This window comes from Oncorhynchus clarkii, chromosome 14 (genome assembly GCF_045791955.1).
Source record: "Oncorhynchus clarkii lewisi isolate Uvic-CL-2024 chromosome 14, UVic_Ocla_1.0, whole genome shotgun sequence".
Classification (NCBI taxonomy): Eukaryota; Metazoa; Chordata; class Actinopteri; order Salmoniformes; family Salmonidae; genus Oncorhynchus; species Oncorhynchus clarkii.
Window position 1 is genome coordinate 34,732,246 of NC_092160.1, and position 288,358 is coordinate 35,020,603.

At 43.9% G+C, this 288,358-nt stretch overlaps 12 protein-coding genes across 20 annotated transcripts in view; 4 read left to right on the forward strand and 8 right to left on the reverse strand.

The window, feature by feature from the left end:
- Positions 1–2,885: 2,885 nt before the first annotated feature.
- Positions 2,886–4,101, forward strand: LOC139365884 (uncharacterized protein DDB_G0287625-like). Its single transcript, XM_071102940.1, has 2 exons — positions 2,886–2,906; positions 3,031–4,101. Exons 1-2 carry the CDS (start codon positions 2,886–2,888, stop codon positions 4,099–4,101), a joined length of 1,092 nt encoding a protein of 363 aa, XP_070959041.1.
- Positions 4,102–14,271: 10,170 nt separating this feature from the next.
- Positions 14,272–16,626, reverse strand: LOC139366560 (THO complex subunit 3). The gene is made up of 6 exons (XM_071104198.1): positions 16,444–16,626; positions 15,969–16,125; positions 15,592–15,796; positions 15,130–15,291; positions 14,828–14,928; positions 14,272–14,597 (listed from the first exon to the last, which is right to left on the reverse strand). The coding sequence occupies exons 1-6, from the start codon at positions 16,621–16,623 to the stop codon at positions 14,434–14,436; spliced, it is 969 nt and encodes a 322-aa protein (XP_070960299.1). The 5' UTR covers positions 16,624–16,626; the 3' UTR covers positions 14,272–14,433.
- A 1,011-nt stretch (positions 16,627–17,637) lies between these two features.
- On the reverse strand, positions 17,638–45,253 carry LOC139366561 (shootin-1-like). 5 transcript variants are annotated; one of them, XM_071104200.1, is made up of 17 exons: positions 44,999–45,253; positions 40,263–40,323; positions 34,180–34,274; positions 33,163–33,325; positions 32,352–32,449; positions 30,320–30,401; positions 29,583–29,677; positions 25,064–25,210; positions 24,462–24,615; positions 24,114–24,273; positions 23,931–24,004; positions 23,639–23,751; positions 23,442–23,456; positions 22,861–22,926; positions 22,577–22,706; positions 19,447–19,762; positions 17,638–19,036 (listed from the first exon to the last, which is right to left on the reverse strand). In XM_071104200.1, exons 1-17 carry the CDS (start codon positions 45,074–45,076, stop codon positions 18,868–18,870), a joined length of 2,016 nt encoding a protein of 671 aa, XP_070960301.1. In that variant the 5' UTR covers positions 45,077–45,253; the 3' UTR covers positions 17,638–18,867. The 5 variants fall into 5 exon arrangements, with proteins under 5 accessions (XP_070960301.1, XP_070960303.1, XP_070960300.1 ...); XM_071104202.1 differs by having other exon boundaries at positions 19,564–19,762; positions 22,577–22,709; XM_071104199.1 differs by having other exon boundaries at positions 22,577–22,709.
- A 425-nt stretch (positions 45,254–45,678) lies between these two features.
- On the reverse strand, positions 45,679–50,879 carry LOC139366092 (transmembrane protein 216-like). Of its 2 annotated transcripts, XM_071103184.1 has the most exons (5): positions 50,779–50,879; positions 47,909–48,002; positions 47,672–47,764; positions 47,220–47,421; positions 45,679–46,028 (listed from the first exon to the last, which is right to left on the reverse strand). In XM_071103184.1, the coding sequence occupies exons 2-5, from the start codon at positions 47,922–47,924 to the stop codon at positions 46,013–46,015; spliced, it is 327 nt and encodes a 108-aa protein (XP_070959285.1). In that variant the 5' UTR covers positions 47,925–48,002; positions 50,779–50,879; the 3' UTR covers positions 45,679–46,012. The 2 variants fall into 2 exon arrangements, with proteins under 2 accessions (XP_070959285.1, XP_070959286.1); XM_071103185.1 differs by lacking the exon at positions 50,779–50,879 and having other exon boundaries at positions 47,909–48,324.
- Positions 50,880–57,129: 6,250 nt separating this feature from the next.
- On the reverse strand, positions 57,130–67,628 carry LOC139366562 (uncharacterized). The gene is made up of 18 exons (XM_071104205.1): positions 67,578–67,628; positions 66,032–67,046; positions 65,747–65,808; positions 65,457–65,495; positions 65,291–65,367; positions 63,542–63,600; positions 63,328–63,444; positions 62,959–63,084; positions 62,679–62,804; positions 62,473–62,597; positions 60,783–62,256; positions 59,930–60,005; positions 59,766–59,809; positions 59,381–59,524; positions 59,131–59,261; positions 58,478–58,908; positions 57,847–57,968; positions 57,130–57,564 (listed from the first exon to the last, which is right to left on the reverse strand). Exons 2-18 carry the CDS (start codon positions 67,019–67,021, stop codon positions 57,532–57,534), a joined length of 4,176 nt encoding a protein of 1,391 aa, XP_070960306.1. The 5' UTR covers positions 67,022–67,046; positions 67,578–67,628; the 3' UTR covers positions 57,130–57,531.
- Positions 67,629–67,646: 18 nt separating this feature from the next.
- LOC139366564 (polyadenylate-binding protein-interacting protein 2-like) lies at positions 67,647–70,240 on the reverse strand. The gene is made up of 4 exons (XM_071104209.1): positions 70,119–70,240; positions 69,657–69,825; positions 69,293–69,469; positions 67,647–68,488 (listed from the first exon to the last, which is right to left on the reverse strand). The coding sequence occupies exons 2-4, from the start codon at positions 69,792–69,794 to the stop codon at positions 68,432–68,434; spliced, it is 372 nt and encodes a 123-aa protein (XP_070960310.1). The 5' UTR covers positions 69,795–69,825; positions 70,119–70,240; the 3' UTR covers positions 67,647–68,431.
- A 7-nt stretch (positions 70,241–70,247) lies between these two features.
- Positions 70,248–90,893, forward strand: LOC139366563 (matrin-3-like). 3 transcript variants are annotated; one of them, XM_071104207.1, is made up of 20 exons: positions 70,248–70,298; positions 71,337–72,342; positions 72,725–72,786; positions 73,039–73,077; positions 74,271–74,380; positions 76,475–76,539; positions 76,701–76,817; positions 82,265–82,390; positions 82,570–82,752; positions 82,892–83,016; positions 83,121–83,763; positions 85,574–85,700; positions 85,885–86,027; positions 86,118–86,246; positions 86,325–86,447; positions 86,581–86,711; positions 86,895–87,213; positions 87,810–87,969; positions 88,179–88,294; positions 90,379–90,893. In XM_071104207.1, exons 2-20 carry the CDS (start codon positions 71,551–71,553, stop codon positions 90,439–90,441), a joined length of 3,573 nt encoding a protein of 1,190 aa, XP_070960308.1. In that variant the 5' UTR covers positions 70,248–70,298; positions 71,337–71,550; the 3' UTR covers positions 90,442–90,893. The 3 variants fall into 3 exon arrangements, with proteins under 3 accessions (XP_070960308.1, XP_070960307.1, XP_070960309.1); XM_071104206.1 differs by having other exon boundaries at positions 70,249–70,298; positions 82,877–83,016; XM_071104208.1 differs by having other exon boundaries at positions 70,287–70,959.
- A 19,063-nt stretch (positions 90,894–109,956) lies between these two features.
- On the forward strand, positions 109,957–115,283 carry LOC139365885 (uncharacterized). The gene is made up of 2 exons (XM_071102941.1): positions 109,957–109,976; positions 114,617–115,283. The coding sequence occupies exons 1-2, from the start codon at positions 109,957–109,959 to the stop codon at positions 115,281–115,283; spliced, it is 687 nt and encodes a 228-aa protein (XP_070959042.1).
- A 15,775-nt stretch (positions 115,284–131,058) lies between these two features.
- On the reverse strand, positions 131,059–132,002 carry LOC139366093 (neurogenin 1). Its single transcript, XM_071103186.1, has 2 exons — positions 131,919–132,002; positions 131,059–131,795 (listed from the first exon to the last, which is right to left on the reverse strand). The coding sequence occupies exon 2, from the start codon at positions 131,783–131,785 to the stop codon at positions 131,117–131,119; it is 669 nt and encodes a 222-aa protein (XP_070959287.1). The 5' UTR covers positions 131,786–131,795; positions 131,919–132,002; the 3' UTR covers positions 131,059–131,116.
- Positions 132,003–139,679: 7,677 nt separating this feature from the next.
- Positions 139,680–211,920, reverse strand: LOC139366565 (arf-GAP with Rho-GAP domain, ANK repeat and PH domain-containing protein 3-like). Of its 2 annotated transcripts, none has more exons than XM_071104210.1 (32): positions 211,796–211,917; positions 184,731–185,900; positions 184,564–184,601; positions 184,230–184,312; positions 183,371–183,444; positions 182,754–183,110; positions 179,863–179,932; positions 179,647–179,767; positions 178,764–179,055; positions 178,424–178,623; positions 177,854–177,939; positions 177,382–177,564; positions 161,146–161,296; positions 160,128–160,232; positions 159,508–159,661; positions 159,209–159,311; positions 158,736–158,934; positions 158,369–158,432; positions 157,955–158,118; positions 155,969–156,181; positions 153,706–153,814; positions 152,232–152,379; positions 151,909–151,977; positions 151,734–151,808; positions 149,453–149,570; positions 147,777–147,905; positions 147,448–147,584; positions 147,182–147,300; positions 146,716–146,779; positions 146,376–146,519; positions 142,376–142,414; positions 139,680–141,278 (listed from the first exon to the last, which is right to left on the reverse strand). In XM_071104210.1, the coding sequence occupies exons 2-32, from the start codon at positions 185,816–185,818 to the stop codon at positions 140,829–140,831; spliced, it is 5,346 nt and encodes a 1,781-aa protein (XP_070960311.1). In that variant the 5' UTR covers positions 185,819–185,900; positions 211,796–211,917; the 3' UTR covers positions 139,680–140,828. The 2 variants fall into 2 exon arrangements, with proteins under 2 accessions (XP_070960311.1, XP_070960312.1); XM_071104211.1 differs by having other exon boundaries at positions 139,681–141,278; positions 182,874–183,110; positions 211,796–211,920.
- Positions 211,921–213,152: 1,232 nt separating this feature from the next.
- LOC139366574 (START domain-containing protein 10-like) lies at positions 213,153–242,087 on the reverse strand. Its single transcript, XM_071104230.1, has 6 exons — positions 241,532–242,087; positions 220,090–220,237; positions 218,873–218,976; positions 218,205–218,322; positions 215,306–215,358; positions 213,153–214,754 (listed from the first exon to the last, which is right to left on the reverse strand). Exons 1-6 carry the CDS (start codon positions 241,709–241,711, stop codon positions 214,533–214,535), a joined length of 825 nt encoding a protein of 274 aa, XP_070960331.1. The 5' UTR covers positions 241,712–242,087; the 3' UTR covers positions 213,153–214,532.
- A 27,737-nt stretch (positions 242,088–269,824) lies between these two features.
- The window catches only part of LOC139366568 (transforming growth factor-beta-induced protein ig-h3-like), a 45,758-nt gene continuing 27,224 nt past the window's right edge, over positions 269,825–288,358 (forward strand). The window contains exons 1-8 of the mRNA XM_071104217.1: positions 269,825–270,031; positions 270,329–270,427; positions 282,723–282,787; positions 283,004–283,161; positions 285,773–285,937; positions 286,384–286,530; positions 286,833–286,974; positions 287,476–287,688. Coding sequence (XP_070960318.1) covers positions 269,916–270,031; positions 270,329–270,427; positions 282,723–282,787; positions 283,004–283,161; positions 285,773–285,937; positions 286,384–286,530; positions 286,833–286,974; positions 287,476–287,688 — 1,105 coding nt within the window. The 5' untranslated portion in view covers positions 269,825–269,915. The remainder of the gene's footprint in view (positions 270,032–270,328; positions 270,428–282,722; positions 282,788–283,003; positions 283,162–285,772; positions 285,938–286,383; positions 286,531–286,832; positions 286,975–287,475; positions 287,689–288,358) is intronic.

Below are 288,358 nucleotides of genomic sequence, written 5' to 3' on the forward strand. Positions count from 1 at the left end.
TAAAATATAAAATCCCTGTAATGTGAGGGAATATAAACTGTGAAGTTTAACATCTAGCTAATCTAGAATTAGAAACCTATACATGGATTAGTGTCTGTCTGTATTGCGTTAAAAAAAAAAATCTTCCTTGTTGTACAGCTTTGAATGATGGACAGTTGAAAGTGGCTTCATGAATTCATTTCTCATAGTAAAAGCATACATACAAGGCATTCGCATAGTAATTTGTTTGGGCCTTCATATTTCATCAAACTAACTAAGAAATCCTACAGGCCTATTGTCTTGCAGGAAAACAGCCATAGTGGATTACAGTATAGAGAGGTTGGCTGTACTGTCACTACCTCCTCCAGACATAACCCTTGACCCCCTGAAAAAATCCATAGCCCACTATAGTGCAGGCAGCACATTTTATTTTCACTGGTGAAATGGACTGATGGAAAGACATACAGAAAAGTTGACATGTCTGTAATAGTACTGTAAAAGAAGCATAGGGTCGGTTTTCCAACCCCAGATTAGGCCTACTACTCCCGGACTGAAAATGCATGACGCTCAATGGAGAATCTCCATTGAAAATTTCAAGACAAACAAGAAATCAGTAAAAACATCTGTTTTTTTTCTGTACAAAACACATGAATTCTCATCCACCATCCAATAAAAGACATCTCTGGCACACCATCTTGAATGCCTGCTACCTCAAATCAAATCAAAGTTTATTTGTCACGTGCGCTGAATACAACAGGTGTAGGTAGACCTTACAGTGAAATGCTGAATACAACAGGTGTAGTAGACCTTACAGTGAAATGCTGAATACAACAGGTGTAGTAGACCTCACAGTGAAATGCTGAATACAACAGGTGTAGTAGACCTTACAGTGAAATGCTGAATACAACAGGTGTAGGTAGACCTTACAGTGAAATGCTGAATACAACAGGTGTAGGTAGACCTTACAGTGAAATGCTGAATACAACAGGTGTAGTAGACCTTACAGTGAAATGCTGAATACAACAGGTGTAGTAGACCTTACAGTGAAATGCTGAATACAACAGGTGTAGTAGACCTTACAGTGAAATGCTGAATACAACAGGTGTAGGTAGACCTTACAGTGAAATGCTGAATACAACAGGTGTAGGTAGACCTTACAGTGAAATGCTGAATACAACAGGTGTAGTAGACCTTACAGTGAAATGCTGAATACAACAGGTGTAGTAGACCTTACAGTGAAATGCTGAATACAACAGGTGTAGTAGACCTTACCGTGAAATGCTGAATACAACAGGTTTAGTAGACCTTACAGTGAAATGCTGAATACAACAGGTGTAGTAGACCTTACAGTGAAATGCTGAATACAACAGGTGTAGTAGACCTTACAGTGAAATGCTGAATACAACAGGTGTAGTAGACCTTACAGTGAAATGCTGAATACAACAGGTGTAGTAGACCTTACAGTGAAATGCTGAATACAACAGGTGTAGTAGACCTTACAGTGAAATGCTGAATACAACAGGTGTAGTAGACCTTACAGTGAAATGCTGAATACAACAGGTGTAGTAGACCTTACAGTGAAATGCTGAATACAACAGGTGTAGTAGACCTTACAGTGAAATGCTGAATACAACAGGTGTAGTAGACCTTACAGTGAAATGCTGAATACAACAGGTGTAGTAGACCTTACAGTGAAATGCTGAATACAACAGGTGTAGTAGACCTTACAGTGAAATGCTGAATACAACAGGTTTAGTAGACCTTACAGTGAAATGCTGAATACAACAGGTGTAGTAGACCTTACAGTGAAATGCTTACTTAGAGGCTCTAACCAATAGTGCAAAAAAGGTATTAGGTGAACAGTAGGTAGGTAAAGAAATAAAACAACAGTAAAAAGACAGGCTATATACAGTAGAGAGGCTATATACAGTAGAGAGGCTATATACAGTAGAGGCGCTATATACAGTAGAGAGGCTATATACAGTAGAGAGGCTATATACAGTAGAGAGGCTACATACAGTAGAGAGGCTATAGACAGTAGAGAGGCTCTATACAGTAGCGAGGCTATATACAGTAGCGAGGCTATATACAGTAGTGAGGCTATAAAAGTAGCGAGGCTACATACAGACACCGGTTAGTCAGGCTGATTAAGGTAGTATGTAGATATGGTTAAAGTGACTATGCATATATGATAAAGAGAGAGTAGCAGCAGCGTAAAAGAGGGGTTGGCGGGTGGTGGGTGGGAGCACTGGTTGGTCGGCCCAATTGAGGTAGTATGTACATGAATGTATAGTTAAAGTGACTATGCATATATGATAAACAGAGAGCAGCAGCACCTGATGTACTGATTGATACAGACCACCTGGTACATTAAATTCATTCAAATGAATACACAAAATAAACCAAATTAATATCTATCTAACCCCCAAAAGCTATTTAGAATGTATAATCGTCATTCTGTTTTTCTTCCAATCATATTACTGGAATCAATCATTTTCAATCTTGAAAGCAGAGCATTTGTGTTTGGAAGGGTTGAGGAGGCTGGGGGCTGTGAGTTATATTTCAATTCAGTGAAGAAAATATGTTTTTTTCCCTCACATCTAACCTTTATCGTGATTAGTAGCTAGTGGGAGAATGGAGAATCAGGGTGAGGGTCGCCTCGCGGAGCTATCCTTCCAAATCTCGTCTTGTGAAGAGCATGGCGTCCGAGGCTAAGCTTGGGGGAATTACATAACCCTAACTATCAGTGATCAGTGGGTAATAGTGGGTTACAGGGTTGAGGTCAATTCAGAAATTAAACAATAATCCAATTCCAAATGTTCCTAATTAAAAAGCATTGAAGATATTTAGAATTGGAATTCCAGTTCTGGAATTGACATTGAATAGTAAAATATGGTGGGAGGGTCATGTTTGAGCAAACAATTGATGTACTGTGATTGACAGCTGTCTCTCCCTTCTACTGTTTCCTCAAATATTTTATGCAGAGAAATCAGGCATTTTGACTTCTACCTAAGTGAGAACATAACAACTGAGAATACCTTGAAATGAAAGGTGCTCAATCAATTAAAGAACCAAACCAATGCCAATCCATCTGGACTGGAGAACCAACCCAATGCCAATCCATCTAGACTGGAGAACAAACCCAATGCCAATCCATCTGGACTGGAGAACAAACCCAATGCCAATCCATCTGGACTGGAGAACAAACCCAATGCCAATCCATCTGGACTGGAGAACAAACCCAATGCCAATCCATCCGGACTGGAGAACAAACCCAATGCCAATCCATCCAGACTGGAGAACAAACCCAATGCCAATCCATCTAGACTGGAGAACAAACCCAATGCCAATCCATCTAGACTGGAGAACCAACCCAATGCCAATCCATCTGAACTGGAGAACAAACCCAATGCCAATCCATCTAGACTGGAGAACCAACCCAATGCCAATCCATCTGGACTGGAGAACAAACCCAATGCCAATCCATCCAGACTGGAGAACAAACCCAATGCCAATCCATCTGGACTGGAGAACAAACCCAATGCCAAACCATCTAGACTGGAGAACCAACCCAATGCCAATCCATCCAGACTGGAGAACAAACCCAATGCCAATCCATCTGGACTGGAGAACAAACCCAATGCCAATCCATCCAGACTGGGGAACAAACCCAATGCCAATCCATCTAGACTGGAGAACCAACCCAATGCCAATCCATCTGGACTGGAGAACAAACCCAATGCCAATCCATCCAGACTGGAGAACAAACCCAATGCCAATCCATCTGGACTGGAGAACAAACCCAATGCCAAACCATCTAGACTGGAGAACCAACCCAATGCCAATCCATCCAGACTGGAGAACAAACCCAATGCCAATCCATCTGGACTGGAGAACAAACCCAATGCCAATCCATCTGGACTGGAGAACCAACCCAATGCCAATCAATCCAGACTGGAGAACAAACACAATGCCAATCCATCTGGACTGGAGAACCAACCCAATGCCAATCCATCTAGACTGGAGAACCAACCCAATGCCAATCCATCTGGACTGGAGAACCAACCCAATGCCAATCCATCCAGACTGGAGAACAAACCCAATGCCAATCCATCCATCTAGACTTGAGAACCAACCCAATGCCAATCCATCCAGACTGGAGAACAAACCCAATGCCAATCCATCCATCTAGACTGGAGAACAAACCCAATGCCAATCCATCCAGACTGGAGAACAAACCCAATGCCAATCCATCCAGACTGGAGAACAAACCCAATGCCAATCCATCCAGACTGGAGAACCAACCCAACGCCAATCCATCTGGACTGGAGAACAAACCCAATGCCAATCCATCTGGACTGGAGAACAAACCCAATGCCAATCCATCCAGACTGGAGAACCAACCCAATGCCAATCCATCCAGACTGGAGAACAAACCCAATGGCAATCCATCCATCTGGACTGGAGAACAAACCCAATGCCAATCCATCTGGACTGGAGAACAAACCCAATGCCAATCCATCTAGACTGGAGAACAAACCCAATGCCAATCCATCCAGACTGGAGAACCAACCCAATGCCAATCCATCTAGACTGGAGAACAAACCCAATGCCAATCCATCTGGACTGGAGAACCAACCCAATGCCAATCCATCCAGACTGGAGAACAAACCCAATGCCAATCCATCTGGACTGGAGAACAAACCCAATGCCAATCCATCTGGACTGGAGAACCAACCCAATGCCAATCCATCCAGACTGGAGAACAAACCCAATGCCAATCCATCTGGACTGGAGAACAAACTCAATGCCAATCCATCTGGACTGGAGAACCAACTCAATGCCAATCCATCCAGACTGGAGAACAAACCCAATGCCAATCCATCTGGACTGGAGAACCAACCCAATGCCAATCCATCTAGACTGGAGAACAAACTCAATGCCAATCCATCTGGACTGGAGAACAAACCCAATGCCAATCCATCTGGACTGGAGAACAAACCCAATGCCAATCCATCTAGACTGGAGAATTGGTCCTTCATAGATTCAGAGAGTAACTAATTTGGACGGCAGCAAATGGATGGGGGGGGGGATCTAATTACTGTCACCCTTCACTGTCAACACACCACGACTGACAGCACAGCCTCGTAATAGACGGATCAGCATTCATATCTATGGCCATCACGATGACATGGAGGTAGGTAAGCAAGCCTCTCCTGCTGACCTTGCTAGTGATGTTTACATCAGAAGTCTGGTTCTGGCCCTGTTCATCAGACATAAGATAAGACCTTGAGGGAATGATATCTGATTTACGCTGGAAGCTCATCTTTAACAAACAGTTTGATATCACGGCATCCACTGTATATAAAGAGGTCTTAAATTTAGTGAAGTCATTGATCAAACTGTTATGTGGGCTTGGTTACTAGTTATCATACAGAACCGTATTTATAATACTCTAATATAAAGTGTACAGTAATTACATAATGAAACCAATACAATGTTGATCAGACCTTATTAATTCAACATGTTTTTTTGTGTTTTTCAAAAAGGACATCGGTGTAGCAGATGGTAGATCAATGCATATAATACATATTCAGATGTCATGTTCTGTGATCTGAGCTCATCGTTCAAACAGATGAATCCTTCACTACAACTGTTAAGGTACACTACTGATGATGCGCTCCCCAAATTTCACCAGGCTCACTGTTCATTAACTCTTGGAAGTGCTTGCACAAAGGATAGTAACATCTCATCCTGTGTTCTTGGAATCTGAATATCTGGACTTGTCCAGTGACTGCTGAGAAAGATCAGCTGACAACAGGGGAAAGTCTTTGTGGCGGCACGGAGAGACGGCTGACAGGAGGGAATAGACCCCACTGGGACAGTCATGGGGTAGCTTCCCATTTCTGTAGTTTCCCATGCTTCGCAGTATGTTGGAAACACCCGCTTTTAGCTACAGAAAGTCAACATACGAGAATACCCCTAGAGTCTGCGAGAGCGGGGGCGGAAGATGACTCATCGGCTGACAACATGGTAACGACTGGACCGGAAACGACTACGAGTAATGAGAGCACAGCACAAGAGAACACCACAGCAACTGTCACAAGTTCTGCTGCAACAGCGGGCCACAAACAGATGCAGGTATGTGTCTGTGGTTGGAGGAAAGTTACATCACACCATGGGTTGAGGATCCACCAGGGGAAGAAGGGGTGTTTGGGTAAAGAGAGACAGAGGCCTCGCATTGATTACTTTCTGCGAAAGCGATCAAATCAGTCGAATGAAGCACAGCAACTGGACGCAAACCATAGTTTGCAGTGCATCAGCACCACTGTCATGGAGGACGTAAACTCAAGCACCGAAGTAACAACTGAGGTGGAACCAACAACAGGAGTGGAACTCACCGAGCCTCCCAGACCTGCAGTCGAGAGGAGACTACCAGGGCACAGGCCGTATGTGAAGTGGCCTGGCGCCAGTGACAAGAAGTTGTGGGAAACAGTGAATACTGACCTTACCTTGACCCTCGAGAAACTTCGAGGCACAGTGGAGAAGAAGTTGGAGAGGATGGGGGACATTATCTATGAGTACGGGACAGAAAGATTTGGAGTGGAAGAGGCAAAAGGCGGGAGAAAGGTTCCAACCCCACCAGTTTCCAGGAGGCAACAAGAAATCAAGCGCCTCGTTCAAGAAAGGCGACAGCTTAAGAAACAGTGGAAGAAGGCCTCGGAAGTGGAAAAGGAGGGCATAGAGGCACTTCAGGCTGATATCAAAACCCGGTTGGCATCCCTCCGCAGAGCAGAGAACCTACGGAAACGCAGAAGGAAGAAAGAACAAACTAGAACTCGATTCTATAAAGATCCCTTCAAGTTCCTTAAAAGTCTCTTCACAAAGGAAAAAAGTGGAGCTCTAAAAACAACAAAGAAAGACCTAGAGGAGCACCTGAGAACAACAAACTTTGACTCAAAGCGACATGAACATCTGGCCATTCCATCAGATATCCCACCCATTGAACCCCCGGAACATCATATTGAGACCAGTCCTCCGACATGGAAAGAGGTGGAAAACACAGTTCGACGGGCAAGAACAGCATCAGCCCCGGGGCCAAATGGAGTCCCGTACAAAGTGTATAAGAACGCACCAGACGTCCTGAGGTTCCTCTGGAGGCTTATGAGAACAGCTTGGAAAAATAAGATAATACCCAAAGTGTGGCGTAGGGCAGGTGGGGTCCTGATCCCTAAGGAGAAGGATGCAGTGAACATCAGCCAATTCCGCCCAATCTCCTTACTGAATGTCGAGGGTAAAATCTTCCTTAGGGTCATTGCCCAGAGGATGGCCGAGTACCTGCAAAGGAATGCGTACGTCGATACATCTGTACAGAAGGCAGGAATATCAGGGTTCTCTGGCTGCTTGGAACATTCCAGCATGATCTGGCACCAGATCCAAATGGCCAAGGTGGAAAAAAGGGACCTCCATGTAGTCTTTCTTGACCTCGCCAATGCATTTGGCTCTGTGCCCCATGAACTCCTGTGGTCTGCCTTCAGATTTTTCCACATACCGGACACCATCACAACCCTGGTGAAGTCGTACTTCCAGGATCTGCAGTTCTGCTTTACCACCTCAGAGTTCACCACCTCATGGCAGTGCCTGAATGTAGGTATAATGGCGGGATGTACCATTTCTCCGTTGGCATTCATAATGGCAATGGAGGTTATCATCAGATCCTCAAAATGGGTTGCTGGTGGACAGCGAGTCGACTCTGGTTTCCGCCTCCCTCCACTCAGAGCCTACATGGACGACATTACAACATTGACCACCACTGTCCCATGCACCAGGAGACTGCTCAGAAAACTCGAGGAGAACATCAGCTGGGCCCGTATGAAGATTAAACCATCCAAGTCACGCAGCATCTCGATTGTGAAGGGAGTACTCTCTGACCTGAAATTCTTCATCGGAGATGACCAAATCCCAACAGTGTCTGAGCAGCCGGTAAAAAGCCTTGGAAGGTGGTATGATGCAAGCCTGAAGGACAAAGACCAAGTGCAACAGCTGCGCAAAGACATCAGTAGTAGCCTACAGTCCATCGACAACACCCAGCTACCTGGAAAGTTAAAGGCCTGGTGTCTGCAGTTTGGTCTCCTACCCCGGGTGTTGTGGCCCTTAGCAGTGTATGAGGTTCCAATCTCAACAGTGGAGAAGATGGAAAGAGTAGTCACAGGCTACTTAAAGAAGTGGCTCGGAGTTCCACGATGCCTTACCACCATAGGCCTCTATGGAGATGGTGTCCTCAAGCTGCCCCTCACCAGTCTAACAGAGGAATTCAAGTGCTCAAAAACCAGGCTCCAGATGACACTGAATGAATCTCGAGACCCAGTGGTGAGCAACAACGCGCCGACCTTGGCAACTGGGCGCAAATGGAGGCCAGGAAAAGCAGTCCAGGAGGCAACAGCAGCCCTCAGACATGCTGACATTGTGGGTCATGTTCAGCAAGGGAGAGGAGGCCTTGGGCTAACTAGCCGTGCTGCTTGGAGTAAGGCCACTGCACCAGAGCGGCGGAAGATGGTAGTGCAGGAAGTACGCCATCAGGAGGAGGCTGCAAGGTGGGCCAAGGCAGTCTCTCTTTCCAAACAGGGACAGTGGACTCGATGGGACAGTGTGGAGAAGAGGAAGATAAGCTGGAAGGATCTGTGGGCCATGGAAGCGAGGCGGTTGAGCTTCTCCATCAGAGCAACATATGACGTCCTTCCAACACCAGTTAATCTTCACCAATGGTATGGTGAAGATCCGGACTGTGCCCTCTGTTCCATGCCAGCCAACCTCAGGCACATTCTCACAGGGTGTAAAACAAGCCTCACTCAAGGACGCTACACTTGGCGTCACAACCAAGTCCTTAAAAACCTTGCGTCCGCCCTGGAGGACAAGCGAGCTGCCACCAACTCCCTACCACCCCCAGCAGCATCACACCTCTTACGGACAAACTTTGTCCACGAAGGGGCTAAACCACCGAAGCGCGGCTCGACACCATTAGAGCGAGACCAGCTGCGCTTGGCCCGCGACTGGAAAATGCTAGCTGACATTGGCCGGCAACTTGTGTTTCCTCCGGAGATCGCAACCACCACCCTAAGACCTGACATGGTGCTCTGGTCCCGTTCACTCAAGAAGGTCTTCATCATTGAGCTCACAGTACCCTGGGAAGACTCAGTAGATGAGGCTTATGAGCGAAAGCATCTGCGCTATGCCGATCTAGCTGCCGAAGCACGGCATCATGGCTGGAACACAGAAGTCCGACCAGTGGAGGTGGGCTGCAGAGGTTTTGTGGCAACATCTACAACCAGACTGCTTAGAGACCTTGGAATTAAGGGCCAGAGCCAGCGTTCGGCAATCAAAGCTGTATCGGAGGCGGCAGAAGGCAGCAGTCAGTGGCTCTGGATGAAGAGGAAAGACCCCAGCTGGGCCCCGAAGTGAGAGGGCCAGGAGGTATGCGGTCAACAATGCTTGACTCAGGGAGGAGGATGCCCCTGCCATGCATAGTCCCATGGGATGTTGGCTATCATCAACAAGGCAACTCCTATGACTAATTGGGAATGGGACGCAAGCGTAGGATTGATCACCCTGTCGCTGGCCGCCTTTGGGGAGGGTGTATAGTGTGAAAGGCCGAAACACCCTAGGAACCAAAGGTACACTACTGATGATGCGCTCCCCAAATTTCACCAGGCTCACTGTTCATTAACTCTTGGAAGTGCTTGCACAAAGGATAGTAACATCTCATCCTGTGTTCTTGGAATCTTACGGATACCATTATCCTGTGTGTGTGTGTGTATCCTGTGTGTGTTTCTTTTCTCTCCGTCTCCCCTCACAGGTGAAAATCATCACTCCCCAATCAGTCAACAATCAACCCATCAATCAGAAGACACACCTCCTTCTGTTTCCTACCCTATCACAGTTCCTTCCCCATGGTTTAAAAACCCCATCATTTGTTTGCTCTTGAGCTCAATCTCTTTGTAAATGCCATGATGGTAGATCTCTGTTCTTCATAGATTTCAGGAGCTCAATCTCTTTGTAAATGCCATGTTGGTAGATCTCTGTTCTTCATAGATTTCAGTAGCTCAATCTCTTTGTAAATGCCATGTATGTAGATCCCAGTGTTTCACTCTCTCGTTGTGTCTTAACCTCTCTTTTGTTTGAGCACCTCCAAATCACTTTGTCATCTCCTGTGAGTATTGTTTTTTCTTATGGTGTTTGCTGGTGGGAAAAGGGGAAACCAAGACAGGTCGCCCATGGGCATATACTACCCGTAGGTAAACTTTGTTAAAAACACTAGTTAGAACTGGGTGGACCACCCACTGTATTTTTGGTTAGTTAGTTAGCTGTTGTTAAAGTAGGCTAGTCTAGCTTAGGGGTGTTTTTGCATATTTGTTTCTTTCCTTGGGTCCAGCTCAGCCCCTTTTCCTGCTCCCCCCCCCCATTACCGTGTGTTTATCAAATAAACCTTGAGTTTGACGGTATTATTTCGGTTGTCGTGGTTATTTTGTTCACACTTTGTCACAATTATAATTTACATGAGTTATGTTACGGGTCTCACTACCATCCCCCCCTAGACTGTCGGGCCAAAAGGGATTCGTAACAACAACAATGATTCATTGTGGCACTATGATTTACCTTAGAGGAGGAATTGAAAGACATCAACCCTGTTGTCCTCTAAGGGGGCTTTCACCTCAAATTGGTTTGGAGTGTTTTTTTCCCAAACTCTAGCACATTTTCCCTTTTAAAAATCCAGCCCATTAAAACAACAATAGTAATTTATTAACATTCGATTGATGATGGCTGACAATGGAAAAACATCTTACAATGGAAGTACAATAGGAAACATTAGCATTTGTCATGACAGGAAGGAGAGAGAGTTTTATTTCATTTAACCTTTATTTAACTAGGCAAGTCAGTTAAGAACAAATTCTTATTTACAATGACGGCCTACCAAAAGGCCTCCTGCTGGGACAGACGCCTGGGATTAAAAATACAATATAAATATAGGACAGAACACACATCACGAAAAGAGAGACAAGACAACACCACATAAAGAGAGACAACACAACACCACATAAAGAGACACCTAAGACAACAACATAGCAGCAACACATGACAACACAGCATGGTAGCAACACAACATAACAACAACATGGTAGCAGCACAAAACATGGTACAAACATTATTGGGCATGGACAATAACACAAAGGGAAAGAAGTTAGAGACAACAATACATCACACAAATCAGCCACAACTGTCAGTAAGAGTGTCCATGATTGAGTCTTTGAATGAAGAGATTGAGAGTTGCTAACATTGTTTTGAAATGCAGATTTTAGATCCTTTGTTGTTTTGACCAACGTGACAGATATAGGATACCCCAAACTAAATGACATTAGGGAGTGGCTGTTCCATCCCTGCTAGGAATAGGAAGCTGCAAAATGAAAACATCCTGGAGCCCGCTGCTCAGAAGCACCAAAGAGGGGAGAGGACAGCTGTCACCAGCCAAGTCCGAAGCCTCCTGATCTGGGCACTGAGACGGCTCTCGCTGGGCAGTGTCTGTCTTGGCTGAGGAAGATGAACGAGGAATTGACACCATGTCTAATCTCTAGTCACAGATGGTGATTCCCTAGAGGAAGCGTAACTGGCCTCACACAGACCCTATGTCAAGACACTCGTTTTTTTTTTCTTCTTTCCAACCCTCCATCGCTCACCTTCTCCTTTGTTATCAGACACGAGGAACTGTTCCATTCTGGAAACATCAGACATGAGGAACTGTTCCATTCTGGAAACATCAGACACGAGGAACTGTTCCATTCTGGAAACATCAGACACGAGGAACTGTTCCATTCTGGAAACATCAGACATGAGGAACTGTTCCATTCTGGAAACATCAGACACGAGGAACTGTTCCGTTCTGGAAACATCAGACACGAGGAACTGTTCCATTCTGGAAACATCAGACACGAGGAACTGTTCCGTTCTGGAAACATCAGACACGAGGAACTGTACCCTTCTGGAAACATCAGACACGAGGAACTGTACCATTCTGGGAACATCAGACACGAGGAACTGTTCCATTCTGGGAACATCAGACACGAGGAACTGTTCCATTCTGGAAACATCAGACACGAGGAACTGTTCCATTCTGGAAACATCAGACACGAGGAACTGTTCCATTCTGGAAACATCAGACACGAGGAACTGTACCATTCTGGAAACAACAGACACGAGGAACTGTTCCATTCTGGAAACATCAGACATGAGGAACTGTTCCATTCTGGAAACATCAGACACGAGGAACTGTTCCATACTGGAAACATCAGACACGAGGAACTGTTCCATACTGGAAACATCAGCATGTTGTTAGAACAGTATGAAAGAACAGGCTGTGCTTCCATCTAAACAAGCGGTGTGTTCTCCCTCCTCAGCTATGGCAGCAGGCCAGAGGCAAGCTACATAAGCTGTTGTGGTAACACTTTACTTGACATCCAGCGTCATAACAGCTGACATAACCTGTCATAGTATGGTCATAACACCCATGACCTACCTATTTACAGTACACCTGTTGTGACAGTGGTATTTCATGGCAGGTTATGACACCTACATAAGTATCAAAAACCCACATTTATTCAAACCTGTTACCGCTGTTGTCTCATACAACAAATCACCCATCGTGATAACTGCTTAGCTTGAACTTATATGAATAGTGGATCTTCCAGCAAGACAATAACCCCAAGCACACATCAGAATACAAAGAAATGTTAAATCGACCACAAAATAAAATGAACATTTTGCAATAGCCATCTCATTCTCTGGAACTTGATGAGGGCCATCCCTAAGCGCAGATGAAGGATATCAATCTGATACATGTCAGAAAAAAAAGGCTCAGTGCCATTATACTCAAAAGGTGAGGTATTCAAAACATCTGAGGGGGAAAAAAAGTATTACTTGTTAAACAAAATATATTTCTCTGAGCCATTGTATTAGTATAAAATATATATTTTTTTTTACATCATTGGACAGGAAAATGCAATATAACCCAGAACTTGTATGGTTTCTTTGAAAGTATTTTTGGCTCGTCTTTGGACCGGACTGAATACTCTACTTAGTTGTCAGGGCGTCATATTCACCCAGTTAAGATAACATGGTCTTGTGCTGGTCGGTGTGTGGGAGCTGTGATACAGAGGGTAGGCTACCATATCAAGTCCAAGACCTCACACCCACCCTCTCTGTGTACATTACATAAATGCATTTAGTTACACAACGTCTTCATGCCATAGCCTGCAATGAATCACCATTTCCTGGCCGAGATACAGTCCCCTCTTAGTGAAATAACCCACCAAATCTAGACAGCAAACATACAATGCACCATATTAGTTTTATACCTTGATATGTTCAACCAAGACAAGTATACAAGACTGTTGTTTTAATATATATATATATATATAGTCTCAACAAAATGTGATACAGCACTGTGTGTAATTGCAAACTGTATGGAGAAACAGTCATGTAGAAAACTCTACAGAAACAAACAACTATTTCACAGTTGGGATTCACTGCCATCTGGTGGTTTCCAAGAGAACACTAGTGTTTTCCCCCTCACCACAGAGAGGAAATTATGTTTTATCTCTTCCCTTCAGGGCAACCCTAGGCCCTCTTCCCTTCAGGGCAACCCTAGGCCCTCTTCCCTTCAGGGCAACCCTAGGCCCTCTTCCCTTCAGGGCAACCCTAGGCCCTCTTCCCTTATCAGAACCACTGCAATTCTCTGTTAATTTTACATCTAAAATGGCACTCTTTCTAGAAATAAAAAAAAAACAGTAGAAGAACATTGAGGATTTGACTTCTGGAGAAATATCAGTTTACATGACGTAGCTATTTAAACAGACATCCCTTCTGGCTGTATTTAAAAAGGACCAAAAGTCAAGGATGTTGTATTGAACATATGAAGAAGTCTTGCAGCACAGGGATAGGTAACATGCCTCCACAAAGTAGGGCCAATCATCCGCATAAACTCAGTTTAAAGAGTGAATCAAGAGACGTGTGTGTTTGATCCCACTCAGGAATCATTAGGTAATCCAACCAGTTTAACAGCGCCTGCATCGCTACCCCACTCAGGAATCATTAGGTAATCCAAACAGTTTGACAGCGCATGCCTCGACTCCCACTCAGGAATCATTAGGTAATCCAAACAGTTTGACAGCGCCTGCATCGACTCCCACTCAGGAATCATTAGGTAATCCAAACAGTTTGACAGTGCCTGCCTCGACTCCCACTCAGGAATCATTAGGTAATCCAAACAGTTTGACAGCGCCTGCCTCGACTCCCACTCAGGAATCATTAGGTAATCCAACCAGTTTAACAGCGCCTGCATCGCTACCCCACTCAGGAATCATTAGGTAATCCAAACAGTTTGACAGCGCATGCCTCGACTCCCACTCAGGAATCATTAGGTAATCCAAACAGTTTGACAGTGCCTGCCTCTCTATTGTTGTCGTACTTCCCTTCCTTGTCATCACATGCGTAGGCCAGCAGCGGTCTCTTAGGATGCCAGGCTACTGTGAACGTAGGAGACTCACACTGGACCTCCCACAGCTTCTCTCCTGCATAAACACAAAACAAAGAAGAGGATACTGAGGAAGGATGAAATCAAAATAAAGAGAGGACTTGATTCTTGCCATGGACTATGTGGCATAGTGTGGGCTTGTTGTGTGGATCGTACATTCCACAGGGAGCAGAGAGGGGAGTGAGGAGATTATCATCAGCACATCCAATTCTATTTTGGTTTCTTTATGTATCCACAGAAAGTTGCATTGACTTCCTTCCAACTAACCTGTTTCAACCTCTGCTATGTCTATGAAGTGGTCCTCTGAGGCTGAAGCCAGCATCTTCCCATCATGGCTGAAACTCAATGTTCTCACTGGCCAGTCCAACCTGAAACACATTCATAAGACAATCAGACTCAACATAGGGATACATTGCAAAAGCATCCATGTCAAGTGATACAAATACCGATCATGTTTTGGATGCTCACACGGGCTACTTGGGTTAGCTGAGGACAGTTTTGCAATTGCACCATTTGTTGTAGATAGATATCTGTCCATATTTACTTGTTTTCAATGTAGACTCACTCACCTGGAAAAACAGCGAACACAGACCAGTTCTTCAACGGTCCACAGACTGACCAGGGCATCTGCACTTCCTGTGGCAAAGTACTTCCCTGTGGGGTCAAACTTGATGCAGATGCAGTTGGAGGGGTGGGCGTTGATCGACTGGATGGGCTTCAGCTCGGGGTAACTGAAAACAACATGTCAAAGTCAGGGAGCCCGTAACTTATGAATCTATCTATTACTTTAAGTCATATCCATGTACATGTGCAACAGCAATAGGCATAAGTTACATCACAGGACATAAGCAACACATTCTAGTTTGAAACAGGATTGTGAATACTAGAGTAACAGGGTGTGTGGGGAAATGGCTCCCTATTCACTAAATAGTGCACTGGTTTACACCAGCACCATATGAGTCCTAGCCAAAAGTAGTGCACTAAATAGGGAATAACCTCGGATGCCATTTTGGAAGGGACCAAGGTCTTACCTCAAGATGTTGATGCACCCGTTTCCATTGGTGAGAAAGAACATGTCGTTGTCATTATTCCACGAGATCTCGTTGACTTCAAACTTAAACTGCTCCTCAGCCCGTGACCGGTGTGATTTGACGTCGATGAAGGTAACCACATCATCCTTGTTCCCAACGGCTATCGTTTGGCCGTCGGGACTCCAGCAGATGTTGATGTTTTCCCCTGCAAACAAACAAAACAGAGCAAGCACTGTTGTCAGCTCAGATCAGAAAGAACCACATGTTACAGATGGCAGAAACTAAAGTACAAGACTGAAGGGTTGTGTTTGGCTAAAGACACAGCAGATGAATCATTTGCATCACTGTCCAAAACAAGGACTGAAACTGGAGGGTACCTTTAGTGTTGACAGTAGCCGTGCACTTTGTTGTTCTGACGTCCCAGATGCGTATGGTCTTGTCCCCTGATGCAGTGACAAACACGTCTGGGTTGGTAGGATGCCAACACAGCTGATCAACACTGTCTCCATGGCCTCTGTAGTTGTTCTCTTTCACCTGTACGGGGTTGATATAGGCAAAAACAGCTAGCAATCAACAAGATGGCTACGGGGGAGGTAGCTACCACTAAAAGTAACTAACTACTAAGTTAACTAGGCTAGCAAAACATAGCATCTAGTTAGCATGTTCTTCCATTCGTGGTCTGATCGTAAAGTTAGCAAATTAATCGATATCTGCTAGATTTTGGGAGGCTGAATGTTACAAGATACCACTGGGGAGGTGTGTTGTTAGCCTTGCACTAACACGCGTGGTTCATTCATTCCATGTTCACTAGCGTCGATAGCATACTACCAAGCTAGCTAGCTAGCAACTTACCAAACGGTCTTTTTCCAAGACAAATACGCTTGCTGTTTTATCAAAAGATCCAGATGCCAACCTCCTGCCGTCGCAACTCCATGCTACTGAATGAACTTTAGCGCTATGCGCAGGGAATTCCCTGCTTTTGTTGTTATTTCTGAAACTCTCTTGCATCTCTTGATAATATCTGGACGCCATTTTGGAAGACGCTCGCTGCCGCGTTATGACGCTACAGGGGGTGTTTGATCTAGTGACAGTCATTTGTTATGTTTTTGGATTATCATGGCTAATTCGTGGATCATAAACGAATATGCCATCATTGTCTAAAAAGTTAAATGGTTTTGATTAAACAGTAAAAACAAATACGAAATAGAGCCCCACAGTGGAGGCATCACTATACCCAGAACACCTTGCGGTCAATCAGGGAAATGGTTCCAATCCACCTGTACAGTAGGTAGCATAATGCACATATTGCGAACACCATTATACCAAAAAAAAGAAGAAGAAATGGTTCCAATCGTTTTTGCGCCATACATTTTTCCCATAGGGGATCTTAGAAACGCTTAAACAAAGGGCTGTGTTTCCTGTAGGCTTACCCTGGCGTGATGTTTAGACTACCATGACAAGATGTCTTTGAACACTATATTCAGCTCTATTTATTGTCAGATTTAAAGATGCTAGTTAGCATCAAAGTAGACATCTTGCAAATCTACAAATCCCTGCCCGTCATCCCTAGATGATGCTTTTGCTAACAGGTATTGTGTCAATTTAAAACAGCTCACAGAATTGACAATTTAAAGAAATGTAGCCTATTTATTCATTACTACATTTAGCTAACATTAGGTAGTTAATCCAGAGATTTTTTTTTTTAACCTTTGAGTCGATTCGTCAGTCTCGTCCAGATCATCATGGCATTTGAAGTTCTTTATGATAGCCACGTGAGTAGCTAATTAGCTAATTAGGTGGTGGGGGGGGTGTAAATACAAGCGAATAAATAAAAGTCACCTTGTCCTAGAGAGATTTACATGGTTATCAAAATGTCACGCCAGGGTAAGAATACACGAAACACAGCCCATATATATTATAATATTACACAAAGATGGAGAAATAGATTCAAGTACAAGTCTTGTCATTTGAATAGTACTTTTATTGATGTGATGAATGAACATCAATGTAAATGTAAAAAAAAAAAAAAAACATAACACTTTTAAAATCCCAAACACACACAAAATCAAGATTCACACAAACTCAGTCCAGTTATTTCCTTTTCCATCAGCTGCTTGCCTGATAAAGATGGAATTGAGGAAATGGTGACTTAAGGTTTAAGACTTAAATCATTGCATCTGGAAAACAAGATTTCCTTTCATTTTGATGAAAGAAGGCTTCATAGAAATGACTTACAATAGAGTCAATGCTCTCAATGTTGTTTCTATGTTTTGAAGAAACATTTACAATGTCACGATGGGTGTGAGAATGAATGTCCTATGAGCCTTCTAATGTATTTATTTCTTAGATTATGTTGCTGTATCAGTTACGTTTGCATACTGTTTAATCCAGTTGTTTTAGGTTGTACTAGATATCTGAAAGCATGACCTACTAACATAATACAGGTGGGGAATACACACAGGATGAAATCAGGTTACAGCAGTAAGGAAATAATGGGAGTATCCCAGCAAATATGAACCAAGCACCTTATACAGCTTGGGAATGTAGGTGGAAGACATTTACAAATGTTGTCCCATTGCATGAAGATGATACTATATCATGTTTTTCCCTTTAAATACAATTTAGGATAGTCGAGAGGCAAGTGTGTGTAATACGAGGTAGACTGAATACACAAGCACCTAATTCCTCAAGGATGGTAGGCTACTTTGATTGAAACACGTGCATGGCTTTCATTTGCATCCCTACGCTGTATTTGCATTGATTACACATTAAAGATAGATAGTTCGCAAACTGAAACAGAGCTCCAGTTTTGAAATAGCAAAAGTGCCTTAATAATGTGCAATATCTGTATCCTATTTGTTTTATGATGACCCAGATGGTAAACATAGTTCTTTATCGATGTTCAGGTGGTGCGTCTACTGCATAAAGTAAGCAGTGACTTTACTGAAAGTCTTACGGTAGGTTCAGGAAGTGCAAGGAAGAAGCAGAACTAGAATCAAATAAGTTTGTGCTATATATTAGAAGTATCATTCAACTCCTGTTAGAGAGAGAAAGAGAGAGACTGATCAAATAAAAAGGTTGTATTCAGAAACGGTGCATTAGATGAGGACACAAAGCCACATCAGATCGAGAGAGTTTGTGCATAAAATAAAATAACCTAAAGCTTTTATAATCAAGTGTCTCTAACTGCAGATAACTGAGATTCTGTGCAAAATTGTGCAGCTTTCCTCAGCCTGCCTGCCTTCCTGGTTGCCCAGGGACCTCTGGAGCCGGCCTTCAACACTCTGCATCCGTGTTCCCGTTGAGTGGGTTGGGCCCTGCGGAGAGGCTGGGAGAGTGTGTGGTATGCGTGTCCAACTCCACAGTCAGACTAGGGTTAAGATGGCTGATTCCGTTGGGCTGTGGTGCCCATTTCTCAGGCTTCTGCTTCTCAGGCTCCTCCCCACTGTTGGAACACACAACAAGGATGAGCAAGTCCTCCTTTCAAAAGTCCTTCACATTTTCCTACATGTATTTTGCACCAAAGAATCCTTTTGTTTGAAAATAAGCAAATTGCCCACTTTGATTCTTATGGTAAAAAAACACACAATAAATGTTTTGTTGTCACACACCGAATAGGTGCAGTGCAATGTTTTGTTTTACAGGGTCAGCCATTGTAGTAGGGCGCCCATGGAGCAAATGAGGGTTAAGTGCCTTGCTCAAGGGCACATTGACAGATTTTTCACCATGTCGGCTCAGGTATTCAAACCAGCGACCTTTCGGTGACTGACCCAACGTAGTTGTGCCTATCATATCTGTGCCAATTTAGCTGAAATAATTGACATGAGGATGGTCACCATAGTAGATGTACATTACCTGACAATGCATCCATTGGTGACCGGTGCCTCAGAGTAGACCTCTTTCTCAGACAAAGAAGTGCGGGACCTCCTGTCCTGCCAGGACCCTGCTTGGGGCTCTTGGCAAGAGTCTGACCTGCACCTGGCTGCTACGGCTGGGCCGGGGCCCCTTCCGCTGGGGGAGGCTGGCTCTCTGGGGCTTTGCCCAGGCCCTGGTCCTGTAGGCCCCTCTGACTCTTTGCCTGAGCTGTCGGAGCTGTGGGAACTCTGGCTGTGCCTCCCGTTCAGGCTGTCAGAGGACAAAACCTTGCTTATTTGTCCGTCCCTGCTCTCATCTGAGGGAGAGAGACAAAGGGGTTAGTAGCTACATGATGTAAGAGAACAGCATGTTCACTCTCTCTGTGGGTTATTATCTCCAGTAGATTACTATGTGATCTAGGAGCATAAACAATCACATATTTGATGAGCGTTTCACAACGTAAACAGTAATGCAAGCTTTTACTAGCCACACTGTTGGCCTAACATCTAAACATAGGTTCAGTACACTGTAGGCCTTTCATCTAACCATAGGTTCAGTACACTGTAGACCTAACATCTAACCATAGGTTCAGTACATTGTAGGCCTAACATCTAACCATAGGTTCAGTACACTCTAGGCCTAACATCTAAACATCCAGTACACTGTAGGCCTAACATCTAACCATAGGTTCAGTACACTGTTGGCCTAACATCTAACCATAGGTTCAGTATACTGTAGACCTAACATCTAACCATAGGTTCAGTACACTGTAGACCTAACATCTAACCATATGTTCAGTACACTCTAGGCCTAACATCTAAACATCCAGTACACTGCAGGCCTAACATCTAACCATAGGTTCAGTATACTGTAGACCTAACATCTAACCATAGGTTCAGTACACTGTAGGCCTAACATCTAACCATAGGTTCAGTACACTGTAGGCCTAACATCTAACCATAGGTTCAGTATACTGTAGACCTAACATCTAACCATAGGTTCAGTACACTGTTGGCCTAACATCTAATCATAGGTTCAGTACACTGTAGGTCTTTCATCTAACCATAGGTTCAGTACAGTGTAGGCCTAACATCTAACCATAGGTTCAGTACACTGTAGGCCTAACATCTAACCTTAGGTTCAGTAGACTATAGGCCTAACATCTAACCATATGTTCAGTACACTGTAGGCCTAACATCTAACCATATGTTCAGTACACTGTAGGCCTAACAACTAAACATCCAGTACACTATAGGCCTAATATCTAACCATAGGTTCAGTACACTGTAGGCCTAACATCTAACCATAGGTTCAGTAGACTATAGGCCTAACATCTAACCATAGGTTCAGTACACTGTAGACCTAACATCTAACCATAGGTTCAGTACACTGTAGGCCTAACATCTAACCATCCAGTACACTCGGTTGTCCCAGGACATATTCAAAGGCAAAGGTATTCTAAGAACTGGATACAAAGACTGCCCTGCATCATTCTTCCTGAATTCACAACACTGTGAATGTGGCTCACCACTAATGAATAGTGACATCCTGCATGCTCTGGCCTATAGTTTAATGATTAGAGTGTATGCATATGATCATGACAGGGTCTATTGAGCCCTCTGGTGGTGAAATGTAGAATAGCCAAGGCTAGAATGTGCATCTCTTTTTCAGCAGGCCACTCGCATAGTCTGGAAATACCCATCAGTAATGGTTGATGTCTTTTAAATGCTTTATGAGCATGAGCCTTATTTCCACTATTTTTGTCAATCATATTCACATCAATAGGTTTAGGCTACTACATGATACTAGAATGTCCCCTACACCCGTCATGAGGTGGCTACAACCTAGCCTATGAATGAAAGTTTACAACGTAGTTGTGCACAGGCCTAGATAATTTTTTGAGTAGTCAAGGTGACATTCAATACCGCCTTGCACACTCTTGCCTGCATCTAAGTTATCCAGGGCGTAATCATTAGTCCAACAGTTTCAAATGAGAGTTTCTATTGGACAAATTCAGGTATGTTTATCCCTGTTTTGTTACGTTTGCTTCCGTTAAATAAATGGTTTTTCAACAGAATCGGCGGAATGAATACACCCCTGATCACGCGTAAACAGTTCACTTTTATAGCAACCCACATAAAAACAGCATGATCAGTTTGCTCATTGTCTATATAATTCCTTCTCGCAACTATCTACACGCTCTCCTCCTCTCACCTATTCCCTTCGCCTGTGGACTTCAGTGCACAGCACATAAACTGTCTGTGACCAGGCGAAAAAACCTTTCCAAGCCAAAACTTCATATCATGACCGCTAACCGCTACACACAGCCTACATTGTTCTTGTCATAGTCACCATAGCTACTAGAAATAACACGTTAGGATGACAATACATTAATGAAATCAAAAGCTTACCTTGACTTGGAATTGTTCTAGTGTTAGATAGCCAGCTAGCTAACATAGCATCCCTCTCTGTTTGAGATGGGTGTTTGAGTAGGCTAAACTAGCTAGCTGCATTCGATGCTAGCTAAGTAAGTAAAAGTGAAAAAATATACTACGAAATACAGCTAGCTCTCTCTCTTGCTTCTCCTTAATTCTTGGAAGGAATTAATTTGTTCAAAACTGTTGTCTTTCTCTCTCTGAGTCAACTAGTCACCACATTTTATGCACTGCTGTGCTAGCTAGCTGTATCTTATGCTTTCAGTACTAAATTATTTCTCTGATCCTTTGATTGGGTGGACAACATGTCTGTTCATGCTGCAAGAGCTCCTATAGGTTGGAGGACGTCCTCCGGAAGTTGTCCTAATTATTGTGTAAGTCTATGTAAGGGGTTCAGAACCACAAGCCTCCTAGGTTTTTTATTGAAGTCAATGTACCCAGAGGAGGACAGAAGCTATCTGTCCTCCAGCTACATCAACAGAGTGCTGTTGAGGCTATTGTAGACATTATTTGCAAAACAGTGTGTTTTAATCAATTCATTGGTGACGTGAATATATTTAGTATAGTTTTATCTTTGTTTCACTATTTAGATTTTTATGAAATTCACTGAGGAGGATGGTCCTCTTCTGGGGAGATTATGCTGATACCCATTTTAGGAGAATGAAGAAAGCCAAACAAACAAATGGTTTTGCTACCTCCTCCAGAGTCACAGGCCTGTTTACGTCTCCTCCTAAGGATGACCTCCAGCTCACTGCTGACAGGGCTCTTCCCTGGGGGGGACGGGACCGACTCCTGAGACCCCCGACTGGGACTCTTCTTCACCGTCTCCTGGGGGGGGGGGGGGGGGTCCAGAAATACAGACAACATGCTTTACAGTTGGTAACAGATATAATTATATAACATATATGTTTCCTCACTTCTTAAAAGCATATATGAGCTTTTATAAAAGGCTAATAAAATAAAACAAAACACTTCATACCAGAATGCCTTTCAGTTCTTCCATGGCACTCTCCTGTGGCAGCTTTTCTTCCATTACTGGAGGTTTCTAGGGGTTGAGAGAATGCTATTAATACATCAACTAAGTTAATAAACAGGACAGAACACACATGTTCTTATGTGCTCACGCACACCTCGGGCCTGGCAGCTGGTGTTAGCTTTTATCACATAGCTGGTCTACATTAGAGAGAATGAAGGTAAAAGCTGGAGGCCATTTTATAGATTTTTCTCCTCGGAGCCTGTAAGTTGTCATGGTGATTGTGTCAATCAATATAAAAGAAATGACATCAAAGAGACAGCCATGTGGTGTCTGTCAGTCTACACTGTGAGGTAATCCATGGACAATGTTACACAAAGAGAAAGAGCCCATTCCAAAAGCCAAACCGAAGACTGGTTTTAGTGAGAGATTAATAACAGAACTGCTATAAATCCATTTCACTCTAGTACCATATGATGTGGATTATCCCTGTGATGTGGGGGTTAGCATGTTGTTGTTGGGGGGTGATTTTAGGATCCCGAGAGACTTCACCGTCACAAAATTGATGTAAAAGTCAATATACTCACTTTTACGACCCCTCTCTTTGGGGAGACAGTCAGTTGATTAGAAAACATGACATGGTTGGAGACAGTCAGTTGATTAGAAAACATGACATGGATGGAAAAATAAGGGAGTAATCAGTTTGAGAACATTAAGTAGTCTATATTTCCACAATTTTCCAAGACAATTATTTAAACAAAACATGAAGTGTTGACCTCTCCACCTTAGAGTCTCCTCCCTTGACAGGCCTCAGAACCACTCCATGTTTAATCCTCTCCATCATCTCATTGACTGCCTTCACTTTGACGTTGTCTGCACCTCCTTCTGCACCTCCTTCTGCACCTCCTTCTACAGGACAAGGAGAGAGACAGAGGGTTACATGGACAATATTGTAAAGATGTGTGATTTTAAAATAAGACATTTCTCAATTATGAAGGATTTATTTCAATCATATTCTTGAAATTCTATATTATTCTGACAGGTGAAGATTTGATTCTAAGTGATTTCAAATGTACCAGGAGCTTGCTGTAACTTTGGGGATCCCCCCTTTGAACTCTTGGATGATTTCCTCATGATTGCAATCAGTGAGCTGTTGAATGAAGAGTGTAAATTAAAGTATGATTAGACAGGTTGGTGGTTAGAGCATTCATTTCTCCATGCAAGCCTGTACACAACATATTAACAGACTATTGTCTTACCTGAGGGGGTTGCAGCGTGATGGGGGAGGGGGTGGAGGAGGAGGAGGGGGTGGCGGTGGGGGTGGAGGGGGCTGGGGAACAGGGGCGGGGGTTGGGGCGATCCCTGGTACAGGGCCTGGTGAGGGCTCAGTGCTCTTCTGGACCTGCAGCAGCTCTTGCACTAAAGATGTAAAAGACAGAGATGTGTTAGATGAAGCCTGGGTCACCAGTCTTTTAACATGAGAAGATGGACAACTATCTATTCCACTGGTACTGCTGGAGACGTATTCTTTCACAAAGCTGTAGGAATAAAATATGTGGGTAACCCACAGTGTGATGTGATTGACAGTCCGTAGGTGTCTTCCTCACCTCTTTTCTCTAGGTCACGGTTCTTCTTCTCTACATCCTGCAGACGTCCCTCTGTCTCTCTCTTCTCCTCCTCCATCAGTTCCAGCTGGCTCTGCAGCTCTGCTATCTGCTGTTTCAGAGAGTACTCCTGTAGCTCAGCCTCCAGAGCCTTCACCTACATGGATATGAATGGAGATCCAGATTGACTATATTTTAGTTGGACTGCACATAATCGCTGATCTACAAATCATTTTGAACCCCAAATAACTACACATTATGTGATCAAGATGAGCAATTCTGCTTTTTTTGACTTGTTGAAACTCGTTTTGGTCTCTAAAGACCTTCAGAGTTGTTAATTCCAAGCACCACAAGGTGAGACCATATAGGAGTGTGTGTTAACGTTCACTCTACAACACCTGGCATTTTCACCAATAACATTTTGAAGTGCTGTGTAAGAGAAGACTTGAGCCTTGTGATTAAACATGTATTGATTTCACTGAAGCCCTTCTGTTGTATCCTCCTTGTTCTTCTGACAACACACCCTCTCCTCTCCCTTGCCAAGGATGGGCATTTAGGAACGAAGCTCTGCCGCACACTAAACAGACAGTCTCAGACATACCTACCTTCTGGTGATGCAGCAGTCTCTCCTGCTCCAGAGTCTTGGTAACATTAGCCACGTCCTCCAGAGCATTGATCAGCTGCAGGCTGGGGTCAGCGTTCTGCAGCAGGATCATACTCTGTCTGTTAGCCTCTTTCTGCTTCACTAACATCTGCAGGAGGAGAGAGAAAGAAGGAAGGAGGGAAGGAGGGAAGGGAAGGGAAGAAGGGAATGAGAGGGTGTTTTAAAATAAAAGAGACCCAGGTTCTCCAGATATGGAAGCATTAGACTGTAGCATGAAGCAGGATAGGGAAGCATTAGACTGTAGCATGAAGCAGGATATGGAAGCATTAGACTGTAGCATGAAGCAGGATATGGAAGCATTAGACTGTAGCATGAAGCAGGATATGGAAGCATTAGACTGTAGCATGAATCAGGATAGGGAAGCATTAGACTGTAGCATGAAGCAGGATATGGAAGCATTAGACTGTAGCATGAAGCAGGATATGGAAGCATTAGACTGTAGCATGAAGCAGGATATGGAAGCATTAGACTGTAGCATGAAGCAGGATAGGGAAGCATTAGACTGTAGCATGAAGCAGGATATGGAAGCATTAGACTGTAGCATGAAGCAGGATATGGAAGCATTAGACTGTAGCATGAAGCAGGATATGGAAGCATTAGACTGTAGCATGAAGCAGGATATGGAAGCATTAGACTGTAGCATGAATCAGGATATGGAAGCATTAGACTGTAGCATGAATCAGGATAGGGAAGCATTAGACTGTAGCATGAAACAGGATAGGGAAGCATTAGACTGTAGCATGAAGCAGGATATGGAAGCATTAGACTGTAGCATGAAGCAGGATATGGAAGCATTAGACTGTAGCATGAATCAGGATAGGGAAGCATTAGACTGTAGCATGAAGCAGGATAGGGAAGCATTAGACTGTAGCATGAAGCAGGATAGGGAAGCATTAGACTGTAGCATGAAGCAGGAAGTAAGCAGGCGTTTTTATCTAAATGGTCTACAACAACCACAGCCAGCATTCTCCAGATAACCCCCTCTCCCTCTCCCTCTCTTTCTGCTTCACTAACATCTGCAGGAGGAGAGAGAAAGAAGGAAGGAGGGAAGGAGGGAAGGGAAGGGAAGAAGGGAATGAGAGGGTGTTTTAAAATAAAAGAGACCCAGGTTCTCCAGATATGGAAGCATTAGACTGTAGCATGAAGCAGGATAGGGAAGCATTAGACTGTAGCATGAAGCAGGATATGGAAGCATTAGACTGTAGCATGAAGCAGGATATGGAAGCATTAGACTGTAGCATGAAGCAGGATATGGAAGCATTAGACTGTAGCATGAATCAGGATAGGGAAGCATTAGACTGTAGCATGAAGCAGGATATGGAAGCATTAGACTGTAGCATGAAGCAGGATATGGAAGCATTAGACTGTAGCATGAAGCAGGATATGGAAGCATTAGACTGTAGCATGAAGCAGGATAGGGAAGCATTAGACTGTAGCATGAAGCAGGATATGGAAGCATTAGACTGTAGCATGAAGCAGGATATGGAAGCATTAGACTGTAGCATGAAGCAGGATATGGAAGCATTAGACTGTAGCATGAAGCAGGATATGGAAGCATTAGACTGTAGCATGAATCAGGATATGGAAGCATTAGACTGTAGCATGAATCAGGATAGGGAAGCATTAGACTGTAGCATGAAACAGGATAGGGAAGCATTAGACTGTAGCATGAAGCAGGATATGGAAGCATTAGACTGTAGCATGAAGCAGGATATGGAAGCATTAGACTGTAGCATGAATCAGGATAGGGAAGCATTAGACTGTAGCATGAAGCAGGATAGGGAAGCATTAGACTGTAGCATGAAGCAGGATAGGGAAGCATTAGACTGTAGCATGAAGCAGGAAGTAAGCAGGCGTTTTTATCTAAATGGTCTACAACAACCACAGCCAGCATTCTCCAGATAACCCCCTCTCCCTCTCCAGCCTCAGGCCAAGCAGCGTAACAGTTAACAGTACACCACACTACTGTGGCTGTGGTTCCCCCAAGCATATGTGTGCCCTTCAAAGCAGTGCTGAGTCTGTGCTGCAGCTCCTCAATCCCCAGACTAGGACTCGTACTGCTGCTGCTCAGTCCCCAGACTAGGACTCGTACTGCTGCTGCTCAGTCCCCAGACTAGGACTCGTACTGCTGCTGCTCAGTCCCCAGACTAGGACTCGTACTGCTGCTGCTCAGTCCCCAGACCAGGACTAGTACTGCTGCTGCTCAGTCCCCAGACCAGGACTAGTACTGCTGCTGCTCAGTCCCCAGACTAGGACTAGTACTGCTGCTGCTCAGTCCCCAGACTAGGACTAGTACTGCTGCTGCTCAGTCCCCAGACTAGGACTAGTACTGCTGCTGCTCAGTCCCCAGACTAGGACTAGTACTGCTGCTCAGTCCCCAGACTAGGACTAGTACTGCTGCTGCTCAGTCCCCAGACTAGGACTAGTACTGCTGCTCAGTCCCCAGACTAGGACTAGTACTGCTGCTGCTCAGTCCCCAGACTAGGACTAGTACTGCTGCTCAGTCCCCAGACTAGGACTAGTACTGCTGCTCAGTCCCCAGACAAGGACTAGTGCTGCTGCTCAGTCCCCAGACTAGGACTAGTACTGCTGCTCAGTCCCCAAACTAGGACTAGTGCTGCTGCTCAGTCCCCAGACTAGGACTAGTACTGCTCCTCAGTCCCCAGACTAGGACTAGTACTGCTCCTCAGTCCCCAGACTAGGACTAGTACTGCTGCTGCTCAGTCCCCAAACTAGGACTAGTGCTGCTGCTCAGTCCCCAGACTAGGACTAGTACTGCTCCTCAGTCCCCAGACTAGGACTAGTGCTGCTGCTCAGTCCCCAGACTAGGACTAGTACTGCTGCTGCTCAGTCCCCAAACTAGGACTAGTGCTGCTGCTCAGTCCCCAGACTAGGACTAGTACTGCTGCTCAGTCCCCAGACTAGGACTAGTACTGCTGCTCAGTCCCCAGACTAGGACTAGTACTGCTGCTCCTCAGTCCCCAGACTAGGACTAGTACTGCTCATCAGTCCCCAGACTAGGACTAGTACTGCTCCTCAGTCCCCAGACTAGGACTAGTACTGCTGCTGCTCAGTCCCCAAACTAGGACTAGTACTGCTCATCAGTCCCCAGACTAGGACTAGTACTGCTCATCAGTCCCCAGACTAGGACTAGTACTGCTCCTCAGTCCCCAGACTAGGACTAGTACTGCTGCTGCTCAGTCCCCAGACTAGGACTAGTACTGCTCCTCAGTCCCCAGACTAGGACTAGTACTGCTGCTCAGTCCCCAGACTAGGACTAGTGCTGCTGCTCAGTCCCCAGACTAGGACTAGTGCTGCTGCTCAGTCCCCAGACTAGGACTAGTGCTGCTGCTCAGTCCCCAGACTAGGACTAGTACTGCTGCTGCTCAGTCCCCAGACTAGGACTAGTACTGCTGCTGCTCAGTCCCCAGACTAGGACTAGTACTGCTGCTCTGTCCCCAGACTAGGACTAGTACTGCTGCTGCTCAGTCCCCAGACTAGGACTAGTACTGCTGCTCAGTCCCCAGACTAGGACTAGTACTGCTGCTGCTCAGTCCCCAGACTAGGACTAGTGCTGCTGCTCAGTCCCCAGACTAGGACTAGTACTGCTCCTCAGTCCCCAGACTAGGACTAGTACTGCTCCTCAGTCCCCAGACTAGGACTAGTACTGCTGCTCCTCAGTCCCCAGACTAGGACTGGAGGGTTTCTGCTATTGGATGTCAGTAAAAAAAAATCAAATATCAATTCCTCAACACAAAATAATGAATACTCAAATTAATTAGCAGTAAGAATATAAGTAACTGTTTATCTAACACTAATTTAAACATTAGTAATACAACAATTGTAAGGTAATAAAATAACCATATTATCAGAAAACATGTGGAGATGTCAGCTATCACACTAAGAGAACGACAACAAACATGTGGAGATGTCAGCTATCACACTAAGAGAACAACAACAAACATAGAGATGTCAGCTATCACACTAAGATAACGACAACAAACATGTGGAGATGTCAGCTATCACACTAAGAGAACAACAACAAACATGTGGAGATGTCAGCTATCACACTAAGAGAATGACAACAAACATGTGGAGATGTCAGCTATCACACTAAGAGAATGACAACAAACATGTGGAGATGTCAGCTATCACACTAAGAGAACGACAACAAACATAGAGATGTCAGCTATCACACTAAGATAACGACAACAAACATGTGTACAAGTGAATAATTAACATGGTGCTTTAAGGTTTCATACAGTATAGTGACATTACCCCAGTCAACATGTCTTATATGAGTCTTCCCCTTCCTGCCTGCCTGCCAGCTGACCACCTACCTACCTGCCTGCCTGCCTACCTGTTCGTCTACCTGCCTGCCTGTTTGTCTGTCTACCTACCTGCATACCTGCCTACCTGTCTGCCTATCTACCTGACTGTCTGTCTGCCTGCCTGTCTACCTCGTGGGCGTAGGTCTCAGCCTTCACCCTCAGGCTCTGCTCCAAATCCAGCTGCTCCTTCATCTCCTCATACTCTGTAGTAGCCATCACAGACACTAGAGAGAGAGAGAGAGAGAGAGAGAGAGAGAGAGAGAGAGAGAGAGAGAGAGAGAGAGAGAGAGAGAGAGAGAGAGAGAGAGAGAGAGAGAGAGAGAGAGAGAGAGAGAGAGAGAGAGAGAGAGAGAGAGAGAGAGAGAGAGAGAGAGAGAGAGAGAGAGAGAGAGAGAGAGAGAGAGAGAGAGAGAGAGAGAGAGAGAGAGAAATTGAGGCATAACAACAGTAAAACACTAAAACACAGGCACTTGAGAAGGATGGGTCTAATTGAATTATCTAGCGCATAAAGCCTGAACCTGTTTACAGACCACTGTCTCTCTACCATAATGATGTCTCTCTACCACAATGATGTCTCTCTACCATATTGATGTCTCTCTACCATAATGATGTCTCTCTACCACAATGATGTCTCTCTACCATAACGATGTCTCTCTACCACAATGATGTCTCTCTACCATAATGATGTCTCTCTACCACAATGATGTCTCTCTACCACAATGATGTCTCTCTACCACGATGATGTCTCTCGACCACGATGATGTCTCTCTACCACGATGATGTCTCTGAAGGGAATAGGAAGATTGTGTAGCAGTAGCCTTGACAGTTGATTAAGGATGGTGAGACGGGAGTATCATGTCACTCACCTCTATTGAACCTCTTGATGGTCTTGCTTTGCTGCTCAATGGTTTTGTGAAGCTCCTTCATTTCAGCCTGCTCCTTCTCAGCCTTCAAAAACATTTCAAACAGAGCGAAAAGGCTGGTAAAACATGAACAATCAAGGTTTATGGTGCTTCAACATGGCTGAGAATATAATCTACTGTACACACAGTGCATTCGGAAAGTATTCAGACCCCTTGACTTTTTTCACATTTTGTTACGTTACAGCCTTAATCTAAAATGGATGGAATCTTTTTTCCTCCCTCAACAATCTAAACACAATACCCCATAATGACATCACAATACCCCATAATGACATCACAATACCCCATAATGACATCACAATACCCCATAATGACATTACAATACCCCATAATGACAAAGCAAAAACAGGTTTTTAGACATTTTTGCACATTTATTAAAATTAAAAAACAGAAATATGTTATTTACAAAAGTATTCAGACCCTTTGCTATGGGACTCGAAATTTGATTCAGGAGCATCTGTTTCCATTGATCATCCTTGAGATGTTTCTACAACTTGATTGGAGTCCACCTGTGGTAAATTCAATTGATCGGACATGACACACAACTGTCTATATAAGGTCCCACAGTTGACAGTGCACATCAGAGCAAAAAATAAACCATGAGGTCAAAGGAATTGTCCTAAGAGCCCGGAGGCAGGATTTCGTCGAGGCACAGATCTGGGGAAGGGTAACAAAACATGTCTGCAGTATTGAAGGTCCCCAAGAACACAGTGGCCTCCATCATTCTAAAATGGTAAAGGTTTGGAACAACCAAGACTTCCTAGAGCTGGCTACCCGGCCAACCTGAGAAATCTGGGGACAAGGACCTTGGTCAGGGAGATGATCAAGAACCCGATGGTCACTCTGACAGAGGTCTAGAGTTTATCTGTGGAGATGGGAGAACCTTCCAGAAAGACAACCATCTCTGTAGCACTCTACCAATCAGTCCTTTGTGGTAGAGTGGCCAGACAGAAGCCACTCCTCAGTAAAAGGTACATGACAGCCCGCTTGGAGTTTGTCAAAAGGCACCTAAAGACTCTCAGACCATGAGAAACAAGATTCTCTGGTCTGATGAAACCAAGATTGAACTCTTTGGCTTGAATGCCAAGCGTCACGTCAGAAGGAAATCTGGCACCATCCCTACGGTGAAGCATGGTGGTGGCAGCGCAATGGTGGTGGCAGCATAATGCTGCCACCACGACCCTAAACAAAGTGGCCAAGACAACGCAGGAGGGGCTTCGGGACCCATCTCTGAGTGTCCTTGAGTGGCCCAGCCAGAGCCCGGACTTGAACCTGATCGTACATCTCTAGAGAGACCTGAAAACAGCTGTGCAGCGATGCTCCCCATCCAACTTGACAGAGCTTGAGAGGATCTGCAGAGAAGAATGGGAGAAACTAAAATACTGGTGTGCCAAGCTTGTAGCGTCATACCTGAGAAGATTTGAAGCTGTAATTGCTGCTGAAGGTGCTTCAACAAAGTACTGAGTAAAGGGCCTGAATACTTATGTAAATGTGATATTTCAGTTTTGTATTTAATATAAATTAGTAAACATTTCTACAAACATGTTTTTGCTTTGTCATTATGGGGTATTGTGATGTCATTATGGGGTATTGTGATGTCATTATGGGGTATTGTGATGTCATTATGGGGTATTGTGATGTCATTATGGGGTATTGGGATGTCATTATGGGGTATTGTGATGTCATTATGGGGTATTGTGATGTCATTATGGGGTATTGTGAGGTGGGGAAAAAACACTTGAATCCATTTTAGAATAAGGCTGTCAAGGGGTCTGAATACTTTCCGAATGCACTGGAAAAAAGATAAGACTATCTGAACAGAGATATTCTGCATTCACGCTCATATAATAGAATGCAAGTCCTCTCATCCGCCCTCAAAATCCCACCACAATCAGACAGAGACAAGTTCTGTGCTTGTCTGAGACAGACCTCCTGTGAGAGGTATTGATTGCCAGGCCTGGTAGTGGATACTCACCAGGGCTGTTAGCTCTTCAATCTGTCTCTGCTGCTCCTGAAGCTGACAGGAAAGTATCTTCTTCTCCTCCAGCAGACTGCTCACTGTCTCCTGCAGCTCTGGAGGGGAAGAAACAGGTTCCTGGGTGACACGACGTGATGACATCTCTTCACTACTAAGATTCTAACATATAGCTCTGTTACTCTGGCATTTTAACATGGTTTATCTTGCTACTGGAAATACCATTAGAAAAAACAACAGAAAGGGGAATCCTAATATGCTGTACAGGCACAACATAATTTCATTGCAGTCAGTCCATAACCCTGTCAAGACAAATCAAGACAAAGGGTCTGATATAGCGTTGACCTGCTGTTGGTACTGGCTGTAGGGGTCAGGGCTGCTGTCCTGTGTGTCTGTCTGTGTACGGGTCTGGTGGGTACCCGGTACTGTCTGTGTACGGGTCTGGTAGTTACCCGGTACTGTCTGTGTACAGGTCTGGTGGGTACCCGGTACTGTCTGTGTACGGGTCTGGTAGTTACCCGGTACTGTCCGTGTACTGGTCTGGTAGCTACCCGGTACTGTCTGTGTACGGGTCTGGTAGCTACCCGGTACTGTCTGTGTACAGGTCTGGTGGGTACCCGGTACTGTCTGTGTACGGGTCTGGTAGTTACCCGGTACTGTCCGTGTACTGGTCTGGTAGCTACCCGGTACTGTCTGTGTACGGGTCTGGTAGCTACCCGGTACTGTCTGTGTACTGGTCTGGTAGGTACCCGGTACTGTCTGTGTACGGGTCTGGTAGCTACCCGGTACTGTCTGTGTACGGGTCTGGTACCTTTAACCTGCTGTTGGTACTGGCTGTACGGGTCAGGGCTGGTGTCCTGTGTTTCCGTCTCCTCTTCCAGAGGTATGCAGTCTGTGATACTAGGTGGCATCTCATCCAGACAGGGTCGAGACGACAGGCTCAGATACTTCAGCTTCCTGTTCTCACTGTTCAACTGGGGGACAAACAACACAGACACTGGATTATATATGATAAAGACAAATTAAACAGAGGTCGATAGCACACATCAAAATACACTGATTTAGCGTGTTGATTGTTTGTGATATTGTAAAATATGTATGTACTGTAGCCTGCACATCAGAGGCTTATGGAAATAAACATCATGGACACAAGCCTATACAAATAACCAACAGTCTAATGATCTCTAGTCTAGATCCATTTAACCACCTCGCAGTGTCAGTCTCTTACCTTGGTGGCAAGGGCCTCCACTACTAAGTCAAGCAGTGTCAGTGTCTTACCTTGGTGGCAAGGGCCTCCACTACTAAGTCAAGCAGTGTCAGCCTCTTACCTTGGTGGCAAGGGCCTCCACTACTAAGTTAAGCAGTGTCAGTGTCTTACCTTGGTGGCAAGGGCCTCCACTACTAAGTCAAGCAGTGTCAGTCTCTTACCTTGGTGGCAAGGGCCTCCACTACTAAGTCAAGCAGTGTCAGTCTCTTACCTTGGTGGCAAGGGCCTCCACTACTAAGTCAAGCAGTGTCAGTGTCTTACCTTGGTGGCAAGGGCCTCCACTACTAAGTTAAGCAGTGTCAGTCTCTTACCTTGGTGGCAAGGGCCTCAACTACTAAGTTAAGCAGTGTCAGTCTCTTACCTTGGTGGCAAGGGCCTCCACTACTAAGTTAAGCAGTGTCAGTCTCTTACCTTGGTGGCAAGGGCCTCCACTACTAAGTTAAGCAGTGTCAGTCTCTTACCTTGGTGGCAAGGGCCTCCACTACTAAGTTAAGCAGTGTCAGTCTCTTACCTTGGTGGCAAGGGCCTCAACTACTAAGTTAAGCAGTGTCAGTCTCTTACCTTGGTGGCAAGGGCCTCAGCATTTTCTCTGCAGGATTTTTCTATCTCCAGCTGCGTCTGCAGAACGCTCACCTCCTCGATCACCATTTGGGAAACTGGAATACAAAAAACATTACATTGCAGTTAGTTTTATTGTTTTATGGTACGATTTGACTCCTATTTTAAATAATGAATGAATGACAGAATGGGGGACAATATGTCTATTGTGTTACTGTATTTCCCCTTTGAACTAGTCAGTTTCCCTCTATTTCCCATTCTCCCTATTGAGCTATTCAGTTTCCCTCTATTTCCCCTTCTCCCTGTTGAGCTATTCAGTTTCCCTCTATTTCCCCTTCTCCCTATGGAGCTATTAATTTCCCCATATTTCCCCTTCTCCTTATTGAGCTATTCAGTTTCCCTATATTTCCCCTTTTCCTTATTGAGCTATTAATTTTCCCTCTATTTCCCATTCTCCTTATTGAGCAATTCAGTTTCCGTCTATTTCCCCTTCTCCTTATTGAACAATTCAGTTTCCCTCTATTCCTCCTTATTGAGCTTTTCAGTTTCCCTCTATTTCTCCTTATTGAGCTTTTCAGTTTCCCTCTATTTCTCCTTATTGATCTATTCAGTTTCCCTCTATTTCTCCTTATTGATCTATTCAGTTTCCCTCTATTTCTCCTTATTGAGCTATTCAGTTTCCCTCGATTTCTCCTTATTGATCTATTCAGGGTCCTTCTGGCGACAGACAGAACTTTAGCAGGGTCCATGTGACATTCTGATGTAACCAGATCATGTTTCACTGAAGACCAGGAGGGCTCTGGCCCTTTAAAGTCATTTATTAGTATTTACTCTAGCTACTAAATACTCTACAATCACATTAACTAAGGTCCATGTGGTTCCACTGAATATTTAAGCTTATCCTGAATTTCAGTGGTTATTTTTGTTTCAAAACAAAAGGCTACAGTACTTAAAATGTTCTTAAAATGTTTCACGGGCAAATTAGATTGGGTGCTGTTGTTGAAAGGAAAAGAGGTGCAATCATTCTCCCATTTGCACATAACCATTGCATGTTGGCACACTCACTACACCTACAACACCCACAACACCCTTAACACTCACTACACCTACAACACCCACAACACCCTTAACACTCACTACACCTACAACACCCACAACACCCCCAACACCCACTACAACCCCAACACCCACTACAACCCCAATAACACCTACTACAACCCCAATAACACCTACTACACCTACAACACCCACAACACCCCCAACACCCACTACAACCCCAACACCCACTACAACCCCAACACCCTCTACAACCCCAACACCCTCTACAACCCCAACACCCACTACAACCCCAATAACACCTACTACACCTACAACACCCACTACACCCCCTGAACCCACTACACCCCCTAAACCTACAATACTCACTACACCTAGAACACCCACAACACCCACTACAACCCCAACAACACCTACTACACCCACTACACCCCCTGAACCCACTACACCCCTTAAACCTACAATACTCACTACACCTACAAAAAACCCAACACCCACTACACCTACAAAACCCACAACACCTACAACCCCCACTACACCCCCAACACCCACTTCAGCCTCTAAACATACAACACCCACAACACCCTCTACACCCCCAAAAGCCACTACACCCACAACATCCCCAAAAGCCACTACACCTACTACACTTCCAACAGCCACTACACCCCCAAAAGCCACTACACCCACAACAGCCACTACACCCACTACACCTACAACAGCCACTACACCCACAACAGCCACTACACCCCCAAAAGCCACTACACCCACAACAGCCCCAAAATCCACTACACCCATAACACCCACAACACCCAGATAGCCATCATTTGTAAATGATTGAAATGCTACCCAACCAATGTTCCCTCTAAACTGCTTGTGTGCAGGACTGCAGTGCAGAATACATTTCAGCCAGAGCAGAGAAGCACGAGATGAAGCTTCACTCAACTTTCTACTGTTTCCCCTATTAGTGAACAATATCGATGTTTCCCTCTGCTGTGGGAATTGTGATCGAATCAACGCGGTGTTAAGCTACTTTCAATGCAACATTCCCGAAACAGAGTGCATTGGAGTAGGATTATATTGCATTGACAGGCACGACCGCTACTCTACCAGACCGGTGCGCCATATCCAATCAGAGCTGCATTATCCTTATACTGTATGCAAATAGACCATTTCCATGTATGAATCTGTGCCATTCACTTTGAACTGGACAATGTTGAGGCTATACAGTATGTGCGGTTGTGAGAAGATGCGCTTGTTTTGAGATCAAAGTGAGAGCTGCATGTAGCCACATTTTGTTAATATCTTTTGCTAGTTAGCGAGTTATTAGCCCAGTTATAGCTAATTTCTAGTCGGCAATGGGGGAGTGGTTGCCTCCTACAAGAGCACAAAACGTATTTCTAGTCATCTTTGAAAAACTAGTCAGGTAAAGAGCTTTTTTTTCTGTTTTAAAGGGGGAGTGTTGTATTTTCCGACGAGTAGCCAATAGGCAGAGGGTAGTATAATTTGTCTGATTCCCTGTTGTAATGTATGGGAATAATTCTATTTTGTTTCTTGCATCAAACAAACACAACAGTTTCAGTCACCTCCTTGTCTGAAGGACAAACTGATAAGCCCTGCATGATTTTTTCAAAAGTCTCATGGAATGTCGGCCTACATTGAACACCACACATTGGCTGCTACTGCAGGCTGAATGACAGAACAGATATTACCACGTTAAAATGTTATGGGATGTAGGCCTACATTGAACACCACACATTGGCTGCTACTGCAGGCTGAATGATAGAACAGATATTTCCACGTTAAAATGTTATGGGATGTAGACCTACATTGAACACCACACATTGGCTGCTACTGCAGGCTGAATGACAGAACAGATATTTCCACGTTAAAATGTTATGGGATGTAGACCTACATTGAACACCACACATTGGCTGCTACTGTAGGCTGAATGATAGAACAGATATTTCCACGTTAAAATGTTATGGGATGTAGACCTACATTGAACACCACACATTGGCTGCTACTGCAGGCTGAATGATAGAACAGATATTTCCACGTTAAAATGTTATGGGATGTAGACCTACATTGAACACCACACATTGGCTGCTACTGCAGGCTGAATGACAGAACAGATATTTCCACGTTAAAATGTTATGGGATGTAGACCTACATTGAACACCACACATTGGCTGCTACTGCAGGCTGAATGATAGAACAGATATTTCCACATTAAAATGTTATGGGATGTAGACCTACATTGAACACCACACATTGGCTGCTACTGCAGGCTGAATGATAGAACAGATATTTCCATGTTTTAATGTTATAGGATGTATTTTCTCCATTGTTTTTGATGGTAGGTCACTCTGATAGAACTACATTATTTATGTATTTATTTTATTTAACTAGGCAAGTCAGTTAAGAACAAATTCTTATTTTCAATGACGGCCTAGGAACTGCCTGTTCAGGGGCAGAACGACAGATGTGTACCTTGTCAGCTCGGGGGTTTGAACTTGCAACCTTACGGTTACTAGACCAACGCACTAGGCTACCCTGCCGCCCCATTATGATCAAATAGCCACAGTTATAACTGTAACTTAAAGAGGGTACAGCCTCAGTGTTCACAATAAACGCGCACCAAAAAAATTGCACAGAATTCTTCACAACGTTCAAGTTTGTGCTCAGCAGACCTGATATTTGCTCAGTGTTGAAAAAAAATCAGAGGGAACATTGCTCCCTACGCATCGTAGTTGATAGAGTGTATACTACTACAGTACATCTGGCCACTCAAAGGGAGAATCTGGTTACATCTGTTTCATCAATCCAACTCGGGATACAACAGCCTACCTAGGCTGCTAAACTCCCCCTGTCCTCTGTGTTCTGCCGAAGCAGCCACTGTGTTTATTCATGTGTTGTTTTGCTGCAACGGAACACTATAGCACAACATTTTAATGCAATATTCAACATGTTAATGCTTATTCATTCACTTGCTTTAATGCCTTCTGAACACACATGCCTCTGCATATTATCCCCGGCTTGATTTACAACATTTTTACAAAGCAGTAGGTCGATCCTAACCCTGGCGTCTGACACTGAGCATGCATGAGTCTGTGAGAATTCTGGGAAAGGGGATAGGTGATTATGCTTGTTATCACGCTTAGGAGCAGTAGGAAAGTTCACAGGCTCACAGGCTGATCTCTATAGCTGTCCCACGGTTAAACTACTCCTCTCTGACTCCCTGGATAGTGGACCTCCACATGAAGACTAGTGGAAGAGCAGAGCTGGAGAGGCTGTGTGTCTGTATTGTGGTAGAGATTCTAGGTCAATAACTGCTCTATGCTCAATGCTCCTTGAGCTGAATGTTGCCTCCAAAAAAACCTGCCTTTAACATGGTGTCATACACTCTGTAGAGGAGCGCTGAGGAAGGCAGTGCCTGTGTACCAAATGGCACCCTATTCCTTACATGGCGCACTACGTTTCACCAGGGTGTCATTTGGGATACAGACAGTGACTTACTCAGAGCTCCTCTACAGAGGCAGCAGAATATTATCCTAGACACCAAGCATGTACCGCTGTCAGGAGGGAGAGGAGCTAAGCTAGGCTAATCAGCAGCGATTGCAGAGTCATGCTGGCTCGCTGCGTCAAATGCTGCAGGCCTGAGTCAGCGATGTGGTCTTGGAAGTACTATTCTTGTTTGAATGTAAATCAGCCATCTTCTGGTCCTAGCAAAGCAAATAGTTTATAGCCTATAATTACAGGATTTCAGTAATATTGAAAATAAGCTATCTTAATTTTCAGAGATTATATAGCTAATGGTAATTGTATGATAAATTGTAGTTGGTCATACATACTAATATATCTTGTTTTAAGTGCATGTCAACTTTAAATTATATTTTAAAAGCGTATTTCCCTATATTGACTAGAGTATAATGTACATATAAAATATACAGTATCACTCTGAGTGAAAGAACACAATAGAATAGATGCCAGACTGGAACACAGGAGCAGCCCCTCTCTTTCTCTAGTAATGAATCATTCATAATTGAGGATTTGAATAATGCAGTGAAATAAGACGAGGTGTTGGCGTGGTGACTGTGGTTCAGATCAGCGAGATGAATGAATGCCGAGCACAGCAGAGGACGGAGGAGAGACACAGTCCCCTGATTATAATAAGACCTGGTAATAACACGTTATTTTGCCCTAGCTGACGACTCCTATGGAGTCTAGGAGTCTACAGTCATAATTCAGAGCAACCTGTCTTTAACTATCTATTGTTTAGGTTGAAGGCCAGCAAACAAAATAGGCTACCTCTCTGTTTAAAGACTGCCTGTCTGGGAAGCTGAAACTGGTCAGCAGAATTGGTTCCAGCTTGGTTGAGGAGAGAGACACACATCTAACTTTATTAGGTTATGTAAGAAAAATGATTTCATGCTGCACTTCAAAAGGTAAAAACTTCTTACACGATTTACCGATCCAACAAAAGTGTCAAGCAGAAGCATTACAGAAACTGGACTTGTAACGATACAGCCAACCATCTGAATGAAATGCTGATGACGCAACCTATAATTCAACATTCCCAAAGACAGCTAACTGAAAGCTATGAGAAAGTAGCACAACAACACGTTCATACTAATGTAACACTGAACGTTAAAACCTACAGTATACTGTAGCTGTGAATGTTGAATATTGAGTGATTATTGTCTTTCTTACCTCGCATAATGATATCAGACTCCAGCACTCAACCCTGTAACCTTGTTCCTTACCAAATCAATTGTTAATGGAGCTACTGTAGTATTTTATTACATGTTGCTAGGAAGAACTGGGCAGGGTTGCCAAAACACAAGTCCATGACTATGGTTGGCTGAGGCTCCGCGTAGTGATGGAAACTGGGATACCTTCTTACACCCACCCATTCAGGAGCCAGTTTGGAGAGGCGGCCATCCCCAGAGGGGTGTGTAGAGAGGTGTGAGGAAGGGTCATGAGTGTAACAGTAGTGTAAAATGTGTGGTGGGTCAGTGTCTGGAACTCACCTCTCTTGATGTGTTTCAGCTGGCTCTCTGCTTCATCTCTCTCTTCAGTCAGTCTCTTGCACTGAGGAAACAGAAATTAATGGGGTCACAAGAAAGTCATGTTCTACAATACGATCATATGCAGGCCACAGTCACCAATTAACAAACACAAATAGATCTCCATTCACAATCCATTTAAGTGTAGTTAATTGACTACAGTAATCCCATAGGCCTTCATTGTTATAGGGTATGAAGGATAGGACACTGGACTCACGACACTGACCTTCTGTCAACACACTGTCTCTATCTGTCACAGAATTTCAGTCTGTGGCAGACCCTCACAAACTTTTACAGATGCACCATTGAGAGCATCCAGTCAGGCTGTATCACCGTTTGGTTCAGCAAATGCCCTGTCCGCAACCGCAGGGCTCTCCATGAGGTGGGTGGGGTCAGCCCAACGCATCACCGGGGGCACACCTCCTGCCCTTCAGGGCATCTATAGCACCCGGTGTCACAGAAAGGCCAAGAAGATCCTCAAGGACCTCAGCCACCCAAGCCACGGCCTGTTCACCCCGCTATCCTCCAGAAGGCGAGGTCAGTGCAGGTGCATCAAAGCTGGGACCGAGAGACTGAAAACCAGATTCTATCTCAAGGCCATCAGACTGTTAAATAGTCACCACTAGCCAACCTCTCCCAAGTACCCTGCCATAAACTTTAGCCACTGTCACTAGCCGGCTACCACCCATTTACTCAACCCTGCACCTTAGAGGCTGCTGCTTATGCACATAGACCTGGAACACTGGTCATTTTAATAATGGAACACTGGTCATTTTAATAATGGAACACTGGTCATTTTAATAATGGAACACTGGTCATTTTAATAATGGAACACTGGTCATTTTAATAATGGAACACTGGTCATTTTAATAATGGAACACTGGTCATTTTAATAATGGAACACTTGACACTTTGATAATGTTTCCATACTGTTTTACCCATTTCATTTATATATATGCTGTATTCTTGTCAAGGCCATCCTATTTAGCTATTGCTGTACATATACTATTCTATCCTATGTATTCTATATACTACATATTCTATCCATATACTGTCCATAATGTCTATGCATCCCATTATATATATATATATATATATATATATATATATATATATATATATATACACACACAATACCAGTCAGTGAAAGTTTTTTCAAGTGCAGTCGCAAAAACAATCAAGTGCTATGATGAAACTGGCTCTCATGAGGGCCGCCACATGAAAGGAAGACTCAGTTACCTCTGCTGCAGAGGATGAGTCCATTAGAGTTACCAGCCTCAGAAATTGCAACCCAAATAAATGCTTCACAGAGTTCAAGTAACATACATCTCAACATCAACTGCATGAATCAGGCCTTCATGGTTGAATTGCTGCAAAGAACCCACACCAATAAGAAGAGACTTGCTTGGGCCAAGAAACACAAGTAATGGATATTAGACTGGTGGAAATATGTCCTTTGGTCTGATGAGTCCAAATTTGAGATTTTTGGTTCCAACCGCCGTGTCTTTGTGAGACACCGAGTAGGAGAAAAGATTATCTCCGCATGTGTGGTTCCCACCGTGAAGCATGGAGGAGGTGTGATAGTTTTGGCGGCCTTTGCTGGTGGCACTGTCTGTGATTTATTTAGAATTCAAGGCACACACCAGCATGGCTACAACAGCATTCTGCAGCTGTCACGACTTCCGCCGAAGTCGCTCCCTCTCCTTGTCCGGGCGGTGTTCGGCGGTCGACGTCACCAACCTTCTTTTCATCACTGATCCATTTTTCATTTTCCATTAGTTTTGTCATGTCTTCCTTCACACCTGGTTCCAATCCCATCAATTACATGTTGTGTATTTAACCCTCTGTTTCCCCTCATGTCCTTGTCGGAGATTGTTTGATTGTATGTTTGTGTATTATGTGTTGGTGTGCGACAGGTTTTGTACACACTTTTTTATTATTTTGTTATTTGGGTTTTGGAGTTTTGTGAAGCACTGATTAAACAACTCCATTTATACCAAGTTCGATTCTCCTGCCCCTGACTTCCCTGCCACCAACACGAAACCATTACAGCAGCGATACGCCATTTAATCTGGTTTGCGCTTAGTGGGACTATAATTTGTTTTTCAACAGGACAATGACCCAAAACACACCTCCAGGCTGTGTAAGGGCTCTTTGACCAAGGAGAGTGATGGAGTGCTGCATCAGATGACCTGGCCTCCACAATCATCCTACCTCAACCAAATTGAGATGGTTTGGGATGAGTTGAAACTCAGAGTGAAGGAAAAGCAGCCAACAAGTGCTCAGCATATGTGGGAACTCCTTCAAGATTGATGGAATAACATTCCAGGTGAAGCTGGTTGTGCTAATGCAAAGAGTGTGTCATCAAAGCAAAGGGTGGCTACTTTGAAGAATCTCAAATATAAAAACATATTTGGATTTGTTTGACACTTTTTCAGTTGCTACATGATTCCATATGTGTTATTTCATAGTTTTGATATCTTCACTTTCATTCTACATTGTAGAAAATAGTAAAAATAAAGAAAAACCCTTGAATGAGTAGGTGTGTCCAAACTTTTAAATGGTACTGTGTATATACACACACAGTGCATTCGGAAAGTATTCAGACCCCTTGACATTTTCCACGTTGTTACATTACTGCCTTATTCTAAAATTGATTAAATTATGTTTTTCCCTCAATACAATACCCCATAATGACAAAGCAAAAACAGGTTTATAGAAATGTTTGCAAATTTATAAAAAATTAAAACAGAAATACCTTATTTACATAAGTATTCAGACCCTTTGCTATGAGACTCAAAATTGAGCTCAGGTTCATCCTATTTCCATTGATCATCCTTGAGATGTTTCTACAACTTGGAGTCCACCTGTGGTAAATTCAATTGATTGGACATGATTTGGAAAGGCACATACCTGTCTATATAAGGTCCCGCTGTGAGGTCAAAGGAATTGTCCTAAGAGCTCCGAGACAGGATTGTGTCGAGGCACAGATCTAGGGAAGCGTACCAAAGAATGTCTGCAGCATTGAAGGTCTCCAAGAACACAGTGGCCTCCATCGTTCCTAAATGGAAGAAGTTTGGAACCACCAAGACTCTTCCTAGAGCTGGCCGCCCAGCCAAACTGAGCAATTGGGGGAGAAGGGCCTTAGTCAGGGAGGTGACCAAGAACCTGATGGTCACTCTGACAGAGCTCCAAAGTTCCTCTGTGGAGATGGGACAATCTTCCAGAAGAACAACCATCTCTGCAGCACTCCACCAATCAGTTCTTTATGGTAGAGTGGCCAGACGGAAGCCAGTCCTCAGTAAAAGGCACATGACAGCCCGCTTGGAGTTTGCCAAAAGGCACCGAAAGGACAGACCATGAGAAACAAGATTATCTGGTCTGATGAAACCAAGATTGAACTCTTTGGTCTGAATGCCAAGCGTCACATCTTCAGGAAACCTGGCACCATTCCTAAGGTGAAACATAGTGGTGGCAGCATCATGCTGTGGGGATGTTAATCAGCGGCAGAGACTGGGAGACTAGTCAGGATCGAGGGATAGATGAATGGAGCAAAGTCCAGCGAGATCCTTGATGAAAACCTGCTCCAGAGCGCTCAGGATCTCAGACTGTGGCGAATGTTTACCTTCCAACAGGACAACAACCCTTAGCACACAGCCAGGACAACACAGACTCCTGTGTTTGGGAAAAGTATCTGAATGTCCTTGAGTGGCCCAGCCAGAGCCCGGACTTGAACCCGAACAAACATCTCTGGAGAGACTTGAAAATAGCTGTGTAGAGATCCTCCCCATCCAACCTGACAGAGCTTGAGAGAATTGAGAGGATAAGAATTGGAAACTCCCCAAATACAGGTGTGCCAAGCTTGTAGCATCATACCCAAGACGACTCTAGGCTTTAATCACTGCTAAAGGTGTTTCAACAAAGTACTGAGTAAAGTATGTCAATACTTATTAATATTTGATATCAGTTCTTTATATTTAATGCATTTGCAAAAATGTCTAAAAACCTGTTTGTTTTTTTGCTTTGTGATTATGGGTTATTGTGTGTTGATTGATGAGGGAACTTTAAAAAACAAATCAAATGGTGTTGACTAGCATACTGTTAAAGGATGTGGCCCACAGATGTTGTACTTGTATTATTATCATTTGTACAGTAGTATCACCCCTGTTTTAAATAGGCCCATTGTGTAATCATGCTTCAATTAACATTTTTTTTAATTGATTTTTTTTTTTTAAATGCTAAGGTTTAATTAAGAAATAGGACAGGCCTACTTGGTGGGACCCTCATTTATAGTGCATGGGATTGCATTTGTAGAAACAACAAATTGGGTAGTTATAGAAACAAAAAAATCACCGTGATAATAATTACCTATAAAATATAATATGATGCTCCCAATTACCAAGCATCTAATCTGGTTTGTTCAACTGAGATCCAATCATTATTTTAGTGTGTCCAGCTAAGGACCCCAAACAAATCTAGCTACCAAAATCTTGCCCGACACCGGGTTTTCCTAGAGTAGCGAGATTCTGGGAGGGGTCGGCCCTTTGATTTCTCTCAGCATAGTTTACGTACAACGAAGAAGCCAAACATTTCCATGGAAAAATAATAACGTGTCACCTTGATCTCGTTCAGATTACTATGTTACTTCTGTAATCTTGGAAAAATGTCTCAAATACACGTAACGGGAGAGCATCTATTACCTGCATTTTCTGCGTATCCCTCGCCTCTTCCCCACATCCCTCCATCTGCACCAGTCCGGATGATGAAGACTGTAGCATTATTCACCCCGGCCGATAACTAATCTAATATATTGGCCTGTATAATATCCTATTATAGAAAGAAAAGAACTAAGCTACTTCTAACAACAACTGGCAAGTCCACTGATACGCCTTAGAAATAAATAGCATTTTATGTCTATATGGGATGGATGACTGCTACCGCTATTCAGGCACACTGGATCCTTTCGCTGACAGCATCGCCCCCCCCCCCCCTCCCGTTCCCCCCATACAGGGTTGATTGCGCATGCATCCTTATGTCGTATTCGTCCACATTTGCTGATGAACATAAAAGCTTCACCCCATCAGATTGATTGTGCATTGTAATTAGGGATAAACGTTTTATTCAATGTCTTCAACTGTTAAATGTAAAAAAATATTTAATAATAGTAACTGCCCATCTCTCCAGAGATTGACAAAAATGTATCAACGTTGCTTCAGAATGTTCAACAACACATATTTGGTCAATATCCCTGTTCTATGCAATTAGGATCTGGGTTTAACCACAGGCTGCTGGGGGGATTCAGCAAATCAGGAATATAAATTACTCAAGGAAAAAAGTCCTCTGGTGAATGAATGAATGAGGAATTGTATTTATTAAAGTAAATAATTAAATATAGTGCTCTGAATCAACAACAACAAAACTTGTGCAAATACATTCCATTATCAGGCACAGCAGATGGAATAACCTCATAAGACAATCCCATTGGTGATGCTAGTACCATACAAGATTGACAGTTGATACAAAAACAGGTTAAAAAAAAAAAAAAAAAAATAGATGACATTTCATCGTTACAAAAATATAAATATTTTGGCTATTAACAGACAATATAAAAACGACAACATGTGGGGTTTAAATATGTTCACATAACAATCCTGGTGAAAACCCTTTCTTCATTCCTCTTGAAACGATGTGGAACATTGCAGCATTCCTCTTCCTCAGTACACCTTTGACCTGACCAGCAAAATGGAGGAAAAACTGATGAGAATGAAACACTGAGCAGATCAGGTCACATCCAGCATCACTGATATAGGACCTTTACAGTGAAACGTTACGCAAGGTCATATCCAGCATCACTGATATAGGACCTTTACAGTGAAACGTTACGTAAGGTCACATCCAGCATCACTGATATAGGGCCTTTACAGTGAAACGCTACGCAAGGTCACATCCAGCATCACTGATATAGGGCCTTTACAGTGAAACGCTACGCAAGGTCACATCCAGCATCACTGTTATAGGACCTTTATAGTGAAACATTATGCAAGGTCACATCCAGCATCACTGATATAGGACCTTTATAGTGAAACATTATGCAAGGTCACATCCAGCATCACTGGTATAGGACCTTTATAGTGAAACATTATGCAAGGTCACATCCAGCATCACTGATATAGGACCTTTATAGTGAAACATTATGCAAGGTCACATCCAGCATCACTGATATAGGACCTTTATAGTGAAACATTATGCAAGGTCACATCCAGCATCACTGATATAGGACCTTTATAGTGAAACATTATGCAAGGTCACATCCAGCATCCCTGATATAGGACCTTTATAGTGAAACATTATGCAAGGTCACATCCAGCATCACTGATATAGGACCTTTATAGTGAAACATTATGCAAGGTCACATCCAGCATCACTGATATAGGACCTTTACAGTGAAACATTATGCAAGGTCACATCCAGCATCACTGATATAGGACCTTTATAGTGAAACATAATGCAAGGTCACATCCAGCATCACTGATATAGGACCTTTATAGTGAAACATTATAAAAGGTCACAGCTTAAGCGCAAAGCATAATACATTCATTGATCAATAATCAACCATTGTTGAGGCCTAAAACCAAGGAATCTACCCAGGCATGTCATGCCTAGCCTGGGTGCCAGTCTCTTTCTCCAGTAGGAGAAACATGTCATGCCTAGCCTTGGGTACCAGTTTGTTTCTGCTCTCTTGCCAACCCTTTAAATGTAAATTCCATAAGGAGTTGGCAAGAGAGTAGAAACAGACTGGTAGCCAGGCTATGCCATGTCATGTTTCTCCTACTGGAGATAGAGACTGGTCCCCAGGCTATGTCATGTTAATTCTTGCTGGAGAAAGCTTGGGTACCAGTTTACAGGTCATGTTTCTCCTACCTGGAGAAAGCAGATATGGACATGATTCCTAGCAGCATCTCCAGACTGTAGAAGCAGAGTAACACAGCATTAAGGATGAACTCCAGGCGCAGGACGAAGGTCTGCAGCATCAGGTAGTACACAGACAGCACTGTGCACGGCACCAGGACGAGCACACTCACTGACATGGCCAGAGAACGCTCTGTTAAGTTCCCCTTCCAACCTGGAACAAGTGCGGATGGAAAAAAATGTTAGCACATGATCATAAGGAAGGACATATAGCATAGTCCTACGGTAGGTGCCAAATAGAACTACCAGATGCCATTATGGCAATAAATATGACAAGTAATAAGCACACAATGTAGGCTACATAATGTGAATATTCTTGTTTTAATGAACACATATCATTCTACATCATGTGATGATGCAGAGACATACCTCTAGCCCAGAACACAGCTTGACAAAACACAAACCGTAAAATATTCGGAGGGACTCAAGGCCCAGGAAAACAAGTAGAAGCCCAACATCCAACGTGAGACTTGCTGGTGGGTATGGTAACAACAATCCTGTGGAAATACAAAAGGCATATTTAGAAATCTATCATTTTGCTTTTGGCCTTGACACTGGGTTTGCAAAACATCCGGCAGTGAGTGATCGATTAAACATGACTTTATGTCCCCATTGTGTGACCATTTGAGTAGACGACAAACCTTTGTAAACAAACATCAGAACCTCAGCAAGGAAGTAGGCAGCAAAATACCAGCTGTTGAGGTAGAACAGGACCTGCAGTGGTGTGGAAGACAACTGAGATGTGTCGTTATGGTCATATCGAAGACTTGCAAATGGTAGCCCACTGGCAGATGATATAACCAAGGGTCTATGATATGAGTAGGCAGGGCAAACCCATTTTGGTGATTTCTGGTAGCCTTTATCATCAAAATAAATCACAGCACATTTTTGGACTCACTCGGCAGTTTCCCCGTGAGTAAGTCCAATACCATTGGAAATTCATGTTGAAAGTTCAATTTATATTCCTAAAACTTAAGTTGAAAGTGATGCTGTTGCTGCTTCCTGTTGACAAAAACTTTTAGATCAATAGCTCAATGTAAAAACACAGTTAACGTGTCCAAATCAATAACCAACATGCAGAAACAGTTTGTAATATATTGAAAACCTAAACATAAAATGTACTGTCTAAACATAAAACAATACTAATGTGAAACAATACTAATCATATTACTTGTATTTTTTAAATAAGCACCTTAGAAACTGCACACGCACCAAAAACCCTGTTGTTTTAAAAATAAATCACTCACATCGATTGGGGGGGGGGGGGAATCAAATCTGGTAAAAACCACATAATTTTACTCACTGGTTAGACAACAACCAGAAGACAGTCAGCTACATTTTGATATGGGGGACACCAACAGAAAGAGAAACGCAACACTTGTCAATCCCTCCAATCGGTTATCACGTTGAAATCAATAGTTTGAGAGGGGGGAGATGAGGTTGCACGTCCTGTTAAAACTAATACAGCTCAAAAACCACACGGAATCTGGGACTAATGTGTACATCACTGGTTACAGGATAATTTGTAGGAGACACCTAGCTACATTCTGAAGTGTTGCATTTTGATTCAAGTGGGTCGACAACGCGGTAAGCGTAATGCAATCGTTTTTTAAAAATTTTTAGCACTTCAATCGATATCACATTGAAATGAATTGAATAAGGAGCAAACGTTTGCTGTGTGTGCACTGTTTAAACAAACACTTTTCAAAGGCCACACGGAATCTGAGACAAAAATATTCACATCACTTGTAAAGAAGAGAATTTGTTGAAGACAGTCGTCAAGATTCTAGAATGTCGGAGGGAGATAACCATTTTAATTTAAACCAATCACAGTTACCCAGAAATTATTTGATATTGATATTAAAAGGGCTGCATTGTACCTTTAAAAATGATAAGTGTTATAAAGTCCTGCAACAGACAGGCGCATATAACAAAATGAACGGTACCAACCCACATATATTAACCTGTTTAAAGCAATCGATTTAAATCTATTCGTGATGACAGTGAACTTTTATATTAGCATCACCAATCTGAAGAAAAAAGGACCTTGTATCTCCACAAAAAAAAATGTACGTGTTGAAAATGTGAGCTTGTGTAATGTAGTAACATAAACCTTGGGGAAATTGGCATAAAGTAAAAATAATCAAATACAACAAAATAATTCAATACTTAAATTTAGGATGATGGTAAACCAAGCACACTCACAGTTTTTTTTTTACAACAATGAGATCTATGTCTTCCTACTTAACAATGGAGAGTTTAAAAATAGACCTAAGCAAACTTTTACTGTGCTCTCTAGACTAGTAGTTCTCCAAGTGGGGTATGCAGAGGTACTGCAAGGGCATGATAACAAAAATAAAAATATATACACTACTGTTCAAAAGTTTGGGGGCACTTAGAAATGTTGTTTTTTAAATAAAATCACATTTTTGTCCATTAAAATAACAAATTGATCAGAAATACAGTGTAGACATTGTTAATCTTTGTAAATTACTATTGTAGCTGGAAACAGCTGATTTCTTAAAATGTTATATCTACATAGGCATACAGAGGCCCATTATCAGCAACCATCACTCCTGTGTTCCAATGGCACGTTGTGTTTGCTAATCCAAGTTTATAATTTTAAAAGGCAAATTTATCATTAGAAAACCCTTTTGCAATTATGTTAGCACAGCTGAAAACTGATGTGCTGATTGAAGCAATAAAACGAGCCTTCTTTAAACTAGTTGAGAATAAATGCACTGTAATTTAAAAATGTAATCCTTAGTTACTAAATGCATTTTTGGTATGGAATACCATGATATACTAATCAATTCTTGAATAATAAAACTTATAAAGGCCTCATGAGGTTAGTTCAACTGTTTTACCACATCAGAAACTAAAATTACTTTATTTTTTTTTTATCTCTGTTAGTAAACAGTAAAAATGTAAACATACACTGTATAGCCTCAAAACATTGGTTACATTTCTCCAGGCCAATCCCTGAGCTTTCTACCAAAACAGTGCTTTATTATTGTTTCAATTAAGGACCCCAGCTTTAAAACGGCAACGTTTTCTCGCTGCCTCATGGCATATTGTGTAGAATTGCAGGATATTAGCTTAAACGGCGAAATTCTCTCTCGATACCAAGTGGTGGGCTTTAAAAATGTTCCTTCCCAGAGCCTGAGACTTGGTTCAGCCAGCCATGCACTGCCGACGTCATTGTAAAACTCATTGAATGCTATTTATTTTTTATTTTGATGTCACTTGGGTTATGAGAAACCGTTTTTGAGAACCCCTGCTCTAGACTAGAGCTTCCATAGTGAGTGTGAAGCAGCCTAAACCTAAGCTTTGACGTCCCTTACGTTATGTCCCAAATCGGTACCCATAGGGCTCTGGTCAGAAGTAGTGCACTATATAACGAATAAAGATGCAGACTAACGTTAGCTGTCACAGTAGCTAATGAAATAGCTGACGGTAACTAGCTATTAAATGCAGCTTCTACATTACAACAACAAAAAACAAAGGATACAATTGGATGTTTTCCTGCAAGAATGAGACAAATGAGCAGTTAAACAAGTCTTCTTCTAAATCCTCCCATTTCATATCAATTATGTACATGACAACAGTGATGTTTTTCCAAAATGTCTGATTAGCAAGCTTGCTTAAACATTTAACATGCTGTCGCTGTTCGTGATAAAATGCTAGGTAGCTAACATTCTCTAGCTAGCGAAGTGGCTAGCCAGTTAGTAGACAACGTTACTTCTCCCATGCTAAGCCTACTAAAAAGTACATTATCTTGAAACTGATAGCGCAACTCCTATCCACGTTATGACAAGCGATTAATAACCAGAGACATTTATCGTTCACAAGTTGTCTGCACATTTCTGAAAACTATTTCCCACTCACCAGACACCGCCATGTTTATTTACCATGGAGACAGACGCCACACCCATAGAGATAGATAGAATAACAACCAGTGAAGAACAAACACCATTGTAAATACAACCCATATTTATGCCTATTTATTTTCCCTTGTGTACCCTTAACCATTTGTACATCGTTACAACACTGTATATATACGTAATATTACATTTGTAATGTCTTTATTGTTTTGAAACTTCTGTATGTGTAATGTTTGCTGTTAATTTTTTATTGTTTATTTAACTTTTGTATATTATCTACCTCAAATGCTGTGGTTACCTAGGTTACCCCCATTTGGCTCACAGCAACAACAAACAAACAAATATATTTTCCAAACGCAATGTTATTGTTGTCTGTTTGTTTTAGTCGATTACACAACTATATTTAAGAAAAGTACAACATGTTTAAATTACTTTTCAACAATTGTCTGCTCTTAAGCGTTCTCACTACTTAGAAAAGCGTAATATTGTAGGGCTTTCCTCATGCCCTTTTTCATGATGGCGCTAGCAACCAGAACATTAAGCTAGCCAATACCAACAACAAACAAACGGACTGTACAGCTACAAGTAGTGAGTGGAAACGGAGGACACTAAACAAGTTAAATGTATTTCCTGTGGTGAAATGTTTTCCACACACATAGCTACTTGTAGCCTACTTGGACACCGGGTCCACACATTTCCTACTCTCCCAGGCTGAATACCCTGAAGCCACAGGGCTCTTCTCCCAGGCTGGATACCCTGAGGCCACAGGGCTCTTCTCGCAGGCTGAATACCCTGAAGCCACAGGGCTCTTCTCGCAGGCTGGATACCCTGAAGCCACAGAGCTCTTCTCCCAGGCTGGATACCCTGAAGCCACAGGGTTCTTCTCGCAGGCTGAATACCCTGAAGCCACAGGGCTCTTCTCGCAGGCTGAATACCCTGAAGCCACAGGGCTCTTCTCACAGGCTGAATACCCTGAAGCCACAGGGCTCTTCTCCCAGGCTGGATACCCTGAAGCCACAGGGCTTTTCTCGCAGGCTGAATACCCTGAAGCCACAGGGCTCTTCTCGCAGGCTGGATACCCTGAAGCCACAGGGCTCTTCTCCCAGGCTGGATACCCTGAAGCCACAGGGCTCTTCTCTCAGGCTCTATTTCCCAAAGTGGGAGCATTGCGAAACATTGGTCGGGCTTGTTTTTAACCTGGTTACATCGACATTGAACAACACAACAGCTTTTCGGCATGTTTTGTTATTTGTGTAAAACAAAAAATGTACTACGAAATAGAGTCTTTTTACACTGGGAGTCAAGGGGGAAAGGTTGTTTGTTTTCACCGATTTGTGGACGAGGTAAATGCATTATTATTACGTGAATATCGGTTGCGGTCCAAATGTGAAGTTACTAGACGGCTCTCAACCCTCGAATTATGTTTTACATCCTCACATCTGAGTTTACCTTCAATGTCCCTTGCCCAAGCGATGGAGAGTGATGCTCGGAGAGGCAATGCTCTTGGTGGAAATCTTGGAAGTTGAGGCTATAAATAACGTACCTAAAGCTTTTGATGTACCTAGCAAGCTAATGGTGCTAGCTAGCACTCCTGTCAGGTAGTTAGTGGAACAATAGCTATCAGAGCTTGAGAGGATCTGCAGAGAATAATGGGAGAAACTCCCCAAATACAGGTGTGCCAAACTTGTAGCGTCATACCCAAGACCAAAGGTGCTTCAACAAAGTACTGAGTAAAGGGTCTGAATACTTATGTAAATGTGATATTTCTGTTTTCTTTTGTATACATTTGCAAACATTTCTCATTTGGCTTTGTAATTACTGGGTATTGTGTATAGATTGATGAGGTATTATTTAATTTTTTTAAATCAATTTTTAGAATAAGGCTGTAACATAACAAAATGTGTGTATTGTTAGATATTAAGGCACTGTTCTGCCTAAAAACAACCAACCTAAAGCTGTTGATGTACCTGGTAAGCTAACGTCGCTAGCCAGCACTCCCATTAAGAAAATATTTACCAAATAACCTAAAGTAATAAATAACACAAAATAACAATATTTATTTTATTTAACTAGGCAAGTCAGTTAAGAACAAATGCTTATCAAATCAAATTTTATTTGTCACATACACCTGGTTAGCAGATGTTAATGCGAGTGTAGCGAAATGCTTGTGCTTCTAGTTCCGACCATGTAGTAATATCTAGCAAGTAATCTAACCTAACAATTTCACAACAACGACCTTATGCACACAAGTGTAAAGGAATGAATAAGAATATGTACATAAAAATATATGAATGAGCGATGGCCGAACGGCATAGGCAAGATGCAGTAGACGGTATAGAGTACAGTATATGCATATGAGATGAGTAATGTAGGGTATGTAAACATTATATAAAGTGTCATTGTTTATTTACAATGATGGCCTACCAGAAGGCCTCCTGCGGGGACAGGACCCTGGGATTACATTTTTTAAAATAAATATAGAACAAAACACACATCACAACAAGAGTGACAATACTACATAAAGAGAGACCTAAGACAACAACATAGCAAGGCAGCAACACATGACAACATGGTAGCAGCAGAAAACATGGTACAAACATTATTGGGCATGGACAATAGCACAAATGGCAAGAAGTTAGAGACAACAATACATCACACAAATCAGCCACAACTGTCAGTAAGAGTGTCCATGATTGAGTCTTTGGATTTAGAGATTGAGATAAAACTGTCCAGCTTGAGTGTTTGTTGCAGCGTGTTCCAGTCGCTAGCTGCAGCAAACTGAAAAGAGGAGCGACCCAGGGATGTGTGCGCTTTGGGGACCTTTAACAGAATGCGACTGGCAGAACGGGTGTTGTATGTGGAGGATGAGGTCTGTATATATCAGATAGGGGGAGTGAGGCCTAAGAGGGTTTTATAAATAAGCATCAACCAGTGGGTCTTGCGACGGGTATACAGAGATGACCAGTTTACATAGGAGTATAGAGTGCAGTGATGTGTCCTATAAGGCGCATTGGTGGCAAATATGATGGCCAAATGGTAAAGAACATCTACCTGACAATCTATAAATTATGTCTCTGTAATATAGCATGGGTAGGATGGTCATCTGAATCAGGGTTAGTTTGGCAGCTGGGGTGAAAGAGGAGCGATTACGATAGAGGAAACCAAGTCTAGATTTAACTTTAGCCTGCAGCTTGGATATGTGCTGAGAGAAGGACAGTGCGCCATCTAGCCATACTCCAAAGGACTTGTATGAGGTGACTACCTCATGCTCTAAACCCTCAAGAGGTTGTGATAACATATTGGGGGGAGGGGCATTCTTCTTACCAAACCACATTACCTTTGTTTTGGAGGTGTTCAGAACAGGTTACGGGTAGAGAAAGCTTGTTGGACACTAAGAAAGCTTTATTGTAGAGCATTTAACACAAAATTTGGGGAGGGGCAAGAGTATAAGACTATCATCAGCATATAAATGGATGAGAGAGCTTCCTACTGCCTGAACTATGTTTTTGATGTAAATTGAGAAGAGCGTGGAGCGTAGAATCAAGCCTTGGGGTACTCCCTTGGTGACAGGCAGTGGCTGAGACAGCAGATTTTCTGACTTTATACACTGCACTCTTTGAGAGAGGTAGTTAGCAAACGAGCCCAAAGATCCATCAGAGACACCACTACTCCTTAGCCGGCCCACAAGAAGGGAATGGTCTACCGTATCAAAAGCTTTGACCAAGTCAATAAAAATAGCAGCACAATATTGCTTAGAATCAAGGGCAATGGTGACATCATTGAGGACCTTTAAGGTTGCAGTGACACATCCATAACCTGAGCGAAAACCAGATTGCATACCCAAGAGAATACTATAGACATCAAGAAAGCCAGTCAGTTGATTATTGACAAGTTTTTCCAACACTTTTGATGAAACAGGGCAAAATAGAAATAGGTCTATAACAGTTAGGATCAGCTTGATCTCCCTCTTTAAATAAAGGAATAACCGTGGCTGCCTTCCAAGCAATGGAAACCTCAGGTTAAAAAGGTTGGAGATCAGTTTGGCGATGATAGGGGCAGCAACCTTAAAGAAGAAAGGGTCTAAACCATCTGAAACAGATGTTTTTTGGGGGGGGGTCAAGTTTAAGGAGCCCCTTTAGCACCTCGGACTCAGTGACCGCCTGCAGAGAAAAACTTTGTAGCAGGGCAAAAATGGGGAGAAGCATCGGGGATAGTCGCATTGGAAGGGGTGGGAGATGAGGAAATGTTGGCCGGGCAAGGAGGCATGGCTGAGTCAAATAGGAATCCTGACTTAATGAAGTGTTGATTAAAGAGCTCAGCCATGTGCTTCTTGTCAGTAACAACCACATCATCAACATTGAGGGACATGGGCAGCTGTGAGGAGGAGGGTTTATTCTCCAGGTCTTTAAACGTTTTCAAGAACTTCTTGGGGTTAGACCCACACAGAGAGAACTGCTCCTTAAAGTAACGAACTTTGGCCTTCCGGATAGCCTGAGTACATATACAGGGTGTACTGGTACTGAGTCAGTGTGCCGGGGTACAGGCTAGTCAGTAATTTGTGCATGTAGGTAGAAGTAAAGTGACTATGCATTGATAATAAACAGTGAGTAACAGCTGTGTAAAATACCCGAAGCGAGCATAAAAGGCATTTAGCTCATCTGGTAGGCTTGCGTCACTGGGCAGCTTGCGGCTGGATTTCCCTTTGTAGTCCGTAATAGTTTTCAAGCCCTGCCACATCCGATGAGCATCAGAGCCGGTGTAGTAGGATTCAATCTTAAATCTGTATTGACGCTTTGCCTGTTTGATGGTTCGTCTGAGGGCGTAGCAGAATTTCTTATAAGCGTCCGGATTAGTGTCCCACTCCTTGAAAGCGGCAGTTCCTTTAGCTCGATGCGGATGTTGCCTGTAATCCATGGCTTCTGGTTGAGATAGGTACGTACGGTCAACTGTGGGGACGTCGTCGGTGCACTTATTGATGAAGCCTGTGACTGAGATGGTATACTCCTCTATGCCATTTGATGAATTCCGGAACATATTCCAGTCTGTGCTAGCAAAACAGTCCTGTAGTATAGCATCCGCGTCATTTGATCACTTCCGTATAGAGCGAGTCACTGGTGCTTCCTGCTTTAGTTTTTGCTTGTAAGCATGAATCAGGAGGATAGAATTATGGTCAGATTTTCCAAATGGAGGGCGAAGAAGAGCTTTGTATGCGTCTACGTGTGTGGACATCCTTCTGGTTGTGCGTGACATGCTGGTAGAAATGAGGTCAAACGGATTTAAGTTTGCGGGCCACAACGAGCACCATTTCTGGATGATAATTTTCTTGTTTGCTTATGGCTTTATACAGCTGGTTGAGTGAGGTCTTAGTGCCAGCATCGTTTTGTGGTGGAAAATAGACGGCTACAAATAATATCGAGTACCCTCTCGGTAGATAGTGTGGTCTACTGCTTATCATAAGGTACTCTACCTCAGGCGAGCAATACCTCGAGACTTCTTTAATATTAGACATCGCTCACCAGCTGTTGACACATAGATGACTGACATGGGGCACTGTTTTTAAGCCACTATTGTAACAAAACAATTCAGAAGATATAGAAATTCTGTTAAATGTCTACATTTGTTTTGCCATGTTTATTCTATTACAGACATCTTAATGCATACTTAAATTATGTGAGCTAAACATAAAACATTTTCCTTTTAAGTATAATTTGTAGAAAGTACTGTTACTACAATATATATATATATACACCTATATAAAACATGTAATTTATTTGAAATACTGTAGAATTGCATTAATTCCTATGGAGGACTGCTCCTACTGAGGAGTGCCGACCACTGGCTTCAAAGCCTTTCATTGGCCAATACATAGCGTCAGTCATCCAGGGTTTAGATACATCATTGGTTATAATCCTGAACCTAGAACAAACTAGAAGGCGGTGATGTTATCTTGCTTGAAGAATGTTAAATTACAAAAATGCAATAATTAAGCATGTTTATTAACAATCTTTTAGAATGAAGTTCAATTTAACACAAATCTTGAAAACAAATTACATAGGAAAACCGAACAAACACTTCACGTTACAGAAAGTATATCTGAGCTATTTTAACAGAAACATAACAATATATATAGGTAGGTGCTGAACATTTGTTCATATAAACCAATACAGATTAACGTAATCTGCAATCTCATTTATTGTTCTAGGATGAGTTTCACAAAGAGCCTCTCATGGATGAGGTAAACCTGTGCCGTGCTTCTTGAGTGCAATATAAAGAAAAATCCAGATTCTCCACTCTCCTCCGGAAGTGTGCACTTGTACACTTCCTGTCAAAATGGGCCTAAAACTGTCATCTTGTCAACTTCCTCCAGAGATGGACATCTTTTAGCTAGAGGCTGTGTCTTCACCTGAATGTTCCTGTGAGACAACAAATCATACAGCTCAGTAATCGTCCAGGTAAACATGTAACGTACACAGCAAATAACTGCACAGAAATGTTGGTTGAATAATGTTAAGAATAGATATCCGCGATCTATCCCCTCCATGATCCTACTTTTTCAAACCTGTGCACCTGTGACTTACATTATTTGGTAATAGGGACTATATAAAAGAGTAGTCGGCCCACCCTTGTTTCTACACTTATGATAAAGAAGCATAGACAACTCAAGTGAGATGATTCTGATGCTTCTGGTGCTTTACCATAAACTTCAGATAGTGACGGAGGCTGCTGCAGTGTTGGTTCTTTGCTTCGTCCTCATCGACATAGATGACTTGACACAGGTCGCAGAAGTAGCCAATGACAGGTTTAATGAATTCTCTTCCTGTGACAAACACATTAGAAAGCATAGTACTGTACTTCATAAAGACAATGCCTCTTTACTACGGTTCATTGCTGCACAACTTGGTAGTGTTTTCAAAGCAAACAAATGAAAATAGCTGTTTCAGTGATGAAGTCTAAAAAGGTACTTTTGTTATTTTTCTTGAAAGGAGACATGGCAAGTAGCCTTGGGTGCCAGTCTTATTGTGCTCTCTTGCCTACTCCTTATAGAATTGTCATGCCATGGAGTTGACAAGAGCACAAACAGATCTGGGACCAGGCTATAGAAAGAGACAACAGATCTGAGACCAGGCTATAGAAAGAGACAACAGATCTGAGACCAGGCTATAGAAAGAGACAACAGATCTGAGACCAGGCTATAGAAAGAGACAACAGATCTGAGACCAGGCTATAGAAAGAGACAACCGATCTGGGACCAGGCTATAGAAAGAGAACAGATCTGAGACCAAGCCATGAGTGCAGTGAGGCTATGAATCACATCCAAACACTTACCCACTGGGTTGTTGGCCTGAAACGATGACTCCATACCAGTCTTTATGGAATCTGGTCTCGTTTCCACATTATCCTCCATTTTGGTTTCTGCATTATCCTCGTTGCTACAGGCCTGCTTCTCTTCCTCAGCAGCAGGGACAGGGGCATCCTTTTGGTCTTCACCGTTGGAGGATTTGTCAATATCCCCTTCAGACGCTCCTCTGTCCTCCTTGTCACAGTGTTGGGCTGGCTCGGAGCATACTTGTCGTGCCGTCTTCTCTTTTGTCTCTTCGTCCTTCTCTTTTGTCTCTTCGTCCTTCTCTTTTGTCTCTTCGTCCTTAGCCGCTGACTTTGAGTGACTGCTGGTCCGTCCACTCCTTATCCTGCTACTGCTTCTAGTACTCATGTGATCCTTCTTCCGATCACTTTTAGAATCAGATTCAGGCTTCCACCTGACAAAATAAGATCATTCCTTTTTAGTCCAGACTTATATAAAGTTTAGAAAACGTTTACCTTAAGATAGATAGGCAGAAATCACTGCACGTAAAATATGATCAGACGGGGATATTTTCTATCAGAAGAGACAGAGAAACATCAATTATCAGTGGCTCCCACACGGGATGGGACGGAGTGTGTTATACGTTATGTGTCTGTTTAGCAGAGCAGACACCAACCCTGTTGTTAGTCTTTTGTATTTCTGAGACCGCAGGACGATCAACTTCTGGCCGTATAATTTACAGCCATCATAACGCAGCTCTCTTAAAGCCTTTGTCGCATCTGAAGACCTCTCCATCTCAATGAAGCCCTGAGAGATAGAGGAGAGAGGAGAGAGACCAGGGTTACTGGAAACAACAAATGTGATCAGACTTGTAGTACATCATTAGGATCGACTCCATTTTAGATTTCCTTCTGTGAGGAACATACCTCTTCACCATTGCGAAGGAGGAAATAGCGATGCACTCTCCCAAAGCCTTTAACAATCTTCAGGAAGTCACTATCTGTATAGAAGCCTCTGGGAAGGTTTTTGACGTAGATCACTCTACCAAGTGTCTGATCACGTCCTGAGGGCTGAAATAAAAATATATTTTACAGGTGTGGTTGTAACAACTTTATTGACAATAGTTAACTAAAGCGGCAATGAACCGACTCAACCAAGATCGTATATATGGTGTTAAACTGATATTTTGCTTAAAATCAATCTTCCCCAGTTAGAAGGTTGAATGAACAATTCTAAACAGATGACCAGTACTGACTCACAGAACACATCAGAAACAATAATAAAAATATATATATATACACATTTGCTCACCTTGCTCTTGGATCTGCTCTTGATCTCATCTGTTGACTGGTTATCTGCAATGTAAGATAAACATACAATCAATGACCTTCATAACAATGTTACTCTTTCTCTAAAAATGCTGAAGTTTGAATGGAATCTATGGTCGAGTTGCTAGGTGTTGAGTAATAAGTCACCTTGGTTATCAACCGAGGAATCCTCCTCCAGCTCATCCAACGTAATAAGATTCTCAAGGTCCTCTGGGAAATCAGGCTGAGGGGAACAAACATCAAAACATAACATTTAGGATTTACTGAAACACACAACACGTATTAAACATGGCACCTTGTATTTTACACTTTTGGAACTATGTTACTTGTCTTTTTTCAATTTGACTTATTAAATAGATGAACTACATGTTAAAGACCTGACAGATTATGTATAGATGAACTACATGTTAAAGACCTGACAGATTATGTATAGATGAACTACATGTTAAAGACCTGACAGATTATGTATAGATGAACTACATGTTAAAGACCTGACAGATTATGTATAGATGAACTACATGTTAAAGACCTGACAGATTATGTATAGATGAACTACATGTTAAAGACCTGACAGATTATGTATAGATGAACTACATGTTAAAGACCTGACAGATTATGTATAGATGAACTACATGTTAAAAACCTGACAGATTATGTATAGATGAACTACATGTTAAAGACCTGACAGATTATGTATAGATGAACTACATGTTAAAGACCTGACAGATTATGTATAGATGAACTACATGTTAAAGACCTGACAGATTATGTATAGATGAACTACATGTTAAAGACCTGACAGATTATGTATAGATGAACTACATGTTAAAGACCTGACAGATTATGTATAGATGAACTACATGTTAAAGACCTGACAGATTATGTATAGATGAACTACATGTTAAAGACCTGACAGATTATGTATAGATGAACTACATGTTAAAGACCTGACAGATTATGTATAGATGAACTACATGTTAAAGACCGGCATATACTTTACCTCATCATCAACGTATGAAATATCTCCTTTCTGGTCTTCACCATCCATCTCTTTCCCCTGTTCTGACCCGGTAGCTGAGAGCTCTTTCCCCTGTTCTGACCCGGTAGCTGAGAGCTCTCTCCCCTGTTCTGACCCGGGAGCTGAGAGCTCTTTCCCCTGTTCTGACCCGGTCGCTGAGAGCTCTTTCCCCTGTTCTGACCCGGTCGCTGAGAGCTCTTTCCCCTGTTCTGACCCGGTCGCTGAGAGCTCTTTCCCCTGTTCTGACCCAGTAGCTGAGAGCTCTTTCCCCTGTTCTGACCCGGTCGCTGAGAGCTCTTTCCCCTGTTCTGACCCGGGAGCTGAGAGCTCTTTCCCCTGTTCTGACCCAGTAGCTGAGAGCTCTTTCCCCTGTTCTGACCCGGTAGCTGAGAGCTCTTTCCCCTGTTCTGACCCGGTCGCTGAGAGCTCTTTCCCCTGTTCTGACCCGGTCGCTGAGAGCTCTTTCACCTGTTCTGACCCGGGAGCTGAGAGCTCTTTCCCCTGTTCTGACCCGGGAGCTGAGAGCTCTTTCCCCTGTTCTGACCCGGTCGCTGAGAGCTCTTTCCCCTGTTCTGACCCGGTCGCTGAGAGCTCTTCTGTAGGAGCATCATCTACAGTCCCAGAAGTTGCTTTCTGCCTGGGCTCACATAGATCTTTAAACTCCTGGATCAAGTCCTCAGCACTCTCCTGCAGTTCCTCTTGTTCCTCTGCCTCCTCTCCCTCCCCCACCTCTCCCTCCTCTCCCATGTCAGAGTTCTCCTCCCCATCCTCCCCATACACGGCCATCCCCTCAATGTCACTGTCCATATCACAGGCCTCCATGGCTCCATCCTCCTGGCTGTCGTGGGTCGCAGTTTCTTGCTTGCTCTGGTCAATCGTGTCAACAGCCTTTTTGGACTTCTCCATCACAGTGGAGGACTGGGACGGGGTCTTATTCTTGGTGGGAGGTTGTGAGCGAGTGGATGTGGAAATGGGGGATACCTTCTCACTGGACACCCGCTCTTTAGTATGGGAGCGAAGGCTTCTGGGGGACCGACTGGAGCTCTGTTTGCTGGGGGACTTTGGCCTGTTTTTACCCCCACAGTTTGATTTCGCCTGTTCTTTGTGACGGTCGCTATCCCTCTCTCTACTCCTCCTCCTCTTTGAGGAGATTGGGGAATCTCTCCTGGGGCTGAGGGACCGCCTTCTGGGGCTTGGGGTTCTCTTTCTCTTAGATCTGTCTTCAGACTTCCTGTCTGAAGACTTCCTGTCTGAAGACTTCCTGTCTGAAGACTTCCTGTCCCTGTCTGAAGACTTCCTGTCTGAAGACTTCCTGTTCCTGTCTGAAGACTTCCTGTCTGAAGACTTCCTGTCCCTGTCTGAAGACTTCCTGTCCCTGTCTGAAGACTTCCTGTCTGAAGACTTCCTGTTCCTGTCTGAAGACTTCCTGTCTGAAGACTTCCTCTCAGATATGGTCCTGCATGATGTGATGGAGGAAAAAAAAAGGTTTACAGACAACACTTTTATTTCCATGTTTTCTGGCTTGTAAAGAGTCTAAATGAACTATTTCTCCTTTAACTCAGTGGTTATAACAGTGACACTGTTCTGGCGGTCTGAACTCAGAAGCCATAATCAATGCATGTTCGCATGCAAAACAAAAGGTAATGGCACAACAGGGGACGCATCAACTTACCGAAGTGTATTATACTCTGACGAGAAGGCCACTTTAATATGTATCTCATCTATTTTCAGGTGTTTGGATGTATGGTGTCCAACCAGCTTCTGTGCATCCAGTGCATGAGTCATTTCCACAAATGCCTAAGAGGACAGAATACACTGTAAGCAAATTGTAGTATACTATAACAAAGACCCCCAAAAAGTTCAAATGCTGTTTAATACCTGCGTAGGTAAGAATAGAGAGTGCTCCACAGGTCCAAATCCTTCAGCGACGGCCAGTAACTCTCTCTTCCACGCGGCAGACTCTTTACCAGGAGGCACTGGGGAAAAACTCAACACCCGGGAACTCTATACGGACGTAAATAGATTTATTTAACTCAATGAATAATACTGTGTGTGTGTGTGTGTGTGTGTGTGTGGTTGTTTTAGGAAAAATCCTCAATTACCCTTTCAAACAAATGTAAACAAAAAAATGGTGTCAATTCATCTTGTAAACATGTACCTGTAGGAAGTTAAATGTTGACGAGACAGAGAAGGTGACTTGTCCTCCTTTCACCGTCACTGGGTTACTGAGGTAGTATGTCACAATATCGGCGGCCTGGTCAGTTGAGCCCATCTCCACAAAAGCCTGAAAATGCAGCGTTACAAGAACCATAAAAACATTATTACTAGAATGGATATCCCTATTGTAGTCAATGAGGCCATGATGGGTGGTCGATTCTACTTCTATACTTACAACATGATGACGATAAGATTTTCTCAATTATTATTCAGTCAATGCAAGACTTTTGACCCATTTCAGAGGAATTGAAAAGACATATATTAGGTATTGTAATAGATGGCAGGATGAATAGGCTACTAGTCTTCTTACCAAAGCAGGGAACATGATGACTTTCACGACTTCCCCAAACGGATTAATCAGATCCTTCAAACCATCTTCGCTGAGACATCGGGCGGTAAATTTGGCACAAACCACTTTGCCACTCCCCTGGAAAATTAAGGCAAGTAAACAGACAATGTGAAGAAAAAAAAAATGAAAAAAGGGGGGAAACCTAGATAGTAATAAACCAGAAGAACAACAATACCTTTGTGACCTTCGTCTTAGTGTCTACGTTTTTTCTAGAGCCGCTACTTGACGGTTTACCTACAGGACAATATAGAAGGTAAGTTACTGGCACGTTAATATGTTACATGGATAAATCAGACATATACCGGCAAAGCAAATAGTCCTGTGTGGCTCAGTTTGTTCGTGCATGACGCTACCAACTCCAGAGTTGTGGGGCGGTAGCCTAGCGGTTAGAGCGTTGGACTAGTAACCGAAAGGTTGCAAAGATCGAATCCCTGAGCTGACAAGGTACAAATCTGTCGTTCTGCCCCCTGAACAAGGCAGTTAACCCACTGTTCCTCTGCCGTCATTGAAAATAAGAATTTGTTCTTAACTGACTTGCCTCGTTAAATAAAGGTAAATTTAAAAAATAAATCTAAAATTCGAAAATGCTTGATAAAAGTGTCTGATAAAATGGTATATACAGGAAGTATTCACACCCCTTGACTTAATCCACATTGTTGTGTTTCAGCCTGAAGATAAAATGGATTAAAATGAGATTTTGTGTCACTGGCCTCTATTATGTTCTGAGAAATGTTAACAAATTAATGAAAAGCTGAAATGCCAATATGCCATCAACCACTTTGTTATGGAAAGCTTAAAATGTTTTTAATAAGTCACAAGTTGCAAGGACTCATTCTGTGTCCTATAGTAGCGTTTAATATGATTTTCTCTGTACCCCACACACGTAAGGTCCCTCAGTCGAGCAGTGAATTTCACAGATTCAACCACAAAGACCAGAGAGGTTTTCCAATGCCTCACAAAGAAGGACACGTATTGGTAGATGGGTAAATATAAAATAAAGCAGACATCGAATATCGCTTTGAGCATGCATGGAGAAGTTATTAATTACACTTTGGATGGTGTATCTATCAATACACCCAGTCACTACAAAGATACAGGTGTCCTTCCTAACTCAGTTTCCGTAGAGGAAGGAAACCGCTCAGGGATTTCACCATGAGGCCAATGGTAACTTTAAAACAGTTACAGAGTTTAATGGCTGTGATTGGAGAAAACTGAGGATCAACAACTTTGTAGTTAAGCCACAATACTAGTCAGTTGTACAACTGAATGCCTTCAACTGAAATGTGTCTTCCGCATTTAACCCAAACCCCTCTGGTCTTTGGCACCCGGGGAACAGTGGGTTAACTGCCTTGCTCAGGGGCAGAACGACAGACCTTGGCCCAACGCTCTAACCACTAGTCTACCTACTAACCTAAATGACAGAGTGAAAAGAAGGAAGCTTGTACGGAATAAATATATTCCAAACATGCATCCTGTTTACAATAAAGTAAAACTGCTAAAAAGATGGCCAAAAAATGTACTTTGTGTCCTGAATACAAAGCATTATGTTTGGGGCATCTCCAACACAACACCTCACTGAGTACCACTCTTAATATTTTCAAGCATGGTGGTGGCTGCATCATGTTATGGGTATGTTCATCATCGACAAGTACTAGGGAGTTTTTTTAGGATAAAAAGAAACAGAATAGAGCAAAACGCAGGCAAAATACCAAAATTCATTTTCAATACATTTGCAACAATTTCAAAAAACACATTTTTACTTCATCATTATGGGGTACTGTGTGTAGATGGGCGAGAGAGAACAAAATATATTTAATCCATTTTGAATTCAGGCTGTAACACAAAATGTAGAATAAGTCAAGGGGTATGAATACTTTCTGAAGGTACTGTATTATTTATAGACAAGCTAATGAAGTTAGTTTACCTAAGTAGTTAATAGACCTATGGGAAGGTCCACCAGTCTTCTCTTCAACCCTTGGTCTGTCTGTGTGGTCGTCACCACTAAAGGGATTAAAAGGCCTGTAGTTAGGATCTATTCTACATTAATACCAAGCCCACACACACAGACGGACAGAGAGATATGCTCTTACCTTCTGGCGGTCTGCATCCGGCAATCCCATTCAGGATACCTAAAAACATAGGCCCAAGACGAAGAGATAGAATGATAAAAAAATAAAAAATAAAACAAATCAAAGCTGGACAATTTAGGAACTTAATCGATTTAAGCTAGGCCTATTACAATATCAATAATGACAGTAAGAGTTTGAAACGTCATCAAATGTATTGGTCACATACACATATTTAGCAGATATAGCAAAATGCTTGTGTCATGCTGTTGAGTGGAGAACTGGAAAAACACATTGAGTATGTGATTACTCACATTTGAAGAAGTGTGAGCTGTCCGTCTGCATGTTGAGTTCCATTGACGTGTGTGAACCAGCACTGCAACAACAACAAAAAGGACACAAAAAAAAAATCTCACTGATTGTTCATATTTAAGATAATACATAGGCTGTCTTCTAACATACGTAGCAGTAACTGTATATTATTAGTGGCACAAATAGGCTTAAGATTCATACACTGTTGACCCTTTCACACACACATGAACCTACCTGAGACCCAGATAATGCAGATTCAACAGAAATAAGAGGAGTAAGCTACTTACCTTTTCAGAGAGCACAGTAATATCGCAGAGAGAGCACGAATAAGGAAACGTTTGGGGGATTTCTCCGTGGAAGTCAAGAGCAGCCTTCTTGGTGGGAGTTTTGCCAGAAGTGGCCATCTTGATTGTGACAACTGGGACATCTTTGTCTGGGCGTGGTCTGTAGTCTGTAGCTGGTGGTGGTGGGTACCTGTAATCTACTGCTGGTTGGGATGAGTTGGGGGGTTTCCAGGTGTTGCTGCTTCCTCCTTGGGCCGTGTTGTAAGTGGACCTAGGAGTTTGGTAACTTCTGGGAGTTTCTTTACCATAGTGGTAGTCCACAACTCGGACAGGCACAGGTTCTAGGCGAGAGCGTGTGTACTGCATCGGGTTGCCATGACGATCTAGTTGCCAGGGCTCAGCCTGTTCTGTGGGAAGGAGTTGGGAAGGGGGAAGAGCGGGGTTTGGGTAGTCTAATGGCTGAGAACGACTCTGGTCACGCTGCTCCCACGCACGGCCTGGAGGAGGGGTAGCAGTGGGGGGGCGAGATGTGGCAGCAGGGGGGTAAGAAGTCATAGCTGGATATGGTGGTTGCTGTGTCGCCCTCTTCTTTCTGATCTCCAGGAGCAGACGTGGTAGGTTCTCCACAGTGATGAGCTCCTCAGGCATCTCGGCTAGTAGAGACAAGTCTTTGGGCTCAAGCCCACAGCTGCTCAGGAGGGTCAGAGTTTGGTCTGACCGGCTTAGAGAGGAAGAGTAAGGGTCTGACCGACTTAGGGAGGAGTAAGGGTCTGACTGGCTTAGTGAGAAGGAGTAAGGGGACTCGGTGGCAGCGGAGGCTCTGGATGAGGAGGATGGGTAGGATGGTATTGTGGAATGAGACGGAGCCTCCTGGGACGATCTATAAACATTGTGACTGTGGTCTCCAGGGTGCAGGTGATCTGGAGAGTCGAAAGCGCTGGCTCTTAGATCTTTAGCTGGTGGTGGTCGTCTGTAGGAGTAGTTGTGAGACATGCTGGAACGTAAACGTATCAAATCTCTGTAGAGAAAGTTGCCAGTGAAGAGATGAGGGATCAAAGAAGCAATCTAGGGGAATATGGATTTAATATCAGGAAACTTGGGGGCGGGACCTATCTTGACTTTAGCTGATTCCTTGTAGGTGTGACATGCTGGCGATAACCAGCAGGCCTAGCCCGAACCGTCATGCAGATCTAGCTAACGTCACTGGCAAATGCTGGCTGAACGTTAGTTAGTTCTGACATGGAGCCAAACCATAGGCCTGAAAGGGTTGCTCATGCAAGTGATAAAAATGACATAGATAGCTAGATAGATATTGTAGACCATCGAAATACCAAAAAGTTATAAATAGCATCAATTTACAAAAACGAAACTGACACTGGCTGAACTAGCAAAGCTAACGTTGACGTAAGCAAGCTAACTTCCTCTCGCGTTAGCTCGATAACTAGCCATCATACAAACCAGCAATTTTTTGAAAGATGAAGATAATTAGTGAATAGATATAAAGACTTGACATAAATATCGGTATACAACTTTGGTCATTGTGTCTTACCGTAACCTGTAGCTAGCGCGCTTCACCGGCGTCTAAACCGGAACCGGAAGTGAAAGGTAAACTACAATATTTTTGTACAAAGTCGATTGCGGTTTGTTTACTATATGAAAACAGGGTATTCAAGAGTATACATTTGAGGGAGCCGTGTTTATTTTTTTTGTGAAATCACAAATATAGAGTCCAGCAATATTTATTTTCAAATACTTTAAGAAAAAAATATATGTTTTTTTTGTTGTATGTTTGTGCAATACTTTTGGTACATTTTTATACAGTAGTTTTCCATTTTATGTGCATTTAAAAAAAATCTAAAGTCAACATCTGCATGGCTTTAGGATATCAAGCACCTGAACGATAATGGCAGGAAGTAAAGGAGCAATGAAAATAAAAGACTCCTTAACAGCTTCTACCCACAAGCCATAAGACTGCTGAACAATAAATCAAATGGCCACACGGACTATTTAGAATCTGCATTTCAATAAAAGGAATTCATAATGCAAACCAAGATCTAATGAAAAATGTCTTTTGATTTTTAAATTAACCACTAATTTTGATTGAACAGAAAAGTATTATTTGATGGGGCAGGTATGTTAGAACTACTTACATAACATAGGCCTATAATATTCAAAAAGGAAATATAAGTAAATGGTCTTCTGGCTCCTACCCTGTTTTTACATTCAGAAGAGTTACAAAAAACATATGATTTATATACACAACATTATTCAAAACGTTAAACATGCAGGGCTAGCTGGAAAACTTTGGCAACACATTAAGTGCAACAGATTAACAAAACTCAAACAGATCTTCCTACGCTGGCTTCAGTGTGGACAGATGACTTCTTCATCAGAGGACTAGTCTCAGTGCTTCAATCCTGGTACGAATTCTTGTGCTTCAGGGTTCAAATTGCTGTTAATCTAAAGAGAAAAAACATGAGGGAAAATGTAATCAAAGCTTACAGAGATTATTCAATCCAAACAAATGGAGATGTCATAGGCCGACTATTTGTACAGTATGTTCCAGCCTGTGCCATCTTGACAAAAATCATACTTTATTCTCATGCTAAAATGTTTATTATATTCTACTGAGCCATTTACTTTCTGTTCGTATTCTTATCTTTTATTATTTCTTATTGTTGGTGCATTGTCGACAAGGAACCTGCAAGTCAGCATTTCATTGGACGGTGTATCCCGTACATACGACTAATAAAACTTGAAACTAGAACAAGATAGCACATATATATATATCTGGGACCTAGGCTAGCCTCAGTCTGTATCACATCCGGCCGTGATTGGGAGTCCCATAGGGCAGCCACAATTGGCCCAGTGTCATCCGGGTTTGGCCGGGATAGGCCGTCATTGTAAATAAGAATTTGTTCTTAACTGACTTGCCTAGTTAAATAAAGGTAAAACAAAACAAAAAAAAATATATATATATATATATATATATATATTTTTAAATATATATTTTTTTAAAGCCTTAGAAACACAGGCTTTTCACGAGTTGATGAGAACAGATTTGGAAGGATGGCCACACGAGACTAGCCTGGCGAGCCGATTGATCCTGCACGCTCACATGAATGGTTCCCTACACGCAGTGGTAATCAGTCTGGTATTTACGAGGCTAACACGAAACTAGGAGTAGGCCAACTAAAATGGCTACTTTCCACAGACTTAACTTTCATAAAACCTGGACAAACAAAACCACTCTGAAACATTTACCGCCAGGCTGTCTGCGATGCCTGTGTCACTGAGGACCAGTAGGTTTAGTTGGTCCTGGAGCTGACCGAGGGTTGGAGGGAGATCTCTGGCTGGGATGAACCATTCGTTCTCCTCTTCCTCTAACATCTCCTGGAAACACTGCTCAATGAACTCCTCCTCCCACAGCTCCTCCTCAATCTGGGGGAAAAGCATTAAAAATACTTTAGACACCCAACTCTTCGTAACACTATAAATTAAATAAATAACGATACATTAGCATTACAAAAATAGGTATTTATTTGTGTGTGGTGGTGTAGGCATGAAAAATGACATCAACTAGCTACCTAATCTAGTACCTGATCAATAGGCAGAATAAGTAGAGTACCTGTCTGTTGAATTCCTCCTCGTTCTCCATCCACATGTATTCAACAAAGGGATTGTCATCATTGATGAACTGTCCATGTAGGATCAATTCTATGCTGCTGAGGCTCGGGGTATTGTTGATACGACTTGGGTCTTTCATTTTGGCTGTAACGAAGACAATTTAGCTATATCTGCAAAAAAGAAACAGAACAACCGGAATAAGACAATATTTCAGAACACAGTAATAATAAGACACAGAAATAAACAACCGACGACTAGGGGAAAAACACACTACAGTTCAAAATGTTAACTATGACCACTGCGTAACGTTAGCTATCTACAGACACGTGTTGTCTGTCTGCCTTTGTTATTAAGACGACTCGATATAAAGTCTAAAAGCAGCAAGTAGGGACACTCATTTCTGTTTTATATGGACCACAGCAGTGCCATATATCGTTACGATATTTCAGAACGGTCAAATTACCAGAGGTGAAGTTTCAAAGCTGGAAGTGTCAGCTGAACTCTTCTTAGACCGTGAAAAATAATGGCTGCTGAGTATGTTTGTTTACATGTAGAACGTCAGAGATGGAACGACTCGTCTGACCCTCCCACGTGGTTTGGGCGCATACTCCTTGGCTCGCTATAGCGTCACCCCCCTGCGCAGGTAAGGACAAATAAACACAGCCCCTTAACCTCGGAAAAACGACGTTTCGAAACTAAAATAACTCACGTTACAAATTACAACTATATATTGTTTTCATAGAACTCAATTTTTTTGTAGCATAATGTACAATCTCATCATGAAAACATGCAACTAAATGCCGCCATCAAATTAGCTTCGCAAGCCAACTATGGCCAGAGGCCTTTCACATCAAATATGTGGTTCTGCTGTTGCATATTAACATTTAGTTAGTTGCTATCATCTTCAAACAACGTTTTTATATATAATACGCATAGAATTCAGCAAATATTAATTCACACTGAGTGCAAATGTTTTTGTCTGCACAGCTGCAGTACAGACAAAACCGCTGTTGCGGTTAGCTGCATCTCGTGTTAGCTAGCAACTTGTTTTTAAGAGGAATTGCTAATGTTGCGATACATTCTCTATACTCTTGTCTTTGCTATAGCTTGATCCAAGTCTTTCCCGATCAGAGACTGAATCCAAATTCCATTTTTATCACGAACCCCACTGCTCATTGTAACCTAGTAGCTACACATTTTAGCTCTTCAATTCATGTCAAGTTGTGTCCACTGCAGTTCGGCCTATTGTTGGTCATCTGATAAAGTGTGAGCATTGTCCTTGTTTTATGAAGATCAAACATGGGGTAATCTATCTTCTCTTCTGGCTATGACATACAGTTCATGATACACAGTATCTTCCTCTACTTTCGTATGAGGTCAATTCACGTCTGAATCTCATGCTGTACATTTCCCTCCTTTTCTGTGAGTTGTCTCTCTTCAATGCTTTGTAAATGATTCTTCCTGTTTCTTTCATATAAACCTAACATTCTGATTCAGAACAGTTCAATTGACTACTATTTGAATTGGGCCCTCCTCTCCACACTTGATATCTGTACATTGTAGGCTAACTGAACCTGGCTGCAGACAGTGTTGTTTGCACCTCCATATCCCCATGCTAACTGTGGAGGAGGGTGGCAGACAAGAACTTACACCCTACACTTTCACCATTATGTTTCTGCAGAAATATTCCATCAGATGAAGAGGAGAGTTTTCCCTTTTTCCTCATCCACGTTGACTTGTTGCCACGTCGTTGTCTCTTTTTGAATTGACTGAATCTTCCCTTCGATCAAAGACTTAAATTGGCCCTCGCTTTAACTGCTTCCTTATTCTGTTCTTGTACCGTGGAGTTTCACGTCAAGGTAGTTTAGGGCACGTCAGCCATTTTGAGAGTGGCCATGTCCCAGAAGATTCCATCTGATAGCTCTCAGAAAGGCTTTGCTGTGGGACGCGGGCTCCTGGCTGCTGCTGAGACCCTCAACTTCAGCATGAATGAACAGTGTTCAGACAGCCTCCATCATGGCTCAACCTCCAGACAGTTGCACAGCATGTCCTCAGGTATGGGTGGTGGTGAGGGCGACCATGACCCCCAGCTGTCCCGTCGTGGTGGTGGCCACATTGGCAACTCCATGAAGCTGTTTGCCAGCTTGGGCCTGTCGCCCGCTGACCTAGACGTGCTGGCACAGATCCCAGAAGAAAACATTAGTGTGGAGTCCTTGCCTCAACTTATAATGCAGCTTAAGAACCGGAAGGTGGATTCTGACAGACGCATGGCAGGCAACTCTAGAGGGGACCTGTCCGGGCTCTCCTCTGAGCCCTCATACAGAGCCAGCAGAGACAACTGGGATGACATGCGTGTTGGAAGACTGGGTGGTTCCATGGGGCAAGCTTCGGCCCACGCTCAGCAAGGAGACTTGGGCTACAATTCCATCCAAGACACTTCAGCTGGAAGGTACGAACTCGACTATGGCCACGGCAGTGGTGGAAGAGATCCAGGGTGGTATTCAGATCTTTCCCGTGATCGCTACAGCGGTATGGGCATGGGTCCCCCTTCAGCGGCAGACAGTGTCTTTATGACCAGGAGAATGGGATCCCCGTCCCAAGGCAAAGTGCAGGACTTCTTAGGAGTTATACCTCACATGTTTCCCCATGTGTGCTCTCTTTGTGATTTTGACGTGCATTCTACCATGGTGAGTAGTAACTCCAATTCCTTTTCCACTTTACCTGTCTGTTTCATCCATCCACACACACGGTCTACTCTGATCTCAGTTTGATTGCTGCTGTCATGCACGCACAGACACTTTTTCAATTCAAGACCAGAATTTATGATCAAATCTTTTATATATTTCTATTATCAACTGACGAAAGCCAATCCTACTGTACACAAAGTAATGGTTCAACAAGTTTGTTTATATTAGCGTCATATCTCGACTTATTCAGCTTCTTTCTCCTTTTGAAGAGCCATAGTTGAATCACCCTTTTGCTTTCTAATTGGTGTGGGAGCCAATTAATGTACACAGTGTATGTCTTCAGTAAATCAGTCTCTCATCCAGTGGTTGTCTTGGTCTGCAGGAGTGGAACCAGCACACGGATGGATTACGCCACACAGAAAACCAGAGGCTCCTCCTGCAAATGTAAGTTACTCTTTCTATTCAAACACACTACGTTATGTATAGGCCTTTTAGCCACAAGGTTATTTTCACTAATGTTCAGATAAACACTGAAGAAGGTGATACACACTGAAACGTCTGTGTACAACTTTTCCCCTGCCTGTTGTAAAAAAGAATTAGGGAAAAAGGAACTTTTTTGGAGGTTTGTCTTATAATAAAGATATGTGCTACCACCAGCCATTTTTTTTAAAACCAATATTCTCCCATGATCTTTAGGTACCCAGAATGGGATCCACACATGGCCACAAGCAGAGGGTATGTGTGTCTCCCGCGCACACACACGCAGACAAACGCTCTCTCTTTCTTGGGCCCCCGAATGGCGCAGCGGTCTGAGACACTGCATCTCAGTGCTAGAGGCGTCACTACATACACCCTGGTTCAAATCCAGGCTGTATCACAACCGGCCGTGATTGGAGTCCTATAGGGCGACGCACAATTGGCCCAGCTTCGTCCTGGTTTGGCCGGTGTAGGCCGTCATTCTAAATAAGAATTTGTGCTGAACTGACTTGCCTAGTTAATTAAAAAATTCTCACACACACATACCGGTTGTTTAACATGTTTGCAAATATTATCCAAAGAGTTTATAAAGAACATAAGAACACAGTAAACCAGAACCTTTCAGGTGTTTTGATTTTTAAAGAGCAACTACCCCTAAAAAACAACTTCTCATTTTGAAAAAAGGGCTGTGTGGCATCAATATGAGTGTGAAACATTTATTTGAATGTCAAAATGTACTACAAAGTGTAAATAGAATAATTTTGGTCATAAAGTCAGTCTTTTCCAAAACAAGGTTTTGTGAGACTTGTAGTCGTGACTGCATCACAACATAAATGAAAGTTGGCTTTGTTTTTATCCTGCCCACAGCTGGCAGCATACTAGTAATCATCAATTCGGAGTGCAGCTGCATGCCACCCAATAGTAATGCCTGTGGTAAATCAGGGTTGACTTTGGATATCCCTATGGGGCTAGTTGGGGGCCATCGGTAAATTACACAATGTACATATATGTTAAAATCCAAATAGCTCCAAATTTCAATGACTTAAAAACCTCAAATATTGACAGCATTTAATGAGAACTAAAAGGTATGCAACATGAAAATATTGTCTCATTTACATTGTGTAATTTATTGACGGCCCCTAACTAGCCCCGGAGATAGGCTATCCAAGGTCAAACCAAATTTACCACGGTCGCACTCCAGACGGCTGAAGTTAATTGTGGAAATAATTTGTCAGAACTCTTCCCATCTGCGAACACACACACATGAGACACCCACATCAAACCACACCCTGAAACCAACTCGCCTTTGAATTCAGTAATGGCAGCTACCATTTCTTAATTAACCAAATCTAAAATGAGGCTAAATCAGGAAGTGCAGTTGCATGTTTAAATACGTGGATGAATCAGCCTTGTATAATAGTAGACTGAATCTCATGTTTGTCCCTTTTCAGCAGTGGGTCTCATCTACAGGAGACCACCAATCAATCAGCCAGTCTCCTGGGACCAATCCCCATGGGCGGTGGGCAGCAGGCTGGAGGAGGCCGCATGAGCTCTGGCTGGGGTAATGCTGTGTTTGTGTGAAAGATTACGTCTGTGTCTGAAATGGCACCCTATTCAATTTTAGTGCACTACTTTTGATTTGGGTCCCATAGGGCTCTGGCCAAAAGTAGGGCACTACTTCCTTAATGGGCTCTGGTCAAAAGTAGGGAATAGGGTGCCTTTTCGCACGCAACCAATGTATGCTTATTCCTGTCACTTACTGGTGAATTTCTGTATTCATTATCATGTAATCATTATCATTAAAGGGATAGGCCTAGTTCACCCAAATGACATATTGGCTTCCTGACCCTGTAGTCTCTATAGACAAAGTAAGTTAGCAATCCATGTTTGCTTTTGTTTAGCTACGCCACTGTTGTAATTTAAGTGACTGTGGGTCCTTGAAAAGCCATATATATATATATATATATATATATATATATATATATATATATACACACAGTGCCTTGCGAAAGTATTCAGCCCCCTTGAACTTTGCGACCTTTTGCCACATTTCAGGCTTCAAACATAAAGATATAAAACTGTATTTTTTTGTGAAGAATCAACAACAAGTGGGACACAATCATGAAGTGGAACGACATTTATTGGATATTTCAAACTTTTTTAACAAATCAAAAACTGAAAAATTGGGCGTGCAAAATTATTCAGCCCCTTTACTTTCAGTGCAGCAAACTCTCTCCAGAAGTTCAGTGAGGATCTCTGAATGATCCAATGTTGACCTAAATGACTAATGATGATAAATACAATCCACCTGTGTGTAATCAAGTCTCCGTATAAATGCACCTGCACTGTGACAGTCTCAGAGGTCCGTTAAAAGCACAGAGAGCATCATGAAGAACAAGGAACACACCAGGCAGGTCCGAGATACTGTTGTGAAGAAGTTTAAAGCCGGATTTGGATACAAAAAGATTTCCCAAGCTTTAAACATCCCAAGGAGCACTGTGCAAGCGATAATATTGAAATGGAAGGAGTATCAGACCACTGCAAATCTACCAAGACCTGGCCGTCCCTCTAAACTTTCAGCTCATACAAGGAGAAGACTGATCAGAGATGCAGCCAAGAGGCCCATGATCACTCTGGATGAACTGCAGAGATCTACAGCTGAGGTGGGAGACTCTGTCCATAGGACAACAATCAGTCGTATATTGCACAAACCTGGCCTTTATGGAAGAGTGGCAAGAAGAAAGCCATTTCTTAAATATATCCATAAAAAGTGTTGTTTAAAGTTTGCCACAAGCCACCTGGGAGACACACCAAACATGTGGAAGAAGGTGCTCTGGTCAGATGAAACCAAAATTGAACTTTTTGGCAACAATGCAAAATGTTATGTTTGGCGTAAAAGCAACACAGCTGAACACACCATCCCCACTGTCAAACATGGTGGTGGCAGCATCATGGTTTGGGCCTGCATTTCTTCAGCAGGGACAGGGAAGATAGTTAAAATTGATGGGAAGATGGATGGAGCCAAATACAGGACCATTCTGGAAGAAAACCTGATGGAGTCTGCAAAAAACCTGAGACTGGGACGGAGATTTGTCTTCCAACAAGACAGTGTTCCAAAACATAAAGCAAAATCTACAATGGAATGGTTCAAAAATAAACATATCCAGGTGTTAGAATGGCCAAGTCAAAGTCCAGACCTGAATCCAATCGAGAATCTGTGGAAAGAACTGAAAACTGCTGTTCACAAATGCTCTCCATCCAACCTCACTGAGCTCGAGCTGTTTTGCAAGGAGGAATGGGAAAAAATGTCAGTCTCTCGATGTGCAAAACTGATAGAGACATAACCCAAGCGACTTACAGCTGTAATCGCAGCAAAAGGTGGGGCTACAAAGTATTAACTTAAGGGGGCTGAATAATTTTACACACCCAATTTTTCAGTTTTTGATTTGTTAAAAAAGTTTGAAATATCCAATAAATGTCGTTCCACTTCATGATTGTGTCCCACATGTTGTTGATTCTTCACAAAAAAATACAATTTTATATATTTATAGCTAAAGCCTGAAATGTGGCAAAAGGTCGCAAAGTTCAAGGGGGCCGAATACTTTCGCAAGGCACTGTATATATAAAAGCCCTGTGTTGTTATTATTTATTTTAGGTGGTGGTGCTGGATCTAATGTTGGATCAGGCAAGCCACATCAACACTCTATGGCACTCAAGCAGGTAATGTGTTTTATTTGTCAAATTATCTTGATAAAATACGATTCTATTTACTGTAATGCAGTGGCCAAGGAACTCTTCCTCAAATCAACATGTATTTACTGGTGGGCCTTTGGTGTGAAAGTGATGGATTCAACCTGTTTTGTAACTGTTCTCCTCATCAGATCAGAAGCAAAGTAGTGGTGGCCAAATATGACAGGAGTCCTCTGTCTAACAAAGCCCTGTTCGCCCTGGCTGAACCCTTTGGAACTCTCTGTGAACACCTGGTTCTGAAGAACAAGGTAAAGCACGACACTTTGTGCCCGAGGTCTCATTTATACATTTCTCACTTAAATCCTGGCGTACGTGGAGATTCTAGGATTTGCTTGCTCGACAAATGATTGCGATTTATCAAACTGTCGCACGCTACATGCGTTTTCCATTGATATGTCAGAGCCATACTATATTTCTGCACTCGTGAGCAAGCGTTACAACCTTGCCTAAAAACGCCCTCCATTCACCTTTTAATGGTAACAAAAACACCCTCCATTCACCTTTTAATGGTAACAAAAACACCCTCCATTCACCCTTTAATGGTAACAAAAACACCCTCCATTCACCTTTTAATGGTAACAAAAACACCCTCCATTCACCTTTTAATGGTAACAAAAACACCCTCCATTCACCTTTTAATGGTAACAAAAACGCCCTCCATTCACCCTTTTAATGGTATCAAAAACGCCCTCCATTCACCCTTTTAATGGTATCAAAAACACCCTCCCCTCCATTCACCCTTTTAATGGTATCAAAAACGCCCTCCATTCACCCTTTTTAATGGTATCAAAAACGCCCTCCATTCACCCTTTTAATGGTATCAAAAACAAATCAAATTTATTTCAATAGCCCTTCGTACATCAGCTGATATCTCAAAGTGCTGTACAGAAACCCAGCCTAAAACCCCAAACAGCAAGCAATGCAGGTGTAGAAGCACGGTGGCTAGGAAAAACCCCCTAGAAAGGCCAAAACCTAGGAAGAAACCTAGAGAGGAACCAGGCTATGTGGGGTGGCCAGTCCTCTTCTGGCTGTGCTGGGTGGAGAAACACCCTCCATTCACCCTTTTAATGGTATCAAAAACACCCTCCATTCACCTTTTAATGGTATCAAAAATGCCCTCCATTCACCCTTTTCGTGGTAACAAAAACGCTCTCATTTGCTCTATGATTTGGAACAGGACCATGACAGTTTCTAAAGCGCAATGGCAAATGATCACATTTCTGTAGAGGTTTTTTTGCAGTGGCTTTGAAACTAAAATGCATGCCGCCTATAGAGGGCGCCAAACACTGGCTGCACATTCTCTAAGAGTTATTGAACCTATTGAACAATTTTAAAGTAAATGCTACAGACAACACTTCTATACAAAAATATGAATTGTTGTTCAATATTTACTTTATCAATACGTTGTTTTTCTGTCTCCTGCCTTGACGATGTCACACCTATCGCACAGCAATACTGTAGCCTACTCATACTGTCAGAGGCTACTGATCTATTTACTTAAGAGCATGGTTGGCTATTTATTAAGCGATGGCTAAATGGTAGCATGTTTGGCTATTGAATAATCGATGGCTAAATGGTAGCATGTTTGGCTGTTGAATAAGCGATGGCTAAATGGTAGCATGGTTGGCTGTTGAATAAGCGATGGCTAAATGGTAGCATGGTTGGCTGTTGAATAAGCAATGGCTAAATGGTAGCATGTTTGGCTATTGAATAAGCGATGGCTAAATGGTAGCATGTTTGGCTATTGAAGAAGCGATGGCTAAATGGTAGCATGTTTGGCTGTTGAATAAGCGATGGCTAAATGGTAGCATGGTTGGCTATTGAATGAGCGATGGCTAAATGGTAGCATGGTTGGCTAGTGAATGAGCGATGGCTAAATGGTAGCATGGTTGGCTATTGAATGAGCGATGGCTAAATGGTAGCATGGCTAGCTATTGAATGAGCGATGGCTAAATGGTAGCATGGTTGGCTATTGAATGAGCGATGGCTAAATGGTAGCATGGTTGGCTAGTGAATGAGCGATGGCTAAATGGTAGCATGGTTGGCTATTGAATGAGCGATGGCTAAATGTTATCATGGTTGGCTAGTGAACATTTTATCGACCTTTTAATCATTCTAGTTAATAGTTAAATAGTTACACACACGGACACAGTGGACTAAGGCACTGCATCTCAGTTCAAGAGGCATCACTACAGTCCCTGGTTCGAATCCTGGCTGTATCACATCCGGCCATGATTGGGAGTCCCATAGGGAGACGCACAATTGGCCCAGCGTTGTCCGTGTTTGGCCGGGGTAGGCTATCATTGTAAATAAAAATGTGTTTTTAACTGACTTGCCTAGTTAAAGGTTACACACACACCACACTGACCAAAAAGTTATTTTGTTGGCATTTACGTATGTCCCCATAACCAGTAAAACATCATCAAAATCTTTTTCTTTCACTTACTTGCTATGTATGCTGTTTCGTTGTTCATTTGTTTCATTCTCAACCAGGATTTCTATGAAATGCTGTTTGGGTCTTTGCGTGTCAAATTGACCAATCAGTACCTGAATAACTGTACATGACATAATAATTTAACTTGTTGACCAATCAGGACCTGAATAACTGTACGTCACATAATAATTTAACCCGTTCATTCATTTTCTTATGTAGTTATTACACATGGATTACACTATCACTCGTATTTCATGTCACAACGATTCATCGATACGTGTGCTACGATGCTGGTGAAGTTGTCTGGCGCACCTGGTCATTCAAAAAAAAGCTAGCTAGCTCATGGATGTTCTTCCCCGAAAACATAGCAAAATGACATCTGTTTCAGTAGCTATATAGTTAGCTAGCTAGCTAACTATATAGCTAGGTGTAATCTTAAATAACCCTAATTTATAAGACAGTTCTTATTTGATTCATGGTGGTCGGACACATCTATGTGAAGCTAGCCACAATACGATGGCAACACCCATCCATAGCACGCGCTCCAGCAGGTGTATCTCACTGATCATCCCTAAAGCCAACACCTCATTTGGCCGCCTTTCGTTCCAGTTCTCTGCTGCCTGTGACTGGAACGAATTGCAAAAATCGCTGAAGTTGGAGACTTTTATCTCCCTCACCAACTTCAAACATCTGCTATCTGAGCAGATCGCTGCAGCTGTACATAGTCTATTGGTAAATAGCCCACCCATTTTCACCTACCTCATCCCCATACTGTTTATATTTATTTATTTTTCTGCTCTTTTGCACACCAATATCTCTACCTGTACATAACCATCTGATCATTTATCACTCCAGTGTTAATCTGCATAATTGTAATTATTCGCCTACCTTCTCATGCCTTTTGCACACAATGTATATAGACTCCCCTTTTTTCTACTGTGTTATTGACTTGTTAATTGTTTACTCCATGTGTAACTCTGTGTTGTCTGTTCACACTGCTATGCCTTATCTTGGCCAGGTCGCAGTTGTAAATGAGAACTTGTTCTCAACTAGCCTACCTGGTTAAATAAAGGTGAAATAAAAAAATAAAATAAAATAAAAATAAGGATTAGCCACAATAAGGATTAGCCACAATAAGGATTAGCCACTATAGTGGACTTCAAAATAATGTAATTGACAGTGATGCAAGTGAACACAATAAGTCGAATTATGCCATAATTTAATAGATCATGCTAAACGAGGTTGGAATGTTGCTATATAAAATCAACAAAATACATTAATTTGACAAAAAAATCTGTTGAAATCACACTGGATGTATTATACTTTAGAATTGCATTGGGGACATCCTTATTTCACTGTACAGCCTTACCTATGGATTGTGGATCGATGACATGGGGTATCAGTCTACTCAGTGACACCCAGAGAACATTAGCATCGTAGCTCTTATTGCGGGACTCTGAAACAGCTGTGAATTGAGACACATTTATTGTCAACCTATGTGTGTTGAACAGTATTCCTGAGGAAAAACAATACTGCGTGGATGTTTAGGAGTCTGAATACTCCGAGGAGGACATTGGGAAAATACATATTGGGTATTAAGTAGACTGTTACCCCATTTCATTGATCCCCAATCCTTAGGTAAAGCTGTGCAGTGCAATATGAATGTCAATACACACAATAGGCTGACTGGGGAGGTGATGTCACACAGTCACAGTCCCGAGATAAGAGCAACAACGCTAATATTTGCATAAACTCTTCACCATTGTGTTCTGCGGGTGTCACTGAGTAGACTGATACCCCATTTCAGTGCATCACATTCCAACCTTGTTTAACGTGATCTAGTCTAAATATGACACGATTCCACCAATTGTAACCTTCTGCATCACTTTCAAAAGAGGTACTTTTCTTTTGAAGGCGAACCACAAATTCCACTATTGTGCCTAATCCTTATTGTGGCTAGCTTAACAACACATAACCCGATCCGGTCGAGCCCCACTAGCTAGATGAAGCTAGCTGGCTGTTTATAATGTTAACCATGTTGTCCAAAGCTATGTAGCTGGCTAGCTATTTATTTCCATGAACTGAAGTTCAATTTCAACAGGCAAACAACAAGTGGCTACCTAGCTAACACTATCATTGCTAAGAATAGCTAAGAATGAGAATAATGAAAATGACTGCAGTTTCTACTGGTCACTGTTTTCAGGCTGGTTGTATTGGTGCTAGCTAGGTACCAAGCTAAAGCTAGCTATCTATCCCAGAAGTTGCGGTCGAACAAATAATGCTTTATTACCAACGTGGTATTGTAAACACATCGTTCGTGGCCCGGTGTTTGCTTGTTGGCAGACTTTTTTTTGTACAGCTTTGTCAGTGCTACTGATAGTAGTGGTGGTGCTTGGCTTGCACGTGCAAATTCAGAACACACAACATGATATAATAGAACTGTGTTTTTTGACTTGTCAAATTAAAAGCTTATTTGACGTGTATCTTTCTTGACACGCAAAGACCCAACCGGCGTTCCATAGTATGTCGTGAAGCTAATAGCAGTGACGCTAGTACTGTGTAACTCCGGTAGGGAAACATCTGAACAATAGCTCACTTGGTAACGGTAGTGTGTACCCGGTGCTCGACCAGTCGGCGAAAGCCAACATCAACCACGACAGAGAACGGTTGATTTGTCAAGGGCAATGAATTCCATTATCGTGGCGTTAATGGATTTTCGCCTTTTGAGTTGTCTCGCTGAAAATGTTCTTACTCTTTTCAAATGACTGCTGGACTTGTTGACTGCTCGATCCACACAGCAGACATTGTGGACCAGGTTAGGAACGCTGTGTTGCACGTGTAGCGCAACATTGTACGTGGCGTCATTATGTCATGTACCTACGTTATATAGGTATCCACGTCAGCTTTGATAAAGTTTTTCCACATCAACGTTAAACTAGACATCGGGCCGATACCGATGTTGGCATTTTTAGCTAATATCGGCCGATTCCGATATGTTCGCCGATATATTGTGCATCCCTGGTGGGAATAAACCAGTAACGTATTACAGTACAACGGAAATCAACGTATCACAATGCGAACTCTACTTTGAATAACAGAGTAACTGTCTGTGAAGATTTAGGTTTAAAAAAATAAATAATAATAAATAACCTAAAACTTGTTCTTATTGCCCCATTTAACAGAAGTAAACAGATGGCGTTGTATTAGAGCACCTGCTGACTGGTCCTGTAGGGTTCATGGTGCGTATTCCTACTCCCACAGGCCTTTTTAGAAATGGAGACTCATAAGGAAGCTAGGGATGTGGTGAGCTACTACCAGCAGAACCCAGCGATGTTGCACGGGAAACAAATCACCTTATATCTGTCCAAAGAACTCATGGTGATTCAGGTAATATTGGAATGCCCTTATTCATCTATTTTCATTAGTTTTGCCTGTATTGATCTGCTGTGTAGATTGAAATAATTCAAGTCGCTCGGCTGCGTTTCTATCTTCGCTGACCGTTAACGACCCCCAGTGATCATGCTCGCAGATCGGTACACGTAATATGTTCCTCTCTCTGAATACAGAAAGACCGCAGAACTGAGAGAATCAACCGAGAGGCGAAACAAGGCAAAGATCCAGCGGTGGCGAACCAATCGCAGGTAGTCTTCTTCTCCAACTTGCCGCGTGAGAACGAGAAGAAGCAGGAACTCCTCACCATCGCGCGGCGCTTCGGCATCGTAAAGAAACACTTGTTTCTAACTGAAGAGGTAAAAGTCTTACTCTTCTGTTTGTATAAATAAATATGGATAAAAGCATCTTGCTAAATTGCACAGTATTTTTTTTAATGTATTTCTGGATGTGTCACGTCAATGCTTAAAATGTATCGTTAAGCGTTCGTCTTCCAAGGCTTTTGTTCAGCTGGGGTCTGCGGAGGATGCTGAGATGTTGGTGAAGTACCACACTCTGAATCCACTGACCATCCAGGGAAAGACTGTCCGTTTAAACATCTGTACCAAGTACAAGACCTTGAAGTAAGAATTCCCAAGATTCAGTGCTTCATTATCATATTAGAGGACTTAGTTGTCCTTTTTTTCCACAGAGCTTTCTGGACTGATTGTATGTCTGTCTGTAACAGTGTGAATAATCGCTCCAACAAACTGATGGATGACAAGAGAAGGAGAAGAAGCAGTAGTACTGGACCCAAAGACAAATCTTCCTCCTCCAAGAGCACCAAATCTTCATCTTCTTCTAGCGGCAAAGCCAAAGAGGACACGAAGGAACCACCAAAAGGAGAGGACGGCGATGCAGGGAGAGAGGGAGTGGGGTCAGGGAGAGAGGGAGTGGGGTCAGGGGATGTGGTGGCTGGTGTGATGGAGGGAGATAAAGCTAAGGAGTACGAAGGAGAGGGAGACCAGGGTTCACATGATGTTGGGCCGTCAGCGGACAATGCTGAAGCCGTGACGGAAGACCCAGAGCCTGCTGCCAACACCAGTCTGGAATCGCAGGAGGAGAAGGAACCTGCTCCGGACTCAGACGATGTTCCGAGCACTGCCAAGGGTCTGAGCAGTAGTGATGTCACAGAGAAAGCTGAGGGGTCAGAGGTGGAGGAGGGGACTGTGCCTGGTGCAGAGGAGAAAGCGGAGGGAGAGCCTGAGAGTGAACAGATGGAAACTGAAGCCACTACAGATGAGCCAGAGGCAGAGGTCAAGGTTGACTCGCCGTCGGCAGAACCAGCAGAGAGCTCAGAGATGCATGAAGAACAGCTACCTGCAGATCAGGTAGGTCAACAACAGAAAACTTTTATAGATCATATAAAATATTTGTCTTGTCTTGTTTACAAGTTGGTGCTACTCTTGCGTTTTGTTCAGTTCTGTTGAGCACAATTACTTATCTGCCTTTTATGATGTCCATATTGTAAACATATATATTTATAATATTTAACCAATTTCTCAATATATATATATATATATATATATATATATATATATATAATCTGTAACTAATATGTTGACATACACTACCGTTTAAAAGTTTGGGGTCACATAGAAATGTCCTTGTTTTTGAAAGAAACTCATTTTTGGTCCATTAAAATAACATCCAATTGATCAGAAATACAGTGTAGACATTGTTAATGTTGTAACTGACTATTGTAGCTGGAAACATCAGATTTCTTATGGAATATCTACATAGGCCCATTATCAGCAACCATCACTCCTGTGTTCCAATGGCACATTGTGTTAGCTAATTCAAGTTTATCATTGTAAAAGGCTAATTGATCATTGGAAAACCCTTTTGCAATTATGTTAGCACAGCTGAAAACTTTTATGCTGATTAAAGAAGTAATAAAACTGGCCAAGAAACTGAAGATCTCGTACAACGCTGTGTACTACTCCCTTCACAGAACAGCGCAAACTGTCTCTAACCAGAATAGAAAGAGGAGTGGGAAGCCCCGGTGCACAACTGAGCAAGAGGACAAGTACATTAGAGTGTCTAGTTTGAGAAACAGACACCTCACAAGTCCTCAACTAGCAGCTTCATTAAATAGTACCCACAAAACACCAGTCTCAACGTCAACAGTGAAGAGGCGACTGCAGGATGCTGGGCTTCTAGGCATAGTTGCAAAGAAAAAGCCATATCTCAGACTGGCCAATACAAAGAAAAGATTAAGATGGGCCAAAGAACACAGACACTGGACAGAGGAACTCTGCCTAGAAGGCCAGCATCCCGGAGTCGCCTCTTCACTGTTGACGTTGAGACTGGACAGAAGAACTCTGCCGAGAAGGCCAGCATCCTGGAGTCGCCTCTTCACTGTTGACGTTGAGACTGGTGTTTTGCGGGTACTATTTAATGAAGCTGTCAGTTGACGACTTGTGAGGTGTCTGTTTCTCAAACTAGACACTCTAATGTACTTGTCCTCTTGCTCAGTTGTACACCGGGGCCTCCCACTCCTCTTTCTATTCTGGTTAGAGACAGTTTGCGCTGTTCTGTGAAGGGAGTAGTACACAGCGTTGTATGAGATCTTCAGTTTCTTGGCAATTTCTCGCATGGAATGACCTTCATTTCTCAGAACAAGAATAGACTGATGAGTTTCAGAAGAAAGTTATTTATTTCTGGGCGTTTCTACAGGTGAGCCTGTAATCAAACCCACAAATGCTGATGCTCCAAATACTCAACTAGTCTAAAGAAGGCCAGTTTTATTGCTTCTTTAATCAGGACAACAGTTTTCAGCTGTGCTGACATAGTTGCAAAAGGGTTTTATAATGATCAATTAGCCTTTTAAAATGATAAACTTGAATTAGCTAACACAATGTGCCATTGGAACACAAGAGTGATGGTTGCTGATGATGGGCCTCTGTACGCCTATGTAGATATTCCATTAAAAAACTCAGCCGTTTCCAGCTACAATAGTCATTTACAACATTAACAATGTCTACGCTGTATTTCTGATCAATTTGATGTTATTTTAAATGGACAAAAAAAACGTGCTTTTCTTTCAAAAACAAGAACATGTTTAAGTGACCCTAAACCTTTGAACGGTAGTGAACATGTAACTAATATGTTGACATGCATGTTGTTCGTTTCCGTCAGGAGGAGGGCAGCATGGAGCAGGACTTCCCAGAGAACATGGATGACTTTGTGACTCTGGATGAGCTGGCAGAGGACGAGGACTTGGAGAGACAGGACTCCTCATCCAAAGAAAAGTACTCTTCTTCAGGTAAACAACATTAACTTCACCTCTAGCATGATGTAGGATCATTTAATTTAGGATGATTGATTGACAGCGTCTGTGGAATTGAAAACCATTGCTACAGTGTCGACCCACATGAAAATAAACTACATTAACAATTGTTGGAAAAGTAAGCTGTTGTGTAATTGTCGCTCTCATCCTCTCTTTGCAGGGAGCTCTAAGAAAATTGGGGGATTGAGAGTGGTCAACGTTGTGGGATTTAAACGAGCCTATGGTTTCCTGAACGAGATCTTGGCCCTGGCCAAACCCTTCGGTACTGTAGTTCAGCACCTGGTGCTTGACGTGAGACCTGAGGTAAAGTTAGTTGGTTGATTTGATGAGTTAATAGTAGTATGACGGACGTCAACATCTAACCACTGCGTATCTTTTTGTTGGTGAACCTAGGCCTTTCTGCAACTCACTTCGGAAGAAGAGGCCAAAGCAATGGTCAATTTCTACAGTGGGAATGTAACACCGACTGTGTGTGGGAAGTCTGTGAAAATCTACCATTCACAGACGTACGCTACCATTCAGGTGAGCTCCGTACCTGCAGATTGTTGGTCAGCCTTCTACAGTAGAAGTTGTTTGTAATGTTTGTTCTTCTTCTTGCAGAGTGGGAGAGTGGTATACGTGGGACAGATTCCCCACTTCAAATCCTCCGACGCCTCCCTCCTGAAAATCGCTGAACCGTTCGGCAAAGTGAGACGCTATTTTCTGAACAGATCTCGCAACGAGGTAATTAAATGCGAATTCGATATTTTTTGTTCTCTCTTCAGCTACAGAGCTTCTTGGAATGCCTCATGGGTGAATAAGTGGGATACGGTAGAAATCACATATTTATTTTGTATGTTTATTCTTTCATTTCTAGTGTTTCATTGAAATGGAACGTGGAGAGGACGCTGAGAGAATGGCTGAAACCTACAAGGACACGCCCCCTAAATTGGAAGGCAAGCGGTTAACGGTGTACGTGAGCAGGAAGTACAAACAGCTCAAATACGGGTGAGTCAAACTAAACAACAGTTGGTGTATTTGCTGTGAGCGTTGTACACTTCAACTTGTTATTTTTGTCACTACTAAATACTTCTCTTTTTACTGTATGTAATGTAAAATATGTAATGTGCATAAACTAAATTGACCTTCTGGGACAATAAAGTTGAAATGAAATGCTCTTTCCCACACTAGACACCGACCACCAGCCCCTGACTCTGAGGAGAAGGAGAAGAGGTCGTCGAAGAGGGAGCGATCAGGCAGTGAAACAAGCTCCCACAGGAGCTCCGCAGCCAAAAGCTCAGCCAAACAGGATGAAGAACCTCCAGTCAAGAAGTCCAGAGAGGAGACGGCGTCTTCATCAACAGACGAGCCTGACAAAGAAGACGAGGAGAAGATGGTGGAGGCGTCCACTGAGCAGAGTGAGGTAGAGGTTAGGAAGGAGGAGGAGGCCCAGGGGGAATACGGTCAACCCTCTGAGAACTCGGCTGTACACGAAATAGACACTGACATGGTAAGTTTATCTGGTCTAGGTTGTTCTGATATGGCACCATATTCACTATAGTGTATTACTACGGCTCACAGTCCTACGGGGCTTTGGTCAAACGGGGCGGCAGGGTAGCCTAGTGGTTAGAGCGTTGGGCTAGTAACCGGAAGGTTGTAAGTTCAAACCCCCGAGTTGACAAGGTACAAATCTGTCGTTCTGCCCCTGAACAGGCAGTTAACCCACTGTTCCTAGGCCGTCATTGAAAATAAGAATTTGTTCTTAATTGACTTGCCTGGTTAAATAAAGGTAAAATACATTTTAAAAACGTAGTTCGCTCTCATCATCATCAATCCCTCAATGATGATCTGACGGGGAATATGATGTTAATTCGAAATGACAAGGTTCCAGTTTAACAAAGTTTACTAAACCGTATGAACCACCCTCAAAGGTCGCCATTCCACTCGACTTCCTGCGCATGCGCACTCTTGACTGAGTGATAGCCCCGTAATAACAGAAATATTGGGATACTTAAAACATTTTGGGATGTAACCCCAGGTCGTTTTTAGTTTGTCAACCAAAAGTAGTATTTTAAGGAACTGACACTCCATTGCTCTGCGCCGTAGAACATCAAAATGGAGGAACACGAGGCGCCCATTTCCATACTGAGTGTGAGGAGCGTTGAGGAGAATGGAGAGACTGCCTGCACACCATCCCAGGCTGAGGGGAAGCTTTCATCAACCAGCCTGGTTCCTCTGGGGCCGTATGAGCCTAACAACCCAGTGGGTAAGGACATGCTCAGATTAATACTATTTCGAGGGAATGGGGTTTCTATGTGTTTAGTAAGACCGTTTTTAACGATATATAAAATAACCATCTTTTTTTCCCGTGAGACAACTTCTTGTCTAAAAAAAAACAACGACATTGGAACTATATATGTACTGTATATTACACACGTTATATCCAAACATCATAGTGACTCTGTCTGATTTCAGGTGTCGAATATGTGAAGATGGGGTACTACTGTAGAGTCTGTTTCCTGTTCTATTCCAACGAGGAGTCGGCCAAGAAGGTTCACTGTAGCAGTCAATCTCACTACCAAAAACTCAAGGTAAACATACAATATTTTAGTCAATTATCAGATATACCAAAAATATCTGAGCAGTTATTTAAAGCTCTGACACAACACACACCAATACGTCTCTCACTTGGTATCAAACTGTGTTCAGCTTAAGAACAGTTATATATATATCCTCTCTCTATGTATATATATCCTCTCTCTATATATATATATCCTCTCTCTATATATATATATATATATATATATATATATATATATATATCCTCTCTATATATATATATATCCTCTCTCTCTCTATATATATATATATCCTCTCTCTATGTATATATATAGATGTATATAGATCTATGTATCCTCTCTATATATATACAGTGCCTTGCGAAAGTATTCGGCCCCCTTGAACTTTGCGACCTTTTGCCACATTTCAGGCTTCAAACATAAAGATATAAAACTGTATTTTTCTGTGAAGAATCAACAACAACTGGGACACAATCATGAAGTGGAACGACATTTATTGGATATTTCAAAAAAATTTAACAAATCAAAAACTGAAAAATTGGGCGTGCAAAATTATTCAGCCCCTTTACTTTCAGTGCAGCAAACTCTCTCCAGAAGTTCAGTGAGGATCTCTGAATGATCCAATGTTGACCTAAATGACTAATGATGATAAATACAATCCACCTGTGTGTAATCAAGTCTCCGTATAAATGCACCTGCACTGTGATAGTCTCAGAGGTCCGTTAAAAGCGCAGAGAGCATCATGAAGAACAAGGAACACACCAGGCAGGTCCGAGATACTGTTGCGAAGAAGTTTAAAGCCGGATTTGGATACAAAAAGATTTCCCAAGCTTTAAACATCCCAATGAGCACTGTGCAAGCGATAATATTGAAATGGAAGGAGTATCAGACCACTGCAAATCTACCAAGACCTGGCCGTCCCTCTAAACTTTCAGCTCATACAAGGAGAAGACTGATCAGAGATGCAGCCAAGAGGCCCATGATCACTCTGGATGAACTGCAGAGATCTACAGCTGAGGTGGGAGACTCTGTCCATAGGACAACAATCAGTCGTATATTGCACAAATCTGGCCTTTATGGAAGAGTGGCAAGAAGAAAGCCATTTCTTAAAGATATCCATAAAAAGTGTCGTTTAAAGTTTGCCACAAGCCACCTGGGAGACACACCAAACATGTGGAAGAAGGTGCTCTGGTCAGATGAAACCAAAATTGAACTTTTTGGCAACAATGCAAAACGTTATGTTTGGCGTAAAAGCAACACAGCTCATCACACTGAACACACCATCCCCACTGTCAAACATGGTGGTGGCAGCATCATGGTTTGGGCCTGCTTTTCTTCAGCAGGGACAGGGAAGATGGTTAAAATTGATGGGAAGATGGATGGAGCCAAATACAGGACCATTCTGGAAGAAAACCTGATGGAGTCTGCAAAAGACCTGAGACTGGGACGGAGATTTGTCTTCCAACAAGACAATGATCCAAAACATAAAGCAAAATCTACAATGGAATGGTTCAAAAATAAACATATCCAGGTGTTAGAATGGCCAAGTCAAAGTCCAGACCTGAATCCAATCGAGAATCCGTGGAAAGAACTGAAAACTGCTGTTCACAAATGCTCTCCATCCAACCTCACTGAGCTCGAGCTGTTTTGCAAGGAGGAATGGGAAAAAATGTCAGTCTCTCGATGTGCAAAACTGATAGAGACATACCCCAAGCGACTTACAGCTGTAATCGCAGCAAAAGGTGGCGCTACAAAATATCAACTTAAGGGGGCTGAATAATTTTGCACGCCCAATTTTTCAGTTTTTGATTTGTTAAAAAAGTTTGAAATATCCAATAAATGTCGTTCCACTTCATGATTGTGTCCCACTTGTTGTTGATTCTTCACAAAAAAAATACAGTTTTATATCTTTATGTTTGAAGCCTGAAATGTGGCAAAAGGTCGCAAAGTTCAAGGGGAACGAATACTTTCGCAAGGCACTGTATATATATATATGTGTGTGTATGTATGTATGTATGTATATATATATATATATATATATATATATATATATCCTCTGAAACCTAAATGTTGTCCCTTTTTTTTTTTTTTTCCAGAAACATCTGGAAAAAGAGAAGGCCAAAGCTCAAAGTAGCACAGGGATGAAGACTCCCGTGTAGGATAATTACACGTGTCCAACTGTTGATCAAGTGTTCATGCATGGATAGAGTTAGTTTGTAACCCTAGAGTGGATGTTTCGGGAGTTTTTTTTTTTTAGGTTTTCATGTTTAGCTATACAGCTTTAACTTGAACTTTTAACCAACGTACCAGGAAGAACCAACTATGAAGGGATCTGGAGAATGTTATGAGTTTTGTATGCCTGGTTTTGTTTCATGTTTTCTGACAACTCATCTTGCTATAAATGTAAGTGCGAGATGCATTTTTGATTTATATCAGACTTGGTTGATCATTTTAACTTACAGATAGATGCCTCCCATGCAGACGTTCAGATAATTGCATTACTTGTTTGAGGAGGAAGTACACTGTACAAAAATATCAACGTAACATGTAAAGTATTGGTCCCATGTTTCATGAGCTGAAATAAAAGATCCCAGACGTTTTTCCAACCATACCCACAAATAGCTTATTTCTCTCAAATGTTGCGCACAAATGTTGTTTACATCCCTGTTAGTGAGTATTTCTCCTTAGCCACGATAATCCATCCACCTGACAGGTGTGTCATATCAAGAAGCTGATTTAAACGGCATGATCATTACACAGTTGCATCTTGTGCCGTGGACAATGAAAGACCACTCTAAAATGTGCAGTTGTCACACAACAGAATGCAACACAAGTTTTGAGGGAGCGTGAAATTGGCATGAATGTCCACTAGAACTGTTGCCAAAGAATTTAATGTTAATTTCTCTACCGTAAGCCTCCAACGTCATTTCAGGGAATTTGGCAGTACGTCCAACCGGCCTCACAACTGCAGACCACATGTAACCACGCCAGCCCAGGAACTCTGGGCTATTTCACCTGCAGGATCATCTGACCAGCCACCCGGACAGCTGATGAAACTGGATTTGCACAAATGAAGAAATTCTGCACAAACTGTCAGAAACCATCTCAGGGAAGCTCATCCACCAGGGTCTTGACCTGATTGCAGTTTGACGTTGTAACAGACTTCAAGTTTTTTTAAATGTTTTCAAATGTATTCAAAATAAAAAACATACCTTATTTAAATAAGTAGTCCAACACTTTGCTATGAGACTTGAAATTGAGCTTAGGTGCATCCTGTTTCCATTGATCATCCTTGAGATGTTTCTACAACTTCATTGGAGTTCACCTGTGGTAAATTCAATTGATTGGACATGATTTGGAAAGGCACACAACTGTCTATATAAGGTCCCACATTTGACAGTGCATGTCAGAGCAAAAACCAAGCCATTAGATCGAAGGAAGAGAGCTCAGAGACAGGATTGTGTCGAGGCACAGATCTGGGGAAGGGTACCAAAAAATGTCTGCATCATTGAAGGTCCCCAAGAACACAGTGGCTGTCTTTCATTCTTAAATGGAAGAAGTTCGGAACCACCAAGACTCTTCCTAGAGCTGGCTGCCTGGCCAAACTGAGCAATCGGGGGAAAACGACCTTGGAGGTGATCAAGAACCCGATGGTCACTCTGACAGAGCTCCAGAGTTCCTCTGTGGAGATGGGAGAACCTTCCAGAATGACAACCATCTCTGCAGCACTCCACCAATTAGGCCTTTATGGTAGAGTCGCCTGACTGAAGCCACTCTTCAGTAAAAGACACATGACAGCATTGTTGGGAGTTTGCCAAAAGGCACCTAAAGGACTCTCAGACCATGAGAAACAAGATAGATCTCTTTGGCCTGAATGCCAAGCATCACGTCTGGAGGAAACCAGGCACCGCTCATTAGCTGGCCCATTCCATCCCTACGGTGAAGCATGGTGGTGGCTCCATCCCTACGGTGAAGCATGGTGGTGGCAGCATCATGCTCTGGGGATGTTTTTCAGCAGCAGGGACTGAAAGACTAGTCAGGATCGAGGGAAAGATGAACAGAGCAAAGGTCAGAGAGATCTTAGATCAAAACCTGCTCCAGAGCGCTCAGGGCCTCAGACTGGGTCGAAGGATCCAACAGGACAATGACCCTAAGCACACAGCCAAGACAACGCAGGAGTGGCTTTGGGAAAAGTCTCAATGTCCTTGAGTGGCCCAGCCAGAGCCCAGACTTGAACCCGAGCGAACATCTCTGGAGAGACCTGAAAATAGCTGTGCATCGAGGCTCCCCATCCAACCTGACAGAGCTTGAGAGGATCTGCCAAGACGAATGGGAGAAACTCTCCAAATACAGATGTGCCAAGCTTGTAGCGTCATACTCAAGAAGACTCGAGGCTGTAATCGCTGCCAAATGTGCTTCAACAAAGTACTGAGTAAAGGTCTGAATACTTATGTAAATGTGACATTTTATTTTATACATTAGCAAACATTTCTAAAAACCTGTTTTTGCTTTGTCATTGTACAGTATTGTTTAGAATAAGGCTGTAATGTAACAAAGTGGAAAAAGTGAATGGGTCTGCATGCTTTCCAAATGCACTGTATTTAAACGATAACTCCGTAAAACTCCGTTTTAAGAAATGTGCGTTTATTTATTTTTCCAGTGTATGTTTGCACCATGTTACTGAAGGAGAATGGGTACAAAGAAATGTCTCGAGCCCCCTCTATTGGTAAGCATGCACTTTATACGTACAGTTCATGTTGTGACCAGCAGATGGCGGTATTGTTCAACAGGATTAAGGATGATTGTTTTTCTACTGATTTACTTGTGATTATTACTTTCCCAGTGACTTCACAAAGCAATGTTAATTGAAATGTAGCATTTCACAAAAACAAACCAATATTTGTGTAAATCTATCAACTTTTTTTAATTTGACATTCCTTTAAGAGGTATCAAGAATTCTACTTGCATAGCTATTTTGGAGGATAATTTAGGGATCCCCAAATCCACCTTTCATCTGGATGGATACATCCTATTTTTTTTCCATCCAGTGCCCTTTTACTACACCAATTTCCCTTTGAATGGCAACCTATGGACAAAGGTCTGGTTGCCTGCACAGTGAAAAATTAGAATTCGTGGGAGGCTTGAAGGGAGTTGAAACCAAAGTGTAAGTTGTATCTATCCTCCCTGAAAAGAGGTCCTGACATTCACTTACTCTTTTCTCTCTTTCCAGTTTTTAGAGTCTGTTCTTTGAGCTGGGATAGAAAAGCAGTAGCAGTAGTGGTGATAGATCAGACTGCAGCACCATTGTCTCCCGGGCAGGTCACCAACCCCCAGGCTGGGAGTATGTATGTAGATGAGCCCAGGGCAGATGTCCACAAATATTTTGGGGTTTGTTGCGGGGAGTCCGCCGAACAAAAAGGGTTGTCCGTGCCTAACCCGAGGAGGTTCCTCTCCTTGGGGACTTCCTATTCTGTCTGGGTGCCAAATTCTTTCAGAGGAGAGGACCAAGCAAGGTTTTATACCATTAGGCTTGATATCAAGGAGAGTGCTGGAGTCGCAGTGGGAGAATGTGTACAGATGTCCCAGCAGAGTCACAAGTTCATGACCCTGGTGTGTTGCAGGCACACCCTTGTTGCATCTCATTATCAGGCTTTGGCTATAACCCTGCGTGATATTAGTATAGGGCCTGCAGGTGTACTGTTGCCCAAATCTAATGCTTCTTTCTTGATTGACCTGTTGGGACAGCAGTGTAATGGTACAAGCATTATAATGCATGTTCAGTGGCTGATCATGGGTTTGGGAGGTTTACAGAATCTACAGAATATTGGTTGTAAGTAAAAATCAAGAGAAAACATTTTCATTCATTAATGGACATGTTTTGTGACAGAGAGGGAAGTTACATTAGAATTAGACTCTTGCTGGCCTTCCTGTAAACTATCATACGGTTCTTGGAAACAAAGAGGGTTGATTACAAGCATTTGCCCCCAAAATCCTCCCGAAATCAGTCACTCCAAACCACCCTGGCCACTAAATCACCTTTTTAGTAATAATGGTATTATCCTAGCTTTTAGCAGGATACCGTTTCAAGGTAAAAGGATCACCGTAAAGTGGTGTTGCCTCTATCCCTTAAGTGACACTTTATCCTCAGGTGTTTCCTGCCAGACATAAATCTGAAAGTGTTCCTGTGGCTAATGAAGAGATCTCTTCCTTTATTTTCAAATTCCAATGCAATGACTGACGAAAAAATACTCTTCTTTATAAATAATTATCTTGTTTATGATTACTATTTAAAGGCTTCTGTTTAGATATTACTGTAGACACCCTCAAATACACTTTGAGGTAATAAATTAAAAAACACTTAAAAAAAGTTCCAAAGGCAATGTTTTATACTTGCAATAAAAATCTGCATGAGCAAGTTTGCTAAATATATTTCTGGAAAGTGTGAAAAAATGTATTTCTTGGGAACAAGTAGATTGAGGTGCTCTTGTTGCTTTTTGCCTGTGTTCTGCTCTGTCGAGGGATGGAGGAAGGGCGGGGACAGAGAGAACAGACAAGCCCCAACACGAGGCTTAAAGGATTACGTTCATTCTCACTGCCAGTCCGTTCGTCACCTAACCGATGCCCTCCACCATGCAGCCTTCTCAATGTGCTACCGTGTTTTGTGATTGGCCGATCCAGTCCACTGAACAATAATAAGAAGGATGAGTGACTCCAGAGAGGGGCTCCAGAGAGGGGCTCCAGAGGAAATATCCCCGGGCTAGGAGTAGCTTCCTATTCAAACTTAGTTCAAGTTGCATCGGCCTTGTTCCCACATAGATGCACTTGGTGGCCGACATAGGTGGCATATGCGACGGCACGTTACATTTTTTCACAACCATTGCTTGATTCTAAGAGTCTTGCATGGACACTTATGGATTACCAACCAAGGAAATGTTCTGGTTGATGTCACAGATATCCATCCCAGACGGAACATTTGTTGACAATCTGAAATGTCTATGACCTGTATAGTAGACTTTTATAGAAGATAATGGTTTAAGATCAGCCCATTCAAGTGTTAAATCAGTGAGCAAGTTGCTCTTATACACTGTAACTGTTCTGTTCAAACTCTTCAGGCTTCAAGTTTATCTTTGTTCCTAAAGTCTTTGTTCAGACTCCCTTCTTTTTTTTTTTTTTACACCGAGTACTTGTGATACATCCAAGCTCCATGGAGGAGCCTGATCTTGTTAAGAGTCTTTCATTTCAAATCAACCTCTTCTTCCCCATGTTTGTCCTTCGTATTATCTCCTCAGAGGTCCATGTTGAGATGGTCAGTGGTTGGTTGATGATACACAATACAACTAGGGCCCCTGAATCCACACTACAGGACCTCCAGAACTACAACTAGGGCCCCTGAATCCACACTACAGGACCTCCAGAACTACAACTAGGGCCCCTGAATCCACACTACAGGACCTCCAGAACTATAATACAGGCCCTCCAGAACTACAACTAGGGCCTCTGAATCCACACTACAGGACCTCCAGAACTACAACTAGGGCCCCTGAATCCACACTACAGGGCCCCCAGAACTACAACTAGGGCCTCTGAATCCACACTACAGGACCTCCAGAACTACAACTAGTGCCCCTGAATCCACACTACAGGACCTCCAGAACTACAACTAGGGCCCCTGAATCCACACTACAGGGCCCCCAGAACTACAACTAGGGCCCCTGAATCCACACTACAGGACCTCCAGAACTACAACTAGTGCCCCTGAATCCACACTACAGGGCCCCCAGAACTACAACTAGGGCCTCTGAATCCACACTACATGACCTCCAGAACTAAAACTAGGGCCTCTGAATCCACACTACAGGACCTCCAGAACTACAATACAGGGCCTCCAGAACTACACTACAGGACCTCCAGAACTACAACTAGGGCCCCTGAATCCACAATACAGGGCCTCCAGAATTACAACAGAGGGTGCCCAGAACTACAATTCAGGACCTCCAGAACTACAATACAAAACCTCCAGAACTACAATACAGGACCTCCAGAACTACAATACAGAACCTCCAGAACTACAATACAGGACCTCCAGAACTACAATACAGGACCTCCAGAACTACAATACAGAACCTCCAGAACTACAATACAGGACCTCCAGAACTACAATACAGAACCTCCAGAACTACAATACAGGACCTCCAGAACTACAATACAGAACCTCCAGAACTACAATACAGGACCTCCAGAACTACAATACAGGACCTCCAGAACTACAATACAGGACCTCCTGAACTACAATACAGGACCTCCTGAACTACAATACAGGACCTCCTGAACTACAATACAGAACCTCCAGAACTAAACACAGGACGTCCTGAACTAAAATACAGAACCTCCAGAACTAAAATACAGGACCTCCAGAACCTAAATACAGGACCTCCTGAACTACAATACAGAACCTCCAGAACTAAACACAGGACCTCCTGAACTACAATACAGGACGTCCTGAACTACAATACAGGACCTCCAGAACTACAATACAGGACCTCCAGAACTACAATACAGGACCTCCTGAACTACAATACAGAACCTCCATAACTACAATACAGGACCTCCAGTACTAAATACAGGACCTCCTGAACAACAGCCTTTGGAACTTGGAAATCTCCCTGATGAGTAAACAGAGACACAGGGCTTGTTAAATCTGACTGACTAGGAGAGTGGCTCTGTGAATGGATCCCACAAGGATTAATTAAGACCATAGATAGCTGTAAGGACCAGAGTGGCTCTGTGAATGGATCCCGCAAGGATTCATTATGACCATAGATAGCTGTAGGGACCAGAGAGGCTCTGTGAACTGAACTGGCCTTGGTCTCTTCATTGATGTTGTTGTCACTGAGTGCTTTGAGTTGGATGGTGACCTCACAGCCTTACACCCCTTTGAATCCAGTTTAGTAGTGTCTCACACTTGAGAGGTGTCTGTCTAGCTGGTCCGATGAGAGGTGTCTGTCTAGCTGGTCCGATGAGAGGTGTCTCTCTTGGGAGAGATGTGCTTGAGAAGGTGAAGACACCTCCAGATTAGTGCAGAGAGAAAGATCCAGTGTCTCAGTCTATTGATAAGGCAGCAGCTCTGAGGGCTCTCTGGGTGTATTGATGAGGCAGCAGCTCTGAGTGCTCTCTGGGTGTATTGATGAGGTAACAGCTCTGAGGTCTCTCTAGGTGTATTGATGAGGTAACAGTTCTGAGGGCTCTCTGGGTGTATTGATGAGGCAGCAGCTCTGAGGGCTCTCTGGGTGTTTTGACGAGGCAGCAGCTCTCAGGGCTCTCTGGGTGTTTTGACGAGGCAGCAGCTCTCAGGGCTCTCTGGGTGTATTGATGAGGCAGCAGCTCTGAGGATTTTCTGGAACAATAGGGAGTCATTGGGACTTTCTTCTTCTGCAGAGTATTTTGCTCATAGGAGGAATCGTTTACTGTAACTTGTCCCTTGGTTAGGCCAATTAGGGGCTGTATAGGTTGGTTACTGTAAAGCACTTTGGAACAACTGCTGATGTTAAAAGGCTTTATAAATATATTTGATTGATAACATATTTTGTATTGTCACACATGGTCATTTAAGTAGAACAGAAATGTGATTATGTGACTAGCAAAATTCATAACATTCAGCTATAGGGACACTACATTACCAAAAGTATGTGGACACCTGTTGGTTGAACATCTCCTTCCAAAATCATGGGTATTAATATGAAGTTGGTCTCCCCTTCGCTGCTATAACAGGCTCCACTACACTGGGAAGGCTTTCCACTAGATGTTGAAACATTGCTGAGATTCATCCACAATAACATTAGTGAGGTCGGGCACTGATGTTGGACGATTAGGCCTGGCTCTCAGTCGGCGTTCCAATTAATATCAAAAGTGTTCGATTGGGTCAGGGCTCTGTACAGGCCAGTCAAGTTATTCCACGCGGATCTCGACCAACCATTTCTGTATGGACCTCGCTTTGCGCACGGGGGCGTTGTCATGCTCACACAGGAAAGGGTGTTCCCAAACTGTTGTCATATTGTCATTGTATGCTGTAGCGTTAAGATTTCCCTTCACTGGAACTAAGAGGCCCGAACCATGAAAAACAGCTCCAGACCATAATTCCCTCTCCATCAAACTTCACAGTTGGCACTATGCATTCTGGCAGGTAGTGTTCTCCTGGCAATCGCCAAACCCAGAATCGTCCGTCAGACTGCCAGATGGTGATTCATCATTCCAGAAAATGCCTTTCCACTGCTTCAGAGTCCAATGGTGTTCAGTTTTACACCATTCCAGCCGTTGTTTCCAGAGGCAGTTTGGAACTCGGTAGTGAGTGTTGCAACCGAGGACAGACGATTGTTACGCGCTACGTGCTTCAGCACTCGGCGGTCCTGTTCTGTGAGCTTGTGTGGCCTACCACTTCGCGGCTGAGCTGCTGTTGCTCCTAGACGTTTCCACTCCACAATAGCAGCTCTTGCAGGGCAGAAATTTGACTAACTGACTTTGTTGGAAAGGTGGCATCCTATGATGGTGCCACGTTGAAAGTCACTGAGCTCTTCAGTAAAGCCATTCTACTGCCAATGTTTGTCTATGGAGATTGCATGGCTGCGTGCTCGATTTTATACACCTGTCAGCAACGGGTGTGGCTGAAATTGCCCAAATCCACTCATTTGAAGGGATGTCCACATACTTTTGTAAATATAGTGTATGTGGTTTCAGTTCATACTGGAGAAAAACAAACATCATCAGCAGCACACGCAGAAAAGCTCAGTAGTTCGCTGAATGCAAGTGGCCACCCTGTTTTTGTAACACACACGATTCTCCTTATTCCTAACAAAACATGGTACATACAAACTTTGATACTCACCCATGTAGACTAATCTGGAAAATATTACCCACAGCCTCCCCGTGGGATAATTAGTGTAGAATAATTGGTCGCTAGTTTGTTTAGTGCAAAAGGAGAGGCCTACTAACACAGACAATTGCATTACAGTTAGCGGCCCCAATTATCTGAAACAACCCGGGATTTTGTTGTTTAGCGTAGAGTTATGCAAATCTGCGCTGTGAGTTGCATTGTTGCACACATACATGCCTGGAGAGGCCTGCGTGACCTAGCCTGTAAACACCCTACCTGCATTCTTCTCCTGCCCCACATGTCCCCCAGCACCAGATCACTACATAAAGCCTAGGTTAAAGGAAATAATCCCATGGAAGACCTCGCTTTGTCACCTCACTTCTCTGAAACAGAGAGGGGGGGACGGAGGGATAGAGGGGGAGAGGGGACCAAGAATAAGTAAAGGCAGCTCCAAATTAAATCCACAACAACTGAATGGACCTTTGACCCCTGGTTTCAAATGGAGAAGAGAGAGAGAGGAGAGAAGGAAACACTTTATAACTACACTGAAACTCCTTACAGAACCAATCAGCCCCTCGTTTTAGGCTTTATAACTCTAGACTGAAACCCCAAACAGAACCAATCAGCTACTCTTTTTAGGCTTTATAACTCTGGTTCTGGGGTTTCAGACTAGAGTTCTAAAGCCTAAAGGAGTAGCTGATTGGTTCTGTTTGGGGTTTCAGTCTAATCAGCTACTCCTTTGGGCTTTATATAGTCTGAAATATAGTCTATAGTCTATAGTCTATAGTCTGAAACCTCCACTAAAGGGTCCAGAGTGTTGTATTGCTAACTGTTCCTCTCTCTTCCCTTCCTCCGTACATTAATCTCCCCCCCCCCGTTTGAGTCCGCGTCCTCCTTACCGGCTCCCCCTATTGTCACGCTCCTCATTGTAATGTGAGCCTCGCTTCATCTCTATGCAACGGCAGGCAAGACTGTCTTCTCCTCTCCTTTTTCTCCCCTCCTCTCTTAATTGCCTGAGCTCAGACCACCAGTATGCTTCTCCTGCAGATGTCTCGCTCCTTAATTTGCGTAGAGAGCACAATCAGACCCATCTGCTCTAGTTTTTCCTTTCTCCACTCTTACCTCCCTCCCTCTATCCCTCCCTCCTTCCCTCCACCCTCCCTCCCTCCTTCCCTCCACCCTCCCTCCCTCTATCCCTCTACCCTCCCTCCCTCTATCCCTCTACCCTCCCTCCCTCTATCCCTCCACCCTCCCTCTCTCTATCCCTCCCCCATCCCTCTCTCTATCCCTCCTCCCTCCCTTCCCCCCTAAATCACCTCTGCACCCCCCTCCCTAAATCTCCACAGTAAGCCCCCCCCGCCGCAACACCGAAAAAGCCACAACTCCTACCCCTCCCAATGAAAACCTTGTCAGTGGCGTGGGGATTGAAAGCCTATCAAAAAGCTATGGAAGACTAGTTCTGTGTGGAAGAGCTCAATCAGAGGGTGGGTGTGAGGCCAAGACCCCCTGCTAGCTTTAGGCTCTGTCAGGGGTGTGGGGGAGGGGGGGGGGGGGGGGCCAGGCCAGATAAACAGGGACAGATGGAGGGACTTTGGAAGGGAGGAATAATCAACGCCATGCACCGTGCACGATAAAGGTGCTGCGTGATGCCGCTGTTTATACAAAACAACATAAAATACATGGCTGTGAAACAGTGGATGCTCCTCAGAGGAGGAAGGGAAGGGCCAACCTCCATAGTGAATTTCATTTAAAAAATAAAAAATAATGAAACATTAAAGTTATCTTTTTTTAGATAAAACTATACTAAATATATTTACATCAACAAATATTTAAAACACTCTGTTTTGCAATGAATATCTACAGTAGCCTCAACAGCACTCTGTAAGGTAGCACCATAGTGTAGCTGGAGGACAGCTAGAATCCATCCTCCTCTGGGTACATTGACTTCAATATAAAACCTAGGAGGCTCATGGTTCTCACCCTCTTCCATAGACTTACACAGTAATTATGACAACTTACGGAGGACGTCCTCCAACCTATCAGAGCTCTTGCGGCATGAACTGAAATGTAGTCCACCCAATCAAAGGATCAGAGAATGAATCTAGTACTGAACGCATAAATTACAGCCTACTCAAACACCTGGCTCAAACAGAGAGGGATGCTATGTTAGATAGCTGGCTATGGCTATCAAACAGAGAGGGATGCTATGTTAGCTAGCTGGCTATGGCTATCCAACAGAGAGGGATGCTATGTTAGCTAGCTGGCTATGGCTATCCAACAGAGAGGGATGCTATGTTAGCTAGCTGGCTATGGCTATCCAACAGAGAGGGATGCTATGTTAGCTAGCTGGCTATGGCTATCTTACACTGGAACTCTTCCAAGTCAAGGTGGTTTTCTTCATTTATTGTCATCGGGGCCCACCGGTGTAACTGCTAAACTGCTTGCTGCTGACTGTACACTGTACTGCATGATTGTAGCAGGTTTACTAAGGCGTTAGTTCCAGTAACTATGGTGATTGTCTATGACATGACAACAATGTAGGCTGTGTGTAGCAGTTAGTGGTCGCGATATGAAGGTTTGGCTTGGAAAGGTTTTTTCGCCTGGTCACAGACATCTGATGTGAGGGGCACTGAAGTCCACAAGCGAAGGGGAAAGTTGAGAGGAGGAGAATGCTTAGATAGTTGCGAGAAGGAATTACATAATGAGCTGTTAGTATGTCGCTGCTATGAAAGTGATCAGGGGTGTATTAATTCAGCAGATTCTGTTGAAAAATGTTTCTTAAACGGAATTAAACGGGGATAAACATATCTAAGTGTTTCCAATAGAAACTTGTTTGCAACTGTTGTACCAATGAATACACCCTAAATCAGCTAGATGCAGGCAAGAGTGTGCAAGGCTGTATTGAATGTGTCACTGTCTGTCACCTTGGGTGTGTTCGCAAAATTAATTCTGGAGTGCCAGAGTGCGGCCATGATGTGCTCAGTCTTGTCAGACTGTCCGTTTTGTACATTCAGAACGTGTCTCTTTTGGAGTGTTCAGTGAGGTTGATCGAGTGTTCTGACCTCACAACTGCAGTCAAGCACCCAAGCTAATTGGCTAAAATTGTCTATCTACATCCAGAAACAAATGAGAGAACACTTCACTCTGACCATTGTACTCACCCTAGCAGAGCTGCTTAGGCTGATGTCATGTTATCCAGAGCGTTAGTGACTGTAATTGTGCTGCTGAGAAACAATTTAATTACGTTTTTTTTGCCAAAGTTTACTGACATCTGTCATATTCAATGAGTGTTGAGCATTCATAAATTCATCAGTTATTCTGCTCTCTGGTACTCAGACGAGAGTGCTCTGAAATCGGAGTAGATAGCCAGAGTGAATCTTTCTCTCGAGCTATGCACCTACGTTGTAAACTTTCTTTCATAAGCTAGGTAGTAGCAACCTCGTGGTTTGGATAGGGAACATTCTAGTATCATGTTGTAGCCTAAACCTATACACACTGAACTGGGCGAATGGAATATGAACGACAGTCATCCAATATGCTGTAATAGAAATAAGGCCATGCTCATTTAAAAAAAAAAATTTGCCCTCCCTCATCTTAAACGTCACTGACCGCCACCGCTTGAAACAAGTGACACTTGGATTCCGTGGAACCTCCCCTGCATGTGGTCTTCGGCTTGTGTCCATGACAACTACACAGACAACTACAAACTACAGACTAGATAAAGCCCATATACAGCATTCACAACATGCAGTCATGTCATGTTCCAATGGCATACAGAGGCAGTCAAATATATTGGCACCCTTACACTGTACAATGGAGCAGAATGGTCTGTCTTTTCTTTTCAAAACTGGTTGAAAGGCTATTTTCACCTATAGGCACCTGCAGCTTACCACAGGTGATATACATTACACAATAAATGAGAATCATTACCTCCAACCAAATTAATTCGAATTAAGAATAATTTAGTTCCAAGCCATATTCGAGACATTGAAGTGAAAAATTATAATTTCAGTTAACATTTTTCGAATGCGTTTGGGTCCTGTGCAGTAAATAAACACAAATACAGGTGTAAACTACACCAAACTTTTTTTTAAACAATTTATATTATTTTAAGAAGAAATAGTGACTCATGCAAAGTGCCAATGCATCTGAATCATTGTTTTCCTATTTCGACCACTATCTGAAAAAAATATATACATTCTCAAGTAAAACACTATCTAATTTCATTGGTCACAAACACATATTTAGTAGATGTTATTGCAGGTGTAGCAAAATGCTTGTCTTCTCCAACAGTGCAGTAGTATCTAACAACTCACAATAATACACAAATCTAAAAGTAAAAGAATGGAATTAAGAAATATATAAATATTAGGACGAGCAATGTTGGAGTGACATTGACTAAAATACAGAAGTATAGAATACAGTATATACATATGAGATGAGTAAAGCAGTATGTAAAGAACATTAAAGTGACTAGTGTTTCATTATTAAAGTGGCCAGTGATTCCATGTCTATGTATATAGGGCAGCAGCCTCTGAGGTGCAGGGTTGAGTAACCGGGTGATAGTCGGTAAGTGATGGCTATTTAACAGTCTGATGGCCTTGAGATATAAGCTGACTGAGTGGATTGATGCCCCCCCAAAAAAGTGTTCATAATTACACATAAAAATAGCCCCACAAAAAAGTCTACATCGTGATTGATGAGTTCGACCAACATTTGCATCAGTTTTTTTTTTGACTACAGATCTGAAATGATTGATGGTGTATTGAGATGGGACAGAATCCTATGAGTTGCTCTTAACTTGGAGTAGCTGCTTTGATTCTATCACTCACGGCACTCTCTGTTTTTATGCCTTTGTCTATCGTCCCAAAGTGGTGCAATGAGATGAGTGAATCCAGTGTTCCTCTCGCGAGCCGTTATTGTCCACTTTACAATGAGCGTTCATCTTTGTTGATGTGGGAATTTATCATCTACGCTTGCTGGTTTGACTGTGCAACAAAGACTAGTTTTAAAAAGATAAATAGGACACTTTTTTATTTTTTTAATTGCAAATAATAACCTTCAGTGACATCTGGTTTGTCTTTTGTGATGTTGTGTTGATTCTGTCTTCTGTTCAAATGAGCTGATGGCATAAACAACTTTGTTGCTCACATGATATGAACTGAAATAGAAATAATCACATGCTGTAGTTTTGCTTGAATCCACCCACAAAGTGTGAGGGCCTCTAATGCTAGCTACATAAACCTGTTGTAGACTCAATCACAATTGGTAACACCTACGTTTGGTTACATACCTATGTCACTACACAGCCACATTTGTTCCATTTGGAATGAATGCTTCGACCTTGAGCAAATTCTCTGCTGCTCTGAAGGGAACTAACCGTTGCATGACTGCATTGGCAAAGAATTCAAAACGGCAGTCTTGTTGTAACATCCAATAATCACCATCTAATGCTATGTTGGGACCCAACAGTCTGATAATCACTATATAATACTATGTTGGGACCCAACAGTCTGATAATCACCATCTAATGCTATGTTGGGACCCAACAGTCTGATAATCACCATCTAATGCTATGTTGGGACCCAACATTCTGATAATCACTATCTAATGCTATGTTGGGACCCAACATTCTGATAATCACTATCTAATGCTATGTTGGGACCCAAAAGTCTGATAATCACCATCTAATGCTATGTTGGGACCCAACAGTCTGATAATCACCATCTAATGCTATGTTGGGACCCAACATTCTGATAATCACTATCTAATGCTATGTTGGGACCCAACATTCTGATAATCACTATCTAATGCTATGTTGGGACCCAAAAGTCTGATAATCACCATCTAATGCTATGTTGGGACCCAACATTCTGATAATCACTATCTAATGCTATGTTGGGACCCAAAAGTCTGATAATCACCATCTAATTCTATGTTGGGACCCAACATTCTGATAATCACTATCTAATGCTATGTTGGGACCCAAAAGTCTGATAATCACCATCTAATGCTATGTTGGGACCCAACAGTCTGCATACCAGAGATCAACTTCTACTGATTCTATAGACTGTTGAAAACCTCAAACCCAGTTTCTGCAAATGTATCTTCTCCCTTCTTCACACTGAACAGTCGGATGCATTTGGGCTGTATCTGCTGGGATGGCCAGTGAAAGGGTATTGTCCGGGTCTGCTGGGCCTGTTAGCTATGGGGCCTCTCCTGTCACTCAAAGGGATGGAGGAGACCAGGGACCACATAGAGACTAGGCCCCACTGGGGCCGTACCTTGCACCCCTACACCGCCTTGTTACCCCGTCTGTCTGTCTGTTGCCCTGAGCGTAGCATTGGAGAAGAAGAAGAGGATGGCGTTCCACTTCAGCCCACGGTCATGGTCTCCTCTCATTCAATGACAGTTTGTTCTCAATTAGATAGCTTTGTAAAAATGTAAAGCCTTTTTTAAGAGAATTCTCCGCCACCGTCTGGGGAAGGCTTTATATTATCTAAAAGATGGCACCCTATGCCATCATTCCGATGTTTCACTTTTCTCCTCTCCTTGTGACTGTCTTTCTATTCTCATTTAAACTTCTCAATGACTTGCTTGAGTGGTTAAGTAGAAACTAACTAGCTTAGAAATCTCCCTAGATATCTAAAATCTTATTTAGCCTATATAGCCTATCGTCTACCGGCACAGATTAATCTAAATGTCACTATGTCCATACAATGGAACACTTCTTACATCATGAGAGTACACAACTGGTTAAACACAGCAGTAGTGATGCATTAAGCAGGCAGCAGATGGCACTGTGTTGTAGGTCTTACAAATGTCTTGGCTCACAAGTTGTGGACAGTCCGTGCTTCTCTATTGTAGTCATAACCCTCTCTGAGTAAATTTTTTAAGATTATATTGTCTACAACATGATTGCCACATGACATTTTTTTTTTTTTTTTTTTTTTTTTTGCATTCGTTAGTAATGATGCACCGATTTCTAATTGTGAGGTAAAAATCGGAATAAAATATATAGTTGACTGGACACCAATTGGTATGCAAAAGTATTTGTCAAAGTGATCTGTTCTCTGAATTCTAAGGAACCGTAATAGACTACAAATCGAGATTGCCTAAAATGTCCATCATTCCTTATCAACATTTTAAAGTATTTTCAAGTGGGGTCCTGCATTTCACAGATATGTAATTTCACTAAACCAATTCTGCCTTCAGAAGAAACAATTCTCCCCAAAAAACTGGTTCAATTCAGGCTACTCTATTATCATAATCTCTTAAAAGTTGTGCTTTCAAAGGGCCTGTGGTGTAAGGGTAAGTGTGACGTGCTTTGGACCGCCACCACTTCGTGGCCTCTCTTGGCCTCTCGTGCCTAACAGGGGAGTAGTGTGGGTGGCTGGGTATAGGTGAGGGTGGTGCATAGCTAATAGGCACAGAGGGGACCAAACCAAGGGGGGGATCGACCACGGTCGGTCGGTCGGTCGCGTTCTCTTCTCCTGTTCTCAGAGGGAGCCCCCCAACAGAGCCTGCTTCACTGTAAAGTACCGCCTTTTGTTGTCCATTTGTTTACCTTGCTTCCCCAAGTCCCCGGCGGCAGGACAATGACGCCTACAGCAACAGCTCATTCAATGCTCCTTCGGCTCCTTTATCCTCGGCCTCTGAACACTGGTTACCTCAGAGCCTCAGAAGAGTGAATGATTAAGAACCCAACAGGCTATCTTACAGCTCACAGGCACAAAGGCACTCCACTTATCCAATAAAAAAAAGTGTTCCACACCAACTGACGTCCGTCAAACTGATGGTTCTGGTGAATTTGGCCAATGTGGCTAGTTCCCAAAGTTTGTTGTTATCCCGACTGAAAGAAGAGCTACCTTGCATGATGTTGTTTCTGTTGTTGTTGGTGGTAGAGGTGGTGGAAGTATAGGTGGTAGTGGTAGTGGAGATGGTAGTGGTAGTGGAGGTGGTGGAGGTGGTGGTGGTGGTGGAGGTGGTAGTGGAAGTGGTAGTGGAGGTGGAGGTGGTAGTGGAGGTGGAGGTGGTAGTAGTGTAGGTGGTAGTGGTAGTGGAGGTGGTAGTGGTAGTGTAGGTGGAGGTGGTAGTGGTAGTGTAGGTGGTAGTGGTAGTAGTGGAGGTGGTAGTGGAGGTGGTAGTAGTGGAGTTGGTAGTAGTGGAGGTGGTGGAGGTGGCAGTGGTAGTGGAGGTGGTATTAGTGGAGGTGGTAGTGGTGGAGGTGGTAGTGGTTGTGGAGGTGGTAGTGGTAGTGGTGGTGGTAGTGGTGGTGGAGGTGGTAGTGGTAGTGGTGGTGGTAGTGGTGGTGGAGGTGGTAGTGGTAGTGGAGGTGGTAGTGGTGGAGGTGGTAGTGGTGGTAGTGGAGGTGGTAGTGGAGGTGGTAGTAGTGGAGTTGGTAGTAGTGGAGGTGGTGGAGGTGGCAGTAGTAGTGGAGGTGGTAGTGGTGGTAGTGGAGGTGGTAGTGGTAGTGGAGGTGGTAGTGGAGGTGGTAGTGGTGGAGGTGGTAGTGGTGGTAGTGGAGGTGGTAGTGGAGGTGGTAGTAGTGGAGGTGGAAGTGAAGGTGGTAGTGGTGGAGGTGGTAGTGGAGGTGGTGGAGGTCGTGGTGGAGGTGGTAGTGGTGGTGGAGGTGGTGGTGGTGGTAGTGGAGGTGGTGGTGGTGGTGGAGGTGGTGGTGGTGGAGGTCGTGGTGGAGGTGGTAGTGGAGGTGGTAGTAGTGGAGGTGGTAGTGGTGGTGGAGGTGGAGGTGGTAGTGGTGGTGGTAGTGGAGGTGGAGGTGGAGGTGGTAGTAGTGGATGTGGTGGAGGTGGTAGTGGTGGTGGAGGTGGTGGAGGTGGTAGTAGTGGAGGTGGTGGAGGTGGTGGTGGTGGAGGTGGTAGTGGAGGTGGTAGTAGTGGAGGTGGTAGTGGTGGTGGAGGTGGTAGTGGTAGTGGAGGTGGTGGAGGTGGTAGTAGTGGTAGTGGAGGTGGTAGTGGAGGTGGTAGTAGTGGAGGTGGTGGTGGTGGAGGTGGAGGTGGTAGTGGTGGTAGTGGTAGTGGAGGTGGTAGTGGTGGTGGTGGAGATGGCAGTGGAGGTGGAGGTGGTAGTGGAGGTGGTAGTGGAGGTGGTGGTATCTCATCAATAAAAACTATGTACACTTTCACTTGTGTACTTGTGTACTCTCACGTATAATTCTCCTAGGGAAGACGAAAAGCTTTTTTTTTGGTATGGTGTCGGTGGGAACATGGGGTGACTGGGGTAAAGCTGGTGGGGTATCTGGGAGTGAAGGGAGGTTTGGGAACAGACAGGCCTTCTATACCAGCTGCATGGTAGATACACCGCCCATTCTTCCCCGTTCCCCTCTCGGCTACAAAAGATAAAAGCCACATCCTGCTGGGTGGCAAAGACACCAGGTGACCGTAGCAACCTGAAGGGTTAGTCAAGTGCTCCCTAATGTGTAAAACCATACCACGCTGTATAGGGACCATTTAAGGGAGGTTTTAAGGGGGAGGAGTGGGTTGGAGTGGGGTCTTCTCCCTTGTTTTTAACCCGGACCACATAATCTTTGCCTCTGAGTTAGGGACAATAGAATGGGTTTGAAGGTGGCACCACACTGGCCAACTCTTAAGAAGGGGCCAGGCACTCTGGGCTAGTAGTGCACTCGGTTCAGGTTACCTAAGAGGAATAGGACATCTTTAATGAATGGCTGTTGGCCTCACAGGAAACATTGCCCCTCCTCTATTCTGTTTTTTGACAGTCCAATTAGTGAACAGTGGACACCTCTTGGCTATAGAGTGGGGTAAGCATGAATATTTATTTAGGGGGGAAATAATTGGTTGCTGTGGCTGCCTCTCACAGCTAGGCTACTGCTCACAGCCTGCTAGCAAGTCGATGGCCTCCAAAGTACAAACACATCTTAGACCAAAAAGAAGTGTAATTTTGAACATGTCCTCAAAGATGTATAGTTTTGTGTAGTCTGCTAGCTAGAATTTCTCATTTAGCCTACAGCTAGCAGATATGGTTAGCATAGCACTTGCTATAGTTGGCTAGATACCTGCCTTTATCTTTGGTTTTCTTCAATCTATGAAGTGTTGTTCGTAAGTTCATGAGCTCTCATGCCTTATCAAGATAACTGACATAATTATTTATAGTTCATCATTGTTGCTGATCACAAAATATCCATATAATGCAACCTTTTTACAGTTCATATCTAAAACTCTGATGTCCTATTTAAAGAGTTCAACAGCTATTTTCACAGCCGCTATAAAATGTAACTAGTGTCCTTAGAATCCAGAATTATTCCATGTTTCTACTGACACAAAATATGAATTTGTAATTGTTCTAGGAGAGAAATGGGGCACATTTTGTTGTTCTCCATATTATTTTTCTTGGCTTCACTGTTGGTTTACAATCATTGTAACCAAGGCCCTAAATAAATAAATACAAATCATTGGAGAACTGGCGCTAACAATTTAAAAAGTTAGGAGCAAAACATAAAATCTAGGAGCATCAGAAGATATACAGTACCAGTCAGAAGTTTGGACACACCTACTCATTCAAGAGTTTTTCTTTATTTTTACTTTTTTCTATATTGCAGAATAATAGCGAAGACATCAAAACTGTGAAATAACACATATGGAATCATGGAGTATACAAAAAAGTGTTATACAATACAAATACATTTGAGATTTGAGATTTTTCAAAGTAGCCACCCTTTGCTTTGATGACAGCTTTGCACACTCTTGGCATTCTCTCAACTAGCTTCATGAGGAATGCTTTTCCAACAGTCTTGAAGGAGTTCCTGTTACGCCTGTCGTAGGAAGGCATGGACCAAAGCGCAGCGTGGTAAGTGTTCATGATTTTTATTTATCAAAACACTCTAACAAAATAACAACGTGAAAGACGAACAGTTCTGTAAAGGCAAATAAACTATACAGAAAACAACTACCCACAAAACACAGGTGGGTAAAAGGCTGCCTAAGTATGATTCCCAATCAGAGGCAACAATAGACAGCTGCCTCTGATTGGCAACCACACTCAGCCAAAAACAAAGAAATAGAAAACATAGAAATAAAGAAACTAGAATGCCCACCCTAGTCACACCCTGGCCTAACCAAAATAGAGAATAAAAACCTCTCTTTGGCCAGGGTGGGACAGTTCCCACATATTCTGAGCACTTGTTGACTGCTTTTCCTTTACTCTGCCATCCAACTCATCCCAAACCATCTCAATTGGGTTGAGGTTAGGTGATTGTGGAGGCCAGGTCATCTGATGCAGCACTCCATCACTCTCCTTCTTGGTAAAACAGCCCTTACACCGCCCGGAATTGTGTGTTATTGTCCTGTTGAAAAACAAAGTATAGTCCCACTAAGCGCAAACCAGATGGGATGGCGTATCCCTGCTGAATGCTGTGGTAGCCATACTGTCTAAGTGTGCCTTGAATTCTAAATGAATCACTGACAGTGTCACCCGCAAAGCACCCACACACCATCACAACTCCTCCTCCATGCCTCACGATGGGAACCACTGTGAAGCATGGAGATCATCCAAGTAAGTCTCTTCTACTTATTGGTGTCCTTAAGTAGTGGTTTCTTTGCAGTAATTCGACCATGAAGGCCTGATTCATGCAGTCTTCTCTGAACAGTTGATGTGTCTGTTACTTGAACTCTGTGAAGCATTTATTTGGGTTGCAATTTCTGAGGCTGGTAACTGTAATGAACTTATCCTCTGCAGCAGAGGTAACTCTGGGTCTTCCTTTCCTGTGGCGGTCCTCATGAGAGCCAGTTTTATCATAGCGCTTCATGGTTTTTGCGACTGCACTTGAAGAAATGTTCTTGAAATGTTCCGTATTGACTGACCTTCATATCTTAAAGTAATGATGGACTGTTGTTTCTCTTTGTTTATTTGAGCTGTTCTTGCCATAATATGGACTTGGTCTTTTACCAAATAGGTATATCTTCTGTATACTCCCCCTACCCTGTCACAACACAACTGATTGGCTCAAACGCATTAAGAAGGAAAGACATTCCACAAATTAACTTTTAAGCAGGCACACCTGTTAATTGAAATGCATCCCAGGTGACTACCTCATGAAGCTGGTTGAGAGAATGCCAATAGTAAGGCTGTCATCACAAGGTAAAGGGTGGCTACTTTGAAGAATCTCAAATGTAAAATATATTATGATTTGTTTAACACTTTTTTGCTTGCTGCATGATTCCATATGTGTTATTTCACCGTTTTGATGTCTTCACTATTATTCTACAATGTAGAAAATAGTAAAAATAAAGAAAAACCCAGGAATAAGCAGGTGTGTCCAAACTTTTGACTGGTACTGTATATTTCTTAATTGATTGAGACATAGAGTATTGGACCTACATATATGAACACTTTCTAGCTACTTTTGAAGCACATGTTGTGTTCTAGAAACTATTATTTAACCCTGTAAAGACAATTGTTTATTGTAAAAATCTAAAATGTTGATACAAATACCTGTCATTGATATTACAAATTAATTTGTGGAATATTATGTTTCTATATTGTGTAAAACCACTACCTATAGAGATCTATTACATAGAAAATTCTACTCTGTCTCTTTAAGAGCGCCAAGTTTTTGAGTGAAGAAGCTATCCTTTTTACTTTATTTCTGTGCTGCCAGCTGTTTAGATATACTGGTAAAGTTACCATGTTGTTAGCTAACTTAGCTAGCTAATGAGGTAACATGACTGAGGTTTAGATATACTGGTAAAGTTACCATGTTGTTAGCTAGCTAGCTAATGAGGTAACATGACTGAGGTTTAGATATACTGGTAAAGTTACCATGTTGTTAGCTAGCTAGCTAATGAGGTAACATAACTGAGGTTTAGATATACTGGTAAAGTTACCATGTTGTTAGCTAGCTAGCTAATGAGGTAACATAACTGAGGTTTAGATATACTGGTAAAGTTACCATGTTGTTAGCTAGCTAATGAGGTAACATGACTGAGGTTTAGATATACTGGTAAAGTTACCATGTTGTTAGCTAGCTAGCTAATGAGGTAACATGCCTGAGGTTTAGATATACTGGTAAAGATACCAGGTTAACATGACTGAACAAGGTGTAAGCAAATGTCTGCGAGTGGTTTGTTTTGGAACGACCCACAACATAATTTATGAATAAGGGCCTAAAAACAAACGTTTTGGTCAACCAGCCAGTCATGTTACCTCATTAGCTAGCTAGCTAACAGGCAGGTAGATCTACCAGACACTCAGAATTCTTACCAGCCAATACATTTAATAATAATACCCCCACCCAGGTTTCTACTCTCGAAATAATGCTTGTTTTATTAGAAAAACAACCAGATTGGATGTTTTAAGTCCACAACAATGCTTAAACCACATGAAGAAACCACTTTTGAGGTCTGGGGAAGAAAATACAAAATGTATTTTGGAGGGTAAAGTTGCCCTTTAATTAAAATGGACACCACAACAGAGTGTTTCTGTACCGCATGCTCAATAGCAGAGTTTGCAAAAACAAACACCACCCAATTAATACAAATCATCATTGATATCATGTCATTCTTCCCGCTAAGCCTTCTTTGCAGTTATCATTTCATTTGGAAGGTTTTATGGGAAAGCCTTGAGAAATAACTGTTTTGGCGTCACTAACTGGCGACACAAAGTAGCAGACAGGCGTTCCCATGCTATTACATCTTCAGAAAGATGCACGAAATACAAATCCCTAATTAATTATTTAATTTTCTTTATATGTAGGCTTTGGATTGAACAAATCTGCCTTGGTTTTTTTTTTCTTCTCCAGGGCACTTGGAAACAACTGCACAGCAAAGCCTATTATTACAACAATTAGCATTTGGGTATTTATTTTTTCCTGATTGCAACTGGTGCTGCCAAAATACATTTTCAGGTCGCACAGCAAAATATCTAGGAGCATATGCAACCAAAATGTTGCACTTTAGAGCCCTGAAAGTGTTGTTTTATGACAGTCATTATAACGGACACTAGAATGGACCCTTCTCCTTTTAGTTTGGGATCCTGAGTGGCCCAGTGGTCTAAAGCACTGCATCTCAGTGCAAGAGTCCCTGGTTTGACTCCAGGTTGCATCACATCCGGCCGTGATTGGGGAGTCCAATAGGGCGGCGCACAATTGGCCCAGCGTCGGCCAAAGGGTAGGCAGTCACTGTAAATAAGAATTTGTTCTTAACTGTCTTGCCATGTTAAATAAAGGCTAACAAAAACAAATTGTCCATACAACATTTCTGGTCTTTGTCATCCCACTAGTTGTGCTAGCTATTGTATACAGTTCATTTACAATTCATCAACATGTTCTATTGAGTTCTGACAAGAACTATGTCAACAAACCAAACCTTTATCAGTAATGTAACCCTTTGGTATTCTTTCCAGCATGGATTCAATTAACTGTATTACCTCAGCCTTCTTGAGTTATTCTGTTTCATGATTTCAGTGTATCTTTTGAACTCTCTACTTATTCAGTAATAAAGCCACCATTTAGGTACATCTTTAAGAATATGCGTCTGGAATCTGGATGGCATAGAAAGATGACCCTTCCTCTTCCAGGTCATTTCCCCCTGCCGTATTGACATCCTCCTCACCTCCCTCTGCTCTGTACTGTATTTCACTGTGAAAGAGGAGAGTCCTGCCTGGCCTGGCTGGGGATATTAGTCCGTTTGGTAATCATTCTATTGTCAGGCTGATAGCGACAGCCTATCTGCTACCTCATCCCACTGACAGGTCCTCAGGAGCCATGATGGATGCCCAGTGGCCCAGTGGCCCTACTTAAACCAACCCACCACTACTGCTACTGCTGCTGGATCAACGTCAGACCAAAGGCCCACTGGAGTCAGTGATCAATGATCTCCTCTGGTCCTCTGATAATGAGAAACAGGAAGCGGGAGGATCTGTGGATCTGAGGATATGCCAGAGAAGCATTACGTCAAGTGTTGGAGTGGGCCGCTGCTGCCCATGCATCCACGCATAAGAAAGGGAGAGCAGTGATTGGTCAACAGGACTAGTTGATCATTTATCTGGCATACTCTGGAGAGTTGGAATGTCAGTTTGTGACAGCTGAAGCGTGACACACAGCCCACAACGATGTAATGCTCTCCTGGTCCTTGTTTCCCCCAGGCTCTTTAATATGCATATAACAGAAAATTACTAATGTTTTCAAGGATTCTTGTCATGGATGGGAGTACCTTTAAAATGTTTTCTACGGTTACATTGTGATTATCATTAGGTAGCATGTTCAATGTTTTGTTTCATTTTTTTCATCTTGCTGTTTCTGTCTGTCTGTCTGTCCGTCCGTCCGTCCGTCCGTCTGTCTTTCTTTCTCCAGATGTATTGAATCCCACCAAAGGAATCTTCCAGATTAACTTTCATGCTCTGCCTCAATACATATATTTTTTGAAGCATCAAGAACTAACAAAAAGTCTCCCCTATTGAACAGATACCCCTCTACCCACCCCACCCTGCAGCACCCCTACCCACCCCACCCTGCAGCACCGCCACCCCTACCCACCCCACCCTGCAGCACCCCTACCCTCCCCACCCCGCAGCACCCCTACCCACCCCACCCTGCAGCACCGCCACCCCTACCCACCCCACCCTGCAGCACCGCCACCCCTACCCACCCCATCCTGCAGCACCCCTACCCACCCCACCCTGCTGCACCGCCACCCCTACCCACCCCACACTGCAGCACCGCCACCACCTACCCACCCCACCCTGCAGCACCGCCACCCCTACCCACCCCACCCTGCAGCACCGCCACCCCCTACCCACCCCACCCTGCAGCACCGCCACCCCTACCCACCCCACCCTGCAGCACCCCCACAACCTAACCACCCCACCATGCAGCACCCCCACCCCACTTGCAGCACCCCCACCCCACCCTGCAGCACCCCCATCCCACCCTGCAGCACCCCCACCCTGCAGCACCCCCACCCCCTACCCACCCCACCCTACAGCACCCCTACCCACCCCACCCTGCAGCACCCCCACCTATCTACCCACCCCACTCTGCAGCACCACCCCCCCTACCCACCCCACCCTGCAGCACCCCCACCCCCTACCGACCCCACCCTGCAGCGTGCCCCTTTGCACCCGTCCCCCTCCGTCTTGACAGCATCACAGAACTCGTAATTATTGCCGATTTCCAGCTCACCCTGGAACTAATGTGATAAAATCTATGAAAAAGACAAGGTGCACAAAGAGTAGCCCAGGGCAGGCCAGGCCGGCCAGGCTAGTCAGAGCCAGAGGTCTAAGCCAAGGCAACAAGTGCCTTTTGAGAGCTAACAGGATTTTCAGGGGGCTTGCATTGATCTCCTGCTTGGCTCTTTCAGGGAGGCTTTTGGCTGCCAGGCGGCACACTTCTGCAGCCCCCCACATCCCATACCCTTCCCACCTCAGAGCCACCCTTGTTCTGTCCTGTGTGCACAGTGGGGGGCCCCAAACCCAAAGATGGACGGAGGGAGCAGATGAGTTGGGTTTAGAAGTTACCGCTACAGGTAATAATACTAAGTCCCCATTCCAAGTCCCCAAGGTGGGGGGGAAGTGGGAACGGAGTGGGTGACATTAGGATAGGAGTACAGGGGATGAGGGAACGGAGTGGGTGACATTAGGATAGGAGTACAGGGGATGAGGGAACGGAGTGGGTGACATTAGGATAGGAGTACAGGGGGAGTGTGAACGGAGTGGGTGACATTAGGATAGGAGTACAGGGGATGAGGGAACGGAGTGGGTGACATTAGGATAGGAGTACAGGGGATGAGGGAACGGAGTGGGTGACATTAGGATAGGAGTACAGGGGATGAGGGAACAGAGTGGGTGACATTAGGATAGGAGTACAGGGGATGAGGGAACAGAGTGGGTGACATTAGGATAGGAGTACAGGGGGAGTGTGAACGGAGTGGGTGACATTAGGATAGGAGTACAGGGGATGAGGGAACGAAGTGGGTGACATTAGGATAGGAGTACAGGGAATGAGGGAACGGAGTGGGTGACATTAGGATAGGAGTACAGGGGATGAGGGAACGGAGTGGGTGACATTAGGATAGGAGTACAGGGGATGAGGGAACGGAGTGGGTGACATTAGGATAGGAGTACAGGGGGAGTGTGAACGGAGTGGGTGACATTAGGATAGGAGTACAGGGGATGAGGGAACGGAGTGGGTGACATTATGATAGGAGTACAGGGGATGAGGGAACAGAGTGGGTGACATTAGGATAGGAGTACAGGGGATGAGGGAACGGAGTGGGTGACATTAGGATAGGAGTACAGGGGATGAGGGAACGGAGTGGGTGACATTAGGATAGGAGTACAGGGGATGAGGGAACGGAGTGGGTGACATTAGGATAGGAGTACAGGGGATGAGGGAACGGAGTGGGTGACATTAGGATAGGAGTACAGGGGGAGTGTGAACGGAGTGGGTGACATTAGGATAGGAGTACAGGGGATGAGGGAACGGAGTGGGTGACATTATGATAGGAGTACAGGGGATGAGGGAACAGAGTGGGTGACATTAGGATAGGAGTACAGGGGATGAGGGAACGGAGTGGGTGACATTAGGATAGGAGTACAGGGGATGAGGGAACGGAGTGGGTGACATTAGGATAGGAGTACAGGGGATGAGGGAACGGAGTGGGTGACATTAGAATAGGAGTACAGGGGAAGAGGGAACGGAGTGGGTGACATTAGGGGAAGTGGTGCCTGTTCTCTCCTGGATTGCAGGTGGGTCTGCGTGGCTACTTGTCATCAGCTGGGACATTTTAGGAAAAACAAATAGAATTGATCTGAATTAATTTGTATCAAAAAGATGCAGATCATGGGAGATAAACAAGATCGTTGAACTGGTATCAGTTGTAGGTTGCCCAATTTTTTTTTTCTTCTCACAATGACACAAATTATTTGAAAATTAAAATCTAGAAATGTTCACGATGCTCAAAATGAGATTACTGTGCAATTGGAAGAACGTGAGCCAATCAGAATGGTATAAATAAAGATATTGAATTTAAGATAGCACAAAGATTAAACTAAAATGGAAAAGTTTATTGCAGTCGTCAAGCTTGGGCTAAATCTCTGAGAGTAAGCTGATACACCACAGCAGTAGAGGTCACAGAACCGTGACTACTGCCAGTTGTTGAGGCGCTCTCTGACCCTGGAGGGGAGGGGTGGATAAGGGGGGGGGGGTATTTTCTTATACCACCAAGAATTAGGGACCAAATCTGAAGACTGTACTTTTCATGACCAACACACTATCCACAATTACTGTTTGGACTATAGCCACCCATTGCCATGTCTATTGTTATGATGGCTAGGTATTGAGGAGCTTGCGGAGTGCAGCCTTAGGAGCGTTCTGCAGTGAGGGGCTCTCTTTGTGTTGGTAGTTGGACATGGACAGAAACAGCTCCAGGCTACAGGACCTGATGTGAGTGAGGGTGGGCCAATCTGACAGGCAACACTTTGAGCCTCTCTGTGAGGGAGGAAGGGGAGGAGGAGGGGGACTGGGCCAGGGGGTTCCGTCAGGCGATCTTCAAGTGGCGAAGCTTTTCAAAGCTTTGTTATCCACTTTGGGATGCCCCTTGTGACCCCTGTGTGGACGTGCTCATAGCTTTGCAAGGAAATGGAGAGGGGCCTCGGGTGGGCTGTATTGTGGAGGGAGGGAAGCAGAGTTCAAACGCACATGAGCGCCATTCCCCAAGGAGCTGTCGAGGGTGAGGGCGAGGTACAAAGGTGAACCAGGGAAGATGTTGTTGGACGCATGAGAGGGCTGGAGGAACCAGGAAGATTTGATGTCCACAGACGACCTCCTTGTTTTGCAAGTCTGTAATACACTGTTTCCATTCACCCCTTTGCCTCTTTGTGCTATGTATCCTTGAGGTAAAGAAACCGTTCTTGGAGCAGTAGTACTGTTGTAACAAAGATAATTTTATACCGATCAAGCTTTGTACTCCACAACAAACACTTCAAACCATTTCAATGAAAACTTCTTATTAAAAACACTCTCTCTCTCTCTCTCTCTCTCTCTCTCTCTCTCTCTCTCTCTCTCTCTCTCTCTCTCTCTCTCTCTCTCTCTCTCTCTCTCTCTCTCTCTCTCTCTCTCTCTCTCTCTCATTGTTGAAATCCTATTGCATACTATAGAGGTTAATGAGATGGCCTGTGGATCATGTCTGTCTGTCTGTCTGCCTTCTGCTAACAATGTGATTGATGCAGCTCCAGTTGAGTGAGTCTCCCAGCCAGGGAGAAGCAGGTGCTACACATTATCCAAGATGTGCCAATGCAAATAACTGTACAAATCCACAAATTCACCAAGCCCAATCCACTATGTTCAGTAAAGAGATCATGACAAATAAAGTTGGAAGAATTGGTCAGTTTACAACATCTTTGGCAGGTGTGAGGAGTATTACAGCCAAGACTGATGGCTATAGATTCCGAAATATCTTTGAAGATTAGGACTCAATCAAAATGTCACCAAATGTGCACAGTGCTGACTGTATCATTTAATATAGAGACAGTGGAAGTGTGGGTCTCACCCCAATACCACTGTTGTCACTCGTCTCGGCCTGCAACGCTGCACGGGATCCCTCACTCGTCTCGGCCTGCAGCGCTGCACGGGATCCCTCACTCGTCTCGGCCTGCAGCACTGCACGGGGTCCCTCACTTGTCTCGGCCTGCAGCGCTGCACGGGATCCCTCACTCTTCTCGGCCTGCAGCACTGCACGGGATCCCTCACTCGTCTCGGCCTGCAACGCTGCACGGGACCCCTCACTCGTCTCGGCCTGCAACGCTGCACGGGACCCCTCACTCGTCTCGGCCTGCAACGCTGCACGGGACCCCTCACTCGTCTCGGCCTGCAACGCTGCACGGGACCCCTCACTCGTCTCGGCCTGCAACGCTGCACGGGACCCCTCACTCGTCTCGGCCTGCAACGCTGCACGGGACCCCTCACTCGTCTCGGCCTGCAACGCTGCACGGGACCCCTCACTCGTCTCGGCCTGCAACGCTGCACGGGACCCCTCACTCGTCTCGGCCTGCAACGCTGCACGGGATCCCTCACTCGTCTCGGCCTGCAACGCTGCACGGGATCCCTCACTCGTCTCGGCCTGCAGCGCTGCACGGGATCCCTCACTCGTCACGGCCTGCAGCATTGCACGGGACCCCTCACTCGTCTCGGCCTGCAGCGCTGCACGGGATCCCTCACTCGTCTCGGCCTGCAGCGCTGCACGGGATCCCTTACTCTTCTCAGCCTGCAGCGCTGCACGGGATCCCTCACTCTTCTCAGCCTGCAGCACTGCACGGGACCCCTCACTCTTCTCAGCCTGCAGCACTGCACGGGATCCCTCACTCTTCTCAGCCTGCAGCACTGCACGGGATCCCTCACTCTTCTCAGCCTGCAGCACTGCACGGGATCCCTCACTCTTCTCAGCCTGCAACGCTGCACGGGACCCCTCACTCGTCTCGGCCTGCAACGCTGCACGGGACCCCTCACTCTTCTCGGCCTGCAACGCTGCACGGGATCCCTCACTCGTCTCGGCCTGCAACGCTGCACGGGACCCCTCACTCTTCTCGGCCTGCAACGCTGCACGGGACCCCTCACTCTTCTCGGCCTGCAACGCTGCACAGGATCCCTCACTCGTCTCGGACGAGTGACTGATCCGTTGTTGTCTCACGTGCCCGGTGGCGGTCTCAGCTATTGACACGAGATGTACTCAGATGGAGAATGGGACTCCACGATGATTCAAGTTCATTAATTGCGCTGCCTCCAAGACCAACATGTGGGTCGATAGTTTGTTTGTTGTCAGTGTATGATCAAAGATTAGCAATATGACAATATCTTTAGTAGCTGTATTTCAAGATTAAGCAACAAAAAAAAAGATATACCTTCCCTGCTTCGTCACAGGTGTTTGACTGAATTACACCACAGTGAAATAGTTGAGCATTCCCCCTCCTCTAGCAGATCAAAATGAGGCTAAATAAATACTATTGTATTGACAATAGAATGCCATTGAATGACAAATCTCCAAACGTGTTTTGTGTAAATTATTTTTCAGAAGCTTTTTTGGATGCGGTATAGGTGCGTTATTAGCAACATTAGTTGTTCAATGTGATTATAGTGCATGAGTTCACACAAACACACACACACACACACACACACACACACACACACACACACTCGGAAACGTATTCTCACATTTCTTTGAGTGTTAGATATTTCAACCAACCATTCACAGATCTAGTTTATACTTCTCCTTTTACATCATTTCTTTCTTTTCTCAAAAGCACTTATTTTTTTTTGGAGTGTTGTTAACATGAATGGGCAACGACAACAGTATAGAAACAGTGAAAAAGCTATTAACAGACAATTTTTTCCTCTCTCTTTGTTATAATTTCTTTCTGTCTCTCTCCAAGTGCTCCTCAACATTCACCCGGGACACACAAACAAATGCAAAGGACTGTGAAAAACTTTCCATAATGTAACTTGGAGCCGTGTTTGAGAGATGGTCTGAATAGACTCTAGAAGAAACCCTAATTAATCTAAGTGCAGACCGAATGGGCCCACTTGGAAGTTTTTCACTCCTTTATCCCAAGGACAAGAAAGAAAAAAGATCAAGACTTCTTTTCTGCCCAGAGAGAGAGAGAGAGAGAGAGAGAGAGAGAGAAGAGGGCCGGATCCGCCTCCGTCTCATTCAGACCTCAGTGTTAACATTACCGACCACTATGTTAGCTCTGTCTACCCCATTGGTGAGGAGAAAGAAAATTGATCCATTTCTTTTTTTGTATTCAGTTTTTTCATGCAAAAAAAAAAAATAAAGATCAGAGAGAAGGTGAAAAAATATATATAGCAAAATTGTACAATTATTTTGGGCCTATACGTTTTAAGTAGCAGTTGAGAAGCCTGGTTCTAGAGTTGTCAGGTGCTGGGGTGGCGAGGGGAGAACAATGGGTCTGTGAGAAGCAGAAGGCCTGAGATGAATGCTCTGGGTAAATCAGTAATGGACCTAAAGGGCATACGCCTGTGGGGAATTTGCTGGCTTATAAAAGAGCTTTAAGAGGCCTTCATTCATATGGGCCCAAAGAGATTTGAATTGCCCCCTTCACAATCACTTGAAAGGCCGAGCTCAGGGTGTTCCGAAACAAAGTGGAAATCAGGCCGCCCTTCAATGGCTCTAATAAGCTTTTAACTATTTTACATTATGGCGTTAGCCTTCTTTTCCTCTTCATCCAGCAGCATTGTTTGGCCCCACCGTGCAGTAGACCCAACTTACATGTCTGATTTATACTTGTCTTCATGGTGAATTTAAACTTTTCAAAAAAATAAACTAAAAGAGAGATCCAAATGAATGGAGGATTCAGCTGTATTGTGTGAGCTGGAAAACGGGCCTCCTCATTCAACCAGCAACAGGGAGCCAGCGACTGTAGAAAGTGACAACTGTTACAAAGAATAGGAAATGTTTATTGTACTGCAATGCTGCTGAAATTATTTTTATGCAACATTGCACCTTTAAAAATTGTACTCTTCGAAGCGTACGAAAATATGATATACTTTTTTTAATTTCGTTTTTTTTTATTTAAATTTTCTCTCAAATAATTCCAGAAAGTCAACATGAGCTGTAGATGAACTCTCTTCTTCACTTAACTTGTTCTTCTACGGACAGGATATTGACAAACGCTACATCTAAAGACTAAATACATTTAAATATCCCACTGATTATGGATGGATAATCAACGTCAATGCACAACACAGGAGACATAAAAGTAGCATTCTAGAAAGGTGGCTATTGCAGTAGCTGTTGCCATGGTACTGTTTATTGCCCTGGAAATTGCCTCTTCTCTTCAAACTACAGAGGTCAGGGGTTCAGCTGCAGCCCCACTGAACGCAGCACCCTAAATATCCCTACGCTGTAGTGGTGTCCTAGTTCAGCTGCAGCCCCACTGAACACAGCACCCTAAATATCCCTACGCTGTAGTGGTGTCCTAGTTCAGCTGCAGCCCCACTGAACACAGCACCCTAAATATCCCTACGCTGTAGTGGTGTTCTAGTTCAGCTGCAGCCCCACTGAACGCAGCACCCTAAATATCCCTACGCTGTAGTGGTGTCCTAGTTCAGCTCAGCCCCACTGAACGCAGCACCCTAAATATCCCTACGCTGTAGTGGTGTCCTAGTTCAGCTGCAGCCCCACTGAACACAGCACCCTAAATATCCCTACGCTGTAGTGGTGTTCTAGTTCAGCTGCAGCCCCACTGAACGCAGCACCCTAAATATCCGTACGCTGTAGTGGTGTCCTAGTTCAGCTCAGCCCCACTGAACGCAGCACCCTAAATATCCCTACGCTGTAGTGGTGTCCTAGTTCAGCTCAGCCCCACTGAACACAGCACCCTAAATATCCCTACGCTGTAGTGGTGTTCTAGTTCAGCTGCAGCCCCACTGAACGCAGCACCCTAAATATCCCTACGCTGTAGTGGTGTCCTAGTTCAGCTCAGCCCCACTGAACGCAGCACCCTAAATATCCCTACTCTGTAGTGGTGTCCTAGTTCAGCTCAGCCCCACTGAACGCAGCACCCTAAATATCCCTACGCTGTAGTGGTGTCCTAGTTCAGCTCAGCCCCACTGAACGCAGCACCCTAAATATCCCTACGCTGTAGTGGTGTCCTAGTTCAGCTCAGCCCCACTGAACGCAGCACCCTAAATATCCCTACGCTGTAGTGGTGTCCTAGTTCAGCTCAGCCCCACTGAACGCAGCACCCTAAATATCCCTACGCTGTAGTGGTGTCCTAGTTCAGCTCAGCCCCACTGAACGCAGCACCCTAAATATCCCTACGCTGTAGTGGTGTCCTAGTTCAGCTCAGCCCCACTGAACGCAGCACCCTAAATATCCCTACGCTGTAGTGGTGTCCTAGTTCAGCTCAGCCCCACTGAACGCAGCACCCTAAATATCCCTACTCTGTAGTGGTGTCCTAGTTCAGCTCAGCTCAGGAGGGTTGGTAGGAGAGAAATGTAAGGGGGAAGGAGAGGGGTGGGGGCACACACAGCCAGAGTCCTCGCCCTCTGCTTGACACTTGTGAAACGTGGGGTTTCTGTGGGCCGTGTGGACATTTAGAATTTCATGGTAATTGTTGAAGACAAGGAGGGGGGCCTGCCTTCCTCAGTCCTGATTAAGTTCTCATAAAAACCTCACAGCCTGACCTCAGTAATGGCCCCAGCCCAGACAGTAAAACACACAATAGAAATAGATGGATCTTCCTAGGGCTTCAGGAACTATATACCGCCACCTCAGGTCACAGTTCACCTCAGACCACAGGCCACCTCAGGTCACTGGCCACCTCAGGCAACATGCCACCTTAGGTCACTCGCCACCTCAGACCACAGTCCACCTCAGACCACAGTCCACCTCAGGTCACAGGCCGCCTCAGGTCACTGGCCACCTCGGATCTCAGGCCACCTCACGTCACTGGCCACCTCAGGTCACAGTCCACCTCAGGTCACTCGCCACCTCAGACCACAGGCCACCTCAAGTCACAGGCCACCAGTGTTATTTTTCCCTCCTATTCTCACTTTGACTTGAAAGAAAGCCAATACATTTAGCATTTGTAAATACATTTCTACAAATGCATTGTATTATGCATTATAAAATACAGTACGCAAAGAATGAGGTCTGTATATTCAGAGCACCTCTTTTCCCGGTGTATAATCAATTCTAGCATCCACAGTGGAATTAATAAATGATTAAACAAATATAGAGATTGAATCGGCTTAGTGCAACTATAATGATCTTCTATAATCTGGTGCTTGAGGCGTGGGTACAGGTGCAAGCGCCGGCAGTAAAAGATGGGAGGAGAGGGGAAGAGGTTATCTTCTCGTGATTTGAGAAGAAACATCCCATCTGTTTATCCTGAGTACTGGGATGGAGATCTGGTTTCTCTGATGTTTATCTCTTTGGTCTCTGAGGACCTCCTCTCTTCTCAGGGTGGGGAAGGGAAGGGCAGGGGGTTAGGTTAGACAGACCTCTACTTTGGAGAGGAATAAAACTGAATATGGGCAGCTGGATGGCTAACCTCTTGATTGACACTTTCCTGTGGCTCTGTTCTGCCTCTGTGGACACCTGGTCGCCCCCCGTTTGCCTGCAGAGAAAAGACGTGTTTAAGGGAGGTGGAGGCAGGGTGGGGTGGGGTCGCTCACTCGCTCTGCAGGCATAGGTGACAGTGCGTATCCATTCAGGTAGGTGTACCTCCACCCCTCTATCGTCTTGCCACTCCTTCTCCTTCTCTCTGTCTCTCTCTCGCTCTATCTCCCTGTCTCTCTCTCTCTCTCTCTCTCCCTCTCTGTCTCTGTCTCTGTCTCTCTCTCTCACACACTATCTCTCTCTCTTTCTCTGTCTCTCTCTCTCTCTTTCTCTCTCTCTCTCTCTCTCTCTCTCTCTCTCTCTCTCACACACTATCTCTGTCTCTGTCTCTGTCTCTCTCTCTCTCTCTCACACACACTATCTCGCTCTGTCTCTCTCCAGCCACTCCAGACTAATTAGGCAGCACTTATCATGGTCAAGAGCACTTGTTACCTGGCCTGACACACACTTACCTTCAATGCTAACCACTTACCTTCAAGTGTGTGTGACATCCGTTCCCTAACAATTTGAATTCTGTATTATTCCTGAGCATAATAACAAATTAACAAGATCTTCATTGATTTGATTTCAATGACTTTGAAGCGTATTTTGTAACAATTACATTACAGTACTACATTACATGACAGTACTACATTATATGACAGTACTACATTTCTGTGACTGAAAAGGCAATTCATTTTCTCAGCTATTTTAAACAAAAAGTAAAAAGACTTTAAAAAAATAAGCGTATTAAAAACGCAGCTATGTGTGTATTCGTCTGTATGCAAACACGTGTGTGAGTGCTGTGATTGTGTGTTTAGTGGGAGGGGCATATGGCTGTAGGTGTGTGTTTAGTGGGAGGGGCATACGGCTGTAGGTGTGTGTTTAGTGGGAGGGGCATACGGCTGTAGGTGTGTGTTTAGTGGGAGGGGCATACGGCTGTAGGTGTGTGTTTAGTGGGAGGGGCATATGGCTGTAGGTGTGTGTTTGGGAGCTTATGTTTCAAATGAAGACAAGACATGTTCCCATACTGAGAACAGTCAGTTGGAACAGTCAGGGCCTGGGGCTAGGACCCTCTTTGTCATTGTTTCCGCCCAGTTCTAAAGTGAACATTCTCCCCCTAAATGAGGTTGGCCTTTCTCTACCTCAGGTTATGGGTGGCATATGCCTTATCTAGCATGGTGAACATCTGCACTCACAGTGTGTCTTTCACTACAGCTGAAAGTGTTCCATCTCAAATGACCAGGACATCAGTGTAACTACAGGGACAAGCAATGAAGGTGTTTATGGCATCCCACAAAAAGACCAAATAGAGTAGCTGTCTTCTTAAAAATGATTTTCTGAGGAATAGAGTTATTTTATTAGACCATACAGTTTCTGCATTATGAAGATACAACTGATCAATATTACACTTCACAAGCATGTCAAATAAAAGCCTATTGATATCTAGTCAGTGAGCTCAGTTATCCTGTCTGCTCATTTCACAAAGCGGCCTTATGAAGAGTTCATGTTATAACCAATGTTATGGCATTATAACATCCTTATGAAGAGTTCATGTTATAACCAATGTTATGGCATTATAACATCCTTATGGAGAGTTCATGTTATAACCAATGTTATGGCATTATAACATCCTTATGAAGAGTTCATGTTATAACCAATGTTATGGCATTATAACATCCTTATGGAGAGTTAATGTTATAACCAATGTTATGGCATTATAACATCCTTATGGAGAGTTCATGTTATAACCAATATTATGGCATTATAACATCCTTATGGAGAGTTCATGTTATAACCAATGTTATGGCATTATAACATCCTTATGGAGAGTTCATGTTATAACCAATATTATGGCATTATAACTCAGTGTAACAGTGCCCTCCATCAACTTAACTGCTAGTCTTTATCTCCACCTCAACTGGTATAAAACAGTCATTGACCTATATCCCCTGCCGTAAACAGTGAGAGGTCTAAGAACAGCTAGTCAGAGTGCTTGGAGGAACACAGTCAATAACAGTAGCTCAGAGCAGAGTCTGTGGCATAATGCTCATGTGATAGAAAGCTAGTTATCTTACCTTTTCACTCAGAGGCCAGAGGGAACTAACTTTAGGCTTCTGTTGACAAATTCCTCTCTCTCTCTCACCCTCACACTGTGTGGTTGAAGAACTGATACAGTGGGAAGACAAAAGGATTTCACCCCTTCGTAAAGCTGGCAGTGAAATGTACACTGGAGAGCCTTTGGTTTCATCAGACAAAGCACATAAAATGGGCTTTAAGTTGAGAACAATGTTAAGGAACTTACAATGAGATCAATACTATTCTGATGAAGACCAGCACTTTTTAATCAGACTAATGTCTTGATAGGAGCCTCTCTTCTGACTGTAGTCTTCATTAGAGTACTTCTCGACTCCGTAATAAGAGCATAGTATACTGTAAATCTGGAATAGTTTAATGTGCGAGTACTAGTACTGTTATTTATCATTTGATTGGGACATACTGTATGTATTAGTTCTTATCTTAACGACTCCATAATGATTTATTTATACTGTCAACGTGTTGGCTAAGTATCGCATGCTGTCAAGACAACTAGGTGCTAAGAAAGAGTTTGTGATACTTAGACCTGGTGACAACACCAATTAGACAGAAAATAAGCCTCTATTTTACCAACAAGTCATTAACCCTCCTAATCATCCAGCCAAGCTGCCAGCTAACCTCAGGTCTTCAGGAACCATCCTGGTGATGACAGACTGACAAGGTGTGAGGGGTTAGAGTCTGTCTGATGGGTCCTGATGAGTCCTTAGGGGAGGCTTGCAACCTGGGGATCATTCCCCTCCCTGACCTTGAGGTGGTGTGGGTTGAGACAGACAGGGGTATCTGCATGAGTAGTAGAGGGCAGGTGGAGGGTGTTGTTGTTAGCAAGCTTTAGCTAATCCCTGTGTTTGGGATGAGACTACTGATAGACTTAAACTCACATGATCTTCAAAGAGAGGTGACAACCCAAAACAACCAATCAGGGGAGGAGGGTTGGGCATATTATCTGGATAGGTGTATCCAAAGGTATATTTTAATTAAACCTGATTAGAGTGAATTGATGTATTTGATCAGACCTTTTCAACTGCTTCTGTGCTCCCTGGATATATTGTATACAAAAAATATGTGAGTACTCCATTGTAGTCCTGAGTACACAAGAATCACTTTTTATTCCTATATTGGATTTAATTGCATAATTGTGAATGTAAATATCATGCTATCCTTCTCATCTGTTTATCATGACCTGGATGTTATTGTTCACCGCTACATTGTGACTCACTAGGTGTCCAGTTTAAATGTTCCAGTTGACACTCATTCATCTCTCCCTGTCTGCCCCAAGTGAGCCCATTTCTCCACTCCTCCCTGGGGTGACAGTCCTTAATGCTCTGAGCCAGAGGCCCTTTCCTGGGCAAATACGAGCCTTGGGGGTTGGCAACCTGCTGCTACTACCATCTTGACACAATCAATATGTAATGGCTGTTGTTAAATGATGTATGAAATAGAGGTACCACTAAGTAGACCTAAAACCATCCAGAAATGTCCCTCTGTTGTCTCCAAACATGTATAAAAGCTTCCTTTACAACATTGTTTCGTTCAATAGTTCAAGACAAACCATCTAACACGGTTGAAATATCAAATCATTTCAGAAAATAAGATTGCAGTTGTGTCTTAGAAGTTGAGTAAGCGAGACCAACGTAGCAGACAGAAAAAAGCATACATACTGTGAAAAGGTTTGGTGCTGCAGCACATATCTCTTATTATCTATTCTACTAAGACAACCAGGATGGCTGAAGATCTAGAATGTTAAGATGTGTGATGGCTGAAGATCTAGAATGTTAAGATGTGTGATGGCTGAAGATCTAGAATGTTAAGATGTGTGATGGCTGAAGATCTAGAATGTTAAGATGTGTGATGGCTGAAGAGATAGAATGTTAAGATGTGTGATGGCTGAAGATCTAGAATGTTAAGATGTGTGATGCCTGAAGATCTAGAATGTTAAGATGTGTGATGGCTGAAGATCTAGAATGTTAAGATGTGTGATGCCTGAAGATCTAGAATGTTAAGATGTGTGATGCCTGAAGATCTAGAATGTTAAGATGTGTGATGGCTGAAGGTCTAGAATGTTAAGATGTGTGATGACTGAAGATCTAGAATGTTAAGATGTGTGATGGCTGAAGAGCTAGAATGTTAAGATGTGTGATGGCTGAAGGTCTAGAAAGTGAAGATGTGTGATGGCTGAAGAGCTAGAACGTTAAGATGTGTGATGGCTGAAGAGCTAGAATGTTAATATGTGTGATGGCTGAAGAGCTAGAATGTTAATATGTGTGATGGCTGAAGATCTAGAATGTTAAGATGTGTGATGGCTGAAGATCTAGAAAGTGAAGATGTTTGATGGAGCTTGTAGACCAGAGAGTTCTGTCTCGTTGGGAGGTTAGGTTGTGGGTCTGGTTAGGGATTTCCCTGCCTGACCCTGGTGAAATGTGGCCTTTTGTGCATCTGAAAGAAGAATCGTGGCGTTCATGAAGCCAGCCAAACAGGCAGGGAGGGAGGGAGGGAATAAGAAGAAGAAGAATGTTCAAAGGTGACCATTTTCTACTCAATCTATCTGGGATGAGCTGAAAACCAGAATGGAAATAATTCAGACATGAATCCCCCTTCTCTATCTTTCACATTATGTAACACCATATTCAGGTAAACAACTAATATTGTATAAGGATAAATAGTAATACCAGTGCATACTAAGTTGTTTTTTTGGTTTGATAATGATAATTACAATAGCCTACCAATCCAATTCAAATGTCTTTTGAACTGCATGGGGCTGACTGGTGGCAATTAGCTGGCAGGTGCACGAGCTCTGCATCGGTTAATCCCGGTCGTCCTATTGCTTATGGCCTCGTGCATATGAACAAAGCGCCATATTCATATAGAGTGTACACAATAACACGTCACCACTGATGCAACGCATTAACCCATTATTATAGAACACAACCGAGAAACAGGTGGCATTGCATTACACACAGTAGTCCAACTAACTAGACACGAATCTACAGAAAATAACTTGGCCACAAGATGTTTATTTAAAAACAATGTTTTTAAACGGTTGAATTAAATTCAAGTTAGTGGTAGAAATGTGACGCCTACAGTGTCTGGGTGAAATAAGTCAATTGGATAACTACTCCATAAGAAGACCTGAATAGCTAGATGATTGTATTTGGTCCTTGGCAGGTTTCTTTCTATTTTTCCTTTTATTTTTTTCTTCATGTAAGTTGGCATGTGCTTGTCCCCCTGGGGATCGCAGCTCTCCTATTATCCTCGTCTATCCCCGACACGTGCAGATACAAGAGCCTTGGCAGGACCTCGCGCCGCCGAACCCCCAACTGGAGAATTCAACCTGAATCCCTTTAGAAATAAAACCATCCCGGGCGGGATGGATGATCACAACAACAACAAAAAACTACAAGGAAAATCTCTTTAAATGCATATCTGGGTTGAGAGAAGACAGTTCTATAGAAACTTTCATAATAAAATGTTATAAACTGGTCCCACTCATACAAAGGCCTCAATACATTTTCCTAACGGGATGAAATGCAATTTATCAGTGTAAATAGTGTAACAAGTTGAATATTTATTTTAATCTGCTTTTTACAAGATATATACAGACAAAATAGGAAATTCTGAGATTGTTAATGTGGCCCAAAAAATCTGAAATATTTATCCGATTTTTTTGGTCACATTAACAATCTCATATTTTCCTATTTTGTCTGTTGAAAGTCCCCAAAGATGATGTATTCAACAGTGCTGATGGTCATGGGTGATGAGCTGCAATAAAACCTCAACTGATGGATGCACCTGCTGTGCTCTCTCTCTCTAAAACCGTTATCTTATTAATCACACCCTTTTGTTTCATGAACAGGCCACGCGAGGACACTAACTGCCCCTGTTATTATTTGTATTATTAAGACAATGATTGTTGTGTTCATGGGGCTTGCAATGCGCTTTATCAGTGTGATAATCAGCACGCTTTGAGTGCTCAACTCTCAGCAACTAAAACATTCGAAGAGTCCAAAAACTGAGAAATATATATATTTTTTAAAGTTATATTTTTATTTGTAGAAAAATGATTCACACACTTTTCATGTAAATAGAATATAAATCTATTTATATACAAAATACATTATGACAGGCGAAACTTGAATAAATAAAATAAAAAAACATCGTAGAAGGGTCCTCTCTAGCCTCTTCTTGGGATTGAGTCTTTCTATTGAACAGGATTGCAGTTTTCAGGGGGTCAATCTCCATAATGTATGAAGCCAGCTCCTTGTCTTCTGACGGCCTTTCACTCTATTGTCAGAGCGGCGAAACTGAATTTCCACGCTCGTTTTTCTGCATTATCGCTCTACTAATTGTAAAATTGACTTTTCACCTCAGTCTACAAAAGCAAATCGGTCTTCTTTTTAATGATAATACTTTTGTAATAGAGGTTGAGGTTAAGATCTGTGAAGTGGACTTCTAGTAGGCGTCGTATGCGCTGGAAAAAGTGCAAATGTTTTGGAGGAATACAAAACGTGTAGCAAAACAATCATACTCAACTTGGAAAAGTCGACCAAATTAAATTAATGTTCAATCCGAATGTAAAATAGAGCATGTAAAAATAGGAAAACAAACAAATTGTATAAAACACACCCACAGAGACATGGGTTAAGGCAAACAGTGAATAATATCATATCCTTTTTTTCCCCTTTCAACAGACTAACTGAAGAATGCATTCAGTCATTATTCTGCTATCGCTCTATTGTAACAATCTCGCAGTCTACAAAAGTTTGTGGTAAGGCTTTAGTTCAGTTAGTAGGACATGCCTGGTACAAAGTTGTGATAGCTGTACTGTAGAACATCAGTCTGGAAACATCCATAGTCATCATGGGTGGCTGGGCTGCTGGGGCTTGAAGTGCAATAAGACGGAGAGGAGGAAGAGGAGGACGCGCTGGAGCTCCAGGAGCATGCGTCACTGCCCGGACTCGGGGCGTCAATCACGCACGGGCTGGGAAGCAAGAGAGACGCATCAGCCCGTGATTTGTTTTGGCGCTGTTCAATGTCCGCGATGCGTATGGTCTCGGAGAGCGCCCAGATGTAGTTGTGAGCGAAGCGCAGAGTCTCGATCTTGGTGAGTTTGCTGTCATCGGGGAACGCCGGTAGAACGGTCCGGAGGGTCTCCAAAGCGTCATTCAGGCTGTGCATTCTGTTTCTCTCGCGGTCGTTTGCCTTTACGCGCCGGTTCTTCTTGACCACGTGCACGGTGGCTTCATTCCTCGCTCTGCCTCTGCGTCTCTTCTTCTGTCCCATATCGGTAGCGCACGGGCCCTGGCTGTCGCTAGCAGGGGAGGCGGGCTTGCCGATTGAGGATGACGGGGAGGAAGCGTGCATGCTGCTGCACGAGTCTTCGTCATCGTGCGTAAAGTAGTCGCAGCTGGAACTGTCCATGTCAGAGTAAACGGTCTCCATTGCGGTGCACATTATGTTTTTCCTGCAGAAATAAGAGGAGAGGGAATGGGTTAAACACTGAAAATGCAAGAGCGCATGGTCAAGTTTGGAAAGCAGGCCTAGTCAAGGCAATGGCGAAGGACTCTGGGAGCAGAACGAAACCCACCTTAGTAATCTGGTTGGAGAAGGTACAGTATCAGTTGTCTTTCAAGGAGCCAAAGTCCGAAAAGTAGTTTGTATGATGAGTGCAAGGCACGCGTCTTTCTCTTGCGCTTGAATCAGCTCGTGTGAGCGAATGAGCCTGGCACACGACTGGCCTCAGATACCTTATATACCCTGGTCAGACAATGGTCGTACCCCTCTCGCGCTGGCATTTGTGTGAAGGATGGATGAATGGGGTGCATCAGGTCTGCCCCGTGCCGCACTGCCATCTCATTAGCATAATGTATGCCTGTTGTTTGTTCGAGCTCCGAAGCGTGCCTGTAATCACGACCGTCCAATGAGAGCAGGGGACCGCTGCCCAGCCACGCGAGCACTACTGTTGCTATCCATCCCTGGACCAAAGACCAAGCCCACTTTAAGTTAAACCTTTAAAGTTAAATGAAAGAAGAAAAGGAGCAAATGACAGAACGCTTAGCCCCGGAGGCAAGGTCACGCTCCAAAAATAAATGAGCCTATCTTCTGTCCAAGATTCGGTCTATATACCTATAAACCTGCATGAGTATCAGCTAAAAGCGAACATATAAAAGCAACAGGCATATCCACTACCATATTTGACAATTTCTTATACATCGAAATTAAATGGAAAATTTGATTTAGTAAATATTGGAAAATTAGATTTAGTAAATGTTGGAAAATGGGACTGTTTTCCAAGTTATCGAACAAAACACAAAAGTTGCTGTAGAAAAATTAGATAGACATAACAAGGATACCAAACATTTAGACAGTGTATTCAAAAAGTTTATACACAGAAAAACTCTGATTAAAGATGAGGAAATCCACCACCCCAACATATTTGAACTAGTGTGCGTAATTGCGCACAATGTTGCACGCATGCATAAGCGTTCGCATTTTAGAGCTATAGGCTATCTAGCCTATCTAGCATCTAAAGCAGGACAGGTTACTTCATCTTCACAACTTTCTCCACAAATCCACAATCAAACCCTGGCTAATTAACATTCAAAACATGAAGGGCACAGCAGTAAAAACGTCTAGCGCATGCAAAGGGCAATTTTTTAAAGGGTTTTTAAAGACATCTTTATGAGACAGGCATACCAATATCCATTAATTATTCTATTTATTCCATGTCCAGGATCTCGCCTCTCCTTTGAAAAAGTGGATGGGGGCACTATTTAGAAATAGTTTGGCCAGGGACCTGCAGTGCCTTTCTGCTGGCGGTATAATGAGGGTAGAGGGACAGTCATTTATAAATAATTACACAATGTTTAGAGTCTTCGGCCATGTATAATATATCAAAGCGATTATAAGGTGAATTGTTCCATTGTACGCGTCTCCCCTCACTTCTTTTCACTCCTTATACGCGTTGTCCCTCGTCCAAATTCGGGCTCCTCTGGGCTTTTGTCACACTTTTTTTCAGCCTGAGCCACTCTATTGGCGTTATTCTTATTCAAATAGTCTCAGCAGGAGCAAAAAACAGCCCGTCTCTGAGGCATGTTCCTCGGTTCCATATCTCATCATTTCGTTGTATTTACCTGCCCATCTGCTTAATATCTGCTGGACTAAATTGGTGCACGTCAACGTCATATATATGACTTATTTCGATAGGCCAGACTATATGATAATTATTTCGATTTAGTAGAAGGCTGAAGTTGTGACACACTGACTATTGATGATGTTGCCACACGCCGGAGGTTGGTTTATGAGGTAAATAAAATGTTAAACCCTTACAGACCAATCCTGTTGCTCGGAAGTGCCAAACGACAGGGATTGGGATCGATTTTATTATTACAACACCAAACTGTTAGTAATAACATCAAAGAGGAGGAGCAGCTTGAAGGAGCATTCTGGTTTTAGTTAGGACATTAGTAGGTGGTCGGTCATACGTTATTGCTCTTATAAAGTGATAAAATATAACATTTTTACAATATGACTTAGTTGGTTTGCACTAGAAGCGTGAGCCTGCATGGAGACCAGGCTTGTATTGCGGTTAGGACAAATCGGCCGGGGGTGTAGAGAAAGCAGAGTTTTCTGCCCACACTTGAGAGAGGTTGCCTGGGTGATGCTGTGACAGGATTAGCCACAAGTGCACGAGATGTGATTACATTTCAATAGCAGAAACACGTGAGAAAATAAAACAACCGAATTAACCAAAGTAGGGTCTCGAAACAAATGACAACGAAAAAGTTATTCAATTGAGAAAATAAAATAAATTCAATTGTATTATTAGACCACCGCTGTGATCAATTTGTTCTATTATTCGATTTGATTTGAAATATTATAGCATTAATTATGTTGAATCAAAGTTGATTTATTTAAAGAGTAGGCTGTAATATCACGTTTGCACGGCAGGTGCTAAACTCGTAGTTAGGAATAAATAAATGCCTTGTGCAAGGTGTTATGCTGGTGAGGTCATAATACCTCTATTGACACTAGAACAAATGAAGTGTGGGGGGATAGACTCTCTCTATTCTCTAGCGGAATATTCCTCCATTTATTTTATATCTATTTATACAACCTGAATTAAAATTAAATGTAGTATTTTTGCAAAAGCATTAATCCCCGGGTATTAACGCGATTACTGTCTGCAAAAGATCTTTGAGTCAGAAAGTCTGAACGGAGTTTTCACATGTTAATCCGCTGTTGAATCCCTTCCCTTGGCGTTCAGGCAGCAGCCCAGGCCAGCAGAGCTTTTTTTCTCCTTGTTAAAAACTCACGCAGGGCAGAATAGGGCCATTACTTTTTTCAATGGTAATTCATTCCTTACTCCAGTGCTTCAATTGTACCCAGACACTACTCTCCACATCTCAAAGATCCCCTTCATCTTTTTAAAGGCATTAGCCAGAAAGAGAGAAAAATAAAATAACGTTCCCTTTTGCTTTTACAACCGTGATGGAAACAAATGTATTTGTTGTAACTACGGATTCACGATTTCTTGGACAGTTCGGTTTCGTTTTATTCCCACTGTGTTCATTTGTATAGAAACTAAATACGTTTAATATTCTCCTGGGAAAAACCACAGTTTCCATACCCTTCCAAAAAAAACAGGCAGGATAATGCCCCTAACCTTAAAATGAATGACATCTTCCATGCAACATGTCTGGAGAACAATTATGTTAGAATAAACTCTAGATCGTGTTTTATTTTTTTTTCAGGTCAAGTGTTATTTGGTGCACATCACAAATGAACACATAATTAGTTGACTTTGATTGGCCAATTAGTCAGATTGCCTTATTTTATGATACAACAAGGTAGTGTGTCCTTCATCACTACTGTGTTATAAATAAATAGGTGTTTAATTCTGTTTTTGGTGATTCTCCTTCTCCCACATAATCTATTCTGTTGTAGGTTATGCTACTTCGCCAACACAATCATTCAAACGTTACATTTAATAGTTGTTTTTTGTGTGTACATTTTCCATAATTAGAGTGAAAAACAATTTATGCAAATGAAATGTTTTTGTTTCAATAAATGTTGATTTTGTATTAGTCTATATGAAAGCATATATAGCTACTTCCAAAGCAGGTATGCTGAACACGTAAACGGGGCATGCGGTCTGTGGATGGATGTTATTGTTTGCCTACGGGTAGCCTATGTAAATGCACCCACCGTCCTCTATTTAACCGTAAACCTGCTTGTTTGTGTTTTGCGAGAGAATCAGCCATCCCTCAATGATGCTTCTATCTGTGATACCCGTCTGTTTTGATTTGGTAACATCTTAGCTCAATTAGATTTCCAAACAGGTGCTATTATTATAATGTAATGGAATCTCATTTAGGGCAGTCTGAATGCTAATGGCGTGGCCTCACTGTGAAGCGGTTTCTAGACTGCCGCAGTTCGTGAACCTGCTGCTATCAATCACATGTTCTGGTCTAAATACAAATCCTATTCACTTGTCTTCACGTATTTACACAAATGCATAATTTACCTCTAGTTTACCCTGAATTAGGGTCCACAGTGAGCATGGTGTCTCTAAACGCGTTCTAATTCTAAAGATCCATGGCAACGATTGAGCAGATTGAGGAAACGGGTTGCTGCAGGTTTAAACAGTGTTAAAAGAAGAACAAATATACAGCAATACTTTACTGTGATGTAGAACCTGACCTCATCAGCAGAGTAAACACCACCGTATGGCCATAGGCCCCTGGAAGGGATGTGGGTCCCTAGAGCTGTTGACAACACCATGTCTATGTGCTGTACACCCAGGAGACGGCTTTCTGTTATTTAACAGCAGTTTATTAGGGTAGGATTCTAGTTGAATGGTGTGTTGTCACCTTTTTACATGACTTCATATGATTCATCTGAGTAATAATGCTGATCATGGTTATAATATAGTAATAACAGTATTAAAATACATTTTTGGAGTTTCAACTGTTATGTTACATTTGACCGTTCCCTGTATGTTGACAATGGTTGACTATATTCCTATATGTTTCTATACCACAACTCTTGGTGCTAGCCTGTCTAGTACCCTGAACTGGACTTCTCTGGTAAGGTTCTGATGCAGAGATGGCATCACTTGTGGCGTCTCAACTGAGCCATATGGTTTGGAGTGCAATAACTTGAAGCCGGTGCCAACAATGGAGTAATTGAGAAGGGGAAAGGGTCTGAGCTTGACTCGACAAAGCTGCAAAAACTCCCTCTTTCACTCTAATGAAGCTGTTGTCTGCTGAGTCTGTGTGGGGTTGGGGGGGGGGGCAGGGGGACGTGATTTGTCATACAATCTGAAACTTTAGGAGGGCCGGAGAAAGCCCTCCTCTCCATATGTCTGCTTATTTTGCATCTGAAAGCTACTGGTTAAGAGAGAAGGGGGAGAGAAGGGGAGAGGAGGGGAGAGAAGAGGAAGGGAGAGAAGGGGGAGAGAAGGGAAGAGGAAGGGAGAGAAGAGGGAGAGAAGGGGAGAGAAGGGGGAGAGAAGGGAAGAGGAAGGGAGAGAAGAGGGAGAGAAGGGGAGAGAAGAGGAAGGGAGAGAAGGGGGAGAGAAGGGGAGAGGAGGGGAGAGAAGGGGAGAGAAGAGGAGAGGAGAGGAAAGGAGAGAAGGGGAGTGGCGGACTTACTATTAGACAGGAGAGGCAACTGCCTCAGATCTCACATCATCAAGGCCCCCCCCATATGCTCCACTCGAGGCCCCCCATGCTCCACTCGAGGCCCCCCCATGCTCCACTCGAGACCCCCCATGCTACACTCGAGGCCCCCCATGCTCTACTTGAGCCCCCCCGCCCCACCCGCTCCACTCGAGGCCCCCCCATGCTCCACTTGAGCCCCCCCCCCCCCCCCGCTCCACTCGAGGCCCCCCATGCTCCACTCGAGGCCCCCCATGCTCCACTTGAGCCCCCCCACTCGAGGCCCCCCATGCTCCACTCGAGGCCCCCCGCCCATGTTCCACTTCAGGCAGCAATGAGGTGCTTTTAGCGTGGGCAAAGAAAATAAAAAATAAAGAGGATTTAATTACTTAAATTGAAGCATTTCTTTAGACAGGTGCTGCTGATAATACTGCCATCGCCATGACGGCAGAGGACATGTCTGTCCTGATGCTTTCTGTCCAATAAGAGTATGGCGTGTCATCAGATACATAGGCTACAGATGATAGTAAGACACAATTGCACTGTTTCACTCTCTCCAATGCTTTCTCTGGTGAGATACGTTTGCAGGTGGCTGAAACTAAGGCAAGTTGACGGGTTGCACAGTGCACTGTTCAGATGACAGAATTACTTTGGGTGAACGTGCAAAGATAACCTACTCTTTGAACTGTTATGTCTTGACAATCCGATGACAACATGACTGGTTGTGCACATGGCACATTAAAAGGTAACACATTTTTACAGTTCAATTACGTGTCATTAGTATAAAACTGATAACAAAATGTTGTGCACACACATAGGAGGGGTGAGGGGGGACTCAGACTGGCCTCTGCCTGGGGCCTCCAAATCACTGAGTCCGCCCCTGGAGAAGGGGAGAGTGGGGGAGAGTGGCAGATAGAAGGGGAGAGTGGGGGAGAGAAGGGGTAGAGTGGCAGATAGAAAGGGAGAGTGGCAGATAGAAGGGGAGAGTGGGGGAGAGTGGCAGATAGAAAGGGAGAGTGGCAGATAGAAGGGGAGAGTGGGGGAGAGTGGCAGATAGAAAGGGAGAGTGGCAGATAGAAGGGGAGAGTGGCAGATAGAAGGGGAGAGTGGGGGAGAGTGGCAGATAGAAAGGGAGAGTGGCAGATAGAAGGGGAGAGTTGGGGAGAGTGGCAGATAGAAGGGGAGAGTTGGGGAGAGTGGCAGATAGAAGGGGAGAGTTGGGGAGAGTGGCAGATAGAAGGGGAGAGTGGCAGATAGAAGGGGAGAGTGGCAGATAGAAGGGGAGAGTGGGGGAGAGTGGCAGATAGAAAGGGAGAGTGGCAGATAGAAGGGGAGAGTGGCAGATAGAAGGGGAGAGTGGCAGATAGAAGGGGAGAGTGGCAGATAGAAGGGGAGAGTGGGGGAGAGTGGCAGATAGAAAGGGAGAGTGGCAGATAGAAGGGGAGAGTGGCAGATAGAAGGGGAGAGTGGCAGATAGAAAGGGAGAGTGGCAGATAGAAAGGGAGAGTGGCAGATAGAAGGGGAGAGTGGCAGATAGAAGGGGAGAGTGGCAGATAGAAGGGGAGAGTGGTAGAAGCTTCGACATCAGGGAGGGATAGTCTTTTTGACTGCATCTATTCCAACTGGAACAAACTGGTGTCAGAGATGGAAGTTGGAATTAAAGATTTTAAAACAGTAGAAAATTACCGTTTGGCAACAAGTAATAAAAAGTGTAACGTTCATTAGTTATCTTTTAAAACCACAATCATTGACCGTGAGGAGGAGGAGGAGAAGTGATGAGGGAAGCCTTCTGCACTACCTGGTTATTTGTTGAACAATTTTCTAAATATAGATCTGTCTTCTCAGGTCAGAGTAGAAGAAGAAACAAACTGACCATGTACAGATGTTAAACTCATCTCCTATTCCTGGCGTCCTTTGTCATTCGTTGCTCTTTAATCTAGACCCCATGCTAGATTAAAACAATCCATTAAAAACAAAGTCTGACTTTTTTCAAAAAAGGAATCTGATTGGACAAAGAGGATAAACAGAGAATGGTGATTCTTTAGCACGAGGTGTCACCATCAAGGCAGTAAGAAGACAGAAGACCACCAGGTAATGAAAGAACCATGACAAAACATTTAAGCGTCACTTACTCGGACGCTAGCTCTGTGCTACGTCACACTCTAATTGCATATACAAATAATGTAACATTTTTAAAAAGGCACTCGTACATCTGAGCTACAGTGGGGCAAAAAAGTATTTAGTCAGCCACCAATTGTGCAAGTTCTCCCACTTAAAAAGATGAGAGAGGCCTGTAATTTTCATCATAGGTACACTTCAACTATGACAGACAAAATTAGAAAAAAAATCCAGAAAATCACATTGTAGGATTTTTAATGAATTTATTTGCAAATTATGGTGGAAAATATGTGTAGAGGTGCAGAGGTCCTGGATGGCAGGAAGCTTGGCCCCAGTGATGTACTGGGTCGTACGCACTACCCTCTGTAGCGCCTTACGGTCAGATGCCGAGCAGTTGCCATACCAGGCGGTGATGCAACCGGTCAGGATGCTCTCGATGGTGCAGCTGTAGAACCTTTTGAGGATCTGAGAACTCATGCCAAATCTTTTCAGCCTCCCGAGGGGGAAAAGGTTTTGTCGTGCCCTCTTCACCACTGTCTTGGTATGTTTGGACCATGATATATTAAAAGAACAGGTGTGCGGGTTTCTTATTTTTTTCTCATCTATTACAAATAATGTAAAATGAGAGTCAAATTCTCAATCCTTAAAAACAGTTGAAAATTAAGAAATTGGACGCATCATAAAACAAAAATATCACATTTAATATAGTCCTTCATGTAGCAACGTAAAATACTGCATAATGAATATTGAAGTGGTATAAGCATACAGAAGAATGTACACTATTTACAGTAAGTTGTGAATAATGACTAATGGACGACAATGCAGGCAAATGCATTATAACACACAGGCAAAGGCAGTCAAATTGGAATATATTATTGTCTATTTAGACTGATGAAAAAGGAGGATATCTTGAACATGGCATATTGATGAAAAAGCATTAGACTTGGAAGTGTATACATGAATTGAGAATATTCAGATGTAGTGACACTAACAATCGTTATATTTGGCTAAATTCACATCATACAGTGGTTGTGCAACGGTGAATAAAACGAAGGATCCATTTGTACTATAAAGGATAGTGAGTGCATACTGCCTCCTTCTGGCCAGATAGTGTAGCAACACACTGGGTTATCTGTGGCTGTCTAGGAGATAGTGCATACTGCCACCTACTGGCTAGATAGTGTAGCTTCTAGAAGCAAAGCTCTCCTTTTCTTACTTTCACAGCTTTTACAAAAAAAAGTTGATAAAATATTATTTAAAAATAAATTATTACATACAGAGACTGTAACACATTTATATTTAAAATCCAGTCGTTTAATAATAACAAAAATAATGGTTTAATGCCTAATGCATCACCACCAGACATGCCTGATGAGAGAAGCATCCATTTCTCCTCTCCCTCAGTCGTTTAGTAAACGATTCAAAAACAAGTACAAAAACGTGTCCCATAGTTCATAGCTAAAGCAATTAGCAAGGTCGTTATAATCCAAAAGGCATCTTTCAATATAAAACGGATCGTACATACCAGTGATAGCAGAACAGTTAAGTAGTTTGTAGGATAAAACATAAGTAAATGCTTATTCATATCTGATCATGTATTTTTGACACACCACCCAAACAAATGGGTTGTGTCCATACGCCAATGCTATTACAGTATTCTGTCTGTCTGTCTGTCTGGGCTGAGTCTACAATACATGTGCACACATCTCTTCCTCTCCTCAGATTACGTTCTTCTCTCCTGGCAGTTTCTCCTCCTTCTCTGTCTTCTTGGTGAAGACGGAGGACAGTTCCTGGAGGAGCAGCTCCTGAGAGGGGGTACAGGGCCTGTGCTGCTGCCTCCTCCTCGGCGCTGGCTGGGGAGACTCCTGGAGGTCCCCTCCTCCACCCAGGACCAGGGTATCCAGAGAACCAGCAGGGGGCAGCAGACCCTCTCCTCCCGGCCCCAGAGAGTGCACCGGGTTGAGGCCGATCATGCGGTCCAGGGAGCAGGTCTTCCGTGGGCCCAGAGGGACCTGGGTCTCTGAGGTGTTATTGGAGAGGAAGCTGGTCTCCAGGGACTTGAGGACCTGCAGGCCGAAGTCTCCTACTTCCTCATACAGAGGCTCTGGGGGTTCTGGCTCTGTACTCTCTGGACGCTCCGCGAACGAGTCCTGCTGCACCTTCATGGGCTGGGTGGAGGTTGAGGGGGGGGGGGGATTAGAATTTGAACCCATCCCAGAGTTATTTGTATGTTTGATTATACACTATGTAAAGAACTGGGAGGCCTGAGGCAAAAGCAGAAGTAGAGCTATTATAATAATAAGGGGGTTGAAAAGTAGCTATCTGTTAGGAACTTTAGGTAGGTATTAAGGAGATGATCTGCCATTACAGTGACAAAGAAACACGTGTGGTTCATTTAAATGAGACAAACATGGAAGGGAGTTGCCCTTCTTTGACAACTACTTTAGAAAACAATAGACTTCCTCTTATTAAGGTCTGGCCATTGTTCTAGCGCCTCAGCAACAACCTCAAGACAATTACTCAAAACGCAGAGGGACAAAAGAAAAATTCAAGCAAAACAATTCCCATGTCAATGCATTTGGGACTGGGGCTGGGTTAGTTCCAGTAGGTACACCAGTAGACTAATAGACACAGCAGACTGTGTTCTGTAAAACACAAGGTACTTCACTAAGCCTCTCAGGCCTACCCCTCAAGGCAAAGGGTCACAGAACCAGAACAATACTGGAGAACAATATCTCCTCCCAGTCCATCCTGTTGTCTACACTTCAAACATCTACATCAACATCCTGATGCTGTAAAACCAGGAAGTCAGGGCTTCTGTCAGGATGTGGAGGTGTGGCTGAGTCAGATATAGTCCCTGTATAAACCAAGGGAATTTATTTACACAGATAGAGAGGCGCTTTGGAGAACTGTTAGTTAGGGAATTTAGGAGAGCGTTAAATATGTCCAATGGCAACCTTCAAAATAAACATCCCATTCTCATCCTTAGCTTCTTGTTAGATGAGCGGAGAAGTCCACATTTATTCTGTATATATTTTACATTTTAGTCATCTAGCAGACGGTCTTATCTAGAGCGACTTATGTGCAGTGCATATATTTTCATACCGGTCCCCTGTGGGAAGCAAACACACAACCCCTGATGTTGCAAGCGGCATGGTCTACCAACTGAGCCACACAGAATAAAGGTAAGCATGAACATTCAAAACAGCATGTAACACAAACATGCAACATTGAAATGACAGTGCACCAGGGTGTGTATACTTACAAAAAACATGGAGAGTGTCCTTCTGGCGTGAAGCTTTCGCTGCAGAGAACAGACAGAAGGACACCAGTACAACCCCGTGAGATACAGACACGCAGAGACAGTTTCCCTGACCCAGATTAAGCCCATTACTGGACTCCAAAATGACGCTTTGACTTGCTGTTCAGTCCAGAACTAGTCTTAATCTGTGTCAGGGAAACTGGTCCATAGTGAATACTATACAGTAAAGGGATAGTATTTGGGGGATACTGAAGTATAAGGAATAATAAACATACTGGACACCAAAGGGTTACAGAAAGGAGTGATCTTGATACAAAAATAAAAACAAGCTTTGTGTGTGAAGTACACAACTTGGGTTAATGAAATCTTCTCAAAGTTAAAAACATCAACTATAATTAGTGGTACTAATGTGTCAAAAGTCTCCCCAGACTAGGTTCGGTTAGCTAAAGTCTCCCCAGACTAGGTTCGGTTAGCTAAAGTCTCCCCAGACTAGGTTTGGTTAGCTAAAGTCTCCCCAGACTAGGTTCGGTTAGCTAAAGTCTCCCCAGACTAGGTTTGGTTAGCTAAAGTCTCCCCAGACTAGGTTCGGTTAGCTAAAGTCTCCCCAGACTAGGTTCGGTTAGCTAAAGTCTCCCCAGACTAGGTTCGGTTAGCTAAAGTCTCCCCAGACTAGGTTCGGTTAGCTAAAGTCTCCCCAGACTAGGTTCGGTTAACTAAAGTCTCCCCAGACTAGGTTCGGTTAACTAAAGTCTCCCCAGACTAGGTTCGGTTAGCTAAAGTCTCCCCAGACTAGGTTCGGTTAGCTAAAGTCTCCCCAGACTAGGTTCGGTTAGCTAAAGTCTCCCCAGACTAGGTTCGGTTAGCTAAAGTCTCCCCAGACTAGGTTTGGTTAGCTAAAGTCTCCCCAGACTAGGTTCGGTTAGCTAAAGTCTCCCCAGACTAGGTTCGGTTAGCTAAAGTCTCCCCAGACTAGGTTCGGTTAGCTAAAGTCTCCCCAGACTAGGTTCGGTTAGCTAAAGTCTCCCCAGACTAGGTTCGGTTAGCTAAAGTCTCCCCAGACTAGGTTCGGTTAGCTAAAGTCTCCCCAGACTAGGTTTGGTTAGCTAAAGTCTCCCCAGACTAGGTTCGGTTAGCTAAAGTCTCCCCAGACTAGGTTCGGTTAGCTAAAGTCTCCCCAGACTAGGTTCGGTTAGCTAAAGTCTCCCCAGACTAGGTTCGGTTAGCTAAAGTCTCCCCAGACTAGGTTCGGTTAGCTAAAGTCTCCCCAGACTAGGTTCGGTTAGCTAAAGTCTCCCCAGACTAGGTTCGGTTAGCTAATGTCTCCCCAGACTAGGTTCGGTTAGCTAAAGTCTCCCCAGACTAGGTTCGGTTAGCTAAAGTCTCCCCAGACTAGGTTCGGTTAGCTAAAGTCTCCCCAGACTAGGTTCGGTTAACTAAAGTCTCCCCAGACTAGGTTCGGTTAACTAAAGTCTCCCCAGAATAGGTTCGGTTAGCTAATGTCTCCCCAGACTAGGTTCGGTTAGCTAAAGTCTCCCCAGACTAGGTTCGGTTAGCTAAAGTCTCCCCAGACTAGGTTCGGTTAGCTAAAGTCTCCCCAGACTAGGTTCGGTTAGCTAAAGTCTCCCCAGAATAGGTTCGGTTAGCTAAAGTCTTCCCAGACTAGGTTCGGTTAGCTAAAGTCTCCCCAGACTAGGTTCGGTTAGCTAAAGTCTCCCCAGACTAGGTTCGGTTAGCTAAAGTCTCCCCAGACTAGGTTCGGTTAGCTAAAGTCTCCCCAGACTAGGTTCGGTTAGCTAAAGTCTCCCCAGACTAGGTTCGGTTAGCTAAAGTCTCCCCAGACTAGGTTCGGTTAGCTAAAGTCTCCCCAGACTAGGTTCGGTTAGCTAAAGTCTCCCCAGACTAGGTTCGGTTAGCTAAAGTCTCCCCAGAATAGGTTCGGTTAGCTAAAGTCTCCCCAGACTAGGTTCGGTTAGCTAAAGTCTCCCCAGACTAGGTTCGGTTAGCTAAAGTCTCCCCAGACTAGGTTCGGTTAGCTAAAGTCTCCCCAGACTAGGTTCGGTTAGCTAAAGTCTCCCCAGACTAGGTTCGGTTAGCTAAAGTCTCCCCAGACTAGGTTCGGTTAGCTAAAGTCTCCCCAGACTAGGTTCGGTTAGCTAAAGTCTCCCCAGACTAGGTTCGGTTAGCTAAAGTCTCCCCAGAATAGGTTCGGTTAGCTAAAGTCTCCCCAGACTAGGTTCGGTTAGCTAAAGTCTCCCCAGACTAGGTTCGGTTAGCTAAAGTCTCCCCAGACTAGGTTCGGTTAGCTAAAGTCTCCCCAGACTAGGTTCGGTTAGCTAAAGTCTCCCCAGACTAGGTTCGGTTAGCTAAAGTCTCCCCAGACTAGGTTCGGTTAACTAAAGTCTCCCCAGACTAGGTTCGGTTAACTAAAGTCTCCCCAGAATAGGTTCGGTTAGCTAATGTCTCCCCAGACTAGGTTCGGTTAGCTAAAGTCTCCCCAGACTAGGTTCGGTTAGCTAAAGTCTCCCCAGACTAGGTTCGGTTAACTAAAGTCTCCCCAGACTAGGTTCGGTTAGCTAATGTCTCCCCAGACTAGGTTCGGTTAGCTAAAGTCTCCCCAGACTAGGTTCGGTTAGCTAAAGTCTCCCCAGACTAGGTTCGGTTAGCTAAAGTCTCCCCAGACTAGGTTCGGTTAGCTAAAGTCTCCCCAGAATAGGTTCGGTTAGCTAAAGTCTTCCCAGACTAGGTTCGGTTAGCTAAAGTCTCCCCAGACTAGGTTCGGTTAGCTAAAGTCTCCCCAGACTAGGTTCGGTTAGCTAAAGTCTCCCCAGACTAGGTTTGGTTAGCTAAAGTCTCCCCAGACTAGGTTCGGTTAGCTAAAGTCTCCCCAGACTAGGTTCGGTTAGCTAAAGTCTCCCCAGACTAGGTTCGGTTAGCTAAAGTCTCCCCAGACTAGGTTCGGTTAGCTAAAGTCTCCCCAGACTAGGTTCGGTTAGCTAAAGTCTCCCCAGACTAGGTTCGGTTAGCTAAAGTCTCCCCAGACTAGGTTCGGTTAACTAAAGTCTCCCCAGACTAGGTTCGGTTAACTAAAGTCTCCCCAGACTAGGTTCGGTTAGCTAAAGTCTCCCCAGACTAGGTTCGGTTAGCTAAAGTCTCCCCAGACTAGGTTCGGTTAGCTAAAGTCTCCCCAGACTAGGTTCGGTTAGCTAATGTCTCCCCAGACTAGGTTCGGTTAGCTAAAGTCTCCCCAGACTAGGTTCGGTTAGCTAAAGTCTCCCCAGACTAGGTTTGGTTAGCTAAAGTCTCCCCAGACTAGGTTCGGTTAGCTAAAGTCTCCCCAGACTAGGTTCGGTTAGCTAAAGTCTCCCCAGACTAGGTTCGGTTTGCTCCTAGCAGAACTCGGCTAAGCAAAGTGAACGTCTGTACCTTGAAAACTCCCTTTAAAAAAAACTTTGTTTGAAAAACATGAAAAAAAGCAGCAATATTACTGTTTGTCCCTCTTGAGATGCCATAGCAAAAACATAGCCATTATACACTTACTCAACATAATTGACGTTTTACCAATTTAACATCAGACTAAGATGGTGCAGTATTTCTCATGTGAAGAAATATGCATGAAAACTAGTTGTCTCTCATTGGATGACGACAAACACGTCATTAAAGAGTCCCATCCATAGTTCCAGCTCCTACTAGGAGTAGTACTGTTGACCAATCACAGACAAAGGGGCGTAGACTTTTCGGCTACCGAAGTTCAACTCACCCCAAGAAAAAAATGTAGTGCGCATGAACAGCCGAAAAAACTGCCACACCAAAACAAACAAAAATATCAAATATTTTTTACCCACAACCCCCAAAAATGTCATCATAATATATGTGCAAACTATTTCAACTGGGAAGCGTGTGACAGGCTTAAAAGTATAGGGTAGGTAGAGGGTGTGGGTGGTTGTCTCCTGCAGAACCATAACCGAGTCTGATTGGCTGACAGCATGGTACAGTTGGAACGTACCAGAGTCTGATTGGCCGACAGCATGGTAGAGTTGCTCTCGTGTCCGTCCCCTCTGATTGGTATTAGAGGCATGGTCCCAAACTTCTGTTTGGAGATGTCTGAGGAGGAGTGACGCCTCAACACCGGAGGTCGGGGGTCATCATTCTGTTAGAAGCAATCAAGTGAATAGAAATGACTCAAAAACGGAATCAAATGGATAAAATTAAACAGACAAAAGTACAAATCTAAATCGTAGGTGTTATACCCCAAAAAATATGGGGGAAAGCAAACTCTAAATCATGTAAAAGTGATGCAACACAAGCCAGACACTTGGGGAGGGGAACTAGGCTCCACAACATACCTGTGCTTTGAGGAAATTGGTGACCCAGTCCCATAGGTCGGACTCACAAAAGCAACAAAGGTACCTGGGAGACACAAAAACACAAAAGCAGTGATTGACTCTTAAAAAAGGGGAGGGGAAGGAGATGTCATTTAAAAGGGAGGGGAAGGAGATGTCATTTAAAGGGGAGGGGAAGGAGATGTCATTTAAAGGGGAGGGGAGAGGCAGATCTTAAACAAGACATTCCAGCCTCCCTCCAAAAACAATGTAGTTCACTTACATCATATCATAACGTCTGATATCATGCAAAACCAGTCACTACAGTAAACAATGAGGAACTCAACGACGATTTTCAAATACGTGAGAAAACATTGTACGTCCAATAAACATATAATGTTTCAATCTTATCCAATAAAAGTTGTATTGAAGATTTTCCAGACATCCTTTGCAATATGACCAAAATAATGTGTAGCAAGTGAACACTAACAGTTGCTGTTTTTCCATCATGAGAGTAAAGCCCCATCTAGTTGGGGGTTTCAGCTTCTTTCGAATTCCCATGTAGATCTTCATAGACTTCAGAGGCCATTCCTTTTCCGGCTTGATGCTCTGAAATGACAGACATATCGTACAGTAAGAAAAGATGTACAGGGCAGACAATAAACGGACGGATCACAGCTCCACCTGCGATAACTACATCGGGTCCAAATTAGTGCCGATGACCAAGATGTGACCGTGACGTGAGAGCAGAAATACCTTTTTGTCCCTCAGCAGTAGCAGCTTGTGGTCTTTGATCTGAAAGGTGTGTTCCTGAAATACTTTTCCGTGGAGGAGTTTGGGAGGATCTTCACGACACTTCAGAACTCCCATCTTCATTATCTCACTCTTGTAGGCTGTGAATAGAACATCACACTGTGTATAACAATGACAAACCACGAATAAAATATGTCACGTATGAATGTAAGAGCAACAAGAAATTGAGCAAAATCAAAATCGACAATCAAATATATATATTTTTTGATTGTGATTGTTTCTATAGATAAAGCTCAATAGCTTATTCTTTCTCTGTGCTGTGCAGTATTTACCAGTGAGGATGTTGATGCCCTCTCCTCTGGGAACTCTCTTCACCACCAGGTAAGCTGAACTAGGATCAGCCATTTTACACCACTGTAGAGCCTGCTCCAGCACCTTCTCTTTGGGGTGTAGGGGGCGCTCTGCAGAATAAACATTATATAAACAACCATTCTGGGATAGCTTCTCTTTGGGGTGTAGGGGGCGCTCTGTACAACCATTCTGGGATAGCTTCTCTTTGGGGTGTAGGGGGCACTCTGCAGAAAAAATATTATATAAACAACCATTCTGGGATAGCTTCTCTTTGGGGTGTAGGGGGCGCTCTGTACAACCATTCTGGGATAGCTTCTCTTTGGGGTGTAGGGGGCGCTCTGTACAACCATTCTGGGATAGCTTCTCTTTGGGGTGTAGTGGGCGCTCTGTACAACCATTCTGGGATAGCTTATCTTTGGGGTGTAGTGGGCGCTCTATAGAATATAAACAACCATTCTGGGATAGCTTCTCTTTGGGGTGTAGGGGGCGCTCTGTACAACCATTCTGGGATAGCTTCTCTTTGGGGTGTAGGGGGCGCTCTGTACAACCATTCTGGGATAGCTTCTCTTTGGGGTGTAGGGGGCGCTCTGTACAACCATTCTGGGATAGCTTCTCTTTGGGGTGTAGGGGGCGCTCTGTACAACCATTCTGGGATAGCTTCTCTTTGGGGTGTAAGGGGCACTCTGTACAACCATTCTGGGATAGCTTCTCTTTGGGGTGTAGGGGGCGCTCTGTACAACCATTCTGGGATAGCTTCTCTTTGGGGTGTAAGGGGCGCTCTGTACAACCATTCTGGGATAGCTTATCTTTGGGGTGTAGGGGGCGCTCTGTACAACCATTCTGGGATAGCTTCTCTTTGGGGTGTAGGGGGCGCTCTGTACAACCATTCTGGGATAGCTTCTCTTTGGGGTGTAGGGGGCGCTCTGTACAACCATTCTGGGATAGCTTCTCTTTGGGGTGTAGGGGGCGCTCTGTACAACCATTCTGGGATAGCTTATCTTTGGGGTGTAGGGGGCGCTCTGTACAACCATTCTGGGATAGCTTCTCTTTGGGGTGTAGGGGGCGCTCTGTACAACCATTCTGGGATAGCTTCTCTTTGGGGTGTAGGGGGCGCTCTGTACAACCGTTCTGGGATAGCTTATCTTTGGGGTGTAGGGGGCGCTCTACCGAATATAAACAACCATTCTGGGATAGCTTCTCTTTGAAACATGAAGACTTTCTCACAGTCCAGTTGTATTCCACTTGTATTTCACAGAAGGACATGATACTGTATAATTTCACTTTATTTATTTTTTACAGTGGTAGTTTAGTTATTAGAACTAAATGCTATTTCAAGATGTTTTTAGACTTTCTATAGTATTTCCCAGTCAGATATAGTAATATAATACTCCTCACCCAGTCAGAGAGAGATGGTAATATAATGCTCCTCACCCAGTCAGAGAGAGATATGGTAATATAATGCTCCTCACCCAGTCAGAGAGAGATGGTAATATAATGCTCCTTACCCAGTCAGAGAGAGAGATGGTAATATAATGCTCCTCGCTCAGTCAGAGAGAGAGATGGTAATATAATGCTCCTCACCCAGTCAGAGAGAGAGATGGTAATATAATGCTCCTTACCCAGTCAGAGAGAGAGATGGTAATATAATGCTACTCACCCAGTTGTCCTTCATATATGGCCTCGAACGTCAGCCACACGTCCTTCTCCCCTGCTGGGACATTCCTCATGTACAGGACCTGGTTAGTCAACTCCTCAGCACCCATGGTTGGAGATACCTACAGAGAACCAGACAGCAAAGAGATACCTACAGAGAACCAGACGGCAAAGAGATAGCTCCAGAGAACCAGACGGCAAAGAGATAGCTCCAGAGAACCAGACACCAAAGAGATACCTACAGAGAACCAGACACCGTAAAGAGATAGCTCCAGAGAACCAGACACCGTAAAGAGATAGCTCCAGAGAACCAGACACCGTAAAGAGATAGCTCCAGAGAACCAGACACCGTAAAGAGATAGCTCCAGAGAACCAGACACCGTAAAGAGATAGCTCCAGAGAACCAGACACCGTAAAGAGATAGCTCCACAGAACCAGACACCGTAAAGAGATAGCTACACAGAACCAGACACCGTAAAGAGATAGCTACACAGAACCAGACACCGTAAAGAGATAGCTACACAGAACCAGACACCGTAAAGAGATAGCTACACAGAACCAGACACCGTAAAGAGATAGCTACACAGAACCAGACACCGTAAAGAGATAGCTACAGAGAACCAGACACCGTAAAGAGATAGCTACACAGAACCAGACACCGTAAAGAGATAGCTACAGAGAACCAGACACCGTAAAGAGATAGCTACACAGAACCAGACACCGTAAAGAGATAGCTACAGAGAACCAGACACCGTAAAGAGATAGCTCCAGAGAACCAGACACCGTAAAGAGATAGCTCCACAGAACCAGACACCGTAAAGAGATAGCTACACAGAACCAGACACCGTAAAGAGATAGCTACACAGAACCAGACACCGTAAAGAGATAGCTACACAGAACCAGACACCGTAAAGAGATAGCTACACAGAACCAGACACCGTAAAGAGATAGCTACACAGAACCAGACACCGTAAAGAGATAGCTACACAGAACCAGACACCGTAAAGAGATAGCTACACAGAACCAGACACCGTAAAGAGATAGCTACAGAGAACCAGACACCGTAAAGAGATAGCTACACAGAACCAGACACCGTAAAGAGATAGCTACAGAGAACCAGACACCGTAAAGAGATAGCTACACAGAACCAGACACCGTAAAGAGATAGCTACAGAGAACCAGACACCGTAAAGAGATAGCTCCAGAGAACCAGACACCGTAAAGAGATAGCTCCACAGAACCAGACACCGTAAAGAGATAGCTACACAGAACCAGACACCGTAAAGAGATAGCTACACACAGACACCAGACACCAGACACCGTAAAGAGATAGCTCCACAGAACCAGACACCGTAAAGAGATAGCTACACAGAACCAGACACCGTAAAGAGATAGCTACACAGAACCAGACACCGTAAAGAGATAGCTACACCAGACACCGTAAAGAGATAGCTACACAGAACCAGACACCGTAAAGAGATAGCTACACAGAACCAGACACCGTAAAGAGATACCTACAGAGAACCAGACACCGTAAAGAGATAGCTACACAGAACCAGACACCGTAAAGAGATAGCTACACAGAACCAGACACCATAAATGTCTGTAATAAAAAACAAAACAAAGTGTTTGAGTGTAATTCCCCTTCAACTGCGCATCTAACAAGAGAGGAATGTGTCATCGTGATGTTTCTGTCGTTAGGTCTACTGCTGCAGAACGTGCCAAGGCAGAACAATCTCCACCCAATTGATACAAATAATCACGATATAGTTGAAGACACATTTCAGTTGAAGGCATTCAGTTGTACAATTGACTAGGTATCCCCCTTTCCCTTTAGTTATGTTGGGTAAAACTACTTGGCATTTAATTGAGAAGGTTTTTTTTTGGGGGGGGGGGGGGGGGGGGGGGGGTAAAGGTTTTTGTCTACCCACAAGAAGGTTATCATAAGCGTCGCTAACTGGCTACATGCAGAGTGATAGACAAACGTGCGCACCAAACAAACAGACGGTGCAATTTGGTTGGACATGAATAGGAAGATATTGTGTTAAGTTGTTTTAAGTCAACAGTGGCTAACCAGGGGTGGGATAATGTCCATATGGCTTTGGTTGGATTCCCCAGTAGCTTTATGTTAATGACATGTAGAATTGATTGGTGAGCTACTCATAGGTGATAGAGAGACTAGTGAAGGGGGGGGGGGGGGGGGGGGGGGGGGGCATCACCATGTGGCTAAATAACAACAGCACCTTTCATTAAATAAAATCAGAAGATAACCTGTCTCCACTTACCTTGAGAGTGATGCAGCTGTCTGCCATCTTCTTCTCCAGGTACACTTCAATGATCAGATCACCTGCTTGGGACAGCTGCACAGACAGGATACTCATTACAGACAAGCGTTTGTCAAACCAATCTGTTATAACCCTTATCTTTATAAAGGGTTTAGAAATCCTTCGTTCAGTGTACCTGTGTGTCCTTCCAGGTGGTGATGAGGCTGAGCTCCAGTTCTATCTGGGTCTGTTGCTCCTCATCAATCTGAACAAACACAATTAAACATTTACTAATGATTCATTAGATTACAGAACAGATTGACCTGGGCCATGTTCAGCAGGGCAAACTGTAGCAAAACAGTTTGCAGTGGAATGTGAACATCTGTGCTCTGATTGGACAAATTCTGGTAGGTAGTACCCGTTTCAATCCATTCAAAATGCTTTCTACCTATGGAACACAACCCTGATTTCTATGTGAAGCATTTGAGCTTAGACCTTCTCTGGTTCGACTATACTCACATCAAAGACATATAGGTAGTTGTCTATGAGGTCTTCAACGATCTTCACCTCGTGTTCTCCTTTCCCGTCTGTCTGAAAGAGGCTGGGGGCGAACAGCAGGGACAGGTTCTTGGTACACATCTGGTTCAGGTCTGCACACTTCTGAACCCTGGACCGACAGACAGAGAGAGACAGAGAGAGAGACAGAGAGACAGAGACAGAGAGACAGACAGAGACAGACAGAGACAGAGACAGAAAGAGACAGAGACAGAGAGAGACAGAGACAGAGAGACAGAGACAGAGAGACAGAGACAGAGAGACAGAGACAGAGAGACAGAGAGACAGAGACAGAGAGACAGAGACAGAGAGACAGAGACAGAGAGAGAGACAGAGAGAGAGAGACAGAGAGAGAGAGACAGAGAGAGAGACAGAGAGAGAGACAGAACAAATAATGAAAAAAGTTGACAACTTGGCAGTAAGGTTGAAGTATGATAAATGCTACTGTTCAGGGTTTGGGTTAATTCATTTAATTCAGGAAGTAGACTGAAAAGTTATGAAAATGTGAATTTCAGTTGACTGAATTGAAATTGAATTGACCCCAACTCTGCTTAGTTTCCAGTGATATTGTCTAAACATTACAACAGGTCCCGTTTGAGGCTTTGTAGAAGTGGCCAATGAGAGTCCTGTTAACACTGAGGGTATACAGACCTGTAGGAGGGGGATGATGAGAGTCCTGTTAACACTGAGGGTATACAGACCTGTAGGAGGGGGATGATGAGAGTCCTGTTAACACTGAGGGTATACAGACCTGTAGAGGTGGCTGATGAGAGTCCTGTTAACACTGAGGGTATACAGACCTTTAGAGGTGGCTGATGAGAGTCCTGTTAACACTGAGGGTATACAGACCTGTAGAGGTGGCTGATGAGAGTCCTGTTAACACTGAGGGTATACAGACCTGTAGGAGGGGGATGATGAGAGTCCTGTTAACACTGAGGGTATACAGACCTGTAGAGGTGGCTGATGAGAGTCCTGTTAACACTGAGGGTATACAGACACGTAGAGGTGGCTGATGAGAGTCCTGTTAACCCTGAGGGTATACAGACCTGTAGAGGTGGCTGATGAATGTCCTGTTAACACTGAGGGTATACAGACCTGTAGAGGTGGCTGATGAGAGACCTGTTGACACTGAGGGTATACAGACCTGTAGAGGTGGCTGATTAATGTCCTGTTAACACTGAGGGTATACAGACCCGTAGAGGTGGCTGATGAGAGTCCTGTTAACACTGAGGGTATACAGACCTGTAGAGGTGGCTGATGAATGTCCTGTTAACACTGAGGGTATACAGACCCGTAGAGGTGGCTGATGAGAGTCCTGTTAACACTGAGGGTATACAGACCTGTAGAGGTGGCTGATGAGAATCCTGTTAACACTGAGGGTATAATGACCTGTAGAGGTGGCTGATGAGAGACCTGTTAACACTGAGGGTATAATGACCTGTAGAGGTGGCTGATGAGAGCAGCCAGGGTAGTCCTGTTGACTCTAGGTAAACTACGGATGATCTCCTTGTATCTGTCCAGACGCTGGTTCTTATCCTTGGCTGTTCCTATACAAAAAGGGACAAACGGGAACCAGTTAAGATTTCAAAAGGATACGTTGTGGTACATCCTGATGAGCACCAGTGACACAGCTTGGTGGAAGCCCTATAAGGGGACCAAGACGACTAGGTCAAACAGCCCGACTAACCGTGTATATAGCCTCACTACTGTCTATAGCCTCTCTACTGTATATAGCCTCTCTACTGTCTATAGCCTCTCTACTGTCTATAGCCTCTCTACTGTATATAGCCTCTCTACTGTATATAGCCTCTCTACTGTATATAGCCTCTCTACTGTATATAGCCTCTCTACTGTATATAGCCTCTCTACTGTCTATAGCCTCTCTACTGTCTATAGCCTCCCTACTGTCTATAGCCTCTCTACTGTCTATAGCCTCACTACTGTCTATAGCCTCACTACTGTCTATAGCCTCTCTACTGTCTATAGCCTCTCTACTGTCTATAGCCTCTCTACTGTCTATAGCCTCTCTACTGTCTATAGCCTCTCTACTGTCTATAGCCTCTCTACTGTCTATAGTCTCGCTACTGTCTATAGTCTCGCTACTGTCTATAGCCTCGCTACTGTCTATAGCCTCTCTACTGTCTATAGCCTCTCTACTGTCTATAGCCTCTCTACTGTTTATAGCCTCACTACTGTTTATAGCCTCACTACTGTTTATAGCCTCTCTACTGTCTATAGCCTCTCTACTGTCTATAGCCTCTCTACTGTCTATAGCCTCTCTACTGTCTATAGCCTCTCTACTGTATATAGCCTCTCTACTGTATATAGCCTCGCTACTGTATATAGCCTCGCTACTGTATATAGCCTCGCTACTGTCTATAGCCTCTCTACTGTCTATAGCCTCTCTACTGTATATAGCCTCTCTACTGTTTATAGCCTCACTACTGTTTATAGCCTCACTACTGTTTATAGCCTCTCTACTGTATATAGCCTCTCTACTGTTTATAGCCTCACTACTGTTTATAGCCTCTCTACTGTATATAGCCTCTCTACTGTTTATAGCCTCACTACTGTTTATAGCCTCACTACTGTTTATAGCCTCTCTACTGTTTATAGCCTCACTACTGTATATAGCCTCTCTACTGTTTATAGCCTCACTACTGTTTATAGCCTCACTACTGTTTATAGCCTCTCTACTGTATATAGCCTCTCTACTGTTTATAGCCTCACTACTGTTTATAGCCTCTCTACTGTATATAGCCTCTCTACTGTTTATAGCCTCACTACTGTTTATAGCCTCACTACTGTTTATAGCCTCTCTACTGTTTATAGCCTCTCTACTGTCTATAGCCTCTCTACTGTTATTTTTCACTGTCTTCTTTTACTGTTATTTTTATTTATTTACTTACCTATTGTTCAACTAATACCTTTTTTAAAACTTACATGTGGCACTGTTGGTTAGGGGCCTGTAAGTAAGCATTTCACTGTAAGGTCTACTACACCTGTTGTATTCAGCATTTCACTGTAAGGTCTACTACACCTGTTGTATTCAGCATTTCACTGTAAGGTCTACTACACCTGTTGTATTCAGCATTTCACTGTAAGGTCTACCTACACCTGTTGTATTCAGCATTTCACTGTAAGGTCTACTACACCTGTTGTATTCAGCATTTCACTGTAAGGTCTACTACACATGTTGTATTCAGCATTTCACTGTAAGGTCTACTACACCTGTTGTATTCAGCATTTCACTGTAAGGTCTACTACACCTGTTGTATTCAGCATTTCACTGTAAGGTCTACTACACCTGTTGTATTCAGCATTTCACTGTAAGGTCTACTACACCTGTTGTATTCATCATTTCACTGTAAGGTCTACTACACCTGTTGTATTCAGCATTTCACTGTAAGGTCTACTACACCTGTTGTATTCAGCATTTCACTGTAAGGTCTACTACACCTGTTGTATTCAGCATTTCACTGTAAGGTCTACTACACCTGTTGTATTCATCATTTCACTGTAAGGTCTACTACACCTGTTGTATTCAGCGCACGTGACAAATGAACTTTGATCCGATTAAGTCAGTGACAGAAACAAAATAATAGCTTCATGTGCGCTGTCTGAGATTACAGCCTTTATTAAAAGATGTTAGTCTCACTGAGATTAAATCTCTTTTTGCCACCAGAGACACCTGTACTTACTGACAGCCTCCTTCCATAGCTGATGCAGGTCAGCCATGAAGATGGGGTCGTCTATCTCCCTGAAGAACCTCTTCAGGACATCAGTCACATCCTCTATGAAGTTATCTCCGATCCGGAGCTTGACGTTGCGAGCATCGTTCCTGAACTCCTCCATCAGTAGTTTGATCCTGGACGTGGCTCCGTTCTTCCTGTAGATCCCCTCGTGACCCAGACCTGACGAGCAGATCACACATCAGATCCAGTACATCAGTCATCGGGGCGGCAGGGTAGCCTAGTGGTTAGAGCGTTGGACTAGTAACCGGAAGGTTGCAAGTTCAAACCCCCGACCCTCGTTCTGCCCCTGAACAGGCAGTTAACCCACTGTTCCTAGGCCGTCTCTGGCTGGCGTAAAGTACAGTTAAACTGAAGAAACCCTTCAGAAACCCTTACAGGCCACTGCAGAGTTATAATGAATGGATTAACTATTTATAAACCCCCTATATATGAGAGTCCTGTTAAAGTATTGTATACTTTAATATAAAGGATTACCTCCACTGAAAATGTATTAAATGCTGTGGATCCACAAGATCACTGGAAAATGCAGAATCCTCTATCCCTTACTATACTGTGTAATGGAGTAGAATACCCAGACTCTTCCCTTATTATACTGTGTGATGGAGTAGAATACCCAGACTCTTCCCTTACTATACTGTGTAATGGAGTAGAATACCCAGACTCTTCCCTTACTATACTGTGTAATGGAGCAGAATACCCAGACTCTTCCCTTACTATACTGTGTAATGGAGTAGAATACCCAGACTCTTCCCTTACTATACTGTGTAATGGAGTAGAATACCCAGACTCTTCCCTTACTATACTGTGTAATGGAGTAGAATACCCAGACTCTTCCCTTACTATACTGTGTAATGGAGTAGAATACCCAGACTCTTCCCTTACTATACTGTGTAATGGAGTAGAATACCCAGACTCTTCACTTACTATACTGTGTAATGGAGTAGAATACCCAGACTCTTCCCTTACTATAATGTGTGATGGAGTAGAATACCCAGACTCTTCCCTTACTATACTGTGTAATGGAGTAGAATACCCAGACTCTTCCCTTACTATACTGTGTAATGGAGTAGAATACCCAGACTCTTCCCTTACTATACTGTGTGATGGAGTAGAATACCCAGACTCTTCCCTTACTATACTGTGTGATGGAGTAGAATACCCAGACTCTTCCCTTACTATACTGTGTAATGGAGTAGAATACCCAGACTCTTCCCTTACTATACTGTGTGATGGAGTAGAATACCCAGACTCTTCCCTTACTATACTGTGTAATGGAGCAGAATACCCAGACTCTTCCCTTACTATACTGTGTAATGGAGTAGAATACCCAGACTCTTCCCTTACTATACTGTGTGATGGAGTAGAATACCCAGACTCTTCCCTTACTATACTGTGTAATGGAGTAGAATACCCAGACTCTTCCCTTACTATACTGTGTAATGGAGTAGAATACCCAGACTCTTCCCTTACTATGCTGTGTGATGGAGTAGAATACCCAGACTCTTCCCTTACTATACTGTGTAATGGAGCAGAATACCCAGACTCTTCCCTTACTATACTGTGTAATGGAGTAGAATACCCAGACTCTTCCCTTACTATACTGTGTAATGGAGTAGAATACCCAGACTCTTCCCTTACTATAATGTGTGATGGAGTAGAATACCCAGACTCTTCCCTTACTATACTGTGTAATGGAGTAGAATACCCAGACTCTTCCCTTACTATACTGTGTAATGGAGTAGAATACCCAGACTCTTCCCTTACTATAATGTGTGATGGAGTAGAATACCCAGACTCTTCCCTTACTATAATGTGTGATGGAGTAGAATACCCAGACTCTTCCCTTACTATACTGTGTGATGGAGTAGAATACCCAGACTCTTCCCTTACTATACTGTGTAATGGAGTAGAATACCCAGATTCTTCCCTTACCATACTGTGTGATGAAGGCGATGCAGCTGTCTACGATGATGGGGATATCATTCCTGCTGAGCTGCTGTTCTCTCAGGGTGTTGCCCTTCCCTCCAGCCGCTCTCTGGATGTCTGCATACCACAGGGAGAAGTCTAACCGACCCATCCCCTGGAGGTGTAGCGTTCTGGGGTGGGGTGGTGGGGGGGACATGTCGATATTCAAGAGGTGAAGTTTCAGAGAAAATCACTACTGTAAAATCACTCAATCCAGCTCCCCCCAAAAAAATTATTTCCATGGTCAAATTATTCTCATCCTGAAATTTCCATTCCCCCCTAGCTGGGTATACTTTAGGTGTCAAACTAGCCTTGATATGTTGACATACTTGTGTAATTACATATGTAATGAATTAAAACAGGAAGAGACTGAAAACCAACCTTCCTTTTTCAACCAAAACCAGAATTTCCTTCTTCTCATGGTTTTGGTTCTCAGTTACTATACCTAGGAGACAAACACAGAACAAATGGAAGACGGACCAAATCACTCATCAGCAGACAGTTGCTCAAAGAAAACAGTGCTTGGTGTAGTTAAGGCAGAGAAATGTCTCAAGCTGGCAGTAGGCTCTCTCTTTATAGTCAGACGGGTTTTGAATGACTATAGTACTTCCTTTGTTGGCAGCTTTATTGCAATCCCTAGTTGGGACATAACATGGTCAATGTTTCAGTAAGGAGTTGCCAAACAGTATTTGAGCAACTGCATTACCACACAGTGCCCGTAAAGCTTTGGTCAGGACAGGAGACTCACTGAGCTCTTGCAGACGTTTAAGGTTGATAATGTCCTCAGCTGCTCCGTCGTTCCCTGGGCAGATGAAGAGGTTAGACTTCTGAAGGACAAAATATCCCACTTTCCACTGAGAAGGGTCTCGCATGGCCTTGTAACGCAGGACTCCCACCCGCTCAAACTCCCTCGCTAGCAGGCAGTGGCAGCTTAAAGGTGTGGCGGCCTGAGGAAGACAACACAGGAAGTGGTTCAAATACAAGGGGGAACACTGAACAGAGACATCCCAGGCTAGTACAGTACATAGATGGTGTTGGTTAGAAAGGAGGGCACACTTCACTGTAAAGGGGGGGGGGGGGGGGGGGGGGGGGGCTTTATGCATGCAGAGGGACATTACAACGTTGTGAGCTGGAGGGCTCTAACTACACCAGTAAAGCTGAGAATTGGCCGTATCAGTGTGCAGGCATTGCACTCTTTGGGGATAGAAAGTAATCTCATACCTTTCCGATGGCCTTGACCCAACATTGCAGTGCATCAGGAGTTTCCAATCCAAACTGATAGAGCTTCTCTGAGGACAGGTACAGTTGAAACGTATAGAGAAACCTACAACACACAGGAACATACGTGAAGGGCATTAGATCAACACTAGTTGGTAGATTGGCCTGTACATTGGCCTGTACATTGAGTGGCAGTGGTATTACCATTTCATGCTAAATGTATCCTTTCCACGTGCGTGTTTGAGACAGACAGTGTGATTGGCCGCCTACATTAGTTACTGTGCCATGATTGGTCCTCTAACCTGTCAATGAAGCCGTTGTTGTTGCAGGAGTCCGGCCTGCTGACTCCCAGACAGACGATGTCTTTGACGTTGATCTTCATGCTAGGATCAGGACATCGGTCAGACTCATAGAACAGAAGAGACCTCTCCACCGTGCACCAGTACTTCTGGAAATCTGTGGGGGGGGGGGGGGGGGGGGGGGGATAACAGCAAAAATATAGCCTGTTACTTTCTTGATAGTCATGCTTTGCCATACTTCAGAATCTCCATCTTTCGGCTATTAGAGCGAACAAATGCAATGAAGACGGGAAATCGAGGTACCTCGAGGTATAATTTTATGACGGGCTGTGTTTTTAAAGAGAAATAAACTACAAGTAACTATGAGTAACTTTCTAAATCACAAAACTCTTGTTTTACTGTAGAGACTCCAGCCACTAACAGTGAGTAGTGTATTTCCTAACAGAATTGGCCCAGTCAGTATTTGGTCGTATAAAGTACTTTGTTCTCTACAGGCCTTTATACTGATGTTACTGAGGAGGCAGTATTCCTCTATTCAACCCGTGCCAAGTGGTGTGCTGTTAGCACCCATCAACACACACGCACACGCACACGCACACACACACACACACACACCTACCTACCTTCTCTGGTTTTCCTGGATAATGTCCCTTTGTTCATTGAGGCTGACTTGTAGAGGTAGCCGGAGTGCAGCACGGCCTGCATAATCTCATCATAGACACTGTGGTCTGAGGAAAACAGCAGAGAACAACATGAAGAAGACATGGACAAGTGTTGAGTCTAGCCATCACGTTGTGGTCTAAGGCAAACAGGGCAAAACATTAAGTCAAACTTTATAATACCTTTCATGAATAAGTCATAATAAAACACATTTACAAGACGATACATACATACGCGATGCTTCATTTCATTTAACTTATTCTTTGAAATGCGGATGTGTTGTTTAGAAATGTTTCTGTTTTTAAAATGTGTTTTTCCCCTCCATTATTCTAGTTGTGCTGTTTGAACAGAGAAAGCTCGAACTCTGTTAATCTTTTACTCCAGCAGCTCTACAGGCGAACATACAGAGGAAGACCCAACTGTCACATCACAAAGGCTCGGCTAGCAAAACGCTTCCAGGATACACAAACCTGCAACAAAACACTCAAACACTTCCAGAAAAGCAGCTCTTGGTGAATTTTTACCTTTATTTAACTAGGCAAGTCAGTTAAGAACAAATTCTTATTTTCAATGACGGACTAGGAACAGTGGGTTAACTGCCTTGTTCGGGGGGCAGAACAACAGATTTGTACCTTGTCAGCTTGGGGATTTGAACTTGCAACCTTCCGGTTACTAGTCCAACGCTCTAACCACTAGGCTACCCTGCCGCCCCAAATAGCTCTACGATTAAATAATTTCACAGAATTCTTAAATTACATTTAAAAACCCAGAGATATAAAAATGTATGTATAGATTTCACAAACTGGACAGACAAATGTTCTGATGATAACCTTTTGGATGGTTATCTGGGTTTCTTTATCAAACCATTGCCGGTTGCTGAGTACACGACCTTATACCTTATACTGCACGGTCGCATAATAGTGACATAACGCAGTAAAAATAATGTCCAGGAGGCAGATAAAGCCTTTCCCCCTGCCTTACCCGAGGTGTCCTGTGAGCGGGAGTATTCCTGAGACAGATGCTTGTCATATCCATTAGAGGCAGCGAGGCGGGATCGGACCGCCTCTGCCTCGGTGAAGATCTGGGTGACTGTCTTCAGCAGGTTCTGCTGGGTCACAGCAGTACACAGAACCTGCAGGGTAGAGAGAGAAGAGAGAGAGAGAAAGAGAGAAGAGAGAGAGAGAGAGAGAGAGAGACAGAGAGAAAAGAGAGAAAGAGAGAGAGAGAGAGAGAGGAAAGCATTAGGCTGACGCACCACACACACCACTAAAAGCATCCACAGTCACGGGGACAGACATTCAGCCCAAATTCCAAAAAGTCCCCTCTCCATTCAACTGCCCCCCTAAATGTGAATCCACCCCCCCCCCCTTTTATCTACTCTAATTGTTTTAGTTTCAAAAGCACATTCCATGTCATTATTGTTGGGGTAAATGTCTAGCTGCATGATAGGTTACAGATACTAAAACTACCACCAATACCATCTAGTCTAAATGTGTATCCTTACAGAAGTATGTAAGGATACATATTTCGACTAGAAGTGTTTTTTGGAAGGCTTCACATGTGATCACGTTTCGTGTAATCACATTAAATTCACATGTGATCACGTGAAATCCATGTGTTTCTACTGTAAGGGTAGGGTCCCTCCATGTGTTTCTACTGTAAGGGTAGGGTCCCTCCATGTGTTTCTACTGTAAGGGTAGGGTCCCAACATGTGTTTCTACTGTGAGGGTAGGGCCCTCCATGTGTTTCTACTGTGAGGGTAGGGTCCCTCCATGTGTTTCTACTGTAAGGGTAGGGTCCCAACATGTGTTTCTACTGTGAGGGTAGGGTCCCTCCATGTGTTTCTACTGTAAGGGTAGGGTCCCTCCATAAGGGTAGGGTCCCTCCATGTGTTTCTACTGTAAGGGTAGGGTCCCTCCATGTGTTTCTACTGTAAGGGTAGGGTCCCAACATGTGTTTCTACTGTGAGGGTAGGGTCCCTCCATAAGGGTAGGGTCCCTCCATGTGTTTCTACTGTAAGGGTAGGGTCCCAACATGTGTTTCTACTGTGAGGGTAGGGTCCCAACATGTGTTTCTACTGTGAGGGTAGGGTCCCTCCATGTGTTTCTACTGTAAGGGTAGGGTCCCTCCATGTGTTTCTACTGTAAGGGTAGGGTCCCAACATGTGTTTCTACTGTAAGGGTAGGGTCCCAACAAGTGTTTCTACTGTGAGGGTAGGGTCCCAACATGTGTTTCTACTGTGAGGGTAGGGTCCCAACATGTGTTTCTACTGTGAGGGTAGGGTCCCTCCATGTGTTTCTACTGTAAGGGTAGGGTCCCTCCATGTGTTTCTACTGTAAGGGTAGGGTCCCTCCATGTGTTTTTACTGTAAGGGTAGGGTCCCAAGATGTGTTTCTACTGTGAGGGTAGGGTCCCTCCATGTGTTTCTACTGTAAGGGTAGGGTCCCAACATGTGTTTTTACTGTAAGGGTAGGGTCCCTCCATGTGTTTCTACTGTGAGGGTAGGGTCCCAACATGTGTTTTTACTGTGAGGGTAGGGTCCCTCCATGTGTTTCTACTGTAAGGGTAGGGTCCTAACATGTGTTTCTACTGTGAGGGTAGGGCCGCTCCATGTGTTTCTTCCCCATAAGGGTAGGGTCCCAACATGTGTTTCTACTGTAAGGGTAGGGTCCCTCCATGTGTTTTTACTGTAAGGGTAGGGTCCCAACATGTGTTTCTACTGTGAGGGTAGGGTCCCTCCATGTGTTTCTACTGTAAGGGTAGGGTCCCTCCATGTGTTTCTTCCCCATAAGGGTAGGGTCCCTCCATGTGTTTCTACTGTAAGGGTAGGGTCCCTTCATGTGTTTCTTTCTCATAAGGGTAGGGTCCCAACATGTGTTTTTACTGTGAGGGTAGGGTCCCAACATGTGTTTCTACTGTAAGGGTAGGGTCCCTCCATGTGTTTCTACTGTAAGGGTAGGGTCCCTTCATGTGTTTCTTTCTCATAAGGGTAGGGTCCCAACATGTGTTTCTACTATGAGGGTAGGGTCCCAACATGTGTTTTTACTGTGAGGGTAGGGTCCCAACATGTTTCTACTGTGAGGGTACGGTCCCTTCATGTGTTTCTTTCTCATAAGGGTAGGGTCCCAACATGTGTTTCTACTGTAAGGGTAGGGTCCCAACATGTGTTTCTACTGTGAGGGTAGGGTCCCTCCATGTGTTTCTACTGTGAGGGTAGGGTCCCAACATGTGCTTCTACTGTAAGGGTAGGGTCCCAACATGTGTTTCTTCGCCGTAAGGGTAGGGTCCCACCATGTGTTTCTACTGTGAGGGTAGGGTCCCTCCATGTGTTTCTACTGTGAGGGTAGGGTCCTAACATGTGTTTCTACTGTGAGGGTAGGGTCCCTCCATGTGTTTCTACTGTAAGGGTAGGGTCCCACCATGTATTTCTACTGTGAGGGTAGGGTCCCTCCATGTGTTTCTACTGTGAGGGTAGGGTCCTAACATGTGTTTCTACTGTGAGGGTAGGGTCCCTCCATGTGTTTCTACTGTAAGGGTAGGGTCCCACCATGTGTTTCTACTGTAAGGGTAGGGTCCCACCATGTGTTTCTACTGTAAGGGTAGGGTCCCTCCATGTGTTTCTACTGTAAGGGTAGGGTCCCTCCATGTGTTTCTACTGTGAGGGTAGGGTCCCTCCATAAGGGTAGGGTCCCTCCATGTGTTTCTACTGTAAGGGTAGGGTCCCAACATGTGTTTCTACTGTGAGGGTAGGGTCCCAACATGTGTTTCTACTGTGAGGGTAGGGCCCCTCCATGTGTTTCTACTGTAAGGGTAGGGTCCCTCCATGTGTTTCTACTGTAAGGGTAGGGTCCCAACATGTGTTTCTACTGTAAGGGTAGGGTCCCAACATGTGTTTCTACTGTGAGGGTAGGGTCCCAACATGTGTTTCTACTGTGAGGGTAGGGTCCCTCCATGTGTTTCTACTGTGAGGGTAGGGTCCCTCCATGTGTTTCTACTGTAAGGGTAGGGTCCCTCCATGTGTTTCTACTGTAAGGGTAGGGTCCCAACATGTGTTTCTACTGTGAGGGTAGATCCCAACATGTGTTTCTACTGTGAGGGTAGGGTCCCAACATGTGTTTCTACTGTGAGGGTAGGGTCCCTCCATGTGTTTCTACTGTAAGGGTAGGGTCCCTCCATGTGTTTCTACTGTAAGGGTAGGGTCCCTCCATGTGTTTTTACTGTAAGGGTAGGGTCCCAACATGTGTTTCTACTGTAAGGGTAGGGTCCCAACATGTGTTTTTACTGTAAGGGTAGGGTCCCAACATGTGTTTCTACTGTGAGGGTAGGGTCCCAACATGTGCTTTTACTGTGAGGGTAGGGTCCCTCCATGTGTTTCTACTGTAAGGGTAGGGTCCTAACATGTGTTTCTACTGTGAGGGTAGGGCCCCTCCATGTGTTTCTTCCCCATAAGGGTAGGGTCCCAACATGTGTTTCTACTGTAAGGGTAGGGTCCCTCCATGTGTTTTTACTGTAAGGGTAGGGTCCAAACATGTGTTTCTACTGTGAGGGTAGGGTCCCTCCATGTGTTTCTACTGTAAGGGTAGGGTCCCTCCATGTGTTTCTTCCCCATAAGGGTAGGGTCCCTCCATGTGTTTCTACTGTAAGGGTAGGGTCCCTTCATGTGTTTCTTTCTCATAAGGGTAGGGTCCCAACATGTGTTTTTACTGTGAGGGTAGGGTCCCAACATGTGTTTCTACTGTAAGGGTAGGGTCCCTCCATGTGTTTCTACTGTAAGGGTAGGGTCCCTTCATGTGTTTCTTTCTCATAAGGGTAGGGTCCCAACATGTGTTTCTACTATGAGGGTAGGGTCCCAACATGTGTTTTTACTGTGAGGGTAGGGTCCCAACATGTTTCTACTGTGAGGGTACGGTCCCTTCATGTGTTTCTTTCTCATAAGGGTAGGGTCCCAACATGTGTTTCTACTGTAAGGGTAGGGTCCCAACATGTGTTTCTACTGTGAGGGTAGGGTCCCTCCATGTGTTTCTACTGTGAGGGTAGGGTCCCAACATGTGCTTCTACTGTAAGGGTAGGGTCCCAACATGTGTTTCTTCGCCGTAAGGGTAGGGTCCCACCATGTGTTTCTACTGTGAGGGTAGGGTCCCTCCATGTGTTTCTACTGTGAGGGTAGGGTCCTAACATGTGTTTCTACTGTGAGGGTAGGGTCCCTCCATGTGTTTCTACTGTAAGGGTAGGGTCCCACCATGTATTTCTACTGTGAGGGTAGGGTCCCTCCATGTGTTTCTACTGTGAGGGTAGGGTCCTAACATGTGTTTCTACTGTGAGGGTAGGGTCCCTCCATGTGTTTCTACTGTAAGGGTAGGGTCCCACCATGTGTTTCTACTGTAAGGGTAGGGTCCCACCATGTGTTTCTACTGTAAGGGTAGGGTCCCTCCATGTGTTTCTACTGTAAGGGTAGGGTCCCTCCATGTGTTTCTACTGTGAGGGTAGGGTCCCTCCATAAGGGTAGGGTCCCTCCATGTGTTTCTACTGTAAGGGTAGGGTCCCTCCATGTGTTTCTACTGTAAGGGTAGGGTCCCAACATGTGTTTCTACTGTGAGGGTAGGGTCCCTCCATAAGGGTAGGGTCCCTCCATGTGTTTCTACTGTAAGGGTAGGGTCCCAACATGTGTTTCTACTGTGAGGGTAGGGTCCCAACATGTGTTTCTACTGTGAGGGTAGGGCCCCTCCATGTGTTTCTACTGTAAGGGTAGGGTCCCTCCATGTGTTTCTACTGTAAGGGTAGGGTCCCAACATGTGTTTCTACTGTAAGGGTAGGGTCCCAACATGTGTTTCTACTGTGAGGGTAGGGTCCCAACATGTGTTTCTACTGTGAGGGTAGGGTCCCTCCATGTGTTTCTACTGTGAGGGTAGGGTCCCTCCATGTGTTTCTACTGTAAGGGTAGGGTCCCTCCATGTGTTTCTACTGTAAGGGTAGGGTCCCAACATGTGTTTCTACTGTGAGGGTAGATCCCAACATGTGTTTCTACTGTGAGGGTAGGGTCCCAACATGTGTTTCTACTGTGAGGGTAGGGTCCCTCCATGTGTTTCTACTGTAAGGGTAGGGTCCCTCCATGTGTTTCTACTGTAAGGGTAGGGTCCCTCCATGTGTTTTTACTGTAAGGGTAGGGTCCCAACATGTGTTTCTACTGTAAGGGTAGGGTCCCAACATGTGTTTTTACTGTAAGGGTAGGGTCCCAACATGTGTTTCTACTGTGAGGGTAGGGTCCCAACATGTGCTTTTACTGTGAGGGTAGGGTCCCTCCATGTGTTTCTACTGTAAGGGTAGGGTCCTAACATGTGTTTCTACTGTGAGGGTAGGGCCCCTCCATGTGTTTCTTCCCCATAAGGGTAGGGTCCCAACATGTGTTTCTACTGTAAGGGTAGGGTCCCTCCATGTGTTTTTACTGTAAGGGTAGGGTCCAAACATGTGTTTCTACTGTGAGGGTAGGGTCCCTCCATGTGTTTCTACTGTAAGGGTAGGGTCCCTCCATGTGTTTCTTCCCCATAAGGGTAGGGTCCCTCCATGTGTTTCTTCTGTAAGGGTAGGGTCCCTTCATGTGTTTCTTTCTCATAAGGGTAGGGTCCCAACATGTGTTTCTACTGTGAGGGTAGGGTCCCAACATGTGTTTTACTGTGAGGGTAGGGTCCCAACATGTGTTTCTACTGTGAGGGTAGGGTCCCTTCATGTGTTTCTTTCTCATAAGGGTAGGGTCCCAACATGTGTTTTTACTGTGAGGGTAGGGTCCCAACATGTGTTTCTACTGTAAGGGTAGGGTCCCTCCATGTGTTTCTACTGTAAGGGTAGGGTCCCTTCATGTGTTTCTTTCTCATAAGGGTAGGGTCCCAACATGTGTTTCTACTGTGAGGGTAGGGTCCCAACATGTGCTTTTACTGTGAGGGTAGCGTCCCTCCATGTGTTTCTACTGTAAGGGTAGGGTCCTAACATGTGTTTCTACTGTGAGGGTAGGGCCCCTCCATGTGTTTCTTCCCCATAAGGGTAGGGTCCCAAAATGTGTTTCTACTGTGAGGGTAGGGTCCCACCATGTGTTTCTACTGTAAGGGTAGGGTCCCAACATGTGTTTCTACTGTAAGGGTAGGGTCCCTCCATGTGTTTCTACTGTAAGGGTAGGGTCCCTCCATGTGTTTCTACTGTGAGGGTAGGGTCCCAACATGTGCTTCTACTGTAAGGGTAGGGTCCCAACATGTGTTTCTTCGCCGTAAGGGTAGCGTCCCACCATGTGTTTCTACTGTGAGGGTAGGGTCCCTCCATGTGTTTCTACTGTGAGGGTAGGGTCCTAACATGTGTTTCTACTGTGAGGGTAGGGTCCCTCCATGTGTTTCTACTGTAAGGGTAGGGTCCCACCATGTGTTTCTACTGTGAGGGTAGGGTCCCTCCATGTGTTTCTACTGTGAGGGTAGGGTCCTAACATGTGTTTCTACTGTGGGTAGGTTTCTACTGTAAGGGTAGGGTCCCTCCATGTGTTTCTACTGTGAGGGTAGGGTCCCTCCAGGTTTCTACTGTGAGGGTAGGGTCCCTCCATGTCCCTCCATGTGTTTCTACTGTAAGGGTAGGGTCCCACCATGTGTTTCTACTGTAAGGGTAGGGTCCCACCATGTGTTTCTACTGTAAGGGTAGGGTCCCTCCATGTGTTTCTACTGTGAGGGTAGGGTCCCTCCATGTGTTTCTACTGTGAGGGTAGGGTCCCTCCATGTGTTTCTACTGTAAGGGTAGGGTCCCACCATGTGTTTCTACTGTAAGGGTAGGGTCCCTCCATGTGTTTCTACTGTGAGGGTAGGGTCCCTCCATGTGTTTCTACTGTGAGGGTAGGGTCCCTCCATGTGTTTCTACTGTGAGGGTAGGGTCCAAACATGTGTTTCTACTGTGAGGGTAGGGTCCAAACATGTGTTTCTACTGTGAGGGTAGGGTCCCAACATGTGTTTCTACTGTAAGGGTAGGGTCCCTCCATGTGTTTTTCTGTAAGGGTAGGGTCCCAACATGTGTTTCTACTGTGAGGGTAGGGTCCCAACATGTGTTTCTACTGTTAGGGTAGGGTCCCTCCATGTGTTTCTACTGTAAGGGTAGGGTCCCACCATGTGTTTCTACTGTAAGGGTAGGGTCCCACCATGTGTTTCTACTGTAAGGGTAGGGTCCCTCCATGTGTTTCTACTGTGAGGGTAGGGTCCCTCCATGTGTTTCTACTGTGAGGGTAGGGTCCCTCCATGTGTTTCTACTGTGAGGGTAGGGTCCAAACATGTGTTTCTACTGTGAGGGTAGGGTCCAAACATGTGTTTCTACTGTGAGGGTACGGTCCCTTCATGTGTTTCTTTCTCATAAGGGTAGGGTCCCAACATGTGTTTCTACTGTAAGGGTAGGGTCCCAACATGTGTTTCTACTGTGAGGGTAGGGTCCCACCATGTGTTTCTACTGTAAGGGTAGGGTCCCAACATGTGTTTCTACTGTAAGGGTAGGGTCCCTCCATGTGTTTCTACTGTAAGGGTAGGGTCCCTCCATGTGTTTCTACTGTGAGGGTAGGGTCCCAACATGTGCTTCTACTGTAAGGGTAGGGTCCCAACATGTGTTTCTTCGCCGTAAGGGTAGGGTCCCACCATGTGTTTCTACTGTGAGGGTAGGGTCCCTCCATGTGTTTCTACTGTGAGGGTAGGGTCCTAACATGTGTTTCTACTGTGAGGGTAGGGTCCCTCCATGTGTTTCTACTGTAAGGGTAGGGTCCCACCATGTATTTCTACTGTGAGGGTAGGGTCCCTCCATGTGTTTCTACTGTGAGGGTAGGGTCCTAACATGTGTTTCTACTGTGAGGGTAGGGTCCCTCCATGTGTTTCTACTGTAAGGGTAGGGTCCCACCATGTGTTTCTACTGTAAGGGTAGGGTCCCACCATGTGTTTCTACTGTAAGGGTAGGGTCCCTCCATGTGTTTCTACTGTAAGGGTAGGGTCCCTCCATGTGTTTCTACTGTGAGGGTAGGGTCCCTCCATAAGGGTAGGGTCCCTCCATGTGTTTCTACTGTAAGGGTAGGGTCCCTCCATGTGTTTCTACTGTAAGGGTAGGGTCCCAACATGTGTTTCTACTGTGAGGGTAGGGTCCCTCCATAAGGGTAGGGTCCCTCCATGTGTTTCTATTGTAAGGGTAGGGTCCCAACATGTGTTTCTACTGTGAGGGTAGGGTCCCAACATGTGTTTCTACTGTGAGGGTAGGGTCCCTCCATGTGTTTCTACTGTAAGGGTAGGGTCCCTCCATGTGTTTCTACTGTAAGGGTAGGGTCCCAACATGTGTTTCTACTGTAAGGGTAGGGTCCCAACATGTGTTTCTACTGTGAGGGTAGGGTCCCAACATGTGTTTCTACTGTGAGGGTAGGGTCCCTCCATGTGTTTCTACTGTGAGGGTAGGGTCCCTCCATGTGTTTCTAAAGTAAGGGTAGGGTCCCTCCATGTGTTTCTACTGTAAGGGTAGGGTCCCAACATGTGTTTCTACTGTGAGGGTAGGGTCCCAACATGTGTTTCTACTGTGAGGGTAGGGTCCCAACATGTGTTTCTACTGTGAGGGTAGGGTCCCTCCATGTGTTTCTACTGTAAGGGTAGGGTCCCTCCATGCGTTTCTACTGTAAGGGTAGGGTCCCTCCATGTGTTTTTACTGTAAGGGTAGGGTCCCAACATGTGTTTCTACTGTGAGGGTAGGGTCCCTCCATGTTTTTCTACTGTAAGGGTAGGGTCCCAACATGTGTTTTTACTGTAAGGGTAGGGTCCCAACATGTGTTTCTACTGTGGGGGTAGGGTCCCAACATGTGCTTTTACTGTGAGGGTAGGGTCCCTCCATGTGTTTCTACTGTAAGGGTAGGGTCCTAACATGTGTTTCTACTGTGAGGGTAGGGCCCCTCCATGTGTTTCTTCCCCATAAGGGTAGGGTCCCAACATGTGTTTCTACTGTAAGGGTAGGGTCCCTCCATGTGTTTTTACTGTAAGGGTAGGATCCAAACATGTGTTTCTACTGTGAGGGTAGGGTCCCTCCATGTGTTTCTACTGTAAGGGTAGGGTCCCTCCATGTGTTTCTTCCCCATAAGGGTAGGGTCCCTCCATGTGTTTCTTCTGTAAGGGTAGGGTCCCTTCATGTGTTTCTTTCTCATAAGGGTAGGGTCCCAACATGTGTTTCTACTGTGAGGGTAGGGTCCCAACATGTGTTTTTACTGTGAGGGTAGGGTCCCAACATGTGTTTCTACTGTGAGGGTAGGGTCCCTTCATGTGTTTCTTTCTCATAAGGGTAGGGTCCCAACATGTGTTTTTACTGTGAGGGTAGGGTCCCAACATGTGTTTCTACTGTAAGGGTAGGGTCCCTCCATGTGTTTCTACTGTAAGGGTAGGGTCCCTTCATGTGTTTCTTTCTCATAAGGGTAGGGTCCCAACATGTGTTTCTACTGTGAGGGTAGGGTCCCAACATGTGTTTTTACTGTGAGGGTAGGGTCCCAACATGTGTTTCTACTGTGAGGGTAGGGTCCCTTCATGTGTTTCTTTCTCATAAGGGTAGGGTCCCAACATGTGTTTCTACTGTAAGGGTAGGGTCCCAAAATGTGTTTCTACTGTGAGGGTAGGGTCCCACCATGTGTTTCTACTGTAAGGGTAGGGTCCCAACATGTGTTTCTACTGTAAGGGTAGGGTCCCTCCATGTGTTTCTACTGTAAGGGTAGGGTCCCTCCATGTGTTTCTACTGTGAGGGTAGGGTCCCAACATGTGCTTCTACTGTAAGGGTAGGGTCCCAACATGTGTTTCTTCGCCGTAAGGGTAGGGTCCCACCATGTGTTTCTACTGTGAGGGTAGGGTCCCTCCATGTGTTTCTACTGTGAGGGTAGGGTCCTAACATGTGTTTCTACTGTGAGGGTAGGGTCCCAACATGTGTTTTTACTGTGAGGGTAGGGTCCCAACATGTGTTTCTACTGTGAGGGTAGGGTCCCTTCATGTGTTTCTACTGTGAGGGTAGGGTCCTAACATGTGTTTCTACTGTAAGGGTAGGGTCCCACCATGTGTTTCTACTGTAAGGGTAGGGTCCCTCCATGTGTTTCTACTGTGAGGGTAGGGTCCCTCCATGTGTTTCTACTGTGAGGGTAGGGTCCAAACATGTGTTTCTACTGTGAGGGTAGGGTCCAAACATGTGTTTCTACTGTGAGGGTAGGGTCCAAACATGTGTTTCTACTGTGAGGGTAGGGTCCCAACATGTGTTTCTACTGTAAGGGTAGGGTCCCTCCATGTGTTTTTCTGTAAGGGTAGGGTCCCAACATGTGTTTCTACTGTGAGGGTAGGGTCCCAACATGTGTTTCTACTGTTAGGGTAGGGTCCCTCCATGTGTTTCTACTGTAAGGGTAGGGTCCCACCATGTGTTTCTACTGTAAGGGTAGGGTCCCACCATGTGTTTCTACTGTAAGGGTAGGGTCCCTCCATGTGTTTCTACTGTGAGGGTAGGGTCCCTCCATGTGTTTCTACTGTGAGGGTAGGGTCCCTCCATGTGTTTCTACTGTAAGGGTAGGGTCCCTCCATGTGTTTCTACTGTGAGGGTAGGGTCCCTCCATGTGTTTCTACTGTGAGGGTAGGGTCCCTCCATGTGTTTCTACTGTGAGGGTAGGGTCCAAACATGTGTTTCTACTGTGAGGGTAGGGTCCAAACATGTGTTTCTACTGTAAGGGTAGGGTCCCACCATGTGTTTCTACTGTGAGGGTAGGGTCCCTCCATGTGTTTCTACTGTGAGGGTAGGGTCCAAACATGTGTTTCTACTGTGAGGGTAGGGTCCCTCCATGTGTTTCTACTGTAAGGGTCGGGTCCCACCATGTGTTTCTACTGTAAGGGTAGGGTCCCACCATGTGTTTCTACTGTGAGGGTAGGGTCCCTCCATGTGTTTCTACTGTGAGGGTAGGGTCCCTCCATGTGTTTCTACTGTAAGGGTAGGGTCCCACCATGTGTTTCTACTGTAAGGGTAGGGTCCCTCCATGTGTTTCTACTGTGAGGGTAGGGTCCCTCCATGTGTTTCTACTGTGAGGGTAGGGTCCCTCCATGTGTTTCTACTGTGAGGGTAGGGTCCAAACATGTGTTTCTACTGTGAGGGTAGGGTCCAAACATGTGTTTCTACTGTGAGGGTAGGGTCCCAACATGTGTTTCTACTGTAAGGGTAGGGTCCCTCCATGTGTTTTTCTGTAAGGGTAGGGTCCCAACATGTGTTTCTACTGTGAGGGTAGGGTCCCAACATGTGTTTCTACTGTTAGGGTAGGGTCCCTCCATGTGTTTCTACTGTAAGGGTAGGGTCCCACCATGTGTTTCTACTGTAAGGGTAGGGTCCCTCCATGTGTTTCTACTGTGAGGGTAGGGTCCCTCCATGTGTTTCTACTGTGAGGGTAGGGTCCCTCCATGTGTTTCTACTGTAAGGGTAGGGTCCCACCATGTGTTTCTACTGTAAGGGTAGGGTCCCTCCATGTGTTTCTACTGTGAGGGTAGGGTCCCTCCATGTGTTTCTACTGTGAGGGTAGGGTCCTTCCATGTGTTTCTACTGTGAGGGTAGGGTCCAAACATGTGTTTCTACTGTGAGGGTAGGGTCCAAACATGTGTTTCTACTGTGAGGGTAGGGTCCCAACATGTGTTTCTACTGTAAGGGTAGGGTCCCACCATGTGTTTCTACTGTAAGGGTAGGGTCCCTCCATGTGTTTCTACTGTGAGGGTAGGGTCCCTCCATGTGTTTCTACTGTGAGGGTAGGGTCCCTCCATGTGTTTCTACTGTAAGGGTAGGGTCCCTCCATGTGTTTCTACTGTGAGGGTAGGGTCCCTCCATGTGTTTCTACTGTGAGGGTAGGGTCCCTCCATGTGTTTCTACTGTGAGGGTAGGGTCCAAACATGTGTTTCTACTGTGAGGGTAGGGTCCAAACATGTGTTTCTACTGTAAGGGTAGGGTCCCACCATGTGTTTCTACTGTGAGGGTAGGGTCCCTCCATGTGTTTCTACTGTAAGGGTCGGGTCCCACCATGTGTTTCTACTGTAAGGGTAGGGTCCCACCATGTGTTTCTACTGTAAGGGTAGGGTCCCTCCATGTGTTTCTACTGTGAGGGTAGGGTCCCTCCATGTGTTTCTACTGTGAGGGTAGGGTCCCTCCATGTGTTTCTACTGTAAGGGTAGGGTCCCACCATGTGTTTCTACTGTAAGGGTAGGGTCCCTCCATGTGTTTCTACTGTGAGGGTAGGGTCCCTCCATGTGTTTCTACTGTGAGGGTAGGGTCCCTCCATGTGTTTCTACTGTGAGGGTAGGGTCCAAACATGTGTTTCTACTGTGAGGGTAGGGTCCAAACATGTGTTTCTACTGTGAGGGTAGGGTCCCAACATGTGTTTCTACTGTAAGGGTAGGGTCCCTCCATGTGTTTTTCTGTAAGGGTAGGGTCCCAACATGTGTTTCTACTGTGAGGGTAGGGTCCCAACATGTGTTTCTACTGTTAGGGTAGGGTCCCTCCATGTGTTTCTACTGTAAGGGTAGGGTCCCACCATGTGTTTCTACTGTAAGGGTAGGGTCCCTCCATGTGTTTCTACTGTGAGGGTAGGGTCCCTCCATGTGTTTCTACTGTGAGGGTAGGGTCCCTCCATGTGTTTCTACTGTAAGGGTAGGGTCCCACCATGTGTTTCTACTGTAAGGGTAGGGTCCCTCCATGTGTTTCTACTGTGAGGGTAGGGTCCCTCCATGTGTTTCTACTGTGAGGGTAGGGTCCTTCCATGTGTTTCTACTGTGAGGGTAGGGTCCAAACATGTGTTTCTACTGTGAGGGTAGGGTCCAAACATGTGTTTCTACTGTGAGGGTAGGGTCCCAACATGTGTTTCTACTGTAAGGGTAGGGTCCCACCATGTGTTTCTACTGTAAGGGTAGGGTCCCACCATGTGTTTCTACTGTGAGGGTAGGGTCCCTCCATGTGTTTCTACTGTGAGGGTAGGGTCCCTCCATGTGTTTCTACTGTGAGGGTAGGGTCCCTCCATGTGTTTCTACTGTAAGGGTAGGGTCCCTCCATGTGTTTCTACTGTGAGGGTAGGGTCCCTCCATGTGTTTCTACTGTGAGGGTAGGGTCCCTCCATGTGTTTCTACTGTGAGGGTAGGGTCCAAACATGTGTTTCTACTGTGAGGGTAGGGTCCAAACATGTGTTTCTACTGTAAGGGTAGGGTCCCACCATGTGTTTCTACTGTGAGGGTAGGGTCCCTCCATGTGTTTCTACTGTGAGGGTAGGGTCCTAACATGTGTTACTACTGTGAGGGTAGGGTCCCTCCATGTGTTTCTACTGTAAGGGTCGGGTCCCACCATGTGTTTCTACTGTAAGGGTAGGGTCCCACCATGTGTTTCTACTGTGAGGGTAGGGTCCCTCCATGTGTTTCTACTGTGAGGGTAGGGTCCCTCCATGTGTTTCTACTGTAAGGGTAGGGTCCCACCATGTGTTTCTACTGTAAGGGTAGGGTCCCTCCATGTGTTTCTACTGTGAGGGTAGGGTCCCTCCATGTGTTTCTACTGTGAGGGTAGGGTCCCTCCATGTGTTTCTACTGTGAGGGTAGGGTCCAAACATGTGTTTCTACTGTGAGGGTAGGGTCCAAACATGTGTTTCTACTGTGAGGGTAGGGTCCCAACATGTGTTTCTACTGTAAGGGTAGGGTCCCTCCATGTGTTTTTCTGTAAGGGTAGGGTCCCAACATGTGTTTCTACTGTGAGGGTAGGGTCCCAACATGTGTTTCTACTGTTAGGGTAGGGTCCCTCCATGTGTTTCTACTGTAAGGGTAGGGTCCCACCATGTGTTTCTACTGTAAGGGTAGGGTCCCTCCATGTGTTTCTACTGTGAGGGTAGGGTCCCTCCATGTGTTTCTACTGTGAGGGTAGGGTCCCTCCATGTGTTTCTACTGTAAGGGTAGGGTCCCACCATGTGTTTCTACTGTAAGGGTAGGGTCCCTCCATGTGTTTCTACTGTGAGGGTAGGGTCGCTCCATGTGTTTCTACTGTGAGGGTAGGGTCCTTCCATGTGTTTCTACTGTGAGGGTAGGGTCCAAACATGTGTTTCTACTGTGAGGGTAGGGTCCAAACATGTGTTTCTACTGTGAGGGTAGGGTCCCAACATGTGTTTCTACTGTAAGGGTAGGGTCCCACCATGTGTTTCTACTGTAAGGGTAGGGTCCCTCCATGTGTTTCTACTGTGAGGGTAGGGTCCCTCCATGTGTTTCTACTGTGAGGGTAGGGTCCCTCCATGTGTTTCTACTGTAAGGGTAGGGTCCCTCCATGTGTTTCTACTGTGAGGGTAGGGTCCCTCCATGTGTTTCTACTGTGAGGGTAGGGTCCCTCCATGTGTTTCTACTGTGAGGGTAGGGTCCAAACATGTGTTTCTACTGTGAGGGTAGGGTCCAAACATGTGTTTCTACTGTAAGGGTAGGGTCCCACCATGTGTTTCTACTGTGAGGGTAGGGTCCCTCCATGTGTTTCTACTGTAAGGGTCGGGTCCCACCATGTGTTTCTACTGTAAGGGTAGGGTCCCACCATGTGTTTCTACTGTAAGGGTAGGGTCCCTCCATGTGTTTCTACTGTGAGGGTAGGGTCCCTCCATGTGTTTCTACTGTGAGGGTAGGGTCCCTCCATGTGTTTCTACTGTAAGGGTAGGGTCCCACCATGTGTTTCTACTGTAAGGGTAGGGTCCCTCCATGTGTTTCTACTGTGAGGGTAGGGTCCCTCCATGTGTTTCTACTGTGAGGGTAGGGTCCCTCCATGTGTTTCTACTGTGAGGGTAGGGTCCAAACATGTGTTTCTACTGTGAGGGTAGGGTCCAAACATGTGTTTCTACTGTGAGGGTAGGGTCCCAACATGTGTTTCTACTGTAAGGGTAGGGTCCCTCCATGTGTTTTTCTGTAAGGGTAGGGTCCCAACATGTGTTTCTACTGTGAGGGTAGGGTCCCAACATGTGTTTCTACTGTTAGGGTAGGGTCCCTCCATGTGTTTCTACTGTAAGGGTAGGGTCCCACCATGTGTTTCTACTGTAAGGGTAGGGTCCCTCCATGTGTTTCTACTGTGAGGGTAGGGTCCCTCCATGTGTTTCTACTGTGAGGGTAGGGTCCCTCCATGTGTTTCTACTGTAAGGGTAGGGTCCCACCATGTGTTTCTACTGTAAGGGTAGGGTCCCTCCATGTGTTTCTACTGTGAGGGTAGGGTCCCTCCATGTGTTTCTACTGTGAGGGTAGGGTCCTTCCATGTGTTTCTACTGTGAGGGTAGGGTCCAAACATGTGTTTCTACTGTGAGGGTAGGGTCCAAACATGTGTTTCTACTGTGAGGGTAGGGTCCCAACATGTGTTTCTACTGTAAGGGTAGGGTCCCTCCATGTGTTTTTCTGTAAGGGTAGGGTCCCAACATGTGTTTCTACTGTGAGGGTAGGGTCCCAACATGTGTTTCTACTGTTAGGGTAGGGTCCCTCCATGTGTTTCTACTGTAAGGGTAGGGTCCCTCCATGTGTTTCTACTGTAAGGGTAGGGTCCCTCCATGTGTTTCTACTGTAAGGGTAGGGTCCCTCCATGTGTTTTTACTGTAAGGGTAGGGTCCCTCCATGTGTTTCTACTGTGAGGGTAGGGTCCCTCCATGTGTTTCTACTGTAAGGGTAGGGTCCCTCCATGTGTTTCTACTGTAAGGGTAGGGTCCCAACATGTGTTTCTACTGTAAGGGTAGGGTCCCTCCATGTGTTTTTACTGTGAGGCACAGCAGTCAGCCAAGGCTGTCAAGACAGATAGTAATTTAATTGTTCCTTCATAACAAACTAGAAAATGTTCTCCATTCGTGCACCTTGTACACTAGTGTTAAGGGTTTAATGGTACGAATATAGCCTATACTTTTTATTATATTGAACCTTTATTTAACTCGGCAAGTCAGTTATTAAGAACAAATTCTTATTTACAATGACGGCCTACCCAGGGCCAAACCCTGACGACACTGGGCCAATTCTGTGCTACCCTACGGGACTCCCAATCACGGCCAGTTGCGATACAGCCTGGATTCAAACCAGGGACCGTAGTGACGCCTCTTGCATTGAGATGCAGTGCCTTAGACCGCCGTGCCACTCGGGAGCCCGCAACACACGTCCTTTGAATCCTCTTATAGCAGCTATATATTTGAAATCTATACTATTTGTGTTCCTGTACCTTGAGCAGCTCCTCTTGTGTGTTGAAGTTGGGGTGGGGGTGTCGGTAGCGCCCCTCACGGTACTTCTGGATGATAAACTCCTTCCGCTGGTCCGGTGTGGCGTCACAGTCTAACCCGTCAGCTGGAGATAGCCTGGCCGCCCAGAACTCATTGGCTCGGTCGTTCCCCAACATTATGAAGAGCTGACGAACACAAACACAGAATAAAAAAGGGAAGTCATGAGGGTTTTAGTATATTCACAGTCTATCATCTGACTTTCAACTTAAAAACGTACAAAATATATTTAAACTGTTCCAATATAATGGATTTTTTTGGGAGGTAAAAGTGTCGAGAAGTACCTGATACACAACAAAACAAACTAATTTCAGTATCCTGGAAAATATTTTGCCACTTGACTAAAATAAACATGAGCATATCCCCCTGATTCTTTCCCACACCCTTTCCCTGAAGAACCGTTCCCTTTACTCTCACCTGGACGATCTCATTGCTCCACACGCTGGTGTCCAGTTTCAGGCTCTGTACTTTAGACACCATAGTCCCCAGACCTCTGTGTTGACCTGCAGGGGAAAGGGGACAAAATACCTCCATAATCACTCTCCTGGTACGAGACAGTGGTATTGTGTTGGTAACAGGACACTCAGGCGCTGCCTCGCTAGAGAGAACCACGAGAGAGGGACATGATGTTTGTATTTGGAAACACTTCTAGAGCAACATAGCACGTCACCTGGCACAGGTGTGCTACAACACCACAGGTGTGCTACAACACCACAGGTGTGCTAAAACAACACAGGTGAGAATTAAACTGTTGTGGCTCATGACAATGGGCTGATAACTAAGACACCTGGCCAACAGCTGCCAATGCCATCTCATCAGTCACACTCACCAGGCGGGACGCTAAGTCCCCCAAAGCAACACCCAACTAGGCCCACAGGCATCAAACTGCAACCCCACTCTTTTAGGCAGGGGGGGGGGGGGGGGCAACAGAGCTAGGGAGGGGGAGCCCGCCCCACCTATACAATAGTAGGGGAAACACTGTCTCACCTGCACAGTTCTTACAGATGACAACACAGAGGTTAATGGAGGCCCAGTCAGGGTTGACTGCTTGGCAGTCAGCACAGAGCTTATTGAACCTGTTGGACCAGATCTTCTCAGCCACCTCGTAGTCAGACAGGGTCTCTGCTATGGACTCCTGTACAGCCTCCATCCAGTCCCTCTTATCCCGCTCAGACTCAGCTGTGAAACTACAGGGACAATCAATCAATCACCATTTTTTTTTTCATTTTCTTTCAGAAACAGCAGTGTAGGAAGTCCATGATGAACAGACTTTATTGTTGCTAAAACTAGAGAAATGTGTGTTATTGCCACGTCGGTAAATACAAACCTGAATGTTTTGTAAGGTGTGATGAGATCAAAGCTCTTTCCTTTGCCGTCTCTGATCGTAGCTCCTCTGGCCTCGATCAGCGTGATTCCAATCCCATTCCTAAAACACTGCTCAGTCTTGTACAGCCAGACCTGCTCTGTGTTGATGGCCACGTAGATTTTTGACTTGGTCCCTTTGAGCTCCAGAGGACCACTCCTCTGACAGTGGCTGCCAGGACCGAAGCGAGGGCGCCCGAACACAAGCTGTTCCTTCACCCTCCCCTGTAGGGTACTGCACCACTGATGTCTCTGCACTGAGAGGGGACAGGTAGAAAGATAGTGGTAATACTAACTATTTTATAGTACAAAAAAATACCAGGTATTTACTATGAAAGTATATGGTAAAATGGTAATAACACAAGAAAAATATGTGAATTTATTGTTTGCGTCGTATGGATTCAAAACAACTACCCTTCTGTACCAGTCAGTTACTAATTGTATCAGAAACTATCTATTGATAGCAAAAGATTTCCTAATAGGTAAATACCAGAGGAATCAGTAGCCTAAAATAAAGTCCTAAACAAGATGTTTATGACAGTAACTGAAACAATCTTGTCTCACTGAGGTCAACCTTTGTCCAACATAAAGGTTGTCACATGGTTGGTTTCTGCTTGTATGCCCTGAGGACTCCTCTATAGCTGTGTCCCGATCCTACACCATTCTCCTAAAAATATGCACTTGCACACTTGGATTTAACAACACATATCCAATGCTTTGAAAATAATGATGGGGAATTTGCAAAAACACACTTTGGGAGAAGTGTAGAGAAGTGGGACAACTGACGTCTGTAGTTGCTTGTGTGTGAGATTTTAATTGCTGTTGTTGTTAAGGTACTTTTTGTTTACCTTCGTTATCAGCCCGGAAGACAAATGTCCTGTGACTTGTCACTATCTCAAATTTATTGTCTTTGGCCATGCGAGCCATCTGTATCGCAGCCAGAGGAATCACTCCTTTGGGGTATGGGTCCTTGGAGACAATAGTAAAGAGGCACATGATGAACAATCCTGGTTCTCACAATCAATATGCAGTACAGTCCGTCATTGAAGGAAAAAGGAGCCTACCTTTTCACTGCCGAAGTACAGCAGATTTTTGCCATCAAACTTCACATAGCGTTTCTGGAATACATAGTTCCTAGAATGCCAAATATAAAAATGATCAGATTCTCATACCACTGATTTTTTTTAAAAAAAGGAGAAAATAAATCTAACATTTGAAGAGCAAAGCAGAGCTGTTGACCTATAGGAACTGATTAGCATTTAACAAGAAACATCAAAACAGACTGGAGAACCAGGAAGGAAGAGACAGGGTTGAGAGGACAGACATGAGGCAGAGACAGAGCCTTCAGAAAGTATTCATACCCCTTAACTTATTCCACATTTTGTTGTGTTACAGCCTGCATTTCAAAATGGATTAAATATAAAAAAACACGTATCACCCATCTACACACAATACCCCATAATGACAAAGTGAAAACATGTTTTAAGAAATACAGGTCATTTACATAAGTATTTACACCCCTGATTCAATACTTTGCAGAAGCACCTTTAGCAGTGATTACAGCTGTGTCTTTCTGAGTAAGTCTCTTAAGAGCTTTGCACACCTGGATTGTACAATACTTAATAATAATAAAAAAAATCTTCAGTATGTCAAGTTTGTTGTTGATCATTGCTAGACAGCCATGTTCAAGTCTTGACATAGATTTAAGCCGATTTTAGTCAAAACTGTAACTAGGCCACTCAGGAACATTCAGGATTTTGCCTGTGCTTAGCTCAATTACGTTTATTTGTATCCTAAAAAAAAAACTCCCTAGTCCTTGCCGATGACAATTATACCCATAACATGATGCAGTCACCACCATGCTTGAAAATCTGAAGCATGGTACTCAGTGATGTGTTTTGTTGGATTTTCCCCAAACATAACAACTTTGTATTCAGGACAAAAAGTTTATTTCTTTGCCACATTTTTTACTTTAGTGGCTTATCGCAAAACAGGATGCATTTTTTGGAATAGTTTTATTCTGTACAGCAGTGGTTCTCAATCCTGGTCCTGGGCACCCAAAGGGATGCACATTTACATTTTTGCTTGAGAACTACAAACATGATTCAAATGAAAGCCTCATGATTGATATAATTGGGGCGGCAGGGTAGCCAAGTGGTTAGAGCGTTGGACTGGCAAGTTCAAATCCCCGAGCTGACAAGGTACAACTCTGTCGTTCTGCCCCTGAACAGGCAGTTAACCCACTGTTCCTAGACGTCATTGAAAATAAGAATTTGTTCTTAACTGACTTGCCTGGTTAAATAAAGGTAAAATAAAAAATAAAAAATGACGAGTTGACCATTTGAATCAGCTGTGTAGTGCTAGGGCAAAAACAGGACCAGGATTGAGAACCAGTGCAGTACAGGATTCCTTCATTTCACGCAGTCATTTAGGTTAGTATTGTGGAGTAACTACAATGTTGTTGATCCATCCTCAGTTTTTTCCTATCACAGCCATTAAACTCGGTGACTGTTTTAAAATCACCATTGGCCTCATGGTGAAATCCCAGAGCAGTTTCCTTCCTCTCCGGCAACTGAATTAAGAAGGAAACCTGTATCTTTGTAGTGACGGGGTGTATTGACACTCCATCCAAAGTGTAATTAGTAACTTCACCATGCTCAAAGGGATATTCAAAATTTGCTTTTAAATGTTTACCCATCTACGAATAGGTGTCCTTCTTTGCGAGGCATTGAAAAACCTCCCTGGTTGTGGTTGAATCTGTGTTTGAAACTCACTGCTCGACTGAGGGACCTTACAGATACTTGTGTGAGGTACAGAGATGAGGTAGTCATTCAACAACCATGTTAAACACTGTTATGGTAAAGTCCATGCAATTTATTATGGTTCTTGTTAAGCACATTTTTACTCCTGAACTTATTTAGGCTTGAATACTTATTGACTCAGTTCAGCTTTTCATTTTTAATTAACTAGTAAAAATGTATAAAAACATAATCCCACTTTGACATTATGAGGTATTGTGTGTAGGTCAGTGACGCAAAATCTCAATTTAATCAATTTTATATTTAGGCTGTAACACAACACAATGTGGAAAAAGTCAAGAGGTGTGAATCATTTCTGAAGGCTCTGTATATATCAACTGTTTAGCATTTAGCAAGAAACACAAACACAGACTGGAGAAACACAGACACAGACTGGAGAAACACAAACACAGACTGGAGAAACACAGACACAGACTGGAGAAACACAGACACAGACTGGAGAAACACAGACACAGACTGGAGAAACACAAACACAGACTGGAGAAACACAGACACAGACTGGAGAAACACAGACACAGACTGGAGAAACACAGACACAGACTGGAGAAACACAAACACAGACTGGAGAAACACAGACTGAAGAAACAAACACAGACTGGAGAAACAAACACAGACTGGAGAAACACAAACACAGACTGGAGAAACACAAACACAGACTGGAGAAACACAGACACAGACTGGAGAAACACAGACACAGACTGGAGAAACACAGACACAGACTGGAGAAACACAGACACAGACTGGAGAAACACAGACACAGACTGGAGAAACACAGACACAGACTGGAGAAACACAGACACAGACTGGAGAAACACAAACACAGACTGGAGAAACACAGACTGAAGAAACAAACACAGACTGGAGAAACAAACACAGACTGGAGAAACACAAACACAGACTGGAGAAACACAAACACAGACTGGAGAAACACAGACACAGACTGGAGAAACACAGACACAGACTGGAGAAACACAGACACAGACTGGAGAAACACAGACACAGACTGGAGAAACACAGACACAGACTGGAGAAACACAGACACAGACTGGAGAAACACAGACACAGACTGGAGAAACACAGACACAGACTGGAGAAACACAATGAGAAGAAAGAAAGAAAGAAGAAGAGAGACAAACCGGTTTGAGAGGACAGACACGAGGCAGAGACAGTTCCTCAGAAGGGAGGAGAAGACGGAGGGAGGAAAGGAGGATAGGACCATCAGCCCAGACCAGGACCCGGACCAGGACCCGGCATACCCTTGTGGTGATAGCTTATCCAGCCAGCCACAGATGATGGGTTCAGTCTGCTCAGAGAGAGATGTGTAGCTGGCGTAGGGGGATATCGTCTGGTCCTCATCTGGCTCCGACGGGTACAGGTTGGGGGGTAAGGAGAGGCAGCGAGGGGGTGGTGCTGCCTCTCCTACTGTGCTGTAGCCCTGGGACTCACTGTGGAGGGCGTGGGACAGACGTTGGGCCCAGGAGAGTTTGGATGTCCTGCAGTGTAAAGACAGTCTCCATAATTGATTGATGCATTTGTAATAACCTTGACTCCAGCCACTTTAGGTTTCTCTAGTGTGAGAATACGGTGTCTGATAGCAGGTACCAACATTGGTTTGAAAAGATGGAGAACACGGAACATTTTAAATCTACAGTAGACCATTTTCTATCTTATGACTGTAGTCAGAGTTGTGTGAGAAGATGTTAAATTGGAAAGCCTGAAGTATTATCCACTCCTCTAGAAACAATAATCTTACCCATGATCCTCTCTGTGCTTCGCTTCCTCCTTTCTTGTCATTCCGGTCTTTCCTTCACTGTTGGTCCTTTCCGCCTTTGAGAACACAACATGGATAACACATTCATCAATGTCAGGAGAGCTAAAGTGATCACAAACACTAAACACAATATAACTCTGATGGGTTCTTGTAACCTGATAACAGACTCAGGTCCTGATGGGTTCTCGTAACCTGATAACAGACTCAGGTCCTGATGGGTTCTTGTAACCTGATAACAGACTCAGGTCCTGATGGGTTCTTGTAACCTGATAACAGACTCAGGTCCTGATGGGTTCTTGTAACCTGATAACAGACTCAGGTCCTGATGGGTTCTTGTAACCAGATAACAGACTCAGGTCCTGATGGGTTCTCGTAACCAGATAACAGACTCAGGTCCCGATGGGTTCTTGTAACTAGATAACAGACTCAGGTCCTGATGGGTCCTTGTAACCTGATAACAGACTCAGGTCCTGATGGGTTATTGTAGTAACCTGATAACAGACTCAGGTCCTGATGGGTTATTGTAACCAGATAACAGACTCAGGTCCCGATGGGTTCTTGTAACCAGATAACAGACTCAGGTCCCGATGGGTTCTTGTAACCAGATAACAGACTCAGGTCCCGATGGGTTCTTGTAACCAGATAACAGACTCAGGTCCTTTTCCAAATGGCCCCCTATTCTCTATATGGCCCCCTATTCTCTATATAGTGCACTACTTGGGACCTTTTCAGACACCATTTGATGTTTTCCTGGAAAGCCTATGGGGCTCTGGTCAAACGTAGAGCACTGTATAGAGAATAGTGTGCCGTTTGTGACACATCCTCAGAGTCCCAGTCTCACCTCAGAGTGATGCAGTGGTCGTCTGGTCTGGAAGACTGTTTCACAGTAGGGACTGATCTCCTCCTCTGGGTCCTCCATGGGGACTGTGGTGGAGGAAGATTATAAGCCTTGATATAATATATTATTTAATGATTATAACCAGTTATAAAGCATTTAAACTGTATGTTCAAGTGTAAGCGAAAAAGTTACGTTTTAGAAATGCAAAACTCGAATGATCTTGATTTTTTTTTAAAAACAGGTCAAGAGTCATTTACAGGCCTGAATGACACATCGATATAACGTCTTACTTAACCATCTGTACGGTTACTTTCAGAAAGTAATGTGTAAGACTTACCTCCGTGGGACGATTCACAAGAGTTATTACTTAAAGTGCTGCAGAGAGACACAACACAAAACATTAGATACACAAAACAATACTCTCTCTCTCTCTCTCTCTCTCTCGACGGTGGCCTATATAACTACTTTATAGGTATACGAAGTTAAAGTCAGACGTTGACCTACCTCTTTCTTTCAGGAGAGGTGTGGATCTCTGGCCGTGGTGGTGTTTGAGGAGCGCTGCAGGGAATCCGTCCACTACTAGCTGCCGTGCCAGGTGAAGTGCCACAGTAGATCTCATTGGAGACCATCTCCATCGGGGAGCCGGGAGGGGAAGTGGTCGAAGAGGGGAATCCAGTGTCGTCATAGTTACAAGGGGATGAGGGAGGTGTGGTTGTCATGCACTGGTCCTGGTTTTGTTCAGTCCTTCCACCAGATGACGGCGGTGTGGATGTAGGTCCACTAAACATGGCTGGAGGGATACCTCGGTTCAGCCGAGGGGGAACAGGGGGCAGGGGACCTCCAGAGTCTGAGGAGTTACTCAGTCTCCTCTCTCTCAGGCTTAGGCTGTGTCTCAGGGCAGGGGTAGGTGTAGGGTTAGGGGCAGGGTTAGGGGCAGGCCCCACCACCACTGTGTCAGTGTTAAATTCTCCTGAAGCCAAACCTTTAAATATGGTGAAGGAGAGAGATTCCTGAGACGGTTTCCTGGTTAGGGTTAGAACCAGGGGATCTGGTGGTGTCGGTGATTCGGGACAGGAGAGAAACCGGGCGGGTTCTGTTTTGTGTATGTAGAACACCGTTCTAGGTTTTGGAACCGGTTTTATGACAACATTCCCATTGTACTGCTGCTGTTCTGACCCGGAGTTCATCAACATGGATGGAATGTTAGGAACAGAACTATTCCAGAAAGCTTCAAACGGAATATCCCCTGTTCCGCCCCCTTGGTCAGACCTCGGCCCTCCTGATTGGATGGGTGTGGAATTAATGTCAGACTCAGACTGACAACGGTCCAATAAGGGCTCTAATGGCTCCGGCTTCGACTGATTCTGATTGGTAACCCTCTGAATGTGCTGGACCAGTCTCAGTATTCTCTTCCTGTGTCCGGTGGCAGTTACACCCAGCTGGATGAGAGCTCCATTGTCTAGGTGGCTGAGGTCCCTGGCCAAGAGGAAGCCAGCCTGGCGGATGGTCTTCAGGTATCGCTCCAGGTGGATCGCAGCCAACAGGGTCTCAACGTCCGTGTTTCCATCCATTGTTGCCATAACAACGTACATACATGAGCTTGGATGGGGCCTTCAGCTGCTGTGGTCAAGACGATGTCCATCATGGACCTTACACAGGGAGACTCCTCTCCATCTGAAATGAACAACAATATAATTGGTTCATGTTGAGTTAGTGTTCCAACTGGTCAATTGTTCTGACAAAATAACTAATTCACTACATTCCCTTACTATAATTCAAATCAAATCAAAGCTTATTCGTCATATGCACAGGATACAGTGTGTGTAAACGGGCACAGTGAAATTCTCACAGAGTAACACTGTAAACATGTACTAAACATGTCTATTACATCACAAAACACTATGTAATTATTTCAACTGAACTACTATTGATAGCATGTTAACTTCCAGTGGCATCACCACTGAAATGGACTGAAATGGCATCACCACTGAAATGGAAGACCACTGAAATGGCATTACCATGACCTTTCCACAGCAGGTGACCAGCCATCTTTCAGCCAGCCACTTAAAATCACAGATGTGGAACAAAGACTGATGTCATTGAACACACAGACACATGATTGTTCAGTTTTAGACAGGCCTGTAAAGTTAGCATGGCTGAGGAGAGAAAGCAGGCAGGGAAGGAAGTAGGGGGTTATGGCACCAGTTGACCAGGGAGAAGGAAGTAGGGGGTTATGGCACCAGCTGACCAGGAAGAAGGAAGTAGGGGGTTATGGCACCATCTGACCAGGGAGAAGGAAGTAGGGGGGTTATGGCACCAGCTGACCAGGGAGAAGGAAGTAGGGGGTTATGGCACCAGCTGACCAGGGAGAAGGAAGTAGGGGGTTATGGCACCAGCTGACCAGGAAGAAGGAAGTAGGGGGTTATGGCACCAGCTGACCAGGAAGAAGGAAGTAGGGGGTTATGGCACCAGCTGACCGGGAAGCAGGAAGTAGGGGGTTATGGCACCAGCAGACCAGGGAGAAGGAAGTAGAGGGTTATGGCACCAGCTGACCAGGGAGAAGGAAGTAGGGGGTTATGGCACCAGCTCACCAGGAAGAAGGAAGTAGAGGGTTATGGCACCAGCAGACCAGGGAGAAGGAAGTAGGGGGTTATGGCACCAGCTCACCAGGAAGAAGGAAGTAGGGGGTTATGGCACCAGCTGACCAGGAAGAAGGAAGTAGGGGGTTATGGCACCAGCTGACCAGGAAGAAGGAAGTAGGGGGTTATGGCACCAGCAGACCAGGGAGAAGGAAGTAGAGGGTTATGGCACCAGCTGACCAGGAAGAAGGAAGTAGGGGGTTATGGCACCATCTGACCAGGGAGAAGGAAGTAGGGGGTTATGGCACCAGCTCACCAGGAAGAAGGAAGTAGGGGGTTATGGCACCAGCTGACAAGGGAGAAGGAAGTAGGGGGTTATGGAACCAGCTGACCAGGGAGAAGGAAGTAGGGGGTTATGGCACCAGCTGACCAGGGAGAAGGAAGTAGGGGGTTATGGCACCAGCTGACCAGGAAGAAGGAAGTAGGGGGTTATGGCACCAGCTGACCAGGGAGAAGGAAGTAGGGGGTTAGGGCACCAGCTGACCAGGGAGAAGGAAGTAGGGGGTTATGGCACCAGCTGACCAGGAAGAAGGAAGTAGGGGGTTATGGCACCAGCAGACCAGGAAGAAGGAAGTAGGGGGTTATGGCACCAGCTGACCAGGGAGAAGGAAGTAGGGGGTTATGGCACCAGTTGACCAGGGAGAAGGAAGTAGGGGGTTATGGCACCAGCTGACCAGGAAGAAGGAAGTAGGGGGTTATGGCACCAGCTGACCAGGGAGAAGGAAGTAGGGGGTTATGGCACCAGCTGACCAGGGAGAAGGAAGTAGGGGGTTATGGCACCAGCTGACCAGGAAGAAGGAAGTAGGGGGTTATGGCACCAGCAGACCAGGGAGAAGGAAGTAGGGGGTTATGGCACCAGCTCACCAGGAAGAAGGAAGTAGGGGGTTATGGCACCAGCAGACCAGGGAGAAGGAAGTAGGGGGTTATGGCACCAGCTCACCAGGAAGAAGGAAGTAGGGGGTTATGGCACCAGCTGACCAGGAAGAAGGAAGTAGGGGGTTATGGCACCAGCTGACCAGGAAGAAGGAAGTAGGGGGTTATGGCACCAGCTGACCAGGGAGAAGGAAGTAGGGGGTTATGGCACCAGCTCACCAGGAAGAAGGAAGTAGGGGGTTATGGCACCAGCTGACCAGGAAGAAGGAAGTAGGGGGTTATGGCACCAGCTGACCAGGGAGAAGGAAGTAGGGGGTTATGGCACCATCTGACCAGGGAGAAGGAAGTAGGGGGTTATGGCACCAGCTGACCAGGAAGAAGGAAGTATGGGGTTATGGCACCAGCTGACCAGGAAGAAGGAAGTAGGGGGTTATGGCACCAGGTGACCAGGGAGAAGGAAGTAGGGGGTTATGGCACCAGCTGACCAGGAAGAAGGAAGTAGGGGGTTATGGCACCAGCAGACCAGGAAGAAGGAAGTAGGGGGTTATGGCACCAGCTGACCAGGGAGAAGGAAGTAGGGGGTTATGGCACCAGTTGACCAGGGAGAAGGAAGTAGGGGGTTATGGCACCAGCTGACCAGGAAGAAGGAAGTAGGGGGTTATGGCACCAGCTGACCAGGGAGAAGGAAGTAGGGGGTTATGGCACCAGCTGACCAGGGAGAAGGAAGTAGGGGGTTATGGCACCAGCAGACCAGGGAGAAGGAAGTAGGGGGTTATGGCACCAGGTGACCAGGGAGAAGGAAGTAGGGGGTTATGGCACCAGCTGACCAGGAAGAAGGAAGTAGGGGGTTATGGCACCAGCTGACCAGGAAGAAGGAAGTAGGGGGTTATGGCACCAGCAGACCAGGAAGAAGGAAGTAGGGGGTTATGGCACCAGCTGACCAGGGAGAAGGAAGTAGGGGGTTATGGCACCAGCTGACCAGGGAGAAGGAAGTAGGGGGTTATGGCACCAGCTGACCAGGGAGAAGGAAGTAGGGGGTTATGGCACCAGCAGACCAGGGAGAAGGAAGTAGGGGGTTATGGCACCAGCTGACCAGGAAGAAGGAAGTAGGGGGTTATGGCACCAGCTGACCAGGAAGAAGGAAGTAGCATCTAAGAGATGAATAGACAGCATGAGAAAAATCTAATAAGGTAACATGTGAAAACTGCAATTATTTAATGAATTCTGAAAATTCTTTGGAAGGTGTGTACCATTTAGTTGACGACAAGGCACCATTTTAAAGTGTATTCTTAGTCAACATGTATGCAATAATCTAAATGATAAAAGTAATGGAGAAACAACAAACGGTGTCCAGGGATACCCCTCCCTAGCTGCAGGCGGTTGTACTGCGTGTCAGGTTTGGGTGCACAGCTCTTTGAAAGCCTTGGTAGAAACACTTCCTGAAAGAGCTTGGAATGCGTGTTTAATGGCTACTTTTCCCTGGCTGGTGTGTGTGTTAGACCTGGGTTCAAATACAATTCTAAATCGTTCAAATGCCTTGACCATTTGCTCTAGCCTGCCTGGAGTCCCATAATGGATAGGGTTTGCAGTTATGGGACTATTCTATTGGTTTATTAAGCTAAACAAGCTCAAACCGAGCACAGATAAAGTATTTAAAATGATTTAAAATATTATTTGGACCCAGGTTTGGAGTGTGTGTCCCTGTGGGTGACTCAGCTTGGGAACCCAGTCAGAACTAAAGAGAATCTCAAGGCTGACTGGGGCAGTTTGCCAGCCTTGTGAGGGGGAGGTACACAGCACAGCACATAACACATTCAAACAGAGTTTAGGATAGAAAATAGTAATTTATGAGGCCTTGGACAGATTAAGACAGATTCTTATTAAATTAGTTATGGGCGCCAGAACAGAATGTGAAGACTTCCAACAGGGCTACAGATGTCTGTAGGAACTATCTTTGAACTAAAGTGTGGTTTGTGTAGAGGGAGGAGGACGCCACTGAACATACCGTACGTACACAATCATTTTTCCACTTCATTGCTCATCTTGCCACATCTCTTCCTCTGTTATGACTTGCATTCAACAACCTAAGCAGAAGTTGTGGCCTGGGTGTTACGCTGGTATGTCACGCTTCCTTTTTCCTGGTAGTTTAATGTGGGGAAGGGGTTCATCTGAATCCTTGTAATCTGGTCAAATCGTTAGATACATCTAGGTTAATAATGCTGTGAGGTTGCTAATTCAGTTCCATAACAGCCGCCATGTTGCGGTTACATGGCAGCCAGGTAATCATCACAATACCTTTTGCAGTGGGAAGTGGGGAGGGACAATATCCTCTCTCCCATTTCCATCGCTCCCCTCTCTCCCTCCTGCTCTCAGCACCAGACCTGGGTTCAAATACTATTTACAATCTTTCAAATACTTAATATGTGCTTGATTGAGATTGCCTAGCTAAATGGACAAATAGAACAGTCCCCAAAACTGTAAACTCTGTCCAGCTGGTTCTCGAAGCAAGCTAGAGAAAATGCTCAAAGTATTTATTTAATTGATTTCAAACAGTATTTGAAACCAGGTCTGTTCTCAGCACAGAACCGGAGCCCTGTGTTTTCTCTGTGTGTATCAGTGGGCTGGAGGCAAAGGTTAACCTACAGAGTGGAGACAGAGGAAGAGAAGGATGTGACTCATAGACCTCTTTCAGTATCTTGCCTCCCATTCCCCTGCTGCCTGCTCCCATTCCCCTGCTCCCTGTTGCCATTCCCCTGCTCCCATTCCCCTGCTGCCTGCACCCATTCCCCTGCTGCCTGCACCCATTCCCCTGCTGCCTGCTCCCATTCCCCTGCTCCCTGTTGCCATTCCCCTGCTGCCTGCTCCCATTACCCTGCTCCCTGCTCCCATTCCCCTGCTGCCTGCTCCCATTCCCCTGCTGCCTGCTCCCATTCCCCTGCTCCCTGCTGCCTTACTACAGGCTGAGGACTAGTTCTCCTTCCTTATTGTTCAAATGGTGAGAGACCACCCTTTTCACACTATTGTGCCGACCCGACTCAACCCAAACCTGACTGGATGCATAACAAGGCCAGCCCAGTACAGTTCGGCTCAGCACGGCATGCCTCAGTAATGTGTAAATGATACGAGTATATGGCTGCCATCGGACTGTACTCTACATGGTAAAACAGTAGTGTGTAGTTCCAGTAGTTAGCTACACCGCTACATGGTAAAACAGTAGTGTGTAGTTCCAGTAGTTAGCTACACCGCTACATGGTAAAACAGTAGTGTGTAGTTCCAGTAGTTAGCTCCACCGCTACATGGTAAAACAGTAGTGTGTAGTTCCAGTAGTTAGCTACACTGCTACATGGTAAAATAGTAATGAACTACTGAAAACACTACCTATTTTCGAATTTAGTTCACCTACCACTAAGTGTAACAGTTGTTAAAGTACTATGTGAATTTCACCAGGTTCATATATTAATATGTCGTGGTGATTTGTTATTATGCATGCCTGCATCCTGGGAGAAGGGGAGTGTGTACTTACTTACGTTTTGTCCTGCGGTGCTCGTGCTCACATCATTTTGATGCACTGGGATAGGTAAGGCACGCTTTTACTGTCTTCAGAAAAGTTTGATTCTTTTAAGTACAAAGTCATACACACAGTGTTTTGTTCAAGAATAATGATGTATATTTAGAGGTTACTCATAAGTGGATGGTATTGTTAAGATACACTTGCAATTGTACTTTTTAGGATGATATCAACATTCTGAATTCAACATGTGGTTAATAGCTAGCTAAGGTATTAGCAGGCTGTTGTATGTGTGAACGATGGCTAGCTCCTCGAATGATCCCAGTCCCTCCTATTGTGCATCTGTTGTAGAAAGAGGCGACGATTCTCCAGAACATATGTGCTCTACAAATGTTTTATTTTCTTTTGGATGCAGAGAGTGAATTCTGCTGAATTAAAACTACCTGATCTCCAAAGTCCCACGTCTATAGTCTCAATCAACCACACACAACGCTGAGTTACAGCGGTGCAGTATAGCACCGGTGACACAAGCTACTGCTAAATATAGTTTAACGTCCACCAAGCTACTCCTAAATATAGATAACCTACTAGTTGAACTGCATATGGTTCACGACTCCCCAACACTGCTTCCAAGTCCCCTCCATGCAAGGCCAAAGGAGTGATGACTGGGGGAGGGTTGTAGATGAAGCAACTCAGTAGTAAATGGACATTCTCATACTGGCCTCCTTCAACAGGAGAGAAAGTGAGAGCTGCTGATCACTGAGATTAACAGAGGAGGAGAGATCTGAAGGGGACACTGAGATTAACAGAGGAGGAGAGATTTGAAGGGAACACAGATTAACAGGAGGAGGAGAGATCTGAAGGGAACACTGAGATTATAAAGAGGAGGAGAGATTTGAAGGGAACACTGAGATTAACAGGAGGAGGAGAGATCTGAAGGGAACACAGATTAACAGGAGGAGGAGAGTTCTGAAGGGAACACTGAGATTATGAAGAGGAGGAGAGATCTGATGGGAACACTGAGATTATGAAGAGGAACAGGGAGTTTTGTTCAATCACTAGATACAGTATCTTTAATAGTCAACTCCTGACAAAACATGGGGAGGTTTTTTTTTTTCAGTGACTAGTCCATTTTAAATAACCTGAATCTAGTTCCTGTTTCGCTTGCAACAAACAAACAAAATCCGGCCTTTGCTTCATCTCTCTCCCATTCAATAGTCTTCATCTCTCTCCTCTTCTCCCCTGTCCATAGTACTTATCTGGGCTAGAGATCTGGGCTCTGTCAGAGCTACAGAAAACACAGGATACAGCTGTCACTCACACACTGGAGGAAAACAGAGACGCCCCACCCTCCTCTAGTGGTAGGATGACAGTAAACTGAAGTATTGTAGGCTAGCAGAGGTGGTAGGATGATGGTCATCTGTGACAGTAGCTGTATTATTTTCAGTTCCCATAACATCAGTATGTCAGGCTACTATACTGAATTGGAGGGTTGGGAAGGGAGGAACAAAATGGCCTCCCCCTGATTTCAAATGATCTTAATCAAAAAATGATGTCATTCAAAACTAACATGATCATTGTTTTTTTTTGGGGGGGGGGGGTAACCATCTCACAGAGTGTGACTTTAAAATATATTTCAAACTCTCAGCGCATTATGCAATGAATCAGCTTTTCATTTTTACACTCAGAGACAGACAGTTTGCATCATTCACACAAGTCTAACATGTCCTTCCCTTTTTCATTGTTACAGACCTCATAACGTCTCACACAAGACAACATGCAGCTACGAACCCAGTCTTAGTGGGAACTTTTGTCTGCATGAAGAGGTCATGACAGTAACCCCTTCCCTATTTACAGTAGTGGTCATGTGGTTACATTTAGCCAACTAAAATTCTATTTCAAGTTGTCCTGTTCAGGACTCTGTTTACAGTACAGAGTCAATCGTTTCTCGGAGCTTGTCGGTGTCTCTCTGTCTGACATTAGCTCGTACAAATGTAAATTGCTTTACATAAAAGCATCTGAGGAAATGAATATCTTGACAGACTTACTGGGTTCATTTGTTCTTAATTGCAACTAAGCCATGTTAACAGCTAGGCACCATGAGTTCTGACCACACATCCAGTCCCTGACAACACTTTACATTACAGAGAGATTGGCTGCTGTCTTTTTCTTATGGACTTTAATTCATTATGTTACCACAAAGTAATGCTTTGCAAAATCAAGCATGTCTCAGTGCAGTGTTCGGTTGATAGGCAAAATAACAGTGACTGAGAAGGCTGTAAGTGATTCACTGGTATGTTCTAGTGGTCTGAATGTAAAGAAACAACAACAACCGTACTGTCACCCTTAACAGTCTGACGTTAGTCTACATGATGACGTCACCCTAGGTAAACAGGAAGTTACATGGAAAGGGGACTCAACAACATTGTGAAAGAAAATATACAATATGCCTCAGAGGTTCAAACCTCATGGGGTTCAAACCTCATGGGGTTCAAACCTTTTTTGGCCCACAACCCTATTTTGATATTTGAAAATTCTCACGACCCCAACCATGCGAAAAATAGTATGTACTTTTATATTTGGGGCTATGACAGTCAACTGAAAAACCTTCTAACAGTACTTCTGGTTGTCTTCTCAACTCACCATCACATACTTTTAATGTGGGTCTGTGACAGTCAATTGCATATTAGTCTGCATTAACTGCGTTAGCTACTAAGCGTTACAAAGCAATCACTAGCCTGCTATTCAGTGATGGTGGGTGTGTGGTCCAAGTCTGGGTTTAAGGGTCTCTTTTCCAAGCTTAAAAAAGGATAAACATTCAACACCATGGGCCAGAAAAGTTTGAATACATTGGCCACGTCTGCTGCATAAAAAATAAAAAAAACTTTGAAACTTGGAACTGGGAAATCTCTTACTTCAGTGAGTTCAAGACAACTGGGAACTCGGACAAAATAAGCTCAGACTGGGCAGATACGTTTTGAACGGTCATCCAACTCGGAATTCCAAGTCAGGAACTTCGACCTGAAGATCCCTGATGTCATGAATCAACCTTTCCCCCCCCCCACTTTGATTACATATTTTGCCCCCAAGGACTGCCTCACCAACTTCCTGTTCAAGTGAGCACAAGGTGAGTCCAAAAATGTATTTTATGCTGCTGCATAAATTATTTAATATCCCAGCAAGATATGTACACTGTAGCTAAGAAAGTAATACTAAGTGTATGCTAAGTGTACCCTGACTTGGTGGTGCACGTGTAGCCTATAGTCTGTTTTAGAGAAATGTCATCAAATATTGTAAGAGCTTTCATTGTCTGCTTATAGGCCCCCTTTAATTATCCTACGATTCTGACTTGGTGAACAGGGAGAACACCGTAAGAACGGTCCATGTTCTGAATTCTATCGCTGTACATTTCAAAAGTGCTGAACAAATCGTTATATTGACTACGTCCATCCTAGCTCGCTCATTGTCTGAATCCAAATTATGGATGGCCTCTTGTCTGCTTGTCGTCCCCTTATGCCATAGTTTGTACATCTCAATTGTCAGCAGAAACCACATTTGTTTAAGCAAGTCAGCCAAATCAGCTATGTTTTTTTTTTAAAGGCAGTAAATGAGGCTAATGAATGGTTTCACTGACTGACAAGGCTCCGCTGATAGCCAGGTGTAGCAGTGATAAAGTGTTGGGACTCTGCTGTTGGGACAACTTTATGTAGGCCCTAACAGTTTGTGAGCACCATTTGTCACCATTAGAGCGCAATTAATGTATTGTGTAGTGGTTTTGCTGGCATGCATCTAAAACATTTTTGGGGAGTTTGCCCTACCAAGATTTACATGCTAAAATTGCCACTGTCTCCACATAGTTTTGTTAACAGGCGCTCAGTGGACGTAGTTTGATTTAGTTTACAACTGAAGTTACCTGCTTCAATATTTCTCAAAGTTCTGTACTCAGCTCTTTTGCCGCCAGTTGCTCTCAGGGTATCCCCTACAGTGGGTGTATCCCCTACAGTGGGTGTATCCATTACAGTGGGTGTATCCCCTACAGTGGGTGTATCCCCTACAGTGGGTGTATCCCCTACAGTGGGGGTATCCCCTACAGTGGGGGTATCCATTACAGTGGATGTATCCCCTACAGTGGGTGTATCCCCTACAGTGGGTGTATCCCCTACAGTGGGGGTATCCATTACAGTGGGTGTATTCATTACAGTGGGTGTATTCATTACAGTGGGTGTATCCCCTACAGTGGGTGTATCCCCTACAGTGGGGGTATCCATTACAGTGGGTGTATTCATTACAGTGGGTGTATCCCCTACAGTGGGTGTATTCATTACAGTGGGTGTATCCCCTACAGTGGGTGTATCCCCTACAGTGGGTGTATCCATTACAGTGGGTGTATCCCTACAGTGGGTGTATTCATTACAGTGGGTGTATCCCCTACAGTGGGTGTATTCATTACAGTGGGTGTATCCCCTACAGTGGGTGTATTCATTACAGTGGGTGTATCCCCTACAGTGGGTGTATCCCCTACAGTGGGTATATTCATTACAGTGGGTGTATTCATTACAGTGGGTGTATCCCCTACAGTGGGTGTATCCATTACAGTGGGTGTATCCCCTACAGTGGGTGTATCCCCTACAGTGGGGGTATCCATTACAGTGGGTGTATTCATTACAGTGGGTGTATCCCTTACAGTGGGTGTATCCCCTACAGTGGGTGTATCCCCTACAGTGGGTGTATCCATTACAGTGGGTGTATCCCTACAGTGGGTGTATTCATTACAGTGGGTGTATCCCCTACAGTGGGTGTATTCGTTACAGTGGGTGTATCCCCTACAGTGGGTGTATCCCCTACAGTGGGTGTATCCCCTACAGTGGGTGTATCCATTACAGTGGGTGTATCCCCTACAGTGGGTGTATCCATTACAGTGGGTGTATCCCCTACAGTGGGTGTATCCCCTACAGTGAGTGTATCCACTACAGTGAGTGTATCCACTACAGTGGGTGTATCCCCATTACAGTGGCTGTATTCATTACAGTGGGTGTATCCACTACAGTGGGTGTACCCATTACAGTGGTGTATCCCCTACAGTGAGTGTATCCACTACAGTGGGTGTACCCATTACAGTGGGTGTATTCATTACAGTGGGTGTATTCATTACAGTGGGTGTATCCCCTACAGTGAGTGTATCCACTACAGTGGGTGTACCCATTACAGTGGGTGTATCCCCTACAGTGAGTGTATCCACTACAGTGGGTGTACCCATTACAGTGGGTGTATCCCCTACAGTGAGTGTATCCACTACAGTGGGTGTACCCATTACAGTGGGTGTATTCATTACAGTGGGTGTATTCATTACAGTGGGTGTATCCATTACAGTGGGTGTATCCATTACAGTGGGTGTATCCCCTACAGTGGGTGTATCCCCTACAGTGAGTGTATCCACTACAGTGAGTGTATCCACTACAGTGGGTGTATCCCCTACAGTGAGTGTATCCCCAACAGTGGGTGTACCCATTACAGTGGGTGTATTCATTACAGTGGGTGTATTCATTACAGTGGGTGTATCCATTACAGTGAGTGTATCCACTACAGTGAGTGTATCCACTTCAGTGGGTGTATCCATTACAGTGGGTGTATTCATTACAGTGGGTGTATACACTAGTGGGTGTATACACTACAGTGGGGGTATTCATTACAGTGGGTGTATCCATTACAGTGGGTGTATTCATTACAGTGGGTGTATTCATTACAGTGGGTGTATTCATTACAGTGGGTGTATCCCCTACAGTGGGTGTATCAATTACAGTGAGTGCATCCCCTACAGTGGGTGTATCCCCTACAGTGGGTGTATTCATTACAGTGGGTGTATCCCCTACAGTGGGTGCATCCCCTACAGTGGGTGTATTCATTACAGTGGGTGTATACATTACAGTGGGTGTATTCATTACAGTGGGTGTATTCATTACAGTGGTTGTATATGGCATATGGAGACATATTCATAACTAGAGTGCAGAGTCCTGCCCTCCAACCCACCCAAGATGGAGCCCCATCTGTGCAAAAGCCCACCATTCGATCCCATATGGAATCTGTTTTTCATCAATATGGCCACGCAGCACACTAGACAGCCAATATGGAATCTGTTTATCATCAATATGGCCACGCAGCACACTGAATTTCCAATATGGAATCTGTTTATCATCAATATGGTCACGCATCACACTGGACAGCCAATATGGAATCTGTTTATCATCAATATGGCCACGCATCACACTGGACAGCCAATATGGAATCTGTTTTTCATCAATATGGCCACGCAGCACACTGAACATCCCCTGTGCCGTTTCATGCTCTTGAATCGTGAGACAGAACAATATATCCTCGTGAGTAGAACCCCCAGACAAGTATAGCGAACAGAAGTCAATGCATGGGCATCTCGGCCCTCACAGCTAACGTCCATTTGGAGAGGATGAGCTGGGGAGTTGAGTCGTTCAGTCAGAATCAATTATTTGTTTAACAGTGTCATCTTAAAAAAATGTATTGATGTGAGTTTCTGTCCTCCCCACACATTGTTTTTACCATATCAATTTCAGCCGCCCGGTAATGTCAAAGTCTCTGCAACATTGTGTGGTTTTGTAGCGAAGCGGGCCTAGTCATTCACCGTGGGAATGATTCAAGTGCGGCCTTTTCCCATGATCTTAAGGGCTCTCTCTGGTTTAATTTGATCTTTTAGATTTGAAAATGTTTTATTTAGATTTAAGGATAACCACATTATAATGACTGGGGGCAAACTACCTGCCCTCCAGGACACCTACACCACCCGATGTCACAGGAAGGCCATAAAGATCATCAAGGACAACAACCACCCGAGCCACTGCCTGTTCACCCCGCTATCATCCAGAAGGCGAGGTCAGTACAGGTGCATCAAAGCTGGGACCGAGAGACTGAAAAACAGCTTCTATCTCAAGGCCATCAGACTGTTAAACAGCCATCACTAACATTGAGTGGCTGCTGCCAACACACTGACTCAACTCCAGCCACTTTAATAATAATTGGGAATTGATGTAAAATATATCACTAGCCACTTTAAACAATGCTACTATATAATGTTTACATACCCTACATTATTCATCTCATATGTCTACGTATATACTGTACTCTATATCATCTACTGCATCTTTATGTAATACATGTATCACTAGCCACTTTAAACTATGCCACTTTGTTTACATACTCATCTCATATGTATATACTGTACTGTACTGTATATACTGCATCTTGCCTATGCCGTTCTGTACCATCACTCATTCATATATCTTTATGTACATATTCTTTATCCCTTTACACTTGTGTGTATAAGGTAGTAGTTTTGGAATTGTTAGTTAGATTACTCGTTGGTTATTACTGCATTGTCGGAACTAGAAGCACAAGCATTTCGCTACACTCGCATTAACAACAGCGACGCTCCCCATCAAACCTGTAAGAGCTTAACAGGATCTACAGAGAATAATGGGAGAAACTCCCTAAATCCAGTGGTGTAAAGTACCTAAGTAAAAAATACTTTAAAGTACTACTTAAGTAATTTTTGGGGGTCTGTACTATTTATATTTGTTGATAACTTTTACTTTACTACATTCCAAAAGAAAATAATATACTTTTTACTCCATACATTTTCCCTGACACCCAAAAGTTACATGTTGAGTGTTTAGCAGGACAGGAAAATGGTCCTATTCACACACTTATCAACAGAACACATGGTCATCCCTACTGCCTCTGATCTGGCAGACTCACTAAACACAAAATGTATAATTTGTAAATTATGTTTGAGTGCCATAATTTGCAAATAAATTCATTAAAAATCCTACACTGTGATTTTCTGGATTTGTTTTCTCATTTTGTCTGTCATAGTTGAAGTGTACCTATGATGAAAATTACAGGCCTCTCTCATCTTTTTAAGTGGGAGAACTTGCACAATTGGTGGCTGACTAAATACTTTTTTGCCCCACTGTATGTCTTGTGACACTAGACACATTAGGGAAGCCATAGAAAAAGGAATCTGGTTGATATCCCTTTCACTGCTCAATAGGGACGCATAGGAACGCAGAGGTTTCTAAATAAGAGTCACATCCTGATTGGATTTTTCTCAGGCTTTCGCCTGCAATATCAGTTCTGTTATACTCAGACAATATTTTTACAGTTTTGGAAACTTTAGAGTGTTTTCTATCCTAAGCTGTCAATTTTATGCATATTCTATTATCTGGTCCTGAAAAATTGCCCGTTTACTTTGGGAACGTTATTTTTCCAAAAATGAAAATAGTGCCCCCTAGTTTCAAGAGGTTAACTATATTTGACCAATTCCATTTACTTTTGATACTTAAGTATATTTAGAACCAAATACTTTTTTACTTTTACTCATGTAGTATTTGAGTGACTTTTACTTGAGTAATTTTCTGTTAAGGTATCTGTACTTTAACTCAAGTATGACAATTGGGTACTTTTTCCACCACTGCCAAAATACAGGTGTGCCAAGCTTGTAGCGTCATACCCAAGAAGACTCAAGGCTGTAATCGCTGCCGAATGTGCTTCAACAAAATACAGAGTAAAGGGTCTGAATACTTATGTTAATGTGATATTTTAGTTTAGGTTTTTTTATATACATTTGCAAAAACATCTAAAAACCTGTTTTTGCTTTGTCATTATGTGTAGATTGAGGTGGGGGGGGGGGATTATTTAATCAATATTAGAATAAGGCTGTAACGTAACAAAATGTGGAAAAAGTCAAGGGGTCTGAATACTTTCTGTATGCACTGTACGAGTCAAACATTTGAACTCACTCGTCTTAGTTTGTGGAATTTCTTTCCTTCTTAATTTATTTTTATTTTTAAAAATTTATTTAACCAGGCAAGTCAGTTAAGAACAAATTCTTATTTTCAATGACAGCCTAGGAACAGTGGGTTAACTGCCTGTTCAGGGGCAGAACGGCAGATTTGTACCTTGTCAGCTTGGGGGTTTGAACTTGCAACCTTCCAATTACTAGTCCAAAGCTCTAACCACTAGGCTACCCTGCCGTGCTTGAGCCAATCAGTTGTGTTGTGACAAGGTAGGGGTGGTATACAGATGGTCTTTAACCAAATAGGGCTAAGTCCATATTATGGCAAGAACAGCTGAAATAAGCAAAGACAAATGACAGTCCATCATTACTTTAAGACATGAACGTCAGTCAATCCGGAACATTTCAAGAACTTTTCAAGTTTCTTCAAGTGCAGTTGCAAAAACCAACAAGCACTATGATGAAACTGGATCTCATGAGGACCGCCACAGGAAAGGAAGGCCCAGAGTTACCTCTGCTGCAGAGGGCAAGTTCCTTAGATTTACCTGGCTGTCATGAGGACCGCCACAGGAAAGGAAGACCCAGAGTTACCTCTGCTGCAGAGGGCAAGTTCCTTAGAGTTACCTGGCTGTCATGAGGACCGCCACAGGAAAGGAAGACCCGGAGTTACCTCTGCTGCAGAGGGCAAGTTCCTTAGAGTTACCAGCCTCAGAAATGTGCAAATATCTGCACCTCAGATTTCAGCCCAGATAAATACTACAGAGTTTAAGTAACAGACACATCTCAACATCAACTGTTCAGAGGAGACTGCGTGCATCAGGCCTTCGTGGTCGAATTTCTGCAAAGAAACCACTACTAAAAGAACACCAATAATAAGAAGAGACTTGCTTGGGCCAAGAAACACGAGCAATGGACATTAGACTGGTGGAAATATGTCCTTCTGTCTGATGAGTTCAAACTGGACATTTTGAGTCCCAACCGCTGTGTCTTTGTGAGACGCAAGAGCAGGTGAACGGATGATCTCTGCATGTGTGGTTCCCACCGTAAAGCATGGAGGAGGTGGTGTGATGGTGTGGGGGTGCTTTGCTGGTGACACTGTCTGTGATTTATTTAGGATTCAAGGCACACTTAGACAGTATGGCTACTACAGCATTCTGCAGCAATATGCCATCCCATCTGGTTTGCACTTAGTGGGACTATCATTTATTTTTCAACAGGACAATGACCCAACACACACCTCCAGGCTGTGTAAGGGCTATTTGACCAAGAAAGAGAGTGATGGAGTGCTGCATCAGATGACCTGGCCTCCACAATCACCCGACTTCAACCAAATTGAGATGGTTTGGGATGAGTTGGACCGCAGAGTGAAGGAAACGCAGCCAACAAGTGCTCAGCATATGTAGGAACTCCTTTAAGACTGTTGGAAAAGCATTCCACATGAAGCTGGTTGAGAGAATGCTAAGAGTGTGCAAATCTGCCATCAAGGCAAAAGGTGGCTACTTTGAAGAATCTCAAATATAAAATGTATTTTGATTTATTTAACACTTGTTTTGGTTACTACATGATTCCATATGTGTTATTTCCATAGTTTTGATGTCTTCACTATTCTGTGGAAAATAGTAAAAAGAAAGAAAGAAAAACCCTTGACTGGTACTGTATATATATATTTATTTTCAGCATTTTTCATATCATAGTCCTAGTTTGGGAACAGCTGCTCTAAATGAATAACCCATTCAAACATGCCCTTCCAGATACGTAATGTCCCCCAACTCCAACTCTCCACTCGTAAATCAAGTCAAACAATTTGCGGAAGCGGACAAGTGGTAAAGTCAAAATGTATTTTCCAAACGGAGGAGGACGGAGGGAGGATCCAAGCAGGCCTCTGGGTTACATACAGGATGCTGGCTGAGCTGGTTGGGGGGGGTAGGCTGTAGATAAGTAACAGGGAAGCACTATTGCGAGACACAATATGTCATTGTTCAGCGCTAGGCTAGCTATGGCCTCCACGCTGCCTGGATGACAGTACAGGCCTGTGTACTAACTAGCTAACAAGCTCAGTCACATTTTAGTCTCTCTCTCTCTCGCTCTCTCGGGAAGACATCTGACTGAGACAGTGTTTTAGTCCAGCACACGCTGTCCCTCTTTCTTGGGAAAAAAACAACATTAAGACACAGTGTGGAAGGAGCTTCTTCTGAACACACATGGTTAGATCAACCACTTAGAGCAGTAAAACCAAAAAAAAAAAACTGTCAAAACTCCCAGAAAGTCATAAATCAGGAGTTCATCTGTGTCGTCCCTGTCGCTCTACGAAGGAGGAGAGATGGCAGTACGAGACATAGATCTGTACACCTAGATGACAGGCCTAAGTATCCCTTTCTGACGCATACAGCAATCTACATTACTTACTGTACACCCTTGTTATTTTACTGCTGCTCTTCATTATTTGTCAGTTTTATCTCTTACTTTTTTTTGGGGGGGGGGGGGTATTTTCTTAAAACTGCATTGTTGGTTAAAGGCTTGTAAGGAAGCATTTCCTGTTGTATTCGGTGCATGTGACAAATACTAACTGTAGTCAAATCAAATTGTATCAGTCACATGACAATCCGTCCAATGCTGTCAAATCCACCTCTTCTCTTCCTCAAAATCACATATTATTGGTCCCATAACACATGGTTAGCAGATGTTATTGTTGAGTGTAGCGAAATGCTTGTAAAAATGATTTCCTGGGCTAACAATGTAAGAGATAATACATTAAAAAAACAACGTTTCCTGTAATCATTAGAATGTGCCGCCTTTAATGTATCATGTATATTTGCATGGCGGCTCTGGAGGACAATTCCAAGGCAAAGGAATTATGGTTTGGCTCAGATTCTTCACTTTAAAACGTTTTTTCCCCAAAAACGTTTAAATATCTGCTCCGAATTCAGATTCAAAAGATAGCCGACACCCCATTCTTTATGCAGACACGACACCTCGAGTTTGAAAATATATATATATATGGGTTGTTGAACTAGAAAATGCGTAATTATGAATAACGAATATCCATTATTTTCATGGTGATATATCCTGAATAAGTACACAAAACTAGAAATATGCAATTCTTTATTTATTTTATTTCACCTTTATTTAACTAGGCAAGTCAGTTAAGAACACATTCTTATTTTCAATGACGGCCTAGGAACAGTGGGTTAACTGCCTCGTTCAGGGGCAGAATGACAGATTTTCACCTTGTCAGCTCGGGGAATCTAATCTTGCAATTTTACAGTTAACTAGTCCAATGCTATAACGACCTGCCTCTCTCTCGTTGCACTCCACAAGGAGACTGCCTGTTACGCGAACGCAGTAAGCCAAGGTCAGTTGCTAGCTAGCATTAAAAACGTATCTTATAAAAAACAATTAATCATAATCACTAGTTAACTACACATGGTTGATGATATTACTAGATATTATCTAGCGTGTCCTGCGTTGCATATAATCTGACTGAGCATACAAGTATCTAAGTATCTGACTGAGCGGTGGTAGACAGAAGCAGGCGCGTAAACATTCATTCAAACAGCACTTTCGTGCGTTTTGCCAGCAGCTGTTTATTGTGCGTCAAGCATTGCGCTGTTTATGACTTCAAGCCTATCAACTCCTGAGATGAGGCTGGTGTAACCGAAGTGAAAGGGCTAGCTAGTTAGCGCGTGCTAATAGCGTTTCAAACGTCACTCGCTCTGAGCCTTCTAGTAGTTGTTCCCCTTGCTCTGCATGGGTTATGCTGCTTCGATGGTGGCTGTTGTTGTGTTGTTGGTTCAAGCACAGGTAGTAGCGAGGAGAGGGACGGAAGCTATACTGTTACACTGGCAATACTAAAGTGCCTATAAGAACATCTAATAGAGTCAAATGTTAATGAAATACAAATGGTATAGAGGGAAATAGTTCTATAATAACTACAACCTAAAACCTCTTACCTGGGAATATTGAAGACTCATGTTAAAAGGAACCACCAGGTTTCATATGTTCTCATGTTCTGAGCAAGGAACTGAAACGTTGGAGAAGAACGTTGGAGAAGAAAGTAAAAGTGCAATATGTGCAACACTTTGTTTTTGCATTATTTAAACCAAATTGAACATGTTTCATTATTTACTTGAGGCTAAATTGATTTTATTGATGCATTATATTAAGTTAAAATAAGTGTTCATTCAGTATTGTTGTAATTGTCATTATTACAAATAAATAAATGTAAAAATATATATTTTTTAAATGCTTAAAAAAATAAAAATAAAAAAAAATAATAAAAAATTAAATAAAATGTAAAAAAGATTCGGCCAATTAATCAGTATCTGCTTTTTTGGTCCTCCTATAATCGGTATCGGTGTTGAAAAATCATAATCGTTCGACCTCTAGTAAAAACACTAACCAATTGGTAGGTCTACTTTTACTTGTTACTTCTGTGAACTTTCATTATCCTCCCTCATAAAGAAGTAAAATTAGAAAATATCTTTAAAATGTTTGTGTTTTTGTTAACGGAATTACAATACAATGATTCTTAAAAACTTACAGGAGGCAAAGAATTGACCCAAAACTAAATTACAAAGTGTTTATATTAGTTGGCAGGGTTCTTTATGTCAACATTATTGGATTTGTATGTACAGTACCAGTCAAAAGGTTTGGACACACCTACTCATTACAGGGTTTCTCTTTATATTTACCATTTTCTACATTGTAAAATAATAGTGAAATCAAAACTATGAAATGACACATATGGATTCATGTAGTAACGGGAAAAAAAGTGTCAAACAATATATTTCATTTTTGAAATTCTTCAAAGTAGTCCCGTTTTGACTTGATGACAGATTTGCACACTCTTGGCATTCTCTCAACCAGCTTCATGAGGTAGTCACCAGGAATGTATTTCAATTAAGGAAAGCAGAACAGAAAATCAAAGTGAACGTAATGTTAACTCTGGAGGTTAGAAGTCGTCTTTGTTGATTAGTAAATGTAATTGGAAATAGTTCTGTATTGATCCGTAGCGTGAATTACTTTTACTTTATTTAACTAGGAAGCCAGTTAAGAACAAATTCTTATCTACAATGACAGCCTACCAAAAGGCAAAAAGCCTCGTGGGGTCTGGGATAAAAAAATAAAAGACAAAACCCACAACACTACAAGAAGAGAGACCTAAGACAACATAGCAAGGCAGCAACACATGACAACACAGCATGGTAGCAACACAACACTACATGAAGAGAGACCTAAGACAACATAGCAAGGCAGCAACACATGACAACACAGCATGGTAGCAACACAACACTACATGAAGAGAGACCTAAGACAACATAGCAAGGCAGCAACACATGACAACACAGCATGGTAGCAACACAACACTACATGAAGAGAGACCTAAGACAACATAGCAAGGCAGCAACACATGACAACACAGCATGGTAGCAACACAACACTACAAGAAGAGAGACCTAAGACAACATAGCAAGGCAGCAACACATGACAACACAGCATGGTAGCAACACAACACTACATGAAGAGAGACCTAAGACAACATAGCAAGGCAGCAACACATGACAACACAGCATGGTAGCAACACAACACTACAAGAAGAGAGACCTAAGACAACATAGCAAGGCAGCAACACATGACAACACAGCATGGTAGCAACACAACACTACATGAAGAGAGACCTAAGACAACATAGCAAGGCAGCAACACATGACAACACAGCATGGTAGCAACACAACACTACATGAAGAGAGACCTAAGACAACATAGCAAGGCAGCAACACATGACAACACAGCATGGTAGCAACACAACACTACATGAAGAGAGACCTAAGACAACATAGCAAGGCAGCAACACATGACAACACAGCATGGCAGCAACACATGACAACACAGCATGGTAGCAACACATGACAACACAGCATGGTAGCAACACAACACTACAAGAAGAGAGACCTAAGACAACATAGCAAGGCAGCAACACATGACAACACAGCATGGTAGCAACACAACACTACATGAAGAGAGACCTAAGACAACATAGCAAGGCAGCAACACATGACAACACAGCATGGTAGCAACACAACACTACAAGAAGAGAGACCTAAGACAACATAGCAAGGCAGCAACACATGACAACACAGCATGGTAGCAACACAACACTACATGAAGAGAGACCTAAGACAACATAGCAAGGCAGCAACACATGACAACACAGCATGGTAGCAACACAACACTACAAGAAGAGAGACCTAAGACAACATAGCAAGGCAGCAACACATGACAACACAGCATGGTAGCAACACAACACTACAAGAAGAGAGACCTAAGACAACATAGCAAGGCAGCAACACATGACAACACAGCATGGTAGCAACACAACACTACAAGAAGAGAGACCTAAGACAACATAGCATGGTAGCAACACAACACTACATGAAGAGAGACCTAAGACAACATAGCAAGGCAGCAACACATGACAACACAGCATGGTAGCAACACAACACTACATGAAGAGAGACCTAAGACAACATAGCAAGGCAGCAACACATGACAACACAGCATGGTAGCAACACAACACTACAAGAAGAGAGACCTAAGACAACATAGCAAGGCAGCAACACATGACAACACAGCATGGTAGCAACACAACACTACATGAAGAGAGACCTAAGACAACATAGCAAGGCAGCAACACATGACAACACAGCATGGTAGCAACACAACACTACAAGAAGAGAGACCTAAGACAACATAGCAAGGCAGCAACACATGACAACACAGCATGGTAGCAACACAACACTACAAGAAGAGAGACCTAAGACAACATAGCAAGGCAGCAACACATGACAACACAGCATGGTAGCAACACAACACTACAAGAAGAGAGACCTAAGACAACATAGCATGGTAGCAACACAACACTACATGAAGAGAGACCTAAGACAACATAGCAAGGCAGCAACACATGACAACACAGCATGGTAGCAACACAACACTACAAGAAGAGAGACCTAAGACAACATAGCATGGTAGCAACACATGACAACACAGCATGGTAGCAACACAACACTACATGAAGAGAGACCTAAGACAACATAGCAAGGCAGCAACACATGACAACACAGCATGGTAGCAACACAACACTACAAGAAGAGAGACCTAAGACAACATAGCATGGTAGCAACACATGACAACACAGCATGGTAGCAACACATGACAACACAGCATGGTAGCAACACAACACTACAAGAAGAGAGACCTAAGACAACATAGCAAGGCAGCAACACATGACAACACAGCATGGTAGCAACACAACACTACATGAAGAGAGACCTAAGACAACATAGCAAGGCAGCAACACATGACAACACAGCATGGTAGCAACACAACACTACATGAAGAGAGACCTAAGACAACATAGCAAGGCAGCAACACAACACTACATGAAGAGAGACCTAAGACAACATAGCAAGGCAGCAACACATGACAACACAGCATGGTAGCAACACAACACTACATGAAGAGAGACCTAAGACAACATAGCAAGGCAGCAACACATGACAACACAGCATGGTAGCAACACAACACTACATGAAGAGAGACCTAAGACAACATAGCAAGGCAGCAACACATGACAACACAGCATGGTAGCAACACAACACTACATGAAGAGAGACCTAAGACAACATAGCAAGGCAGCAACACATGACAACACAGCATGGCAGCAACACATGACAACACAGCATGGTAGCAACACATGACAACACAGCATGGTAGCAACACAACACTACAAGAAGAGAGACCTAAGACAACATAGCAAGGCAGCAACACATGACAACACAGCATGGTAGCAACACAACACTACATGAAGAGAGACCTAAGACAACATAGCAAGGCAGCAACACATGACAACACAGCATGGTAGCAACACAACACTACAAGAAGAGAGACCTAAGACAACATAGCAAGGCAGCAACACATGACAACACAGCATGGTAGCAACACAACACTACATGAAGAGAGACCTAAGACAACATAGCAAGGCAGCAACACATGACAACACAGCATGGTAGCAACACAACACTACAAGAAGAGAGACCTAAGACAACATAGCAAGGCAGCAACACATGACAACACAGCATGGTAGCAACACAACACTACATGAAGAGAGACCTAAGACAACATAGCAAGGCAGCAACACATGACAACACAGCATGGTAGCAACACAACACTACATGAAGAGAGACCTAAGACAACATAGCAAGGCAGCAACACATGACAACACAGCATGGTAGCAACACAACACTACATGAAGAGAGACCTAAGACAACATAGCAAGGCAGCAACACATGACAACACAGCATGGCAGCAACACATGACAACACAGCATGGTAGCAACACATGACAACACAGCATGGTAGCAACACAACACTACAAGAAGAGAGACCTAAGACAACATAGCAAGGCAGCAACACATGACAACACAGCATGGTAGCAACACAACACTACATGAAGAGAGACCTAAGACAACATAGCAAGGCAGCAACACATGACAACACAGCATGGTAGCAACACAACACTACAAGAAGAGAGACCTAAGACAACATAGCAAGGCAGCAACACATGACAACACAGCATGGTAGCAACACAACACTACATGAAGAGAGACCTAAGACAACATAGCAAGGCAGCAACACATGACAACACAGCATGGTAGCAACACAACACTACAAGAAGAGAGACCTAAGACAACATAGCAAGGCAGCAACACATGACAACACAGCATGGTAGCAACACAACACTACAAGAAGAGAGACCTAAGACAACATAGCAAGGCAGCAACACATGACAACACAGCATGGTAGCAACACAACACTACAAGAAGAGAGACCTAAGACAACATAGCATGGTAGCAACACAACACTACATGAAGAGAGACCTAAGACAACATAGCAAGGCAGCAACACATGACAACACAGCATGGTAGCAACACAACACTACATGAAGAGAGACCTAAGACAACATAGCAAGGCAGCAACACATGACAACACAGCATGGTAGCAACACAACACTACAAGAAGAGAGACCTAAGACAACATAGCAAGGCAGCAACACATGACAACACAGCATGGTAGCAACACAACACTACATGAAGAGAGACCTAAGACAACATAGCAAGGCAGCAACACATGACAACACAGCATGGTAGCAACACAACACTACAAGAAGAGAGACCTAAGACAACATAGCAAGGCAGCAACACATGACAACACAGCATGGTAGCAACACAACACTACAAGAAGAGAGACCTAAGACAACATAGCAAGGCAGCAACACATGACAACACAGCATGGTAGCAACACAACACTACAAGAAGAGAGACCTAAGACAACATAGCATGGTAGCAACACAACACTACATGAAGAGAGACCTAAGACAACATAGCAAGGCAGCAACACATGACAACACAGCATGGTAGCAACACAACACTACAAGAAGAGAGACCTAAGACAACATAGCATGGTAGCAACACATGACAACACAGCATGGTAGCAACACAACACTACATGAAGAGAGACCTAAGACAACATAGCAAGGCAGCAACACATGACAACACAGCATGGTAGCAACACAACACTACAAGAAGAGAGACCTAAGACAACATAGCATGGTAGCAACACATGACAACACAGCATGGTAGCAACACATGACAACACAGCATGGTAGCAACACAACACTACAAGAAGAGAGACCTAAGACAACATAGCAAGGCAGCAACACATGACAACACAGCATGGTAGCAACACAACACTACATGAAGAGAGACCTAAGACAACATAGCAAGGCAGCAACACATGACAACACAGCATGGTAGCAACACAACACTACATGAAGAGAGACCTAAGACAACATAGCAAGGCAGCAACACATGACAACACAGCATGGTAGCAACACAACACTACATGAAGAGAGACCTAAGACAACATAGCAAGGCAGCAACACATGACAACACAGCATGGTAGCAACACAACACTACATGAAGAGAGACCTAAGACAACATAGCAAGGCAGCAACACATGACAACACAGCATGGTAGCAACACAACACTACATGAAGAGAGACCTAAGACAACATAGCAAGGCAGCAACACATGACAACACAGCATGGTAGCAACACAACACTACATGAAGAGAGACCTAAGACAACATAGCAAGGCAGCAACACATGACAACACAGCATGGTAGCAACACAACACTACATGAAGAGAGACCTAAGACAACATAGCAAGGCAGCAACACATGACAACACAGCATGGTAGCAACACAACACGACATGAAGAGAGACCTAAGACAACATAGCAAGGCAGCAACACATGACAACACAGCATAGCAGCAACACATGACAACACAGCATGGTAGCAACACATGACAACACAGCATGGTAGCAACACAACACTACAAGAAGAGAGACCTAAGACAACATAGCAAGGCAGCAACACATGACAACACAGCATGGTAGCAACACAACACTACATGAAGAGAGACCTAAGACAACATAGCAAGGCAGCAACACATGACAACACAGCATGGTAGCAACACAACACTACATGAAGAGAGACCTAAGACAACATAGCAAGGCAGCAACACATGACAACACAGCATGGTAGCAACACAACATAACAACAACATGCTAGCAGCACAAAACATGGTACAAACATTATTGGGCATGGACAATAACACAAAGGGAAAGTAGGTAGAGACAATAATACATCACACAAAGCTAAATTACATGTGAAACGCTGTTACAAATCTATGCTACACTACACTACGCCACATATAAAAAGGGTCACAGATAATGATGGCTGTAGTGTCCATCTATTGACAGAGAGAGAGGCCTCTGGAGGTCAATGATTCTGATCAGTGTGACGTTGTCCGTCACACTGGACATCTAATGACCAAAGACTGACCCAAGCAGCTCTGAGACACTCATACAGGAGGAATATAGAGGAACTATCATCTGGGCCTTGCTACAAGTGGCACTGACACTGAACAACATAACATTCAGCCATTCATGACATTGTAATTTAAATGAATAAATCTCACTCATCACAATCCCCCAAAAAACATAGCTAAAATTGGGAAGTATTTTAAATGAGAAATTCCAGTGAGTATTTTAAAGTTGTTATGTCTCTCCGTCCTCTGCTGGTGCACTGTCTAACAAATAACTTACTGATTCAATCAAGTTTCAGCTGTGAAACTATACAACAGACAGATTCCAAGACCCCAAAACCCACTCAAGATGAAAAGGATCTGATGTGCCCCTGGCAAATCTACAATGGGGTGGGTCTGTAAATCTATAGCCTACAGCAAAACAGACAGGTGATAGTATAATGGGTGAAATTTTACAATAGGCTCACATGCCAAGCCAATGTGCTGTCATGAGATAGGCTACTCTTAAACATGGCAATAAAAAATATATATTTTTAAATGGTCAAATAAATCATTACACAGGATCTATTTAATTATTCTGCGGTAGGCCTACACAACTCCACAAGTAACATATGACGACAATATTGATAAATAATACTGATAATTTAAATCATTATTAGTCCTATAGCAAAAAAATTATGTATTGAAAAAGAGCACAATCTCATGCTGCCGCATGTTGCCCACACACAGTGCGAACTCTGAAACGCTTTGAGTCTAATAATATGATAATCATGCATTACCTTTAGCTGTGTTTCAATGTGCGTGTTTGTTATCCCAATGGAACGTCTACATTATTGAATCGCTCGATTTTTTGGTTGAGCAGCGGAGGAAGAACTATCCCTGTCGGCAACTTCGTTGCAATGGTCAGTTTACTCTGCAAAGTATCAAGGATATCGCACTTAAAGGGGAGGGCGGCGAAGGAGTTTTGCCGACATTTTCCCTGTTCAACAAACTCATTATCCCACAACTTTAAAGACATAATGGTAATTCATAAACAGAAATTCAATCTTTTGACTCCATTACTTTGCTTTTGCAAGATAAAAAAAAAAAAACATTTTTTTATTTCACTTTCATAATAGTCATAATGCTAAAGAACTGACAGCTTGCCATCAGGTCATTTAATTATACTGTGTTGGGGTCCCATGCTCTTATTTTATAAACATTCCCTATTGCCTGCAAAATAACAAAAAAGACTACACAGTATGTGCAATATGTAGCCTGCCGCTTAGGGTTAGTTTAGGTTAGCTGCATGTTGGGAAAAGTAATGTGATGTGGGCTTCAATAGGCCTGCTGGTACAATAGACCATGTGATGTGGGCTTCAATAGGCCTACTGGTACAATAGACAACCTGATGAGAGATCAGAATTTTGAATATCTACAAAAAATGTGGATGTTAAGGTGTAACTAAAATGTGGTCCTGGATATTTCCTGAGCTCCCTCACCCATCCTGACACTCACACTCACACACACACACTCACACACACACACACACACACACACACACACACACACACACACACACACACACACACACACACACACACACACACACACACACACACACACACACACATTACGTTAAATAGTTATATAAAGGGTACATTAAAAATGTTGTTCAAGTTCCAGGGACATCATGAATCACACACATTGTGATTCAAAAATGAACGGCAGCTCAGATTATGCAAAATAAATGGTTGCACACAATACAATAACATCACACACTACTTCTCAAAGATCACTCAAAATGGAAGACGTTTTATGCTAGACAAAGCAACGAATTGGGAGTTCTAAAAGCAACGAGAAGCTTTTGTGCCGTGTGAGAAATCTAGACACTAGTGGCGTTTCCTTTCCCTGAACAAAAAAAAAAAACTGACTGATGCGGACAGGAAGTGTGACAGGAAGTAGCCTTGGGGAAACAGGAAGTGCCCGAGACAATACAGATTCTGAGGATTTGGCCCCCAGCTACATTTTTAAGTCTGAAAAAAGGATACAGTCACACATAAACTTTCCTTATCGACGGAGAAAAACAAAACATTGCGGTCAAAATGGGAACTTGTACTTAGAATTTAAGAATCAAGAACATCAGCCGCGAAGGTCTTAAAATCAGGAGACAACTTCTCTTTATTTAAACATCAGTCAGTATGAACATGATGCCGCTCCATTCTGGAAACATGTCAGAAAATCCTACAAAAAGACCGTTTGAATTAAATGAAAACACATGCCTAATGATAACTTTATTCATTCATAAAGACATCATCTTTGATATTCAGTCAGAACAGGCAACACCAAAGTATAAGTGATGTAATGACCTTTTAATAACAGCTAAACATGCTTCATGACCCCCTAAGGTTATAAAAAACTATAACAGATTATGACTGATTATAATGATTCCAAACAGGTTATGCTGCCATCTCTCCTCCCCTGTGACTGTCATTAGGAGCCTCAGTGGGCCATTCACTGTACAAAAGAACACATGTCTTGGTGCACTATGCTAATTCACTTCCTAACAAACTTGACATTCCATTGTTCTAACAGCTCATGGCTTCCGGAACACTGGGGGATGAGGAAATGTTATGACATATTACTGCCACTGGGAGGCACTAGAGAACTGGAAATATACTTTAGTAGACTGCCTGCATTGGTAAAGGCTACTGTGTTTTTTGTTTTGTTTTTATTTAACCAGGCAAGTCAGTTAAAAACAAATAATTATTTACAATGGCAACCTACCCCGGGCGATGTTGGGCGCCGCCCTATGGGACTCCCAATCACAGCTGAATGTGATGAAGCCTGGATTTGTGCAGTGAAGACTCTTGCACTGAGATGCAGTGCCTTGGACCGCTGCACCGCCCCAAGAGCCAAATTAAAGCTTAGTCAAATCAAATGTGAATAGGGCCTTGAAATATTGTCTTCAAAATAGTTTTTTTTTGTGAAAGAGACACAAAGTTTTACTCAAAGGTTTAGTCTATTATTAATGTCAATGAGATATTATACTATTTAATTGAACGATAGCACCGTAAATACGTCGTCCATTTTTTGAGGAATATATATTCCCTAATTTGTCATGCTATATGAAAATACCCTGTTAAGCCCCTCTGATTGAATAAGTTATTGATCAATTACCAGCTAAACGCAACCAGACAAATTTGCAGATCAAAATTATAGTCAATCATACATGTACATTATAAGTACTGTACACACTCTCACACACACACACACACACACACACACACACACACACACACACACACACACACCAAACTCAACAGAGTGTGTGTCCTAAATGGCATCATATTTCCTATATAGTGCACTACTTTAGGTAGTAGTGCACTACTTTTGACCAGAGCCTTATAGGTAGTAGTGCACTACTTTTGACCAGGGCCTATTGGGCCCTGCACAAAAGTAATACACTATATAGGGAATAGGGTGCCATTTTAAACACAGCCACACAATTACATACAAACAGTGTCTTCACTCAGACTAGGTCTCTTCGTCATCGCTGTGACGTTGTGCTTGTTTCTCCTCCGTCAGGCGGCTCTCATCAATGTTCTCCAGTGAGTCGGCTCTCTGTAGTACAAGGTCAGACACGTTGATACACGGTAAGGTGTTCTGCTCGGGATAAATCCAGGGCTTCAGGTTAGGGTTGTGCTTCCTCTTCCACTCTGGATACTTCTGACGGGCCTTGTAGATCTTCTTCATGGCCTAGGGGGAAGGAGCACAAATATTCAGATTCTAAATGAATGGGTTAATTAAGAGCCTCTTACATAAGTCATGTAGACATGTTTTGAAGAGTTCTTATAAGTAAGCAATAAACTGTAAATGATGTGTTTATAAATAGTTGTTAAATGTGTAATAATGAGGTATAACACCACAGTATTACTTTTAATGGTGTCCATGATTAGTGATTTTGGAATCAAAACATCTTTGGGAAATGCATGTACTTCCTGAAACCAATAGATGGAGGAAGAGGTATACAATAATTTCTTTCCCCAACCAGAGATGGGATAATATAGGCTACCTCTGTGATTTGTTAGGAACAGTCTCTCTAGTTCTCGCTTTCACTGATACTACATTTATAAGACAGATTTGATTTTATTTTATTAGGATCTCTTTTCGTCCTCATTTGAACTCATTTTCCTTAAACATTTAAATAATACGATCACATTTTCACATATAACACACACTGTTACAAACAGCCATAATACACTGACTGATGGACCAGATTGATTATCATATTCATATGACATTATTACCTTCGGTGCTACGAACTGAGACGCTCTATTCACCACCCACTTGGGAAGGGAACCTGCAGTCCAAACCAAAAACATGAAGGTACAACACAAATACAATACTCCTCAAGTATTTCTAGTAGGCAGGCCTATGATAGCAAATACAATACTCCTCAAGTATTTCTAGTAAGCAGGCCTACGATAGCAAATACAATACTCCTCAAGTATTTCTAGTAGGCAGGCCTACGATAGCAAATACAATACTCCTCAAGTATTTCTAGTAGGCAGGCCTACGATAGCAAATACAATACTCCTCAAGTATTTCTAGTAGGCAGGCCTACGATAGCAAATACAGTACTCCTCAAGTATTTCTAGTAGGCAGGCCTACGATAGCAAATACAATACTCCTCAAGTATTTCTAGTAGGCAGGCCTACGATAGCAAATACAATACTCCTCAAGTATTTCTAGTAGGCAGGCCTACGATAGCAAATACAATACTAGCAAAAATGTGTATTTCACTCCTTAAAAAAACACACTGCTTCCTGTTGATATAGTTCCTGCGGGACCCCTGGTTTACAGTAAGGACAGTAGATATAGTTCCTATAAGACCTGTGGTTTACAGTAAGGACAGTAGACAGTAGATATAGTTCCTATAGGACCCCTGGTTTACAGTAAGGACAGTAGACAGTAGATATAGTTCCTATAGGACCCCTGGTTTACAGTAAGGACAGTAGAAATAGTTCCTATAGGACCCCTGGTTTACAGTAAGGACAGTAGACAGTAGATATGGTTCCTATAGGACCCCTGGTTTACAGTAAGGACAGTAGACAGTAGATATATTTCCTATAGGACCCCTGGTTTACATTAAGGACAGTAGACAGTAGATATAGTTCCTATAGGACCCATGGTTTACAGTAAGGAGAGTAGATATAGTTCCTATAGGACCACTGGTTTACAGTAAGGACAGTAGACAGTAGATATAGTTCCTACAGGATCCATGGTTTACAGTAAGGACAGTAGACAGTAGATATAGTTCCTATAGGACCCCTGGTTTACAGTAAGGACAGTAGACAGTAGATATAGTTCCTATAGGACCCCTGGTTTACAGTAAGGACAGTAGACAGTAGATATGGTTTCTATAGGACCCCTGGTTTACAGTAAGGACAGTAGACAGTAGATATATTTCCTATAGGACCCCTGGTTTACATTAAGGACAGTAGACAGTAGATATAGTTCCTATAGGACCCATGGTTTACAGTAAGGAGAGTAGATATAGTTCCTATAGGACCACTGGTTTACAGTAAGGACAGTAGACAGTAGATATAGTTCCTACAGGATCCATGGTTTACAGTAAGGACAGTAGACAGTAGATATAGTTCCTATAGGATCCATGGTTTACAGTAAGGACAGTAGACAGTAGATATAGTTCCTATAGGACCCCTGGTTTACAGTAAGGACAGTAGACAGTATATATAGTTCCTATAGGACCCCTGGTTTACTGTAAGGACATTAGACAGTAGATATAGTTCATACAGGACCCCTGGTTTACAGTAAGGACAGTAGACAGTAGATATAGTTCCTATAAGACTGAATGAATATGAGCTTTAACAGCAACACACACACACACACACACACACACACACACACACACACACACACACACACACACACACACACACACACACACACACACACACACACATCAATGGAATAGAAGGCATTTATTATCAATGGGGTAGCTTGGAGCAGCACAGAAAACAGATGAAATCAGCAGATTCAGAAAACATGTCTTCAGTAGCAGTGGTGTTACACTGGTGCAGGGGGCATCAAAGGCTTCCTGATGCTTCACACTCAAGGACACACACACAACGAGTCTCTTCAAACTCAAGGACACACACACACCGAGTCTCTTCTCCCTCAAGGACAGACATTAGGCTGGAGTTAAGCTGTAATATAAACTAGGTCCGATGATGAAAGCTGTTGTTAAATTACAATGGAGAACACAGAGTCCTTTCAGACAGCGTAGTGATCTGCTGCACCCTGACATCGGGTTTACAAAAGGTGTAAGAGAAGACATCGTAAGGATGTTGGTCTGAGGAAGAGGGAGTAGACCGAAGCGCAGCGTGGTACGTGTTCATGATGTTTATTGTAACCTGAACACTGAAACAAAAGTGGAACAAAACGCAACAGTTCTGTCAGGTACTCACACAAAACAGAAAACAACTACCCACAAAACCCATGTGGGCAAGAGCTACCTAAAGTATGGTTCTCAATCAGAGACAACGAATGACAGCTGCCTCTGATTGGGAACCATACCCGGCCAAACACAAAGAAATACAAAAACATAGAAAAAAGAACATAGAATGCCCACCCTAGTCACACCCTGGCCTAACCAACATAGAGAATAAAAAGCCTCTCTATGTCCAGGGCGTGACAGTCTGTATACTATAGTGAAACGGTCTCTCCACACTTTAATCAGATGCAATGTCAGCATTTAAATGGTTAAACTCTCTGTCAGTAATGGGCTTCTTTAAAACACGGCCGTTAAAAGCACCTTAAATATCCTGGATAGGAAGGATATGCCACAGGTCGTATCATCCACCTAATAGGTTTCAAAAAGTTACTGCTGAAACATAATCTTGCTGCGTTTGATCTTTGCCCGATTCCTCCCTAAGAGCTATGTCTGTGTACACAGAGGTGTTTCAACAGGACTCTCTCAGTGTGGAGTGAAGCTAGGGGTCTTTCAGCTCACAGGTGTTACGTACACAAACAGACAGAGCAGTCTTCTCATAGCACCCTATGACAGCGATGCACTGTATCCAGAACTGGTGTGGACCAGCATAGAGCTGTACTGTCAACACCAAAAACATGTTATGTAAATCATTTAGATGTACAGTCCTGTAAATAACCAGAAGGTTTTACCTTTGGGATCGACCTGCGTCAGGTAATAGAGAGTGGAGGAGTTTTCTCCGTTGGACTGAATCAGGTACCCTGTCAGTAGAGACACTGCTCTCACGCAGTCCTTTCTGGGTGGATATTGCTGGAATAAGACCAATCAAATGAAAGTATTATTCATACATGGATTACCATAACAAATGAAACCAGTCAGCTGTTCACATTATGTTTAGACTTCTTCTGTTTAACAAACCGAGACATGTGGAGATGTTGACCCGACTTCTACAGTAGACTGGGCCTCTGGCAGAGCTTTCTTACTGAGTCTGCCAAACAGCACTAATGGAATCTAGCGCTTGTACAAAATTCACTAGACGACATGTACAACTTTAGATACGTCAAATTATCTTTGTAATCCTACTGGTATGAAAAAGAGATCCAGCCACTCGTCCATTGTGACGTTTTTGTTTATTTAACTAGGCAAGTCAGTTAAGAACACATTCTTATTGACGATGACGGCCTACCACTATTAGACTCCCAATCACGGCCGGATGTGATGCAGCCTGGATTCGAACCAGGGTCTGTAGTGACGCCTCTTGCACTGAGATGCAGTGCTTTAGACCACTGCGCCGCTCGGGAGCCCCACAGTTGATAATATTCAGAGCAAACCAACACCGTGTGTAGATAAAGGTACATACCGGGTGTTTGACAGAGTAGTTGATGATCAGGTAGTCGTTGCCCAGAGGAAGCCATGATCTCATAGTGATAAAGTCCCTGTTCTTCAGGGGGCTCGGGCACTTCCCTACAAAACACAATGACAACATGACTTTCGTGGAAGATGTTCCATTGAGTCCAAATGTCCACGTACTGCAGTATTCTATTGTCTAATTCTCTAAAGTTCTCAATGATTCTCAGTGACAAACTGCCTCACAATCCAGTCTATTCAGTCTATTTCTATGCCTGATTAGATCGCTGTACCTTTCATCTGCAACATGTGGTTACAGTAGGCCTAGTCATAAAAACACCCTTTACTTTGAGAAATATGGTTTAGTCTACTACATCTGTTGCATATTGACTCATACTGACTGGTGTTCACGTACCGCAGTTTAGAATCCTCTTCCTCCTCCTTCTCCCCCTCATTCTCTTTCTCCTCCTACTCTTCTTTCCTCTCTTCCTCCTCCTTCTCTTCCTCCCCCTCCTCCTCTTCCCCTGCCACTCCTACTCCCCCTCTTCCTCCTCCTGCCCCCCTCTTTCTCCTCCTATTCCCCCCCCTCTGACACTAACTCACAGGAGTAATATCCTACATCTGACACTAACTCACAGGAGTAATATCCTACGTCTGACACTAACTCACAGGAGTAACATCCTATTTCTGACACTAACTCACAGGAGTAACATCCTATTTCTGACACTAACTCACAGGAGTAACATCCTATTTCTGACACTAACTCACAGGAGTAATATCCTACATCTGACACTAACTCACAGGAGTAATATCCTACGTCTGACACTAACTCACAGGAGTAATATCCTACATCTGACACTAACTCACAGGAGTAATATCCTACGTCTGACACTAACTCACAGGAGTAATATCCTACATCTGACACTAACTCACAGGAGTAATATCCTACATCTGACACTAACTCACAGGAGTAATATCCTACATCTGACACTAACTCACAGGAGTAATATCCTACATCTGACACTAACTCACAGGAGTAATATCCTACGTCTGACACTAACTCACAGGAGTAATATCCTACGTCTGACACTAACTCACAGGAGTAATATCCTACATCTGACACTAACTCACAGGAGTAATATCCTACGTCTGACACTAACTCACAGGAGTAATATCCTACGTCTGACACTAACTCACAGGAGTAATATCCTACGTCTGACACTAACTCACAGGAGTAATATCCTACGTCTGCGTTGACAGTGAGTCTGCCGATGTCGTGGGTGTCGATCATGTTGCTGTCCCAGTTCTTCCGGTAGCTGGTGTCATGAAGGACGTCGTAAAGGGTCTCGGCAGTCACGTCCTTACACACTATCCTCATCTGAAACAATAAGTAAAACAACACATTATATTTAAAAAAACGTATTGAGAAATATATCTGTGTAATAACCTTAAACCCTGTCACCGTGTTATTACCTAGAAATGACGATGTCACTACTTTTCTGCTACTGCTATTTACTGTGTAATTACATAGGACTAGGTTAGCTATGAATAACAAGGTAGAACAGTGACTGAGTCAACTTCTCTGAACTGGGGCCACTGAAGCTGTAACTGTCTTTAGTATCAATGAAGTTTAGAACGATGTAGTGGTAGTGCGTGCCATAAAAACAGATCCGACACAAAAATCTGCTACAGACTCTCTTCCAGAGGATTTATGTTACAGTTATTAACACATTGTTATTTAAGTTATTAAGTCTGTGTTTTATAGTAAAGATTACATTGTGCAGAAAACCTTCATCAAATGAATTTTAAAAGATCTCCAGGGGGGAACACAGTACAGTACACCACCATAAAAGCAACATTTGAAGTTGAGGAAGTTGAATATATTATATTACTGTTATTGTTGTACTGTTATATTATACACCTGTGTGACCACATGGGACCAACGGAATATACCAGGACCTAACTACATTAATTTACCATAGGATATATACAGTGCCTTGCGAAAGTATTCCGCGCCCTTGAACTTTGCGACCTTTTGCCACATTTCAGGCTTCAAACATAAAGATATAAAACTGTATTTTTTTGTGAAGAATCAACAACAAGTGGGACACAATCATGAAGTGGAACGACATTTATTGGATATTTCAAACTTTTTTAACAAATCAAAAACTGAAAAATTGGGCGTGCAAAATTATTCAGCCCCTTTACTTTCAGTGCAGCAAACTCTCTCCAGAAGTTCAGTGAGGATCTCTGAATGATCCAATGTTGACCTAAATGACTAATGATGATAAATACAATCCACCTGTGTGTAATCAAGTCTCCGTATAAATGCACCTGCACTGTGATAGTCTCAGAGGTCCGTTAAAAGCGCAGAGAGCATCATGAAGAACAAGGAACACACCAGGCAGGTCCGAGATACTGTTGTGAAGAAGTTTAAAGCTGGATTTGGATACAAAAAGATTTCCCAAGCTTTTAACATCCCAAGGAGCACTGTGCAAGCGATAATATTGAAATGGAAGGAGTATCAGACCACTGCAAATCTACCAAGACCTGGCCGTCCCTCTAAACTTTCAGCTCATACAAGGAGAAGACTGATCAGAGATGCAGCCAAGAGGCCCATGATCACTCTGGATGAACTGCAGAGATCTACAGCTGAGGTGGGAGACTCTGTCCATAGGACAACAATCAGTTGTATATTGCACAAATCTGGCCTTTATGGAAGAGTGGCAAGAAGAAAGCCATTTCTTAAAGATATCCATAAAAAGTGTCGTTTAAAGTTTGCCACAAGCCACCTGGGAGACACACCAAACATGTGGAAGAAGGTGCTCTGGTCAGATGAAACCAAAATTGAACTTTTTGGCAACAATGCAAAACGTTATGTTTGGCGTAAAAGCAACACAGCTCATCACCCTGAACACACCATCCCCACTGTCAAACATGGTGGTGGCAGCATCATGGTTTGGGCCTGCTTTTCTTCAGCAGGGACAGGGAAGATGGTTAAAATTGATGGGAAGATGGATGGAGCCAAATACAGGACCATTCTGGAAGAAAACCTGATGGAGTCTGCAAAAGACCTGAGACTGGGACGGAGATTTGTCTTCCAACAAGACAATGATCCAAAACATAAAGCAAAATTTACAATGGAATGGTTCAAAAATAAACATATCCAGGTGTTAGAATGGCCAAGTCAAAGTCCAGACCTGAATCCAATTGAGAATCTGTGGAAAGAACTGAAAACTGCTGTTCACAAATGCTCTCCATCCAACCTCACTGAGCTCGAGCTGTTTTGCAAGGAGGAATGGGAAAAAATGTCAGTCTCTCGATGTGCAAAACTGATAGAGACATACCCCAAGCGACTTACAGCTGTAATCGCAGCAAAAGGTGGCGCTACAAAGTATTAACTTAAGGGGGCTGAATAATTTTGCACGCCCAATTTTTCAGTTTTTTATTTGTTAAAAAAGTTTGAAATATCCAATAAATGTCGTTCCACTTCATGATTGTGTCCCACTTGTTGTTGATTCTTCACAAAAAAATACAGTTTTATATCTTTATGTTTGAAGCCTGAAATGTGGCAAAAGGTCGCAAAGTTCAAGGGGGCCGAATACTTTCGCAAGGCACTGTATATTTATAAAGCCTTTTAACATCAGCAGTTGTTCCAAAGTGCTTTACAGTAACCAACCTATACAGCCCCTAATTGGCCTAACCAAGGGACAAATTATAGTAAACGATTCCTCCTATGAGCAAAATACTCTGCAGAAGAAGAAAGTCCCAATGACTCCCTATTGTTCCAGAAAACCCTCAGAGCTGCTGCCTCATCAATACACCCAGAGAGCCCTTAGAGCTGTTACCTCATCAATACACCCAGAGAGCCCTCAGAGCTGCTGCCTCATCAATACACCCAGAGAGCCCTCAGAGCTGCTGCCTCATCAAAACACCCAGAGAGCCCTCAGAGCTGCTGCCTCATCAAAACACCCAGAGAGCCCTGAGAGCTGCTGCCTCATCAAAACACCCAGAGAGCCCTCAGAGCTGCTGCCTCATCAAAACACCCAGAGAGCCCTCAGAGCTGCTGCCTCATCAATACACCCAGAGAGCCTTCAGAGCTGCTGCCTCATCAATACACCCAGAGAGCCCTCAGAGCTGTTACCTCATCAATACACCCAGAGCCCTCAGAGCTGCAGCCTCATCAATACACCCAGAGAGCCCTCAGAGCTGCTGCCTCATCAATACACCCAGAGAGCCCTCAGAGCTGCTGCCTCATCAATACACCCAGAGAGCCCTCAGAGCTGCTGCCTCATCAATACACCCAGAGAGCCCTCAGAGCTGCTGCCTCATCAATACACCCAAAGAGCCCTCAGAGTTGCTGCCTCATCAATACACCCAGAGAGCCCTCAGAGCTGCTGCCTTATCAATAGACTGAGACACTGGATCTTTCTCTCTGCACTAATCTGGAGGTGTCTTCACCTACTCAAGCACATCTCTCCCAAGAGAGACACCTCTCATCGGACCAGCTAGACAGACACCTCTCATCGGACCAGCTAGACAGACACCTCTCAAGTGTGAGACACTACTAAACTGGATTCAAAGGGGTGTAAGGCTGTGAGGTCACCATCCAACTCAAAGCACTCAGTGACAACAACATCAATGAAGAGACCAAGGCCAGTTCAGTTCACAGAGCCTCTCTGGTCCCTACAGCTATCTATGGTCACAATGAATCCTTGCGGGATCCATTCACAGAGCCACTCTGGTCCTTACAGCTATCTATGGTCTTAATTAATCCTTGTGGGATCCATTCACAGAGCCACTCTCCTAGTCAGTCAGATTTAACAAGCCCTGTGTCTCTGTTTACTCATCAGGGAGATTCCCAAAGTTCCAAAGGCTGTTGTTCAGGAGGTCCTGTATTGTAGTTCAGGAGGTTCTGTATATTAGTTCAGGAGGTCCTGTATTTTAGTTCAGGAGGTCCTGTATTTAGGTTCTGGAGGTCCTGTATTTTGATTCTTCACAAAAAAAATACAGTTTTATATCTTTATGTTTGAAGCCTGAAATGTGGCAAAAGGTCGCAAAGTTCAAGGGGGCCGAATACTTTCGCAAGGCACTGTATATATATTAGTTGAATTAATAATACACTATAGGAAGTGTTGCCTTGGAGATATTACATAAGATTACATCCATCTTAATGCTCTCTGTTTACATTACATCCATCTTAATGCTCTCTGTTTACATTACATCCACCTTAATGCTCTCTGTTTACATTACATCCATCCTAATGCTCTCTGTTTACATTACATCCACCTTAATGCTCTCTGTTTACATTACATCCATCTTAATGCTCTCTGTTTACATTACATCCATCTTAATGCTCTCTGTTTACATTACATCCATCTTAATGCTCTCTGTTTACATTACATCCATCTTAATGCTCTCTGTTTACATTACATCCATCTTAATGCTCTCTGTTTACATTACATCCATCTTAATGCTCTCTGTTTACATTACATCCATCCTAATGCTCTCTGTTTACATTACATCCATCCTAATGCTCTCTGTTTACATTACATCCATCTTAATGCTCTCTGTTTACATTACATCCATCTTAATGCTCTCTGTTTACATTACATCCATCTTAATGCTCTCTGTTTACATTACCTCCATCTTAATGCTCTCTGTTTACATTACCTCCATCTTAATGCTCTCTGTTTACATTACATCCATCTTAATGCTTACTGTTTACATTACATCCATCCTAATGCTCTCTGTTTACATTACATCCATCCTAATGCTCTCTGTTTACATCACATCCATCTTAATGCTCGTTATACAGTATAGTGTACATCATATTAAACCCTATACAATATAGTGTACATCATATTAAACCCTATACAGTATAGTGTACATGATATTAAACCCTATACAGTATTGTGTACATCATATTAAACCCTATACAGTATAGTGTACATCATATTAAACTCTATACAGTACAGTGTACATCATATTAAACCCTATACAGTATAGTGTACATCATATTAAACTGGATATCTTGGCCATGTTCTGTTATAATCTCCACCCGGCACAGCCAGAATGGGACTGGCCACCCCTCATAGCCTGGTTCCTCTCTAGGTTTCTTCCTAGGTTCCAGCCTTTCTAGGGAGTTTTTCCTAGCCACCCTGCTTCTACACCTGCATTGCTTGCTGTTTGGGGTTTTAGGCTGGGTTTCTGTACAGCACTTTGAGACATCAGCTGATGTAAGAAGGGCTTTATAAATACATTTGATTTGATACGGTAGACCTAGCTAAATGCCAAGCACAGAGTATTATATTACAACGTAAACAAGCAAATAAGTGGATTTCCCCCATATCTCTGACGCATCAGTGAGTGACTGATAAATATACAGTTCTGCCTGCGCCACAGCAGTAGAGTGGGATAGCTGGGGGCCACAGCAGTAGAGTGGGATAGCTGGGGGCCACAGCAGTAGAGTGGGATAGCTGGGGGCCACAGCAGTAGAGTGGGATGGGGGCGTGGGATAGCTGGGGGACACAGCAGTAGAGTGGGATAGCTGGGGGCCACAGCAGTAGAGTGGGATAGCTGGGGGCCACAGCAGTAGAGTGGGATAGCTGGGGGAAACAGCAGTAGAGTGGGATGGCTGGGGGCCACAGCAGTAGAGTGGGATGGGGGCGTGGGATAGCTGGGGGACACAGCAGTAGAGTGGGATGGGGGTGTGGGATAGCTGGGGGTCTTCAAGCCTTTATACAGTATATATATACATATAGTGTAAAGTTAAGTCACCCAGTGTCACGGTCGTCATAACGAGGAGACCAAGGAGCAGCGTGATGTGAATACATACTTCTTTTAATGAAGAATAAACACTGAACAAACTATACAAAACAACAAAACAAACCATAACGCTAATATGGCTAGTGCAGACAGGCAACTAAACATAGAATAACAACCCACAAAATACCCAAGGAATATGGCTACCTAAATATGGTCCCCAATCAGAGACAACGATAAACAGCTGCCTCTGATTGAGAACCAATCTAGGCAACCATAGACATAAAACCCCAAGACTAGAAAAACCCCTAGACAATACAAAAACCCCTAGACAATACAAAAAGTAAACAAACCACCCTTGCCACACCCTGACCTAACCAGCATAATGAAGAAAACAGAGATCAGGGCGTGACACCCAGCAAAATACTACTTGAGTAAAAGTCTAAAAGTATTTGTTTTTAAATATATTTAAGTATCAAAAGTAAAAGTATAAATCATTTCAAAATCTATATATAAAGCAAACCAGACGGCATAATTTCTTGTTTGATTTAATTTACGGATAGCCAGGTGCACACTCCAACAACACTCAGACATTATTTACAAACAGGGCATGTGTTTAATGAGTCCACCAGATCAGAGACAGTAAGGATGACCAGGGATGTTCTCTTGATAACTGTGTGAATTAGACAATTTTTCTGTCCTGCTAAGCATTCCAAAACGACGCTGGGCCAAACCCTCCTCTAACCCGGACGACGCTGGGCCAAACCCTCCCCTAACCCGGACGACACTGGGCCAAACCCTCCTTTAACCCGGACGACGCTGGGCCAAACCCTCCCCTAACCCGGATGATGCTGGACCAATTGTGCCGACTGCGACAGCCTGGGATCGAACCCGGGTCTGTAGTCCCCATGTTGGGGAGAGGAAGGAAGGACTGAGAGAGAGGAGCCAGTGATGGTGGCCCCAGGCCTTTCCTTGTGTTGGGGAGAGGAAGGAAGGACTGAGAGAGAGGAGCCAGTGATGGTGGCCCCAGGCCTTTCCTTATGTTGGGGAGAGGAAGGACAGAGAGAGGAGCCAGTGATGGTGGCCCCAGTCCTTTCCTCGTGTTGGGGAGAGGAAGGAAGGACTGAGAGAGAGGAGCCAGTGATGGTGGCCCCAGGCCTTTCCTTATGTTGGGGAGAGGAAGGACAGAGAGAGGAGCCAGTGATGGTGGCCCCAGGCCTTTCCTTATGTTGGGGAGAGGAAGGAAGGACTGAGAGAGAGGAGCCAGTGATGGTGGCCCCAGGCCTTTCCTTATGTTGGGGAGAGGAAGGAAGGACTGAGAGAGAGGAGCCAGTGATGGTGGCCCCAGGCCTTTCCTTATGTTGGGGAGAGGAAGGACAGAGAAAGAAGCCAGTGGTCAGAAGTTTAGTGTTTGTATTTAACCATGAGGCTGCAACAGGAGTTTCCCATCACACTTTGTATGGATACCCTCTTCATTAAGCATTATAAGCGCATTTCTAACACACAACATGCATTATAATGCAGAACTTAGTTTATTTTCCTGGTGCTCTTCATAGCTGAAGTAAATATGTTTATTTTGTCTCTTCTGTGATCAATGAGCTTAATTCTATGAAGGTAATCTTCAGTGAGGACCACTGGTTATTTGGCTGATCAAACGGCTCATCAAATGTTGAACTCTTTGTGAGTAAAGAATTAAGAAGAGACAGGATTCAAGGGGAAACTACAGGACAAAGAGTTGATTCATTCAATTCAATTTGACCCATTGTCATAGAGGTGTAAAGTACAGGATAGGAATATTATAAAGAAGGGTTAGGTAGGTCTAGCCCGGAATAAGCATTCCACTGCCTTCCATTAGGTCTATTCCGGGAATAAAGATTCCACTTCCTTCCATTAGGCCTAGCCCGGAATAAGCATTCCACTGCCTTCCATTAGGTCTATTCCGGAATAAAGATTCCACTTCCTTCCATTAGGCCTAGCCCGGAATAAGCATTCCACTTCCTTCCATTAGGTCTATTCCGGAATAAAGATTCCACTTCCTTCCATTAGGCCTAGCCCGGAATAAGCATTCCACTTCCTTCCATTAGGTCTATTCCGGAATAAAGATTCCACTTCCTTCCATTAGGTCTAGCCCGGAATATGCATTCCACTTCCTTCCATTAGGTCTATTCCGGAATAAAGATTCCACTTCCTTCCATTAGGTCTAGCCCGGAATATGCATTCCACTTCCTTCCATTAGGTCTATTCCGGGATAAAGATTCCACTTCCTTCCATTAGGCCTAGCCCGGAATAAGCATTCCACTTCCTTCCATTAGGCCTAGCCCGGAATAAGCATTCCACTTCCTTCCATTAGGCCTAGCCCGGAATAAGGATTCCACTTCCTTCCATTAGGCCTAGCCCGGAATAAGCATTCCACTTCCTTCCATTAGGCCTAGCCCGGAATAAGCATTCCACTTCCTTCCATTAGGTCTAGCCCAGAATAAGGATTCCACTTCCTTCCATTAGGCCTAGCCCGGAATAAGCATTCCACTTCCTTCCATTAGGCCTAGCCCGGAATAAGCATTCCACTTCCTTCCATTAGGTCTAGCCCGGAATAAGGATTCCACTTCCTTCCATTAGGTCTAGCCCGGAATAAGGATTCCACTTCCTTCCATTAGGTCTAGCCCGGAATAAGGATTCCACTTCCTTCCATTAGGCCTAGCCCGGAATAAGGATTCCACTTCCTTCCATTAGGTCTAGCCCGGAATAAGCATTCCACTTCCTTCCATTAGATCTAGCCCGGAATAAGGATTCCACTTCCTTCCATTCTAAATGTTACAGGATAACATACCTTAAGGGAACATTTCGGCATTTCGTGTATGATCAGTGAGAAAGTCCATATTGCAAATGTACGGTCCCTTACTAGACGTCCGAAATCGTTTGTAAAATTCGCGGTCGGCGTCGGGCCGTGCGGTAGGGCCAGACCTACCGGGAAGTCATCAAATGAACTTTGTCGGACATTCGGTTTCCGTTTTAAAAAATAAACAAGTTTTTGACCGTTTTTCCGCTGTCCCGGAATTTCCCACAAGAGGGCATACGGAATCATATGGCAATTTGGCAAAACATCACGAATCACGACGGGGCCTTATCTCGAAAACGGAAAATATTTCGAAGCCGAAACTCGGTGAGCGTAGGTTTGGCATAATGGGCAGTTGGCCCCGAACAAGATGGCGTCTAGGCCTCGACGGTTTTTGAGTTATGGCCGTTTTTCTGGGATTAAAGGTCCTAAATGGAAATAGAGAAATTATTTTTCCACTTCAGGTCAAAGTCAAGGAGCCTCCGGTGTCAATAAAAAAAAAAACAGCCATTTATCTATCGTCATTTAAGAGAAACGGAACAATGACATCTTGGTGATGGTCACAAATAGGCGTTTTTTTTTTTCAACGGTTACAGATCCAGTTGCAGGGTGTTCATACGAATCTTTTTAAAGTGTGCTGCGGAGCTCTGCGACATTTCTGTGATTTTCTATGATTTTCTGAAATAACACACACATACTAAACCCTCCGTAAATAACTCAGTTCTTAACGTAAAGACTTAAAACTCAGGATTCTGTAAAAGCATACCCCAATGAGGATATGTGGTTAATTATAGCTTCCTGTGCCAACCGGAAGTGCCTTAAATGGTGTCTCAGGGGCTGTTTCGAAGGGTTAAAAAAGTCAGATCTGTCCAAAACTTCATATATGTGATTAGGCAACCCCCATGAACTGTAAATCAGTCATTTTTCCCCAAAAAAATCAAAGGAAAAAAAAATCACACTAAAACACAACTTGAATGGAGGGACGTATTGGGGTGCGTAGAGACAGACAGTGGCTGCAATAGTTAGCTTTGTTGGAGCTAAAAAAGAACCGTCAGACCTAGAGTTCCGAAACTTTAGAAACCTGTTCTAGACCTCCGGTCGATGGTGCGTGGTGAGTTACGTGGCTCTAGACGGTTCTCGGACCGAGAAACAGCTTCGTACATTTGCAATACCTTCAATTCATTTTGACCATTACGAAAATGACGACGTTTAGAAAAGTCTCAGAGACGCAAGGCTAGGTGCATTGAAACCGGCTCGGCCCATAGAGACGGACCCCAACGTTTCTGTCCGATAGCTCGTTCAAGGACCCCGTAGGAAGGCATGGAAAATAGTGGATTTTCAGCACCAATTAGGGTTTTTCTCGGACGCCAAATGACCTATCGAGCCGAAACTCGGGATTCGGGGTCGCCTCACATAGGACTTCACATAATGTCCGAACTGGACCCGCAGCTAGAACGTAACTATGTGTTTTACCTTTTTATTATGTTTTAAACTAAAGGCGCTGTGAATTATGGGACTGCTCTGACATATGTGATAGTTGGCTTCTAAATGAGTAGGAAAAAGTGGGTTTGGTGTCATAATGACATCTAATTGACTGATGGACACTGACTTGCTAGTTGACTTTTGTGCATTTGCAATATGTTTAAACAGAGAGGGACCATCACCAAAATGGCATTCTGAAATCAACACAAAAAATGGCATCACCATAGTCTCCAGACTGTGCTAAGTTCAACGAGCTATCCGCCTTGACCGTAGCTCGCTCGGTGTAAGTGCAACGACCATTAGAAAAGTAGGCCCAAAATGAAGCCTGCCCCACAATGTCATTTGCTTTTGGGTGACAGTGAGAGAACCGTTTAGGTGAGAAGAAAAATTACACCACATGAATGTTCCTAAGGTCCTCCCGATCCGTGCAAGCCTAACCTTGACCGTGTGGCATTAACCCTTAACAGTAAAACAGTGTTTTTTGATCTCACAGAATGCAGTGTCATCTCTCCCCATAGGAATACATTGCCTGCACCCCTAATTTCAACCTGAAGTCTATATGGGTTATGAATGCCGTATGAACCTGTCTTCGGTACCAGTCCATCAGGCCACTATGAGGTCTACCTGTGTTGATTCTGAGCTTCCTGGACCAACCGGAAGTGGTTAAAATGCCCCTAAAAGTGTTTACCCATACCCTGCCTGCAGTTTGACAGACATAGTGCATTCAACCCTGTGTAAATCAGTCAGTTCTTAACGTAAGGACTTAAAACTCAGGATTCTGTAACAACATACCCCAATGAGGATATGTGTTGATTTATAGCTTCCTGTGCCAACCGGAAGTGCCATAATTGGTGTCTCAGGTGCTGTTTCGAAGGGTTAAAAAAGTCTGATCTCTCCAAAATTTCATATGTGTGATTAGGGAACCCCCATGAACTGTAAATCAGTCATTTTTCCCCAAAAAAATCAAAGGAAAAAAAATCACACTAAACACAACTTGGATGGAGGGACGTATTGGGGTGCGTAGAGACAGACAGTGGCTGCAATAGTTAGCTTTGTTGGAGCTAAAAAAGAACGGTCGGACCTAGAGTTCCGAAACTTTACAATCCTGTTCTAGGCCTCATGTCGATAGTGCGTGGTGAGTTAGGTGGTTCTAGAAGGTTCTCGGACCGAGAAACAGCCTCGTACATTTGCAATACCTTCAATTCATTTTGACCATTACAAAAATGACGACGTTTAGAAAAGTCTCAGAGACGCAAGGCTAGGTGCATTGAAACCGGCTCGGCCCATAGAGACGGACTCCGACGTGTCTGTCCGATAGCTCGTTCAAGGACCCCGTAGCAAGGCATGGAAAAAAGTGGATTTTCAGCACCAATTAGGGTTTTTCTCGGACACCAAATGACCTATCGAGCCGAAACTCGGGATTCGGGGTCGCCTCACATAGGCCTTCACATAATGTCCGAACTGGACCCGCAGCTAGAACGTAACTATGTGTTTTACCTTTTTATTATGTTTTAAACCGAAGGCGCTGTGAATTATGGGACTGCTCTGACATATGTGATAGTTGGCTACTAAATGAGTAGGAAAAAGTGGGTTTGGTGTCAATTGATATCCATTTGGTGTCATAATGACATCTAATTGACTGATGGACACTGACTTGCTAGTTGACTTTTGTACATTTGCAATATGTTTAAACGGAGAGGGACCATCACCAAAATGGCATTCTGAAATCAACACAAAAAATGGCATCACCATAGTCTCCAGACTGTGCCGAGTTCAAGGAGACGCCCCGCTTGACCGTAGCTCGTTCTGAGTGCAGCAAACTTGAAAAAAAGAAGGCCCAAAATGAAGCCTGCACCACAATGTCATTTGATTTTGGGTGGCAGTGAGAGAACCGTTAGGGTGAGAAGCACAATTCCACCACATGAATGTTCCTAAGGTCCTCCCGATCTGAACAAGCCTAACCTTGACCGTGTGGCATTAACCCTTCACAGTAAAACAGGGTTTTTTGATCTCACAGATTACAGTGACATCTCTCCCCATAGGAATACATAGCCTGCACCACAAAATTCAACCTGAAGCCTATATGGGTTATGAATGCCGTATGAACCTGTCTTCGGTACCAGTCCATCAGGCCACTATGAGATCTACCTGTGTCGAATCTAAGCTTCCTGGAGCAACCGGAAGTGGTTAAAATGCCCCTAAAAGTGTTTACCCATACACTGCCTGCAGTTTGATAGACATAGTGCATTCAACCCTGTGTAGATCAGTCAATTCTTAACGTAAAGACTTAAAACTCGGGATTCTGTAAGTGGCTATGTAAATCAAGACATGTGTTTACTTATAGCTTCCTGTGCCAACCGGAAGTGCCTTTAATTGGGTCACACTCTCTGTTTCGAAGGGTTAAAAAAGTCACATCTCTCCAAAACTTCATATGTGTGACTAGGTAACCCTTCTGAACTGTAAATCAGTCATTAATCCCAACAGATGTCAAAGAAAAGCTCCCTCACACACACACAGGAAGGATGGAGTGATAAAGTGCGGTGCTTAAAGACACAGAGAGCAGGAAATGGCATTACCATAATCCCTAGGCCGTACCGAGTTCAGCGAGATATCCCGCTTGACCGTAGCTCGCTCGGTCTAGGCGCAGCGAGCATTAGAATAGTAGGCCCAAAATGAAGCCTGCACCACAATGTCATTTGCTTTTGGGTGACAGTGAGAGAACCGTTAGAGTGAGAAGAAAAATTGCACCACATGAATGTTCCTAAGGTCCTCCCGATCTGAACAAGCCTAACCTTGACCGTGTGGCATTAACCCTTAACAGTAAAACAGTGTTTTTTGATCTCACAGATTACAGTGTCATCTCTCCCCATAGGAATACATTGCCTGCACCCCTAATTTCAACCTGAGGCCTATGTGGGTTATGAATGCCGTATGAACCTGTCTTCGGTACCAGTCCATCAGGCCACTATGAGGTCTACCTGTGTTGATTCTAAGCTTCCTGGACCAACCGGAAGTGGTTAAAATGCCCCTAAAAGTGTTTACCCATACACTGCATGCAGTTTGATAGACATAGTGCATTCAACCCTGTGTAGATCAGTCAATTCTTAACGTAAGGACTTAAAACTCAGGATTCTGTAACAGCATACCCCAATGAGGATATGTGTTGATTTATAACTTCCTGTGCCAACCGGAAGTGCCATAATTGGTGTCTTAGGGGCTGTTTCGAAGGGTTAAAAAAGTCTGATCTTTCCAAAACTTCATATGTGTGATTAGGCAACCCCCATGAACTGTAAATCAGTCATTTTTCCCAAAAAAATTCAAAGGAAAAAAAAATCACACTAAAACACAACTTGGAAGGAGGGACGTATTGGGGTGCGTAGAGACAGACACTGGCTCCAATAGTTAGCTTTGTTGGAGCTAAAAAAGAACCGTCGGACCTAGAGTTCCGAAACTTTAGAAACCTGTTCTAGACCTCCCGTAGATGGTGCGTGGTGAGTTACGTGGCTCTAGAAGGTTCTCGGACCGAGAAACAGCCTCGTACATTTGAAATAACTTCAATTCATTTTTGCATCACGAAAATGACGACATTTAGAAATGTCCCAGAGTCGCAAGACTAGGTGCATTGCAAACGTCTCGGCCCATATAGACAGACCCCAACGTTTCTGTCCAATAGCTCATTCAAGGACCCCGTAGCAAGTCATGGAAAATAGTGGATTTTCAGCACCAATTAGGGTTTTTCTCGGACACCAAATGACCTATCGAGCCGAAACTTGGGATTCGGGGTCGCCTCAGCTAGGCCAACACATAACATAAGAAATGGACCCGCAGCTAGAACGTAACTACGTGTTTTATGGTTTTTTTATGGTTTGAACCGAAGGGGTTGTGAATTTTGGGCCAGCTCTGAAGTATGTAATAGTTGGCTACTAAACGAGTTGGAAAAAGTGGGTTTGGTGTCAGTTTGTATCAGTTTGGTGGTCAGAATGATATCTAATTGACTGATGGACTCTTGTCCACTTGACTCTTGTACATTTGCAATATGATCCTATAGTGAAAAAACATCACCAAAAGCGACATTCTGAAATCAACCCAAACGAGCGATTGAGATGACCCAGAATCACTGCAAAGCCATCCCGAGTTCATCGGGCCAGTCAATTTCACATTCCTGCAAGATTTTTATAGCATGACAAATTCGTGATGGTACCTGCCCTTTAAAACATATTGCAAATGCACAGTGACTTTGAAAAAGTAAGAAACAAAAAAAAATACATCTAAAAAATTTTGAGCATGACAAATTCGTGATGGTACCTGCCCATTGAAACATATTGCAAATGCACAGTGACTTTGAAAAAGTAAGGAAACATAAACAAAAAAAATCCAAAATTTTTATTTTTGGGTGACCAGTTGCACGTGCATTTGCAATATGATTCTATAGTGAAAAAACATATTGCAAATGCACAGTGACTTTGAAAAAGTAAGGAAACATAAACAAAAAAAATCAAAATTTTTTTGGGGGGGATGACCAGTTGCATGTGCATTTGCAATATGATTCTATAGTGAAAAAACATATTGCAAATGCACAGTGACTTTGAAAAAGTAAGGAAAAATAAACAAAAAAAATCTAAATTTTTTTGGGGGGGATGACCAGTTGCACGTGCATTTGCAATATGATTCTATAGTGAAAAAACATATTGCAAATGCACAGTGACTTTGAAAAAGTAAGGAAACATAAACAAAAAAAATCTAAAATTTTTTGGGGGGGATGACCAGTTGCATGTGCATTTGCAATATGATTCTATAGTGAAAAAACATATTGCAAATGCACAGTGACTTTGAAAAAGTAAGGAAAAATAAACAAAAAAAATCTAATTTTTTTTTTGGGGGATGACCAGTTGCACGTGCATTTGCAATATGATTCTATAGTGAAAAAACATATTGCAAATGCACAGTGACTTTGAAAAAGTAAGGAAACATAAACAAAAAAAATCTAAATTTTTTTTGGGGGGATGACCAGTTGCATGTGCATTTGCAATATGATTCTATAGTGAAAAAACATATTGCAAATGCACAGTGACTTTGAAAAAGTAAGAAACAAAAAAAAATACATCTAAAAAATTTTGAGCATGACAAGTTCGTGATGGTACCTGCCCATTGAAACATATTGCAAATGCACAGTGACTTTGAAAAAGTAAGGAAACATAAACAAAAAAAATCCAAATTTTTTATTTTTGGGTGACCAGTTGCACGTGCATTTGCAATATGATTCTATAGTGAAAAAACATATTGCAAATGCACAGTGACTTTGAAAAAGTAAGGAAACATAAAAAAAATCTAAATTTTTTTGGGGGGGATGACCAGTTGCATGTGCATTTGCAATATGATTCTATAGTGAAAAAACATATTGCAAATGCACAGTGACTTTGAAAAAGTAAGGAAACATAAAAAAAATCTAATTTTTTTTGGGGGGGATGACCAGTTGCATGTGCATTTGCAATATGATTCTATAGTGAAAAAACATATTGCAAATGCACAGTGACTTTGAAAAAGTAAGGAAAAATAAACAAAAAAAATCTAAAAATTTTTTTGGGGGATGAGTTGCACGTGCATTTGCAATATGATTCTATAGTGAAAAAACATATTGCAAATGCACAGTGACTTTGAAAAAGTAAGGAAACATAAAAAAAAAAATCTAAATTTTTTTTGGGGGGATGACCAGTTGCATGTGCATTTGCAATATGATTCTATAGTGAAAAAACATATTGCAAATGCACAGTGACTTTGAAAAAGTAAGAAACAAAAAAAAATACATCTAAAAAATTTTGAGCATGACAAATTCGTGATGGTACCTGCCCATTGAAACATATTGCAAATGCACAGTGACTTTGAAAAAGTAAGGAAACATAAACAAAAAAACATCAACACATTTTTTGGGTAACCAGTTGCATATTTTAGATCACAAGATGACAAAGGTATAGTTTGAGCAAAGTAAAGCTTGAATTTTGAGCATGACAAATTCGTGATGGTACCTGCCCATTAAAACATATTGCAAATGCACAGTGACTTTGAAAAAGTAAGGAAACATAAACAAAAAAACATCAACACATTTTTTGGGTAACCAGTTGCATATTTTAGATCACAAGATGACAAAGGTATAGTTTGAGCAAAGTAAAGCTTGAATTTTGAGCATGACAAATTCGTGATGGTACCTGCCCATTAAAACATATTGCAAATGCACAGTGACTTTGAAAAAGTAAGAAACAAAAAAAAATACATCTAAAATTTTTTGAGCATGACAAATTCGTGACGGTACCTGCCCATTGAAACATATTGCAAATGCACAGTGACTTTGAAAAAGTAAGGAAACATAAACAAAAAAACATCAACACATTTTTTGGGTAACCAGTTGCATATTTTAGATCACAAGATGACAAAGGTATAGTTTGAGCAAAGTAAAGCTTGAATTTTGAGCATGACAAATTCGTGATGGTACCTGCCCATTAAAACATATTGCAAATGCACAGTGACTTTGAAAAAGTAAGAAACAAAAAAAAATACATCTAAAAATTTTTGAGCATGACAAATTCGTGACGGTACCTGCCCATTGAAACATATTGCAAATGCACAGTGACTTTGAAAAAGTAAGGAAACATAAACAAAAAAACATCCAAAACATTTTTGGGTAACTTTGACTTTTGACTTCCTATGAAATCATATTGCAAATAGACAAATCATATTCCTTATGCACAAGTAAAAAAAAAAAAATTATGATAATAACATTTTACAAAAGTATATTCATACACTTCTTACACATGATTAATTGTCTTAAAATCGAAACAATTTCGAAAAACGGTCCAGAAAGCACTTTTTTTAGTTTTTAAAGTTTAAAAAAAAAATCAAATTTTCGACTTTTGACTTCCTATGAAATCATATTCCAAATGGAGAAAACATATGCCTTATGCACAAGTAAAAAAAAATAAAAAATAGGATAATAAAGTATGACTAAAGTATGTTGATAAAGTTCTTATACATGTGTAATTGACATAAAAATTGAAAGAATTTTGAAAAACGGTCCAGAAAGCACTTTTTTAAGGATGTGTGAAGTTTTTTACCAAATTTTGACATTTTTGACTTTTGACTTTTGACTTCCTATGAAATCATATTGCAAATGTACAAAACATATGCCTTATGCGCATGTAATTAAAAAAATAAAAAAATATGATAAAAAAATTGGACAAAAGTATATTCATACAGCTCTTACACATGTGTAATTGACAAAAAAATCGAAAGAATTTCGAAAAAAGGCCCAGAAAGCACTTTTTTAAGGGGTGAAAAGTTTTTGAAAAAAATATCCTTTTTTCAAAAATTTTCTTTTGGATGTTGACTTGGGTTACATTTCCAATATGAAAAACCCCGGTGGAGCGCACTCGCCCCCTGTTGGATTTTTGAGGTGTTACAATTGGCAATTGCCATATGGCATTTGCCATATACTTTACACGAATCAACGCCGCTTTGGGTGGTATTGGACATCGTGTATATGGTTTGTCCAATGCCAATATCTTGCCATTCATTTTTGTACAATTCAGGGGGGTATTCCCTTACTTTAGTTAATCAGTGGGCAGGGACTACAGTGCTGTTTATCATGCCTGGTGTGACACAATCACATATTGTGTGTCGGGTCAACGTAGCAAACGGTTCCATGTAACTCAATCAGTTGATCGCTTAGGTTGAGTTAATAATTCACCATCACATGCCCCTCCTGTCCAACCCCCGTCCGGGCCTGGCTTCTAACAGAAGGCTTAGTCGCTCCTCTGACTGGGTTTCCTCCTTAGGTTAGGTCCCTCTGAATGGAATGTCGTCAATACCTACCTTTACGTTCTGTTATTCATGAGCCAAGAATTGCATCCCTGCCGCGGAAAGATTCATGCATTATAAAGAGAGGTATATCTAGCCATCATCTCCTGTTTTGTTGACGTTTGTTCCGGGTGTCAACATTTGTTTTCTCATTCATCCTTCTAAACAATCCATCATTCATACCCTGTTTCCTGTGTTTCCTCTTTATTTACCCCATCTGGGTTCCAGACGGGGTCAGCTGGAGTTTCTTCGGTAAGGGCCGTTACCCTCTTGGCCTGGCAGCAGGGGGGAATCCGGTTTCCTCGTTACTAGCTGCTAGCCATGACCACAGTTTTCCACTCTTCATTTTTCAGGACCTCTCCTGGGTGGACGTCACATCAGAGACCCAGCCTGCCTTTCCTTTCTGACAGACAGAAACTGTCTGATGACCTAGTCTTACCTAGGTCTTACCTAGGACTACAGTATAGCTGGCTGCTACAGAAGTATGGTCAGATGACCTAGTCTTACCTAGGACTACAGAAGTATGGTCAGATGACCTAGTCTTACCTAGGACTACAGTATAGCTGGCTGCTACAGACGTAGGGTCAGATGACCTAGTCTTACCTAGGACTACAGTATAGCTGGCTGCTACAGACGTAGGGTCAGATGACCTAGTCTTACCTACTGTAGGACTTCTATATAATATAGAAGTATAGAATACATATTGCGTAATGTCGTCTAGTGTGTTGAGGGTTCTGTTTCTGAATGTTGTTTGGACCCTACTTTGTTACAGTATGCATCTACATTAGGTCTACATAGGCTATACTACTATACCAATAAACTAATTCGCTACTATGCTACTAGACTACTATACTTCTGTGCTACTATACTTATATACCGATATACTGATATACTGCTATACTACCATACTACTATACTAATATTCTACCATGATACTATACTCCCATGCTACTATGTTACTATGCTTCTTTACCGATATACTACTATACTGCTATACTACTATACCACTATACTAATATACTACACTGCTATACCACTATACTCATATACTACTACACCACTATACTAATATACTACTACACTACTATACCACTATACTCATATACTGCTACACCACTATACTAATATACTACTACACTACTATACCGCTATACTAATATACTCCATTGCTGCTATACAACAATACTACTATACTGCTATATTAATATACTGCTAAATTAATATACTGCTATACGACTATACTAATATACTACTACACTACTATGCCACTATACTAATATACGACTACACTACTATACCACTATACTACTACACTACTATACCGCTATACTAATATACTACTACACTACTATACCACTATACTAATATACTACTATACCTCTATACTAATATACTACTACACTACTATACCACTATACTAATATACTACTGTACCTCTATACTAATATACTACTACACTACTATACCACTATACTAATATACTACTACACTACAATAATACTATACTACTATGCTGCTATATTGATATACTGCTACACTACTATAATACTATACTACTATAGTCCTGTACTGCTATACCACAATGTTAATGTACTGCCATACTAATATACTAATATACTGCTATTCTAGTATACTACTATGCTGGTATACTGCTATATTACTATACTGCTATATTAATATTCTGCTATACCACTATATTGCTATATTAGTATAGTGCTATACTACTGCACTGTTATACTACAGTAATACTATACCAGTATACTACTATACCGCTATACTACGATGCTACTATTCTGCTATATTAATATATTGCTATACTACTATACTGCTATACTATTATCCTGCTATACTACTATACAATTATACTAATATACAACTATACTGCTATACTACTGTCCTGCTATACTACTATACTGATATACTATACTGCTATACTGCTATCCTGCTATTCTACTTTACTGCTATACTGCTATACTGTAGTGCAGAATTGGGATCCACCTGAATTCCTATCCAATGGTGCAATAACAAACCTTCCATGAAATGTGAATGAATCCTCTGGAACTGATGAGTATTTTAGGACATGAGTATAGAATTAGACAAAAGGGAGTTATCTAGAACCTACAAGGGTTATTTGGCTGTCCACATAGAGAACCCTTTGAAGATCCCTGTTTGGTTCCAGGTAGAACCCTTCTGGGTTCCATGTAAGGCACTTTCCACAGAGGGTTCTATATGGAACCCAACAGGGTTCTACCTGGAACTGAAAAAGGATTCTACAAGGAACCAAAAAGGGTTCTCATTCGGGGACAACCGAAGAACCCTTTTGGAACCATTTTGTAGGCAATGTTTTTGGAAACCGCAAAATTCTTGGTACATTGTACTGCATAATGTTGCTGTCCTAAATTATCATAAATGAGAGGAAGCTCTCCTTTCAATAATTTAGGACTTTCCTCATTCTTCATCATCCTTGATAAGCCCCTTCTCCTCTCTCTATCTCTTTCTCTCCTCCTCCTCCTCCTCCTCCTCCTCCTCCCTAGCTTATCATTATGTCAGTCCTATTCACAAGACATGATGATGCTCTGAGACTGAATAAACTACTGTTGTATCAACAAGCATTTGCTGCAAGATGAGAAGATGAGAAACCTCAGCAGTTATTTATCTAGTGAGTGTTACAGTATAGGAGAGAGTGTATAGAGCAGACACAGCAGTATGGGTAATGTAATGCTCCAGGGGTCTCTAAGGGGGGGGGGGGGGGGCAGAAGAGAAACACAGCAGTATGGGTAATGTAATGCTCCAGGAGTCTCTAGGGGGGGGGGGGGGGGGGGGGGGGAAAGAAACACAGCAGTATGGGTAATATAATGCTTCAGGGGTCTCTAGGGGGGGGGGGGGGGGGGCAGAAGAGAAACACAGCAGTATGGGTAATGTAATGCTCCAGGAGTCTCTAAGGGGGGGGGGGGGGGGGGGGAGAAACACAGCAGTATGGGTAATATAATGCTTCAGGGGTCTCTAAGGGGGGGGGGGAGAAACACAGCAGTATGGGTAATATATTCAGGGGTCTCTAGGGGGGGGGGGGCAGAAGAGAAACACAGCAGTATGGGTAATGTAATGCTCCAGGAGTCTCTAAGGGGGGGGGGGGGGGGGGGGGGGGGGGCAGAAGAGAAACACAGCAGTATGGGTAATAGAATGCTCCAGGAGTCTCTAAGTCAACTGTAGACTATTGAGATGCATCCCAAGTGATGGAGAGACACTGACAGTATTTGTCATTATGTGCCACTAATATGGTTAAGAGACAAGCACACATTATACTGTAACAACTTATGGTTGACTATGTTAACAGTCACCAGTGTATTATGAAGCCTAAACCCTGGTTTACTTAATCACCTATCTAATCAGAAAATATAAACTGGGGAATTACTCAATGCCATGTTATTCACAAAGATAAACCTACATCTCAAGTCTAACTACTAAAGTCTACTCCAGACACACTATCATGAACACGGCTTTATACAGGATGTATTGATGATCGTATTCATTTTAACATTAGGAAAAGTATCATTATGATTACACACGTTAGATTCAAACCTGTTCAGTAGAAAAAATATATATACTAATCTTGAGAAGCGCTACAGTAGTTCGGTTTCTCTTGGAAACGTCAAGTTCTATACGTCCAGTCTTCTCTCCTCTCCGCGGTGCTTAAAGCACAGCACCAGACGTACCGGAATGAATCTGTCGTAGCGACACACTTGCCTTTAGTTTCTGGATCGTTTTACACTCTTCATCCCTGCACCACACCGTCACGTTTCCCTTGTTGTAGCGCGCTGTCCATCCTTCCTGGTTTTCACATTGTTCCTTGAAAGAGGTAAAGTCTGTATCGTCTGGTATCTGAACGGGCATCTTCTTGTTCCCTCCTTGTGATGTGGTACACATGTATCAGTTGGAGACTAACGACAGACAGAAAGTGGTTCTCCTTTTGCATTAGATCTTCATGTGGCTTTGTTAGCTCCCACTGCAATGCTGAGTTCGATGGTTATGATAGATGTCAGCACAAAGTGCTTTCCAGGGGAAATTCTGTAACAATTAAAGTCCCAATAACAAGTAGAAACTCATGTGAAGGTAGAGGTAAGACTAATTTACGTGGACTTTTGTCCGGAGTCCTGTTGATACTGCCACCTACGTCGTACTAACGTCCCCTGCCTCTGAAGCTCTCACAGTCCATCACTAGTCACTGTGGTGGAGGCGGTAAACAGGTAGAGGCGTCAGGTTACCAATATCCTGCTTTCAGGTGCGGTGCGGCAGTCCTAGACAACATGGCCGCGGAGTTAGTCAGACTGACAGATGAACAACATGATCAGGTGGCATGTTTATGATGTGTTTGTTTTGTCTAATTGTCTGCTGGTGAGGGTAGGTGAAAAATCATAGCCTTTTATCCAGCAACATGTAATAACGTTTATAATCACATTTGTATTAATTTCTGCATATTTAAAACCATCACTCTGTCCACTAATGAGTCACTGTATATAAGGACAACGATGTGGGCTCCTACAGATTAGGCATATTATTTTAGATGTGTTTTAAGGTCTTTTTTCAGTTTCACATTGCCACAACCACTCTAGTTGCCACCTGAAATAAATGTAAAAAAATATGAACAGTGGTTTTGAGAATACATTCTACCACTCATCCACCTGAAAAGCAGTCATGATGATGATGATGTGTGTGACATTTATCTTAGCTTGCTATTCATCCATGATAATAGGACCCGATTCATTGCCTTTCTAACAATGAAACCTGACCACAATTGACTACCTCAATGGTTGATGATATTGGATCCAGGGGACAGACGTTATCAATGAAACTATACAGATGGGTTTTCCCTTTCAAGGGAAGTCTGTTCAACTTTAACACAGTTACGTGAGGCCACAGGCTTTGTGAGTCTACAGGTAGGCAGGGAGTTGATCCCACCAACACAATTCATTGGAGTTCAGTGGGAGCTTGCAGTAAACATGGCTCAGAGCACTTTTGTGAGCCACTTACCATTATCACTTCAAGACATCTGCCCTGGTAATCTGACCCAACTACAAGCACAAAGCTACACCAGTATGATAGCCGATTCATCTAAATTACCATATGCTACTTCAAATGGACAGATTAAACAACCTGTTCTTCTTAACGATGAGTACCCTACAAACTCATCATTAAGCTCAGGGCCCTGGGTCTGAACCCTGCCCTGTGCAACTGGGTTCTGGACTTCGTGACGGGCCGCCCCAGGTGATGAAGGTAGGAAACAACTCCTCCACTTCGCTGATCCTGAACACAGGTGCCCCACAAGGGTGCGTGCTCAGCCCCCTTCTGTACTCCCTGTTCACCCATGACTACGTGGCCAAGCACGCCTCCAACTCAATCTTCAAGTTTGCAGACCACACAGCAGTAGTAGGCCTGATAAACAACAATGACGTGACAGCCTACAGAGAGGAGGTGAGGGCCCTGGGAGAGTGGTGCCAGGAAAATAACTTCTCACTCAACGTAAACAGAACAAAGGAGCTGATCGTGGACTTCAGGAAACAGCAGAGGGAGCATGCCCCTATCCACATCGACGGGACCGCAGTGGAGAAGGTAGGAAGCTTCAAGTTCCTCAGCATACACATCACTGATGATCTGAAATGGTCCACCCAGACAGACAATGTGGTGAAGAAGGCGCCTCTCCAACCTCAGGAGGCTGAAGAAATGTAGCTTGGCACCTAAAACCCTCACAAACTTTTACAACCTCCAGAGGGTTGTGCGGTCTGCCCAACGTATCACCGGGGACAAACAACCTGCTCTCCAGGACACCTACAGCACCCGATGTTATAGGAAGGCCAGAAAAGATCATCAAGGACATCAACCACCCAAGCCACGGCCTGATCACCCCGCTATCATCCAGAAGGTGAGGTCAGTACAAGTGCATCAAAGCTGGGACAGAGAGACTGAAAAACAGCTTTTATCACAAGGCCATCAGACTCTTAAAAAGCCATCGCTAGCTGGTTACGCAACCCTGCACCTTAGAGGCTGCTGCCCTATATACATAGACTTGGAATCACTGGTCACTTTAATAATGAAACACTAGTCACTTTAATGTTCTTTACATACTGCTTTACTCATCTCATATGTATATACTGTATTCTATTCTACTGTATTTTAGTCAATGTCACTCCAACATTGCTCGTCCTAATATTTATATATTTCTTAATTTCATTCTTTTACTTTTAGATTTGTGTGTATTGTTGTGAATTGTTTGATACTTCTGCACTGTTGGAGCTAGGAACACAAGCATTTTGCTACACCCACAATAACATGTGCTAAGTATGTGTAACTTATCAATAACATCTGCTAAGTATGTATAACTGACCAATAACATGTGCTAAGTATGTATAACTGACCAATAACATGTACTAAGTATGTATAACTGTCCAATAACATGTACTAAGTATGTATAACTGAGCAATAACATGTACTAAGTATGTAAACTGACCAATAACATGTACTAAGTATGTATAACTTACCAATAACATGTACTAAGTATGTATAACTGAGCAATAACATGTACTAAGTATGTAAACTGACCAATAACATGTACTAAGTATGTATAACTTACCAATAACATGTACTAAGTATGTATAACTGAGCAATAACATGTACTAAGTATGTAAACTGACCAATAACATGTACTAAGTATGTATAACTTACCAATAACATGTACTAAGTATGTATAACTGAGCAATAACATGTACTAAGTATGTAAACTGACCAATAACATGTACTAAGTATGTAAACTGACCAATAACATGTACTAAGTGTGTATAACTGACCAATAACATGTACTAAGTGTGTATAACTGACCAATAACATGTACTAAGTATGTATAACTGACCAATAACATGTACTAAGTGTGTATAACTGACCAATAACATGTACTAAGTGTGTATAACTGACCAATAACATGTACTAAGTATGTATAACTGACCAATAACATGTACTAAGTGTGTATAACTGACCAATAACATGTACTAAGTGTGTATAACTGACCGATAAAATTAGATTTGATTAAGCCCTGCTGCATCATCTGAGACTTTGATTGACGGAAGGTCTACTACAATCTTTGTCAGTGAGATACAGTGGGCAACTAATAAACACTAGACAAAAAAAGTGAAAGGGTTAAAAATAAAAATGTATACTATTTATTCCATTCCTAGAGATGTTGGAGTGACCATTTGACAAATATTTGGTCCCGGCTACTTTGTTTCGAAAGGTTTGGAGAGGATAAGTGTTGAAAAGGCTCTTATGACTCTGATTTATGCTCTGAGAATGTTTACAGGAGAGATTCTGGAGAACTTACTCAACCATTACATCAGCTTTGTCTTTATACACAAAGACACCTGTTTGTCTGAACTGAGGATCTCTCTATGCTTTTAAGGTAACCACAGTTTTTTGTTCTGAATGGTCTCTTTGCTGAGTCGCTAGCTATTGCTTCCACTCACGACCTTCACTCTACCACAACACATGCTCTCTTACAGTAACTCTCCTTTTGTAACCCTTTGGGAATTTACTGGATGAAATACCTACATTGTGGAGTTGTCTCCATTGACCAACTCTTCTTCATATTGTGCCTATAAGACACATGATCTTCTTTCTCCTGGTTTGGTTATTAGTTTTGGGGGTACATTGCATGTCGATGTAGTTGCAGAATGTGTAGTGAACGTGATACAGTGAAGTGAGGGGGGCTGGTGTCCCGGTTTGATTTTTGTCTACAGCTAATGCCGTACCCATGACATTTTGTAGTTGAATTGACCCTTAGCATGTATGGTATGGAGGCAGACAGGAAGTAGACCCGTCCTACCCCTGAGTAGAGGAAATATAAAAAAATACTATTATTTCTACAGCTGCTGGTTTAGAGTGGGAAACACAGCTGCATGGGTTCAAATAGTATTCTGGTTTAGGGAGGAAAACACAGCTGCATGGGTTCAAATACTATTCTGGTTTAGAGTGGAAAACACAGCTGCATGGGTTCAAATACTATTCTGGTTTAGGGTGGGAAACACAGCTGCATGGGTTCAAATACTATTCTGGTTTAGAGTGGGAAACACAGCTGCATGGGTTCAAATACTATTCTGGTTTAGAGTGGGAAACACAGCTGCATGGGTTCAAATAGTATTCTGGTTTAGGGAGGGAAACACAGCTGCATGGGTTCAAATAGTATTCTGGTTTAGAGTGGGAAACACAGCTGCATGGGTTCAAATAGTATTCTGGTTTAGGGAGGGAAACACAGCTGCATGGGTTCAAATAGTATTCTGGTTTAGAGTGGGAAACACAGCTGCATGGGTTCAAATAGTATTCTGGTTTAGGGAGGGAAACACAGCTGCATGGGTTCAAATAGTATTCTGGTTTAGAGTGGGAAATACAGCTGCATGGGTTCAAATAGTATTCTGGTTTAGGGAGGGAAACACAGCTGCATGGGTTCAAACACTATTCTGGTTTAGGGAGGAAAACAGAGCTGCATGGGTTCAAACACTATTCTGGTTTAGGGAGGAAAACACAGCTAAATGGGATCAAACACTATTCTGGTTTAGGGAAGAAAACACAGCTACATGGGTTCAAATAGTATTCTGGTTTAGGGAGGAAAACAGAGCTGCATGGGTTCAAACACTATTCTGGTTTAGGGAGGAAAACACAGCTAAATGGGATCAAACACTATTCTGGTTTAGGGAAGAAAACACAGCTACATGGGATCAAACACTATTCTGGTTTAGGGAAGAAAACACAGCTGCGTGGGTTCAAACACTATTCTGGTTTAGGGAGGAAAACACAGCTGCATGGGATCAAATACTATGAAACATCGTTCCAAATACTTAATCTGTGCTTGATCGACTTTGTCTGGATTAATGGAACCAACAGAGTAGTCCCAAAACTGCAAACCTCCAGGCAGGCTAAAGAAAATTCTTAAAGTATTTGAAAGATTTCAAATAGTGTTTTCACCCAGATGTTCAGTAGAAAACCCAGATAATGGGTTGGTGATGATATAATCCAATCTACCTTTCTAAAATATTTGAATTATATACTCCCTACGCAAACAAACAATATAAATAAATTAAAATAAATCTGTGCGTTATCATTCCATTGCTCTGTTTGGTTCTCTCTGTGTGCAAAATAAGAAAAGTGTAAAGAACAGTAACTGTTCAGCTCTATGTCCCATGACAGCGGTATAGTTAACCGTTCAGCTCTAGCTATGTCCCATGGCAGCAGTATAGTTAACTGTTCAGCTCTAGCTATGTCCCATGGCAGCAGTATAGTTAACTGTTCAGCTCTAGGCCCCATGGCAGCGGTATAGTTAACTGTTCAGCTCTAGGCCCCATGGCAGCGGTATAGTTAACCGTTCAGCTCTAGCTATGTCCCATGGCAGCAGTATAGTTAACTGTTCAGCTCTAGGCCCCATGGCAGTGGTATAGTTAACTGTTCAGCTCTAGGCCCCATGGCAGCGGTATAGTTAACTGTTCAGCTCTAGGCCCCATGGTAGCGGTATAGTTAACTGTTCAGCTCTAGGCCCCATGGCAGCAGTATAGTTAACTGTTCAGCTCTAGGTCCCATGGCAGCGGTATAGTTAACTGTTCAGCTCTATGTCCCATGGCAGCGGTATAGTTAACTGTTCAGCTCTAGGCCCCATGGCAGCGGTATAGCTAACTGTTCAGCTCTAGGCCCCATGGCAGCGGTATAGTTAACCGTTCAGCTCTAGGCCCCATGACAGCGGTATAGTTAACCGTTCAGCTCTAGGCCCCATGACAGCGGTATAGTTAACCGTTCAGCTCTAGCTATGTCCCATGGCAGCAGTATAGTTAACTGTTCAGCTCTAGGCCCCATGGCAGCGGTATAGTTAACTGTTCAGCTCTAGGTCCCATGGCAGCAGTATAGTTAACTGTTCAGCTCTATGTCCCATGGCAGCGGTATAGTTAACTGTTCAGCTCTAGGCCCCATGGCAGCGGTATAGTTAACTGTTCAGCTCTAGGTCCCATGGCAGCGGTATAGTTAACTGTTCAGCTCTAGGCCCCATGGCAGCAGTATAGTTAACTGTTCAGCTCTATGTCCCATGGCAGCGGTATAGTTAACTGTTCAGCTCTAGGCCCCATGGCAGCAGTATAGTTAACTGTTCAGCTCTAGGTCCCATGGCAGCGGTATAGTTAACTGTTCAGCTCTAGGCCCCATGGCAGCGGTATAGTTAACTGTTCAGCTCTAGGTCCCATGGCAGCGGTATAGTTAACTGTTCAGCTCTAGGTCCCATGGCAGCAGTATAGTTAACTGTTCAGCTCTAGGCCCCATGACAGCGGTATAGTTAACTGTTCAGCTCTATGTCCCATGGCAGCGGTATAGTTAACTGTTCAGCTCTAGGCCCCATGACAGCGGTATAGTTAACTGTTCAGCTCTATGTCCCATGGCAGCGGTATAGTTAACTGTTCAGCTCTAGGCCCCATGGCAGCGGTATAGTTAACTGTTCAGCTCTAGGCCCCATGACAGCGGTATAGTTAACTGTTCAGCTCTATGTCCCATGGCAGCGGTATAGTTAACTGTTCAGCTCTAGGCCCCATGGCAGCGGTATACTTAACTGTTCAGCTCTAGGCCCCATGGCAGCGGTATAGTTAACTGTTCAGCTCTAGGCCCCATGACAGCGGTATAGTTAACTGTTCAGCTCTAGGCCCCATGACAGCGGTATAGTTAACTGTTCAGCTCTAGGCCCCATGGCAGCGGTATAGTTAACTGTTCAGCTCTAGGCCCCATGGCAGCAGTATAGTTAACTGTTCAGCTCTAGGTCCCATGGCAGCGGTATAGTTAACTGTTCAGCTCTAGGTCCCATGGCAGCGGTATAGTTAACTGTTCAGCTCTAGGCCCCATGGCAGCAGTATAGTTAACTGTTCAGCTCTAGGTCCCATGGCAGCGGTATAGTTAACTGTTCAGCTCTAGGTCCCATGGCAGCGGTATAGTTAACTGTTCAGCTCTAGGCCCCATGGCAGCGGTATAGTTAACTGTTCAGCTCTAGGCCCCATGGCAGCGGTATAGTTAACTGTTCAGCTCTAGGCCCCATGGCAGCGGTATAGTTAACTGTTCAGCTCTAGGCCCCATGACAGCGGTATAGTTAACCGTTCAGCTCTAGGCCCCATGACAGCGGTATAGTTAACCGTTCAGCTCTAGGCCCCATGACAGCGGTATAGTTAACCGTTCAGCTCTAGGCCCCATGGCAGCGGTATAGTTAACTGTTCAGCTCTAGCTATGTTCCATGGCAGCGGTATAGTTAACTGTTCAGCTCTAGGCCCCATGGCAGCGGTATAGTTAACTGTTCAGCTCTAGGTCCCATGGCAGCAGTATAGTTAACTGTTCAGCTCTAGGCCCCATGGCAGCGGTATAGTTAACTGTTCAGCTCTAGGCCCCATGGCAGCGGTATAGTTAACTGTTCAGCTCTAGGCCCCATGGCAGCGGTATAGTTAACCGTTCAGCTCTAGCTATGTCCCATGGCAGCAGTATAGTTAACTGTTCAGCTCTAGGCCCCATGGCAGCGGTATAGTTAACTGTTCAGCTCTAGGCCCCATGGCAGCGGTATAGTTAACCGTTCAGCTCTAGCTATGTCCCATGGCAGCAGTATAGTTAACTGTTCAGCTCTAGGCCCCATGGCAGTGGTATAGTTAACTGTTCAGCTCTAGGCCCCATGGCAGCGGTATAGTTAACTGTTCAGCTCTAGGCCCCATGGTAGCGGTATAGTTAACTGTTCAGCTCTAGGCCCCATGGCAGCAGTATAGTTAACTGTTCAGCTCTAGGTCCCATGGCAGCGGTATAGTTAACTGTTCAGCTCTAGGCCCCATGGCAGCGGTATAGTTAACTGTTCAGCTCTAGGCCCCATGGCAGCGGTATAGTTAACTGTTCAGCTCTAGGCCCCATGGCAGCGGTATAGTTAACTGTTCAGCTCTAGCTATGTCCCATGGCAGCAGTATAGTTAACTGTTCAGCTCTAGCTATGTCCCATGGCAGCGGTATAGTTAACTGTTCAGCTCTAGGCCCCATGGCAGCAGTATAGTTAACTGTTCAGCTCTAGGCCCCATGGCAGCGGTATAGTTAACTGTTCAGCTCTAGCTATGTCCCATGGCAGCAGTATAGTTAACTGTTCAGCTCTAGCTATGTCCCATGGCAGCAGGATAGTTAACTGTTCAGCTCTAGGTCCCATGGCAGCGGTATAGTTAACTGTTCAGCTCTAGGCCCCATGGCAGCGGTATAGTTAACTGTTCAGCTCTAGGCCCCATGGTAGCGATATAGTTAACTGTTCAGCTCTAGGCCCCATGGCAGCGGTATAGTTAACCGTTCAGCTCTAGCTATGTCCCATGGCAGCAGTATAGTTAACTGTTCAGCTCTAGGCCCCATGGCAGTGGTATAGTTAACTGTTCAGCTCTATGCCCCATGGCAGCGGTATAGTTAACTGTTCAGCTCTAGGCCCCATGGTAGCGGTATAGTTAACTGTTCAGCTCTAGGCCCCATGGCAGCAGTATAGTTAACTGTTCAGCTCTAGGTCCCATGGCAGCGGTATAGTTAACCGTTCAGCTCTAGGCCCCATGGCAGCGGTATAGTTAACTGTTCAGCTCTAGGCCCCATGGCAGCAGTATAGTTAACTGTTCAGCTCTAGGTCCCATGGCAGCGGTATAGTTAACTGTTCAGCTCTAGGCCCCATGGCAGCAGTATAGTTAACTGTTCAGCTCTAGGCCCCATGGCAGCGGTATAGTTAACTGTTCAGCTCTAGCTATGTCCCATGGCAGCAGTATAGTTAACTGTTCAGCTCTAGCTATGTCCCATGGCAGCAGGATAGTTAACTGTTCAGCTCTAGGTCCCATGGCAGCGGTATAGTTAACTGTTCAGCTCTAGGCCCCATGGCAGCGGTATAGTTAACCGTTCAGCTCTAGGCCCCATGGCAGCGGTATAGTTAACCGTTCAGCTCTAGGCCCCATGGCAGCGGTATAGTTAACCGTTCAGCTTTAGGCCCCATGGTAACTCACTCCTGTTGGACAAGGCCATAAAACCCTGATAGAAGAAACAGATGACTGTCCACAAGTTAACCTGTCATATGTCATCTCTGTCTTCTTTCAATAACAATAGAAGAGATGCAGCCCCAACAACCACTCTCTCTTCGATAAAATGGTATATCTATCCATTGGTATGTGTTACTTTGAAAATGTGACAAATTACATCTCAAATACTTTCCTCCCTTCCTGACCATTATTTAAAACATGATTAAGTAAATTACTGTATGCACAGCAAATACTATGGCACGCGCACATGTAGTGTTTCTCTGTTTGTTTGAGGAGGGTAACAGTGTACATAAACAGGTCTCAGGGGCGTCACAACCTTTCAGTCTTCCCTGATGATGTAGAGGGGTCCTAACGCTGTCCATGCTAACCCACCCCTCCCTGAGAAATGCCCATTAAAGAATGAGAATGTTCCAACCTGTAAAGAGACCCACAAACATATAGCACACTAACCCAAGATGTACTGTTAAGAATCCTACCATTACTCCTTAAGGATACTACCGTTACTCCTTAAGGATCCTACCATTACTCCTTAAGGATCCTACCATTACTCCTTAAGGATCCAACCGGTACTCCTTAAGGATCCTACCATTACTCCTTAAAGATTCCACCATTACTCCTTAAGGAGCCCTTAAGCATCCTACCATGACTCCTTGAGGATCCTACCATTTCTCATTAAGGAGCCTACCATTGCTCCTTAAGGATCCTACCATTACTCCTTAAGGAGCCTACCATTACTCCTTAAGGAGCCTACCATTACTCCTTAAGGATCTTTTTTTATTATTTATTTCTTTATTTCACCTTTATTTAACCAGGTAGGCGAGTTGAGAACAAGTTTTCATTTGCAACTGCGACCTGGCCAAGATAAAGCATAGCAGTGTGAACAGACAACACAGAGTTACACATGGAGTAAACAATTAACAAGTCAATAACACAGTAGAAAAAAAGAGTCTATATACATTGTGTGCAAAAGGCATGAGGAGGTAGGCGAATAATTACAATTTTGCAGATTAACACTGGAGTGATAAATGATCAGATGGTCACCAGTCTTACCATTACTCCTTAAGGAGCCCTTAAGGATCCTACCTTAAGAGCCCTGACGCTCGGTCTGAACTTTTTTGAGAGCATAAGGATCTTACCCTTCATATCGGTAAGAAATAATTGTCAAAAAACCAAAAGGTTAAATTGATGCACACCTTTTTAATTAAGGGGTTAGTGTTCCCTCACGGCCATATCTCCATGTTACAGGGTGTCACGTTCTGACCATCGTTCGTGTGTGTTTTCCTTGTTTTAGTGTTGGTCAGGACGTGAACTGGGTGGGCATTCTATGTTGGATGTCTTGTTTGTCTATTTCTATGTCTGGCCTGATATGGTTCTCAATCAGAGGCAGGTGTTAGTCATTGTCTCTGATTGGGAACCATATTTAGGTAGCCTGGGTTTCACTGTGTGTTTGTGGGTGATTGTCCTTAGTGTTAGTTTGCACCAGTTTAGGCTGTTTCGGTTTTCATTACGTTTATTATTTTGCACTGTTTGTATTTAGATTTGTGTTGCTATAGTCACAATAAACATGGATCGCAATCTACATGCCGCATTTTGGTCCGACTCTCCTTCTCATCAAGAAAACCGTTACAGAATCACCCACCACAAAAGGACCAAGCAGCGTGTCAACAGGCAGGAGCAGCGCGAGGAGACGCGCAATAAGGATTTCTGGACATGGGAGGAAATCCTCGACGGGAGAGGACCCTGGGCTAAACCAGGGGAGTGTAGCCGCCCAAAGGTGCAGCAGGAGAAGAGGCAACAGGAGCAGCCCAAAGAGGAGGTATGGATATGGGAGGACGAATTAGAAGGAAGAGGACCCTGGGCTCAGCCAGGAGAATATCGCCGCCCCAAAGAAGAACTGGAGGCGGCGAAAGCTGAGAGGCGCAGATATGAGGAGGCAGCACGACGTAGCGGATGGAAGCCTGAGAGGCAGCCCCAAAAATTTCTTGGGGGGGGGGGCTAACAGGGAGTATGGCTACGTCAGGTAGGAGACCTGGGCAGACTCCCTGTGCTTACCGGGGGGCTAGAGAGACCGGACAGGCACCTTGTTATGCAGTGGTGCGCACTGTGTCTCCAGTGCGGGTGCATAGCCCGGTGCGGTATATTCCAGCTCCACGTGTCGGCCGGGCTAGATTGAGCGTCGAGCCTAATGCCATGAAGCCGGCTCTACGCAGCTGGTCCCCAGTGCGGCTCCTTGGGCCGGCTTACATGGCACCAGCCTTGCGCTCGGTGTCTCCGGTTCGCCTGCATAGCCCAGTGCGGGCTATTCCACCTCGCCGCACTGGCAGGGCGACCGTGAGCATTCAACCAGGTAAGGTTGGGCAGGCTCGGTGTTCAAGAGCTCCAGTGCGCCTGCACGGTCCGGTCTTTCCAGTACCACCTCCACACCCCAGCCCTCCGGTAGCAGCTCCCCGCACCAGGCTTCCTGTGCGTGTCCTCGGCCCAGTACCACCAGTGCCAGCACCACGCATCAGGCCTACAGTGCGCCTCGCCTGTCCAGCGCTGCCAGAGCCTTCCTCCTCTCCAGCGCTGTCGGAGTCTCCCGCCTGTTTAGCGCTGTTAGAGCCTTCCTTCTCTACAGCGCTGCCGGAGTCTCCCGCCTGTTCAGAACTGCCAGTCTGCATAGAGCTGCCAGTCTGCATAGAGCTGCCAGTCTGCAAGGAGCTGCCAGTCTGCAAGGAGCTGCCAGTCTGCAAGGAGCTGCCAGTCTGCAAGGAGCTGCCAGTCTGCATAGAGCTGCCAGTCTGCAAGGAGCTGCCAGTCTGCAAGGAGCCGCCAGAGCTGCCTTTCTGCAGGATGCCGCCAAAGCTGCCAGTCTGCAAGGAGCCGCCAGAGCTGCCAGTCTGCAAGGAGCCGCCAGAGCTGCCAGTCTGCAAGGAGCCGCCAGAGCTGCCAGTTAGCATGGAGCAGCCAGGGCCGCCAGTCAGCATGGAGCAGCCAGGGCCGCCAGTCAGCATGGAGCAGCCAGGGCCGCCAGTCAGCATGGAGCAGCCAGGGCCGCCAGTCAGCATGGAGCAGCCAGGGCCGCCAGTCAGCATGGAGCAGCCAGTCAGCATGGAGCAGCCAGAGCAGCCAGTCAGCATGGAGCAGCCAGAGCTGCCAGTCAGCATGGAGCAGCCAGTCAGCATGGAGCAGCCAGAGCTGCCAGTCATCATGGAGCAGCCAGTCAGCATGGAGCAGCCAGAGCAGCCAGTCGACCAGACTCTTCCAGATCTGCCAGTCGACCAGACTCTTCCAGATCTGCCAGTCGACCAGACTCTTCCAGATCTGCCAGTCGACCAGACTCTTCCAGATCTGCCAGTCGACCAGACTCTTCCAGATCTGCCAGTCGACCAGACTCTTCCAGATCTGCCAGTCGACCAGACTCTTCCAGATCTGCCAGTCGACCAGACTCTTCCAGATCTGCCAGTCGACCAGACTCTTCCAGATCTGCCAGTCGACCAGACTCTTCCAGATCTGCCAGTCGACCAGATCCGCCAGTCGACCAGACTCTTCCAGATCCGCCAGTCGACCAGACTCTTCCGGATCCGCCAGTCAGCCAGAACCGCCAGCCAGCCAGGATCTGCCGGATCCAACCACCTGCCTGAGCTTCCTCTCAGTGCTGAGCTTCCTCTCAGTGCTGAGCTACCCATCAGTCCCGAGCTACCTCTGTCCCGAGCTGCCCCTCTGTCCCGAGCGGTCTTTAAGGAGGGTAACCTATCTAGGGACGCTAAGGAGGTGGACTAAAACTGTTATGGAGTGGGGTCCACGTCCAGCGCCAGAGCCGCCACCGCGGACAGATGCCCACCCACACCCTCCCCCATAGGTTTAAGTTGTGCGTCCGGAGTCCGCACCTTGGAGGGGGGGTACTGTCACGTTCTGACCATCGTTCGTGTGTGTTTTCCTTGTTTTAGTGTTGGTCAGGACGTGAACTGGGTGGGCATTCTATGTTGGATGTCTTGTTTGTCTATTTCTATGTCTGGCCTGATATGGTTCTCAATCAGAGGCAGGTGTTAGTCATTGTCTCTGATTGGGAACCATATTTAGGTAGCCTGGGTTTCACTGTGTGTTTGTGGGTGATTGTCCTTAGTGTTAGTTTGCACCAGTTTAGGCTGTTTCGGTTTTCATTACGTTTATTATTTTGCACTGTTTGTATTTAGATATGTGTTGCTATAGTCACAATAAACATGGATCGCAATCTACACGCCGCATTTTGGTCCGACTCTCCTTCTCATCAAGAAAACCGTTACACAGGGCTTGTTTGTGGAAGACAGGCAGAAGACAGAGGGGCCACTTGTGCTACTTAGCTATCTAGCATGCTCCTGTGTGTAGTGGAAGAAGGACCTCCAGAAATATGTTGGCACTGAAATACTGTCATCTGCAACTGTGATAAATCCGGTTAAATCCGGTTAAAACAGGGACAGTAAGTGTAGATTTTGCATTTGTGAAATCATTTTTATGTAATATGAAGGTAGAGCGATTTATGTTTCTATAACCGTACCGCAATTGAGAATTGATTCACGTTTAGATGGAGTATTTGGCTGCTTTGGCTGCCAGAGCCGGTGTACCTCTGAGATATCACAGAAGATCCATGGACCTTAAGGACTAATGGTAGGCTCCTTAAGGGCTCCTTAAGGTTAACTAAACTTACTAGTACAGAATACCCCTTTGTCTAATGACTCCTATGTCTAAAGGTCACTCTAGAACACATAGGAAGGAAGAGGTCTTACAGACTTATTCTAGAATGTTTTAAATGCATTTTTCCCCTCATTAATCTACACACAATACCCCATAATGTTTGCAAATGTTTGCAAAAGGTATTAAAAATGAAAAACAGAAATGCCTTATTTACATAAATCTTCAGTTCCTTTTATATGAGACCAAAACATTTCTGCAGCATTGCAGGTCCCCAAGAATGCAGTGGCCTCCATCATTCTTAAATGGAAGAAGTTTGGAACCACCAAGACTCTTTCTAGAGTTGGCCGCCTGGCCAAACTGAGCAATCGGAGGAGAAGGGCCTTGGAGGTGACCAACCCAATGGTCACTCTGACAGAGTTCCAGAGTTCCTCTGTGGAGATGGGAGAACCTTTCAGAAGGACAACCATCTCTGCAGCACTCCACCAATCAGGCAAATATGGTAAAGTGGCCAGACGGAAGCCACTCCTCAGTAAAAGGCACATGACAGCCCGCTTGGAGTTTGCCAAAAGGCACCTAAAGGACTCTCAGACCATGAGAAACAAGATTCTCTGGTCTGATGAAACCAAGATTGAGCTATTTGTCCTGAATGCCAAGCGTCACGCCTGGAGAAAACCTGGCACCATCTCTACGGTGAAGCATGGTGGTGGCAGCATCATGCTGTGGGGATGTTTTTCAGTGGCGGGGACTGGGAGACTAGTCAGGATCGAGGGAAGATGAACAGAGAAAAGTACAGAGAGATGAAAATCTGATCGAAAGCACACAGGACCTCAGACTGGGGCGACGGTTCACCTTCCAACAGGGCAATGCCGCTAAGCACACAGCCAAGACAATGCATGCTAAGACTCTGAATGCCCTTGAGTGGCCCAGCCAGAGCACGGACTTGAACTCGATCGAACATCTCTGGAGAGACCTGAAAATAACTGTGCAGAGATGCTCCCCATCCAACCTGACAGAGCTTGAGAGGATCTGCAGAGAAGAATGGGAGAAACTCCCCAAATACAGGTGTGCCAAGCTTGTAGCATCATACCCAAGAAGACTCGAGGCTGTAATCGCTGCCAAAGGTGCTTCAATAAAGTACTGAGTAAAGGGTCTGAATACTTATGTAAATCTGATATTTCCATTTTTAAATTTGTATAAATGTGAGAAAAATATATATAAACCTGTTTTTGGTTTGCCATTATGGGGTATTGTGTGTAGATTGATGATGGAAAAAAAACTATTTTATCAATTTTAGAATAAAGCTGTAATGTAACAAAATATGGAAAAAGTCAAGAGGTCTGAATACTTTCCGAATGCACTGTAGTCTACTAATATTGATCAGAACCCCTAACCCCTGACCCTCAAACCTCCCTGAACTAACCCCTGACCCTCAAACCTCCCTGAACTAACCCCTGACCCTCCAACCATCCTGATCTAACCCCCGAACCTCTAACCTCCCCGAACTAACTCTTGACCCTCTAACCTCCCTCTATCTCCGAGGAACTAACCCCTGAACCTCCAACCTCCCTGCCCCCCCCCCTCTCTCTCTGAGGAACTAACCCCTGACCTCTGACCCTCCAACCTCCCTGCTCTCTCTCTGTGAGGAAATTACCCTCCAACCTCCCTGCTCCCTCTCTCTCTGTGTGAAAGTGAGCTAGTATAAAATACCATTTGGTCAATGAAGCATTATAATGGTATGGAGGGGAACAAGAGAGGTCTTTTAGAGACTGGTGTTGTGGATTTATTGATCGTCCTTCATACCTGACACACACTGGAATCTACAGGATCCTACAGCTGGGTAGAAATGATTCCTAAAGTTTCTCTGACTGACTGGACTTTAAGCTTTAGTCTACCTTGTTTGCTGGACCCTCTAGAAACCAAATGCTTCATGGTCGCCTTGGTCGATTTGGCAAGACCTCCTGTGTGTTCAGTCAAATATTTGTGCGGTAGACCTAAATCAACATTAATTGAATGATTAGCTCCAGTGTGAGGAAGAACCAAGGCTGTAGAGAGGTATTACTATACAGCAGACTAAGTCAACTTCAGGGTCGGCATCAAAGCTGCAGCCACTCCCAGTCTCCCTCGCTGGATCTTTAAAAGTTTTCTGTTTGGCATCAAAGCTGCAGCCACTCCCAGTCTCCCTCGCTGGATCTTTAAAAGTTTTCTGTTTGGCATCAAAGCTGCAGCCACTCCCAGTCTCCCTCGCTGGATCTTTAAAAGTTTTCTGTTTGGCATCAAAGCTGCAGCCACTCCCAGTCTCCCTCGCTGGATCTTTAAAAGTTTTCTGTTTGGCATCAAAGCTGCAGCCACTCCCAGTCTCCCTCGCTGGATCTTTAAAAGTTTTCTGTTTGGCATCAAAGCTGCAGCCACTCCCAGTCTCCCTCGCTGGATCTTTAAAAGTTTTCTGTTTGGCATCAAAGCTGCACCCACTCCCAGTCTCCCTCGCTGGATCTTTAAAAGTTTTCTGTTTGGCATCAAAGCTGCAGCCACTCCCAGTCTCCCTCGCTGGATCTTTAAAAGTTTTCTGTTTGGCATCAAAGCTGCAGCCACTCCCAGTCTTCCTCGCTGGATCTTTAAAAGTTTTCTGTTTGGCATCAAAGCTGCAGCCACTCCCAGTCTCCCTCGCTGGATCTTGAGGATCTTGCTGGATCTTAAAAAAAAAATTATGTTTGGCATAAAAGCTGAAGCCGTGTCTGAGGGAAACACCTTGGAATGTGTCTTGTTCCATTTGCCCAAATTCTACCCATCAAGGGCAGACCGGACAGACAGGGCAGACAGCAGAGCTCTGTGAAGTTAGTTGAAATGTGGTCTAGATCCTGTAGCTGGCACCCTGGCAGTCTAACTAACCCTGGCAGTGTAACTAACTCTAACCTTGGCAGTGTAACTAACCCTGTCAGTCTAACTAACCCTGGCAGTGTAACTAACCCTGGCAGTCTAACTAACCCTGGCAGTGTAACTAACCCTGGCAGTCCAACTATCCCTGGCAGTGTAACTAACCCTGGCAGTGTACCTAACCCTGGCAGTGTAACTAACCCTGGCAGTGTAACTAACTCTAACCCTGGCAGTGTAACTAACCCTAACTCTGGAAGTGTAACTAACCCTAACCCTGACAGTGTAACTAACCCTGGCAGTGTAACTAACCCTGTCAGTGTAACTAACCCTGGCAGTGTAACTAACCCTGGCAGTGTAACTAACCCTGGCAGTGTAACTAACCCTGACAGTGTAACTAACCCTAACCCTGGCAGTGTAACTAACCCTGGCAATGTAACTAACCCTAACCCTGGCAGTGTAACTAACCCTGGCAGTGTAACTAACCCTAACCCCGGCAGTCTAACTAACCCTGTCAGTGTAACTAACCCTGGCAGTGTAACTAACCCTAACCCCGGCAGTGTAACTAACCCTAACCCCGGCAGTCTAACTAACCCTGTCAGTGTAACTAACCCTAACCCCGGCAGTGTAACTAACCCTGGCAGTCTAACTAACCCTGGCAGTGTAACTAACCCTGGCAGTGTAACTAACCCTGGCAGTGTAACTAACCCTAACCCTGGCAGTGTAACTAACCCTGGCAGTCTAACTAACCCTGGCAGTGTAACTAACCCTGGCAGTCCAACTATCCCTGGCAGTGTAACTAACCCTGGCAGTGTACCTAACCCTGGCAGTGTAACTAACCCTGGCAGTGTAACTAACTCTAACCCTGGCAGTGTAACTAACCCTAACTCTGGAAGTGTAACTAACCCTAACCCTGGCAGTGTAACTAACCCTGGCAGTGTAACTAACCCTAACCCTGGCAGTGTAACTAACCCTGGCAGGGTAACTAACCCTAACTCTGGCAGTGTAACTAACCCTAACCCTGGCAGTGTAACTAACCCTGGCAGTGTAACTAACCCTAACTCTGGCAGTGTAACTAACCCTAACCCTGGCAGTGTAACTAACCCTGGCAGGGTAACTAACTCTAACCCTGTCAGTGTAACTAACCCTGGCAGTGTAACTAACTCTAACCCTGGCAGTGTAACTAACTCTAACCCTGGCAGTGTAACTAACCCTAACTCTGGCAGTGTAACTAACCCTAACCCTGGCAGTGTAACTAACCCTGGCAGTGTAACTAACCCTAACTCTGGCAGTGTAACTAACCCTAACCCTGGCAGTGTAACTAACCCTGGCAGGGTAACTAACTCTAACCCTGTCAGTGTAACTAACCCTGGCAGTGTAACTAACCCTGGCAGTGTAACTAACTCTAACCCTGGCAGTGTAACTAACCCTGTCAGTGAAACTAACCCTAACCCTGGCAGTGTAACTAACCCTAACCCTGGCAGTGTAACTAACCCTGGCAGTGAAACTAACCCTAACCCTGGCAGTGTAACTAACCCTGGCAGTGTAACTAACCCTGGCAGTGAAACTAACCCTAACCCTGGCAGTGTAACTAACCCTGACAGCGTAACTAACCCTGCCAGTCTAACTAACCCTGTCAGTGTAACTAACCCTGTCAGTGTAACTAACCCTGGCAGTGTAACTAACCCTAACCCTGGCAGTGTAACTAACCCTAACTCTGGCAGTGTAACTAACTCTAACCCTGGCAGTGTAACTAACTCTAACCCTGGCAGTGTAACTAACCCTAACTCTGGCAGTGTAACTAACCCTAACCCTGGCAGTGTAACTAACCCTGGCAGTGTAACTAACCCTAACTCTGGCAGTGTAACTAACCCTAACCCTGGCAGTGTAACTAACCCTGGCAGGGTAACTAACTCTAACCCTGTCAGTGTAACTAACCCTGGCAGTGTAACTAACCCTGGCAGTGTAACTAACTCTAACCCTGGCAGTGTAACTAACCCTGTCAGTGAAACTAACCCTAACCCTGGCAGTGTAACTAACCCTAACCCTGGCAGTGTAACTAACCCTGGCAGTGAAACTAACCCTAACCCTGGCAGTGTAACTAACCCTGGCAGTGTAACTAACCCTGGCAGTGAAACTAACCCTAACCCTGGCAGTGTAACTAACCCTGACAGCGTAACTAACCCTGCCAGTCTAACTAACCCTGTCAGTGTAACTAACCCTGTCAGTGTAACTAACCCTGGCAGTGTAACTAACCCTAACCCTGGCAGTGTAACTAACCCTGTCAGTCTAACTAACCCTGTCAGTGTAACTAACCCTGTCAGTGTAACTAACCCTGACAGTGTAACTAACCCTAACCCCGGCAGTGTAACTAATCCTGACAGTGTAACTAACCCTGGCAGTGTAACTAACCCAAACCCTGACAGTGTAACTAACCTTGGCAGTCTAACTAACCCTGGCAGTGTAACTAACCCTGGCAGTGTAACTAACCCTAACCATGTCAGTGTAACTAACCCTGGCAGTGTAACTAACCCTAACCATGTCAGCGTAACTAACCCTGCCAGTCTAACTAACCCTGGCAGTGTAACTAACCCTGGCAGTGTAACTAACCCTGGCAGTGTAACTAACCCTAACCATGTCAGTGTAACTAACCCTGGCAGTGTAACTAACCCTAACCATGTCAGTGTAACTAACCCTGGCAGTGTAACTAACCCTGGCAGTGTAACTAACCCTGGCAGTGTAACTAACCATGGCAGTGTAACTAACCCTGGCAGTGTAACTAACCCTGGCAGTGTAACTAACCCTGACAGTGTAACTAACCCTGACAGTCTAACTAACCCTGGCAGTGTAACTAACCCTGACAGTGTAACTAACCCTGGCAGTCTAACTAACCCTGACAGTGTAACTAACCCTGACAGTGTAACTAACCCTGGCAGTGTAACTAACCCTGACAGTGTAACTAACCCTGGCAGTGTAACTAACCCTGACAGTGTAACTAACCCTGGCAGTCTAACTAACCCTGACAGTGTAACTAACCCTGACAGTGTAACTAACCCTGGCAGTGTAAATAACCCTGACAATGTAACTAACCCTAACCCTGGCAGTGTAACTAACCCTGGCAGTGTAACTAACCCTAACCCCGGCAGTGTAACTAACCCTGACAGTGTAACTAACCCTAACCCTGGCAGTGTAACTAACCCTGGCAGTGTAACTAACCCTAACCCTGGCAGTGTAACTAACCCTGACAGTGTAACTAACCCTGACAGTCTAACTAACCCTGGCAGTGTAACTAACCCTGGCAGTGTAACTAACCCTGACAGTGTAACTAACCCTGACAGTGTAACTAACTCTAACCCTGACAGTGTAACTAACCCTGACAGTGTAACTAACTCTAACCCCGGCAGTGTAACTAACCCTGGCAGTGTAACTAACCCTGGCAGTGTAACTAACCCTAACCATGGCAGTGTAACTAACCATGGCAGTGTAACTAACCCTAACCATGGTAGTGTAACTAACCCTGACAGTGTAACTAACCTTGGCAGTGTAACTAACCATGTCAGTGTAACTAACCCTGGCAGTGTAACTAACCATGTCAGTGTAACTAACCCTGGCAGTGTAACTAACCCTGGCAGTGTAACTAACCCTGGCAGTGTAACTAACCCTGGAAGTGTAACTAACCCTAACCCTAACAGTGTAACTAACCTTGGCAGTGTAACTAACCCTGGCAGTGTAACTAACCCTGACAGTGTAACTAACCCTGACAGTGTAACTAACCATGGCAGTGTAACTAACCATGTCAGTGTAACTAACCCTGACAGTGTAACTAACCCTGGCAGTGTAACTAACCATGGCAGTGTAACTAACCCTGGCAGTGTAACTAACCCTGGCAGTGTAACTAACCCTGACAGTGTAACTAACCCTGGCAGTGTAACTAACCTTGGCAGTGTAACTAACCCTGGCAGTGTAACTAACCCTAACAGTGTAACTAACCTTGGCAGTGTAACTAACCCTGACAGTGTAACTAACCTTGGCAGTGTAACTAACCCTGACAGTGTAACTAACCTTGGCAGTGTAACTAACCCTAACAGTGTAACTAACCTTGGCAGTGTAACTAACCCTGACAGTGTAACTAACCCTGGCAGTGTAACTAACCCTGTCAGTGTAACTAACCCTGACAGTGTAACTAACCCTGACAGTGTAACTAACCCTGGCAGTGTAACTAACCATGTCAGTGTAACTAACCCTGGCAGTGTAACTAACCCTGACAGTGTAACTAACCCTGGCAGTGTAACTAACCCTAACCCTGGCAGTCTAACTAACCCTGGCAGTGTAACTAACCCTAACCATGTCAGCGTAACTAACCCTGCCAGTCTAACTAACCCTGGCAGTGTAACTAACCCTGGCAGTGTAACTAACCCTGGCAGTGTAACTAACCCTAACCATGTCAGTGTAACTAACCCTGGCAGTGTAACTAACCCTAACCATGTCAGTGTAACTAACCCTGGCAGTGTAACTAACCCTGGCAGTGTAACTAACCCTGGCAGTGTAACTAACCATGGCAGTGTAACTAACCCTGGCAGTGTAACTAACCCTGGCAGTGTAACTAACCCTGACAGTGTAACTAACCCTGACAGTCTAACTAACCCTGGCAGTGTAACTAACCCTGACAGTGTAACTAACCCTGGCAGTCTAACTAACCCTGACAGTGTAACTAACCCTGACAGTGTAACTAACCCTGGCAGTGTAACTAACCCTGACAGTGTAACTAACCCTGGCAGTGTAACTAACCCTGACAGTGTAACTAACCCTGGCAGTCTAACTAACCCTGACAGTGTAACTAACCCTGACAGTGTAACTAACCCTGGCAGTGTAAATAACCCTGACAATGTAACTAACCCTAACCCTGGCAGTGTAACTAACCCTGGCAGTGTAACTAACCCTAACCCCGGCAGTGTAACTAACCCTGACAGTGTAACTAACCCTAACCCTGGCAGTGTAACTAACCCTGGCAGTGTAACTAACCCTAACCCTGGCAGTGTAACTAACCCTGACAGTGTAACTAACCCTGACAGTCTAACTAACCCTGGCAGTGTAACTAACCCTGGCAGTGTAACTAACCCTGACAGTGTAACTAACCCTGACAGTGTAACTAACTCTAACCCTGACAGTGTAACTAACCCTGACAGTGTAACTAACTCTAACCCCGGCAGTGTAACTAACCCTGGCAGTGTAACTAACCCTGGCAGTGTAACTAACCCTAACCATGGCAGTGTAACTAACCATGGCAGTGTAACTAACCCTAACCATGGTAGTGTAACTAACCCTGACAGTGTAACTAACCTTGGCAGTGTAACTAACCATGTCAGTGTAACTAACCCTGGCAGTGTAACTAACCATGTCAGTGTAACTAACCCTGGCAGTGTAACTAACCCTGGCAGTGTAACTAACCCTGGCAGTGTAACTAACCCTGGAAGTGTAACTAACCCTAACCCTAACAGTGTAACTAACCTTGGCAGTGTAACTAACCCTGGCAGTGTAACTAACCCTGACAGTGTAACTAACCCTGACAGTGTAACTAACCATGGCAGTGTAACTAACCATGTCAGTGTAACTAACCCTGACAGTGTAACTAACCCTGACAGTGTAACTAACCATGGCAGTGTAACTAACCCTGGCAGTGTAACTAACCCTGGCAGTGTAACTAACCCTGACAGTGTAACTAACCCTGGCAGTGTAACTAACCTTGGCAGTGTAACTAACCCTGGCAGTGTAACTAACCCTAACAGTGTAACTAACCTTGGCAGTGTAACTAACCCTGACAGTGTAACTAACCTTGGCAGTGTAACTAACCCTGACAGTGTAACTAACCTTGGCAGTGTAACTAACCCTAACAGTGTAACTAACCTTGGCAGTGTAACTAACCCTGACAGTGTAACTAACCCTGGCAGTGTAACTAACCCTGTCAGTGTAAGTAACCCTGACAGTGTAACTAACCCTGACAGTGTAACTAACCCTGGCAGTGTAACTAACCATGTCAGTGTAACTAACCCTGGCAGTGTAACTAACCCTGACAGTGTAACTAACCCTGGCAGTGTAACTAACCCTAACCCTGGCAGTCTAACTAACCCTGGCAGTCTAACTAACCCTGGCAGTGTAACTAACCCTGGCAGTGTAACTAACCCTGGCAGTGTAACTAACCCTGGCAGTGTAACTAACTCTGGCAGTGTAACTAACCCTGGCAGTGTAACTAACCCTGGCAGTGTAACTAACCCTGACAGTGTAACTAACCTTGGCAGTGTAACTAACCATGGCAGTGTAACTAACCCTGGCAGTGTAACTAACCCTGGCAGTGTAACTAACCCTGTCAGTGTAACTAACCCTGGCAGTGTAACTAACCCTAACCCCGGCAGTGTAACTAACCCTGTCAGTGTAACTAACCCTGTCAGTGTAACTAACCCTAACCATGGTAGTGTAACTAACCCTGACAGTGTAACTAACCTTGGCAGTGTAACTAACCCTGGCAGTGTAACTAACCCTGTCAGTGTAACTAACCATGGCAGTGTAACTAACCCTAACCATGGTAGTGTAACTAACCCTGGCAGTGTAACTAACCTTGGCAGTGTAACTAACCCTGGCAGTGTAACTAACCCTGGCAGTGTAACTAACCCTGGCAGTGTAACTAACCCTGGCAGTGTAACTAACCCTGGCAGTGTAACTAACCCTAACCCTGGCAGTGTAACTAACCCTAACTCTGGCAGTGTAACTAACTCTAACCCTGGCAGTGTAACTAACTCTAACCCTGGCAGTGTAACTAACCCTAACTCTGGCAGTGTAACTAACCCTAACCCTGGCAGTGTAACTAACCCTGGCAGTGTAACTAACCCTAACTCTGGCAGTGTAACTAACCCTAACCCTGGCAGTGTAACTAACCCTGGCAGGGTAACTAACTCTAACCCTGTCAGTGTAACTAACCCTGGCAGTGTAACTAACCCTGGCAGTGTAACTAACTCTAACCCTGGCAGTGTAACTAACCCTGTCAGTGAAACTAACCCTAACCCTGGCAGTGTAACTAACCCTAACCCTGGCAGTGTAACTAACCCTGGCAGTGAAACTAACCCTAACCCTGGCAGTGTAACTAACCCTGGCAGTGTAACTAACCCTGGCAGTGAAACTAACCCTAACCCTGGCAGTGTAACTAACCCTGACAGCGTAACTAACCCTGCCAGTCTAACTAACCCTGTCAGTGTAACTAACCCTGTCAGTGTAACTAACCCTTGCAGTGTAACTAACCCTAACCCTGGCAGTGTAACTAACCCTGTCAGTCTAACTAACCCTGTCAGTGTAACTAACCCTGGCAGTGTAACTAACCCTGACAGTGTAACTAACCCTGGCAGTCTAACTAACCCTGACAGTGTAACTAACCCTGACAGTGTAACTAACCCTGGCAGTGTAAATAACCCTGACAATGTAACTAACCCTAACCCTGGCAGTGTAACTAACCCTGGCAGTGTAACTAACCCTAACCCCGGCAGTGTAACTAACCCTGACAGTGTAACTAACCCTAACCCTGGCAGTGTAACTAACCCTGGCAGTGTAACTAACCCTAACCCTGGCAGTGTAACTAACCCTGACAGTGTAACTAACCCTGACAGTCTAACTAACCCTGGCAGTGTAACTAACCCTGGCAGTGTAACTAACCCTGACAGTGTAACTAACCCTGACAGTGTAACTAACTCTAACCCTGACAGTGTAACTAACCCTGACAGTGTAACTAACTCTAACCCCGGCAGTGTAACTAACCCTGGCAGTGTAACTAACCCTGGCAGTGTAACTAACCCTAACCATGGCAGTGTAACTAACCATGGCAGTGTAACTAACCCTAACCATGGTAGTGTAACTAACCCTGACAGTGTAACTAACATTGGCAGTGTAACTAACCATGTCAGTGTAACTAACCCTGGCAGTGTAACTAACCATGTCAGTGTAACTAACCCTGGCAGTGTAACTAACCCTGGCAGTGTAACTAACCCTGGCAGTGTAACTAACCCTGGAAGTGTAACTAACCCTAACCCTAACAGTGTAACTAACCTTGGCAGTGTAACTAACCCTGGCAGTGTAACTAACCCTGACAGTGTAACTAACCCTGACAGTGTAACTAACCATGGCAGTGTAACTAACCATGTCAGTGTAACTAACCCTGACAGTGTAACTAACCCTGACAGTGTAACTAACCATGGCAGTGTAACTAACCCTGGCAGTGTAACTAACCCTGGCAGTGTAACTAACCCTGACAGTGTAACTAACCCTGGCAGTGTAACTAACCTTGGCAGTGTAACTAACCCTGGCAGTGTAACTAACCCTAACAGTGTAACTAACCTTGGCAGTGTAACTAACCCTGACAGTGTAACTAACCTTGGCAGTGTAACTAACCCTGACAGTGTAACTAACCTTGGCAGTGTAACTAACCCTAACAGTGTAACTAACCTTGGCAGTGTAACTAACCCTGACAGTGTAACTAACCCTGGCAGTGTAACTAACCCTGTCAGTGTAACTAACCCTGACAGTGTAACTAACCCTGACAGTGTAACTAACCCTGGCAGTGTAACTAACCATGTCAGTGTAACTAACCCTGGCAGTGTAACTAACCCTGACAGTGTAACTAACCCTGGCAGTGTAACTAACCCTAACCCTGGCAGTCTAACTAACCCTGGCAGTCTAACTAACCCTGGCAGTGTAACTAACCCTGGCAGTGTAACTAACCCTGGCAGTGTAACTAACCCTGGCAGTGTAACTAACTCTGGCAGTGTAACTAACCCTGGCAGTGTAACTAACCCTGGCAGTGTAACTAACCCTGACAGTGTAACTAACCTTGGCAGTGTAACTAACCATGGCAGTGTAACTAACCCTGGCAGTGTAACTAACCCTGTCAGTGTAACTAACCCTGGCAGTGTAACTAACCCTGTCAGTGTAACTAACCCTGGCAGTGTAACTAACCCTAACCCCGGCAGTGTAACTAACCCTGTCAGTGTAACTAACCCTGTCAGTGTAACTAACCCTAACCATGGTAGTGTAACTAACCCTGACAGTGTAACTAACCTTGGCAGTGTAACTAACCCTGGCAGTGTAACTAACCCTGTCAGTGTAACTAACCATGGCAGTGTAACTAACCCTAACCATGGTAGTGTAACTAACCCTGGCAGTGTAACTAACCCTGGCAGTGTAACTAACCCTGGCAGTGTAACTAACCCTGGCAGTGTAACTAACCCTGGCAGTGTAACTAACCCTGGCAGTGTAACTAACCCTGGCAGTGTAACTAACCCTGGCAGTGTAACTAACCCTAACCCTGGCAGTGTAACTAACCCTGGCAGTGTAACTAACCCTGACAGTGTAACTAACCTTGGCAGTGTAACTAACCCTGGCAGTGTAACTAACCCTGACAGTGTAACTAACCCTGGCAGTGTAACTAACCCTAACCATGGCAGTGTAACTAACCCTGGCAGTGTAACTAACCCTAACCATGGCAGTGTAACTAACCCTGGCAGTGTAACTAACCCTAACCATGGCAGTGTAACTAACCCTGGCAGTGTAACTAACCCTAACCATGGTAGTGTAACTATCCCTGGCAGTGTAACTAACCCTAACCATGGCAGTGTAACTAACCCTGGCAGTGTAATCTAGTATGTTCCCTATCACTGTTAGCTTGTGTCATCATTATCCTTTTACTAAAACATATTGGATTCACTTGAATAGTTTGATGCATTTTTCGTAAATGTGCATAATATTACTAGAAATCATTCATCTGTGATTTTATTGCCTTCAAGTGTAGAATTTCACCATATATAACAGACTGACCCTATCCCCCCGGCACATAGACTACTGCAGCATAGATACTGGAGTCTGAGACGGGAGGGGTTGGGAGACACTGTGGCCCTGTCTGACGACACCCCTGGACCGGGCCAACCAGGCAGGATATAACCCCACCCACTCTGCCAAAGCACAGCCCCCACACCACTAGAGGGATATCAACAGACCACCAACGTACTACCCCGAGACAAGGCTGAGTATAGACCACAAAGATCTCCCCCACCGCACGAGCCCTGGGGGGGCGCAAAACCGGACAGGACTCAACCCACTCAAAGTCGTGTATAGTGAAAAAAGCCTGGCACGACGTGACGCACCCCCTCCTAGGGACGGTGTGGAAGAGCACCAGTAAGCCAGTGACTCAGCCCACGCAATAGGGTCAGAGGAAGACAATACAAGTTAGCAATGAACTCATCCCTGCTGAAACACTCTGGGTGTGGGTGAGACAGATGTATTAACAAAAAGCAGTTTTGTCAGAGTTCCCAGTCCAGGGTTCCCAGTCCAAGCCAATGACTGAAACTATTGGCTGAGAAACTTTGTTCAGGTCAAACTGAGAATTTCTGTGGTAAAATAGATGTCCTGGCTTTGATACTCTCTACAGTGGATGTCCTCAGAAAGCTAGATGTCCTGGTGGTGATACTCTCTACAGTGGATGTCCTCAGAAAGCTAGATGTCCTGGTGGTGATACTCTACAGTGGATGTCCTCAGAAAGCTAGATGTCCTGGTGGTGATACTCTACAGTGGATGTCCTCAGAAGGCTAGATGTCCTGGTGGTGATACTCTCTACAGTGGATGTCCTCAGAAAGCTAGATGTCCTGGCTTTGATACTCTACAGTGGATGTCCCCAGAAGGCTAGATGTCCTGGTGATGATACTCTACAGTGGATGTCCCCAGAAGGCTAGATGTCCTGGTGATGATACTCTACAGTGGATGTCCCCAGAAGGCTAGATGTCCTGGTGGTGATACTCTCTACAGTGGATGTCCCCAGAAAGCTAGATGTCCTGGTGGTGATACTCTCTACAGTGGATGTCCCTAGAAAGCTAGATGTCCTGGTGGTGATACTCTCTACAGTGGATGTCCCCAGAAAGCTAGATGTCCTGGTGGTGATACTCTCTACAGTGGATGTCCCCAGAAGGCTAGATGTCCTGGTGATGATACTCTACAGTGGATGTCCTCAGAAGGTGAAATGTCCATGTATCTAATGCCTGACCCGGGCATTAGCTTGAGGAGCTGATGCTAGTCTTCATGTCTCAGACGAGGGATGGCATTGCATTTGGGACTAATTTGAGGGATGGCATTGCATTTGGGACTAATTTGAGGGATGGCATTGCATTTGGGACTAATTTGAGGGATGGCATTGCATTTGGGACTAATTTGATGACCAATAAAATGTATCTCAAAAAATATATTTGTTCACATTATTTAATCTATTTTCTTTCCATATCATTACTGTATTTGTGGTAAAATAAGATTGACTCCGTTAGTTATACCTATTTTCTTATTTTATTTTTTTGTGCAAAAGGTTTTAATTCCCCACGCCTATCTTGGCTCACTCCCCACGCCCCTCCCCAGAACGGTTTCCTTCACTATATATTCATGGTCGCGTCGTCCTCGGTCTTGTCTGGAGTGCGGAGGCGGACGGAATAAGGGGAAAAGGTCAAAAAAATGCAGCACTTAACTTTATTCACTTTGGCGATCACCTTGATTGCAACGATTTGTTTGGCAAAGTCACCCTATCAATCAGTTCTTCAGCACAGCAGGATAAGAGGCAGGCAGCATGGGTAAGGCTGCTTACTTATTCAAATGATGTGTCCTTAGAACGTTCTGCGCTATGCAATTTCAAGCAAACATGACTTTTATTCGTATAATTACGAAGGATGATTAATGTTTTATGTTAGAAAATATATGACTTACTACGCCTACTGATTTTTAATGGCATACTTTGGTTGTGCTTCACAACTGCTTTGTAGTACAGTGAACAAGTAATTCGATGTGATGGGCAAACTCACAATTGTCTACTGTAATGTGCCGCTAAAAATAAATAAAACGCAATGAAATATTCTCTCATCTGTTTTTAGACCAAACGTGTGCGCGATGCAAAAGATACAAGGGACCGACAAGAAATACTTCACCAACTGCAAGCAATGGTACCATCGCAAGATCTGCGGCAAACCAACGTGAGTGTAATATAAACATGTTATTAACGTGCGTGTTCATTTTAAATGGTTGACAGTGAGTTGATTTATTATAACATGTTGCGTCAATATATTTTGTATTTTAGCCTACTGGTGTAGACTATAAATCTAGTGTGGATGGATAGGATGTCCTTCATCAGAAAGGATGAGGAGCCCAAACTTTTTTTTGTCATTTCTGCTGAGCAGACCACTGCCTTTATTGTTCATTTAGATACGCAAACAATAGATTTTAAGAAGGATTTCTGAGTTTTCCACTGGTTTAAATTAGGAATTTTCCTTTCGTGTGGGTTTCATGAAGGAGAACTCCCAACTAAGATTGTCAAGTGAAAACATTGAACCTTCACCTCTATTCTGCTGGAAGCAGCAGGGGGCAAGGACAGAAACCAACAGATTTGGGACGTAACCATAGCATAGAGGTGCAGTAAATGACATACAGTGAGAAGGAATTGATCTGACTTTGAGTTATGCTCAAATTAGTCCCAAACATCAACTTGCATAAAATCTCCATCTTCAAAGAGTTAAGTATGATGAAGGTGACAGTTTTAAAGAGCCACATTAGTGAAATTCCTTCCTGAATCAGTAGCCCAACTATTTAAGTCGCTAACCATAATGACTCGCTGTTGTAAAATGACATGCAGTGAGGTCTGTTTTCAATCATCTGCTGGGATTGAGGTTTCAAAACCTTGTTAAGATTGGTTCAGTTGGTAACCAGAATGTTGAAGTGGGATATGCTTTTTCTTCATCATTTTACGAGACCTTCTCCTTCGGCCGTTGGGTCCTGCCAGGACAGTCTGATGCCAGTGTAGATGAGACAGTGAGTGCGTTCGAAATGGGAGAGAACTTCTCCTTCGGTCGTTGTGTCCTGCCAGGACAGTCTGATGCCAGTGTAGATGAGACAGTGAGTGCGTTCGAAATGGGAGAGAACTTCTCCTTCGGTCATTGGGTCCTGCCAGGACAGTCTGGTGCCAGTGTAGATGAGACAGTGAGTCGGTCCCAATTGGCACCCTATTCCCTATATAGTGCACTACTTTTAACCAGAAACCTATTCATTTTGACCAGGGACCCTAGGGTTCCATTAGGGATGAATAGGGTGCCATTTGGGATGTATAGTCTGCTATTATGCAAAATGTCCCAACAGTCCTGGGAGAGAAAATATCTTCTAAAAATGTTAATGACTTAATGGTCCAGGTATACTAGTGGTTAGAGTGTAGGGGCGGTAGGTAGTCTAGTGGTTAGAGTGTAGAGGCGGCAGGGTAGCCTAGTGGTTAGAGTGTAGGGGCGGTAGGTAGTCTAGTGGTTAGAGTGTAGGGGCGGCAGGTAGCCTAGTGGTTAGAGTGTAGAGGCGGCAGGGTAGCCTAGTGGTTAGAGTGTAGGGGCGGCAGGTAGCCTAGTGGTTAGAGTGTAGGGGCGGTAGGTAGCCTAGTGGTTAGAGTGTAGGGGCGTAAGGTAGCCTAGTGGTTAGAGTGTAGGGGCGGTAGGTAGTCTAGTGGTTAGAGTGTAGAGGCGGCAGGGTAGCCTAGTGGTTAGAGTGTAGGGGCGGCAGGTAGCCTAGTGGTTAGAGTGTAGAGGCGGCAGGGTAGCCTAGTGGTTAGAGTGTAGGGGCGGTAGGTAGTCTAGTGGTTAGAGTGTAGGGGCGGCAGGTAGCCTAGTGGTTAGAGTGTAGGGGCGGCAGGTAGCCTAGTGATTAGAGTGTAGGGGCGGTAGGTAGCCTAGTGGTTAGAGTGTAGGGGCGTAAGGTAGCCTAGTGGTTAGAGTGTAGGGGCGGCAGGTAGCCTAGTGGTTAGAGTGTAGTGGCGTAAGGTAGCCTAGTGGTTAGAGTGTAGGGGCGGCAGGTAGCCTAGTGGTTAGAGTGTAGGGGCGGCAGGTAGCCTAGTGATTAGAGTGTAGGGGCGGTAGGTAGCCTAGTGGTTAGAGTGTAGGGGCGGTAGGTAGCCTAGTGGTTAGAGTGTAGGGGTGGTAGGTAGCCTAGTGGTTAGAGTGTAGGGGCGGTAGTTAGCCTAGTGGTTAGAGTGTAGGGGCGGCAGGTAGCCTAGTGGTTAGAGTGTAGGGGCGGTAGGTAGCCTAGTGGTTAGAGTGTAGGGGCGGTAGGTAGCCTAGTGGTTAGAGTGTAGGGGCGGTAGGTAGCCTAGTGGTTAAAGTGTAGGGGTGGTAGGTAGCCTAGTGGTTAGAGTGTAGGGGCGGTAGGTAGCCTAGTGGTTAGAGTGTAGGGGCGGTAGGTAGCCTAGTGGTTAGAGCATTGGGCCAGTAACCAAAAGGTTGCTTGATCAAATCCCAGAGCTGACCAAGTAAAAATCTGTTGTTCTGACCCTAAACAAGGCAGTTAACCCACTGTTCCTAGGCCGTCATTGTAAATGAGAATTTGTTCTTAACTGATTTGCCTGGTATAAATAAATCAAATGTGAATTTGACAGCAGAAAGGTGTCTGCAAGCCTCCCAGCCGAAAGAGTTTGTGCATATATTTACATATATTATGATGACATTTCTGTTCGTTTTGGACTTCGAGCACACAATTTTTTTTTCTTGAAGCCGAAGTCAGTAGCCCTCCGTTGGTGATTCGCCAACAGTAGCGATTCTTCAATAAAGACGTTGTTGTCATTCAACGTGAGACGACTCGTTTTCAATCACATTTTTGTTTCATTTAGAAATACTGCACCAAAAATCTTAGTTTGATGTAAAATTGCGAAATGACTTAGGAAATGACTCGTCCGTGAATCATTGAGTCATCCGCTTTGTTGCTGAGTCCTCTTCTCTTTTTGTGACGTTGACATGGACTGGAAGTTTGATACGTTTTAGTGTTCGTATGGGGAGATAAATAGCTGGCTTAGTTAGTTTGGAGGAGAGAAATGCTGGGTTATCTAGGTAGTTAGTTTGGATGAGATAAATAGCTGGGTTAGTTTGGGGGAGATACAGAGCTGGGTTAGTTAGTTTGGACGAGATAAATAGCTGGTTTAGTTAGGTAGTTAGTTTGGGGGAGACAAATAGCTGGGTTAGCTAGGTAATTCGCTTTGGGGAGATAAATAACTGGGTTAGCTAGGTAGTTAGTTTTGGGGAGATACATAGCTGGGTTAGCTAGGTAGTTAGTTTTGGGGAGATACATAGCTGGGTTAGCTAGGTAGTTAGACAGTAGATAATGGATACCTTGTGTCTCTATTCAATCAGTCCGGGTAGTGTTACACAGTAGATAATGGATACCTTGTGTCTCTCTATTCAATCAGTCCAGGTAGTGTTACACAGTAGATAATGGATACCTTGTGTGTCTCTATTCAATCAGTCCAGGTAGTGTTAAACAGTAGATAATGGATACCTTGTGTCTCTATTCAATCAGTCCGGGTAGTGTTAAATAGCTTGACCACCTCTGAGGATAAAAGGACAACTCAGGTTACCAACATCAATCTTCCAGATAGGCCCTGTCCTGGACCCTGGGCAGTAAAGGCACTGACAGCCTCAATCTTCCAGATAGGCCCTGTCCTGGACCCTGGGCATTAAAGGCACTGACAGCCTCAATCTTCCAGATAGGCCCTGTCCTGGACCCTGGGCATTAAAGGCACTGACAGCCTCAATCTTCCAGATAGGCCCTGTCCTGGACCCTGGGCAGTAAAGGCACTGACAGCCTTCCACAGTAGCGGCTGTTTGATCAACGTCAATGTTAACGTCCCTGCAGGTGGCAAGATGCTATTGGTTATTGCTCTGTCTAACATTCCTCTGAGATTGTGTTGTAGGTTTTGGGAAAGTCATGTGTCGACCAATGCACCATTATACTGCCTTGCCCTGCAGTGCATGGGAATGGGTGTGTTAAGAAAACAGGCATTTGCTATTTAAAATAAGTGGGTCTTGTTGTGTGAGAGTCTGAGTGTGAGTTGTGTGAGAGTCTGAGTGTGAGTTGTGTGAGTGTCTAAGTGTGAGTGTGTGAGTGTGAGTTGTGTGAGAGTCTGAGTGTGAGTTGTGTGAGTGTGAGTTGTGTGAGAGAGAGAGTCTGAGTGTGAGTTGTGTGAGAGAGAGAGTCTGAGGTGTGAGTTGTGTGAGTGAGTGTGAGTTGTGTGAGAGAGAGAGTCTTCTGTTCCTGGAATTTTCTTGTTATTTGATCTCCCTTGATGAGTATTGTGAAATGATCTGGACGTTTCCTGTAGAATTGTTTTTACCACAGACACAAACTTGATGTATTTGTAACGGGAGACGTTTGCTGGCGATTCAGAACAGTGTTTCTTTCATTGGAAATCTCATGAAAGTTGAAGAGGAAGTGAAACTTTGCTGTGGGCGCTGGATGTTTGGAGGAAATGATGGCTTTAGAGGGTACTGTTGAGGGACTTCCGTCCCTAAACGCACACTAATCATTCATAAGGGAGCCATGAAAAATGTACTTTTTCCATAGCAAGCCAGGCCTAACTGTGTCAATTTGAGAGGGCTGGGACTGGGAGATTGAGAGTTGCGCTCGAAAGGACAAACCTGGGCTTGTGTCAACAAAGGTTTCAAAAAGCTTTTATCAGTTTGGATTTAATTTCCAGACAGAGACAGACAAGAGAGAGTCGAGGTAAAATACTATGTAGAATATTTCTAATACATATCCTTTAGCATGTCTGTAGTGCCGGATGTGCAGGGGTTTGCACGTTTGGGACAATTAGATTGGCCTGTTAGGCCAGGCAAGCAAAAAACAAATCACAGAACGTTTTTTTTAAAATGATTTAAAAAAAGGGATGCACAGATATGACCTTTTTGTCCGATACCGATAACCGATATTTAAAATTTTAGCTGCCTTTTAATCATTCTAGTACAGTTAAATAGTTAACACACACACATGGATGCAGCGGTCTAAGGCACTGCATCTCAGTGCAAGAGGCGTCATTACACAAATCTAACAAGTAATCTAACAATTCCCCAACAACTACCTAATACACACAAATCTAACAAGTAATCTAACAATTCCCCTACAACTACCTAATACACACAAATCTAACAAGTAATCTAACAATTCCCCAACAACTACCTAATACACACAAATCTAACAAGTAATCTAACAATTCCCCAACAACGACATAATAAACACAAATCTAACAAGTAATCTAACAATTCCCCAACAACGACATAATAAACACAAATCTAACAAGTAATCTAACAATTCCCCAACAACTACCTAATAAACACAAATCTAACAAGTAATCTAACAATTCCCCAACAACTACCTAATACACACAAATCTAACAAGTAATCTAACAATTCCCCAACAACGACATAATAAACACAAATCTAACAAGTAATCTAACAATTCCCCAACAACTACCTAATACACACAAATCTAACAAGTAATCTAACAATTCCCCAACAACGACATAATAAACACAAATCTAACAAGTAATCTAACAATTCCCCAACAACGACATAATAAACACAAATCTAACAAGTAATCTAACAATTCCCCAACAACTACCTAATAAACACAAATCTAACAAGTAATCTAACAATTCCCCAACAACTACCTAATACACACAAATCTAACAAGTAATCTAACAATTCCCCAACAACGACATAATAAACACAAATCTAACAAGTCATCTAACAATAGCATGGGGCATGGTGGCGACACAGTAAAGAGGCTCAGAGAGAACGCCACCGGATTGCTTGTTCACGCGCTCGAGTACTTTCGTACGTTTTAAAACAAATCAAATCAAATCAAATTTATTTATATAGCCCTTCGTACATCAGCTGATGTCTCAAAGGGCTGTACAGAAACCCAGCCTAAAACCCCAAACAGCAAGCAATGCAGGTGTAGAAGCACGGTGGCTAGGAAAAACTTCCTAGAAAGGCCAAAACCTAGGAAGAAACCTAGAGAGGAACCAGGCTATGTGGGGTGGCCAGTCCTCTTCTGGCTGTGCCGGGTGGAGATTATAACAGAACATGGCCAAGATGTTCAAATGTTCATAAATGACCAGCATGGTTGAATAATAATAAGGCAGAACAGTTGAAACTGGAGCAGCAGCACGGCCAGGTGGACTGACAAGGAGTCATCATGTCAGGTGTTAACCCCACGGTCTGTGTGGGCAGTTTTGTTGAGCAGGCGTTTCAATGCCATGGCAGAGGCTATCACGTCTGTTGTTGATGAGCGTATTTCTCCAGTCAGTTGTTTGAATGGAGCCAGGTGTGTGTTCATGTTTCCAAGTTTCAAACATGTTCTCAAATGTCATTGAAATGGCAGCAGCGGTATGAGAACCAGCACATTTTTATTATTATTATTTTTTTATTTTACCCCTTTTTCTCCCCAATTTCGTGGTATCCAATTGTTGTAGTAGCTACTATCTTGTCTCATCGCTACAACTCCCGTGCGGGCTCGGGAGAGACAAAGGTTGAATGTCATGCGTCCTCCGATACACAACCCAACCAAGCCGCACTGCTTCTTAACACAGCGCACATCCAACCCGGAAGCCAGCCGCGCCAATGTGTCGGAGGAAACACCGTGCACCTGGCAACCTTGGTTAGCGTGCACTGCGCCCGGCCCGCCACAGGAGTCGCTGGTGCGCGATGAGACAAGGAGATCCCTACCGACCAATCCCTCCCTAACCCGGACGACGCTAGGCCAATTGTGCGTCGCCCCACGGACCTCCCGGTCGCGGCCGGTTACGACGGTTACGACAGCGCGAACCCAGGGACTCTGATGGCACAGCTGGCGCTGCAGTACAGCGCCCTTAACCACTGCGCCACCCGGGAGGCCACCAGCACATTCTTGAGCAATACTGCTTTCCTCAGTACGAAATCCTCATTGACCCACAGTGCTGTCAGACTCTGCATGCTCGTGGGGCTGACATCACTGGTCCAAATGTCAGTTGTGAAGCTAATAGCAGCTTATAAGATGTACGTTTCAACCATACGGTGTAACTCTGGTAGGGCAACATCTGGAAAATAGTGTGTACCGGGGCTCAACCAGTCGGCGAAAGCCAACATCAGCCACGACAGAGGACGTTTGATTGTCAAGGGCAATGAATTCCATTATCTTGGCGTTAATGGATTTCGCCTTTGAGTGGTCTCGCTGAAAATGTTCTTACTCTTTCAAATGACTGCTGGACTTGAACCTATTTAGTTGTTGGAAGTGTGCGCTTAGTATATGGACGACAGTGTAGCGCTGTATTGTCCTCGGCGCCATCTTCTTACGTTATATAGTTACGCACGTCAGCTTTGACATCGGTTTTGCACATCGCCGTTAAACTAGACATCGGGCCGATGCCGATATGCTCACGATATATCGTGCATCTCTAATTTCAAATAGTATTTGAACCCAGGTCTGGATGGAGTTTTGAACACTGTGGTGTGTAGCAGCTTTCATCGTCCTGAACTGAACCCTGTCTGTGTGACTGTGAGTGGCCACTGAGTTTATTTTTTAACTAGGCAAGTCAGTTAAGAACAAATTCTTATTTTCAATGACAGCCTAGGAACAGTGGGTTAACTGCCTGTTCAGGGGCAGAACAACAGATTTGTACCTTATCAGCTTGGGATTTGAACTTGCAACCTTTCGGCTGCTAGTCCAACGCTCTAACCACTAGACTACCCTGCTGCCTCTACACTCTAACCACTAGACTACCCTGCTGCCTCTACACTCTAACCACTAGGCTACCCTGCCGCCTCTACACTCTAACCACTAGGCTACCCTGCCACCTCTACACTCTAACCACTAGGCTACCCTGCCGCCTCTACACTCTAACCACTAGGCTACCCTGCCGCCTCTACAGTCTAACCACTAGGCTACCCTGCCGCCTCTACACTCTAACCACTAGGCTACCCTGCCACCTCTACACTCTAACCACTAGGCTACCCTGCCGCCTCTACACTCTAACCACTAGGCTACCCTGCCGCCTCGACAGTCTAACCACTAGGCTACCCTGCCGCCTCTACACTCTAACCACTAGGCTACCCTAGTGGTTAGAGTGTTGGACTAGCAGCCGAAAGGTAATGGGTTCAGATGCAGGCCATGGGGACGTGGTGCTGCTGGTGCTAGAGAGGTTACAGGTCACTTGAGGGGAGAAACCCATAACTCTGAGTCACCAATAACCCTAACAACCCCCCTTAGTTACCTCCCAAAGCCCCACTCTCAACACCAATGCATTTGTTCTTCTGTTTTTCTCAGCAATCACACTATGTTTTGAAGTGGTAGCATTTGACTAAAGGTGAATCCCAGAGCTAACTAGTCTGTAAAGCTTTATACATGCTCACTTTTACAACAAATTACATCTTGTTATATTGTCTGGGAAAGAAAAGTTTTTGTTGTTTGTTGATACTTAATCAATAAAGCAAGAAAACATATATTTTTTTGTTTGTTGATACAGTACCTATGAATATAAAGCCAAAGTGAGAGATGACTGTGTGGGAAAATCCAAATCTATCTAGCATGCTGATTTCAACATGGACGCCATAAAGTCAAATGGACCTTCAGTGTACTTCTTTAGTACTTCTACATGGTGGACAGGTTGCCTCAACACTCAGACATCTCAATGTACACAGTGTTTGAATTATACAACCTTGCTGTTTATTTTGACAGAAATCCATGGCTACCATCTGTGTTTATGCTTGCGGAGAAAAAAAATCTAAGCTGAGTGATCATCTGTTTTGATAATCAGTCTGGGCTGGTTTCCTGGCTACTGTGTTTTACAGGGTTTCTCCGTAACCCCCCCCCCCCCCCCTCTGAATGTTAGGATTGTCCCCTAACCATGTTATTACTGCATTGTCGGAACTAGAAGCACAAGCATTTCGCTACACTCGCATTAACATCTGCTAACCATGTGTATGTGACAAATAAAATTTGATTTGATTTGATTTGTTTCCGAACTACCCACTACCCTCTCCCTAGGAGTATAACAGTAGCTGATTGCTCAGATCATTGTCTGGTCTTAAACAGCTTATACAGTATAGTTCATTATGCTTGAAGGGGATTGTGGGGACGGTGTGGTTAACTAGGGTTGACGTAACATGTGGGTATAGACTGTATCTGGCTCAGGTAGTTTTCCATTGACTTTCATCAATGTTAGGACTCAGAGTTGGTCTTCTTTGACATTTTAGTTACTTTTAGTCACTTATCTAGAGTGACTTACACTAGGTGTATTCATCTTAAAATAGCTAGGTGTGACAATCACATATCTCAGTCATAGTAAATTGCCTAGTGGTTAGAGCATTGGGACAGTAACCAAAAGGTTGCTGGATTGAATCCCCAAGCTGACAAGGTAAAAAAAATCTGTTCTGCCCCCCTGAGCAAGGCAGTTAACCCACTGTTCCCTGTGCGCAGTGGATGTCGATTTAAGGCAGCCCCCCGCTCCTCTCTGATTCAGATTGGGTTGGGTTAAATGTGGAAGACACATTTCAGTTGAAGGCTTTCAGTTGTACGACTGGTATCTTTTACATTTTCCTCAGTAAAGAAGCTATGGGGGGGGGGGGGGGGGGCTACAGTTTGAAGAGAGGGTTTCAGATGTTTTCAGAAGATGGGCAGGTACTCTGCTAAATAGCTTTGACTGATCTGAGTGGGATCTGACCTCCCTTCGGAGTACTTGGGTTGGAGTGTAGGGCCTGCAAGGGGCTGCAAAATGCCAAATTATTTTTGTGTAGATTTCCACAGCTTTTGCCTTGTCTTTTTTTGCGTGTTATGTATTGTTAATATTGCCACTGTGTGTTTCACACTATAACCTATGTGTCCCACTGTTGGATTAGTAATACTCATGTTTACACAATGGACTAGCATCCTTTGTCATCATTTTCCTTGTTTTCTGGTTGTATGAAGAACTTGCCACCGAATGTACTGTTGAAGTCAGAAGTTTACATACACCTCAGCCAAATACATTTAAACTCAGTTTTTCACAACTCTTGACATTTAATCCTAGTCAAAATCCCCTGTTTTAGGTCAGTTAGGATCACCACTTTATTTTAAGAATGTGAAATGTCATAATAATAGGAGAATGATTTATTTCAGCTTTTATTTATTTTATCACATTCCCAGTGGGTCAGAAGTTTACATGCACTCAATTAGTATTTGGTAGCATTGCCTTTAAATCTTCCACAAGCTACCCACAATAAGTTGGGTGAATTTTGGCCCATTCCTCCTGACAGAGCTGGTGTAACTGAGTCAGGTTTGTAGGCCTCCTTACTCGCACACGCTTTTTCAGTTCTGCCCACAAATTTTCTATAGGATTGAGGTCAGGGCTTTGTGATGGCCACTCCAATACGTTGACTTTGTTGTCCTTAATCCATTTTGCCACAACTTTGGAAGTATTCTTTGGGTCATTGTCCATTTGGAAGACCCATTTGCAACCAAGCTTTAACTTCTTGACTGATGTCTTGAGATGTTGCTTCAATATATCCACAATTTTCCTCCCTCATGCTGCCATCTATTTTGTGAAGTGCACCAGTCCCCCTTGCAGCAAGGCACCCCCACAACAGGATGCTGTCGCCCCCGTACTTCACTGTTGGGATGGTGTTCTTCGACTTGCTAGCCTCTCCCTTTTTCCTCCAAACATAGTGATGATCATTATGGCCAAACAGTTCTATTTTTGTTTCATCAGACCAGAGGACATTTCTCCAAAAAGTACGATCTTTGTACCCATGTGCAGTTGCAAACCGTAGTCTGGCTTTTTTGTGGCGGTTTTGGAGCAGTGGCTTCTTCCTTGCTGAACGGCCTGTCAAGTTATGTCAATATAGGACTCGTTTTACTGTGGATATAGATATTTTTGTACCTGTTTCCTCCAGCATCTTCACAAGGTCCTTTGCTGTTGTTCTGGGATTGATTTGCACTTTTCGCACTAAAGTACGTTTATCTCTAGGAGACAGAATGCGTCTCCTTCCTGAGCGGTATGACGGCTGCGTGGTCCCATAGTGTTTATACTTGCGTACTATTGTTTGTACAGATGAACGTGGTCCCTTCAGGCGTTTGGAAATTGCACCCAAGGATGAACCAGACTTGTGGAGGTCTACAATGTTTTTTTCTGAGGTCTTGGCTGATTTCTTTTGATTTTCCCATGATGTCAAGCAAAGAGGCACTGTGTTTGAAGGTAGGCCTTGAAATACATCCACAGGTACACCTCCAATTGACTAAAATTACGTCAATTAGCCTATCAGAAGCTTCTAAAGCAATGACATAATTTTCTGTAATGTTCCAAGCTGTTTAAAGGCACAGTAATCTTAGTGTATGTAAACTTCTGACCCACTGGCACTGTGATACAGTGAACTATGTGATTATAACTGTCTGTTGTAACGGCTCTCGTTTGTTGAATGAAGAGTGGACCAAGGTGCAGCGTGGGAAGTGTTCATGATTTTAATGTTCAAAAAACACTCAAACAAAATGACAAAAAGTGAAAACGAAAGTGCACAGTTCTGTCAGGCAAAAACACTAAACAGAAAACAAGATCCCCAAAAAAACGAAAAGGAAAATGACAACTTATATATGATCCCCAATCAGAGACAACGATAGACTCTGATTGGGAACCACACTTGGCCAAAACCAAAGAAATAGACAACATAGACTTTCCCACCCGAGTCACACCCTGACCTAACCAAACATAGAGAATAATAAGGAACTCTAAGGTCAGGGCGTGACATCTGAAAACAATTGTTGAAAAAATTCCTTGCGTCATGCACAAAGTAGATGTCCTAACCGACTTGCCAAAACTATAGTTTGTCAACAAGAAATTTGTGGAGTGGTTTAAAAAAAAAAGTTTTAATGACTCCAACCTAAGTGTATGTAAACTTCCGACTTCAACTGTAGCTAGATAAAAGCTTCCTTTTCGTGGAGATAGACCACTTATTGTTTACGTAGCGTTAAGGTTCACATTTTTATCTGGTAGCTTAGTGGTGCACCTTTGCTTGTCTGTTCTCCTTTTGTTTTTACTGGACCGGAGCCTCAGTATTGGTCCCTTAGTCCCCTTTTTGGAGTTTCCTTTGGCCAACCCTGGGTCAGTGGATTCCTCTGCTCCGCTCCCTCTGTCTCTCTCTGAGGAAATTAGCTTTTATGACCTTCCAGCTGAGCCCAGTTTAGATTTATCGTGGAAATATCTTAAATGCACAAAATGGCAGAACTTTGTGTATAGCATGTGGTTGAATCATTTAGTCTAAGACACATTGCTCAATCTTTTTTTGCCTCGTCACAGATCTGTTTGTGGCAAGACAACACAAACAATATCTGGGACAAGACAACACAAACAATATCTGGGACAAGGCTAGAGTCTTTTGATTGGAAAGGGTAATGAGAAACTGACCTGTTGTTTTCATCTCTGATTGGCTGCAGTCATCTTCAACCTGTGTTCTTATTGGTCGACAGGGTGATCAGCTATGAGTGTTGCCCCGGTTACGAGAAGCTTTCAGGAGAGAAGGGTTGTCCTGCTGGTAAGAAGACATATGCAAATCAAGTTATAGCTCAGTCACTTACTATCCTTATGATGCAACATCTAGTTATCAATTTGGGATAATTATTTCTAGACAAGAGGCCTGTCAAACAAAACATGGCATCTCACTTTGGTTGTGAAATATACATCCATCAAGTCAACATTTGATTTTCACACATTCCCCCATATGACGTTTAAGAGTGTATTTTTTCCCCAGCCCTGCCATTGGTGAACATCTACAACACGCTGGGTATGGTTGGAGCCGCCACCACTAAGATGTACTCAGAGAGGGCTCAGCTGAGGGAGGAGATCGAGGGACCAGGGAGCTTCACCTTTTTCGCTCCCAGCAACCAGGCCTGGGCGGCCCTACCCACTGTGAGTCTCATCTTCACAGGAGAGGGATACACTGAGAGAGAAACCAGAACATTAAATATAATTCACCCCAATCCTGTTGCATCTAGAGATGTTGTATTATTCTGACCTCAGACTACGTGTTATCAGCCTAACCAACCACACTAGCATTTCAAAGTTCCTTTTTAGGAGCAGTAGCTATAACCAAGTTCATGTCTTTTTTAATATATACAGTGCATTCTGAAAGTATTCAGACCCCTTGACGTTTTCCTCATTTTGTTACGTTACAATCTTATTCCAAAATGGATTACATTTAATTACATTTTCCTAATCAATCTACACACAATACCCCATTATGACAAAGCGAATACCTAATTTATATAAGTATTCAGACCCTTTGCTATGAGACTCAAAATTGAGCTCAGATTCTCTGGTCTAATGTAACCAATATTGAACTCTTTGGACTGAATGCTAAGCGTCACGTCTGGAGGAAACCTGGCACCATCCCTACGGTGAAGCATGGTGGTGGCAGCACCATGCTGTGTCGATAATTTTCAGCAACAGGGACTGGGAGACTAGTCAGGATCAAGAGAAAGACGAACAGAGCAAAATACAGAGATCCTTGATGAAATCTTGCTCCAGAGCACTCAGGGCTTCAGACTGGGGCGAAGGTTCACTTTCCAACAGGACAACGACCCTAAGCACACAGCCAAGACAACGCAGGAGTGACTTCGGGATAAATCTCTGAATGTCCTTTAGTGGCCCATCCAGAGCCCGGAATTGAAACCGATCTAATATATCTGGTAAGACCTGAAAATAGCTGTAGCGTCATTCATACCCAAGAAGACTTGAGGCTGTAATCGCTGCCAAAGGCGCTTCAACAAAGTACTGAGGATAGTGCCTGAATACTGATGTAAATGTGATATTTCAGGTTTTTTATTTTTATACATTTGCAAAAACATCTAAAAACCTGTTTTTACTTTGTCATTATTGTGTAGATTGATGAGAGGGGAAAAATGTTTAAATCCATTTTAGAATACGGCTGTAATGTAACAAAATGTGGAAAAAGTCAAGGTGTCTGAATACTGAACCAAATGCACTGTGTATACTGAACCAAATGCACTGTGTATACTGAACCAAATGCACTGTGTATACTGAACCAAATGCACTGTGTATACTGAACCAAATGCACTGTGTATACTGAACCAAATGCACTGTGTATACTGAACCAAATGCACTGTGTATACTGAACCAAATGCACTGTGTATACTGAACCAAATGCACTGTGTATACTGAACCAAATGCACTGTGTATACTGAACCAAATGCACTGTGTATACTGAACCAAATGCACTGTGTATACTGAACCAAATGCACTGTGTTTACTGAACCAAATGCACTGTGTATACTGAACCAAATGCACTGTGTATACTGAACCAAATGCACTGTGTATACTGAACCAAATGCACTGTGTATACTGAACCAAATGCACTGTGTATACTGAACCAAATATATATGCAACAAAAGTTCATATAAGGAAATTTGGCAATTGAAATAAATTCATTAGGCCCTAGACTATGGATTTCACTTGACTGAGGGTCAGAAAACCAGTCAGTACCTGGTGTGACCACCATTTGACTCATGAAGCGCGACGTCTCCTTCACATAGAGTTGATCAGGTTGTTGATTGTGGCCTGTGGAATGTTGTCCCACTCCTCTTCAATGGCCGTGCGAAGTTGCTGGATATTGGCAGGAACTGGAACATTCTGTCATCCCAAACATGCTCAGTGGGTGACCATGTCTCATGAGTATGCAGGCCATGGAAGAACTGGGACATTTTCAGCTTCCAGGGAATGTGTACAGATCCTTGCGACATGGTGCATTATCATGCTGAAACATGAGGTGATGGCGGCGGATGAATGGCACGACAATGGGCCTCAGAATCTCGTCACGGTATATCTGCGCATCCAAATTGACATCGATAAACTTCAATTGTGTTCGTTGTCCGTAGCTTATGCCTGCCCATACCACCCCACCGCCACCATGGGGCACTCAGTTCACAACGTTGATATCAGCAAACCGCTCACCCACACGACACAATACACGTGGTCTGCTGTTGACGCCGGTTGGATGTACTGCCAAATTCTCTAAAACAACATTGGAGGAGGCTTATGGTAGAGAAATTAACATTCAATTCTCTGGCAACAGCTCTGGTGGACATTCCTGCATTCAGCATACCAATTGCACTCTCCCTCAAAACTTGAGACATCTGTGGCATTGTGTTCTGTGACAAAACTGCACATTTTAGAGTGGCCTGTTATTGTCCCCCAGCACAAGGTGCACCTGTGTAATGATCATGCTGTTTAATCAGCTTCTTGATATGCCACACCTGTCAGATGAATGTATTATCTTGGCAAATAAGAAATACTCACTAACAGGGATGTAAACAAATTTGTGCACATTTGAGAGAAATAAACAATTTGTGCGTACGAACATTTCTGGGATCTTTTATTTCAGCTCATGAAACATGGGACCAACACTTTACATGTTGCGTTTATATTTTTTTGTTCAGTAAATATTGTTAGCTTGTTAGCTTATTGTTAATCTGATGAAAATATGACTCTGGTTTTTATGTAGGAAATCCTGGATGCTCTGGTGAGCAACGTGAACATTGAGCTGCTCAACGCGCTCCACTACCACATGGTGAACCGCCGTTTGACCTCTGAGGACCTGAAGCACGGATCTGCCTTCCCCTCCATGTACCAAGACTTCAACGTTCACATCCACCACTACCCCAACGGAGTGAGTAGCATCTGTCCAATGTTAATGTTGCAATTTGTTGGAAGCACCGGTGGCTGGTAGCACCATCATTTGGGGAGGACGGATTCATAGTAATGACTGGAATTGGATGGTATTCAATGGTAGAAGAATGGTATCGACAGATCAAACACAGGGTTTTCCATCTGTTTGATAGCATTCCATTCACTTCATTTCAGTCATTATTATGAGCCACCCATGCCCTCACCAGCCTCCTGTGATTGGAAGGTATATGATGTTGTGACTTGGCCTGGTCCCAGATCTGTTTGTGCAATATGACCAAGCAAGTTGGAACCTCTAGAGAGACACTTCAACAACAAAAGAGACATGAACAGATAGGTTGTTTTGGTAATCTTTCAAATGGTCACGTAGACCATCGATCGAAAAGCCAGCTGAACAAAAGATCACAAAATGTTCTCTTGTCATTGCAGATTGTAACAGTGAACTGTGCTCGTCTGGTGAAAACAGACCAGCATGCGACCAACGGGATCGTGCACGTCGTGGACAGAGTCATCACCGCGGTTACCAACAACGTGCACACTTTCATCGACACCGATGATGATCTGGAGACTCTTCGTGTAAGTAAACGACTTTAACAGTTTGTCGCTTCATTCATCCATTCATTCATCCATTCATTCATCCATTCATTTCATTCATGAATTCATTCATCCATTCATTCATTCACAGAAGAGTATATCATACAGAACTCGCTTACCATTTTATACATGTGATATGATATGATTCAGTGTTGATTCGGTGTTGATTCAGTTTGTGATTCAGTGTTGATTCAGTTTTGATTCGGTGTTGATTCAGTTTGTGATTCAGTGTTGATTCAGTTTTGATTCGGTGTTGATTCAGTTTGTGATTCTATGTTTTGTAGACTGCTGTTGCTGCTGCTGGTCTGACCCAAATGCTGGAGAGCGATGGTCACTACACGGTGTTCGCTCCGACCAACGAAGCCTTCGAGAAGATCCCCCCTGAAATGCTCAAGAGGATCCTAGGAGACCCCGTGGCTCTGAGAGGTGAATCTAAGGACAGTTGGATATAGAACGGGGAGATAGATATTGGATATAGAACAGGGAGATAGATATTGGATATAGAACAGGGAGATAGATATTGGATATAGAACAGGGAGATAGATATTTGATATAGAACAGGGAGATAGATATTTGACATAGAACAGGGAGATAGATATTGGATATAGAACAGGGAGATAGATATTGGATATAGAACAGGGAGATAGATATTGGATATAGAACAGGGAGATATATATTGGATATAGAAGAGGGAGATAGATATTGGATATAGAACAGGGAGATAGATATTGGATATAGAACAGGGAGATAGATATTGGATATAGAACAGGGAGATAGATATTGAATATAGAACAGGGAGATAGATATTGGATATAGAACGGGGAGATAGAGATTGGATATAGAACAGGAAGATAGATATCGAAGACAGGAACCGAATGACTTATTAACGTGAACTAAGTTCTACTTGTGTCTGTACTCTCCATCCAGACCTGCTGAACTACCACATCCTGAAGAACATGCAGTGTGCAGAGTCCATCACATCTGGTACTCCCCTGGAGACCCTACAGGGGACCGTTCTAGAGGTGGGCTGTGATGGGAGTGACATGACCCTCAACGGGAAGGCCATCATCCAGAAGAAAGATCAGCTGGGGACCAACGGAGTCGTCCACTACATCAACGAGCTCCTCATCCCAGACTCGGGTATTCAAATCAGAGTCAGATCCTTAAGTTGAGAGTTGTTGCGTCAATGCCAAAATATAAGGCTGTAATTCAAACTATTGGACTTCTGCCTTCTTTTAGGAGATTATTAGTAGGGGTGATTTAGTCTGAGAAGGTCTCGGACTGCCATAGGAGTTGAGAGTCTAGTCTGGAAGGTCTCTGATTGCCATAGGAGTTGAGAGTCTGAGAAGGTCTCTGACTGCCATAGGAGTTGAGAGTCTGAGAAGGTCTCTGATTGCCATAGGAGTTGAGAGTCTAGTCTGAGAAGGTCTCTGATTGCCATAGGAGTTGAGAGTCTAGTCTGAGAAGGTCTCTGATTGCCATAGGAGTTGAGAGTCTAGTCTGAGAAGGTCTCTGATTGCCATAGGAGTTGAGAGTCTAGTCTGAGAAGGTCTCTGATTGCCATAGGAGTTGAGAGTCTAGTCTGAGAAGGTCTCTGATTGCCATAGGAGTTGAGAGTTTAGTCTGGAAGGTCTCTAACTGCCATAGGAGTTGAAAGTCTGGAAGGTGTCAGACTGCCATAGGAGTTGAGAGTCTTGTCTGGAAGGTCTCTAACTGCGATAGGAGTTGAGTCTAGTCTGAGAAGGTCTCTGATTGCCATAGGAGTTGAGAGTCTGAGAAGGTCTCCGACTGCCATAGGAGTTGAGAGTCT

Excerpts from the sequence above, each read along its gene's own strand:
- LOC139366565 (XM_071104210.1), bottom strand. The coding sequence starts at position 185,818 with ATGTACGTTGTTATGGCAACAATGGATGGAAACACGGACGTTGAGACC. Across the intron at positions 179,933-182,753 it reads GTGTCTGTCCTCTCAAACCG|GAACTATGTATTCCAGAAAC; the intron begins GTTTGTCTCTCT and ends TTGGCATTCTAG. Across the intron at positions 179,768-179,862 it reads TGTACTTCGGCAGTGAAAAG|GACCCATACCCCAAAGGAGT; the intron begins GTAGGCTCCTTT and ends ATTGTCTCCAAG.
- LOC139366561 (XM_071104199.1), bottom strand. The coding sequence starts at position 45,076 with ATGCTACAGTCTTCATCATCCGGACTGGTGCAGATGGAGGGATGTGGG. Across the intron at positions 24,274-24,461 it reads CCGTGACCTAGAGAAAAGAG|TGCAAGAGCTGCTGCAGGTC; the intron begins GTGAGGAAGACA and ends TTACATCTTTAG. Across the intron at positions 23,752-23,930 it reads AAAGTTACAGCAAGCTCCTG|AAGGAGGTGCAGAAGGAGGT; the intron begins GTACATTTGAAA and ends AAGGAGGTGCAG.
- LOC139366562 (XM_071104205.1), bottom strand. The coding sequence starts at position 67,021 with ATGTCTCACAACTACTCCTACAGACGACCACCACCAGCTAAAGATCTA. Across the intron at positions 65,809-66,031 it reads TTACTGTGCTCTCTGAAAAG|TGCTGGTTCACACACGTCAA; the intron begins GTAAGTAGCTTA and ends TTGTTGTTGCAG. Across the intron at positions 65,368-65,456 it reads CGGATGCAGACCGCCAGAAG|TGGTGACGACCACACAGACA; the intron begins GTAAGAGCATAT and ends TAATCCCTTTAG.
- LOC139365885 (XM_071102941.1), top strand. The coding sequence starts at position 109,957 with ATGGACCAAAGCGCAGCGTG. Across the intron at positions 109,977-114,616 it reads ATGGACCAAAGCGCAGCGTG|CACCCCTACCCACCCCACCC; the intron begins GTAAGTGTTCAT and ends CCCACCCTGCAG.
- LOC139366093 (XM_071103186.1), bottom strand. The coding sequence starts at position 131,785 with ATGTGCACCGCAATGGAGACCGTTTACTCTGACATGGACAGTTCCAGC.
- LOC139366563 (XM_071104206.1), top strand. The coding sequence starts at position 71,551 with ATGTCCCAGAAGATTCCATCTGATAGCTCTCAGAAAGGCTTTGCTGTG. Across the intron at positions 74,381-76,474 it reads CCGCATGAGCTCTGGCTGGG|GTGGTGGTGCTGGATCTAAT; the intron begins GTAATGCTGTGT and ends TATTTATTTTAG. Across the intron at positions 83,017-83,120 it reads ACCAAGTACAAGACCTTGAA|TGTGAATAATCGCTCCAACA; the intron begins GTAAGAATTCCC and ends TGTCTGTAACAG.
- LOC139366092 (XM_071103184.1), bottom strand. Across the intron at positions 47,422-47,671 it reads GTCCCTCCGAATATTTTACG|GTTGGAAGGGGAACTTAACA; the intron begins GTTTGTGTTTTG and ends CACTTGTTCCAG.
- LOC139365884 (XM_071102940.1), top strand. The coding sequence starts at position 2,886 with ATGTTTGAGCAAACAATTGAT. Across the intron at positions 2,907-3,030 it reads TGTTTGAGCAAACAATTGAT|GTGCTCAATCAATTAAAGAA; the intron begins GTACTGTGATTG and ends TTGAAATGAAAG.
- LOC139366574 (XM_071104230.1), bottom strand. The coding sequence starts at position 241,711 with ATGTGTACCACATCACAAGGAGGGAACAAGAAGATGCCCGTTCAGATA. Across the intron at positions 218,977-220,089 it reads AGACGTAGGATATTACTCCT|GGAAGTGCCCGAGCCCCCTG; the intron begins GTGAGTTAGTGT and ends TGTGTTTTGTAG. Across the intron at positions 214,755-215,305 it reads CTCAGTTCGTAGCACCGAAG|GCCATGAAGAAGATCTACAA; the intron begins GTAATAATGTCA and ends CCTTCCCCCTAG.
- LOC139366564 (XM_071104209.1), bottom strand. The coding sequence starts at position 69,794 with ATGAAAGACCCAAGTCGTATCAACAATACCCCGAGCCTCAGCAGCATA. Across the intron at positions 69,470-69,656 it reads AGGAGGAATTCAACAGACAG|ATTGAGGAGGAGCTGTGGGA; the intron begins GTACTCTACTTA and ends CTTTTCCCCCAG. Across the intron at positions 68,489-69,292 it reads GCATCGCAGACAGCCTGGCG|ATTAACAGCAATTTGAACCC; the intron begins GTAAATGTTTCA and ends TTTTCTCTTTAG.
- LOC139366560 (XM_071104198.1), bottom strand. The coding sequence starts at position 16,623 with ATGGCGTCCAGATATTATCAAGAGATGCAAGAGAGTTTCAGAAATAAC. Across the intron at positions 15,797-15,968 it reads GGCTACTGTCAACACTAAAG|GGGAAAACATCAACATCTGC; the intron begins GTACCCTCCAGT and ends GTTTGTTTGCAG. Across the intron at positions 15,292-15,591 it reads GGGTGCATCAACATCTTGAG|TTACCCCGAGCTGAAGCCCA; the intron begins GTAAGACCTTGG and ends TGTTGTTTTCAG.